The sequence below is a fragment of the Prinia subflava genome, chromosome 9, assembly GCF_021018805.1.
Source record: "Prinia subflava isolate CZ2003 ecotype Zambia chromosome 9, Cam_Psub_1.2, whole genome shotgun sequence".
NCBI classification, from domain to species: Eukaryota; Metazoa; Chordata; class Aves; order Passeriformes; family Cisticolidae; genus Prinia; species Prinia subflava.
Window position 1 is genome coordinate 32,784,230 of NC_086255.1, and position 234,434 is coordinate 33,018,663.

General features: G+C 46.8%; 6 protein-coding genes across 14 annotated transcripts; 3 read left to right on the forward strand and 3 right to left on the reverse strand.

The window, feature by feature from the left end:
• Positions 1–235: 235 nt before the first annotated feature.
• On the forward strand, positions 236–1,688 carry DDIT4 (DNA damage inducible transcript 4). The gene is made up of 2 exons (XM_063406265.1): positions 236–396; positions 614–1,688. Exons 1-2 carry the CDS (start codon positions 300–302, stop codon positions 1,087–1,089), a joined length of 573 nt encoding a protein of 190 aa, XP_063262335.1. The 5' UTR covers positions 236–299; the 3' UTR covers positions 1,090–1,688.
• Positions 1,689–4,425: 2,737 nt separating this feature from the next.
• DNAJB12 (DnaJ heat shock protein family (Hsp40) member B12) lies at positions 4,426–21,710 on the reverse strand. Of its 2 annotated transcripts, none has more exons than XM_063406274.1 (9): positions 21,539–21,710; positions 17,442–17,616; positions 16,440–16,585; positions 13,457–13,642; positions 12,023–12,102; positions 11,307–11,416; positions 8,469–8,641; positions 7,483–7,615; positions 4,426–6,378 (listed from the first exon to the last, which is right to left on the reverse strand). In XM_063406274.1, exons 1-8 carry the CDS (start codon positions 21,669–21,671, stop codon positions 7,497–7,499), a joined length of 1,122 nt encoding a protein of 373 aa, XP_063262344.1. In that variant the 5' UTR covers positions 21,672–21,710; the 3' UTR covers positions 4,426–6,378; positions 7,483–7,496. The 2 variants fall into 2 exon arrangements, with proteins under 2 accessions (XP_063262344.1, XP_063262346.1); XM_063406276.1 differs by lacking the exon at positions 21,539–21,710 and adding an exon at positions 21,171–21,192.
• Positions 21,711–22,983: 1,273 nt separating this feature from the next.
• Positions 22,984–106,629, reverse strand: MICU1 (mitochondrial calcium uptake 1). 5 transcript variants are annotated; one of them, XM_063406271.1, is made up of 15 exons: positions 106,548–106,629; positions 105,890–106,050; positions 105,260–105,338; positions 96,070–96,231; positions 87,979–88,156; positions 82,388–82,550; positions 74,114–74,157; positions 62,871–62,936; positions 61,613–61,724; positions 52,914–52,996; positions 47,903–48,100; positions 34,610–34,747; positions 30,483–30,591; positions 25,150–25,239; positions 22,984–23,752 (listed from the first exon to the last, which is right to left on the reverse strand). In XM_063406271.1, the coding sequence occupies exons 4-15, from the start codon at positions 96,228–96,230 to the stop codon at positions 23,589–23,591; spliced, it is 1,506 nt and encodes a 501-aa protein (XP_063262341.1). In that variant the 5' UTR covers position 96,231; positions 105,260–105,338; positions 105,890–106,050; positions 106,548–106,629; the 3' UTR covers positions 22,984–23,588. The 5 variants fall into 5 exon arrangements, with proteins under 5 accessions (XP_063262341.1, XP_063262338.1, XP_063262343.1 ...); XM_063406268.1 differs by having other exon boundaries at positions 61,613–61,727; XM_063406273.1 differs by lacking the exon at positions 62,871–62,936.
• A 4,743-nt stretch (positions 106,630–111,372) lies between these two features.
• Positions 111,373–190,046, forward strand: MCU (mitochondrial calcium uniporter). Its single transcript, XM_063406282.1, has 8 exons — positions 111,373–111,577; positions 177,721–177,790; positions 181,632–181,802; positions 182,295–182,399; positions 184,492–184,652; positions 185,126–185,329; positions 186,843–186,959; positions 188,091–190,046. The coding sequence occupies exons 1-8, from the start codon at positions 111,449–111,451 to the stop codon at positions 188,166–188,168; spliced, it is 1,035 nt and encodes a 344-aa protein (XP_063262352.1). The 5' UTR covers positions 111,373–111,448; the 3' UTR covers positions 188,169–190,046.
• A 76-nt stretch (positions 190,047–190,122) lies between these two features.
• Positions 190,123–215,056, forward strand: OIT3 (oncoprotein induced transcript 3). 4 transcript variants are annotated; one of them, XM_063406278.1, is made up of 9 exons: positions 190,123–190,264; positions 198,131–198,505; positions 199,605–199,715; positions 202,540–202,662; positions 204,525–204,647; positions 208,089–208,249; positions 208,740–209,155; positions 212,727–212,826; positions 214,140–215,056. In XM_063406278.1, exons 2-9 carry the CDS (start codon positions 198,262–198,264, stop codon positions 214,323–214,325), a joined length of 1,464 nt encoding a protein of 487 aa, XP_063262348.1. In that variant the 5' UTR covers positions 190,123–190,264; positions 198,131–198,261; the 3' UTR covers positions 214,326–215,056. The 4 variants fall into 4 exon arrangements, with proteins under 4 accessions (XP_063262348.1, XP_063262349.1, XP_063262347.1 ...); XM_063406279.1 differs by having other exon boundaries at positions 190,139–190,259; XM_063406277.1 differs by having other exon boundaries at positions 190,170–190,270.
• Positions 215,057–218,808: 3,752 nt separating this feature from the next.
• On the reverse strand, positions 218,809–227,822 carry PLA2G12B (phospholipase A2 group XIIB). Its single transcript, XM_063406283.1, has 4 exons — positions 227,303–227,822; positions 222,216–222,292; positions 220,898–221,063; positions 218,809–219,057 (listed from the first exon to the last, which is right to left on the reverse strand). Exons 1-4 carry the CDS (start codon positions 227,535–227,537, stop codon positions 218,939–218,941), a joined length of 597 nt encoding a protein of 198 aa, XP_063262353.1. The 5' UTR covers positions 227,538–227,822; the 3' UTR covers positions 218,809–218,938.
• Positions 227,823–234,434: the final 6,612 nt, after the last annotated feature.

Below are 234,434 nucleotides of genomic sequence, written 5' to 3' on the forward strand. Positions count from 1 at the left end.
AGCCCCGGAGCCCGGGCCGGCCCTGACGCAACCGCGGCTCCCGTTTGCAGCGCCCGGGGCCGCGCCGGCCGCCAGGGGGCGTGGCCTGAGGGCGAGGGGGCACGGCCCCGGGAGGGGGCGTGGCCTCCCCGCTGTCACCGGGCAGGAGAGACGCCGCGGACGTGCCCCGCGCTCCCATTGGCGGACGCGGGGAGGGGGCGTGGCCCGCTCTGCCGTGTCTATATAAGGGCGGGGCACGGGCGGAGCGGGCAGAGCGGCGGCGGAGCCGGGGCCGTGTTTGTTCCGCGGTATCCAGAGCCATGCCCGGGCTGTGGGAGCGGCTGGCGGGCGGCGAGCGGGGCCGCCTGGAGACCTCCGACTGCGAGTCTCTGGGCAGCGCCTCCGGCTCGGAGGGAGGTGAGTGCGGGTCCCTCAAGGGCTGGAGGGTGGATGAGGATCCCTGGACGGAGGGGGTGGCGGTGCTGCGCCAATCCCCTGTTAACACCCCCAAAACCCTGGATCGGTGTCTCCCAGAACCACCAGCACACCCCCGTTACACCCCTAAAGCCCTGGGGTCGGTGTTTCCCACACCCACGGGAGCCCCGGCGCTGAGCTGCCTCTGTCCCCTCCGCAGATGCCGAGTACGCCGAGGGGATCTCCCTGCCGGACCTGGAGCTGCTGCACGACCCCGAGGACGAGCTGCTGTGCGCCAACCTGCTGGACGTGGTGCAGGCGGCGCTGGGCCGGGCCCCGCTGGGCTCCAAGCGCTGCTCGCGGCTCCTGATGCCGGCGCAGCTGCAGGCGCAGGTGCGGGCGGAGCTGCTGCGCCTGGCGTGCAGCGAACCCTGCGGGCTGCGCGGGGCCCTCCTGGACCTGTGCGTGGAGCACGGCAAGGCGTGCCACGACGTGGGGCACTTCGCCGCCGACCCCGCCGTGGTGCCCACCTTCCAGCTCACCCTGGTGCTCCGCCTGGACTCCCGCCTCTGGCCCAAGATCCAGGGCCTCTTCGCCTCGGGGCCGGCCTTCGCGCCGCTGAAGCTGAGCACGGGCTTCAGGGTGATGAAGAAGAAGCTGTACAGCTCCGAGCAGCTGCTCATCGAGGAGTGCTGACGGGCCGGGCCGGAGGAGCCACTTCCCGAGTGCTTTGGAAGAGCCGGGCGGAGCGTGGCGGCTCCTGGCAGCCGCTGTAGTTTAGGTTAGGCTGGAGTAGGGCTGTAGGTGGAAGTAGTTCTGGCAGGCCGAGGTCCCCGTGGGGACCCGCCCGTGCCGGGACATCCCTGGTGTGGAGCAGCCGGGACGCCGGCGGAGGTCGCTTCACGCCGTCGGTGATTGCGGGATGATCTCGGCGGCCGCGCTCCCGGAGGCGGCAGCGGGGCTGCTGGAGGGGCGCTGGTCTCCTGACGGCTGATCAATCGTGGGGGGCTTCTTGTAAACCAGATTGTAATCAATGGGGTCTCAGGGGGAGGGGGTTCCGATCAAAGGCAGAGCCCAGTGCTGGCTCCCGGGGTCTGGAATTGTGTCTTTGATCACGAGAGGGGCGCGTGAGGTGCCGCGGGGCCGGAGGGCAGGACCCCCGGCCCGGACACGCTGGGGGCACTTCGTTGGTTACAGTTTACACTCATACACTTGATGTTCAAGTGCGACAATTCCTATGCAATCGTGTCGGGTGGTTTTTTTACTTTTCTAATAAAACTTGTCTTGATTGATAACCCGCCGTCTCCCTGTTGTCACCTCTGCTCGGGGTGGGGAGGGATGATGCAATTGATGGTTTGAAATTCCCTGCTGGCAGCCCTGGGAAGCCTTTCCCTGCCGGGGCAACCCCTGTGGTGGGAGCTGGATGTTTTGGGAATGAGGGGGAATCCCGCTGCGCCCGCTCCTAATGGGAGCCACGGGGCTGTGACTCAGGGGCTGAGTCAGGTCCCCGGGCCCCCAGGAGCCCCCCAACACCCAGCCAGGACCTGCTGCTCCTCCCCGGCAGCCACGGCGGGGAATTCGGGCACAAACGCAGCAGAACGGGCTCAAACTGGGAGTGAGGAGGAGGAGGAGGAGGAGGAGGGTCCCAGCTGCCAGGGAGGGGGAGCACGCCCCAGCCCAAACACACTGTGCAACAGTGAGGCCAATTACCCAAACCTGCAATTAGAGGCCTCGGGGAAGAGGCTTTCACTCAAGGATAATTAAGCTGCTTGGCAAACGAGGAGCTGGTGGAAGGTGTGGGGGGATAAAAGCAGCCTGAAAAATCATTTCCATTCACATGTGAGCTTGTTCTGGGTCAGCCTTGGGTTGTTTGACTTTTAATGTTTTTTAATACCCCTGTGGACAAACTATATCACTGGGGACAGACGAACAGTGAATTTTGGATGAGACTTTTCACCGTAAAGCCCATGCTTTTGAGACGAATGACCCATAACTGGAGTGTTGGGAGCAGAGATTGCTCACTGGTGTACACACCACCTCGGAGCAGTCAGGGCACAGCTGGAAATGCACCTTTACACACACACCTTGTGCAGAGAGGGGATTTCCCCTCAAATTTTGGGCTCTGGAGCATTTCTCACATGCTTGAGCATCCCCCCCTTCAGGGGAGGAGCATCCCCTGTGGGGTCATCCAGCACAAACCCAGCCCTGGAGACATGAGAGGGGTGGAAAGGGAACTCCAAACACCGAGTTCCTGGGCCGGGGTGGCAGCCCAGGCTGGAGGCAGCGCGCTGATCCCAAGGCGCAGCAGGAGATTTACGGCGCCGTGACGGCAGCACCGCCGGCGGCTCAGCTGCGGCCGTGCCCTCAGCCCTGCCGAGGCATCCTGAGGCTGGCAGCCGTATTTATAGCTCCAGAAATACCTGGATTTTTAAATACCCAGCTCCTAAGGGGGTGGCCCTGCTCCTGTCCTGCCAGCAGCAGCGTGACCTCTGCTCGCCCCCCACCAGCCACTCTCAGGGAAGACAAAGGGCTCCACATCCCATTTTTAAAAATTATCATGCCAAGAAAACAAACAAACAAAAAAACCCTACCAAAACTCCCAAAAGCCAATACAGAGTGATGGCACGGCCTCTGTCCTGCGGGTGCCCAGCAAAACCTTCCACGTGGGGACCACGTGCCCCTGGAACGCCCCAGCTATGAAGGTGAAACTGCTTTTATTTATAGCAAAATGGCCTTTCCATGAGAAATTTGGGGGTGTCTCAAAGCCCGTGGGGTTTGGCAGCTCCCTGGAAGGTGCAGAAGCTTCCAGCGAGGCAGGATCAAATGTCTCCCAGAGCACGGGGTTAGGCAAAGGGATATTTTGGGACTCGGGAAGAGTCAATGGGGCTATTTGTGGCACCAGGGATCCCAGGTGCCAGCAGAGGAAAGGGAGATTTTTGGGGGCATCAGCAGCAACAAAGGAAATGAGGATATAAATCTCACAATAAAGCTAAACCCTCATGTTTTTGCTACCAAAAATATCAATGAGGGGAAGAGGGGTCCCCTTAGCTCCTGACCTGCCAGAGGAGGATGTTCCTGAAGCACCTGCCTTCCTTTGATGCCTCCTTGCCTTTGACAGCCGCTCCAATTAAAAGCTTGGGCTAACGAGCTAATGGGCAGCTCAAGCCACTCACACCTTTGGTGAGTGGGCAGGGAGCAGCACACCCTGAAATTCAAGAGCGTCTCCCATTGCTCTGGGCTGGGAATGACCTGAAATGCAGCAAAACCACCCCAAAACCTGGGCTGTGGATGAGCCCTGTGCCCGCAGGACTGACTCATCCCAGAGGGGAAATGGCAGGGATGTGACCCTTGGCCTCTGAGAGGAGGGGAAAAAAGGGAAAGGGGAGAAATTCCTGCCCTTGCCCTCTGAGAGAAGGGAAAAAAAAAACGAAAAAGGGGAAATTCCCATCCAAAGCTTCCAGCACTTTGGTGCATGGGCCTGGGGAGGAAGAGGGAGGTGCCAGAGGGTCCAGCCTGCCCCAGGGAGGGGGATGTGAGGAAAAGAGACCCAGCCCAAATCCACCCCCGAGGCGCTGGTGCCAGCTGCCAGCAGGAAGGGCACCCAAGGCAGCGCCTCTGCCCTCCTGCCCACCTGGTGGGGATTGTGTCCCAAGGGCACCTTCCAGTGCCAGGATAATGCTGCCAGGCCAGTGGCACCCTAGGATGAGGATAAGGCATCCCCCAAAAGGGCTCAGCCAGAGGATGTGGGGCTAATGGGAGGGGAGGAAGGTCCTTCTGGGAACATCCCAGTGAAGGGGCCTGAAGCAGAGGTGTCCTGTTGGGTGTTCACTGCCACCTTGGCAGGACTCACAGGGGCAGCACCTCCTCTCCACGCCCTCCCTGTCCTTCCCTCTCCCACCTCAGGGCAGCCCCCACAGCGCCAGAGTTCTCAGCCATTGGGATGGCAAAGACCCCAAATTCCATCCACTGCCGAGGAACTGCAAAACCAGAGCTGGCTGGAGCAGGGATCCACAGGACACCAACCCAGCCGGAGCCTTTCACATTATAAACATTTATTTATAGATGTACAATTGTATAATTAACTCTAAATCGAGAGATACAGCCTCTGTGAGCATCCACTGGGATCGATGCCTTCTCCCTCCTTATGACCCGTGGGTATCTACCAGCAAAAATAACCTGAAGGTTTTGGCGGGCAGGCTCCGGGCAGGGAATGCCATTGGGAAACACATCCAGCTCCTTCTGTGAGCAGGATTTTGGTTTAACCCCGTCCCCATCATCCCTGTGCCTCTATCAAGCACCATTTCCAATCCTGAACTTCCACCCAATTTCTTCTGAAGGTGGAGGAACCATTAGGAAAAAAAAAAAAAGAATTAAAAAAAAAAGATTAAAATCAGGTCCAAGCCATGGTGGGTGTGGGATAACAGGGCTTGCAGCCAACGGGAGGCTGAGATTTCACAAAATAAATAAACAGCCAAGACAGAGCACATGGATTCCTAAGGACAACGGGATAAAACCACCTCTGCCAGCCCACCCGGGAGCTGCTGTGCTCCCAATTCACTCCCCTGACCATGCCAAGGGATGGTTTTCACTGGAAATGTCTTTAGAGCTGCAAAGCAGCAAAAACAAACAAAAAAAAATTAAAATCATCCAGTTTATTCCGTGGGAGGTGGCTCTGCTTTGTGCTGGCTTTGCTTCCAAGAGATGGCTCCTCACCTGGAGCTGCCTCACACCGCTCCTGCCTGTGGTGAGGGGACAAGGGGAGATCAGACACCCCCTGATCTCCCCCAGCAGCACTTCTTCCAACAGAAGCAAGGGAACCTTCTGTTCCATGGATCTGTGGTGTTTTCCAGGTGTCCAGACGGGTGTGAAGGCCAGGGCCAGGCCACACAGCCGGGTGAGGAGCGTGGGACAGGGCACAAAACCTCCCCACAAAGGGCGAGGCCCATGGAAAGCCCTCTCTGCTGCTCAGCAGGCAGAATTCCAGCAGACTCGGCAGAAAAAGGAGTTACGTGCACAAATCACCCAAAGACCGATGAGCAAAATGCAGCGGGGAATCCTTCCCGTGCCCAGGGAATCCTTCCCGTGCCCAGGGAATCCTTCCTGTGCCCAGGGAATCCTTCCCGTGCCAAGAGAATCCTTCCTGTGCCCAGGGAATCCTTCCCGTGCCAAGAGAATCCTTCCTGTGCCCAGGGAATCCTTCCCGTGCCAAGAGAATCCTTCCCGTGCCCAGGGAATCCTCCCCGTGCTCAGCCGACCCTGCAGATCCACGGCGCTGCCCCAGGAGCCCCTGCACGTTTGGGACTGGGTTTTATCAGAACCCCAAGAGCAGTGTATGGACAGCCCCGTCCTCAGAACGTCCTCCCGGGAGCAAAGCACAGCAACTGCAAAGGGATTCCCATTCTCCAGGCAGGAGAGTGCTGCAGACAGAGACACCCTGGGGGGAGGCTTCCTGCTGCCCTGCTCCCCAGAACGGGCAGAAACCAAAATAATTTAATCATCCAACACCTGCATAGTTTAAAAGTACAACATATATACAGCTATAAATTAATGCTAAATAGATTATACTTTCTTTTCTTTTTCTGTTGTGTCTTCTTTTATCAACAAATCATCCCACTTCTCTCTCCATTGGCAGCGGCGAAGGGTCTCCTTCTGCTTCGTGGCTTCTGCAGTTAGTGTGGGTTATTTTACACTCTGTGTCTGTTCCAGGGGCTGTGGGATCCCTGTGGGATCCCTGTGGGATCCTTGTGGGATCCTGGGAGCACGCCAGCGGTGTTGGAAGGGGAGGAGGAAGACGGAGGGCTGGATTTCCTGTCCCAAGCGCTGCCTGCGATCGTCGGAGAGAGGCAGAGAGAAGAAAGAGGGGCAGTTGTGCGTTGCTAATTCTCCAATTCCATTTTTAAGATAAGGTTTGATTCTTTTTAAATAGCAAAGTCTGTCACCTCGGCTCAGTGCACTTCCCCAAAAGTCTTCAGGCATTTCAACGCTCTGGGAACAAAAGCAGCAGCGATGTCAGTCTCTGGACACTCCGTGTCTCCCCCTTCCTTCCCCACCCCACAGCACAGGCAGCAGCTTTTCCTGGCTCCTTCCAGACCACGGGTGCAGGGAGGCAATTAAAGAAAAGCAGGTAATTAACACCAGAAGAGGCACAGCCATCCAAAGGAGAGCGTGCGTGGATCAAGGTAAGAATGGATCCAAAACCAGGATACACCCAAAAAAAAAGCCCAATGTGCCCCGAGGATTTGCTTTAAAGGCCAAATTTTCAGATGCTGAGGAAAACAACCCCCAAAACTGCAAATCAAGCAGCTCAATGGCCAACGTCCCCCAGGAGTCCCTGTGAGCCAGAATGGTGTCCTCACAACACCTGGTACAAGCTTGCCCAGGAGTTTGTCTACAGAAGTCCTGTACTCAGATAATTTTGGGGTAGTGGGATCTGCACATTTCACAGCCAGCCCAGCAGTACCTGGTAGGCCCAAAAATCTATGCAGAGAAAGGACTCCAAACCCTGTGGCAATTTTTTTTCCATTGTTTTGGTACAGTTCTCCCAGCACATCCAGTCTCACGTGTGTTATCCAGGCTCTCCTTAATCCAAGCTCTCCAACCCCCAAATCTTCCAGACCCTCCTGCAGCTGCTTTTACTTTGACTGCCACTTTAACCCAGTAAGTTACTTCTCCAACCTGCTGGGAACATTTGCTTTGTTCTCCTTGGATGGGAAGGCAACGGGAGGGGGGACAAGGAACATCTGCTGGGGGGGAGGGACTCCACTCCCTGTCACCGTGTTGCTTCACGTGCCAGGGATAACAGCTTTCCCAGTGAAATGGGCAACAAAAACAAGGATTCATGAAAATGTGGGGGCTGGATGCCACAGCGTCCAAGAAACTTCCAACCTCACCAAGGGGTTGGTTCCTAGAGGCCAGAGCAAGCAGGGAGCCTGCAGAGAGCCAAGGGTGCCAACATGCAAACCAGAGCCAGTGCATTCCTGATGGAGGAGGGAGCGCCCGTCACAGGGGAGGCACCCCGAGGACACTCCTGAGCTCTGTGTCTCCATCTGGGATCTCAGTGATAAAAGCACGGCAGTTCCCCGCTCCTACCTGGGCTGGCTCTATCAGTGCAGGGAGGCCTGGACATCTGAGAGTCTGCTGCAGCTGGGGGTGCCCATCTTCTGTGCCCGCTGGTACAGATCCGAGTCCCCGAAGTAGCGTGCCCGGTACAACAAGCCTTCCTCTGCAAAGGGAAAAGCCCAGCTCAGGAATGCCCTCTGGAAGAGACTGCCCCGCCAGGCCCTGCTCCCCCACCCGCTCTGCTGGCAACAGGAGGCACCTCCAGCCATCCAAGGTGAGGAGCATGCCCAAGCAAAGGATGAGGATGAGGAAATGCCCCGTGCCCTTCAGGACAGGAAGGGCGTAAGAGCTGCTGACAGTTCATCCATCCTGGGAAAAGCCAAGGGAACCCGTCTCCAGTCCCAGGAGGGGCACAGGCAGCCCACACAAAGGTTACCCCAGCAGGGCTCCGTGCTCTGGCACCGCCCAGGGATCACAGCCCCTCTGGCATTCCAGTGCTGAAATCCCACCCAGCTGCTGCTCCAAGAGCCGTGACCATGCCAGCAGCCAGGGCTGCCCCTGGACTCGCTGCCCCCAGCACCCTCTGCCACCAGGATATTTGGCTGGATCATTTGCCCGGGCAGCCCCCACAGCCCTCGGAGCAGGGCTGGGATGTGGGACGCACGACACCACGGGCAGCAGACTTCCCAACACTGTCCTTGAGCAACTGAAATGTTACACAGGGCTATCAGAGATGCCACAGGCTCTACCTTCCCCCTCCCCTGCAAATCACAGCTATCCTGCTGACATGGCAGGGCACAGCTCTTGTCCGACCAGTTCTGCAGCAGCATTAAAAAGCAAAACAAAACAAAAACCCCTCACATACCGGGCCTGTCATGAAGTCACAGGCTGAAAAAAACAAAGCCAACAACACAGGAAATGTGCTGGCACCATGCTGAACTTTAGCACAACTTTAGTCCTCAGTCCAAGACCCTTCCCAAGCCCCCGTGAAGCAGCCCTGAGCCCTGAGCACTCACTCTGCTGCTTCTCTCTCCAGCAGTTATTCCGGAGGTTGGCTATGTAGTCGTCCTCCACGCTCCGCTCAACGTTCTTCAGGTTCGTGCCCGTGTACTCCTCGGCAAAGCTCTCGGACACGTAGTAGGGGACTTTCAAGTGCTCTGTGACCCTCCTGTGTGTGTGACCCACAGACCTGGGGCAGGGACAGGAACACAACAATGTAGGACACATTTCAAGGGCACAGCAAAGCCCCCAGCTCAGGTGATGTGATTCCAAACGGCAGGAAAGATCCCTCACCCCTAACCAGGCACAGGCTTGGAGAGTTGGAAGGGAACAGCATTTCTCATGGAAATCAACCCCCAACACAGGGAGAGAGAAGCTGCCAGGCCTCCAGCAAGGTGGGCAGAGCTCTGAATACAGACATAACTCCAAGACACATTGCCCAGGGCTTAAACTCACTTAAAATAAAATGTTCTCTAGAATTTTCATTAAATTATTAAATCTACGATTTCCTCCATTTGCAAAATGGGACCCGCTCTGTGCCCTGGCCTGCATCCACCAGCACAGAAAGCACCTTCCAGAAGGAAATCTCTTCCTCCCCTGGCCCTGTGGATTTGCATTTCAGACAAAGCCCTGCTCTTGCTTCCCCTAACACCCCAGCAAACCTAGAGATCCTCCCAAGGGCATGTGTGAGCTTAACCCAGGAGCTGGGCCCAAATGCTGGATTTGCCAGGAACGGCTCCACCTGGAGACATGCCCGAGGTTCCTCGTAATAAATACCAGCTGCTGTTGCATTGAAAGCCAGCCAGATCCTTAAGGCAGGTATAAACATTAACTCATCCAGCTCATCCTTTGGTCTGTTATCAGAGTTTACAGGTGGGATCCCAAGACTCCTGCACGTTTCACAAAGCGCTGGGTAACTGAATGGACTGAACGTGAGCACAGAGCTCTGCTGGGATTTCTCAAGGCAGAGGTGCAGCCTGGAAAAAGCCAAACTCACTATTTTCCCTGTCAAGACAGAGCCCTGAGCTCTCCCAAAGTTCACATTCCTCTCCTGGATAAAGATGGACTCCAGAGCATGCTCTCACAGGAGAACTGGCAGGACTGCAGCAGCACACTGTGGTGTGAAGCACGAAAATGAGGGCACAAGAAACCTGTCACCTGCAGTCTGACATGCAATTAAGTCAGGCCAATTCCATGAGGTGTTACTGAACAGTAACAACCAGGCCCACAGCCAGGCAGCTCTTCCAGCAGGAAGAGCCTTTTTGGAAGAGATTTACAAAGGTAACAGTGGTTCCTTAGGACTCTGCCCTCCTCAGTGACAGCTTCACTATGGAGAAGTGGCATTCAAGTCTCTGCGTTCAAAGCTTCTGCTCTCCCCTGCTCGCTGGGCTCAGGCACAGCTCTCCCTTCACTCCCGCAGAGGAGCTGGCAGGGAGTGACCCAGCAGCTCCTCCTGCCGGCACAGCACCTCCTCACTCCAGCTCAAACACCCTGGCTGCTCGGGAAGGCTGCGCCACGACTGGAGGAGCTCTTCTGCCACCCTTGTCCAAATCCAGCCTTGGAAATCGGGTTGCTTGCAGCTACCTGAGCATGCAGAGACAGGGACAGCACAGGGAACAGGGAATGAGAAACATCTGGGGCTCAGCTTCCTCTGGAAGCTGGCAAGGCTGGAAGCAAATCCCTGCCCACCTTAATGCTGCCCTCCCCTCAGTGTCTTCTCACCCCACAAACTCTTCACCAGTATAAACCAAACTGGTGTATGTGTCTAATGCTTAGTTTACAATGCTAATACCATCTGTGGAAATCACAGCTCAACACCCATCACCCTCTCAGAATAACCCTTAACTGTGCCAAAACAATCCCATCTTTTGGTCCCGAGCAGCAAGGTCAGTCTTTACTCTGAATCTGAAAGCTAAGCTGGGTTTTATAGTATTTAACATCATGCCCCTCCCCTGGAATTGTTCAAGGCCAGGGTAGACAGGGCTTGGAGCACCCCAGTCTACTGGGAGGCGGCCATGGCCATGGCAAGGGGGTAGAACAAGATAATTTTAAGGTCCCTTCCAATCCAAAGCCTTCTGGGATTCTGTGATCAGTGGCAAACATTGCTACCTGTGAAAATATGCAGGAACCTCAGGCTGCAACCAGGTCTGCCCTCTCTAAATACACATAAGGAACTCACACTTAACATGTATTAAGCTTTTGCCAAGAATGATGCAAGCAGACAGAAATCAAGCCTGTTTTCCCACTCTTTGTTAGCACTGCAAAGTGACTAAGAATAAGGACACATTCCATTAGTCACCAGAGGGAGCAGATGGGGGCATTTCCACAGGCACCTAGAACAGAAGAGTTTCACTTTCACGTCCTAAATGTCTGGCCAAAGCTATTTCATGGCAAGATGAGAGTTCAGGAACAGGGGATTTCTCTCCTTATCCTCTTCCTCTACTGTATTGTACTAAGGCTTTTCATGGAGAACATGGCTTTTGTTTTTCACACTCTAACTCTACACCTCAATTTGTTCCATAGGGGATTTCAGTGCTGGGCTACAGCCTCCCTAAAGCATTTGGTCTGTCCCTTTCTGTGACAGACACAGCTTGGGTATGGAGTGCAGAAATCCCTGACAAGGAACTCTCTCCATTAGGGAAGTGAGCACCCTCCAACTTTCCCTGCATCTTGTGTCTCACACCTGTCTGAGAACCACGACGACTTCACTGGCAGCACGAGCAACGGGGCCAGGAGATAAAGCAAAAAAAACTAAAGAAAGCCAGGAAGAACAGAGGCAAGATCCCTGCTCCATCACACCCCTCCAGAGCCACCCCCTCCCCATGTGGGTAAGTTTTAGAGGAATGGGTACTGACAGCCTGTGGCTCAAACTGTAGGGTGGGCTGGAGACCATCATCTGGCTGAGAGCAGACACGATGATCAGGATGAGGATGGGCATCAGCTGGACAAACAGCCCCAGGCCACCCTGAGGGAACAGAAACACACAGTGAGTGCCACCCATACAGCTGGACAAGGATCCCATTAGACTGCTCTCCATCCCTCCCTCCCTCCCTGAGCTCCAACACAACCTCCTCCCTCCTGCTTTTCAGGGAGTAACCCAAAATTGCTGGGGGGAACCCAGCAGCCCACAGGACAGTGTGACTCCGAAGGTCCAAATCCCTTCTCTGGGCAGAGGGGACTGCTGGGGGAGCCTTCGGAGGGAATTCCAAAAGCCTCGCGCCCACAGTTTGTTTTTCTAGAGCAAACTAGTGAGCAGGACTGGTGTTATGGATGGCCTTCTCCCCTTCTCAGTGCTGGATGGATGAAGGTAATTCCCCCTCTCCCTCACCTCCTGAGCTCCCTTCAGTTCCACCTTTCAGCTTGAGGAAAAAAATATTCAGGAAGTTCCTGTTTGTTTTTCTCCAATAAAACTGGCTCTGCCCAGACAACAGTCATAACCCTGCCTCTGGCTTTCTGCTCAGGGGGGTGGCACCGAGCAGGAGTGTTTCACGAGCCAGCCACAGGAAGCAGCTCCCAGTGATGTGCTGGGAAAAGCTGCAGCCTCCCAGAGCCCAGCGTGTGCTGCACTTACGTCGCCCTGGTGCTCGCGCCTGTCCTGCCTCTGGTGGTAGGTGTACCTCATCCTGCCATTGCTGTACACGTGAACATTACCTGAGGGAAGAAGGAAACTCTTACTCCAAAGTCACAGTGTGGAGGGTGCTGCTGGCTGGCCAGGGAGGAGCCACAAATGTCACCTGTTCACAGGCTGAAACAGGAGTATTCCTAAGGTGCTTTGAGTGCAGGGTGGGCACAGACTTCCTTCTGGAAGGTTTTGCAGGATTGTGTGAAAACTCAGCTTGGAAGTGACCTCAGGAGGTTCAACCTCCTGCCCAAAGCAGGGTCAGCTACAGAGAGAGAAAACCTTGCACAGGCCTTCTCCCTTCTGATGGAATAGATTAAAACCAGATACAAACAGAAATAATTCTGCTGTTTTTCCCACCCTGCAAACAAAGCTCTTCCATGTCTTGTTTTAAATGTCAAAGCTACAGCTGCAGAGGGAGCCAGGCTGAGCGAGCAGCCCTCAATTCTCTCGGGACAGTGAGGAAAGGGAAAAAGAGACTGAGCTAAAATAGCAACATGCTGTTTTTGCAGGAGTAGCTTGGCCTCTCTGCCAGGCAGAGCATGAATGCTGCAAAAGGCTTCCAGATGCCTTTGAATCGTTGGTGTTGGGGGGCTAGTGCTTAGATTCCAGACAGGAAAGAGCGACCAGAGTGAATTTTCTTAACTGAAACCAATTTTTTTTCCCAAATTGGTCTACAGAGGTCAAAAAGCCCTGTGTCCACTTCCAGTCAGATACGACTTGAACAAATACAAAGGAGTCTTCCAAAATACCCTTCTCCTGACATGGAATCTGTGTCTTTTGAGCAAATAAAGGAACAGATTCTTTCCTGCTCTCCAAGCCATGATCCGCACTGTGGACAAACAGGACACAGATTTATTTTTCAATTCACAAGGTTTAAATTATGCTGTAGAAATATTATTTTCCTTTCTATTTATGGGACACAGAGGAGAGAAGGAAGTGGCCACTGATCTTGGAGAACCTGTTCCGGCTGCATGGCAGAGCAGAGATCAAGAACAGGGCCCAGGTGTCACCACAGTTTGCTCTGATAAGAAGATATAAATTCCAAAACCACCAGGCAGAAAAGTTTTCCTCAAAACAGGATTATTTTCACAACGACCCTTAAAACAAATCACTTTTTGTTCTCGCATTCAACTCAACCTAACAGCAGCTGATGTTGCCAGCACGCAAACAAACACCTGAGGCTGGGAAGAAGTCCAGCTCTGATGGCTGCTGAGTCCTCCAAAGATGAACAATTTAGGAAACTCGAGGCGTTTAGGCCACACGTGGAGAACTCCCCCTGCCCAAGCCCAGACACCCTTGCACAGCCCAACAAACCCCAACCACACTGTGCCAATGCCCAAAGGACGAGGGCCCACACAAGAAATGAAGGTTTCAGCTGCTTACTAGAAGGAAAGCCACCCCCAAAGAACATGTTGAAGAGGTCCTCGGGGGAGATGTCGGCCTCGAAGCCGCGGTGGAAGTCGGCGTGGCTGTGCCCGTGGCGCGCGGGGTTGAGTTTCTCGTCTCCGAACTGGTCGTACTGCTTCCTCTTCTCGGGGTTGCTCAGCACGGCGTACGCGTTCCCGATGGCTGCCACCACAAGCAGGAAGCAGTTAGCTCCTCTCTCCCTCCCACAGCCCTGCAAAGTGCCAGCATTTGCCTCTCCTGTACAAACCAAGAGCCTCGGCTACCCACGTCTTTGCAACGGGTACCTGGCACACGTCTTGGGCAGATCCAGAAAGGAGGAAACCACACTCAGTGGAAAATTCCTGAATTAATTCAAATGAAGAAGTTATGATGTGACTGATAAGGATTTGGTGTATGTCCTCAGAGAAACCCTTCAGCTGTAGGCAGCTGTGTAGCGAAATAAATTTTAGTTGATAAAATTTTATTCAAAAGTGGCATTAAGGGAATTCAATGTCAGAGCCTAAAACTAGAACTGCAAAGCATTTAAATATGGGCTAAATCCCTGAAAGAGACTTTAAAACTTTCCATAAAAGCTGCTAAGGAAACATTAGCCAGAAGTTGGGTCCATCAGCTATGAGTTTCAGTTCCAGATGCCACATGCAAAGTGCATAATTACAAGGACTGTTAACCAGTGCCCGTGAGGCTGGAACTAAACCCCTGCCAGGTCCCCAGGTCTCCAGGTCCCTCTCCTTCCAGCCTCAGGAGTTTAAGCCCTTTTCCCAGAATGTCTGCCTGCCATCCTCCTATTTCTGTACCCACCTCTCCACACATTCCCTCTGTACCAACCCACCCCTGGCCTCCCTGCGCTGCAAGGACCCCAAATGCCCACGGCAGGGGCTGCCTGGTGTGTAAAAGGCAGGGGCAGAAGGGCTGGAAAAGGGGCAAAGGGGGATAACATCCCCTTTTGGAGGAGGTCAGCTCTAAGATTCAACATTTTCCCCATGGTCAGATAAAGGCGCATGGTTTCCTCTCGGAGTGGAGATTTGGAGGGCAGAGGATGTAATGTCAATACACCCCTTCTACTTCTTGGTTATAATTACCCAGAGCAAACATTTCTAGAGCCAGGCAGGGAAGCTGGTGGACAAGGACTGAGTGTATCAACCACACAGCTGGAAAGAACAAGGGAAGCAGTGACAACGGAGCGGTTCAGGGTTTGTTCACTGTCTGATTTTGTGCTGACAAAGCCCAAGAAATGCCTCATTCCAAAGCAGGATTTTAGCTCCAAGTAGCCAGGCTCAAGGCTTTTTCCAAGAGCAGACAGGTAGTGGTGCAGATCTGCCACGAGACAGCCTGCAGCCAGCTGGAACTGTAAACTCAGACACGGGCTCAGCAGAAGACGCAGCACCTTATCAGCAGTCACTGGGAAGGCGAATGCCAAGACTTCAGCTAATACATCAACATAAGGAAAAATTAACTCATATCCTCACAGCAGGGCACGTTTCCCCCTTCACCCTGTGCAGCCAAACTGGTGGACTTCAGCTCAGCTGCGGGGCTGAAGGACAGGAAGCCATAGAGCAAGGCCTGGAGGAGATAACCCCGCAGCGGGGGATAAAGGGCACTTTGCTTAACGCTCCACTTCTGGCACGTAACTCCTGCCAAAGCCTTGGGCAAACATCATCATTCAAGATTACAGGTGAGGAAACCTGCCTTTGGCCACTGAGGGATCCAAGGATGAGCTGTGGAGCAGCAGCTCTGCAGAGGCAGAGCTGATACCTGTGTGCAATGCTCTTTCACCTTCCCCCCACACCAGCACAAGCTCTCCCAAGTAGCTGGGGGTCAGTCACTATTTGCTAACACTTACCAGGGAGGGATTTAAGTCTTAAAAGGCTTGAACAAACCTTACCTAAGACTTTTACTGATGAATTTGTGTCTGTGAGGAGCTCATCTGAATACTGTACCAGTACACTCACATCAGGCCAGCCCTGCTCCCTGCTCCAGCAAAGGTCTCCTGCATTTCACTCCCCAAATCAGGCTCCTCTGGGGTGGAAGGTGCCCTAAAGACCCGCCTGTTCCACCCCTGCCATGGGCAGGGACACCTTCCACTATCCCAGGTTGCTCCAAGCTCCATCCAACCTGGCCCAGAAAATTTCCAGGGATGGGGCAGCCACAGCTTCTCTGGGCAGCCTGTGCCAGGGCCTCAGCACTGTCTTGAGCAAAGAATTTCTTTCTAAGAAGTGGCCAGAATGAGACTATTTAAGTGGCTTCCAAACCAGTGCTGTACGACTGGCACCAAGGAGGTCTGTGTTTACCCCAATGATAATAATCAAACTTCCACAGCTTGCAGGAGAAAATGGGATTGTATGTTCCAAGCAATAGCATCTCTCTTGGAAAATTACTCTAATTTTAAGGTATCTTATTACCCATGAAACATCTCTGCTGCATTTATAGAGAGGCTCTGAGAATTGGGCTCTTTGCAGCAGAACTAGAGCTCCTTTTCTGAGTTCTGGCTGGGCTCACTTGTACAGCTGCTGCAGTTCCACCCTAGAAACTTCCACCTGGGATTTCTATCCACCAATCCCACGAACGGCCGGGTGTTTGTGGAACATTTCTCCTGAGGGGTTTGTGAACCCTGTGTCTGCCTCTGGTGCTGCACAAGCTAACTGGGTTAATCCTGACAGAATTCCCTCCTGAGCAGCGAGGCAGGAGGCTGGAGCAACACACAGGGAAGGGCTGCTGGGAGAAAGAGAAGGAAGGCTTCTCCTTGCCCAGCCAACAGAGGTGAATCCTACCCGTGCCAACCTGTGTTTATTGTTTTAAGCTCATACTTTGGTCATGACATCACCAGCTCTGAAGGGAGACAACTTCACAAAGAGCAGCTTTATTCCCCTCTGCCTGACTCGTGGGGTTGTTTTTTAAGGGTTCTCACAAGCCCAGCTCAGTGAGAGTTGGGGGAAAACCACAAATCTGGAGCTGGCTTTACCTTTGAAGGCCTCTGTGGCCCCTGGTGCGTGGTTCTTGTCTGGGTGGAACTTCAGGGCCAGTTTCCTGTAGGCCTTCTTCAGATCCTCATCGGAAGCTTCTCTGTTGACTCCCAGAATTTCATAGTAATCTTTGCACTGCTTTACCCTGCCAGGGGAGAGGGAACAAACAGGGACGCTGAGTTCCAGGAGTGGAGACCTCTTTGCCTTGAATACTTGGCAGCTCTGAGTCTTTTCAGGCTGCACAGTTTCGATGGATGTTGCTCGGGGATCTCTGGATTCCTCAGCCCTGCTCCTCAGAGGGTGACCTGGCTGTTTGCACCGACTCACTCCCGTGTGCCAGCACAGAACGAGTCGGGCCACTGGAGGGGGAAGGGCCTCTCCTCAGACCCACACAGGAATGTGATTGCCAAATAAACTTCACATTCAGCACGTTCACGTGTTGGAAGCTATTTGGGAAGGAGTACAGCGCTTGCAGGATACTGATGGGCCTTCTCCCCCCCTCACCCTCTCCTCAGCTAATTCCCAGATCTAAAACCTACATCAGCTGAATTCCAGAGAAGGAAGGGGGGAGCAGCCCAGGGTGTGCAGTCCAGCTCTTCCTGGGCACACTCAGCCCAGCCAAGGCTTCTGCTTCTCATATGATGAGACAGAATCCAGCAGGCCGGGTTTTTGGAGAAGTGGATGATGTAACAAACATTCCTGAAAGTCCACAATTCAGACCATGCCCATAACATTAAACAAAGTTTACCAAGTGACTGCACCTGTGGCTCAGTCCTTCAGCTTCCAGGATGGGCACATGGGAGAAAGGAATAAAGGGAAGCTTGAAAATGAGCAGACCCAACCCAGCTGCCTACCAGGGCTGCTGGAGCTATAAATCCTCCTGGGCATGTTCTTAACACTATTCCATACGGTTCAAAGCTGAAATCTTTAAAATAATGTGAAAAGCGGATGGGTGCTACACAATAAAGTCAAGCAAATGCCCCTGAGAGCTGTGCACAAACCTCTTCACTGCATCCAGCTGGTCCTGGGTGTAGCCCTTGGGGGCCTCCCCGCCAGCCTCTCCGTTGGCTGATGGGAATTCTCCACTCATTTTCCTGAACTGGGGCTTTGTGGACTCCCTGGACTGGGACTGGCCATTGGCAGACTGCTCATTCTTGTTGAGTGACTCAAGCAGCACTGAAAGGAGAGAAACACAAACATAGAGAACAAAGCACCGAGCTCAACCTGCCCTCCCAGCTCTCCCATGAAAAGACTTCTCTTCCTCTCTGCCACCTCCCCAAGACCCCCCCATCCTTCCCCAGGAAGACCCTCCCTCACCTTTCCTCCCATGTAATCTTTTGGCTCCTGCTGCTTCTCACTCAGGTGTGAGGGCTACTCCTGAAGATATTCTGCATCTCCCAACACACACAACCTCCATAGAAACCCCAGGACCACCCAGACAGACAGTCCAGGAGCCACAGCAGATCAGCAAAGCAGAGTATCCCTGTCCTTTTGTCTCTTCCACCTCTCCTCGACAGCAGAGCATGTCCAAATTTGTCCTCTAGCACGTTATAAAGTGTACCATTCTTCTTTATCTCCTGCCTTTGAGAGCCTGCAGTGCTGGGGAAGTGATGTGACAATGCCATGTCTTTAGAGAGCTTAGAAAATAATTCTGTGGGCTGCCAATCCCACGGGGACACTCCTCTTTTGGGGACAGAGCTGCAGCTCTGCCAGCTCTTCACACGAGTGCTTTGTTCTCCTGTCGCTACCTACGGATTGGGAGCAGCTGTGAAAACCATCTTCCCTCTCAGTTACTGATGTGAATAAATTCACCTTCCCTTTTCCTTTCCTCCTTGCAAGGCTCAGGCACTGTCTTCCATCCTCTCTAGCCAAGAGGGGACAAACACCCAGGCCTGGCCTAACTCCCCAGGTGACACAATGGAGGGAGACTCCAAGCATCTTTCCATCATGTATTTCCCTGGCAGCTGCACAGTACTGTCTTTTAAAACTGCTTTTTAAACCAAGCATCAGACTGATTTCTTCACTCCCATTAAAAAGAACAGGCACAGAAACTCAGCCAAGGATATTTACACAGGCCCCAGCATCCTGAGCTTGCAGTCCTTTATCCAGACCCTAGAACTGGGAAGGACTTTCTACCTCCTCCCATGGATTGCACACTACTGACCTTGCACTATGGGGGTATCACCTTCTTTAGGCAAGTGCAAACAACTCTTGCAGCCAAAGGGATGAGCCAAGATATCTTATCTGGCCCCAGTGCTCAGAGGGGGCAGAAAAATCCACTCAGTAATCCAAAAGTCAATACAGCATGAGGGATGAAAAGGACAGTGGGCTAAGGAGCAGTAACTCACTGGATGAGCTTTTGGGCTTCACAAATTTAAAAATAATTTATTTTAGAAAAAGAAATTCTTCCCTCCCTCATATTCCCAATGCTTCAGTGTTCACTGAATTATAGTTTTCAGTTTTGCTCCTTCCAAACCTGGAGCAATCTGCTGGGTGATTTCAAATTTCACCTCACAAGGCTGTTCTCCCACCTACTCCCCTTCCTGCTGCTTTGGGCTTAGTTCCCTACTGCTTACCAGGAGATTTTGATCCCAGAACAGTTTGGGTTGGAAGAGATCTCAAAACCCATCCAGCTTCACCCCCTGCCATGGGCAGGGACAGCTTCCACTATCCCAGGCTGCTCCAAGCTGTGCCCAGCCTGGCCTTGGGCACTGTCAGGGATCCAGGGGCAGCCACAGCTGCTCTGGGCACCCTGTGCCAGGGCTTCCCCTGCCTCCCAGGGAACAATTCCTGCCTAATATCCCATCTATCCCTGCCCTCTGGCAATGTAAAGCCATTCCCCTTGTCCTGCCACTCCAGTTCCCGATGAAGCCTCTTAAATTTTCTTGTAGCCCCTTCAGGCCCTGGAAGGAGCTGTGAGGTCTCCACACACCCTTCTCCTCTCCAGGCTGAGCAGCCCCAGCTCTCCCGGCCTGGCTCCACAGGGGAGCTGCTCCAGTCCCCTGTGGAACTCCAGGGCCTCCTCTGGCCTCTCTCCAGCAGCCCCAGGTCCCTCCTGTGCTGGCCCCAGGGAGCTCTGCAGGTGGGCTCTCACCTGAGTGGGGCAGAGGGGCAGAACCCTGCCCTCTCCTGCTGCCCAAAGTGCATTTCCCAAACCCCACCACAGAAATCTACAGCTGGCCACAGGACAGTCCCATTTTGCTCTATAGCCCCAAACCTGCTGCTTCTTGCATCCTCTGTGGAATCCCAGCACAGCACAAAATCAGGGATTACTGAAGCAGAGAGTGCAGAACTAGGCTGCAGTTTTGCCAACTCAGTTCCTCCCCAGAACGTGCCATGAAGCACTTTTCCTCCTTTATTACCCAATATCTGCCCAACTTCTGATAAATTTTCCCCAGCTCCCACTTAAATGTGACCAGTGTGTGACTGTGCCTCCACCAACGTGCTCTAACACAGGAGATTTTTGCTGCAATCCCCTTGCAAAACCCCTCCCTGATCCCAAAAAGCCCAGCCAGGGTCAGAGTTTGCAGCACTGGCTGCGCAAGGGCCACGTCGCTGAGTGTTGCCAAACCCGGGGTAACTCCTGGGGAAGAGATTTCCCAGGAGCTCCTCAGAGACTCAGCGAGCACCGTGGGATCCCTGGCAGCATTTCCCAACTCCAGACCCAGCAGGACATCGGGCAAAGGATGAGAAACTTGGCTGGGTCTGGCCACAAATTAGCATGTTGTGTTCAACATTAACCCGCCCTGCTGCCCCCAAGCCTCAGCCTTTCTCCAAACGTCACTTTTCCTACCCAGTAATTTCACCAAAGTATAAATTCCAGAGGAAAGGGAGGGGAGGGAACCACACCAGACCACAGGCACAACATGCTGTGTTTGAGGGAGTGAGAAGAGGCCTGGTGCCACCAAAGAGAGGATTACAGGAAGCCTTGGGACAAACAAGCTGCAAAGCTCAGCCAAAGAATCCAAACTCAGATGAGGTCAAAGCAAAAAAAAAAAAAAAGAAAATTAAATCTGCAGCCCTTTGCATAATATTCTGCAATGTAAGAATGTGCAGGGAAAGAACTGTGTTTGGCTGCTTTCACAAACCACTCCCCATATTAATGAGAGCTTTCAGGAAATTAGGAAAACGGAGGTAAACGTGGCAGAAAGTCTTCCAGGAGGATTATTTTGTTATGTGTGTGAGAGTGTGAGCTCAGCCACGGCCTGTCTGCAAACAGCAGGCAACGGCTGGAGGAGGAACAGGAGAGGAGGAATACGATGAAAACAGGAAGAACAGGAAGAGGAGAGGACGAGGATTGGGAGGAGGAAAGGAGGAGGAACAAGAGAAGGAAAGCAGGAAGGATGAGGAAGAGGGGATAAATCAGAGGAAGAGATGAGGAGGAATAGGAGAGGGAATAGGACTAGAGCAATAGGAGGAGAGAAGGAATATGAGGGTTAATGCAGGAACAAGGAGAGGAATAGGAGAGGGAGAGAAGTGGGAGGAGAAGAGGAACAGGAATAAGAGGAGGGGAAAAACAGGAGGAGGAAAGGGACAAACAAGAGGAAGTGAATAGGAGGAGGAGAGGAGGAATAGGAAAGGAGGGACAGGAGAGGGAAACGAGGAATATACGGAGGAGACGAACAGGAGAAGAGCAGGAATAGGAAAAGGAGTACAATAGGAAAAGGAGAAGAGGAATACGAGGAATAGTAAAGGAGGAGGAGAAGGGCTTTTCGTAGCCCTTCACTCACTCGCCTTGCCAAGCTCCTTCCCCTCCCCTCAGCGCTGCTCCACCAGTTGTTGTGCCCGCGGCAGAGGGGTCCCACAGCACCGCGGAGCCGCTCTCCTTCCCTTCGCAAGCCCCTCCCCAGTGGGAGCCCCCGCTACAGACAGCGGCCGTGGGCCGCCGGCAGCCGATCCCGGCCCATCGGTCCCCGGTCCCGGCCGGTCCCGCAGCCCGAGCAACCAGGACACCCCCGGGACGCCCGCCGAACTCGCTTTCCCGGCGTGCCCCGCGCGCACTGCGCAGGCGCGCTGAGGGTGAGAGGTCAGGCCTGGCGGCCGCCGCGCAGGCCGCGCTCCCCCGGGCCCCCCGCCGTGCCCCCGGCCCGGCGCTCACCGCGGACCCGCTGCGAGGGGTACAAGCGCTGCGCCTTCTCCAGGAAGCGACGGGCCTTGTCGGGCTGGTTGGCCTTGGCGGCGGCCAGCGCAATACCAATGCACCGCTCCGCCTCGTCCCGGTTCGACTCCATGGCGGCGGCGGCCGGGCGGGGGGGCGGAGAGGCGGGGCCGGGCGCGGGCCGATGACGTCACCGAGCCCTGCCCTCAGGCGGGCGGTGCCGGCGGAGGCGTTCGGGGAGCCGGGAGCGCGCAGGGCGGCAGCGGCGGCCGGGGGCACACGGGGAGTCCGGGGGTGCGGGATTTAGGTGGACCCAGCCGGCCCCCAACAGCAGGAGGGGACGCCAAAAGGCACCCCCAGATCCAGCTCTCGGAGGAGGTGCGGAAGGGAAGGATTAATCCCTGCAGGAGTTCTCTTAGATTGGAATCCTCCTCCTTACCGGGTTTCCTGCCTTTGAAACAGGCCCTGGCTGCAGGGACCGTGCCCAGAACGGGCTGAAGGAGACGCTAAAGAGGGAGGAGGCTGCTCGGGGCTCTTTCCCGCTGTTTCACATTCAGTCGCGCCGGGGCTGGCGCCAACAACCTTCGTTCCAAAGGAGGGAATTCAGAGCCAGGTGACATCCCTGGAGGCTGGCCATGGGGAGCAGGCAGGAGAGAGGGAAGAACAGCTGCAGGCAGAAGAGCCAAACCTGCACTCCTGCCTTGGCCTGGGGGGTGCGATGTGTGTGACAGCACAGGGACACCCCAACCACCCCAAAGGAGCAGGCTCGGGGTGGGAAATGAGAGGGGGAGGAAGGTGACTCTAGCTGGAGTGTGAGGATCCATATCCCTGTATGAACCACAGAATCCTACAATGGTTTGGGTGGGAAAGGACCTTAAAGCCCATCCAGTCCCACTCCCTGCTTCCACTATCCAAGGCTGCTCCAAGCCCTGTACAACCTGGCCTTGGACACTTCAGGGATCCAGGGGCAGCCACAGCTTCTCTGGGCTCCCTGTGTCAGGGCCTCACACCCTCACAGGGAAGGATTTCTTCCTAATATCTCATCTAACCCTCCTCTCTGACAGTGGGAAACCATTTCCCCTTGTCCTGGCACTTGAGGCCCTTGTCAATAGTCTCTCTCCATGTTTCTTGTCACCTCCTTCAGGCCACAATTAGGGCACCCTGGAGTTTCTCTCTAGGCTGAACAATCCCAATTCTCTCAGCCTCTCCTCATAGCAGAGGTGCTCCATCCCTCTGATCATCTTGGTGGCTTCCTCTGGACTCCCTCCAGCAGTTCCATGTCCTTCCTGTGCTGGGAAGGAAAGTATTCCAGGAGTGATTTATCCTCTGTGTCCATCCAGCTCTGGAAAGTCACAGGGTTTTCCCCCTTCCTGAACACCCCATCTTCGATGCCTCAGCCCCAGCCCTGGGGGAGGATGTGGAGCAGTGAAGAGACAGAGCCAGGCTGCTGTGAGCAACATCTTTACATGAGATTTTCCAGAGGACAGCACCCGGCAGACAACGCCTGTCAGCCCCTTCCCGGTGCAATTCCCCACAGAGAGGGCTCTCCATTTAGGAAATCACTCAGGGAGCTCCTGCAGCACGATGCTTGTGCAGGGCAGGAAGGGCAGGAGAGCCACCTGCTCCATTACTTTTAGCTGCCCTTCTGCAGCAGGTGCAGCACGGAGCTTTAGGCTGGCTGAAATCCCCATCTGGGATCCAGGAAATGCAGGAATTGCCTGGCTTTTCCGAGGAGCACTCTGAGAATCAAAATAGCCCCCGTGCCCTTTTTTCATAGCATTAAATAAAGGTGGTTTGGGGTCCAGCCCTCGAGCAGGGCACATCACACTGCAGAAGAGGTGGCAGTAAAAGTCCTTTCCTTATTCCTGGGGGAGAGGAATATTAAGGAGCCAGCAGCAAGCAAATGCAACAGGCTGGATTTGTAACTTGGACTGACAAACCCCTCCTGTGACAGACAGCCTGGGCTCTCCAGAGCCTGGTGCCACCCCTCAGTGCCCATGGGCTGTGTCAGGGCTGAGCCAGGGAATGGGGCTGCTCCTTGCCACCCCCTCTACTGCTGCTTGGGGGCTGTGAAGTCCCACGCTGTCTCCTGGGCACACTTCCACATGGCCCTCATGAGCCGTGTGAAGCCCATGTCCTTGGGCTTCTCCAGGCCTCGCATCAGGCGCTGCTTCATGATGGCAACAAACTCCTTGTTGCTCAGCTCCCCGTTCCCTGCAACAAGGAGGAAAAAGGATCAGAGACCCCCAAACAACTTCCTTGAATCATAACTCTAAAGGGCAGCAGCCATGAGTGTCCTTTCCTGTGCAAACTGAGACCACATTTACCTCCCACCTGCCAAAATATCCTGCTGAGTAAGGGTTTCTGAGCCACGGAGAGTAAATCCCAACCCTATGGATGCTTGCAGGAGGCAGAAAAGCAAATGCAAACCAAATGTCTGTGTCCTCCCAGGAAACACTGCCTTAAGTGACTTAGGAAATTATGGGTGCACAAATTTTTCTAATGGAGTAGAAGGGAAGATTTGTTGTTCTGATGAATGATGTTATGGAGAATGCAGCCACTAGGCAGCAAAATTCCAGCAAATTGGAAATTGGAAAAATGATCAAGGGGTGAGCAAAATTCCCTCCAGTGCTACAGATTTTTAAGGTCTGTAAACTCTGACAGAGTGAAAACAACAGAATAATAATAATAAAAAAAAGCCTGTGCCTGCTTTTCTACTTGGTTTCTTCCTTGGGGGACTCTGGCAACGAGAGTCTTTCTCCCTGAAGATTTGCTATCAAAATATTTAGGAGATTCTCCTCTGAGAGAAGGCAAACAGGGAGTATTTGGATACAGTTCAGCTCATTCTAATCTCCAGCCTGATCATCTGGCTTGAAGATTGTATCACTTCAGTGGTACTGAAGCACAGAGGAAAATAAAACAGGAGATGTGACCTTAAAAAGTGCAAAAGAGCAGGTGGGGCTGAAACCAAGAAGGACAACAAGAAATAAAATAATTAAATACATTTTTTAATCTTCATACTTATGCACCAGTGCTGCCACTCAGAGCTGCCAGATGCTGGTGACTGTGGTGGAAAAGCAGGTGCCAGTCAGGACTGATTCTGACTTGGCAGTTTTGGGCAAATGCAGAATTTTTTTCTTTCTCAGTCAGAACTGCTGTCACCTGGCAAAGACTCCAGTAACTCCTGTTAAATCAAGCTGGGAGTGCTTCACTGTGACAACAACTACCCCAGGGTGCTCGCACCCCCTGCAAAGCCACCAGCTTCCCAGCAGGGCACAGAGCTGCTATGAATTAATTAAAAATTAAGCTGACATTTGTCTAAGACTTTGGAGATGAAGCCCCAGACCAGCTCGTGTCCAACACTGGAGCACAACAGTTCATTTTGTTAAACAAACTGGAGCCCTGGGGAGGGGGAAAAAGGAGCAAAGTGTGCACACCAAACGCTCCTGTCCGTGCTCCAGGATCCCAGGGTGGGTACCACTGGATGCCCTTCACAGAAGGGCAGGGGATCACCACAGATCAGGGACAAAGAGCAAGGCAAGAAGAGCCCTTGTCCCCTGGATTTCCTGCTTGCCTCTCCCCTGCCTGGCTGGGCTCGGGTGCTCACTCACCATCGCAGTCGAAGAGCGCGAACACCACGTCGCACACGTGGTCCGAGAGCTCCACCTTGGCCACTGTCCTGGCCACTTGCTGCATGGTCACTGCAACACAGGGAGGGCACAGGGTCACACAGGGCTCAGCCACAGCAGGAGACTCCTGTTCCTCCATGGAAAACAGCCTTTGTGTCTCCAGAGAGGCCTGGAATAAGCTTGATCAACAAAGCAGCTCCCTCTGACAGCATTCCAAGGATGATACTCTCTCTATTCAAGCAACTATCCCTGCAGGCTTCAATTCCAAAATTCCAGAATTCGAAAATTCCAGAATTCCAAAAACTGCTTTTCCTCTTGCAACCCAGTAATTGCAGAATGAACCCAACCACCCTCCTGCAGGGAGCAGACCAGATTAACCTTGCAATAAAATAAAGAGTTGTAAAGAATTGTTTCCATTTTCTCCCCAGACTGGCAGCAGAGAAGCAAACAGGAGTTTTATTCCCACCTTTAGAAAAGGGCAATCCATGGAGCTATCAATCTGGCAAGGTTTGCTGCACATATGGGAAAAAAAAGCCCCCTCGCTAGGTTGCTTTGAGTGTATTTAAAGTTAAATTGCTTCCCCACAAACCTGACCCAAGGAAACGCCATCCACAGCAACTGAGATCAGTGTTTAGCTGTAGAGCAAGGGAAAAGAGGGAAGTGGTGCATCAAAAAACCATGCTGAAACCACAAACAGCCTCTGCCTTCCTCCACAGCATCCTTATGGGTTTCTGCACCCCCAGTCCTTCAGGAATTTTGGAGAGTTAAAAGTGTCAGAAAGGAAAAGATAATCATCCAATATACACTGTAACTGGATTAATTACAAACTGCATAAAATATTTCTAATAGGATTCTTTTTCATGGATGTTTACATTATTGGTACATTCCACCACGTTTCTGCTCCCCTTAGTGAAATCTGGGGTTTTCTGAGAGGAATTCACAGCCACCATCAGGTCCTTTCCCCTATAAAACCTCTCCTTCTACTAAATAATGTAGGAGAAAATTGAAATGACACATTGTATATATGTAATATATATATAATCTCAAGTAAGACCCTGCTTTTCCCATGTAATTATTCTTTTGGAGTGAAATTCCTTTTCTCCATGAGTGATGTAGCTGCAGTCAGCAGTTATTACTCTGTATTTCCTCAGACAGCAACACCAAATTTCATTTAATTTGTTGTAAATGTAAAACTTTTCTCAAGGTGCTTCACCTTGATGCCATCCTCCCCTCCTGGTGCCCTATGGCTGTAGCCTTACATGTAAAAGAAAATGTTAGAATGATTTCCTGCATCACAAAATCCCAGAATGGTTTGGGTTGGAAGGGCTCTTAGAGCTCATCCAGTGCCATGGGCAGGGACAACTTCCATGATCCCAGGCTGCTCCAAGCCCTGTCCAGCCTGGCCTTGGGCACTGCCAGGGATCCAGGGACAGCCACAGCTGCTCTGGGCACCCTGTGCCAGGGCCTCCCCACCCTCCCAGGGAAGAATTTCTACCTAACATCAAATCAAAATCTCCCCTTTCAGTTTGAAACCATTGCCCCTTGTCCTAATTCCGTTAATTATAAGTCACATTTTTCTGCTGAGATTGTACCTGCTCCTTCTGTCTCTGCAGGGAGTCTCCTGATCCTTTCCCTCCTGTTTATTTTTCATGGCCACAGTTTGCCCAGCTGCAGCTTGTACTCATGGCCACCAATTCCTGCTTCCCCTCTTATTAACCCAACTGCAAAAGTGTCAGCTTCATCAGTCCTTGCTTGATGCCAAAATGACTTCACAGGGGCTGCATGACAGTGCTGTGCTTGTTTTTAAGGAATTTTAAGGAAGAGGGGAAGCATCTCTGCTTCCCACTTCCATACACATGCTCCAAACCACAAGGCAGCTCAGGGAGGCAAATAAAATTGAAGCAAACCTGCTGGAGTAATTTCTTTACCATTTCACAGAATGAAATAGGTGCTGTCTGGGCAACATTTCTTAAAATAAAACCTGTCCATGTTTGGGGTTCTGGGACAGAAATTCTCCTGGATTTCATACCATCAAAAAAAAGAGTTCCACATTTCCATCTTGAAAAGCTTCTAAAATTTCATGCATTGGTATCTCCCACTGGTTCCTTTAATGAGCCATCTGAGTTATTTTCTGCAGGTTTAGTGTGTGACACAGTTCTCCTTTTTTCCACTCTGATTCCCAGAGCCGCACCGTGAGCGCTGCCTCACCCAGTGCCTGCAGACGGGGCTGCGCTCCAGGCCACAGCCTCGCCAGATGGCAAACTTCACTTTTTCCCTCCAACTTGAGATTAATCACACATGTGGCCAACAGAATGGACAGCTGGGCTGCTGCCTTTGTCTTCCAAATGGCACTCGGGGTGATGGGAGCAGAGCTCGCTGCCTTGGGCCATCCCAGGGTGGAAAGGCAGGACTCTGTTTTGGGCTTCCAGAAATCAGTCTCACGTTGATGCACACGTTTCATGTCAAGGCTCCAGCTGGAAATGCTGGATGCTATCACTGGCAGTATAGCTACCAAAACACATTTAACTTTTTACAAATCATTTGCATGACTACGTGCTGCAGCACCCATCCAGGAGAGAGATGGATAAGCCTTATGCAATCCTGTGTGCTGCCCTGCAGCTGAGCAGAAGCTGTTTTGACATCAAAGGGAGCAGCACAGAAAGTCACGGAGATCAGGGAGAAAAAAGCAGAGCTCTGAGACCAAAGGCAGAGCCAAGCCCCTGTTTGTGCAATGTCCACAGCCAGAATGTGGAAAGAAAGGAGATTCCTTGGAGACATCCCAAACCTGACTGCAGGTGGCCCAGGGCGAGCAGCTGCAGGGGATCCTGCTGGATGTGAGGGTCTCCAGAGACCCCTCCCAACTACCAGCACTGCCATTATTCCAGAGGAACAATCTGAACTGTGCTTCCAGGAGGGCTGCCTTCCTCCATCCATCTCCAAGGCAGAGGAGAGCAAGCAGCAATTCCAGGACTGCATTCCAGCTCACCTCTGCCTCCTTCCCAATTCCCTGTCGACTCTGCAGCCGTTCCAAGCAGCATGATTCAAATAAAATGATTTTCCATGAACCTCTCTGGGGCTGCAGCCCTGCTCCAAGCCATGGATCAGCAGCAGTCTCCCCGTGCTTTGGCCCATCCATGCCTTGCCCTAAACCCCACAGGAGTTATCCCACAGCTCTCTGCTGGCAGAAGGGAAAAGCCTGGCTGCCCACAGTGCCACAAAAAGTGCAACTCACACCCTCCTAAAAGGGGAATAAGCACCAAATTCAGTTCCTGTCCTGCTTCCAGCTGTGAGCCCAGGCTGAGGAAGTCTTCTAAGGATTGTTTGTGATTTAAGAGAATGACAGCTATTATGTTGCTGGGAAAATGAAAGATGGGCTAATGAATAATCTGGGTGTTTTCAAATGGGTCATTAAAATACAGGTTTATAATCCTTTTTAGAAGAAGAAGCGACTTTAATTCAGCACAGAAAACAGGCTGTCAAGCTGTGGCTGTTTGCTACCAGCCATTTTTTCCCCTCTGAAATTTTAAACAGACCTTCTAAAATCATAATAATGTTTGCTGCATTGTTAGCAGCAAATTATTACAAATACTAACCACTTTCTGGTCCCCATCCCAGTGTAATTTTTACATTTGTTACTTTGTAACCAGCAACCTTTACTTTGGGGGGGCACACCCCATTTATGGTTTACTTGACTTAAATCTGATCCCTGGCCAAGGAAGGTTCCCTTACCCCAGCCAAACACTCCCAGCTCAGTGGCTGCACGAGCTCATTAATGGCACATAATTAAACAGCAATCACGCTGATTTACCAACTGTACACAGATCTAAATTTTGCAAAAATGCATATTCAATGACAGGACAAATGCTAATTTCCTGTAGGCACTTAGTAAATTTGATTTGCTGGGCTATTACCTCCTCTGGGATGCTGCAGAAAGGGCTCAGAGCAGCAGCAGCACACCCAGACTTGGGATTTTACTTTTAAATGAAAAAAAGTCTTGTCAGGTTCTTTAAGTCTGAAGGCAATGATGATCTAAAACCAAAGAGCACAGATGATTTCACCCCAAAAATTTTAAGATGAGAAGGGATGCTGACACAGAAGAAGAGATGTGACACATTTGTTTCCCTCTGTAATTCCACTACCCCAAAACCTATTAATGCCTTAATATTCCCACAACAGCAGCAGTTGGAATAGTTGGCTTCCAAAATGTTTAATTTTGCAGCTGTCTAAATAAATCAGCTTTAACTTTGTAGTAGACAAGAGTTTCCACTTAGCCTAAAAATCTTTTAATGAGTTTGCCATCTTTTTTTTATTCTCAGTCTGTTTTTTTAAAAAATCCCTCTTAGAAACACCTAAAGACGAAAGCAGGCACTTGTGACAGATCCTGGCAGCAGAGTGGGACTTTGGTTTGAAATATATTTTGGGTTTTTTTTCATTACATCAGTGCATCATATCTAAGAACATACCTGAGACAGACCAGCTGAGAGAAGGAAACATGATGAGAAGGAGGAGGATATGGATTGGTCTGATCAATAAACCACATTATTAACAAGGTCCCCAGGAAACACCAGCTCTGAGGTTTATTCAGCCCACTCCTCTGGACTGTGGGTTATCTGAAATAGAGTCTCTGCACAGACTTTAATGCTCAGTCTAGCACCTCAGTGCTCCCCCTCTTTCTCTCCAGCACTCGCAGGAGCTCTGAAGGTGTTTGCCACTGCTTGGATTTCCAATCAGAAATGCAGCATCCAGCCCTTATTTCTAGGCAAAACCTATGATTTTTGAACGAAGCTGAAACAAAGCAAAGGTTGAGCAGTTCCTACCACCAGCCCCATTGTCGCTGTGTCTCTTCCACGTGGATCAGAGACCTCCACAGAAGATGACTCTGCGAGGATTTTTTAACACTCATTTTTGAAGTTCTTTGTATAAGGAAAAAAAGGTCCCTTCAGAGGATGTGGATGAAGAAGAAACACTGGTGTCCCTGGGATCTGAGGCACACTCCTTAGGTCACCTTGGCTCTGCACACAGCAGAATGGTCCTTCTGAAGGTACCACCACGAAATCACTGCTTCCTCATCCATTCAGGCTGCACGTGTCAGCCTTTTTTTTCCCCCTGTATCTAAAACCCTGGAAAAACCTGAAATCCCTCTTTATCCATGGATGTAATGAGCTAAGCACCTCATTACAGGGGGGAACTGCAATTTGGGTACATTTTTAACTTGTCAGCCTGGGCCTGTCTGACATCTTCCTAATGGCAAAGACATGGCATGAGTTGTGCTCCCTCAGGCTTCCAGCACCTGAACATCCCCCAGGCTTTAATACCTTTATCAAGAGAAGCTCCAGCCATATGGTAGAAGCTCAAAGCCGTGTCCACGTCATTTATGTTCTTCAGAAAAGTGAAGAAGTTCTCCACCTCCTCAAATGTCAGCCCCTAGGACAGAGAAAAGACACTCATGTGGCAATGGGACAAGGACACCATGGACACTGCCTGGAAATGACACAGTGACTCACTGGCCCAAAGCTGTAGCCAGAAGAGAATTCATCTGCACACTCCAAAAACTCCACCTTGGCACTTGTGAGTTGTGACCTGTACTCCTGCTCCCCTCCTGGCCCCACCAGTCCCCAACAGGAAGGGACTGAAAACCATTTCCCAGGAGAGCAGACACACCACAAGCCTGCAGCTGGGATGCAGGACACCACTGCAAACTGGTGAACTGATGGTTTTTGAAGCCTGCACACTTGCAAAGACAACATTAAACAGTCCGTGCACTGTAAGGTCTCTCCCAAGAGATTCAGGCCTCCCTGGGGGAATCCGTGTCTTACCCAGTGTGGCAGAAGGTGACACTAAAGCACAGAAGTGCCCCAGTTTGCTTTGCTGCTGGAGCCCTGTGTGCTGCACTTACCTGGGCCAGGTGAGCATGTGCTCGGTGAGAGCCGACAGCCACGCTCTGGGATAGTGATGGAAAATCATCCTGAGCTCCCCAGGAGAAGAACTGCCCATGAGCACAGCTCTGGGAACCCCACCTGGTTACACTAGCCCGGATTTTACCAGCCTGCTCAGCTCCAGCACAACCCCAGCAGTGCTGGGACAAGAGCTGGAGCCTCCAACTCCTCCAGCAGGGCCACGGCATGGAGCCAAGGGAGGAGGTGAATCATCACCACAGTAATAACCACTCAGACTCCCTCTCTGGGAGACATAAATCAGCTTGTCAAGAGGAGTTCAGGTTCAGGCTCCTCCTATTATGCCTGGCACAACAGATTGATAGAGCAAGATATTAAAAATCTAACTGCAGAACACGGCACAGCTCCATGATCTGGATGTGTTCAGCAGGTACTGTCAAATATAAATTTACACAATCTGCTGTAACTCTGCTCCAACAACTTCTAATCAGGGAAGAAGCCACCAGTCTTTAGAAAGAAAAAGAACATTTTTAAGGTCTTTCCATACAGACATTTGCAGCTTGTTCCCATCTTTGCTGTGAGTGAGTATGTGGCACTGCACTGCTGATCTACGTGTGCACTGACACATGCAACAGCAGCTTTGTCAGCCCTGGGCTCATGGATCTGGGCCAAAAAGGATGAGATGGCAAAATCGGAGAGCACATGTGGACAACAGAGCTAACTGAAGAGAGAAATCCCTGGTGACTCTGCATGGAGCTTTCCTTGAAGGTCTGCCTGCTCCTCTTCCTGAGAGGAACACTAGGATGCACAGCAGAATTAAATTAAATTAAATTCTGTCCTAGGGAAAAAAAAAATCCAATAAATCAGGTACTTCTGCAGGAAGCATTGCAAAGATCCCTCTGTTTTGTACAATGGTTGTACAAGAGAAAATATCTTTGCAATTATCACCATGCCTCCCTGCCTGGGAGCAGGGCACTGAGGTGTGGAAAGCCTGGAGGAACCACGAGGTGTGTGGCCACTTCCAGGCCAGCAGAAGACACTGCTGAGATGTGCCTGCTCTGTCTGGGACATCTGAGGTTCGGAATGTTCTAAGCAGAGAGCCATCAACCTCTCTATTCTCCTGGAATTCCCAAAGCAGCAGATGCCAAGGCCAAGCAGCATTGCTGTCTGTGTGAAATGGACCCTTGTTTGGAATCCTGGAATGGTTTGGATGGGAAGGGATCCCAAAGCCCATCTCATTCCACCCCCTGCCATGGGCAGGGACACCTTCCACCTACCTGCTCCCAGCCCCACCCAACCTGGCCTTTGTGGTCCTTTCACCAGCTGAAAAAAGAAAACCAGGGACAGACGTGTATCCTACAAATCGTGGCTTTCATGAGGACAAAACCACTGAATGGCTGTAGCAAGAATACCATCAGTATTATGAAACTTAACAGTTTTTGAGGAATCCTATAGGTGAGGCTGGCATCAGGATTAACTCTGATCCAGCTACCAAAATAAAATAAAAATCAGAGACTGGGACAGCCTCAGGCAAGTCAACAGATGAATGATCACTTCTTTCAAGGCATTTGTAGCTCCAGCTGTTGATTCATAATCAGCTGAATCCCTTCATCACCCAAGTAATGCTCACAAAACATAAGCAGGGAGACTCCAGGAGCACTTACCTGCTTATAACACAACAGCTCAAACATCTCCTGCAGAAATTAAGGCTTTTCACCTGGGAACCCAGGTTCAGCCAGGAATTCCACCTCACTGCCACCCCCTGCTATCTCCACAGAAAAATACCCCAGCCAGACCCCGAAGCACACGGAGGAGATGACATGAATCACTGGTTTCTGAAGAGACAGCTTGGTTTTCTAGCAGTTAGAGGGGCATAAATCAAATAATACCTTGCTTGTGAATATTGCTGATGACTCAGATCCTTTTTACTAGGAGAAAAGCAGCTGTGGAAGTACAACTTGGGGAGGACACTCATAAGCAATGTTAGACAAAACAGAGTGTGGCAGCTCTGCTGAATAGGCAAAGCTCACCTACACAGGGGAGGAAGGGATTGTTCCTCAAGAAAAATAAAAACAAAAAGCAGATTAGCAGTTAGTAGAAGAAAACTTATTACTCCCAAAAGCAGGAATGAAGCATAACAGCATTGGAAAACAGCTAAAGATTAGATTAAACCCAGAGTTTTGTTGTTTTGGAGGCTGCCAGGGTTGCCTTGTGCAGTCAAGACATCAGGCAAGAAAGACAAGGTTTGGCAGATTCCATAAGAAAGCTCTCTCCAAAGAAATGCATTTCCAAGGGAAAGCCTCACTGGGCGAGTTTGGGACGGTTTCTGGGCATTTCATCCTCACTAGTGTAAGGAATCATGAATTTTTCACAAATTCTGTTCCTTGCAAATATAATTTTTTTTTGTCCTATTGCCCATTTTTTCTCCTTGGAAGTCCTTGGAATAAAGGAAGATAAAGATTTGCTCTGAATCTGGGTGGCTGTAAATAGAAAGACAGTCTGGCTGATTTGGGGATGAGGAATAAGGTAAGAACAAGAAGTCCTTCCTCTGGCACAGATGTAAGGGTCTTGGCTTACACAGGAAGAAAACATCTGCTGTAGGAAACCTTCCAAAATAAATTCCTTTCCCTCTTTTCTCACACATCCAGCTACTGTTCAGTAATATCTATACATACATACATATATATGTATATAAACCCAAAAATCACAGCAAAAGAATCAACAATTTGCAAACTTCAAAGCCAGAGCTGATCTTTTCTATTAGACACACATTGCATTAAGGTATTTTTTCCTGGAGAAATCAAATGATTGCTGTCAGTGTAGGAATCCCATTAAGGAACAGAAAAAGGAGCAGACTTTAGTTAAAACTTGTGTTTTATAACACACTTGGCACCCAAACCAGTTAAGAAATAAACTCTGGTTCTGATGTCAGAAGAAAGCAGCTCTAAAACAGCCAGCCAAAGACTTTCCATCCGTTCTCACTTTGATGAATTGCTTGTTTATATCCCAGTTAATAAAAGAACATTCTGGCTTAATAAAAGAACATCCATTATAGGGGCAGATGTAAAATTCTAATGCTCAATAATTTCTCAGCCCATACTTGCCTTACCTGATAAAGCACATCTTGTGGTATGGATATCTTATTCCAAGGTCTCTCACTGAATTAATGAGTGTAGGGTCTGCAAACTTACTCTCTAAATTGTGAGTAATTTTTCCCAGAAGTTAATAACTAAATAATAAACTGCCCGGTCACAGCACCTAATGAATCCAAGGTCGAGCCAGGAACTGGGAGCACGGCTTCAGTGTTTGCTCTGGCTCCAGACCCAGGGTGCCATTCAGCAAATTGAATTTTTAAAATTACAGCATCTGTTTTCATAAGGAATAAACCTACAGCCTGCACTGGACCACTGCACTCCCAGCTCTTCCCTCTCTCCACCACGGCTTAACACGGAGCCGATGCTTTTCCAAAGATGAGGATTGCTTAACTGATTTCTCAGCCCAGCCTGGGGCTGAGATATTTTCCCAAATTTTCCATGAACGCCACTGACCTCTCCATCCTGGAAGTGCTTCTTGAGCTGTTTGAGCATGACAGTGAGCTTCTTGGACTGCACGCCGCTGTACGCCAGCAGCATGCTCCCGAACTGCCGCTCCGTGATGCGCCCCTCCACCGGCTCGTGCCGCTCGAACTGCAGGGGAGGGAAAGTGAGATGAGAACCATGAGCAGCACAGAGCTCCACGTGAGCTAGGGAGCATAAAAAAGGCACCATAAAAAATTAACCTGGCAGGAAACACTGGTGAAGGAGGAGTCCTGATGTGCTCCAGTATCTGCTTTCCTCATTGTCCCTCCACGTTCTCCCTGTGTGCAATTCCTCCCCGTCCACCCTACCTCGCCCTCCCAGTTTTATCCCACAGGACTGGGCTAATGGCTGCTCTAAACAGGGACAGTGGTTAATAAACCAAAGGGAAGTCTTGCAAAGGTCTTCTCATTTTACTCTTCCCTGCTCCAAGGCCTGTACCAGTGTCCCAGCAAGGGAAGGTTCATGGATGTCTCCAGACTTCACCTTCCCCAAGTTCTCCTCATCCTCAGACCCTTCCAGTCCCTGCAGAACCTCCAAAAAGAGAAATGTTTTCTCCACTAATCCATCTCTCCTGCAGTAGTTTGTCTCCTGGCTTCCACTGCAGGGAAGGAGGGAAGAGCCATTCCCCAGCTTGGGAAGGTGCTGGGTGGGAGCACCAGGTCTTTGCCCACTGAAGAATGGGGATTCCATCCTTTCCTTTTCCCCCACCTCTGTGAATCTACAAGCACCAACATTAGACTTCACCCAGCTTCACAGATCTTCTGGTCAGAAGATCTCACAGATCAGATCTCAGAGATGAGAAGATCTTCTCAGCACTTAGGATCCCTTATTTGAGACAGATTATACCCCTTCAAATCTACCAGGAAACACAAGACCAACACTCCAGCTGATCACAAGCCAGAAGATGACATTTAACAACAAAATTAATTTTTAAACTCATGGAGAACAACTTGGTACCAGTGATTGGCATTCTGTTGCCTGCTGAGTTGACCATCCCTACCTCAGCTGCTCTTCAGTGCTAATGAATTTTTAATTATTACCATATCAACCAGATTTTGGCTGCTTTTCGTGGTGGGAAATCAAGGGATTCCCGATAAGTGGAGCACCAAGGCTGGAGGGATTTGTATGGGTGACTCTGGCAGGAGGGAGAGAGATCCCAAATGGAGAAATTCTGCTCCTCAGCCCCCTTGTGCTTTCACCTGAGTGGCCCACACAGTTCTGGGGGGGAAATGGTCATTTTTACTGTCATTTGATACAGGCTTTGGGGATCACTCATGATGCAAAATGTGGGCCTCTCTCATTCTCTAGTGCTGGGGAAAGAAGAGGGGAAACTCATTTGTTGCAAATGTTCTTCATTAAAAAGCCAAAGTAGTAGTTTCTGTCATGCCTGAAGAATGCAAAGAAAATGCCCCTGGGACACAAAAATCTGCCGTCAGTGCTGCTTCAAAAGCAGCACTGATGCTTTCTTCTGCTGGAATATTCCTAATTTCATCCCCAGAGACACAAACCAACATTTTTCTACCAACAGCCTTAAAATACCGTGAGTTTTAGCAGAGCTTTAGGTAGCATCTTTAATTAAAGGCTAGGAAATGGGTCCAAATATCTCAGATCAACCTCCTAAGTGGTGACTACGCCTAGAAAATCTCAATTTGGTGTCTAAAAGCTCATCAGCCCCCTCTCTCCCTGCCCTGCATTAAGGATCAAGCATTGGGCAGCTCCCTGCAGATGGGGAAATAAAGAACCAGCTCCTTACAGGGTTTTTGGAACTAAACCTTCAGACTGTGGTCAGTTTTACACCAGATACAAAAAAGACCAGAAAGGAAAAATTAAAATACTTTTTATCTTCATTTTTCTACTGATACACCACACAACTATTTGCAAGAAATAAAAAAAGCCTGTAAACAATGGAATTTAGGCTGCTTGTTATTTATCTCACTTTAAAATGAACATCTCCAACGTTAAACCAGAACACTCAGATGCCCCCTGTCACATACAGTGGTGCTCATTGCAAAGGTCGGCCCAGAAAGGGGCTGGGAAGTGAGAGCTGGTCCACATCCAGTTCCCAAAATCCAATATAACCACCACTGAACTGAGAAAAAGCAACAGCATCACAGTGAGGGATGAAGAAAGTTCAAATCCTGCCTCCAAGCTACTGTCAGATGCATTTAAATTAATTACAGAAGGGATAAGCAGGGCATGTCATTTAAAGAGAAATTCTTTAATTATAAGGAGAGAATTCTGCTTTTTTTTTTTTTCCTGGTACATCAGAGATTGTGTTTATCCATAAAGAAACTGGGCTTCAAAGGATTTGTGAGTGGAAACTCATTGATTGCTGATGAAAGAAAACCCCCAGCTACTCCTGCCACCCCCTTTCCAACCCATGCCCTCTACTCTCTGGAATGTCCTCTAGCCAAACACAACTCACCACTTGGAAATGAAGGAGGGTGCAAAACCTACAGGAATTTTTCTTTCAGTACTCAATACACAGCCTCCAAACAGTGTGAAGTGTTAAAATGCTCTGGGTACTTGAAAAAAGCAGGAAAAATAGTGTCTATTCCCAGGTAGTCACAATTATTTGCCTCCACACACAGGATGACACTGTACAGGTTATTTTTCTGTTCTCTGGGGGGGGAAATAACCCCAAACACCACAAGGAGGGGATGCAGGGCATGGCACACTGGGACTTATTACAGGCAAACCAGTCCCCTGACAGCCTTTTCCCCTTTCATAGATCTTAAAAAAGGAAAAACAGGGCCAAAGCAGTCGCTCAGCCAGCATTATCCAGAGGGGATGGAGCAGCTCCTGCTCCCAGCAGGACAAAGAGAGGCCAGGGGATCCCAGCCCATCCCAAACTGCAGCCCCCAAATGGACACACGCAGCCGGCCAGCGAGTCCAACACCGCAGCAGCAGCAGCTCCCACTCGCAGCCACTTGGTGCCAGTAGTGGATTCTGCATCTGCACGAAGAGAATGGCACAGAATGCTGGCCAGGCTTCTCCCTGCAGGCCAGGACACCTGAGGTGCTGGAGAAATTAGCTTGGAATAGAAAAGGCTGTGTTTTGAAATTCATTAAAAGCCAATGTGACGTGAAAGGAAATCCAAGGTGTTGATGGAACAGTTTGGCAGGAAGCGTGGACAGGACAGGAGGGAATGACTTCAAACTAAAAGAAGGGAGGTTTAGATTGGATATTAGGAAGAAATTGTTCCCTGGGATGGTGGGGAGGGGCTGGCACAGGGTGCCCAGAGAAGCTGTGGCTGCCCCTGGATCCCTGGAAGTGTCCAAAGCCAGGCTGGATGAGATTTCCAAGGCCAGGTTGGACATTGGGGCTTGGAGCAGCCTGGGATGGTGGAAGTTGTCCCTGTCCATGGCAGGGGTGGGATGAGATGAGCTTTAAGATCCCTTTGACCCCAGGGCACTCTGGAATCCTATGGGAGGGGAAGGAGAAATGGGGTGCAGCCCTTGACTTCACCAGCTTTGCTAGCCTAGTCCCGGTTGCCAGTCCAAGTAAACAGCAGGGTACTCCCTGAGTTTTTGTTATTTAAAAGATTACCCACAACCTTAAACACATGTTAAATAGTCCCAAAATTACCCCCAAACCTGACAGGATTAGCAGATTCCCGCTTTCCTATAAGATTAAATGCTCACTTTTGTTCAAATAACCCCACTCTCCTTCCTTCTGAGAGAAAATCCTTCTCACACGAGGAGAGCAGAGGACAAACAAGCAATTTCCCCTGCTTCTACATCTCCTTAATTGCACAACTTTATGGAATGGCAATACAAGGATCCATCATAAAACAACAGACCCATAATATCTTTTCTTCCTTGCTTCACTGTTTTGTTCCTCCACTAACTCAATCTGTCTTCCCCTGCAGGAAATCAAATCCCAGGCTCTGAGGAGCATCGAGCCCAAAACAACTTAGAGACACCACCATGAGACACATTCTGGTGGAAAAAAACCAAACCAAAACAACTTGCTGGAAGTTCCTAAATGCAGACATTGGTTCCCTTTCATCTCTCCTTCTGCCAGCAAGGCTTGCTTGGGTGGGAAATGAAGCAGCTCCCTCAGAAAAAGGCCGAGTTTGGGTTCCACACACTTCTCAGGGGAAGGTTTCTCTTCCCAGCTGACTCTTCCTCCTCAATAAATTTGTCATAGTCAACAGTATGAATAGGGGAAGATTCTACTTAAAACTCCAGTGCTAAAATCCTCTCTAGCCAGAGAATAGGAGTTTAAAAAATGGCTTAAAAAGGAGGAGCAGTGTTTTGTGATTGCTGCCACCAAGAGAGCCACCCCTGCTCTGCAACTGGGGAGGGGACACCAAAGCCCTCAGAGAGGGTTCAGCATCACCAGACCACCATGAGTGCCTGTCAAAACCTCCCATGGAAAAGAGGGATAAATTATGCCTGGAAATTACACCTCTGCTTCCTAAGCTGGCGTTTTTGGGCCAGACACACACCAGCCCAAAAGTGTCTCTTGCTTTGCTGAAGAAGAAAATGGCTAAAATGACCTCCAGGCCATTGCCCCTGGCACAGACAGCATTTAGGATCCACCAAATCCCATCGTGCAGGAGAGAAACACCAGCTGTAACACGAGCCAGCACGACGAAAACACAGCTCAGACTTTTCCTAAAGCAATGCCAAAAGAATATACTTCCTGTCCTCTCCAAACACTCTTGTTAGCTAAATATCCAGCTGTATTTTAGCAGGCTCTTAAATTTCTAGGAAGGTTGCCCCTAAAAACCAATCAAACAGATGATGTATTCCCTACAGTCTCAAAGCAAGGATCTTAAATAAATAAATGTATGTGTGCCACATTCCTAATTGAGATAGCAAAGACAAATACATCTTCAAGGACTTTTGAATGGGGAGAGAAATGTTGAGGGATGGTTTTTGAGCTTCTTTCTACAGGTTAAAAAATAATCCATGGGAGAAATGCTGCTAATATTAATTTTGTCAGGTTTAGGGGTATCTGAAAAAAGTGACCAGTTCCCAGAGCTGCTCTGAGCATAATGAGGAATTAAAATGGTCTGGGAAATAATGATTTGTAGGGTGATATTCAGATTCATAATATATGACCCTTTAAAGTGACATTTGCTCAAAGCTTTATTTGACAGGCTGTAATACATTATTTATCTGCAAACTACTGCAGCACTGGCTCTGTTTACTGTTCTGGAGAAGGAGGCTGCCAGGATCTCTCATCAAGTTGCATATACAACTATGACAGGAAGAAAAAGAAAGGGGAAAACACTATCTATCTCCCTGAATCCCAGCAACCTCGTCTGTCCAAAAAAATTTAATGTATTTGTGAGTAAGCTGAAGTGTTTTGCACAGGCACCAAATTACTGCCAGAGAAAAAGAAAGACAAAAGTTTCTAAAGGCTTTTTGTTTGGGAGGATTGAAGATTTAAAATACAAATTTTTTTGGAGGAGGGGGGGGATAATTATGCTGAAAAGTTTCTTCTGCGGACTGGGTTTTGCAAGATGAAGCTCAGTCTGCTCTGGACACAGCCTACAAAGAGCCCCCGGGTGTAATTACTGCATTATTTGGTAAAACCCATCCAAAGACACAGCTCTGAAGATGTTCAGAGGTGCCAACAGCAGCAAGAATGAAAATGGGAAGGAGGAAATGCCAAACCCAGCCTGGACCACTGCTTCTCTTTACCTTGAAAAATAATAAAGGAATGAAAGAAATGGGAGCTATTTTCACTTGAGAAAAATCCAATCTCCCAAATGCTCTCTCTGTTCACACTTTCCCCCCTCTGACTAAGTGAATATGTAGCAGCCAGGTTAAAAATGTCCATCTGTCAGCAGCAGTGCAATCCCAGCAGACCTGATGCTGGAGAGAAGCTTTGGAGATTTCATTGACCTTGGCAAGCCACTGCTGCCTGCAAGGGGGGAAAATTCATTCCCATCACCAGCCACTTGTTCCGCTTTAATGAGCGATTAAAAGAAGGTTATGTAAAGATGGCTGCACCTGAACTTCAGCCCCATGAATGAAAATATCTTCCTGCAGGCTCTGAGCAGATCTGGGTTTTGAAATTCTGTGCAGTGAGGGAATGACAGGAAGGAAACCTAAAGAGAAGGAATCAGTAATGCTCAGGGAAAAGGACACGTCTGATAAATTAAAGGAATGGAGAGGGGGAAGAGTTGAGCAATCTCCTCCCATGTCTGCTCTCTAGACCTGGCTCTGTTACTGCCATCCCTGCCCTTGACAATGCTCCAGGTACCACAGAACACAGCAGTTTTTCCATCCTGCACACTCCCTGAATAAGAGGAAAGTTCAGAAGCAGAACAAACTCCCAACTCTCTTGCAGGAAAACAGAACAGCGGAGCTGCAAGTACCTGAGTGAAGCCATTACTCTGAAAAATACCAATGCCCAAGTCTCCATGGAAGTGCTGTACACAGTTTTATTGAGAAATACAGCTCCCCCACTGCCTGTTAAGAGTTCACACTGTTTTCTGCTTGACCTTGGTGCTCAATCCCCAAGAAAAATAAGTTTGCAGGAGTTTAATTCAGCCTAGCAAGGAATAGGGTCCTGCTTCCACATCCTTCTTGCATCAGCAGAAGCAAAGCCAGAGCTGAAGCACAGCAATGTGTGGAGCTGCAGAACAGCTCTGAATTCAGAGCCTGAAAGGGAAGAAAGAGCAAGAGGACTGAGGTGTTTGTTCAATCAGCAGAAGGAGGAGGCAGAAGTCAGGTACCTGCCACAAGAACACATTCACACAGACATCCCCAACCTCTTGCCCACCAACTTTTGCTGCTCCCTGGCTCTTGGCTACCTTGGTTGTGCACACATAAACAGGTGCATCTATGCTAAAGAGCTTGTATTTCCTAATTCATGGACTCTGAGACAAAGCTCCACACAATCCTTTGGCAAGGTAAGGAATCCAAACAGCACTCCTGGGATTTTATTAGCAGGGGTCTCACACAAGGCTCTGCTGCACTGCAGGAGCTCGGAGTGGATTTACACACCCTTCATAAACCAGAGGAGCCTGTTGGTACAGAGCAAAGCCTTCCACTGCTGCTAATGATGCAATAAATAGAAATTCCAATAAAATCCTCCACAGCTTCCCCTGCAGAGCCACTGCATCAACCACACTGAAGTCACCTGCTTCAAATACAAGCAAGGCAGCAGTGGGTCTTTTCTCACCAGGTGGTTGCCCCATGAAGCATCCATCCAAACAAGAGGATGCCACAGCTGCTTCTTTGTGTTCCAGCCTGTCCCAACCATGCTCACAAGCAGCTGCCCCACCATGCCAGTTTCACTGGCACACTCCTGGACCACTGGGTATTTTGGTCACCAGTGACAGGATCCAAGGGAACGACATGAAGTTGTGTCAGGAGAAGTTTAGGCTGGATATTGGGAAAAGATTATTCCTCCCAGAGGGTGGGCAGGCATTGAACAGGCTCCCAGGGAAAGGGCATGGCTCCGAGGCTGCCAGAGCTCCAGGAGTGTTTGGATAATGCTCTCAGGCACATTATGGGATTGCTGGGGAGTCCTGGGCAGGGCCAGGAGTTGGACTCCATGATCCTTGTGGATCCCTTCCAACCCAGGACATGCTGTGATTTTACAGCTGACATGCTGTTGCTTGATATGCTGTTAAAATCCTGAGGTCCCCCAAACCACTCCACAGAGTCTTCCTCTGCCTTTCAAAGTGAGGCACGAAGAGGGTTTGATTTCTCTGGTGCGAATTTCCTCACTTGGATGAGGGAGGGATCAGTTAGGAACAGCATTTATTGCATCTTCTGACTGAGGCACAAAGTCCAGCTTTCCACCCCCACCCACCAGCATTCCCCCTGTTTAATGGAAAAAGGGACTGGAATTCAACCTGCCTTGGATCTCAGCTAAACTTTCCCTGGTGCACACTTAGGCATTTCATTACCTGCTCTGCTGCTCCTGATTGATGAAAATGACTTGCCTCAGACTCCTTTATGGTGACTCCTCGTGTTTACTGAGACAGTTATATCTCCCTTCTGTCTTTCCTTTAAGCTGCACATGCCATGGCCTCATAACTTATCCCCATCCTTAGATTTCTTTTTTTCCATATCAGTGTTCCACTCTGAATTCTTCCCAAGTCTTTGGCTGACACTGGACAAGAAATGAGTGCCAGCTTTTCCCCAACCCTGAGACAGTGCAGTCAACCTGAAAGCTTCACGTGACTCCTTCCACTCACATGCCAAGACAAAAGCAGCTGCCAGCTCTGAATGCCATCAAAACCAGGATGAGCTGTCCAAATCACTTCCACTGCCTGCCTAGAAATTCCCAGATTACATTTGTGTATGCTGGATTGTGCCTCCTTAACTACAGAGCTCCCTGATGTGAAACTATTCACAGGGGTTGGATGATCCCACTTTTAACTGGATATGTCACAAAATTCTGTCACCCATCACACTTTCATGGCTATCCATCCAAGGCAGAGACATCAGTCTCACTTTTGTTCCCTGAACTCCTAACACAGGAAATGCAGAAGAGTGAAGAAGGTCTCCCAGTAACTCCCCTCTCCATGGCACTAAATCTCATCATGGCTTTGTCCATCTCTCACTTCAGTAAGTACTTCTGGAGAGGAAGAGCCTCCATATCCAGATCCTCTTTCCCTCCAGAGCTGTTTAAAGGTTATTAGTTATCAACATACCTTTTATCTAGTCAGGCTGACAACAGTGACACAGACACATCACTCATCCTCTGGGATGAACAGAGCTCTCATGGGGCACACTTTAGGCTTTCTGTATTTAGCCATCAGCCCTCACTCCTCTCCTCCCCTGCAGCCAGGTCAGGAAAGCACTAACCAAGAACAGAAACAACTTTTGTACCTGTCATTTATTGCCCTACTGAAGAGGCAATTCCACTAGTGCTGGTTTGGCTTTTCAGATGTAAGGATCTTGTGAAAGAAGAGAAAGCAAATCTGGAACTAAGGCAGGAGTTCTAGATATACAGGACATAGATACAGACCTAAATGTAGAACGGACAAAACTGTGTAAGTACACAAAATCCCTTACAGGATTGCTGAAAAACCAGAATTCATAAGGAAAAAGGGAAAACATGACATTCTCCATCATTGTTCCCACAGGGGCTGGGTCAGTGGTAAAGCTGAAATGAGAGGATCAGCAGGCAAAGGACAGCTTTGAGAGACACCACAGCTCATCATGACAGAGCCTGTCATAAAGGTGACTTAAAATAAAATAAAAATGTCTTGTGTAAGTTCAACAGCAAATTGACCTCTAAAAAGTCCAAGCTTTGGGCTCCTCCTTACAAAGCTCAGCCAATCTGACACTGTCAAACTTCATTTTTCAGGCTACTCAAAACAATTTACTTAAGTTACTCATTTCCCCCCCAAATGACTGCAGCAGAAACAAAGATCTGTGACTCATTACTGCTTTGTTGCCCATGTTAACAAATCACTGAAAACCTGTATTGCTCTGCCAGCCTATATAAAAAACAAGGCAGAATCCCAAAAAATCTTGAGTAAGATGGTAACAACAGGGCAGTTTTTAATACCTGCTACAGGATTACTTGGATACTAACTATTAAAACACTGGGACTCAGAAAGGCACTTACAGATTTAAGTTATTACCCTAAAACCCAACTGAGCAGCATCAGAAATGCCTTCTGAAACCAGAGTATTTTTTAAGACACGCCTCAGATCCCAAAGGATCTAGGACTTTCTAATGAGGTGTGTGCAGATGGAAGAGCATCCATCACCCCTTCTTCATAAGAACCAAACTAGGCAGTAACTGTATTGGCACTGGCCATGAAAACATGAATTTCCAGGATAAAGAAGTTACTCCCACATCACCTGTCACAGAACAGACACAGAAAATAAGGAATTTTCAAGATGACAGCAATGATTGTCTTGTACATTTGCCATATTCTTACAGAATCCTATTTTTCTTTGCTTGGAAGACCTTTTTCTTGGGAGGGACATTGGGGCATCCTTAATCCTTGGGTAAGAGGGAAAGTATTAAATTAGTGCTATCAGTAGGTTTTGGGCTGCCTTGCAGGAGTGACAAAGACATGGAGAACAAAGGGCTCACAAATCTCTTCTACATGCACTTCCAGAATTCTAAAAAGATTTAGTCTGGAAGAGCCCCACAGGCTGGCTGGGGCTCCTTTTGGTCCACCAAAGACACAGGAATATCTGGGATAGGCACTAACAAGCAGAAATAACATAAACCATGATGATGTCAAGCCCTATTCATCTTCCAGACTCACAGATCTTCCACTCAAAAACCAAAGAAAGAGCCCAACACCACCTCTCTACCCAAGGGACAGGTGAGAGCTGCAGAGCCTGTCCAGACAAACTTGTCACTCTTTGCCAAGGTTAGCCACAAGAAAAAAAGGATTTCTGGCTGTAGGACTTTGCCAGGAGCCCCATTTGCTGGGCTGGTTCCTGTGGCTCAGCCTTAGCTAAGCAGGACCACCCCATAATCCAAAAAACTGACCACAGCTTTCTGCAAGTAGCCAAACCCCAAAAGGTTGAAATAAGATGTTAAAAGCATCTCCTCTACCTCTGGCTGTGCTTACTTTCCTCATCCTTCCCTTCCTGCAACTGAGTTGACTGTTGAGTCTCCATAAAATGATGGAAAATACACTTGCATTTAAAAACAACAACAACAAACCACAAAAAAAGAAAAATTAAAAAAAAAAGGAAGAAGAGAAGAAGAAAACACCAGGTCATGGTTACTTAAACCTGCTGTCAGCACTTCAGCTATAAGCAATGTTGAAATGTTCAGGGCTTTGCACGAGTTAATTCCTCTGTGAGAGTTTCTGCTGAATCTTAGCAAGAAATATGCACGGATATTTTGACAAAAAAGAAGAACCAAATCAGTAAGAGGAAACAGAAAGTGGGTTCAGATGGTCAGAAACTATTGTTCCACCTCCAGTCAGCAGAAAATAGCTCAAGTGTATGAACTGCAGAAATGCCTGGATCCTGAGCTGAAGGGAAAACAGCTTTAAACAAAAGGTCTTTCTTCAAGTAGCTTTCTTCTGGAAGAGACAAAGCCAGCATCCCAGTTTGAGAACAGAGGCCCCAGGTCACTCAGGGGCTGCACCAGCCCCAGGAGATTCTTCAGACCTGCATTTCCCCAAGGACTTACCCAGAGCTCTGAACATGAACAAAAACTGAGTTTCAAATCCACATCCCAGCTTCAGACCATGCTCCAGTTTTACTGAGCCAGCAAGGGATGAGTAGATGAGGGAACAAGAGTTCAGCTGAGCACCACTTCTCACATTTTCCTGATTTACACGGGTCAGAGTAAAGCCTTCTCTTCTCAAGAGACATCTCATCTCTGAATTACAGCGCTTTTTAAGTAGCTGAGTTCATTAGGGCACTCCCTGGGAAAGGAACAGCACAAACCCACCAGACACTGGTGTGAAAAGCTCCTTAACTGTGAACAAACACATCAAATGTGAAGCAAGGAGAAAAGATGGGAGATCAAGTCAAAAGAAATAAAAGCTGAAGAGGAGAGAAGCCATGTTGCATAATGCTGAGGACAGAAATAGGCCTGATTTGCCTAAATCAATGAGACCTATAAACAGGAAAACCAGGGCTTTAGTAGCCTCAACTCAGGGAAAAGTTAAGTTTGGCAGAACAGAACCATCAATGTTTCAGTGGAAATGAGTATCAGAAATGCCAGGCACAGCCTGGTGCTGTGCTCAAGGGTGCTGGCAGGGAGTGAGTAACGACGCCTTTATGATATTCAATAACTTAGCCAGACATAAATATCTTTTATTGTCCCCAGTTATAAATAACCTGTTAGAAAAGCAACTATTAGCCAGAAAGATGCACAATTGACTGAAATCATCAAAAAAGAAACTGTCACAGTAGAAAAAGAAGAAGAAAAGTATCATGAAACTGAAAAAAGAAATCCCCACTGCTTCTTAAATGAGGGAAGTGGGGACCTGTGGAGGGAGCAAAGGGTCAGGAATACTCCAGTGCCCACCCCTGGAGTGAATATGGCAGTGGAAAAACCAGGGCATATAATCTCTGCTTCTCTTGCCTTTACAGTCAAGTTACAGCTGATGTTTCTTCACTTTAAAAAGTATTTTATTCCTTTCAAATTGCAGGGGCACTGAGGAGGTGACAAAGTTCACAAAGAACATTGTCCTCAAGCAGCCTATTCCCCCTGCAAAGGCAGGGCCACTCCACCTGCTTTAATGGCCATGAAAGGAAGGCAGTGAACGGGGCAATTGCCTTCACTTTTCTGCCTTTTTTTATTCAAAAATAAAACAATCAGTCCTTGGGTCAGTTTCTTACTTGGATTTGTAAGCTCCAAATAAGAAAGGGAATAAATTCAGTTTCAAATTGCAATGATTGACTTGATAAGAACTTAACACAATGCTGATAACACAGCCTGAGCATGTGAGCAATAATACACCAGACTGAAGTGACAGAGCTCTGAATACTGTTGTCTTAGGCTGGGGGGCATCTCCATATGCACAAATCCTGATTTCCAATGCAAATAAAAGTCTGGCTTGGCTGAGGCCAGGATGAACCTCAGAGCCTGATGCAGTGATGGGCACCATTTCCAACTGAGTCAGCTCTACCTGGGGGCTGAGACAGACCAACAAATCCCCTGTTGCTGTTCTTGTCCTGATTTTATAGAAAAGAACCAAATTTTAAATTCAGGTTATGTGACTAGGAGCAGGAGGCTGGGAGCTGCTGTTAAAAGTCAGGATAATGCAAATGAAAGAGGAGACTACATTCAGAAGAGATGGGCAACATTTCTTACGAAACGTCCAGGAATGAACAGCAGGGGTCGCATGATAGAGTGAATCCACCTACTCAGAAGGATTCAAACAAGCCTTGAACACTTTCCCAGCAGAAACCTTCAGAATAATGAAGCAAACAGAAAAGGTGGGGACAAAAGCAGAGATAAAGACTTTTGGGAATGTTATAAATCCTGGTCCTTTAGGGCCCAGCTCACTGATTAGGACTGAGACCAACCTTCCTCCACAAGTTAGCAACAGGTCACTCACAACCTCTCATTTTTCCCTTAAATCATCTCAACCAGCCAAGGCAACAGCCAGGCTTTTAGAGGGACACACACCCAGGATGTGCCAGCTGCTGCTCCAACTCCACAAGAGCAGCCACCAACAAATGCTGGAGATGTTCCCTGGGGAGTGCCACAGGCCCTGAAATTAGGAATTTAACATGTTGGATGTGCAAGTCACAGCTGTAGAAATTCCTTCTGCACCATTCCTGCTGCTCCTCCAAAAGCACAATCCGTGCTGCAGTGCCCTCCCCTGTACAAAACAACCAGCCCAGACCTCAAGCTTCAGAATATCGTGCTGCAGCTTGCGCTGGAAGTCCAGGAAGTGGGAGATGGTCAGCTTTCCCTTCAGGTCAGCCCCGAAGAAGTAGGTGGTGAGCGCGGAGTTGAAGCCGGTCTTGAGGGTGTTCCCGGTGGTGGAGCGGTCCCGGTGCCGCATGCCCATGCTGGTCTGGGAACGGATGATGCTCTGCACCTGAAAATCACAGGGAGCATGTCACAGGCAAAACCACACCAGTCAAGTGCCAGCGTGAAGTATTCCACGCTCAGCTGTGTCATCCTCCTTTCTTTTCTCCTAAAACAATTCTCAGAAGACACAGCAATTCAAAAATGTGGCTGAACTTAAGAGAATCACAGAATGATTCGGGCTGGAAGTGACCTTAAAGACCAGCTAGTTCCAAACCCTCCCATGGGCAGGGACACTTTCCACCAGACCAGGTTGCCCCAAGCCCCTTCCAGCCTGGCCTTGAACATCTCCAAGGATGAGGAGTCCACAACCTCTCTGGCCAACTTAGGCTTTGATTTTTTCAGTCCACTTTAAAGGAAGAAGAGAATCAAGTGCTTAGAATGAATTTTAGGAAACAATTTAGGAAACCATTCAGCCACTTTGCAGACAAACATTGTGGTGATCCTACCCCTGGCCAGCAGGGCAGCCTCTTCCCAGTAAAATCCCAGGAGGTGAGAAAGCTGCAGCAATTGTGGGGAAGAAAAAGCTCTTCAAATGTTTTAGAACTTCCACTCCTTGTGAGCTCACACCAACCCCAGTCAGCTCACCACACATTTCTCCCCACTCATGCACAAATCCTGGGGTTTGCAACCCAAGGGGATCCTCTCCTTGCTGCCTGTTGCTCTGTCACAGCTGAAGTTCCTCCATCCCTGAGGCTGTGCCACTTAGCACAAAAGGCTTTTCAAAAGAACTTCCCTACCCCATTAAAGATGCCAAAAGGTTGACCTTGAAGGATGTGACAGCCCCTGTGTTATTTTAAGGGCTCTGTGCAAATCCAAGTGTGTTACTTTAGGGGTTCTGTGCAAATTTAAGCGGGCAGCCAAGCCAAATGCAGCCATCTCCTCTCTCCATCCTCAGGTATCTCACTAAACTCTCCAAGTCGATCTGAGTGATTACTGCTGGGATATGAGAAGCCAGGCTTATTCTCTGTGTAGTAACTGATCTCTTCCAACAAGGCAGCAAAAGGATGGATATTAAGGACAAGAAGTTAGAAAAAGGAGGGGGAAAAAAGCCACCTGACAACCCAGGCTTCCCAAACCTCCAGAACAAACACCGCTGCTTTGCCATCAGCCTCTTCCTCCTGCTGACAAAAGTTGGAAGGGACGAAGAAAAGCAGCTGCCAAGAGCTCCAGCTGTCACAATGATGCCAGAACCTCATTATTGTGGTATTCAGTGTGTTCAACTTTTTCCTAATGAGAGAGTGAGTGCTGGAACAGCCCCAAAGGGGATGCTCTGGAGGAAAACGCCACGCTGTTGCTGCTGGGTTCACCTTGCTGGAAACCCTGCATCTCAACCAGAGGCTGCTGGCTGTTCTTCCAAGGAAAATCAAGTCGAGGAGAAAATCAAGAGGAAAAAAACACAGAAAAAAGGTTTTCAGGCTTTTTGGTCACTCTGATGTGAGGAAGGATGTGGGGTGGCCTAACTGTGGCCTTCCATTGCCTGAAGGGAGCCTGCAAGAAATATGGAAAGAGACTATTTACAAGGGTAATGGCTTTACACTGAAAGAGAGGAGATTTAGACTGTATATTAAGAGGAAATTCTTCTCTGTGTGGGTGGTGAGGCCATGGCAGAGGTTGCCCAGAGAGGCTGTGGCCACCCCATCACTGGAGATAATCAAGGCCAGGCTGGACAGAACCTGGAGCAGCCTGGGATAGTGGAAGGTGTCCCTGCCCATGGCAGGGGAGTTGGAATGAGGTGATCTTTAAGGTCCTTTCCAACTCAAACCATTCAGGAATTCTCTGATTTTTGCACTGTAAATAGCAACTCCTTAGTTTGCTTTGTGCTCCACTGTTAACTGTGAGCTCTGCACGCAGCACAGTTTGGAGACAAATATTTATAAACTGTCTGAAGCAAGGCAATTTATGGCCAGCTTGGAAAACTGCCCCTGTTTCTGTGTGAGTGTTTAGCACACTGCAGACTGCTCCACAGAGCAGCTTTTCCTGGGTGTTATTTATATGGAATCCTATGGCTCTCTTTTCCTCTCCCATCTGTAACTCGTGTCAGACAGGTTGAAAATCCACCTGTGGGCACTGGAGCCGAAATGATTTAACCAGTTCTTGTTTTGGGTAATCCTTTTAATGCCCAGAAAGGCAGGCACCACTGCAAGGAGCTGCCCTCACCCACAGCTCATCAATCGTGCGAGGACGCGGAGCTCTGAGACGTTCCATTGGTTTTTTGTTCATATTTCAACCTAAGTGTTTGTGATGTTTCATCTTTTGCACCAGATGAGAGGGAAAAAAAAATCAATTAAAATAGTTAAAGACTCAAAGAGAAATCACAAGCAACACTACCTTTGAGTTTTCTACTTTTCAGCCAGCCTTTCTTTAAAAACAGAGGAGTAAACTAACAATTTACATGCCAAAGGATGAAGAATTGAAGGCAATACTGAAGTAGGCACCACATTATTCAGGACTAAGCACTAACCACATGCCTCAACTGGATAAAAAACCTGAAATTCTGCAGCAAAGAAGAAATTCAGTATTTTTTTTACTAGGTAGTTAAAGCCGCCAACTTTGTCACATATTAGCTACACTACATTACATGAAGTAATTTTCTTTCCTGATGAGGTTTTCAAACATCAGTAAGAAGAAGACAGTTGTGCATGGGAGGAGTAGGAATTTCATTGCCACGTGCTCACAGCCAGCAGGGATGGAATGATGCTTCCCTGATGGTCCTTCCCCCTCTTTTTCCACCCATTCTCCCCAAACTGATGTTGCTCTTTTAAACTGCTGCATAATCCTCTGTGAGGGCCAGTTCCAGCTGCTCCTGCCAGGTAAGATTTATGGGATGGAGCAGCAAACCCTGCCATCCTTCATGCTCTTCCCCAGGCATTTCCATAAGGAGTGAAAAAGAGGATTTATCCTATAAATGAGTGTTTGTAACGGTATATGTTTTCATAATGAGATATACGTGCCTTCCACTGGAGCTGTGTTTGCTCTTGCAGCAAATCAGTATCTTCACAGATGTCTTCCCACTTTCCAGAACAGCTCCTTCATCCTCTGACTCTCAGGCTCTGGAGGATCAGCCTTCACCCAAATACTCTGATGCTAACCAGGAACTTTATTCCTTTCTATACAGGCAGTGACGCATGTAACCAGCTTAACAAAAACACCTTCCCCTTCTTAGGGATGTTTATGTGACTTAATGCATGTATAACTTCCCCTGGCCTACTGGAGGATTTGAAATAATTTAATTCAATTTTGTACTCTCATCTTCATAGCAATTAGGAAACATTCATCCTGTAGAAATGTTCCTTTTTCACTTTACATGGCGCTAATAAAAAAGCCAAACATGACGCCTGTGTTAGCACCCTGGCATCACTGCAATTTTAGTAGGAGGTTAATCATTCTCTGCTTTTCTTATATTCATCTATCTCCATAATTGATTTCATGCTAGAACATTACAACCACCATAAATCACTTTTTGGACTGTTCAGTATGATCACGTAACTACAGTGGAGTGCTGTCTCCATGCACTATGCAGACAGAAGGAAGAAGAGCCATTTTTACTTGGGGGAAGGAAGGAACATGAACAAACCCCCAGGTTTACATTTCAAGCTGTCAAGTGAAGTGATTTCAGACTGCAGATAAACACACTCCAGTCTCCTCATAGTCCAAAGTGTGCATTAAAACCCTGCACTTATCCAGATATACTCCATGGCTCTGAAGCAAGCTCGTGATGATGGCATCATACACACAGGTAATAATTAAGGAGGGTGACAGAAAAAGATTAGAAAGGGAGGGTAATTCAACAGCCCTCCTTTGCCACTAGTTCTTCCCATTTATAGCAAGTGCCCCAAGCACGACCTTGTAGAGACTCTTCTGCAGTTAATTACTCATTGAGCCAACTGATGAGTAAGAATCTGTCCCTGGATTCTCCAGGGCTGCTTTGTTCTTGGGCAGCACTTTGTAGATGCATTTAAATTTCCTTTTATGAGAAGCACACACAGGTGATTCAGGATGTGATTTCAGGGTATTTCTAAGTTCCCAATATCTTCAGGCAAGAAGCAGGCAAGAAAAATCACACTCTTCTGCTTGGGGAGGGCAAATCTTTTCTTCATTGACAGCTCGAGCCTTCAACCTATTCTCACTCGGACACAACCATAAATTGCAGTTTATAGGAAGAGTTCACCAGCATCAGACATGAAGGCTAAACTCATTAAAAAACCTGCAGCAAAGTCCTTGTTGATGAAGCCTTGTAAGAAGTAGAGGACTAATGAAAAGATGATCTCAATAAAACGTTTTTGGATTACACTGGAATAAATGGAGAAATTCTCCTCTGAAGTAGACTTACCTTGGCTATTCTCTGAAGACAAATTAAGGAATGCAGTAGAAGCTGTGAAGGCAGCAGGATCAAAATCCCACTTTATCAGTAGAGTGAAAAAACTTCTTTGTCTACCTTGAAGGTAAGGAAATGTTACAGAATCATAGAATGGTTTGGGTTGGGAGGGACCTTAAAGCTCATCCAGTTCCACTCCCTGCCACAGGCAGGGACACCTTCCACCAGACCAGGCTGCTCCAAGGCTCACCCAGCCTGGCTTTTAATGTTAGTGATGAAGTCACAGGAAACCTGAGTTTGTACTGCTGCTTGTCCTGGTTGAACAAAAAATTTTCTCTCGAAATATCCAGTTTAAAGAAACAAACAGCAGGCACTGAAGCAACACAGCAGAGCACAGAAGGGAAAGGTGCAAACCAGCACTAAGCCCAAATGTAAAAGGCAGTAACATCACAGAGGAATGCTGTGTTTATGACTAAGATGCCACAGCATAGATTGCTCAACTTGCCTGCTCAAACTCTTCCATGTCCACCTCGCCGTCACCGTTCAGATCAAACATCTTAAAGGCGATTTCAAAATTCCTCTGGGGAGCTAGATGAAAAACCCAACAAAACACAAAACCAGTTAACAAAGATACAAAAGCTCAGTAAAAAAGGGCACAAGTTCTGAATGACTTTATCCAAAAGCAAATTGCCTAATTCTTTCAATTTTAGTACGGAAATGTGGCTCTTGAGAACATCTCGCAATGAGCTTCATGGCACTCCTTTTACCAAAGGTTCTTGACAAGGAGTAGTGGGGAGGAGATATTTCTGGAACATTTATTCTATTTAAAGGTGGAAAAAGCTGGAAAGCAAGATGCTATCCCCATATTTCTAATGACAATTAACAGAAAATGATGCTGCAGCAAGAGCTCCAGCCTGTTCCATGCAGTCGAACACCAGTTTAGCCAGAGGATGTTCCTCAGGCACTGCACTCGCTGTGCTTCCCATGGGTGAGGAGCAGACCTGGAATCTGGCAGTTCTCAGCTCTTGTCTTGCTGTACAGATTTAAACAAATCATGATCACCCTGCCTCAGCCCAGTCATGACATTGAGATGAGGTGTGGGCTGGAGCTCATGAGCTGAGACGCTGCTGTACCTTATTTTTCATTGCATTTAGTCTGTGCTGTCACGGTTTATTTAGTCAGAACTGCAAAAGAATCATTTCCCAGCCAACCACGCTCTTTTCCCTGCATCCCACCATGGAATTTCAGTACATTTCCATTTCAGGCTCTGTAACCCATCACCGTTTGAAGCTACAACGCAGCGCCACAATTTTTTTCCAAATTAAGTTAATATATGAGGATTTATCATGCTCTGCTACTTCAAATACACACCTCCTACAGGATTTGTGGTGTTTGCTGGGATTTCTAGGGAATCCTCTAGGCTATAACTAATGCTAAGTTAAAACTCAGCTCCTTTTTTCATTTCCCACCCAAATCTAATGTAGATTACTGGTGAGTTTCATCCCTCTTTAACCTCATCTGTGCAACCAACTTTTAGTATTTCCTGTGGATGCTCAAAGAGTAATGGATTTAATGAATTCCCAGACAGTGGTGGCAGAGAGGAGACAAAGAGGAATCACTCAGACAAAGGGAAATGAACATGGAGTTAACTGAACTGGATTTTGGATGTTAGTTACAGCTCCAGTTCAAAACTTTTACACTGTGTTTTCTCCTTGCTGTAATAACAACTAGCACTTTATCAGGAAAAGATTCAGCAGACAGGTTAATGAGACCCCTTTTCCCAACACTTTGTGCCCAAAATAGCAGAATAAGGACACTGGGGCTGATGGCAAGGACAGCCTGTCACTACCTGCTTGATATACACAGCACACGCGGTGCTGCTGTTATCATCCTGCATTTCCAATTTCCCCCTGCCAATTACTCGGGCTTGGAATTCCAGACACCACGTGCAGGAGCAGGGTCTCCTGTGACCACAGCCACTGGCCAGCAGCACGTGGTGGGTCACCCCCCTTCCACAGCCCTGCTGAGGTGCCACAGATGCTCCCTCCTGCCTGCTGGGCACTTGCTGTCCCTCGTTAACTCAGTGTTAATTGACCTGGGGGCAGCCAGTCCCCAGCACCACCTTCATAACCTCTCCAATGATACACTGAATTTAAAGGATTAAGCCTCCTCTGTATACATCCAGCATCTCCAGTGATTAATTCCCCATTTTCTTGAAGAGCAACAAGCTTCCAGCTACCCCCTTAATATTTCAATGACATGAGAGATTTTATTCACTTTAATCACAAGTACTGCATGAAAGCCTGGAGGCAATTTCTTTTTATTAGCCCCAAAATCTGGCACTATGGAAATGGTGTTTCCTCTATGAGGAAGAGGAGGAACAGACAAAATTCTCATCTAGTTACAAGGTTCTAGAAAAAGAGCAATCAACACATATTTCTTACCCCATTTTCTCTACCAGAGTATAACGATGTTTATTTAAAGATGGGGAAATTTGTTAGTCCTTGTGAAAAACTGTCACAGGTTGGGGTTTTTTTCTCCCCCTTTTTAAGGAAATATGTAATATCACGTCCCATTTGTGCAGACACATGGTGAACAGAGTCAAATACTCACTTGTCCCTCACAAGGGCTACTTCTCTCCTTTTCCATCTCTAAACATACATTTCCATGAGCAGTGTATCAAAGCCCCAGAGAACAACACCTCCAAAATTTAAATGAGCAGTTCAGCATTAAAAATCCGCAGGGTCAGTATTTTCTAAAGACAGGGAAGGGCGGCTTTAAATTGGCAAATTCAATTACTTCATTTCTTCAGCTAATAAATGACATGGCTGGTTTCTTCCTTTGATCTCCAATTACCTGTAATGACACTTCAATCCAAACAATGTGACCCCGAGCCAGGGGAACCAGAGGGCACCCAAGACAATTAGCTCATCCCACTCCTGCTCAGGAAGGAATGTTCATTAGAGATGTACATCCCTGATATCCAGGGCTGGATTTATGGGGCACGGGTGAGATGATTTCTGCCTCTCCCCTTGGCTGGGATGCTTCTGACCAGGATTTATGTGGGAAGAGTTGCCCCGACAGCAGCCGATCCCACTGTGCCCGCCTTGCCCGTTCCCTCATCCTGCACAAGCTCCATTTCCCTTCCTCCTCCTGCACTTACATCCCTCAAACTAGACCATAACACGAGCAAACACCAGATTGCCCAGCTCAATGTAGCCTTTCCCCCCACTTTTATTTTGCCCCCCAATTTTACCATTCTCAACTGCAGCATCTCTGAATTTCCCCGCTGCCTCCTTAATTAAGATGCCTCCAAACAAACCCAATATTCCTCCTGCAGTGGTTTCCAAAGCCGTTTAAAGGACTGTTTGGTTTTCAGATGGCATGATGCCTGTCTTGGTAAGGGAAAACCACCTCTGGATTTTCCCCAAGTGCTCTGCTGCATTCCCAGCTCTCTCTGATTGTGTGAACTGTCTCCTCACCATCCTTTTTGACATTATTAAAAATCGAGAGTGTTTCATTGTGACTGATTTCCTTTGGTCAGTGAGACAGAATCTGGTCAGGGCAACCAACTGCAGTTTCTTTTTTAGCTTTATTTCTATCTTTAGGTGTTCAGGAGGATCTCCAAATCATTAACATGGAAGCATGGAAGGGCTTGGGTTGGAAGTGACCTTAGAAATCACCTATTTCCAATCCCTTCCATCAGCCAACATGAGTGAAAACATGGTACTGAAGCCCACATCACTATCAGTGAATTCCTAGCTTGGAGATAGATAGAAAGCTCCAGTTGAAATGATCCTTTAGATCCATAATTCCACCAGCTCTCCCCGCCAAGTTGCTTTTTCAAGGAACCCGGGATTTAGTGCAAAGGGCAATTAACATTGCTCTTGATTTATTTGTTCCAATCAAATATTTGGGGACAGAAAGAGAGCAAATAAAGCAGCAGCCAAACACAGGAATGTTAGAGAGATGAGTGTCCTCCTCCACCAAACAAATAAGCAGCAGCACTGACCACATAGCAAAACCCCACTCTGATCCATCAGGGTAAAAGCCCTGGGAATCTCTGAGGGATGAGATGGCTTGATTAGGCACCTTTAAGCCAATTATGCCATTTTAAACTATTTTCAATTATTCAATGGACCAATTTGCAGCACTCAATTGCTCTTTACTGCCTTGTACTCTCAGCAGAAGCAATGCACTCAGAAAGACATTAAAAGCTTGCTAATGAGAAAGGCCACATTTCCTTGGTTTTGTGCGCGTTTGGGAACTTCTCTTTCCCAAAACTCAATTCCACACTTGGAGACATCTCTCAGCATACTTTCCCTCTGACCTCCAGTAGAGGAATTGCATTTTAGGAAAACAAAAGTCTTAACACACTTGTGGCGAACACCCATTGCTCCCTTCTCATGGAGCTGGGAATTTCTTTGCCAAAGCAGGGTGATTTTTTGGTGATGTTACTTAGAGAAAGAAAAACTACTGGCTACTCCTTTGAAAACACTGGAATATCTCAACTTCTGGTGGCAATTTATGCACAAAGCAGCTCATGACTCCCAAGGCTTAAGAACTCCCCAAGCAACGCCAGTGTGAGAAGAAAGATCAAGAACTCATCTGGGAAAAATCAGTAATTCGGAATTAAATATCCTACGGTTGCTTCTTTTCCATTTATCCCAAAATTAAGAAAAATAGATGTGAAAAGGCCACAGTACCCTGAAAGTGAATCAAATCCCAAATTAACACAGTCCTGAAGCAGAGACAGCTATCCATAGAATACAGATGGCTGAGCCCCAGCTGCAGTAAATATAGGAAAAAAATCCATTAAACCTAATGTTGCAGCTATTTTCCTTTCAAATTAATCCACCATTTCAGAAAGCGAATCCAAATCATATCAAGTTGGGTGTTTTTTTAAATGTTAATCAACATAGAAATGTAAATAATAGGCAGCTAAAAAACTGAGCCCACAGCATATACACTGAGCCACAATATCATCAGTTCTAGAGGAAAAATGGGTTATTTCTGCTCACAAAGAAGGATCAGATTTAACTCTGAAATAATGCAAGTGCATAAACGTGGGATATCAGAGAGAAATTGCTCCCTGGGAAATTGGTTAGGCCTTGGCACAGGCTGCCCGGAGAAGCTGTGGCTGCCCCATCCCTGAACCCCTCATCCCATCAGACCACACAAATCCAAGGGATGAAGAGATGAACAGAGGAAGGCCAGGTGAAGGGTGCAGGCTGACAGAGCCTCCCATGCTCTAATTTGAGTTTTCAAATCGCTTGGGAAGGTCCCAAACTGCCAACTGTGAAAAATCATTCCCATTTCTGTCCTTCAGCATGGCACCAGTGGGATGCCCAGCCAGAGAGCTCTCCCTCTGCCAGGAAGCAGCAACCAGGCTTGTGTTTGGAAGCTGGGATAGTCCTTGGAAGATGCTGCTCAGATCCAGCTTGGAAATGCCAAACACCAGCGACTGGGCTGGCAGAAAGGTAGGAAGACATCCCTGCTCCAAATACTGAGGGTGAGATGGACCCATGGAGGGTCTTGAAAGACAGAATATAAAATTAACATGAACGGGACTACAAACAAAAATAGTCCTATAAACTCAAAGCAACCTTTTCTTGTGGAAATGAGGCCCATGGTACAGAGCACAGCAGAAGTAAACCACCACTGGTGAGGTTACAGATTTCACTCGTGGCAGGGATGGGGCTGAAGACTTTCCTGACAGGCAGGAATAATTTACTCAGAACAGTCATGGTCCAAAGGGCCCTTGGAGATCCCAGTGTGGGAGAACAAGTCCCTCCATCCCAGGGACACACACAGAGCTCAGCATCTGGCCAGAACATAATTTCCAGAGTTAGGTGGCTGCGAATTTATTCCCTACAAACAGGACAGGAAAAAAATAACAGAGGTGGATCTATCCTAAGTGACAGTCACCTGCCCTGATGGGAGAAGGAGCTGCAGGTCTGCTACGAGAGCCCTGGCAAAAGGATAATTACTGTGGCTTCAGCCAATGTTATTTAACCCTCCTGCCAGGAGAATTAAATCCAGACACAGCAACAGTCCAACTGTGGAAACAACACCAATTTATTCTTTTAATGCCCAGCTCTCTTCAGTACCTGTTAATGAAGGCAGAATTAGTGTGCCTCGACAATGGACCCATTTGCTGGGAAACTGCAGTCACCGGCAATGGAAAAGCTCTTTTTCTCCATCCTCCATCTGTTTTGCAAGTCCCAAAGCAAAAACCTCTTTGGTCAAGGAAGCCATGTCTTTGTTTTCCTACAACATTCGAAGGATCCAGGGGAAATTCCATCAGAATTTGCTCATCTTTCTACCTCTGCCTGAAAACACGAGGAGCAGCTGAAGTAACAGAAACTATGGAGTTTCCTCGAGGCCCCTCAGCTCTCATTGCCTTTAACAGAAGGCTGACTTTCTGAAGCAGCTAAAAGCTATTTTATTAGTGGTTTTAAAAATAAATTTTCACAGAAACGCAGCAGCTGACGAGAACAGACAGTGCTGGAGTGAGAAATGGCTCGTAAATAAGATATGGTGACAGACTCATTTTCTGAGCAATGAGCAAACAGCTGCCTGAGAGCAACATGAAATGAAGCCTCCAGCCCTTTCTCCTCCTCTCGCTCCCAGTTTCACAGAACTGCTGGAGACAGCTTCAGGTCAAGCTGCAAAGACAACTGAAACTAAGAGTTTGGGGAAGCACTCCCAAAGCCTGGCTGAGCACAACCACACAGAGCCCTTGGGGCCTCTTGTTTCCCAAGGCTCTCATTGATGAGTTTGGAGTCCAGTGAGCCAAACCAGACCATGATGGATCTCTCCCCATCACTCTCCCTCCCGCCTCCCACCCCCAGACCCAATCTCCCACTCCCCTTTTTGATTATCCTGCTTAGTGCTCAACATGCCACCTCCCTTTCTCAATATTTATTTGGTTTTATCTATTGGATGCTATCTACAGCTCCACCTTGTCCAGATATTTCCTTAATGTTTGGGTTATTTGAGCAACACAAGGAGAAAACCAATATTGAACTGTCACATTTAAGATTTATTTTCCTCATTCTATTTTATTCATTTCCTAGGAAAAGAAGCCAGTCAGGAACTACTGGATTCCTGCAAGGCAATGTTCACTAGGCAGAGAGTAAACCAGTGGGGTGCAACAGTGAGTTTTCTATTTAGCCACAGGGCAAGGTTTGGTTGGGAATTTATTTTACAAATGCAAATGCTTTAAAAATGAAACCCAAACTCTTCCCCTGGGGAATCACTGTTTAACAGGAGCTCCAGAGACATTCCTCCATCTTCATGAATCATTTAGCAAACTCCTCAAATGTCTAAAAGACAGACTCAAAGTCCTGGAAATTTTTTCCCCCCCTTTTTAAAAAAAGTTTCCTTTTTGAAAGCTCCTGCCATGCCCACTCTTCACATGGCTCCTCAAAGCCAGTTCTATCTCCTCATTAATCCAACTCCCCTGTAATTGTGGACACGCTCAAAAGCCCAAGAACAAGAGGAAAAAAGTCCTTTCCCTCCCTCACAGCCTCCAAAACAAGGCCGGCTGCTCCTCCAACGCAAGGTGGTCCCTTTCTTTTATTCTCACAACAAACAAGTCAAAGCAAAGCAAGAACAATTTCTCTTACTGCTGCCTGTGGAAGCACATGAAATTAATTTTGCACCCTGTGTACTCGATTAGGGGGTTGTTCACAACCAGCACAACCATAAAAACAAGGGCAAGATTGTTTTGCAAACCACACTCAGTAATGTGAGAGCAGAGGTTTGAGAGTTCATTGTCATCTGTGGAGGCTCAGATGAAAAGCCCTCATTACACAAGTGAATACTCGGGTTCATTCTGGCACAGCCCAGATGAATGTAAGAAAGGAACAGCAAAGGTTTTAAGAGCCAGTTCTGAGACTCAGTCAAATAAAAAAAAAAAAAAAAAAAGCAGATTAAAGTCATAAAACAAATTCCCTGGCTTGAACCAGTTTTATCTCTCTGTTTGTTTTCACAACATGAAGGTCACACACAAGTCTGCCCCCGCCACGTCCATCTGACAACAAACAAGACCTTGAGCATTGCTGCTTCCCAGGAATAGATCCTCAGTAAATGAAGAGTGGCCTCTCATGTCTCCTGTTACAACATGCAAGAACATGGGGGGAGAATAAAGCACCTGTTGCTGTGGCAAAACATCAGTGATTAAAGCAGCTCAGTCCCTGAACAGCACTGGGCAGGCAGCAGAGGGCTCTGCAGGTAACTGGGAAGCATCAGTGTTTTAATTCCACAAATCAGGTCAGCATGGAATAGATACTTACAAGATTAGATGGCCAAGTTTTCTCTTTTTAAATCTGAAAATAAAATGTCTCGAGTTCATTTGGACAGTGGCTTATTCCCCCTTATCCCCCTTTTTCTAATGGGGCTGTGGAGGCTCAGATAAAAAGCCCTCATTACACAAGTGAATTACACAAGAAACTGCCATCGACTTTCCTGTTTATGACACAGCACCTTCCAAGCAGTCAGAGAAGCTCTGTAAATGAGTTTTTGAGCTTGACTTCCACGTGAAGAAAGTCTAGAAATGCCATTTGACATTATCAGAGGCTTCAGTTTCACTGGTTCTTGCCAGCAAAGCAAACTTTTCAGTGCTGGCACTCAGAGTGCAGATGACTTTGCTGGAACAGATTAGCAGATCATGGAAATATCACAAATGCAAGTCAAGTGCAGCAGGGTGAAAAGACAGAAGGTATCTAATGATACTTGTTGAAATGTAAACAGCTTAACTTCTCTCCTCATTGGATTACATCACTCACAAACCCCAGCTCACCCAAGTGAAAATACAGCTGGAAAAGGGAGTTTGGAGAGGCGTGAAACCAGTGAAAAGCTGGAGATCTGCATTCATCCAAATTCAAGAATATCAAATGAACACGGCTCAAGAACACGTCTCCATTTACAGATCTGAACAGCAGGTCAAGTGACTCATTAAAAAAAACTTTGTCACATTTCAAAATGAGAAATAAATCTTCAGAAGTCATCGATCTCCTTGTCTTCCCAAAGCACTGGAAGCTCAGGCTAAACCAGATGAAGCAACAGCAATCACTCAGCTCGAGTTGCAGGCAATCAAGAAGGCCTTTTAGGGAAATGTATATCAACAAACTATTGCTTGGGAGCCCTGAAAACCTCAAAAAACAAAGGAATTGCAGGGAAAATCCCTGCTGTACTTACTGGAAAGGACCGTGGTGAGGAAGATGTAGTCAGAAAAAGAGATGAGTCCACATTCTCCGAGCGCGTAGAAAATGCTGTCCTCATCGGCAAACTTCTCCCTCTCCTGGGATAACTTCTGGTCATCCACCCGAGCCACACCCCAGAGAGAGGACACAAAGCACCAAATTAAACAGACAAATGGAAGGCTTGATTTGTATCCTTAGCACCAACAAGCCATTCCATGGACACACACACCCCTATTGTCTCCATCCATATCCAGTAGACCTTTTCCAGCCTTTGGATCTGCTCAGCAAAGTCCTGCAAAGATCGGTGCTTCCCCATCTCACATGAGGGACAAGGAATTGCACGGGATTCGTTTGCTGGTTCAGCCCAGCTGAAATACACAGAAATGAAAGTATGGCCATTTTGCTTAAAATCTTTGAGATCAGTGGTAAAAAAATCAGCCTTTAATACAGGATTCAAAGAGGAAATTGTATTTCACTGACAGCTCTTTAGTTAGATTCTGTTGTAGAAAGGAGCCGGGAAAGGACAATTTGACATGAATCTGATCAAAGTTATCCAAACCTTTGAATGAGTGTGTGTGAGCTCACAGGGAGGATTGGGCCTGAAACCAAACTCAACCTCCCTCTTGCTCCAGTTCTTTCCATTTATCAGCTCACAACATCTTACTAAGCTAAAACTCCGAGTCCCTTTGATCCACAGAGCCCCCAAAGGCTGAAAAGGATCCATAAAACTGTTAGGGAATCCACACTGGTGACCCACTTTAAGGACACAGTAGGAGGAGGCACACGCACACAGGGAGGAGAATTAAATGAATACAGAGGAGAGTAGGGGTGGGTGAGGTTATTCCATGGAAACCAGGCCATGCAAGCACACGCAGGCACGGTGAAAGCAAGGCTGGATTTAGGAATGGTTTTAGGAAAAACCACCGACAGACACCACCACACGAGGGTCCAGCTACACAACTGTCCCCCACCGTTACCTCTGTCTAGCGGAGATCCCATCATATACAAGATAAAGGAAAGAAAACTGGTTAACCAACAATAAAACAAGCAGGCAAAACATCACATCAAGTTGAACGGTTAGGCTTGCCAAGAGCAAGGAAAGTTTGGAGCAACCAGGTGGTTGCTGTGACTGGAAGCCTACGGAGATATCCCAGCAAGTGTTAGCTCATAGCTTTCCACTGTCTGCAGCTGATGTCGCTCATCCACCTCAGGTTTTTGGGGTTTTTTTTTCTGTTTTTTGAGAGAGAACTCACCATTGTATGTGATTGCAGAGTGGGGATGAGCTCAGCTAATAATTTAGATGAAAATTTAACCTGTATCTGGCTTGGAAACCACAAGAAAAGAGACAAAAATAATCATATAGATCACCAAAAAACCACAGTTTCCAGGGAAAAATAGTTCAGCTCTATTGATCACATAAAATTGTTCCCAGTAACTCTGCCTTTACCACCTGGAGAGCACCAGGAATTTAACTAGAGGTGAGTCACTACCAGCAGACAACATGCTAACAGCCTTCGTTAGATGTAAGGTAACAGCCATTTATGCTTATGGGGTACCAGGCTGAAAGACCATTTCCTCACAGAATGCTTTGGTTCCATTCCCATTGAGATGGATCCAAAGCAAAAACTACATTGATGCTGATGAGAAGAACAAACATCTGGTTTTCCTTTGAACCAGAAGCAGGATCTGGGGAGAAAGCAGCTGCCTGTGACTGCTGCTGGAGGTGTTGCCAGCAGCATCTCACCTGCTCCTGTGATTTATTGCCTCTCCCTCTGATTGCCTCTCTTGGGCAGCATTGATCATAAACTAGCTATTAGCATCTTGCTCGAAGAATCCCGTGAAAAAGTTCCAGAAGGTGCTTTATTAATTTTTATGGGCTTCTTTTCTGCACTTAAAATTCATAGCCAGCATCAAACAGCTCAAAATATTCCTCATAAGAGGAACACACATTCACAGACTAACAATAAAAAAGGTATTAAGTGAGTTGATCTCTGAAATATAAAGACATATGCGAGGGAGAAGCATTTACCCATTTGCACCTTACTTTGAGCAAACATAGTAAAAAAAAAAATAAAGTTATTTATTTATATTAAAACCAGCATCTATTTGTCACTAACCCAGGGAACACAAGCTGTAACTACAGCGCTCAGCTGCCTGTAGCTTGTAGAAAAGGGAATTTCTACCACTGATTTCACGAGAAAATAACAACTGCCCTGATCAATCAGATTTTCAGGTTCCAAGCTTTAAAAGTTTCCCAACTCTCCCATTCATCCTCCTCTGTCTCAGGGAGAAGCTGTGTTTGACTTTGCATGTGTCTGCTTTCCATGACTGTGTGGGAAACTCACCCCACTGTGGGAAAGGCTCAAAGCATCCTTCTCCCAGGAGTTGTTCCCCACCATGAAACATTATTGCAAGGAATTATATATAACCTCCAGGAGAAATAATATAAACCATATCCATCTACCTACTTCACAAAGCACAATCTGGGCTGTTGTCATCCCTCAAGGTTCAAGGTGACTGACCCAAAGTCAGTCCTCACTAACATTTCAAACCTCCTTTTCCACATCCCACCTTCCTTCCAGCACACTCCCATTCAGCCAGAAAGGGAATTCATGTTATCAGAACACCCAGGGAAAAATCCCTTTCCAAACCTCCACCTTCTTTTAGAGACAAGTCATCTCCACAAATTAATTAGCCACATCCTTTTGTATCTGAGCACAAGGTAATTCTCAAAGTGCCCAGTTAAAACAGTCGAATGTCTTCCGCATAACGTATTTTCCATGTTAAATCCACTCCCAAAACCAGAGTATTTGGTTTATTCAGCACACCCTAAAAAAACCCCATTTAAACCAGAGCATTCACGAGCAAGCCATGGGGAATACTTCAAAATATGATGTATTTTTAAATCAAGCAGCAGATACATATTTAACAAGCACAAAGACGAGCAGACATCCAAATTAACATGTAAAATAAAAAATAAATCCAAATATCTCACTGCTTTTGGCACAAGCACGACTGTGTAAGTTCAGTGAGAAGCCACCAGTCCAGTCTCAGTGGAACAAAACTTGTGACAGGTGTACAGGCAGATTCTCTTACAGACACTGACAACAGGTCAAAAAACTAACTCAAATTCAAGGTACAGAGCTTGGTTTGCCTTCCCAGCTCAGGCTCCAAGCTCGGTCAGCACCAAGATGTGCTTTAACAGACCAATGCAGTGACCAAGCTTCCCCAAACCCACGTGCTAGAGGAAAACGTTGTGTGCTGCATGCAGGCAACTCCCCAGAATTTATTTATGTACAGGCTGGCTGCAAAGCACCTAAAGACATCACAAACTTCACATATTCCACCCCAAAACTCATCTGCTGCTGGAGTCTCCCTTACGTTAAGGACATGGTACAGCTTCCAAGTAACAAAGGATTGGTGGAAAAAGCCCACAGAATCCTTACGATCCTCGCCAAATATTACCTTTATTTTGGATTTTAGAATTGTTTACCCAGGGCTGAGTGAGGAGTGTAACGTGGCAATACTGAATCATGTAAATCTGAAAAACAAAGGTCTGTTTTTGCACATGGAGGGATGGGTTCTCTGCAGGGGCAGAGATGGACACACAGTGCTGGTGCTTCCATTCCTAATGCAGGTCTGGAAAAGCCTGACCAACTAAATTCCAGCAGCTCCACTTCATCTGGCATTCCAGAAACTACATTTAATTGGGGAAGAACACTTTATTGGGAAATCGCTCAGAGCTGCCAGTTTGGGTTTCCATCTGAAGAAGGGAAGGGCATTTTGGGCATGTTTCTTCCTGTAACTTACATTTCAGTGCCACATTTGCACTTACATGAACCAAAGCTTCAGGAATTTATCAGCTCTATGTGACCACTTACACCTTCCAAAACAACAATAAAATAAATATCCATGAGAGATAATGGGTATTTCTCCAGAACCAGGAAGCAATCCTGCCAATTAGCAAGGGATTTTTAGATGAAAAATAAACCACCTTTTATTGACTAACATCATCGTTACTCCCTTTGTTCCTTTTGAACACTTTCATTTATTTATTCCATTTTATTTAAACACTTTCAGGTGACCAATATTGTGCGAGCAAATACAAACCCATGAGTGTAGAGTGAAGTCACCAGGATACAAAGCAATTCTCTTTCAGTCCCAACTGACCACCTTCAGTTATGGCAAATATTAAAATAAGACAGCTATTCATGTATTTCTTTCATGGTTAAGTGTAGGAAAAGAAGTCCTATTTGCCAGCAGGACAGGCATGGATTATTGCAGCTTTTCCCAAGCAGGGCTGTAGAAAATCTAGGAAATATATACTAAGGGACTTGGTAACAGACAGGGGAAAACTCTCAAAAAATTCCAGTGCAAACTGGCTTGCTTTTGTAATTAAAAATATGAATGCTCTCAGCTCTGCATCAAAACACGGAACTGAAAAAAGGAGGATTTAAAATTTTGCTCATTTTTAAAGATTTAGACTTTAAAGAATCTAAACTATCTAGAGATTTGAGGCACCTCACTTTAAGAAAATTGAATAAAGAAATAAAAAGGCTTTCAGGATCAGATTTAAAAATTGAGCCTTTCAGCCCAAATGTTCAAAAGTCTTCTAAGGAAAAAGAGAGAGGGGAGGTCCCTCTGCACTATGAAACACACACAAAAATTTGACTTAGGGGAAAATTGAGGGATTTAGGAATTTTTAAAGTCAGTTCCATAATGTGGATGCAAAATAAGTAATTTTAAATGCACTGCCTGGCTTTTTTATATCACTTTTTCTATATCATTAAATAAGAAAGAAGTGTTTGAGGCTGTGATGGAAACAGTACAAGGACCTTTTGAAACTCATAAACCTTTTAGCCATGGGAAAGCTTACATGATCTGCAGCCACTAGGAATGATAATTTACTATGAAGTCTGCACACCAACACAGGCAAATACAAACAGGTTCTCCATGGCAAATTGTGGTGGCTGAGTGCTGACCTAAGAAAATGCTTTAAATTTACTGTTGGCAGATAATACTGCATAATTGGCAGTAATGCTCTTCAAAACGATATTTTAATCAAGAGGCTTTAAAAACGTTTGATTTTGGGGGGTTATTTTGTAGATGTGTATCTACAGAGGGGCACAAAAACACAGAGCTGGACGTGGGTGAGGTTGTCTGCACATTCTCTCACTCTAAATTTGAGCACATCCAGAGAACAAAAACCTGGGCAGCAATTCTTACTGCAGGTAGACTTCTGTGACTGGAAAGAGCAATCTGCATTCCCTCCCTTCCAGCAAGGCTGTAAATACTCAAACCACCTTTCAAACAAAGGGCACCTGAAATGCAAGGCCAGCATTCTGTACAACCCAGAAAATCAACGACACAGACTTTCCCGAACCCTGGGCAGGCAGCGGAGCCACTCATGCAAGGGAGGAACCCCTGCAGGAAAAGCAAAGAGGAAATGCCTTGGAAAAGGGACAGTCTACACTTGTGCTCCCCTCAGCCTCTGCAGGGTAATGAAATCACAGTCTGCAGGACCACTGGGGCATTTTGCATTGAAATTTAATGGGGAGGATTGAAATTAGGGTCCTTGATGGCCCATATCAAGCTCCTAAAATGAGCTGAGTTTTGCCATCTTTGAATTTAAACGGCTGTTTAGGTCTCTGATGGAAATTGGGATGCTGCTCTCCCTCATCTCAGCCTGCATTACCAAGATGAACTCATTGTGTTGATAATGCACTGCTCCTTCTCTCAGGCAGAAATCCCAGTGTGAAAGAACACGAGGAACAAAATAATAATTCTCTATAAAAAGTGATTATTGAACATTGGCTCAGATGATGAGGTTGGGGCTGTACACTTGGTACTTACCCACCAAAATCTTGCCAATTCTCCAATTCTCTTTCCCTCTCTCAGTCCTTTTTTTTTTTCTTCACCTGGTTCTCCCATCCAGATTTTACCTCCTTTTGTAGCCAAGTGAGTTCAAGATCTCCTGACACATTCCTTGCCATTCTCTCCATCCACAGCCCTTCTCCCTACTAATGCCCTGTTACTCAAGGACAGAGCTCTGAGAGCTTTGTTTTATGGCCCTTGAGTATTAAGCATTAAGCTAAAATGAGCAAAACTATCAAAGAAATTAAAGCCAGAAATACCCCAGAATCCATTTTTTGATTAAAAGACTGCATGCACCCACTGAGGGCTAATTACTGAATTGTTTATTTTTCCCTAATTTTCCATGTGGATTTCATTAAGGTCACAAAGCTACAGGGCAAACTCAAAGTGCTTAGAGATATTTTCCTCTTTACTTACTAACATTGAATGAACTCCCCTTGGGTTTCTAGTTCTTTTTCCTACAAAACATTTTAAGAACTACAACACTAAGTATCTTCTACCTAACATATTCTTTAATACAGTTCACTCTACATAATTCTGTAACTTGAAAAATTCAAGTTTGCAAGTGTAACCTTTCCTAAACCTACACACCTTCAAAGAGATGAAAGCATTTGGCCAAGGAATCAAACTAACTTCGAAGCCTCAAGGGGAAAACACTATTTTCTGACAGAGCCAGCTCTATCACAGTCTCATCAAGCTGCAAAATAAGACAGAAGCCTCAGAGGACACTGTGAAACCAGGAGGACAGGGAGACACACATGTGAGCTTTGCTCAAAGCAGTTCCTGTTAATAGAGCCAGGTATTAATGGTTACCCTGAGGATTGTTCTCGCCACAAGCCAAACTTGGGTGTTCTGAAATAAATCCTTCAGGCTGAGGATCAAGGAGAGCACTCAGGAGTGTTCATTAGAGGAGCAGGGAGAAGAGGTGAGCGTACACTGTCCCTTTCTCATGAAAAGTGCATATTATGAGGTCTGAAGCACAAACTAATCAAAGCACATGCTGTCTGCTTTGTACCTGCCAGAAATCCTGGTGGGAGGGGAGAGGGTTAGAAAAGGGAAGAAAACGAGGGAATGCTTGGTTACACCAAAAAACCCACAAAACAGAATTAGAATCAAGACAAGTATCAGAGATATTAGCAGCTGGAAGAAACATCTGCCAGGTACCTGGAAACCAGAACAAAAGAGGACAAAGAGCAACCAGAGGATTTTAGTAGGAACCCTGCGGAAACAAGCAGCAGAATTAGGGACACAAAAAGGTAACAAGAATTAGAGCTTTGAAGCCAAAATGCACCACAAATGTTTGGTGGAGGAGGTAGGGAAGGAAGACACTTGTTCTGTACCTAAAGCAGCCCAGGTGCCCACGGGGATGTTTGTGCACTGTGTTAGAAGCAATTAAGAATTTTCTTTGATTAAATCCAGTTTTATTTAAAAACAAACCAAGAAAAGAATTTGCACAGTTCAGTGTCCACGTAGGTCCCAGCAAACAAGGAAACATCAGAACTAACTGAAACAGAGAGGAGGGTCAAGTTTGGCTGGGAGGGGAAAGTCAACAAACAAAGAAACCAACCAACGTGGACAGGGTGTCAGCAAAGAAAGCCAACAAAATAAAAACCTTCTCAGCTCAGCTTTGCTGGTTATCTGCAATAAACTGCATCTCTGCTTGCTTCCACAAAGCCACAGGCAAGGATTTTGTCTCACCACTTCCTTACAACACTTAGGGATGGCAGAGGAATGTTCATCCAGATCAGTGTAAGGTTATTATCCGTGTAAGAAGGTGCCTCCTGGCTATTATGCAAATACTACCTGTGCTGAGATCAGAGCGTGAAAGAATTTAAAAGCAGGGAATCTGAAGTTGGACAGTGACATTCCCCATGGGTTACGGACCAGAATGGTGAAACATTTCAAGGTGTCTCCAAGCAAGCCCTAACCCAGCCTCACCAGCTCCAGCTGGGGACACATTCATTTCAAACTGTCAACAACAGCTGCTGGCAAGACCTCACACAGTTGGATTTAGAAGACTCCTCACCTGTTTTCATTGCATTTAACCTAGGGAACATACCAAGTGTCTTCCAAGTGCAGCTACACTTTATGCTGCTCTTTACTGAATTGTGATACTAGCTTTTGATAAGGCAAGAGTTGCATCCTTTGCAATTAAAGTTTCAGAGGCACTTAAACCTCCAGGGAGCTTGGACCTCTGACCCAGCTTCTGACTCACAGCAGGACTTCAGGCTTGTCTCACTTGCTGCAAGTTTGGGTCTATGGCAGCTTACCACACTCTGGCGGGAGCATCATGCTCCAGGCAAAGTCCATCCACAAAGCAAAGAATCCCAGCTAATAAATCAAGGCTCCTTCCCACTTTTTCAAACCTGTGAGCAAGATCCTTCAATCCACCACATGGTCCATCTACCTCCAGTCTTCTCCTTGGGGATCCTCCCCAAGTACGTTTTTTCAAGCTCCTCTGCTCCTGAGATGCTCTTTAAATCATCTGGAAAGAAATCTGCCTCCTGAGCTCACTCCCAGCAAGTGCTCTTTAATGGACACACACCTTCAGGTCAGGGCAGCTGAAGATACTCATGGCATTGGTCCATGACACGACCCTGCATTATCCAGTGGAAGTGAATTCCAGAGATGTTCTACTAGCCCTTAGAGGCACCATTTGAAGTATTTTCCTTGTCCTTCACCTTGCTTGGCATTACTTTATGGCATCCCCAAACGTCTAGAGAAGTAAACATAAACGCTGGCAGGAAATACTTAAGTCATGAATTTAATTAGAGGGCACTGAAAGCCTCCCTAATTACTTACTGCAGGAGGGGAAGCTGTTGCTGCTAGCTCGAAGGCTCTTGCTCTTATCGAGCAGTAGCAAAGAATTCTCCCCCCAGGAAGAAAAAGAGCAAGTCAAGTGTATCCTAATTAAACTAATAAGCCATCTAGAGTGGGGCTTTTATTTCCTAAATAGACCAGAGGTCTCTTGAAAGCACTCCAGCTCACCTTCACCTTTCCACCAGGATGCCCTGCTGGGAGCTCAGCTGGGGGACACCTGGGAGCTCCCGTGCTGGCTCACCAGGGTGGTGACAAGGTGGATATGCAGCTCACAGTTCAGGGCAATAACATGAACAGCATTGTTTCTTTGAGAGGTGAAACCTGTCAATCATTAATGCATAAGCCAAAAAAATCCCATCAATAAACAGAGCACGAAAAAAGAAAAATTTCAACAAAATCTGCACGACAACTTACATAACATTAATGAAGCTTATGCCAGGTTAGACGTGCTAAGAAATCTCTACTACTTAGTGAAAGCATATTCATCACTAAAACATGAGTTATTTCTCCTACAGATGGGTTAAAAATGCATTTTAACTTTCCCATTTACATTTAACTTTCCATTAACATTTGCTTTCCCACTGCCAAATGCAAGAGGGAAGAGACAGTGGAAACACAGCAGACAGACAATCATGGTCTGGGCACCTCCACACCACAGCACCCTGAGACTGTTCTCACATCAGCCTTTTGCTCAGGCTCCATATGAAATGTCTGCAAACTGATTAATACCTTTTTCCTACTCTGAATGAATAGTAATCAATGCCTCTTTCCCCCTGCTTTGCTGAGCTTGCTTCCCTAGGGAAGCAACCACCGCTCTTAGACAAAAATGGAGCCACAGGCCTCCCTGTACACGCTCAGCCCAAAAGCATGAGCCCGTGCTGGCACACACATCTGACCAAAGGTTTGTGCTGAGTGACTGTCTCCAGGGTGTTTGGTCTTGCATGAGTGAAGAAAAAGCATTTAGGCTCAAATTACAGAAGCATTGTTGCCATTAATAAGGCAGTAACATCTCCCTCCCTGTGCAGTAACTCTATAAATTATCAGTAGGAAGAAGGAGGGGCAGGAAGAGGGGAAAAAGGTAGATATTATCTTCTCACTGTGGCATTCAGTCACTCGCACAGCAAGCTGGCTCAGAAACCCAACAAAAGCACAATACAGAGGCACATCACTCCCCAAAATCCTTTGGCAAGATCAGTCCTGATCACCCCACAATGGCCAATTAGTTGTTTTGATGGCAGTTTTGCCTAAATAAAATGGCTTCTGTGAAAGGAGCAACTCAAACATCATCTCACTAATGCTGCAGCATCTAGATCTCAAACACACGTGCTCGAAATTCACACAGATGCTACAAACACTGTCGTGGAATATGTAATTAAAATGCAACTAATTGCACAGACCTTTTATCTGAATCTCCTTCTAAGCTACTGCTTGCATGCTATCTTTACTTGAAACTAAAATCAATCCTCTTTCCCATTCTTCAGCCAGGATCTGGCCTGTGGATTGTCAGTGTTTTTGTGTAGCACAGCTTGCTTATGTCCAATTTTTCAAACTCCTTTCTCCTTAAAAGAGGAAAAGAACTTTTCCAGTGACCAGGCTATTTTTGAGTACCACAATTCCCATTACCTCTGTGTCACATCCACAAGGATGCTCAGGGGAACAGTGATGACCCTCTCACCCTTCTGCCTGAGCTCAGCAGCTCTTTCAGCACACAAAGGCAAATCCCCTCCAGGTAGAGGCTGCTTTGATAATCCAAGAGGAATGTGTGGCTGGAACCAGGCTCGGAAAAAGAGATGCAAAAGGGTTTTATCACTATGCAAGTGAAGCTCAAAATGTGCCAGGTCAGCTCTGCAGCACCTCAGTTGTGCTTGGCTGAGTAAAAACAGTGTTATTTTTTTTAACTGAAACCCAAAGCACGCAACAAAATGAGAACAAGTTGCTGTCAGATCAATCTACTGTCAGCTTCCTTCATTACCAAGGGAGAGCCAAGGCCAGCTCATTTTATCCTCTTCTCAAATTATCCTCTCACCTGGACATTACCACTGCCCTAATAGCCACAGCCAGATGTAACCAGTCCCAAGCCAATCAAACAACAACCTCTATTTCTTCATTTTCAGAGTACACTGCTTCCAGGGTGTTATTAGGCTGTGGAAAAACCAGGTCCCAGGAGAAGATAATAATAAAGCAAAGTCCATTGCAGTCCCCTAAATCTGCTGCCTCACTTTCAGGCAATCAAACAGCACGGAGACATCCAAGTGCAGCAGCAACATCTCTAAGTTATATAAAAAGCTATTTCAGTCTACTACAGGTCTGAGCCCTCGCTGTTGAGGGGCAAAGGAACAGAAAGTTGAGTTCAAAGGATTTGCCTTTGGATCTTTTATCCAGTGTGCTGGGAATTGCCTGCAGAGTGCTTGGGAACAGAGGAGCGATTAGCAAAAAATAGTGTGGGATTCAGCACTTCTTCCCTACAAACAAATCTTGTTTACGTAAAGCCTAAGGGATGAGGGTGATAGCTTGACAAGATAAAACGATGAAAGTGAGCTAATGCAAAACAGACTGTCATGAAACCAGAGGGAGAAACACTGGGTATTTTGCAAAGAATATACGTCCTTCCTTTGGTTGGGTTGGGTTTTTTTAATCACAAAAAGCAGACATCACGTTTCTGACATGGGGGAAAGAAAACAGGTGTTCACGACACGCTTTGGAGCTTTATGTATCAAAACTAACTGCCAAAATCCACCTCCCTGTTGTCTGTTTTCCAGCAAAGCCCTGCTCTGCTGCCTGGGTAACCAGCACACTGGGCCAGTGCTCATGACAGGGACCCCCAGGATTTGATCCTCCTGTTGTTACCTGTCCCTGCTAAACACAAACCAGGGAATTGCACATGTTCAGCCCACACTGTGTTTATATCAAGCTTTAAATTCCACCTTTTTCCGCAGTGTTGAGGCTTTCTGGAAATGCCTGACGATGTGTGTCAGGTGCACCCTGCAGCAAGAGGGGGTAAGATGCTGGTGTCCCTTCGAAAGCTTCGTTTTCAGATGGTGCAGGTGAAAATGCTGCTAAAAGCTGGAGGACCATTATGTGCCACTAGTGATATGATGGAAAATTAATTAACCTGCAGTTATCTGCATCAAGGAGTCCATCTGAGCTGCCAGGCCTGGGGCAGAGCTGCCTTTACCACCCCAGTGGGATTTACAGGGTGGAGAATTAGGTCTGTGATATCCATAATAACAAGTGGGATGTTACGAGGCTCCACTTTCACAGGCAGACAAAAGTAGATCAGAATTTGCTGAAGATTTTACCAGTACCTCTCATGGCAGCACAAACACCCAGAACAGTTGTGCAGTGCTGCAGGAAGAACCTGGGGCTCAAAAGGGGAACAGAGAAAGGTTGTATGATAGGGGGGAAAAAAACCACAAGAGCATCTCCTTCCTTTAGGAATTTCAAGATGAGACTGGAAGGGAAAAGTCCAGTGAGTTTCCCCTGAAATGGCTGAACTTGTGGAGCTCTCACACAGTCAGAAAGAAGCAGCAGAGAAATGTGATTACAGCCCATGATTTCCCAGCCCACCAGAACATAGAAGTGGTAATGTTTTGTCTGTAAACATTAAAATAAGGTCCCTTTATTGAAACAATCTTTCTGTCATTACAGAAAAAGCACTGCAATGCTACTGAAAAACAAAATGCTCAGAAGAGAACACTTCACACACTTCATTTAACTTACACCCTCACACAGGTAATAACTGGAGAATTCTAGGTCAAAAAAGCCATTAAATAAAATACATTTAATAGTCTAATGTGCTCACCTTCCCATCATAGCGTTTCACTATGAACTGGTCCAGGCCCAGGTCTGCAAGAGAAAAAAAATACTTACAGAAAAGAAAGTTTTTATGGCGTAAAATTAAATATTTGTGTTTTCTGTTTGAGAGGACTGGAAAGTAAAATGCACAGTCTGAGTAACGTGTAGAAAACATAAGGACAGGAGGAAAATTTTATTTGGTTTTGTACATCCTGTAGTTTGTGTTTTGAACACAAAAACCCAACAAACTCATGGAATCAGAGAAGAAAACCTCTTTCTCTAGCAGGGCCCATGAGAGCTCAGCAACCAGCACCTCTCAAGAGGCTGAAATACCCTCCCCAATGTAGATCCCTGCACTATTACCAGGCAAACACTTCACCTGTGACTCTGGGTGGTTTTAATAACACATTTTGAATGGATCACAAATGGGAAAACAAAGAATTGTTCCCATAGTTAACTGGGATATCCCCAAACAAATCCAAAGCTTGCTCGTATTTGAGTATAAATAAATAGATTTTAAAGGAGATAAATTGTAGATGCATTTGTAAGAAGTAAAGTACTCAAGCTGGATGGGAGGAAGGCAGGGAGAGGGATTGTTTATATCAATAAAGACTCTGATACCTTCACAAAATGCTTATTTGAAAAGGGGAAAAGAATATCCCAGCCTTAGCTGAGTTAAGGCACAAAGCTCCCATCTAACCCACAATGCCCAGCAGGCTGCATCTAATACTGGTGACTGCATCTATAAGCAAGATGACAAAAAAATTCAGGAAGATTAATTATCTGAGCTTTGCAATCCAAAGTCAGGAAGATGCATCCTGAGAGGAGATTAAGCAGAACTCAAGCCCAGCATTTCCAGTAAAACTCAGGAGAGCACAGGCTGATTTTTGGTGCTCTGAGAAATAAAACCTTCCAGAGAGCGACGTCCCTTGCATTTTCTGCCACTGTTTATGGTAATTAGCACATTCTCATTTCAATTTAAATTAGAAAATAAGATGGAAAAACCAAAAGAAAGCCTTCCCCATGCCTGCTGCGTCACCTGCTTTTGAAAGAAGATAATGAAACCCTTCCTTGTCTACTGGAAAGTTCCATGGTATTGTGCAGAAAATGGAATTATTCATTGCTCCAGGGTGACCCCCTTGCTCTTTGTGACCCAAAGCAGCTACAACTCCTCTGCCACTAATTTCAGAGGTCAAGGCAATTGTCGCAGGGCTTTCTACACTTGTGAAAATTCCAGCCAGAAAGCACCTTCTCAATATTTCGTGGGCCTGATAACAATGCAAATTGCACATTCATACACATTTACAGACTTTAATCTTCTGAATGTTGTCCTCCTCTAAGCTGTGGGTATAAATGCAGTAAGTATTGGTGCATTTAGAGGCAGGATTTGTCTGATAAATGTGATTACTTTACTACAGACTCTTTATGTGTCACCATCTGGATGGTAACTTAAGCTGAGCTTATGTCCATGTGTCATAATAAAGTCATTTCTCAGGAACACCTCCTTTTCCCATGCCAGGAAATGCTGCTGAAAGACAGATCCCTGACAGCCTGACATTATATGTGTACTCATGGAAAGCCAAAAAAAGGACAGGGGTTAAAAATAGCAAGTGAAAGTATGTCTTAATGGCACCCCATGCAACTGGACACTGGGAAAGCAAACAGGTTTCAATAGAGAGCCAAAATGAACGGATGATTATGTAGAGAGCAGGGAGAAAAGATGAGCTGATAATTGTCATTTTATATATATAAATACCATCTAGTTCTAAATAATTATAATAAATATTTATGTAACAAATAAATATGGAAATAATGGCTCCTGGGCTGTCCCAGCAGTAGTGTGGGCACAGGCCCAGGGCAGGGACTGTGTCCTGGGCTGGCCCTGCTGAGGGACCTCGAGGGCTGTGTCCAGTTCTGGGCCCCAGGCCAGGAAGGACTTGGAGGGGCTGGAGCGTGTCCAGGGCAGGGAAGGGAGCTGGGGAAGGGGCTGGAGCCCCAGGAGAGGCTGAGGGAGCTGGGAAAGGGCTGAGCCTGGAGAAAAGGAGACTCAGGGGGGACCTTGTGGCTCTGCACAACTCCTGACAGGAGGGGACAGCCAGGGGGGGGTCGGGCTGTGCTCCCAGGGAACAGGGACAGGACAAGGGCAAACGGCCTCAGGCTGGGCCAGGGGAGGCTTAGATTGGATATTAGGAAAAATTCCTTCACCAAAAGCGTGGTCAAGCACTGGCACAGGCTGCCCAGGGCAGTGGTGATGTCACCATCCCTGGAGGGATTTAAAAGCCATGGAGATGTGGCACCTGGGGACACAGTTTAGTCTTGGCCTTGGCAGTGCTGGGCCAATGGTTGATCTGAACATTAAAATCTTTTCTAACCCAGATGATTCCACAATTGCACTGCACACACAAGCACTGGTTTCCACCAGTGTTTCATATGGTCATCCTCCCAGCCATGCACAATGTCCCCTCTGCTCTGCTGCATTAATTAAGCTGCACACTTAAATTCCTCTGTGAGATTCCCCTCACAAAGGTCCTGAGAGAAGAAGCCAACTCAAAAGCTGAAAAGAGGCATTTATGTTCAATACATGCGCTTTTACTCTGTATGTTTTCCTTTTTCCCAGTATAGTTTTATTTTCTTTTTTAAGGACTTAGCTGCCTGTTTTTCCACAAGCCTTTAAAGCTGACAAAAGGATAACCAACAAAGAGGGTCTGTTGCCTGATGCCTGGGGTCTTTCTTTAAATTACATGAAAAACCCCGAGAAGCTTTTCCTCCAAGATGCTGCAATAGGGATTCAGCATTTGTGTAGGCTGGCGAGCCAGTGGGAACACTGCAGGGATGAGGACAAGCCCAGCTAACAAGGGAAGGGAAGAATGGCAGCTATTACACCTCTGTTTTTCAAAAGGCAGAGTGTGACGTTAAAGCCACCACAGGATTGTCTGTAAGTGCCACACTCCCAAGACAAACAGCCCCTGGCTGGGCTATTGCTAACAAGCTGCAGGAACACAGGCTAATAGGCATGTTAAACCAGGAAAAAAGAGCTTTTCCACCTTTCACTGAGGAGCAGGGACTGAAAAAGCATTCTCCCAGAAGAAAGGATTTCTTCAAGAGAGGCAGCACTGAAATCCAGGAGTCATTTCAGGAAGATCCCTGGGTGCTTCAAGCTTTCCTAGGACACACCCCATGGCTCGTCTGGATTGCAGCGATCACCCAAAGCTTCGCTCATTGTTCCTGTTGAACAAACCCAGAGTTTCCACCATGACCTGCCCCAGAATACACTTAGATTTCCCTGAGACCCTGCACAACACCTCACCTTTCCCTCCACATCCCTTTTGCTCCTGCAGCCAAGGGCTCTGCACCAGCCACTCACTGCCAGCAGCATTTCAGTGACCTGCAATGATTTCCAAATCAGCTTCCCTGGAATGTTTAACTACCACTGTTTATTACTCCTACAAATTCTGATGCCATCTATCAGGGCCCCAAACAAACAGCAGCACTGCCACAGAGCATCCAAGCACATAGCACGACCAGAAATGTTATTTCAGAGTAGGCTGACACCATTTATTAACCAATACTAGGGATATAAACTATCACTTTTATTCATGTGATGGTACTTTCACAGCACTGTAAAAATAAAAATGATTCAATATAAAGCAAAAATTACTTAACACTCATTGCCTGCCACAATGGGGAAAAGAGGGTGTTCAACTAGCAGAACTGTACTCCCTGCATTTACTTCTCTCATTTTGGGCTGGGAGGATGTTTTCATGGAGAAGGAATGAATTATGTAAAGGAAAAAACACAGAATAACTTCTTAGTCTTGTTCAGCAATAGCCAAATCTAAAATCAAATGCTTATTATATTCCTATTGATTAACAAAAACATACTTTCCATGGATTTTCTCAAAGCCAGCTAATTGCCACACTTGATAAATATGCAGACAATTACAAAGCTCTTCAAGTTATCTTGTAAAATCCACAGGCAGTAGGTTATAGACTGCAGTTCTAAAAAATGTTCAAAAAAAGAGCTTCCAGGAGAAGGACAATTATATTATGCCAAGAACACAGTTGAGATCAATTAGAAACCACCATGATTTCCTCTGGGATACCAGCAGCTTCTCACTGGTAGAAAAACCTATTCAATTCCTTCCAGTCTTTCTATCCTTGTCTGATTTTTCACTTTATTTGGGTAACATCACTCATGGTCTGCTTTTCCCCCCATTGCTTAATATATAACATGGACTCTTTTTGCCAGCAGATGAATAAAAGGGCTAATTATGAAGACTGAAGAGCCTGCTAACTGTGCTTGTGATATGCCACATTATGGCAGGAGAAAATGCTGGAGCAAGCTTTCCCCTCCAGAGCTGCAATCCAGCTACTGATTGTTGTATTCAGAGTATTTCCCCTCTGAATCTAAAATGTAATCTGTAAGCAAACAATGAGCTGCCCAAGATTTCTTAGGGGACAACAGCCTCGAGCTCAGGTTCAAGTCATGGAGTGTTTTGTTCCAGGAAGGGAGGATCAAGGGACTTGGCTCTCATCTATCTCCTCCTGCTCCAGCAGGCCAGTCAGCCTCCCTGTGAGACATGCATTCCTAACCCCCCTGGTCAGCCACACCAACCTGGCACCTGCAGGGAAGCCCTCATTTATGTCACTTCCAGCACATAAGCACACAGGTAAATGCAGCTCTCGCTCCTCCTTGGCTCTTTTCCTGGGCTCTCATGTCAGGCATGACAGGCTCAAAGATGATTCTTGCCCAGGCATTATGGATTTCCATAGAAAAAGAGCCCCACATCGTTCAGGAGACAAGAGAGTTACCTCTCACTCGCATCCTTTCTCTGAAGAGCTCTTCAGCAGACTTACTGGGCAAGAATAGAGAGTGAATTCCCAGAAGGACTGGAATCCCAGAATCTCTGGATCTCTTCTAGATCTTAAATATCCCTGCTGACCACTTTGTGTAACTTTAGGGCTCTGTACCAGCCCAGGCAGTTCTCCCCTCCTCATTACATGAGTGCTTGTCTCATTCCTGGTTGCTGGTTCTACAGAAGATAAGATCCATATTTTATAAACTTTAATCAAAATTACAAATGATCTCTCATGCATTGTACCACCCCAGAGGCCAGCCTGTGCTCAGCTTTTCATGCAGCTCAGACATGGAAAACAAACCATTTCTAACAGGAGAAGCAAGCTGCACACTCTGATGCAGCCGCCAGGAATCAGCTCTGTCCTTCACGGCTCCTCTCCTCTGTCACCATCTTGTGCACAGAGCCTGCAGGGCCACAGCTGCTGCTTCTCCCTGGGCTCCAGCAGCAGGTCTGGGGTCTCTCGCACTCAAACAAAAAAACAACCCAAGCAAAAAGCCTTCCAAGAGTTCAGATATTTGAGTTGCTGCTCATTATGTGGTGAAACTTGAATGCGTCTTTCCTATGGCAGAAGTCAGGGATAACCAGTGAGGTTAATACAGGGATGGAAAAGCAGGATTGGTTTGGGAAGAACCTGCCATCACTACAGCATGCTGGGATGAGATGTAAGAAGTATTTTTTACTTCTTTCAGTCCTTATTGCAAAGGTCATAGGTAAACTGATACTGGCTGAGCACGACAGAGCTCCTGCTTAGTCCAGGATGCTCCAAGACACTAAATTTCTTCAGGAAAACAATTAGGGCAGAATGGACCCAGGTAAACTTGGGGAAATGGAGGGAACCCTTGCACTTTTCACCAGAGACAGTATTTTCAGCTGGTTTGGGACTGGGCTTCCCAGGATCCCTTCCCATCCACCCTTGGAGCAAACTTACCTCTCAGGTACAAGAGCATGTGGGAGGAAAAAAATAATACAGGACTGCAGGGAGCAGAAATCACCACCCACGCTTCTCCTGGCACTTGAACTTTCCAGAGAGCACAGAAAGAAATTATTTTTTTAAAGCAGCTTTCAAGTTCAATGCCATTCTTTGGCCTCTTCTGACAAACCATTCCAAGCTCAGCAAGCTTGTGTCATTCTTTAAGCATAGCTTGCCTGCTTGGGAATGCTGTGGCAGGAAGTTTGACTGAACCAGAGAAAGCAATCTACAGGAGCTGAGGAATTGGCATTCATTTTCCCCAAGCTAGCAAAATGCGGGCTAGAATTAAGCTGACACTTCATTGACAATAAATCAAACCTTCCCCTACTTAATCCATAAAAACGAATCAGGCACACGATAGCTTCACAGTAGATGAGCAGTTTAAAAAAAATACAACAGGGACTCAGCTACTTCATTACTCCAGATCACTTATATTCCACAGTGTTTTCTCTCCATAAACAGCAGAGGCATTTACAAGAAGTTACTCCCTGAAATTACGAGCGGCAGCTCGAGCACACTGAGGGATTACGTCACAGAGGTTTCCCAGGAGCACACCAGGCTACACCACAGCCCCAAGGAATGCCGTGGGCTGAAGGCAGGATGCTCCAGCCCCAGTGGAGGGCACACCCAAGTCGTGACTGAGGAAGAAAGCAGCCCCAGCATTTCCCAGTTAACCTGTAACCTGAATTATCCTATGAGTCAAAAGCACCAGCAGGGTGTGAGGTACAGAACTCATCTGGCCAGCAGGTAGCACTCTTTGTTTTCAATTTCTGGTCTGAAAACCAGACCCATCTTCCTTTTACTTTTTTACTAACAGCTTTAAAAACATTTGAGAACAAGGTTATGGCTGATTTGACTTTATTGTAGCAATAAGTGTTTTACTCTTCTACTGTTCATTATGTATTAAAAAACCCCATTCACTGTGATTGTGATGATGCACAGAGCTGATATGCAACAACCACCCTAGAGCAGCTCCATCTAGAAGCAAATCCACAACAGTGAGAGTCCTGAAGACAGATTTTTCAACTCAAAAAAATCCAAGATGCCTGTCTTCCTGCTCTGCCTGCTGATGGGCAGCCAAGGCTCAGCTTCCATCTCATTCCACTTGCCAAGAGCACCCAAGACCAGTTTCTTCCCTTACAAGCTGCTGAGTGTCACTGACTGGCAGCCTTTGCAGGCACCACAGCTTTCTGGGGCCATTTCAATAGCCAGGATAACAACAGGAATACAGGGGGAAGTGAGTGGCTGAGACTGATGAATTATTATTTCCCATTAGTCACCTCTGCTTGTCTCTGAGCGAGGTGTTTGCTGAGCATTCTTCCACCTATTTGCTGTACACACCCTAAAATGCACCAAGCACGTGGAAGAAGTAAAAGAGGAATCAGATGTGTTGAAATGAAACACAGGATGTTTTTTGGTTTTTAAGCTTCCAGACGGGTGCTACTGCTTTTCCGAGTACCAGTTCGAGAAGTTTGAGATAGACAAGATGGTAACCTAGAACCATTAATTCACATGGAAACTACAGCTATTTCCAGGGCTTGGTGGAAACCTAAATATCAATTCACCTACGTGCTTTAAACACTAATGCCAGGATTATTTTTGTTTCCCTCCTGCACACACTTCATATTGTTATTTTCTAAGCACAAGGGTACACAGTATTTATTTAGCAGCTGTCATCTAAGATATCAAAACAGTTGCCCAATTTGGACATAAACTCCACACTCAAAAAGTTAACATTCAGGGGCTGAAGTTCTTCATTAGTGTCTGTAGAGACAAGGGAAGTTTTAATTTGACAAAAGCCTGTTTCATTCTCTGAGATACAATGTGGGAGACCAAGAAATACAATCTCCCACGTCTCGCCCCAAACATGAATCTCGAAAATGGAATGCAGACAAAAGCCTCCTGCCACCCCACCAACAGCAAATATTCAGGACACAGCTTTCCACACAAGAGCAAGGCATCTCTCTCCCACCTGCTGATTGCCAAACCCCCCCAGGTACCACAAGGGATGTGTTTGTCTGCAACCCACAGGGAATTTGAAGATGGCAGAGGTGAGCCCTACACACAGAGCTGCCTCAACCCCTTTAGAACCATTTAGGTTGGAAAAGAGCTCTCAGATCATCGATTCCAACCTTTATTGCTGATGTTTTCCTTGCCAAAGCAACCTCCTTTTGAAGGTTTAGGAAGTGTTTCAGTTAAAGGTAATCTTTCCCTATTAAATATAGGAGAAAGGCATCCCCTCTGCTCTTCAGGGGCTCACACCAGCCAGATCTGCTACACTGCAACAGCACTTTGGGAAACATGAAAGGGCCCAGGCTAATTTTGGGCTTGGAGCAGGAGAACTCCAGGAGATGCTTCCTAGCCCTGGCAGGCAGAGCTGTGAAGTTTAAAGAGCAGGTGGGCAGGGACTGGAGAGTGTCAGCTCCCCTGATGACCACCCACACACCACTCACTCTCTGGCTGCTTCTCGTTGGGGGTGATGGATCTCACAAAATCCTGCGGGGTCATGAAAACCTCGGACTCGCCGTGCTCGTTGATGACCTTCAGCGTGGCAAAGTATCTGAAGATTTTGTCTGGCGTGGAGTAGGCTCTGATCCTGTTCTCATATTCCATCACCTGGAAGGGAAGTTTAGCCAGCATTAGATGTGCACTGTTCCTGCCCCACACTGGCTCTTAGTCCTCAAGGAGATTTGCTACAGGACAAGTTGCGTGCAGCAACACAACTCTTGACTCTTTTGGCATTATTCCTTTCAAAAACCCTTTGAACACCCAGGAAAGTTGAACATATCAGCTACTGATGTCCCAGGATTAAGAACAAACACTAAAAATCTTTATTAGGAATGAATTTAGACTCTTCATGGTGGCAGAGGAAAACCAAATTCACAAAATTCCCTGAAGGTGCTTTATACACATGAGCATAAGAAAACGCACTGGCATCACATTTGTGAATCTAAAGCAGGCCAACATTTTAACCACAGTGCTGAAGGGTTTGATTTGTGATTAATATATAAAGGAAAAGAAAAAAAGTCTTGGAAGGCTGGGAGAAACCTTTACTTTCAATCAGAGTCCTGGAAAAAAAATCACTTGGAGTTGCAGCTGGTTGTTCAGTCACCCAAGTTCATTTTTTCCTCTTTTCTATCACTTTGGCAGAATTCCCCAGAAACTCAGTCCTCCTCACCAATCTGCTTCTTCCTAACTCTGCCAGCGTTGATTTTTTTTTTTGTACCTAGAATCAGTTTCCCCCCAAACAGCTGGAATTAATCACAGACAACAGACAGCTTTTCTAAACTAAATCCCAACACAAGGCCACAAGGGTGGAAAAAGGCCCAGACACCTACACTTCATCATGTATTAGCACAGAAAACTTTCCTCCTTACTTCAGCTTCTCATTCCTGCATTATATGCCATGTTTAACAGTCCATAATGTACTTGAAACCTGCAGCTGGCCAAGAGCCACAGGAGGAAAAAATCCCAACCCCTGATGTGCTGCAAGAGAACAGGCAAGATCAAGGGTACTGCCAAGGCAGCTGTAGATCATTCCTGGCTTTGGTCCTGCTTCAGCCTTGTCCTTAAATTCCTGAACAACTTCCTCAGCTTGATGTTTATCAGACAGAAAACACCCTCTCTAGTTTTTCTTATTTCTAGGATTAAAAAAAAAGCCAAATGTTTTGCATCCCCCAAGCCAGGCTTTGGTAAAGCAAAGCCTCTCTCCTCTTTATTTCCCCCAGCTCAGATCTCCAGCAATGCAACCACAGATGACATTACCTAGAATGAAATACTTAAAGCCTTCTCCCCACCTGTCTCTGCACCACCACAGCTTTTCCAGAATTCACATTGTCCTTGCAGCAACCACTACAGGCAGTTCCCTCCCTCCTGCAGAAGTTTTTGTCCCTAGGCCCTTTGCACTTCTAATCAACAAAACGAATCCCACTTTTATTGCTTCAGTCCACAAGGTTCTCCACAGCTAAGGGCATTGGAATGAGGACAATTGCTTTATTGCCAAGCTCCAAGTCCCAGTAAAAGATGACACCCCCTTTTCCACCTCTTTCTGGCTTTGTCTACTGCTCCCACCTGGCAGGAGGCAGCTCCTTATGCCAAAGTCATCTTTTCACTTGTGGGTGCAGGCCCATATCTCACTCCTGCCTGACCTGATCTCATGAATAACACCCCACCCAGCTTAATCAGCCAGAAACAGCTCAGTATTTTACCTTCAAGGAAGACAAACAAACCCAAGGGCAGTATGAAACCCCAGACTGGTGCCAAGAGCAGATACAGACCATGACCAGCTCCCTCCATCCATAGCAACCCTTCAACACAACCTGTTTCTAGCTATAAAAACTCATTAACCAAACTTTCCAAGCCTGTGGAAAAATTTCTTGCAAGGCACTATCAAATGCCAGCCCAGCTGGGCACAACTCAACAACCCCACGGCTGCACCAGAGACAGGAGCCCTGACATTTCTGCCACTAAAACCATGTTTCATTTTACCCCACTTGACTTCCTATCCACAATGGCTCTTCCCTCTGCATCCATTTTAGGCCCCTGCTAAGCTGCTACTGTCAGGCTTGTTGCTTTTAGGTGTTTTTCTCCTCATGTTTAGAATACTTAGAGTATTACCTCCACAGCAACAACAGCTTACTAATAACATGAACTCAAAACCACATCTCCTGTCTCAGCTTACAGCACAAAAATGCACAATGCAGACCAAAAAAGTAGAATCTAAACTGCTTTTTAGCATCTCACAGGCTGCTTTCATCACCACTGAAATCTCACTTCTTCCACAAGCTTCCCTACAAGAAGGGAGCAAATGCAGCCACGCTTCTTCCCTTTTGCCTGCAGCTGAACTCACAATTACATCATTCTTGGTGATGAGCTAATCAGCTGGCAAAAAATGACAAATGCTGCAGCCCATCCCTCTGACAGCAAGGCTGGGTGCAACACGAAGCCAGGTCAAGGAGGGAGCAGCCAAGATGCTGCAAGTGGGGAAAACCTCACTTATTCATGACTGGGTGCTGAACATGAAGTGGGTGATAGCAGCGGTGGCCTGATCCCCTGACACAAACATGGAGTTAAGGGCCATATATTTGGGTGTATTTATGAGGGGGTCTTTGCACTGCTTCAAAGGAACCTGGACTGAAAATCATGCCAGGCAAGTGTCTCCTCTCCTGACCTCTTACCTTTCCCTAACACAAACCAGTCCTTGATGCAAGGGAGACCAGTCAAAGTTCTCATCCTGTCCCCAGAAATGCAGCCTCACGTAATCAGGCACCTTCAGAAAGATATGACCCAAAGGGAAAAATCCCTTTTCTGCATTTCTTAGTAGAGCATGTACTGGAGGAGAAAGACAAGTAAGTAATCCCTGTTGCTCTACAAGAGTGAAGGTGCTGTTGAGACTGTCAATGTTTATGCTAAGCCTCAGGTTAAAAGAAAAAAAAACCTAAATCCTATGCTGACATAAAAATAAAGCTCTAAATTAACATCTCAAGGCACAGAGGGCCTCCCTAACTATGCAACAGCACACATCTTAGCAGGGTAAATTAATTAGGACTCATTTTCTTCCTGCGCTTCCTCCTGTGCCACGCACCCAAATGAAGGCTCAGCACGAGGAACATCCCAAGGCAAGATACCTGCAGGACCCAAACACTGCCAGCACATCTTGATAAGTCAGCCCTGCTGCTGCATGCAAACACTCTGAGCAAGTTAATTAACACATCAGCCCGCCCCCATGCTCTATTACAGCTCATTAGCCTTCAAACTACATTGAGGCACTCAAGTAATTTTTCCTTTTCTGCCCTTCCTATCCAGGACCCACACGGTGCACAGGGAACACGTGCTGGGAGCCATCCACACACAATCCCAACACCTGAGACTGCTTTAGGGTTCGGCTTCCTCCTCTCACTGGATCACTACTTAAAACAGCAATGTCAAACTTCATTTACTGCTTCACCACTAATCATCACCTTCATTAAACGGAACATTAGGATAACAAACAAGTGTTAAACACTTCCAATTAGGCTTAATTTTTTCGCAAGGAAAATCCCACACTATTTTCAATTAATTACGGGAAGAGCTGGGAAGGGTTTTTACCGTGGGTGGTGGTTTGTTAGAGTTTTTTTAAACACGTAGAAGAGTTAAGAATCCCCGAGGTGCCACACAATTAGGGCAGCAGCACATCCTGGGAGCAGCCCTGATTTTGAGTGGGGAGCAGGGGCACACCTTCCCCTGCCATCTGAGCTGGCCACGTTCAAACACAGCTCCCGAGGTGACTCACTGCAGCAACTGCTGCTCAAACACCGAGCAGGCACCTGGGACAATACCTGGCACATCCTGCCTTTAAAGGAGCTTTTGCAACATTGGCATTCAGGCCACACAAGGTACATTCTGTCTCAGGCTGCAGAGAAAAGGCTTGTGTTGGCACAAAGATGATGAGGGCTGTCTTAAACAGGGCTGTCCCCAAGGAAATTGCTGTTCCTGAGTTCCTGCTGTCAGAGGAAGGCACACTGGGATGAGAAGGGATCCAGACCACACACTATTCCCACCCTTTGGGCACACCTGGCTTCTGTCTTATTTGGAAATCATGGCCATATTCCTCCCTGCCTAGTTTGGGAAGGAAAGAGCTGGCCAACACATTTCTAACAACTGGAACAATAGTCCTTGCCTGTAAAAAACCTTCCTCTGACTTCCCCAGCCAGCAGCCACGTGAGAAAAAAAATCAATCTTTACACTCACTGTATTCAAAAGTAAGAGTGTGGATGGAGGTGGACTGTGGTTTGCTCTTTGCAACCTGCCTCCATCTGCTGACACTGGAAAAAACCAATAACCTGCTTTTCTTGAGTGGTACTGGCAAGAGCTGAAGTTGTCAGAGCACCTGACACCCAGCTGCCATGAAAATTAGCAGCTTCCAAGAACCCACATTCCTGGACAACTCTGAATATCCCAGCACAGGATCTTACCTTGTAGCTTCACTGAGCTGCCACCAACATGTCACTACAGGAGAGAGTCTGGAGCCCCAAATATCACGAATGCATTTGAAATCTCAAGTTGTGTAATCTTTTCTGACCAAGAACCAAAATGATTCAGCAGCTTTAAAGGAAACAGCTCTTAATTTTTCATGAGAAGCTGTTAAGCCACTATATATGACTACCCACAGTTTAACAGCTAATGAGATGCAACCTCCAGAATAAAGGCTTAAAAATAAATATCAGAAGCAAATCATAACAAAATGGGAGTAGATGCTGCTCACAATTCCTTTCTCCTCTTTGGTGCTGCAAAGATACTACATCATCCAACACAGCCTTATAAAACTGACATCCAGATGGGCTTAAAAAATAAAATACTGCTGTCTGCAAGTTGCCAGTTACAGGACTCTGTCAGATCAAATGACATATCCTCTAATAACAGTGGTTTCAGACAGTGCCAAACCAGTTGTCAGTTCTGAGGAGCCCAAAGGTCCTGCAACTGCCGAAGAGCGAAGGCAGGTCACAAGCCAGCAATAGAGTTCATTACTAGAGTCTTCTTCCTCTTGAAAATGTGTCTGAGTGAAAATGAAATAGCCAGAAGAGAGAGCCAGGACTAACCAAGAAGGGAGACTGAGGCTGTATTTCAACAAGTACGTTTGCACAGAATAATTAAATGAAGAATTAAAGTACACCTTTCCTATAACACTCCCTTCCACATTAATTCCTCTTCTTATTCCTACATACACTGTGTATATTCACAGGCAAAAGGACGGACTCAGAGACACACGTGCTGAACATCCCAGATGGTTTAAAAGCTTTGCCATCAATTCCCTGCTTTGCATGCACCATCCTAATAGCCATCAGAGGAGGAGCCTTGATTTTCTTGGACATGCAAATGGAGGTGGGAAAAGAGGTCTCCATTTCAGAGGATCAGTGTACTGTGCTTTCCAAATATGCAATTTTCAACCCACAGAAACTCATGGCAGCATGCCGACAAAGTAGGTTCCCAAAACAGTAAGGTCCCTTAGGAAGTAGAGACAGGTACAGAGTGGGTTTCTCTCTTGGCAGATGCCCAAGTTTGGTACCTTGCGGTCCCTGAACCCAGAACGTTTCTTCTTCTTCCCCTCCTGCGGCGTCTCCTCATCTCCAGAGGCCACTGTCCTCCTGCCCTCGCTGCTGCTGCTCTCCTCCTCCTCCTCGTGCTTCACCTTCTCCCTGGGCTCTGCCCTCGGGCCGTGTCTGACAGAGTCTTCTGCGTAGGCCCTGTACCAGGGAAAAGAAAACACCCGTTTAGGACGTGACTGAGGGGTGCTAAGGCTGCCACAAAATGGTCCTGTCAGGCTTCACCTGAGTGCAGCACTGGCTGCTGCAAAGCAAAAGCAGTGAGCAGTCCCCTTGGAATTCAGTGTGCCTTCCCCTGTTGTAATCAAATTTCCATCCCACACCAAAACTCAGCTAATGGTCACAGTAAGTTTTCCCAGTTCAAATCACTCCGTGAATTACGACACCTTCTCCCAAAAACTAGACATGCAACAAGCACTGGGAGAAGGGCGTATCATACCTCCTCTAGCACTAAATTCCACCTCTGCTTCCCCAAAAAGATATATTAAGTGACAGAAACGTGTTTTACCATCAGCAATGCAGGATTCAGGACGAACAACCTTTTTGTTTCAGCTCAGCTGATTTATTCTGTATCTCCAGCAGCTGACAGGCTGTTTTATCCCTTTCCTCCACCAGTGACTCTTCTAAACACCAGTGCCGCAAGATTTGTGACAACAAAACTGGAGTTGTTTGTCCTCAAGGTGGAAATAAAACTGTGGCAGAGCACAGGACCCCTTTTCCCTTGCTGTTCAAATACAAAGATCTTCAGGCAACTCTGTCCATAGACCAAGACTCAACACTTCACTCAGAGTCAGGAGCAACTCACAGAACGGCAACTGGCAATGGGATGATTAAATAAAAAGCAAGATAAATCCCTAAGCCAAACAATGCTCTGGCTTTCCCATGCTTTACATGTAAAGCAGTTTAGAATCAGACAGAGCTCAGACCACATTAACATCAGTGAAATTATAATCTCTGAGGATCCGTTAACATGTCACAAGCAACAAAGCCAACGGTTTGACAAAATTGTTTCTTTCTAAAGGATTCAAACAGCTCAGGCAAGCATCCCAGTCTGCCCATAATTTAAGCAAATCTGCCTTTACTTTGCATTCCTGGTGATTTATTTTGGACTAATCACTGGGTATGGAGCTTACACACAGGTGCTGCTACTTGGCCACTTTGGTTTTGCCTGGAACTATGAACGTGGTCATTTAGAACTGTGTGAGTTTGTTTTAAAAGGGCTGCCTTGGGAGAAAAACGAAAACAAACCAAGATTTTTGAAGTCTCCCAAGCTCTAAACAAATGGCTACACATACTTCATCCTACCAGTTTCCTGGAAAACACAGATGTGGTATGTAATGTTAACAGAAGAGAGTCTGTGTGTGTCTCCCCAGGAATCACAGAATCAGAGAATGGTTTGGGTTGGAAGGGGCCATAAAGATCCTCTCTTTCCAACCCCCTCTGCCATGGGCAGGGCACCTTCCACAGCTTGCAGCAATCTCAGCACAGCAGCTTCCAAGAAGAAGAAATGAGGGTAGGTGCTCCATCAATTAATTTAAATGCTACCATAATAGAAGACAACTCTCTCCTTATTAGCATCCAATAATTCACTGGCAGTCGTGGTACAAGACAGATGGGAATGGGCTAAAGAACTGCTAACGTCCACAGTACTGGTTGGAAGAAGTCACCTTGTTATTTCTGGAATGGTTTGGGTTGGAAGGGATCAGCTCAGATAAGGGTTCAGAGGTATCTAGTCCACAGTGGGACAGAGCACAGCTCCATTACAGGGGTCTGATGTAATAAAATACACAAGTGCTCAGTGAAGAGCAGTATTAATCCTGCCTTTTCTCGTAAAAATGGAGTTTTACACACTTCCTGTTCTGCAAAGGCCCCGAGTCTCAATTTGCCAATATATATTTGTGAGTCTTACAGCACAGCACCATCTTTATGACATCCCCTGAACCAAACTTTCAGAGACAGGAACCAAACCTGGGTCCTCCACAAGTATCTCAAGAGAGGGAAATACTTTCCCTGGAACAGTCCGGCAGCTGATCTCTCCTGGAGCATGGAGTCCATGCTGGCACCTGTCCTGAAGCCTTTCCTGAAAGTTTAATCAGCACTGGCACACCCTTCAGGAGCTGTGGGTTTGGCTGGAAAATGCCAGCTGAGGCTACACCAGCAGCACTGACATGGAAAGCCCTTGTGCAGGCAGGACACCCATTTTAAGTAGCTCTGAGGGAATCTCTTGGGAAAAGGGGCCAGAAAAGCAAAAGGAAATCAATTGCTTATCTCCACAACCAAGCTATTCCATAGGAAACATGCTGGAGAATAGCTGTATCAGGAAAGATTTGCTCCTGTAACGCTTGACTGACAGCCAGCAGAGCAGGGAAGGGATAGATGAAATTGAAAAATCAAACATTTTCAGCACATCCCACGCATTCTTTCAATCCATCAGGCTGTCAAGTCAGTTGCTCCAGCAATACAGACAGAGGCTGTGTGAATACAGTTGGCTTTTTCCTCCCTCTGGTTTATCCAGGTAATTAACTCTGCTCCACAGTCAGATCACCATCCCAGCAGCCAGGAAAATGAGCTCTGAGGAGAAAGGCAGTTTGTAAGCTACTTCTCAAGCAAGGTTTTAACAGCTATTCCTCACCTCCAGGCCCCTGGCCAAACTACTCACTGAATTAACCCAAGGAGCAGCTCTCTACATGCACCTTCTCTGTGTATTTTACCACCCTCTGCTGAAATCCTTGGCTTCCAACAACTGCAGCTTCCATCCTCAGCCCACATAAAAAGTCTTTCAGTGCAGATGTCAGAGTACAGCTAGAGAAAAAAAAAGCCCATAGCTCCAGAAATATCCACCCTGCTGGACTTCCCTCAGCAAGAGAAGACTCTCTCCTCCTGTTTGGTGAGGCTGACTTTCCAATGGAATTCCTGGTGCTGCAGCTTCTGCACAAAAGGGAAATGAAAACACAAAGCCTCCCTTCACTGTGTGCCAAGAGCAGCCACCAGCCTTTCTCCACGGAGTGTGCCTGCCATGGATCCTGAACCCTACTGCCATGCTTCAACTATTCTGATCTCTTCAGGCTTTTTTCTCTCCAGTGAACTGAATTTGAATCAAAGACTATTTCCCACCACTAAGCAATATCTCCTTTGAATCCTTGGAGAAAGCTAACAATCAAGTGTAAGATTAGATTCCTCATCCTCCCCAAAAACACTGAGCTACCAGAGGCCTGTAATGATAAATTCCCTCTTGGGGAATCATTCTTTAAGAGAGCCAAACACATGCAACCATAGGATATCCCAGGAAGGATGCTGGGACTCACATGGGGCATGGGCACAACACTCCAAGCTGCAGGTCTTCCAATGAATCACAACCCCTCACTTAAAAGTATTTTTCTTCTTTGAATGACAGAAGCAGAACAGCGTGAAAAAATCCCAAAGCTTTGTGCCAGAGATAACAGTGCTCAGTTATTCTAATCCTGAAGGCAGTAGCAAAATAGTCAGCTATCAGTTGCTGTTCAGTCTCAGAAGGAAATGTAAGAGATCTAACAACGAGTTGGGCACTCAGGAGTCAGCAAAGATGCTGCCACCACACCAGTGGCAGGAGGGAGGAATCCTGCCTGACACACGTGTTCCTCCATCGACTAAGAGTTGCCATTCTCCCTGCATGTAAACATCTGGAGTCATCCCAGGGACGTTTAAAAAGCCATTTAAGACTTCAGGGCTTTCATGCTGTAATGCAGAAGCAAGTTTGGACATGACATTCATAAAAACAGGCAATCTCCAGGGATCAGGAGAACTTTCAGAAAGGAGCTCTGTCTCATCCTCAGCTCAACCATATTCAGAAACTAAATTAGTTACCTGAAACTTTAATAACAAATTCACCAGAGAGGATGAAGAGCCACAACCCAATTTTTCAGGTGTTACCACACTCACAGGGCTCTTTACTACTTTGCTTCCCTCCTCACCTCTCACATACTGAACACTGACATAAATTGCCACAATGAATTTGTGGCAAGAACTTCACAAAGGTAGTCACCCTAATGACACATGCTGCGGTGTCCTGACATTACCCAAACATCCTTGTGAGCCATAAATCTGATATTTCTTAATCCAGGTGATGCTGCTTTCATTTCCAAACAGAGCTCACCACAGTGGGCTATAGGGGCTGTGCCCCCAGGATCTGATCCTTTCCTTCCCCAATGTCCATGGAAATAAAGCCCAACAAAACAGCATTCAGCCAAAAGCCACCAGAGAGAACACAGTGTTCTTTCAAGATGCCACTCCCCAACCAACGTGTCTTGAAGTCTTAGGAAAAAACCCTCAGCATAGCAATCCCAAGGACAGTGTCTTGTCACCTCTCACAAAGAATTAAAAAAAACATAGAATCACAAAATGGTTTGGGTTGGAAGGGACCTTAAAGATCAGCTCGTTCCATCCCCCAACATGTAAACACATGAGAGCTCTAAAAATAAACTCACATAGATTATACCTACATTTTTTCATCTTTTCACCCATACATTAGGTTAAGTTGTACCTGACACATCTATAGCTATAAAACAGGTTTCTCCCCTCTTGACTATGATTTATGTGGTTTCCTTTGTTTTACTACAAGAGAGATTTTAAAGTCTCTGTTTCAGCTGGCATAAGATATTTCCAGCAGTTCTCCCATTAAAAATGTATTCTAAGCAAATTACTCTAAAGCCCCCAGGACACCGGAGAAAAAAAAAGAATCAATGCATTCTTAAACAGAGTTATGGAATTCCAAAACAGTTTGATTTAGAAGGAACCTTAAAGCTCCTCCAGTTCCACCCCTGCCATAAGGAGGAACACCTCCCACTATCCCAGGCTGCTCCAAGCCCTGTCCAACCTGGCCTTGGGCACTCCCAAGGATCCAGGGGCAGCCACAGCTGCTCTGGGCACCCTGTGCCAAACCCTCACCATCCTCACAGAGAACAATTCCTTCCCAATATCTAAAATAATCCTGTCCTCTGGCAGTGGAAAGCCATTCCCTGTGTCTTGTCCCTCCATTCCTTTTCCCAAGTCCCTCTCCAGCTCTCCTGGACCCCCTTTAGGCACTAGAAAGAGCTCCAAACTCCCTGCCCCAATCCCTCTTTTGTGCAGGTGAGCACCCCCAGCTCTCCCAGCCTGGCTCCAGAGCAGAGGGGCTCCAGCCCTGGGAGCAGCTCCGTGGCCTCCTCTGGACTGGCTCCAACAAGGTTCATGTCTTTCTCATGTTAAGGATCCCAGAGGTGGAGGCAGCAATTTCCAGAGCAGCACAGGTATCTTGCCCTTATTCTTACCACTAATTTATTCACATAAGGGTAAGAAATGGATCATTAACTAAGTATTTTCAGTCTGTCAGGAAGAGCACTGGTAAGACTCTGCTTACAGAGGTCCCTCTGTGCCCCAAAGGTACCTTTGCTCCCTTATTTCCTCAGTGCTTGATTGATTAACAAGCTCCAGCACCAAAATGCCAATCTGAGTGCTTTCATATGCCCACACATTCAGCCAGGAAGGGTTGTGACATGCAGAAGAGATCTGCAGCCATTTCCCAACATTCCAAATGGGCATCAGGAACTAGAGAGTACAAGTTCTACACCAGGATCAGTCACAGAATATTTTTTACAAACGTTAAGCTAGCCACTAACTGTGAGGTTTAGTACTTCTCATATATTAGTGCCTCATTTAGAGTAGCCAATGACTGCGCCAAGATTAATTTCAATTAATTCAATTCATTATGCCAGTGCCCAGATACTTAATTGCTTCTCTTGCCAGCTGGAAATCCTCAGAGTTTAAGTTATTGCTGAGAAAGGGTAAACTTCATTAGTTTTCTAAGCTCAGCTATTTGCACTGCTCAAGTATTCCTCACCACAGGAAAACAGAGCAGCGTGAGCTACTCCTGCTGTATAATAATTATGGGGAGATACATTCCCCAAAAGCAGGCAGCAGGACTCCCCAGAGGGCAGGGAAGGCAACAACACCTACCTGCAACGGCCCAAACAAAGATCCCACCAACCCCCCTCCCATCTTAGGAAGACACAATTCAGTCTATCTTGCATCATACAACCATAGGGTTTTTCTATTTGTATCTTTTCATTCCTTGATTTCTTCTCTACCTTTGTGTGAGCTTCGTTGCCCAGCACTGGCTTCTGCTGCTGCTCACAGCACATCCTACAGAATACAGAAACACACTGGTTTCAAACTGCACCTGACAGTCTCCACTTGAGAATTCCTGTCTTTCTTCACACCATCATCATCTTCTATTTATCTAGCCCAAGAAACTTCCAACTGCTTCTTGATCTGGTCTGTTACCTCTTCAATGCCTTAACTAGAAATATTTACATAATTATCTCATAGAACTAATTGCTACTCCTGCACTAACTCAGGACACACCTACCTGAGTAACTGAGGATGTCATTACAAACATTCTGTACTCAACCCACTCTCACACTTAAACTCTACTGATCATCTAATTTCCATTTTCAGAAAGACAAAGGAAATTAACACTTCATCCCTTATTTCTTTAAACAAGGCTAAAACGCCCACTTGAAAGTCCATTTGAAACTTCCACAGATGTCAGTATGAAGAATTTTCTACATCAAACATATCAGTTTTGTTCCTTGTTTTATTCAGCAGCTTTATGCCAAGTAATTAAATTAATATCGTAAGCTTGGGTGCACTTTTATTATACAGTTGCTGACATTGAAGATTTATTTCATGGCTCAGATAGGAAAGGAATACTTAAAAGTCTGTACAATTCTATTTAGTGCTTTATAAATTTATAAAAGATGAAGGAGACAGAACAAGGAAAGGCAAAACAAGTAATAACAGCAAGTCAGCTTCTCCAGATTGATGAGAGCTGTGTGTCTCTGATTTCTGTCAGTGCTCTCAGCTGAGGAAGGTGCCCAAGGGCCTCCAAGGAACAGCAAAGTACTCCAGGAGCCAAAAATCCCTCCTGGAATCCATCTGTGACCCAGCACTCCACACAGCACCAGCATCTGAAAATGTAGCTGGTTTTAAAAGCAGAGGAACCTGCTGCAGAAGATGTTAACTCCCTGTCTCTGGGACAGTTTTACATAGCACACAATGTCCTGCTGCCTTTCTGATCATGTTGAGGATAAGGTTTGAAGTGGAAAAACCCCACTGGCCTCTCTGCTGGCAAAGGGGCGTTATCCTGGCCATTCCCTCGGAGGCACTGCCTGCATCAGTGCAGATCATTAGCAGAGTGCAGCACAAACGACACTGCTGGATCACAGTGTTCTTCCTCCACTCAGCAACTCCTGCTAGCAGAGCCAGGCTTGACAGCTCGAAGGAACAGCAAGAACAATTCCCATCCCCTTTCTCCCACTGCATTAAAACTAGAGCCTTCTAGCCACAGGTGAGCAAAAAGCCAGCAACAAAGCACCTGAGCATTAGAATGAAAAGAACACAGGCTTTCAGCAAGTACTTTATTTTTAGACTCTAATTGCAGTCATGTGCTTGAGTGACACTGCTGGTGCCATCCTGCTCCCACACGATGGAGGAGAAGGGAGTCCCTGTTTTAGTTCAGACATGGCACAGGCCCAGGGTTCAGTGAGAGTCACCTCAGGAGAGCCCTTACATCCCCTTTCTCTCCAGTTCCAGGAACGAGCTGTGAGCCTCAGAACCCAAGAGGTGTCCCTTAAAATCCACATAAACCCTGTGTGCTGCTACCTTCCCACCAAAAGACAGACTGTCCCCTTCTGCTCCTCTGCTGCATTTTATACATGAAGCAGCCAGCAGACCACACAAAAAACAGAGGAGCAAACCCTGCCCAAATGTGCCGTTTCAATCAGAAGCTGTGAAAACGAAGGTTTCTCTCTTCACACCACCACAAACCGCCGTGCAGGGAGGAAAGCAGGCAGGAAACCACATCAAAGAGCCCGTGTGAGACAACGCCTCAGCCCCGAGCTCTGTGGCACCCCTGAGCACTCCCAGCAGCAGAGCAGCTCCTCAGGGAACACCCACAGCCATCCCTCCATGCAGCAGGGAAACAGGAGCGCCGCAGGTACTTACCGGGGACAGGAAAGAAATGAGATTGCGTGTATTACCTCTGCCAAAGGAATCTGGCGGTCGCTGTGGCCGCAGTGGTCCCGAGGAAAGCCGCCACCACCAGCTTACGCCGGGAGCCGGGGCCCGGGGCCGTCCCGTGGTAGCGCCGCGACACCGCCGCCAGCCCCGCGGCCACGGGCAGGAACCGCAGGCGGAGCATCCTGCCGGAGAGAACGCTGCTTTAGGGAAACAAGAGAAAGTTCCCAAGTGCTGCCTGTCCTAAACCAGGGAAAGTGGCACAGAATAACTCCTGGGTGTTTATTACCTGTTCTGAGAGAGGCACATCATCTGCCTAATAAACAGATTAAATAGCTGTGAGTGTTAGCTGTTGGCACGTACCTGGCTGTCACACCCAGCTGCTTATCAGTGTTATTCCAATTCCTCAGCCTTTCCCCAAAACCCTCATCAAGAGGGAATCTCACCTTCCTACAGAGGCTGTGGACTCCACATCGCTGAAACGTTCAAGGCCAGGCTGGATAAGCCTTGGAGCCACCTGGTTTAGTGAAGGTGTCCCTGCCCTGCAGGGATGATCTTTAAGGTTCCTACCAACCCAAATTGTTCCATGATTCCATGAAATATTTACAGCCCATCTCTCGATTCCCAAGATGTGAAAGATGGCAGGTAGACCTGATAAGGCAGGTAAGAGGCATTTGGCCAGAAGCAAAGTCACAGCTGGATTTAGCTGGATTTTAAAAGGCAAATCTAGCCAAATAACAAACAAACCTATCAAACAAAACCCAACCCAGGCATTTAAATTTTCCCAAGAAAACCCTACTGTTCTTAAATCCCTTTTTTTAGCTAGCCTGGAGCAAAAACATTTATATTCAACTGTAAGTACAGGGCAAATTTCAAAGTGTCAAAACTTATAAAATACAATCCATACCCCATTACATGCACAAGGGAGCAGAGACAAATGGGAAAGCAGAGCTACAAATCTAAACATAATTACAACAGAGAAAAAGGAACCACAGAAACACCACCTCATCACACACCAGCTGCAGGAGGCAAAGCCATTTTGGTGGCTCACAGGATTCAAGGTGAAGGGTAAATGCTGCCTTTGAGAAAAAAAATTGCTGCGTGTTCTTGTGAAATAAAGGTTTTATTTCTGAGGCAAATGCAATTTTTTCAATCACAAGGTCAGCCTTACAATTGGGAACAGAATGGTAAAGGAATTCCCTAAAAAACACAGAGCAGAGGAGCAGCAGCCTAATTTTTCCTTTTATTCCCCATTCTTGCCCTTCTACTCACATATTCCCAGGCAGTGAATAACCACAGAATACAAAAATAAAGCCACACCTATAGTTTTCTATTTGCTTCTGCAACACAGGATGCCACCACACTGTTCTGCTAAACCATTAACTTGAAGAACCAAGGATCCTGGGAGCTGTGTGTGCAAACACCTCTCTCGTGTGGTGTGTGAGGCCATTCCTGCTGCAGAGAGCTGCATGTGTCAGTGCCACTTGCTGCAGGTCAGGATTCCACAAGTGATGCAGAACAGAGGAGGAGGGAGGGAAGACACATCAAATATTCAGCAGATCATTTGGAGGGTTGGAGCTCAGTATCTTTTAAGGCAAGAGGTGGTGGAGAAGCCTCTGAAGACTTCACGGCACAATCAAGTAAAGAAAAATCATTAACAAATCCCTTATCAGTGGGTTTTTTCCTATCAGATTAAGACTTTTGGCCAGTCTTGGGACAAGGGAGGTGAGATGGAGCACGAGAGATGGTGGAGGTGGCAAAGCCACAGGTCACATCCACCCCCAACTCTGGTTTATGGGCAAACACCACGAATTTCAGTGCTCACAGTGAATCCATGCAAATAGCATCCATTTGAGATTCATCTGCTATTAAAATTGGCATTATGGCTTTGTTTATTCCTTTTCAAATAAACAGGTTTAAAATTCAAGTGTTAATGGAATGCAGCCAGCTAATGGCACTGATTCTTCAGGTCTCTCCAGCTCTGAACAACGATGAGATGCTTATGAAAAACAACTCTGATTTCAAATTTAAAATTATTTCCACTCTACGCAAAGCTGATGTTCCCATTTTGCCTCCAGGGATGAATTTCTGTTCCATATGCAGAGGAAAATCTGCATGTGTTACTTTCCCCAAGAAGCTATCCTTGCCCTTTCTAGGGTTCCCCATCCTAATTACAGCTTTATATTCCTAACATGTACTGGATAAGGGCAGTATTGCCAGTATCATTTAATCAACCAAAATGAAAATTAAGCCCCACAGCGTTTACTTGAGAGCTGGAAGAGATTTCTTACAACATTTCTGATTGTTGGCTTTAGTACTGCATAAATGTTTACTCTGCCCGAGCCTCAAGAAACAGTAAATTATCTGCTTTGTCCAAGCAGTCTCCATCCTTGATTCTGCTGGGATGTTTACCCTGAGTGTTCACTTGGTAGCAGAAAGCTTCTCACAACAGCCCCCAAATAAAGAGCATTCTTTATTTCTCAGAGCAATTTCAAAAATCCCTTTGGAAGCTGAATTTTCCATCTGCAATTTCTACAATCTTTCACAATTTTCTTTTTTTAAATCAAATGTGTCATGATATTTGTATATTTTGTTTAAAACTCCAGGCACGGAAGTCAAGATCACTTGAGAAAGCAGATGCTCACTTTTAGAAAGATTAAAAATAAGCATCTTGCCCTGTGCAGCAACAAAAAGCTCAACATCACAGTTTGCAGCAGGGCAAGGAATAAAACTGAGATCAAGTATAAAACTCCCATTAACTGATGTGATTACAGCTTACAAGAAGAAACAATCCCAATTCCTGAATGATTTACTATAAAAAAAGATTATTTTTATAGGATACAACAAAGCAGCCCAGAGGGAAAAAAAAAACAACAAAACACAAACACTCAAATTTATGTTTGCTTATTTTCATTTTGGAGTTATCATGATGTTCTAGCACTACAGCTACAAGGAATCTATAGATTGTATTTATGTTTCCAAGAGATAAGCCAACCTTACCTTACATTCTTGCTCAGAACAGCTCTACAGTTACTTTCAGAGGTTGAATTAATATCCTTGAACAAATGAAATAGTTGGGGCATTTTTCCAGAACAGAATGACCCATCTACTTTTATTTATGCCACAATCCATAGATTTTTTTTTTTAAGCAGAAGAGTCAAAGGAGAGACTCAAACCCACAAGGAAAACATCACTCCCAAACCCAGGACAAAACAGGCTCCATTCAATCTCAGACCATCCAGGTCACATGAAAAGAAGAAATGCAACATTATTTCAACAGCTACATCCGTTCTGTTGATGTGGGTATTTGGTTTCCCCAAACAATGAGCCTCTGTCTGCTCATCTGTTCTCCAAGGACATGGAAACAAGCTGTCCACCTCTGCCCCTGGCTCTTTCCAAAGCCCTAGATTTTTTTCAGTGCAGATAAGAATTGGAAGATCCCAACTCTTGCATCCTTTTTCAGATACCAAAAGGAGAGAACAAAAAGACTCCTGTTTTTGCAGCCCTCTGATTAGCTCATGATTCCAAAACTGAAAGCACTGAGCAGCTCAGCCTGGGGAAAAGGGACTTCCCACACTTGGGGACCCCCCAGGACTGAACTTTCTGCAGACCTTTTGAGGATCCAGAGCAGATAAAACACTTGAAGCAGCATTTTGATGTCAAAAACGGCCTTGGCAGCACAAGCATGTGAGAGGGAGAACGGTAATTCAATAAGCCAGTGGGTGTTTAATTTTTCATCAGAGAAGGGGTCACAGGCACTTATTTGAATGATTTTACTAGGACATGGTAAGCCCATGAATTACTGCAGAATGTCAATTGCAAATTTAAATTCCTGCTGTGCAGGAAGATCTTCTGAAAAAAAACCCTGTATTTAGGAAGCACTATTTAGGCATAAAAACTGCTGCAGACACTGGCTGAGACGGAGTCACTAAGAACTCAAGAGATTTCTAGAGATGTGTGTTGATTAAAAAGCCAAGTTTGACGTTGCCAGAGCACATCAAGGCAACCTGACCAACAGATGCTGTAGGAAAATTCCTCCCCTGTTCCCATCTCAGCCCTGACTGTCAATTATCCCTCAGCCCTGCTCACTGGAGCCAGCAGCAGAAGAGGGAGGGTAACAGCTCCCAGCTCTTCTGTCTCTATCTTCTCAGGAGGATTGGGAAGAGGGGAAGGAAAAATTAAAATGGGGGGAAAAGCACAACAAATCCAATGGAAAGGAAAAGTCAATATGCAAAGGAAAGGGTGAAGCCATTAGGAGAGAAATTTTACCATTAACACCGAGATTCATAAACCGGGGGAAAGAAAACCTCATAGCTTCAACCTGCCTCCACCAAAATCAATTATGACTTCTTCCCAGAGAAGCTGTGGCTGTCCCTGGATCCCTGGCAGTGTCCAAGGCCAGGCTGGAGGGGGTTTGGAGCACCCTGGGATGGGGGAAGGTGTCCCTGCCCACGGCAGGAGGTGGCACTGGGTGGGCTTTAAGGTCCTTTCCAACACAAACATAATGTTCCATGAAATTTGTATAAGAATAACTCCAAAAAGGGTGCCAGGAGTGCATTCCAGCTAATGAAACATCTGCATCCACTCCTTCCCCCATTTCCAAGACAGACCCAACAGCTCCTATTCTTTTCCCCTCCAAATTTTCAGCTTACCAAGTGCAATTTTGAGATAAAGGATTTCACACTTTACTGAAGTTATTAGCCTACCAAGACACATAAATCAGTTTTGGGAAATTGAAATCTAGCAGCAAAAGTAATTTCTCCTCAGGTAGGAGATTGGGGCAATATTTGATCACATTAATTTTGCTGGAGAGGAACCACATTTGTTTCGGAGCACGATTCAAGCTGATGTAGAATCTCCCAAGTATCAATCAATGCAGAAACCTAAGCCATAGCCTGGCAATTTCTTTTTAACTGCAGTGAGGTTTCACCTCTTCCTAAAATCCTCAGCCATGGAAATGACCAATCCCCAACTCCAGCTTTGTAAGGACACCCAGCCATGGCTCAGCCTCCCCTCAGTGACATCAGTGTCACATCAATGACATCCCTCCCCTCATGAGCTGCTTCATTCTGCCAAATAATTGTACTGATTTTCAGGGCTAAGAGAGAAGATGATGCACTGCAAACACACAAGCTTTTGGATTGAGATTTAATAAAGCCTTTTTAGAAATTGCAACTGGATTATTTATAAGGATGTAGGACGGTAGCTGGCTGGGGCTTCTCTTGAAAGGGAGACAGGAGTGTTTACATCCTGGGGAAAGACTTTGGTGCCACTAAACTGGCAGAAGAAATTTGGCAAACTCAACAGCAACAGCAACCCCAAATTGAACCTGTGAGCTGAGCCGCCAGAGGATGTGAGAGAGGATGGATGCAGCCACCACGAAGCACAACTTGGAGACACAAACGAAAAATGAGTGTACCCAAACAGAGTAAACTGGTCCCATCTGTTGCAACAGCACTGAAAATAGCACCTCCAGCAAGGATACAACATTTCCTTGCTACTTCAGACTGTCAGACTCCAGCAATGCACTGTAGGTTTCTAAGAGGCAGCTATAAACTTCCACAGAAACAAATGCCAAATGCTGCTTTTTCCTGGTCAAAGCGTTCCCTTCCCTTCCTGCACTCAAAATGCAGCACATTACTTGAGCTTTTCTACCTAAAAAACATTTCAGTAAACCCCAGCCACGAAAAACTCCCTAGAAACACCTCCACAGATGTCAGAGGTAACTTAGAAGAGCTGTAAAAACAAAAACCAACCAAAAAGCTTCTCACCCCTTATTAAAGATAACAACCCTGCTTCACGAGTTACTTCTACCCCAATCAGCAGGGTGAAATTTTCTTTTTCCAGTTGCTGTTCTCAAATAATTAGGCTGCCTTTGCAAACCAGCCCCATGAGCAGGTGCACCAGAGCACAGGTATTTCCACACTGATTTGAAGAGCAAAGGATCATCAGAGAACTGTTGGCAGAGGGGTAGAAAACATAACACGCCTGCCTTTTCCTATAAAAAGTTACAGCCAGCAGGAATGCATCTGCTTAATGGCCTGACTCATTTAACCTGCCTTGCACAAGCTGTGTCCATAGGGTGAGATTTCCCTGAGAATTCCTAACTTTTCCACAGAGTGGAGAGACTCTCCTTGAAGCTCCAGCCAAGTCACCCGCCTGCATGTAGCTCAAAACAAACAAAAAGTATTTCAGAGTACTCAAATTTAAGAAATGTTTATGGCTCATTTGGCTCCAAGAAAATGAGTATGAACTCCTATCTGGAAGAGAGAAATTTAGAACAGAGCAAGAGCCTCTCAAGGCTGACAAGGTGACAGTTTGGCAGGTTCGAGTTATCTGCAGATACAATTCCAGCTCCAGAAGGAGACAAAGTTCTTTTGAAGGGAGACAGACAGTGGATTGTCTCAGAATTTGATATGGAGAAGTCTGAACTCCTGTGTGACAAGGACGAAAGAGATTTGTGAACCCCCTAAGAACCCGAATATCACAATGTGGTAATTTCTCCTTGGCTGAAGTTGCCTTTTTAACAGAAACATCACTTACAGCCAGTCCTCATCAAGAAAACACTTCTTCCTGGCCAAAGATTCATGCTTTGGTGGCTTTCTTTTCTATACAAAGAAATTTTAAATTAAAAACTTAATGAAACAAACAAAAAAATCACAGCACCTGTTTCCTTTACCAGAGGGAGATTGTTTGGGAAGTCAGGAGAGGAGTGCAGCATTGCTTTCCCCCAAAAAAGGAAAAGCAGGTCTGAATCACTGCAGTTGCTTTTCCAGCAACACATTGTTGGATTAGCTTGAACTTCAGGGAGGAGAAAACAACATGGATGAGCCAGGCTAGTGCCTTGTGCTTTCAGAACACAGCTTGAGGAGCTTGGTTCCAGCAGGAAAAAGCCACCTTGGCTCCATCCACGGTGGGCAGGCAGGCAGCTCACCTTAGGTACCTGTCTGTATCACAAGTGAGACTTTTGTGACAAAAATCCCACTGCTCTTGTAGCTCCCGAGGCACAAATGCCAGAGCTGCAAGCTTGCACCAAACAAATGAAAACACAAATTCAAGTGGTGGTACAGAACACAACTGGTGCATACAGACACAGGGCTGGCTGGTCTGTGTGAGCACAGCAGCTCTGTCTGCATCACAGACACGCTACAAATTGTGGGGCCACACAGATTCCCAGGGCTCATGTTTCAAGCACAGGTCAGCTGCAACCTTGCTTGTCTGAAACCATGATCTTTTTTCTTGTTGTCTACATGAGGATCACAGATTTCACTTCACAGAGCTAAAGTAAGAGAAATAACTAAGAATTTTAGCTTGAGAGACCTTGGAGACCCAGAAAAAAATCCCCAACCCAAACCTTGTGCCAGTCTTGGCACAAAATTCCCGGTTACAGCCATCAGTGCTTTGGTTCTTCCAACCTTGTCCTGCCCCACATGAAGGAGCTCTTCACATGGTGGGACTACAATTAAAAGGTGCTCTCAAGAGGGGTTAAAACCAGAATACATGGAAGCAAACCATAGCAGGTTTCTCTGGGGAAAACCAAGTCACTGTACTCACAGACAGGGCAGTAGACAAACATAACCCAGAATTTACTACCCAAGGACTTTTCAGGTAAGTCCACAGAAGCCACAGTAAAACTATTCATGATCTAACAGTCTTATTTTTCCTCTTTTAAAGTATCTTAAATCTAAACCTTAGAGGTGAGGCTGCCACAGGCTTTGGATGGTGTGTGCTTAGGGAGACAAAGTGCCTCAGGCTCTACTCACTTTCTGCTATGAGTCTGTGTATTTTTTACTGGAAGTGTCAAATGTATCACCCTAAAGATAAATATTCATCCTCAGCCTTTCAGTACTGACAAAAGAGCTGGAGAATGATTTTGGACAAGGACATAGAGCAAAAGGACAAGGGAGAATGGGTTCCCACTGCCAGAGGGCAGGGCTGGATGGGATATTGGGAAGGAATTGTTCCCTGGGAGGGTGGGCAGGCCCTGGCACAGGGTGCCCAGAGCAGCTGTGGCTGCCCCTGGATCCCTGGCAGTGCCCAAGGCCAGGTTGGACTTTGGGGCTTGGAGCAGCCTGGGACAGTGGAAGGTGTCCCTGCCATGGCAGGGGTGGCACTGGATGACTGTCAATGGCCTTTCCATGGTTCTGTGTCTAAGAGGGAACCACATCATTTGCACCACACTTTTCTTAGAACAATTCAGTTTAAAAAAAGAAAAGCAATATTCATCTCAAAGGTGTACAACACCCTAAGACCCTGGGTAACTGTTTCCTGCCAAATTATCCCAAACAACATCATCCCACCTGAAGTCACACCTATACCAAGACACTTTTTCACTGACGCCCCCTCAACGTCTCAGTAGGAAAACACAGCACCTGGAATTAATATAATTAAGGTTATTTTTACTGTTGTACCCAAGCTTCTCAGCCCCACTGCACTGAGCTGTGTTAAAATATTGGGCCCTAATATGTCAACTGGGAACTTGGGAAGAAAAAAATCAAATATTTCAATATCCCAGCTCTCTTCAGGAAGTGTTACTGCAGCAACTGGAACAGCATGAAACAACGTGGTTTTATAATAAACTTACTATGATTGCTACAGAACTTATTTTGCTCAAGAAAATAGAAATGGTTATTTTCACATTCCACATCTGAACATGCTGATGGCTCCCTCAACTATCACCTGAAAAATATAACATTTCTGAGATGCTGCTTCAAAGCCCTGCCCAGACTTCAAATGATTTGCAAGTCTTGCAGCCTGAGGACAACGGGATCATCTCTCCCCAAGCTCTGCCACGAGCTTACCCAGGAACCCAGGAGGTGCAACAGGAACCTGGTTGTATTTTTGTTGGGGTTTTATTTATACCTCCCTATATTCAAATGCATTTTTAGTGAGCACTTGAGGGTTTTTTGGTGTTGGGATTTTTTTACATTTTATGAAAGTGGCACAGCTGAAGTTGTCAGAAAGCTACAGGCAGACAAACTTCTTCCAGGGCTCGCTGTGCCCAAGCACTTGCACAAGGAAAGTCAGCACAACTTTGAACAATGCAAAAAAAGGCAACTCATTCTCCTCCAGCTTTAAGAAAAGCCCTGAGAGAATGCTCCAGGACAAGAATAATTGCACACAGGGTATATTAAGGGTAACAATCAGCCAAATGATTAGTTCAGCAATTAAAGCACCTGAGAGCAGTGAGCTGCACAGCAACACCATCCTCACCTGTAGTGTATTTGCTCCCAGTTTGCAGGTCAAAAGGTCACAGAGAACACAGGGAAGTATTTCTCAGCTGGGCTGTGTTCTAAAAACGACAAAGAAACATAATAAAGATCAAAACCTCGTGCTGCATCCAATTTCCCTCCTGGCAGTCATGCCCTGCAGTGCTCACATGTATCGACCTCAGGAAATGCATCTCAGACTGAGCCAAAAAAAGCCAGGAGGAGGAAAATAGTCAACAGCTGAATAAAGGAATTAAAGATAAGCCAGGCCTTTAAGTCAAGCCTGAGCTGGCAATGAGGATTCTAAAGGAGAAACCTCCAAAAATCCTGCCTGGCTGGACCTGCCCACCCCACTAGACCACACAAAACACAGTCAGATTTACCATCTTTCCCAAGCAGCTCATTAAACCACAGGCAAGCACCGAACACATAAATCACGTTGTGATAAACATCAGGCATTTCTGTGCTCGGAGCAGTTTATTAACTCAAATTCACTCAAATTCACCCTAAAGGTTTTCCGACACAAACTGCACATCAAACGCAGCTGGGGCCATTCAGCGGAATTACAGCTTTAAAGAACCTCTATCAAGAGAAAGTAGTTTGCCATGAGCTCTAACACACGGCGATAACTCACACAGCCCGGGCAGCGCCGCCGGCGATCCCGCAGCCAGCAAGAAAAGGAACCCAGGCCGAACTCCTCGCACGGAGTGAGAGTGCCCACAACACTCCCTGCAGGGCGCACGACAGCGGCGGGATCCCTCCTTGCGATGGAGCCCTACACCCCAGGTTTACTTCCTAGGGGTGAAGGCAGTGTTACTGCGGGACTAGGCGATGGAAAAGCCAGAAGAACATGGCATCCCCAGCCCCGTGTGTGCCGGAAAACCTGGTTTTCCCGGGCAGCGGCTCTGTCTCAGCCCTGGGGCCTGGGACACCTTAGCCCCAAGTCCCGGGACCCAGGACTCCTCCGTCCCGGGGCCTTAGAGTCCCTCATTCCCGGGGCCTGCCACTCCCCCTAGCCCCGCTTCCATTCCCGGGGCGCGGGAACCCCTCCTCAACCCGCAGGGCTCCCCTCAGACCCTGTGGCCTAAGCAGACCCCATGTTCCGGGGCCTTAAACTTCCCCCAGCGCCGTGCCTCGGGACCCCCCCACCGAGTTCTGGGTCCTGGGCTCCACTCAGCCCGGGCCTCCATCAACCCCAAAGCCCAGAACACCGCAGCCCCGGGGCCATGGACCCCCCCAGCCCTGAGCCGTCCCCTCTTCACCACCCCCGGCCCCTTCAGGACCGCTCTCACCTCAACCCCGCCGCCGCTCCCGCCGCTCCGCCCGCCGCGCGCGCGCTTCCGGGGGCGGGGCCTGCGTGTATGGGCGTGGTCTGTGTGAGCACGGGTGTGGTCTATCAGCAGTGGGCGTGGTCTATGGGGACTGGGCGTGGTCTGTCGGCAATGGGCGTGGTCTATGGGGAGTGGGCGTGGCCTCGGCGGCTGCGGAGCGCCGTGAGGGGCGCGGGGGTTGCTGCGGGTTTGAGGGGGTCCGTGCGTGTAGAGGGCTTTAGAAACCTCTTTGTGTAGGTCACGAGAGGCTTTTGTACAGCGTGGGGTGAGTGTTCCTATGGGTCCTGTGTGTAGGGGTTGAGGGGATTTGGTGTAGGGTCTGAAAGAGTGTGTGGGGCCTCGGGGGCTTACATACAACGGAAGGCTCGTAATAGGCTCCCAGGAGGCCATATATATATTTATATATATGGGTTCTGTGAGGTCTCTCTATAAGGTCTGAGGGGCCCACCTATCTATAGATAGATTGATAGATAGTCTGAAAGGTTTGTATATAGGGTCTGAGAGGCCCAGATAGAGAGACGCTTTGAAAGGCCTGTGTATAGGTTCTGAGGGGCCCATATATATATATATAAATATAAATATCTATACATATATATAGGCTCTGAGAGGTCTGTTTATAGTATCTCAGGGCCCAGATAGATAGAGCCTCTGAAAGGCCTGAAGATAGGATCTGAGGAGCCTATACACACACACACACATATATATATATAGAAAGGTCTGTATATAGAGTCTCAGGGGCCTATCTACCTATGGTGTATACATATATAATATATATAGACACACACATATATATATATATGTGTATATGTATATATATATATGTGTTCTGAAAGGCCTCTATATAGGGTCTCAGTGGCCCATTTCTATAGGTCCTGAATGGTCTGTCTAGGGTCTGAGGGGTTTATGTACAAGTCTACAAGTCCTGAAAGTCTAGTATGCACTGTACAAGGAGTGTCTCTATAGGTCCTGGATAGCAGGGCTGAAGGACTTGTCTATAGGGCCTGAAAGAGTGGTATATGGGGTCTTAGGGGCTTTTATATATCTGTATAATCATAGAAACATAGAATGTTAAGGGGTTGGAAGGGATCTTAAAGATCATCGTGTTCTGCTGTGGACAGGGACACCTTCCCCTGTCCCAGGCTGCTCCAACTTTGTCCAACCCAGCCTTGGACACTTGCAGAGATCCAGGGGCAGCTTCCAGGGCCTCCCCTCCCTCAGAGGGAGGAATTCTTCCTTCTCCTGAGTCGTAGGTAGGAGTGACAGCAGCTGCGGCCGGGCCCAGGAATGGGATGGCAGTGGGAAGGGAAAGTGAGAAAGGCACGTCTGGGTCATGTGCACCTCGGCATCTAGATCAGAGGGAGGATTCACTGCTCAGGAGGCTAATTTTAGGTATCTTAATTTTAGTTGCTTCCAGATGCCTCTTAGGCTGGCTCTCCTCAGGCTTTAACGTACCCCCCACTAAAAAACACATTTTCCAGAGGCATAAATAGACAGCCATTGCTCTTGAGGAATCCAGGAGGCTGCTGAATCCTGGCACTGCCCTGGATTTTTAGGATGAACCTTTTGACGAGGCTTAGAGGGGATCGCAGAGGCTTAGAGGGGTCTGTGTGGGGCTGAGGTCTGGCCATCTCCAGATCCCAAAAAGGGGTGGGAGAAGCAGCCAGCAAACACTGGCGTGTTTGGGTAACTCAGGTCTGAGTTGTGACGAGACAGGGATCACCATCCTGCCAAGTCCAGCAGAATTTTCTCCTCCTATCCTATTCGTCCGTGAGAAACTGGGCAGTGCTCAGCTCACAGAAGGTGGCCAACACCATTCCTTTGTTGGCAAGTAGACTCTGCCCCCAATTAAGGGCTGTGCTGTTTTATCTGCAGTAACCTGGAAGCACCAACCTTTCTTCTAAATAAAAGGAGATAAAATGCACTTGAACCTGGGATCCTCCTGAATTTCCTCATCCACCTGTGCCTGATCCACCTGCAGGATTTTCCATCAATCTCCACGTGCCCAATTCTGCTGCATCACAGCCTTGGACATGTGTAAGAGTAAAACTGGCTAATCCTAAATTTAAATAACACAGAGAAATTGATGAATCTATGGACTAAAAGATCATTTAGGGATTTTTCTTCCTAGCTAGCTTATTTAATCCAAGCACTTTGGGGCATGCGCAGGTTTTCCAAAGTGATGGCTTTGCCTATGGCTTATCACACACTCACTTTCTCTTACATCAGTGTTTTATTTACAGGAGGGAACAGTCCATACCTCTCTCGGCAAGTGTCGAGGTGGTTGATGAGGGTTTGAAGCTTAAGTTTTCCACTTCAGCCTTTCCCACTGCAATAATATTAATTGCAAACTCTGGTATGCTTTTCTCCAGCCATTTTTCTCAGGAGCAGCTTTCCAATATTCAGCCAGCTGTAATTACAGGCACCAGGAGTAAGCCTTGTTAAATACATTGTTTTATTTAGGTTTTCCAAGAGTAGAAGATGCTTCTAGCAGGAGCTATTTGACCTAAAATGACAGGGTTTCATTTTGGTGCCAATATCTTCACCCGTCTCTCTCCCTGCGCCTTGGGGAGCCGTTCCCTGCCGGCTTGTTTAATTGCCTGGGGTATTGATCTCAGGGCTCACATTTAATTCCCATTTTGTGCTTTGTAATGAGTGCCCACACACTCAGCACGAGTTTGCTAATGAATTTTTGGCCTTTCTGCTGCCCTTGGCCTTTGCTCAAAGCCCCACCACTGTCAAATATTCCCTGGAAATATGTAGACTCTGCCAAAAATTTTACTTTCAGTCATTCCCAGCTCCTCTTTAATGATAAATAAATATCTAAATACAGAATATGAATGGCTGGAGGAGTAGGGAATAGGAGAGAGTTGGGGCAGGGTGTGCTTGCCATGCCCATCCCTGTAGCAAACCCCATGAAAAGGGCAGCACAGGCTCATCCTAAACGTATCTGTGCTCACCCAGGCAAAAGAAGTGTAGGGGTGGGGAGTTCACGGTGACAAAAGGTTGCTCTGCCCCAAAGGGATCTTCCCCATCCTGGGACTTCCTTCCTCCCCCTTTCCTGCCTTTCTAATCTGTCTTTTCCAGCTCACCCAGGCTGCATTAACACAGTTTTGCCATTTTTGGGCTTTCAATCCCAGTGTGCTGGGATGCTGGGAGCTGTCCCAGGGAGAGGCTGATGTTGCAGAGGGGGAAACCCTGGCTGTGGTCCATGAGGTGACTCCTTTGCTGAGATATATGTAGGAACATCTTCCACTGAGGGCTTTGCTGCTCAAAATCCTTGCTTTGAAGTGTTTTTCCTTTTGCCATCAGTTTTCAACATGACAGGAGAGGGAAATACAACAAGCAGGGATCAAGCAAAGGCTCTGTCTGGTCTGAGCAGTGAAGCTCAGGAGCAGCTGCTGCTGCAATTTGTCTCCTTGATTTTCCAAGAAAATGCAAATAATCATTGAAATGTGAAATGTATGAAGTTGGAAAGACAGTGGGTTAATCCTTCCAGAAGGACACAGTTGAGGCTTCAACCAGGTTTTCCTAACCAGCAAAGAGAAAGAAGGGAAAGCTCTTTCCCTGCAGGAAAGAATCCAGCCAGAAATGAGGATTGAGGTGGAGGATTTCTCAGGGGCAAACTACAAAATGGCATTGCTTGGAGAAAAGCTTAGAACAACCCATCAGGACTTGTGGAAGGCAGCACTGGAGGGAGGTGGGGATGGAAAAAGGAGTGTTGTGATGGTGTGGGTGATGCTGAAGCACATCTGTGTCATCCCATGACTTGGTCGTGCTCCTCCCTGTATTTTTAGAAACACAGAGGGGTAAATAACAGGAATTACGAAAGAGCTGCTATCGGTGTTGTAACTCCCAGGCCAGAGGAAGAAGTCTTCTAAGTAATGCAGGTACATCATCTTTCAAGAGAAAGCAGAGCACAGGTTGCTTATTTAGCCCAGGTGCTGCAAGGTCTCTGCTGGCAGCTCAGCCCACCATATATATATGTGTGTATATATATTGTGTGTATATATATGTGTGTATATATATGTATTTGTATAGCCAGGTATTTTTTGATCACATCCTTTTTTTACCTTCATTGAAACTGCTGTTGGTTGGGGTGCCAGTCTGACCCAGTGCCCCAAATGCTTGTGCCACCCCTGTGCTGCATCCCCAGTATCCCTGTTGCACTCCATCTTTCTCCAGCCTCTCCGTGGTGATCTCCCTCCCCAGTGCTCCCCATCTCCCTAGTGCATCCCACCTCCCCGCACCCCTTTCCCGGTGCTCCCCATCTCCTGGCACCCCCTTCCTTAGTGCATCCCACCTCCCCGCACCCCTTTCCCGGTGCTCCCCATCTCCTGGCACCCCCTTCCTTAGTGCATCCCCAATTCCCCGCTCCCCTTTCCCGGTGCTCCCCATCTCCTGGCACCCCCTTCCTTAGTGCATCCCCAATTCCCCGCTCCCCTTTCCCAGTGCTCCCCAATTCCCAGCATCCCGCCCCTGGCTGTTCCCCCTTAGGGCTCCCCCCGCGCCCCCTCTTGCCACTCCCAGCCCCGCCCATCATCACCCCGCCCATCATTGCCACGCCCCCTCCGGTCTCCGCCTCCTCCAGACCCCGCCCCCTCCGACACTCCGCCGAGGAGTTTCCCTGCCCTCGGGCCGGCGCGCAGCCCCGCCCACCAACCAATCGCCTGTCCGGGCCGCCCACCTGCTCGGCGTCGATTGGCTGTCCTGCCCCGGGGCTGGCCGGAGGGGCGTCCCGATTGGCCAGCGGAGCCGGCTGGCCCCGCCCCGCCGCTCCCCGCGCGCCCGCCCCGCCCCGCCCGGGCGGCAGCAGCACCGCTGCCGCCGCCGCCGCCGCAGCGTGGGGCGGCTCCAGCGGCGCGATGGCGGCCACGGCGGGCAGAGCGCTGCCGCTCCTCCTCTGCGGCCGCCGCCCCGCCGCGCTCACCGCCGCCGCCGGCCGCTTCCCGGCGCTGGGCCGGCGCCGCCAGCAGCAGCAGCGACACCGGACGGTGAGTAAGGAGGCAGCCGTGTGCCCTTCAGAAGGCGGGCGCGGTGCCGGCGGGCGGCGCGGGGGCCCCGGCCCCGCGGCTGCTCCACGGCGCTTTCGTGGCGGATCCCGGCCCCTGGCTCCGCCAGCTGCGCGTTTATTCTTAGCGCCGTCACCGGGTGAAACTTGAGCGCGGCGGCGGGCGGCGGCAGCAGAGCTCTCCCGTTGGCGCTCCGGCAGCGGCTGCCCGCGGCCCGCCCCGTGCCGCCCCGGGAGCGGGCGGTGCTGCCGGCGCTGCCCGGCGTTCCGGGGCCGCGCTCCCGGGCGGGGGTCGCGGCGCGGCGGGGCGCGGCCGCCAGGTGGCGCTGGGGGCCGCCCGGAGCCGGGGGGGGGCGCGGGGGGCGCGGAGCCCCCGCCGGGAGCGGCAGCGACGGCCCCGAGCCCGAGCCGGGCGGGCAGCGCCGCGCCCCTTCCCCGGGTGGTGTTGTCCCTCCCTTCTCTTCCCGCCCCCCTCAAGGTCAGCCAAGGGAGAGGCGCTCGGGGGGCTTCCCGAGTCCCGCTCGGTGCGGCGGCTGGGAGAGGGACGGGGGCAGTGCTAGTCGGGCTCTGTTCGCTCCCTTTTCCTTGGTGGCTTTGCCAGGAAAAGAGGGGGCTGGCAGCACGCAGCTCCCTATGTGTCTCAGGGCGGAAAAAAACTGTAAAGGCGGCAGGTTGCATCTTGGAGCTCGAAAGATTTGCTAAAAATACCGGGAAGGATTTTCCCCTATTTTTTCTTTTTAAACTAAGGGAACAGTGTGTAGCCCGTTCCCTTAGTTGATCCTTAGTGTATCCTTCTGGCTTTTGCTCCAATCCGTTTTATTGCTGCCTGTAGAAGAGCTGTCGGAGGTGTGCACCTGTCGCTCCCTTGTTTTGCTCCAAACAAGTAAGCGCGGAACTCGGCGGAGCCACGCAAATTGTGCATTAATCAGGTGACGGAGCTCTGGGCTCCACGGGAGCAGCGGATACACAGCTCTGGTCCCTCGGGTGCTGTTTAAAGAGTTGTTTGCGCCTGGCGCGTTCAGGGTGCCGCTGTGTTTTGGCAGCGCGGGATGCCGGAGGTTCCGCCGGTGTCGGGTGTCTCGGTCCCGGCAGTCCCGCGTTCGCAGCGCGGTCGTTCCCACGTGTGCGCTGGGGCTTGTGCCGCCCTGTGGACTGCAGGGTTAATCCCGGCACCTGCTCCGGTGTGGAATGGCCTTTCCGGCGTCCGTAATTAATATTTGAGCTGTCTCCTTTAGTTGCGTGGCCCTGGCAAATAATTTGTATTTCTCTGAATTAAAATTGACCTTTGCGATTGGTTTAACAGAGAGACTCAGATTCGTGCTTGGTTTCACTCCTTGGACTAACAGTAGCAGTAAATGTGTGAGAAAATTATATCTATATTTAAAAAACCACATTAAAAAGCCATGTTTGCCCAGCATACTGAGTGGATGTGACTGAGGTGTGGGCATGTTAAAATCCTACTGTCAGAGGCATCTCCTTCAGGCTTTTGGGAAAGGAGGAGAATTTTGCTGGTGTCCTGGGGACTGGTGATTAGAAAGCCCTCCTGGCTTTAGCTGGGCTGTGCTGTTTGATTTTTGGCAGCCTGGTGTTGCAGTCATTAGTTTTTGGGGTTTTTCAACAGGGAGGCTGTGTGCGGTTGAATCCCTGAGAACCGAGAGATCGGGTGCCAGCAGCTCGGGATCCAGGATCCCGGCAGTTCCTTCTGGCAGCATCTGTGATGTGCCTGTTTGTCCCCTCCCAGCAGAGATGAATTATCCTTTCCCTCACACTGCACTTGAGAAACTGTGCAGACCACTGAGAGGGAGCAGAGACCAGAGAGCACCTGAATCCTGCAATAAATGATCTCTGAGGAGAAATTAAAGGAACTGGAGCTCTTCATAATAAAGAGGAAATTGAAAGGAAGTGTTGCTGCAAAGAGGAAGCAGAAAACCAGACAAATCGGTGGCAAGTGGGTGAAGTAATGGGCTCACAGTGTGAGCAGAAGGGTTTGGTTATGTGCTGGTAATCTTTAGTGACAATAAAAGCAGTGAAATGCTGAATTACTTCCTGGGAAGGTGTTCAGTCTTTGTTATCAGAGGTGGTTAGGACAGGTTAGGCTCACATCAATCAGTTATGGCTGATGAAGAATTGATCCTGCTCTCTCATGGGTCTGGGATGTACAAGCTTCCTGAGACCATTGATTATATTTGGAAAGATGTTTGAAGAGTTTGTATAATGTGGGTGTAATTAATAGAGTGATTACATCAGGTGTGTCTGTGCAGTGTTGTTTTCAGTGCTATCAATTCTACTTGGATACTTCTCAGGGTGGCTGGTTTCTTACAGAGGTGATAAATTAAAAGGGCTTTCTTTGAAACAGGGTGGAAATGCTAAATGATCTTATGGATGAGTTCTTTCAAGAGCAATATAAATAATGCTGGAAGAAACTGCACCAGTAGACCAAATTACTGTGAGAGGACAATGCTGTAAAACAACCAAAAAGCTCCTCCAGATGGGCGAAGTACAAAGGATGAAGTTTCAATAACACCAAATGGGAGAGAGGGCAAGGAGATCCCTGCATGTGAACAAATACTGGGATTATGAAGGGGTAGTTGGGAGTACATTGATGCCTGGGGACGTAGGGATGAGTGCAGCAGCTTGCTTGAACAGCTTGCTTGAGAGTTCTGAGACCTGAGGGAGCTGGGAAGGCTCAGTGGGCTCAGCATGGAGATGTTCCCACAGGAACCATCCCTCAGGGAAAACGCCACGAGGCTTTGTGTTCTAACAGGATTACAAGGAGTGAGAGGTGTGGGGAGGGGGATGCAAGAAACTCGAATGACAAGTTCCTTCACTGATCTTGGAGTAGGGGTAAGCAAGAAGAAGGAAGTTTTTTACTGATATTTGTAGATTTTCCCTCTGAGCGTGGTGGTGTGCATTTCGGGATGGCTGGGCAGGGTGAGGAGGCCTAATAATGGGGCGAGTGGGGCTTGGGCATCAATAACATTGAAGAGTGTGAATAAATGAAATTGGAGCAGAGGTATCAGAGGCTGCATCTCTCTGCAGTCTCCCTATTCAGCTACACACAGGTGAGGGTGGAGGAAGCCTTGCAGAGGAGGAGAAGGCAGAATTCCCAAACGTATTTGGAGTGGGCTGGGGGTTGTAATGTGAGGGGGAATGTGTGGGAGGCCACACATCCTGTTAGACAGACCTCTCACTCCTCTGAGGAGTGTGGAGAGAGAATTAAAGTGGGGCTATTCCTCAGCGGAAATTTCCTAATGGAACGAGGGAAGGCCTTTGCTGTCTCCTGCTTGTTCCAGGCGCTGTGGAAGTTGAGGGTCAGCTTCTCAAGGACTGGGGAGCAGTGGGGCTGGGAAGCAGGCTTGGAAAAGCTTCACAAGGAAGCGAGCTATAAATGGTTTTCAATGATGTGGAGGTAGACAAAGTACTTAAATAAAACTCTCTGCTTTTGTGTGTTGAATGGCTAATCCTCATGGCTTTCTTCCTGCAGAGATTAGAGGCTCCTGTTACTGCGTTTCCTGGTTCCTGTAGCCAGGGGTTATATTGGATTGGAATGTAGTTAGCTGCTGCAAAAATACCTATAGAAAACCAAGGGCTTGGCCGTGTGTGCCATTCCTGTGCTGGCAGTTCATGGCAAATCAGGAATATTGACTCCTAGTGCCTCCTTCTAAGCCTGAGAAGGAAAAACTGAACTCAGCTGAGTAGGTATTGGACAACCTGCAGGCTTTTCTTTGTGCTCCGGATGAGCACCAGGGTTACCTTTGCTGCTGCATGCTCCAAGCCAGGTGGGATTTTGGTGCAGGTGGCCCAGGTTTGAGGATGGAGAGTGTATCCTGCAAGGATCTTGCTCTGTGCCAAGGAGAGATGGGGTAAGCCTCAAGAGGAGGATGCAGGGGCCATCCTGCTGCAGCTGCCCTTTAATGTGTATTTAGTGGGCTTTTTCCCTGTGCAGCATTGACTTCCAGAGAAGCTGTAGCTCAGTGGTGTGGTCGTGATTTCCTGCAGGGCCACCCCAAGCCCTCGCTGTCACAAAAGTGCAGCTCATTGACCCGTTGTTGCCCAGCTCTTGAAGCAGAGTGTCTTCAAAAAGCAAGGTGAAGCTTGGCACTCCCCAGGCTCAGGCAGTGGCACTGGGTGGCTGCAGGGATGGAAGACTGTGGGGTGTGTTTTTGCTGAGGATGGAAGCTGGCAGACTTGTTTAATTAACTTACTGCTGTTTTCCTGACCTGGCATACTGCTGATTGTGATTTTTCCAAGGAATGATTGAAAAGCTGTGGTGGTTTTTTTTTTTTTTTTCTTTCATGAGCTAAAGCTTCGAAGGAGATGATCAGCAAATATATTTGGATGTATGAAGGTGGCTAAAATCAGAGAACACACTTTCAGGGCTCTCTCTCTGTGAAAGAGGAGCACAGTACAAGGACTAGATGTTGGATTGGCTTTTTTGATGATAATACTGCTTTTTACTTATTATTTAGCCCATGTGAATAATAAAGACTTTGAATCTAGGGTCTGTGATGGGAAAGGAAGTTACAGTCATGATCAAGTTGATGCTGTCACTAATATAAAAATGTCAGGGAAGTTCTTTTTCCACAAGGGGAGTGTTTCTCAGCTGTGCTCAGGAGGGGTACAGCTCTCCTGACCAGAGCCAAGTCTTGGAAAGAGAAGAAGGAAAAAAGTTGTTCTTTATCTAAAACTGTTTAAGATTTATCTTAAGGACGAAACTTTCTGTGAGGTTAGGCTCCACCCAGTCTGGAGGGTGAAACATAACTTTTATGACTTAATTTCTGATTTGTGCAATGAGTCACCAGTTTGCCATAAAATAGCATTGAGCTGACTCAAATATGCAATTTAAATTCTTCTCCTGATTGTAGAAATGGAAATGTAGAAATTGTTTTAGATTTGGGCGGGTCGGGTTTTTTTGAAAATAATTATCCATTTATTGCAGTGTCAGTTGGTGGTCAGCCACTCTCCTAAAATCTAAACTGCTGCTTTTTACTTCTATGGCATCTGGTAGGATGAGGAACTGTACTAGAAAAAATTTAAATTTGTCAAAACTAGATGAAGCTGTGTTCTCTGTGCTCACCACAGGGGCACATTTCTTATTTCTGAACTGCTCTCGGCGTGAGAGATCACCTGTGATATTGCTGGTGAGGATTTCCTCATACTTTCACTTTCCCAGTGCAAGCTACAGTAATCAGGCTTTAAGGGCTGTTTTGTCTTTGAGTATTTAATGCTGAAAATGAAACGACTTGTGCTTCTGCTATTAAAGATTCAGCAAAGGGTTTTCTCCCTGTTATTATGGTCTCAATTGGTCATCAAAATGAGATGTCATCTTAATGAAGATGAAAATATGCTGCACTTGAGTGGGATGAGGAATTAGTTTCCAGCAGGACAAGCCTGTGGGGTATGCTTTTGTCTCATGTAAAACACAGAGCATGTCCACTATCTTTTTCTGCATTCTTGGCAGCTCTTAAGGAATTAGGAAATGTAGAGCTCATTTCAGCAATTTGCTTTTGTTGGCTTCCCCAGGAGGAAAGGACTGCCATGCAATATGGAAACTCTCAATCTCTGACACTGCCTGTTAGAATAATTAAAACTCAGATATGTAACTTGTGAAGGAGCTACAAAGGAGCAACCACCATGAAAACCAGCTCTGGGTGATTGTCAGTCTTGTGCTCTGTCAGTCTTGTCTCAAACCCTTCTTTTCTTCTGCCCAAACTGGCTCCTGATGATGCTGAGCTCTTTTGGATTCACAGCTGGAACCTGTAGAAGGAGCAGCAAAAAGATGTTTGCTGGCCAGGGTGCAGGTTGTGAGATGGAATCAGAGTAGGAAGGAAATTAGTTGTGACAGATTATTGTAAGAGGAAATAGTTATTCATTCTACTTCAACCATTCTTTAAAAAGACATCCTCATAATTTAGCCTCCTCATTTTTCTTAGATGTTTGGACTTAAGTGAGAATGAGTTTTCTGCCTGGCAAAGCAACTCCAAAAATGACAATTTTAAGTACTACTCTGACAAATGAAGATATTAAGAGAAAATGAGCTGCCTAAGATAGCACAGGAGTGATGTGGGATTTTTTTTTTCAACTTGTGTGTTAAAAAGAAATATCGGGGGTCTGGATGATGGTTTTTCTATACAGATTTTACTGCATGAATACTGTTCTGTCATTGTTCATGTTTGCCTCTGAGAATAATTTGATATCCCACATCCTGCTTGTGTTTTCTGCTTCTAGACAAAACTCACACACCGTGAATTTGCAGTGCAGCAGCAACCTTTTAACAGTCATTTAAATTAATTGCAAACCTGTCCCAAACATCACAGAGATTCCTGGGAGGGGAGGGTGGGGGGAGATGGGAGAGAAGGCAGGCAGCAAAAGTTATTTTCTCCCTGAAATAACAGTGAACTGAAAAACTGCAGAGATTTCCCAGGGGGAGAAAAATGTGATTCCTTTTTTGGAATGAAAATGCCCTGATTTATCATGTGACTTGGGAAATCCTCTTGGCTTCCTGCAGAGGGGGAGAGGGTGAGTTGAAGGTTTGGTCGGGTGCTGGAGCCTGGCATGTTTGTGATGCATGAGGGCAGCACAAAGGGCTCCCGTGGGAGCCTCCTGCTTGCTACAAGGCTAGTCCTGTTATCCTGGGACTTGTTCCTTAGGCACTGACAACAGAAATTGCCTTGTCTAAATATTGAATAGATTGGATAATTGCACTCGTACAGCGCTCTGTGGTTTCTTCCGAGTTTGGGGGTGTTGTATTTAAGTGGAGAGTGGGATTCTTCCCTTGGATTTCCATGTAGGGGATTCAAGGGGTTCAGTGTCTCTGTTAAGAGAGAAGAGTTGTTTCATGAGCAGTGTATATCGCTGATTGTGAAACCAGCTCCAGATATTTCCTTCTGAATTAAGGGAATATATTAAAAATTTTCCCTTCTCAAGATGAGAAGCTCAAGATGAGCTGTCCTTGTGTGTTATGAGCTGCCTAGAAAACTTGTGAGTTTGGCTTTTGTTCAGGCTGTGGTCAGTGCCCTGCTTCATAGAGGACTGTTGTTGTTTTTGAGCCTGGAGACCGTGGTGTTGGAAGGGAGAGAAACCACTGCGAGTGCTGAGACATCCGTTCCTGCTTGCAGGGCTGGGCGATGCGAGTCTGATTGCTAAGTAACCAGAAACTGATGCTCCAAAACACAGCTTTGCTCTGAAGCCAGAAAGCCACGGATTTCTCTGACTACAAAGCTGAAGGGTGCTAAGATGAATTTTATTTGAAGGATGATTTTGTCCAAAGGCAAAGACCGTGACTCAGATTCACACGTGTTCTCATGGAAAACAAATGTCGGTTTTGAATCAGCCACTCACTTGTGTGTGTGGGAGTGACCATTTCCCTATTTCCTTTTGGCATTTAGTGCTCGAGAGAGTAATTTTAAACAAACAGTTTCACAGAGTACCTAATTATTGAGCTAGATTGAGCAGGGCAGGATATGACACCACACAGATATGGGTTTTTGAGCTGGCAAGGAAGTCAGGATTTTGAGAAGAGCATTGATACTATGCAGGCACTTGTGAAATGAATTGTTTTGTAAATGATATTTTTAACAGATGCTGGTTTTTTTTCATCTTTCCCCAAAGGTGCGTTGTTTCTGGTGACTGACCCTGCACACCATTCAGTTTTTCTCTGCACAGCTTGTGCTGAATTGTGGTTTTTTTCCATTTGCAGTCAGTGGTACACACATTGCATCCTCTGCAGGATGCCCTCCCCTCTCCCACTGCAAGCACACTGCTAACACACAGCTCCAGTTTGTGTGGAGCACACAGGGCTCTGGATCTGGGCCGGGGACTTTGCTGGAGCTGCTGCTTTCATGACCTACTTCTTCATGGAAGTAAAAAACTGCTCCTCATGGCTCAGAAGAGAGATTTGGGCTTTTTTTTTTTTTTTGAGCAATAATCAGACTCCAGTTTGATCCAGTCGTACTCTTCAAGGTTAGTCCCTGAATTATTCCAGTTACAGTGGAAACAAAGACACAGGAACACCTATGCCTAGAGCAGCGTGGCTTTTGGGATTTAAAGCAAGCACTCTGTGTTCCTGAGGAATTGTTTGTTGTTGTGCTCGGTCAGATGTAATTAATTTCTTCATTTGTCCTTTTGTAGAGGGGTAGGTGTGTAACTGACTCATCCTCAACACTGTACCTCCCGTTTTTACTCCCGTTTAGGACATTTGGCAACACTCATAAAGCTGAATCGCTATGATTAGCCTGACATTTTATATAATGGAGTGCACCAGAGAGGGCTGTTTGTTCTTGGAATTACAATGTCAAAGTAGCACAGCAGTTTTCAGGGCAGTATTTACATAATTTCTGTGTGGATTTGCACTTGGATGGAATGCACACTGACAGGAGGAGCACAGGAGCATCTCCCCGTTCCCTGTGGCCGGAGCACGGGTGTGATGGCTCTGCAAGAGCTCTGCTTGCTTCCTCCGGGAGCTGACCATGCTCCAGGCACCCTTCTGACTCAGAAACACTTCCAAGCTTACTTAGCTTCATTACAGCCTTGGGGTTGTGGAAATAAGTGGCCAAAAGCTGAGTTCCTGCCCTAGTCATGCCATCCTTCAGAGAACGTGGAGACCCCACAGGCTGGATGTCAAGTCCATGTTTTCTCAATTTCTTTGGCCAAAAAGTTAAGCCAGCCCTTTCCTCCTTTCCACTGAACACCCCCCAAAAGCCCCTCCTCTGACTCTTTTCTCTCAAGTTCTTTAATGTACTCCAGCTCTCTTACTCTGCCTCCTCCGAGCTTTTTCTAAAGAAAACTAATAGAAAAATAATAGTAAAGGTTTCAGCCTTCTATTGACATGCTTTCCATTTTTGTAATACCAACTAGCAACCCAAGAGTTGTTTTTAGGTTAGGCTAATTTATTTCTCAAGTGTATTTCCCTTTTTTGCCCTTTGTGAGCACAGGGTAATTTAAAATGTGTATTATTTTGGCCATGATTTCCCTTGGAAAAAGCATTCTCTGAAACACTTTAATACAGTTATTTAATAGCTGTAAATAACTGAGCTGCTAGAGAACAGCTTGGCTGACCACTGGCAGTAATATGCATGAAACTTATTTAATCCTAAGTGATTAAACTTGAATTTTATGGGTTGTGTTTACAGCCGCAGTTCTCCAGCTCTGATTTCATCTCTGTACTGCTTGAACCTTAATATTAATTTTCAGTCCTGGTGATCACTGACTTATGTGAGGCTTTTCCCATGGCCAAAGCTGCCTCAGTCTGGTTTCTGAAGGAATATAACAAATATAGAAATATGAAAAAATAGAAGAAAAGACTTTTTTTTGTTGCTGCTGTTCCTGTATCTTCCTCCTACTGCTCTGGTGTTTTGCTGAGTCTCTCAACTTCTGCTCTTGGCTGTTTGAGATGCATGGAAAGCTCGTACATAAACATGAGAGAAATCCATGCAGTTTCTTGGTAGAGAAATTTTGATTTATTGCATATTACCTGAGTGCAAAACCCTTACAGCTCTTGCTGTGAAAAATATCTGCCCGTTTCCTTGTAGGTCTGAAGAGCCTTCCCCAAGTTGAAAAGACATTTTAAGTATAATAACTTCCTGGTTTTGAAATCAGTTACTGAAATTCAAGTTGTGTGATATTCAAAATCAACTCGGTAACTTGCTGATCCATGTGAGTAAATCCCAGTGACTCCCTGGGAAGGTGGTGATTTCCCAAAACCAAGGGAAAGGACAGTTGCAGTCAAAAATAGTGGGGGTGGGAAGAAAGTAAATGAAAAATAGGATGCTCTTGTTGTCACCTGTTCATATTCCACTTTGCCATCTATCACTATTGTTGTAATAAGTACAGGAATTTGAAGGCACATGAAAGCACTGCAGTGACTTCTCCTGTATTCCTGATTTATATTCTGGGAATTTTGGTGCAAAGTTGCTGTCGTTGCTCATCTCTTGGTCTTTCTAACGCTGTTGCTGCAAGGTTACTTCCCCTCCTTGCTTAATAACATACCCATAATGATAAACACAGATTTTACCCTGTGCCAAGGCTTTTATCTTGCAATATAGGTTTTTTTTCCCCTCATCCTTGCTGTGAGAACAAGACTACCAAGTCATTTTGGGGATACTAATTGCACTTTTTCCACAAGAGACTGAAGGAGCACAACCTTAATAAAAAAATCTTAACTTTTAACATGTATAGTTGCTGTTTGCAGTTTTAATTGTGATGGAGCTTTTCCAGGTAGATAATCTGATAGGAGAAGAATAACCAGGCTCTGACTAGATACTTGCTTCATTTCTGCCCACAGCTCTGACCAGCCATTAATTTTCTTTCCCTCTTTGCAGTAATTAGTGTGGAGCTATGAAGCTCAGAGGTTGAACACAGTATATTAACCCTGTGTCCAGGAGAGAGGAGATTGAAATGCTGGCCTTCAGGATGGCCTCCTGTGAGAGTGCAAATCATCTGCTTTTTGTCGAGCTGGTGTTCGTAAAGTATTTCCTTTATAGAAAAGCTTTTAAGTAATATCCAGGTAGGATTTAGAATAATAAAGTTGAATAAAACGTGTGCCACTTGGCTGCTGCAGCTGCTTGTTTCTTGTTTTTTTCTTAGTAGGGCTAAGTACTAGGGGCTGGCAAGATTAATATTATGTGATGTGCTGATTTAGCACTCAAGAGCCTCCAGTGGTAAATTACTTTCTCCCTGTCCTCTCCCTTTTCTTCCATCTTGCACCAAGTTTGGTTTCTAAGGCACAAACCCAAGCAGAATATGTAGAAGTGTAAAACATCTGCTTCATCAGCACGAGCCATTAATCCCTCTCTGCACAGTTTTACATTTATACCAATGAATTTTTTGATCAATAGTTAGCAAAGAACTGTAAGAGAATGCAAGTGAAATAGCAAAAAGTAAACAACCGTGTTCTAGAGTATAGCTGGTTGAATCATCTCCTTCAGACCTTGGACTGATGATGATTTTCGGACTGAATTGTTGCTTCCACTCCTAATCCCTGCACTCCCACTGAGAGGTTTTGGGGGAACCCAAAACCTCAGTTGTTCTGGGGGCAGTTTTGACTCAAAATAGTCAAATTTTTAAAAGGCAGCTTTGAAGATAAGTGATTTCCAGACAAACATCTTCTCTTTGTTGTGCTTGTTAAGATTATCCCAGTTTAGGAAAATAATCTGGAATTACTGTCAGTGAGACAGTAATCTGGCAGAGTGCAGTTTTAAATGGATACTGCTAACAAATCCCAGGCAGTGAACTGAGCAGAGCTTCAGCATCAAAATATTTCTGGCTTTCTTGTAGTTTTCTAAATTCAGAGTTGCTTTACATTTTGCTGATTATTTCACAGTCAAGACAGTGGAAAATTACTTGTATTTTGAGTTTTGGGGCCACCATGATTTTTTTTTTTGCCCTGTCTTGGTTTCCTCAAATGTGTTTTTTGGCAAAGAGCTGCTTTGCCACGCATCTGTCACAGAACTGGAAACAGTGGACAATACACAACCTCCCCAGTTCTGCGGTTGCAGTTGTAGAGTGCTCTGATTTATATCTGTTTGCTGTTGCAAAGTTAATGTTTGGGTTGCAGTATGGCAAATACTGGTGTTTTCATGTCCCTGTGTCAGCAGAGGTGTGCAGAAGGAGCAGCTGGCTGTTCTCCAGGAGGAGTCAGCCTGGATTGGGAAGCAGGAGCTGCAGGGTGACCCCGGGGTAACTCCAAAGTTGCCACTGGCAGAGGAAGGAATTTTTGCAGTTCCTGTGTGAGCAGATGATTTGCCTTTATGAATCCTTCCTTGTCTGGCTGCAGAAGAGCTTTCCAGGGAAGGCTGAGGTGGCTGTGGGGATTCTCTCAGGTTTTTTGTGAATAAATATTTAGTTCCTGAGAATTGCTGCCCTTTGAGTGGTGATTGTGAGTCCCTTCCAAAGAAAAGGGCTGTTTGGACCTCTTGGAAGACTTTTGGCCTCTGACATTAAACTTGCTATTTGACCCCCTTTGGAAACTGTCTTTGGGACTGCAGAGGAGTTCCTGTTGCAAGTGTGAGCTGGGAAGAAGGAAGTTTAGCTGGTGAGCATCCCTGGCTCTGGGATCCTGCACACAGATGGACACTGGGCTGGTTGGGAACTGGGTATCTTAGTGCAGCTTATGTGGCTTCCTGGGGGATAAGCAGGAATGGATTGTGTTTTAGTGCCACTAAATGGGGAAAAAGATGTAATTAGTGTTACATTTATTCTGTATAGATACATAACACTTAATATACAACTGTGTTTTCAGAGCAGTTTTCCTTCAACTGATAATACCAGCCATAAAAATTCCACTTCTGCAGCACGGCCATAAAAAATAACGACCTATTTCAATGTACTATTGCATTCCTGAGCTTTGGGAAGTGTCTCTGTGGTGTCAAATCTGCACTTGGGGCTGTGCTTTGGAGCACCGGGACCGGAGCTTGATTTGTATGCGAGGGAGCGATGCCGGGGTGGTTGCAGCTACAGAAAAGGAGGCAATTTGTGTGTGCTTGAGGAAAGAGCAGGGAGCTTGAAGGGCAGAGCTGCTACTGGCTGGGGAAGCTAGCCCTCTTTTCCAGCACCTCCAAGGAGGGCAGTTTGTCTCCTCTGATATCGTGTGCCTCTCCTACCACTGCAGAATTTAGCTGGGCATTTTCTCTGTACGCTGTCTAGAAAATATTTATTTACCAAGTTTTCATGTTTTAAGGCAAAAATCCTCAAATGTTAGGAGAGAGATTAAACCAATTAACAGCTTTGCTGTCACAGAGTCCCAGAATGGTCTGGGTTGGAAGGGACCTTAAAACCCATTCCAGTCCATCCCCATGTATGGGCAGGGACAAAGTCCACTAGCCCAGGTTGCTTCCAAGCCCCATCCAACCTGGCCTTGGACACTTCCAGGGTTGGGGCAGCCCCAGCTTCTCTGAACATCCTGTGCCAGGGCCTCCCCACCTTCACAAGGAACAATTCCTTCCCAATATCCCATCTAAATCTCCCCTCTGTCAGTTTGAAGCCATTCCCCCTTGTCCTCCTACTCCATGTAGTTGTAGACAGTCACTCTCCCTCTTTTTTATAACCTCATTTTAAGGCACTGGAAGGAACTTTAGGTTTCCCTGGAGCTTCCTCTCCAGGCTGAACAGCCCCAACTCTCCCAGCCTGTATCAAGGGACTTGGTTTTAAAAAGAATTATCAAGGGGGAGTGTAATGGCCCTATTTTTGTGTCCCCTCACAGCTTTGCTCAGTGCCCAGGTCAGAACCAGCCGGGCAGTGGGTGACAGCCCCACCCTGGTGGGTTTGAGGGGCTGGAGAGGTTTGATCCTCTCCGGGGGCTGGAGAGGCTTTGTCCCCATTAGGGGAGTGAGGAGCAGCCTAATGAGGAGCAGCTGCCCTGGGCCCAGGTGAGAGCAGGGAGTGGAGTAAAAGGCTGGGAGAACATTCCCCTTTCTCCTGGTGCTGCCTCACATCTTGGTTTCCTCAGCATGGAGCATGTGGTGAGTGATCCCTCTTATTTCTGCCTGGAGGGTTCTGGGGCTCTGCTGGAATTGGCCTTCCAAGTTCCTTCATGTATTGTATTGTAATTATCTGGCGTTTCCAGTCTTCCCATCTTCCCGTGTTGGGCCAGAGCTTGGCATGTGTGTGATGAATGCTCAGCAAGTGGGGGAAGTAAACTTTTAGCAGAGAGAGAATGTACCACTGAGCACCAAGACACACCTGCGGGAGTTGAGGGTTTTGCCTTACGAGCCCTGTTTTCTTCTCCAGCCTTTCCCCACACCTCAAAGGGAATACCTAACAAAGTTGAAAGCTATGTCAGGGATGTTTTCCATGCCTCTTACCCTTGTTTGTACTTTAAAATATGTCTTAATTCAGGAGAAAAAAAATGGGAAGCTTTACAACCAGCTTGGTGTCTTGGTTATGTGTGTACTTAGATCAGAATGAGCCTTTTATATTGGTAGGGCAAGGGACAAAGAAATTTTTAAGTTTTCTTTTTTTAAATATGCAAGTGGTTGGATAAAGTAAATAAAGGTGAAGGCACTCAAATATTTGTCTGCTGCTTGGATTGTGTGTGGTAGGATGCTGGATATGGTGATAAAAAATTCCTCTTTTTTATATACAAAGTCAGTTTTATTCTTGGTTTTCAAGCTAACAAAGAGGTCGATATTAAAATTCTGCTGTCACCTTTTTAAGGAAATCCTGTGGGCAGGATTATCTGGCTTTTCCTAGAGACAGAAGTCTAAACAGTTGTCACTAGCAGATGTTTTGTGTAAGGCTTTCTTAAAAATGTTAGATTGCTTTTCTCATGACAAAAATTCAAGTTGACTGAACCTGAAGTTCTATGTATCTTTTTTTTTCCATGCCAGTCTATGTGGGGCCTTAGAGCATTTACCAGTCAAGAGTAGGGCTGCAGCAGCAGGAATATTTGTCAGCAAAAGTATGAAAATCCAGGTTCTCTATGAGCTTGTCTTACACTGAATGTTAATTTTGTATAACAAGAATTAATGGTTTTACATACAGATTTAATCACCTGAACAAGAACTGCTGAGGAGCCCTCCCTATTGTTGAAGAAATAGCAAAATTGCCTGACCATGGGACACAGCAGCTGAAGGATTTTGGTGGCAGTGTGACCATGTGAGAGTCAGGGGGAATGAAAACTCAAATTCAGACAGATGATTCAAAGTTTAAAAGGCTCTGGGATAAATCCAAGTACCAGGGGGTGGTATTGTGGTTTGAAAAGTTACCGTGGGCAGCTTCTTAGCTGAAATTATATCCAATTAAGACTTTCAGCTGGGGCTAATCAGCTTCTGATGGGCAAAAAAATGGTTAACTAATTACAGCTGACAGGTTAAAAGTGTTCAGGGCTGGGTGGTGGTGATTTGGTTGGCAGTACCTTGGTGTCTGAGGACACCTGTGTGGATTTTTCCATTGGGAACTTTTAGATCGAACAGTTAGATCATCTTGAAGGAAATTAAGATATTTTGATTTATCCTTATCATGGCTTAGTCAGTGTTCAAGCTGGAAGAAGGTCAGATTTTCAGATTTTGCAAGTTTTCCTTACGACTGTTAATCAGCACTAAAGCTGAACAGTTGTTGGGGATGACTGGTTGGTTTTTTGTTGGAGGGAGTCCTTGCAGCTTGGCAGCTTCCATTTTTTGGAGTGTAGCTGGATTCAATGCCACATCAGGCTGCCTAAGGCCTCGGAAATCTGTCTTGAAGTGCCTGAGTTCTGGGGCTGGATACTTCTAGTCCCAGGTAATTGCATTTTGAAGTTGGGCAGTGCTGTTCTTTTCACACTTTAATTAACTCCTGCCTGACTAATGAGGTTCTTCACTATTTCTCTCCCACCCCAGCCATGTTACTTGTCTTCTGTTGGCATCTTTTTGTTCCTTTCTTCCCTGTTTTATCATCCTGCTCTTCACCTTTTTGTCTACCGGCATGAAAATAAAAACCTGGAAGTCTTAGGTAGTAAAGATTTCAACTCTTGGAGATATGTTAAGAGGTGTTGAATACCATAATTGATTCAGTGTCTGTTCATAACAAGGAATTTCTGGGGCACTTTACATAACGTGTAAAAGGGAAAAAGAAAATACCTGTTCTTAAAGTTCCAATCAAAGGTGTGAACTGGGAACGTGGTCAGAGAATACCTTGAAAAATTTCTCCTAAATCCAAAAGTTTGACTACACTGGATATATCCTCCTGTTAATTGGGAAGTTTGGCTGAAAAATAATTTGGGAGAAAATAGATGGGATTTGTTCAAAAAGCAGCATTTGTTTGCATTTGTTTAAGGTTAGCAATGACTGATACATTTTTGAGTAGTAATAGAAAAGGCTGTATGAATTAATATGGTTGAGATGGGAGTTTATAGGTTTTTCATTATCTGCTGATAAGGGGAATTGTTGTGGCATTTCTGAGTGAGGTCGATATGGAGACCAGTTCATTTCATCATAGGCCTCTGTTTTTTTGCATGAGGGATTTTACAGGAAAATTCTTAAGCCTAATAATTCACATTCATCATGGAATTGTTTTTAGAGCACTGTCTTGCTGGGGAACTGGCTGGATATTTGCCCAAGTGAAAGCTTTTATTTAAAGTGTTCCTTTTGTAGGCATTTAGACAGATTCAAGGGAATTATCATCATAATTGTCCCTCTTCAGGCTGTAACAGTGTCTTAGATGGCTGTTAAGCTTCTGAATACTAAAAGGAGCTGTTGGTCAGCTCTTCTGAAGGACTGTCAACACACTGAATTTTTGTTTCAATTCAGGCAGCCCAGTAGGAGAAAGTAATTGGGAGATTTTCCTAGCTGGGAGTGTTTGCTGGGCAGAAAAACGTCTTGGGTTACAGCACCCTGGGTTTTACCGATCAAGCTACTCACCCTCCTCACGTTTCACCTGACAGATGATGACAGTCTGCAATTTTTCAATGAAAAATAATGTAATGGCAAATAAATTCAGCTCTCCTGGTTTGGGACTGGCTCCTCCTCTCCTCGCTCTGCCTTCAGCCCAGGCGCAGTTGCGTTCTCCATGATGAGACTGTTCTGCTGGAATATCTCACACGTCAGCCAGAGCCAGCTTGGCAAGATGTGCATTCTTGGGGTGGATTTGTCTTTCCTCTTTTGAAGATATTCACTTTACTGAAGGCTGAGCAGGTTGTAGTGAGGGAGTTCTTTTATAGCTGCATGGCTTCTGCTGGAGGCTATAAACAGCAAGAGCAGGAGGAGTGGTGCAGGAGGATGGATTTACATTCATGGCATTGTTGGATTAGTATTTGTTTGTCGTTTGTAGAACCTCTGAGTACTATGACAATTAATCCTACCTGTACCCTCCTGAACTCCCTTTGCTGCTGGGACATCCCTGACTTGTTTTTCCGGGGAGTGTGCTGCCGTTTTTGTTGATAGCCTGAAATTGTAGGTTGGGCCTGTATTTCTGTACCAGCTGTACGTTTTGGATAACTGGGAGTCTCTTGCTCAGTTCTGTGCCGTTGTGGCTGAGCAGAAAACCATTTGTGCACCCACTTTGGCCTGTGGAAACACACAGAAGCTTCAGCGTGACCCTCTGACCTCTGACTTCCTCCCTGACCACTTCAAGTGTTAGGAGTGGAATTCAAGAAGAAGCCTTTCAGTGGTGTGTCTCTTATGGCTTGTCTGTTCCTGTCCCAGACTGCAAAAAATACTTTCAAGCATCTGATGGACTTAATGCTTTTGCCATGTCTAAGGTGGATTTATTCCTGGGTTTGTGGGCTGCCTTGACTGAGAAGGGACTTGGCTGATATTCTGTAGCAGGTCAAGTATCTGGGGCAAGTTCTATTCACTGAAATTGTTTTGCATGATTTTTAAGAAAACAAAACAACCCACCGTGCTTTAGAGAATCATCTGTTCTCTGCCTTGCTTTTGTGGTGGGTTTTGGCAGTAGGTGGGAACATGAACATATGAGTTGGATTAAAAGAAATGTTCTCAGTACCAAGCTGCAGGTGCTGTCCTAGTGTTAAACTGGGGTTTGACATTACAGGTGCACAGTGGTTTTCTTTTTCCTTAGTCTGTTTTGGCACAAATAACACAACATTTGTGTTTTGAATGGGTTTGCATAGTTCACAAACACAAGAGGTTTTCTTTCTTTCCTGTTATCTTTCCTTGCTGAGGTGTTCCAGGCTGGAATCCCTGATGGGGTGGGATAACTGCAGATAAGGAATGTTGCCTTTTTAAGCTGTGACTCAGTTTTGCTTTATTCAGGTCAAAGTGAGCACCTTGCTCAGTTTGACAGACGTGTAGCAGGGAAAAAAAATAAACACCTCCACTAAAACCCTCAGCACAGACTGTATCAGACCTGTTCAAAATGGAAGCAAAGCTTGTGTGGTTTTTCAGGTGATAAACACAATTCACATGCTGATCTCTGGAGAGGGAAATGTTTTACCAGGAAGCACATGGAGTGGTTTCTTAGAAAGTGCAGTTAGTTCCTTTAGGCGCCCCCGAGATCATTTCTTCAAAGGCTAAACCTGGGAGAACTTTACCCATATCTTCATAAGCTGAGAATCAGTTTGGCCTTGGTGTGTGAACTGTGTTTATAACCTGAAAAACCACACAATTTTAATGTTAAATGTACACATAATCCTGGCAGCATGCTGTGGAGAACAGATTCCAAATACCTGTTATAAAGCTGATGGAACCAAGCTCATGTGCTCCATACTTTCAATGCCCCATTTGTTTGCAGGTAAACATATGGAGGAAGGTGATGGCAAATACTTGTGGTTGTGCACTTGTCAGGACTGCACCAGTCAATTATTCCTTGGGATTTTGAGTTCTGTAGATCTTTGCTGATCCTGGGAAGGATGTTTATACCTGCAAGGCATTGTCTGGTGGGTTTTTTTGTCTCTCCCCTGGAAACATGTATAAATGTAAGTGTAATAAAAAGGGATTTCTTAGTAGTTTTTAAATGAAGATCAGGGGTAGACATCTATAATACAAGTCTATATAACAGCAGTGATCTATATAATAATTAATAGCAGTATAATAATAGATATATAATAGCAGGGGGCCTCTCCTTAGGGCTACCAGCTGGGATGGGAAGGACAGGCAGGATGTGTCCGGCCTTAGCCCCCTACAGCCCTAATCTCTTGCAAATGTACCCAAATCAGAGACTTTTATCAATGTGTATAGAAATCTGTGTGTCTGTAAATAATGTGAGGATGTTCAGACTTGTGTGGGTTGGTTTGGTTTTTTTTCAGGCTGGTGTTACTTCCTGGTGCTTCCCCTTGTGTACTTCGAACAGATAGTGGGGGATAGTAGGTATTGATTATTTGAGAGAAGCTTTTTCATTGTCTTTGGTTTGTTGCTTTTGTTAGAGGTTCTCTCAATGTCTGCTAAAGCTGGAACAGAGGAGTTCCTGAAAAACAAGACAGGATCCAAACATGCTTTCCTCATGTGATGGGTGAGAGTTTTGGTGCAATTTTATTAATACATGACCATGATTTCTGCTTTTCAGTGATGCTGTTAATTTTTTTTGTCCCCTTTTATTGCCATAATCTTTGGGCTAAATTCCACTTGCAGAAATGTTCTGATTTGGGTGAGGGTCATGGCATGGGCAGGGCCATCCCTGAATTCATTGTAAAAAGCCTAATTTGGGGCCAGTGAAGTGTGTGAGGCTGGCTCTGTTCAACAAGCGTGTTGCTCATGGCTGCAAAGCCAGGTGATATTGGACATGGGGTTGTATGTGAAATATAAGTTTGGCAGCTTCAAGATTTGTCAGGATTGTTAAGTTGTGGTTGCTCCATCCCTGCAAGTGTCCAAGGCCAGGCTGGATGATGCTTGGAGCACCCTGGGGTCATGTAAGGCATCCCTGTTGGTGGCAAGGGATGGAATGAGAGGAGCTTTAAGGTCTGTTCCAACGCACACCACTCCATGATTGTATCTAGGGACTGAGCGGTATTTAGAGCTTAAAAGGCCCCCTGGAGAATCAGAGGGAACATTGCCGTGAGTGCCCTGGCTGTAGCAGAGTCTGAGCTGCTGAGCTGATGCTCCTGGGTGGGTTATTTACCTGCTTATTGCCCCCTGCACTCTTGACAACTTTGCTTTCCCAGCTCTGTCTGATTTTTATCCCCTCTTCAGAGGTCTGCAGTCTTTGGCAGTGGTCAGAGATCTGTCTGAGGGTGCTGTGCTGGCTGATAACCACTGGGAGTTACCAGGGGGTTGGACAGAGGAGCAGAGCTGTCAGGTTGATGCTTCAAGAAGCACAGGCTGTCCTGGTGGCCTGGGAGCACTGCAGGACTTGTCAGTGCTCCCCACTGCCTGCAGCCTAACTCAGGTTTAGCAGGATTTTGCAGCAGCCACAAGAGTTGTGTGGGAGAAGGGTTTTTTTTTCTTTGCAGCACCTTGGAAGTAGGAAAGCTATTTCAAACACTTTGCTTTATGTGCTTTCCTAGAAATTCATGTGGACTAAATGGTGAGGCTATGGTTGTCAGATGGAAAGTGCTTTTCTTTTGATTTTATAGCTGATCTGGGGTGGGGGGATGTGTTACTGTGCTGGGGTGATGGGAAGGCTGACTAGAGGAGGAACAGATGTGTGTGGCAATAAAGAGCTGTGCAGGGGTCACACGGAGGCATTTTACCCTCTAACGGAAACAGATGGATCCAGACTTCTGAGTAATGGAGTCGTCTCAGAGACAGCAAAGTTGTACTGACGTGCTGGTGCTGCACAGTGTCTGAACCACAGCTGCTTCCACCCCTCAGTTCTGTTCCTAGATTATTGACAGAGCTGGCTCCTGACTGTTTTTTTGCCTTTTGCTGTAGATCAGCTGCTCTCTGGGTTTCTGAGGCAGAAATTGTGGTATTTGTGTTGTCCCTGTCCAGCCTTCCTGCAGCGGCTGTAAATAAAAAGCCTGGCACATCCGAGAACATTGCGGATGCTTTCAGGATCCTGCTGAATTCACCTTGTGGGTCCCTGCTCCTTGCTCTCCTTCCTCCTCTGCTGCTCCTAGAAACCTCCTAGGCTGAGGTGATCTCCAGGTTTGGGGAAAGCAAGTGTTGGTTTTGGGCATTTTATTGAGACAGGACAAAGCTTTTTGCAGCATGGGGTTGACATGCATACAAATACTCTTCTAATAGCCAGAAAAGATGTATCAGATTTTACTACTGAGCGCTGCTGGAGCTCTCCAATTCAAATTTGGTACCCAGGCAGGGAAGTACATGCAAAACACCTATATATTATAGATAATTTTTAAATGCTTAGCATCGTTTTCACAGGAAAAAAATCCTGTGGAGAATGGATTTCCTCTGTGAATCCCTGTGGCTATAATAATGTTACTTTTGGCAAAAATGACACAATTTAATCCTGCTTAATGCATAGTCTCTGATTTAACAGGTGACAAAGGAAATGTAAATCACATTTCTCATTTCAGTGAGATGGGGTATGTCCACTGTTGACAAGTGAAATTAATTATGGCAGTCTTGCTCTGGTATTCGGTAGGGCTTCATGTACTGTTGCACAAAAATATAATGGAAATCCAGAAGTTCTCCAGACAGTTTTTTGTGAAGTAATTTTTGACCATTTAAAGAGCTTGTGTTCAGAGCCTGTCAAAACATCCACTGAACTTTCCTTTTTCCTCACTGTGCTTTACAGGAACCCTGTGCTGGCTCCTTGAGTTACACCACGTCTGGCACGGGAGCTCTGAGCCCTTAGGAACAAGGGGAGTGCTGTCCTATTTTCCCATCAGGAGGACTCTCTGGGAAGCACAAGCAGCTCTACAGGCACTTTGGGTGCTTCCCTGGTGCCTGTGCTCGTGTTTTCCAGCCAGTTTTCTTCCTAGAGGTTTGGGAAGCACAACTGCTATGCGATAAACCCACTAAATCTTCAGCTTGCGTTTTCCTCCTAAAGCTGCAGAGAAATTGAAATATTGGGGCTGCTCTGTAGGGTTTGCTGCCAGAAGTTTGTTTTCCTGAGCTCTGCGTGGTGTACGTGTGGTTCTCAGCCTTGGAAAGGCACAGGAAGCCTGCCATGGATAGGAGGCTGTAGGGAGAAGGAAGGATGAGGTGCAGACGAATGTGCTGAGTGGCTTCAGCAGATGAAGATTTCGTTGTGACGCTGTCAGGGCACTGCAGCCTGGTGAACTGATGTAACACCCTGCTCACACTAATGTCACTTCTGCAAATGACACTTCTTTACTTTGCTTCCATTATAAATACTCAGGAAATGTGTGCTGCAGTCCATTTATCTGGGGGTTGTGTCCAGCTTCTGCAGAACAGCACAAACCTCTCATCCTTGGTCACTCCTTGTGCTCTCCGGGCAGTGGGAGCGTCCCTGGCTGGAAGCTCTTTTGGCAGGGAGCTTGTTCTTGGGAAAACTGCGTGTGTCTAAATAAAAACAAAAGCTCTGCCAAGGTCCTCTGGTATTCCTGGTATGAAACTTTCAAGATAGGAACCCCAAGGCCCCCACAAATCTTTTGATTCTGGCTTCCATTCATTCAACATGTTCTTAGTGATCAGTGTTACAATCACGCTCTGTATAAAATGTTTTGTGTGGTTTGCATCCATATAAGGATCTTGCTGTCAAAACCACAGTGTCATCAAAGGCCTCTTTCTGAAGGAGAGCTTCCATATAAATGCTTTTAGGATTATGCCAGTTGCTTATTTTTGAAATATTGGCACCAGAGCTACTTGCTGTGAATTCCTCTTTCTCCTTTACAGAGAGGCCGTCACTGGTTGTGATTCTAAAAGCAAAACAAAAACAACCTCCCCCTCAAATTACTCATTAGAAGCAGCTTGGAAAAATAATGACATCTCTAAATATCTTGGACGGGAAACCTTATTTAGGTCTCCATCTTGAAAAGAAAAAATGTTTAGTCTCAGAATTTTGCTTGGAATTTGCTCTAGAAATGACAACAATATGTGGAATAATGAGACATTGCTGTCATTGGCCACATCTTGTTAATACTAATAATAATTCTTGTCAATAAATCTCTTCTAAACAGCATTTATTAACAAGTTCCTTCTTCCAGTGGAACAGTATTTTTATGACACCAGACGAGAAGGCTCAGTTGAGCCTCACTGGACAGTTAAGAACAGGGCGTTTTGGCTTTTTAACTTGCCCTGCTTTGGGGAGATAAAAGCTGTGGTCGCCATCCGTTTGTCACATCCCTGGATAAGGACAGATGTTCTTCCTTCCAGAGACTGCTAGAGATATTTTGGGCTGCTATGTTCCATGTTAAAGCTGGAATAAAAGAGGAGACAAACTTCAGGTGTCTGGAGGTCCCGTCCATCCTGGGCTGTGGTGCTTGCCTCGTCCTGTCCTTGATTCCTGGAGTTGGTGCTTTGCAAAATTATTTGCATGGAAGAGGATGTCGTGTCAGAGCGACCTCAAATCCTCCTGAGAGCTTATATTTCTCCAGGCAGTTGGTAGAATTGGAGAACCAATAGATTTGAGACAAAGAAAAAATGAACTTACCCTACCGAAAGGGGCTGTGCAGCTGCTGTCGTAGCTTCTGAGATGGAGCCAGTTGGTGCCAAATAATTACATGCTCTCAGCTGGAAATGCACTGCTGCCTCGTTCCCTCCAGCAGAATAGAAAATTAATTTCCTGTGATTGGCTGCTCAGCCCTACTTGAATATCCTGTTTGGGAGTTTTTTGAACTGTCAAAAGGGTGAAGTCAAGGCCAGTGATGAGCTGCTCTGCTTCTCAAGTGACTTGAATTGATAGATGCTAACCACATTTTTTTGTTGTTGTTGTTTTTTAACCTGTCTCCAGTGCTTGGCAAGTGTTTTGCCAAGCTCAGCCTTGCAGAAAGCACCAGCCTGGGCTGTAGGACAGAAATGTTCCTGGCTGGAGTTGTTGCTGGGGGTGCAATCTGTGCTCCAGCACACACATGACAGCTGGATTGAAGCCTTGCCTTGTTTAAAGACCATGTTTGTATTCCTGGCCAAGGCAGCCCTCCTTAAGGGGAGGAGCTGTTGCAGGAATTACTGATTGCAATGGCCCACTAGTTTTAAATCAATGTGAACCCTGCCTCCTCTAGTGAAAGATCTTGCCAACTGCAAGCCTTTAACCCAAGGGGAGGAGCCTAAAAATGAGATTGAGGGCTTGATCATTCTTGTAATCCCCCACACTTGGAGAAACACATCCCAAAACTGGAAATCTAAGCCCATTGGTGTAAACGGAGCTGCCAAAATAAGTGTACTGCAAGAACAAATCCAGAGTGACAGTAAGCACCTCTCGGGGTAATTATGCATTAGGTAATTGGGAAGTGAACTACACCTACTTGCAGGAGAGAACAAGTGCCTTCATCTGGTCTTAATTGGGTGTTTTACTTCCTCCACCCCTCTCTGGCTGTGAGATGTCTTGTCTGCTGCACCACGCTGGCTGGAAGGTACCTGAATCTCATTAGGAGCTCTGACACATCCCGCCTTCCTTGCTTTTGGAGTAATTAATTTCCCTTTCCTTTTTGGTAAGGAGACAGGCAGTGGGAGACTGATGAAATAGCAGTGTGGATGTGTGAAGTGTCGTCTTTTGAGCTTGGAGTCTCTTTCAAGTCCTTGTGTACTCTTTCTTCCCAGTGCAGCCAGAGGGCTGCAACACTGGGAAATGAATGCAGTGCCTCCCCTGTAAAGCCTTGGAAAACACTTGGATGATTAGAGAAAACAAATGTTAGGGACCCACCAAAACCCACTCTTGCTTTCCCTTGGAACAAATTCGCCTTAATAATTCACTCCAGGTAAAAGGAATTCCTTTTTCTGAGCTGATGGAAAACACAGTGACAAAGGAGCCTGTGAATTTGCAGCCTTCATTTCAGATATATATGTGTGCACACAGAGTATTTTGAACGGTAATTTAAAGTTTATATATATATATGTATCTACACACAGAGTATTCTAAATGGTAATTTGTCTGGGATTTGGGGCGGTTGTGAAACATGAATGTCTACAGAAAGAAAAAATGAGGCAAGTAAAAACCTGTTGATTAAATGGTGTATTTGGTAGAGGAAAAAACATTATTAATGGTTCAAATATATTCAAGGGGGCTTTAAAATCCTGTTTTCTCCTTTTTGCCGAGGGCAAGGCTTTTTCCTGTCTACGAACACTCTCTGTGTAGCCTGGGCTTTCCCTTTCAGCAGAGTGTGTGGAGCTGTCCCTGTGCTTTTGTAAGCATGACTAATCTTGCAACTTGAGCTTCTCCTTCCTGAAGGAAAAACCTCTTAAAGATGGGATTGAATTCAGTCCTGCAGCATCCAGCTCCTATGGCTTGTAATGAGTTTTTGATGTCTCATGGCAGCGGGTCATCTTTAATGACAAATTAATTTTGAGTGAGGAATCAGCTGTGGTGTCAGGACAGAATTTAAGCCTCTGGAATTTTCAATGATGCTAAGCCTGATGTAATTCTTCAGTTAAGGTGCTCTGAACCAAAGTGGCCCTGATTTGGCTTTGCTTTCTTGCTTCTATCCCCATGTAGAAAACGCCTGGTTAATTTCTTCCACCCCCCCCTCGACTTCCTAATCCAACTGTTAGAGCTTTTAAAAGCTGGAAAATATTTGCCATTGAGTTAAATGCTGAGTTACTCTGCAATCCTGGGTACTGGGAGCTTTTTAGAGAGACACTGCAATTGTCTTTTAGCAGCTTAATTGATAGCTGAGCTTTGAATCAAAAAGAAATCCACATGTAATTTTTCCTTTGTGTGGGGAAGCTCTTGTCAGATATTATGAACAGCCTGAAGTGACATAAGTGCTTTAGGTAGGATTCCAGACCTGCTGCTAATTAGTGAATTGTCCCTTACCAAGGAGGGAGGTGGGGAGCTAATGAGGCATTTTGATCAAGGAAGTTGAGTGTCTTGTCTTCAGTCACTTGCAGCAGGGAGCAAAGTCCAGCTGGATCCGGTGGCTTCTGACTTTTTTTTACACAATGAAGCAGCAAACTGTTCCTGGTGGATGCTGGAGGAACCACTGGGGTTGCTGCAGTCAAGGTCCCTCCAGAGCAATAAACAAATGATATTTAGCCATGACTCCACCCTGCTGCTCTCTTTCTGTTTCTTGGGTTGCAGATATGTTGATGGCGATTTCCACTTCATTTCTTTAGGAGGGAATTCTCGTGGGCAGGTGTTTAAGTCCTCTGAAGTGGTTTATTCCATGGAAATTACTGTGCAGGTTAGTGATGTGTGCCTGTGCTCAGGTAGGAGGATGGGAGCCAAAGTCAGGTTCAGCTCACAGCCAGAGTTCCTTGAAAAATCCTATAGTGATATTTGCATGGGAATACTTTGGCCAGTGGTAAACATTTGTGTTGGTAACTACACAAAGCAAAATGTACAGTTAGCTGTTCTCAATATGCACATTTCAATAACTTCCCAACCTTTTAATCTGTTTATTTCCCCAAAACAGCAGGAACAGAAACCTCCTGACTGTTTGAGCTGAGCCTAGTGGGCCTTAATTTTGATAGTTTCTCTCTAGCTGTGCCAAATTGCTGCTGCATTAGAGCAAATCTTGGTCTTGTCAGTCTCTGTGCTTCCCTCAGTGATGATTTTCCCACTCATATTTCATGACCTGTGTTCCTGTGGCCTTTGTGTTGAATGTTACAGCAGCAGTTCCGTTCTCCCCTCTCTCCTTCCATGTCATCCCAGTTGGATAGGCTGCCTTCTCATTTCTGTTGACACTGTAACCTAGTCTGCTCTTACTGAAAAATCCTCGTCTTGATACCCCTCCCTCTCCTAAATGGGATAGAAACATCCTTGCAACCTCATGACTGCCAGGTTGTTGGAGAAGAGTGCAGGGAATAATCCTTTTTTTAGACCCACACAGCTCCTGTCAGTACTGAAGAGCAGAGAAGCTTCTGGTTTCCTGCCAGTCCTGAATTGAAAGAAATGTTTCTGCTGAGGAAAAGGTTTTAAGGAGAGAAACATGGTCAATATTTCTGGTAGGACTCTGTTGTCATGAATTTCAGTATCTCGAAAGTCGGAGTTGGTCATGCAGCACCACCCTAATTTGAAGTGATGAAGGATCCTGAGTGTTGCTTGAGATGAGAGTTGGAAATTTAATGTTGTTTTGGTATCAACAGTAAGTATCTCTGACCTTTAAAGGAGGACTCAAAATTGAGACTTTGAATTGCCCCGGAATTACACCTTCCACTGGCTGCATTGCAAGCCTCTGTGTGATCACCAGGTTGGGATATTTCTGGGAACATGGAGAAATAACTCCGAGTCTATCCTTTTTTTTGTGAGTGGTGTGTTGGTTTTTTTTTTTGTTTGGTTGGGTTTTTTTGTTTCTGTTTTTGTTTTTTTTTTTGCTTGGCAGCTCTGAACTTTGAAGGGCCTTGTGAAGGCTGTGGCAAAGCAGTTTGAGCTGAGGATCATGGCACGAGTGTGGCTTTGGGTCATCAGTGAAGAAGAAACCTGGGTGATTTGGGAGCAGCCCTCACCCTCTGCCCCTTTTCCCAGATGGAGTTCTATAATCTCTTCAGTCTTTTTATTTGTGTGGCTGCTTGGCAAATGCCTTAATCCAGAGATCCTTTCACTTAACCTTTGGGTATTGTACCTGTCGTGCCTGACTGGAACTCCCTGTTTAGGCTGTAACCACTCCTTGCATCCTTGTGTTTCCCTGTGCCATGACTGCCCTGATTACATTTTGGGGAGAGTGTTTATCTTTGCCACAGAGAACACTTCTGTTTCCTTCCCCTCCGTGTAAGTGTTGCGTGTTCCGGAGGGTTGGCAGCTTTTTCAAGCACTACTCTCTGCTGCTTTTGTTGCTCCTTCCTCCCCCCCATATGGTTGTGTTCCCAGTTCAGGCTTAAATAGTAAGTTGGAAAAAGCTTGGGTTGTTGAGGGAGGTGATGAGGGCTTGGACAGGCTTTCCCAAAAAGCGGGGAACATTTATTCCTGATGTGTGACCAAGGTGAGTAACTTTATTCTCCTCTCCTAGAGAGAGAGAAAGGAATTTTGTTCACCTCATACCTTTTTCCTATTGAGTGTGCATAAGAAGTTTCTCCAAATATGGCTTAGTTTTTAACTTTGTGACCTAACAGCATGCTGAAATCACTTGGGCCTTCCATGCATGGATGAAAAGGGTGGGAAAGGTTTTTGCATTCCTTGAGCTTTGCCCAGTGCACCTGCTATGAATTTTTTTTTGCTCAGATGATTATGATGACCTGGTTATAGTTATGATTACATTTTAGAGGTGATAACTGGTGTTTCAGTCTCTACACTTGGCTTCTGACTGACATGGGAGACCTGCTATCTTTTGTAGGCTTGTCTTCTTCCTGCAGGGAAAGGGTGGGGATGAGATGAGAGGCAATATTAACATTGTTTAGGTCATGTTTATTACTGGGTGGAATCAGTGGAAAGTTCGAGGCTTTGCAGAGGAATTGTGCCAGGGAGCCTCTACCGCTTTAAATGTATGCAGAATGTTCTAGAAGAGTGTTGGGGAACTGATTCCTCACCTGTGTGTGCTTTGGTGCATGTCTGGAGAATGCTTTCCCATCTCTTAAACTGCTTTCTTGGTGCTTTTACTGATTTTGTGTGATTTTACTGCACTTTCTTGTGGCTGTTGCATTCTTACACAGGGCTGCACATAATAGCCAAGCTTCCTAATTTTGTAGAAGTTGGCTTGAAATCATTCAGCAAAAGATCCAGGGAGAAGTGTCGTGAGCAAGAGATTTGGGTTGTTGGGTGGGCTTACCTATAAAAAGATCTGATGAATAATGCACTGTGCTGGCAGGAATGGTGGAGGTTTGTCGTGGTTCTGGGAGTGCCACGAGCTGTGCAAGTTGTAGTAGATACTATTGCCTGGGCACTCCTCTGTGCCTGTATCAGCAGTTGTGGACAAAAAATTAAAATACTGTTGAGTTGCTGAATGCACAGTAGAGAATTTAGTGCAATGCGTTCTAAAATAAAGCATTTAATGTCCTACCTCTATGAAAAAAATGTTTGCAGCTGTTTGAAACAAAAATATTGTTACAAGATTCTGTAGGAACCAAAATGTTTTTATAGGGTCACTGAGGCTGGAAAAGTCCTGCAGTATCGTGAAGCCCAAGCTGTGCTCAACACCCGCCTTGTCCCCAGCCCAGGGCACTCAGTGCCACCTTCAGCCCTTCCTTGGACACCTCCAGCCATGGGCACTCCAACCCTCCCTGGGCAGCCCCTGCCAAGGCCTGAGCTCCCTTTCCATGCACAAATTCCTGCTGCTGCCCAAGCTGAGCCTCCCCTGGCCCAGCCTGAGGCCGTTTGCCCTTGTCCTGTCCCTGTTCCCTGGGAGCACAGCCCGACCCCCCCTGGCTGTCCCCTCCTGTCAGGAGCTGTGCAGAGCCACAAGGTCCCCCCTGAGCCTCCTTTTCTCCAGGCTCAGCCCTTTCCCAGCTCCCTCAGCCTCTCCTGGGGCTCCAGCCCCTTCCCCAGCTCCCTTCCCTGCCCTGGACACGCTCCAGCCCCTCCAAGTCCTTCCTGGCCTGGGGGCCAGAACTGGACACAGCCCTCGAGGTCCCTCAGCAGGGCCAGCCCAGGGCCAGCACTGCCCTGTGCCCACACCCCTGCTGATGTAGATGTATCAGAATAGGTATTTGCAAAGAAGTATTTTGTAGCAAACATATTGTCTGCAAACTTACTTTCTGTTTGAATAATTTAAAAAAAATCAGTGGGACAGATTTGCAAGGACTACATGGAGTAAGTGTAATAGTAAATGGCACTCTGAAAGCCCTGAGTTGTGGTGCAGGATGCTGAGGAACAAGTAAACCGCGTGCTGGGAGCTAATACTCTGTTAAAGGTGTGTTGTGACACTTAATTGTGTAACAAATGGAGACTTTAATGTATTTAGTTCCTCTGCAGGGTTTTGCAAATCATCAATTGCTTCATCTCCTCATTGCAGAGTTGTAGGTAAGAAACCTCTTGACAACCTGCAGTGAAAAAGGTATAAAAACTTTTCCAGCTGTGTCCAAGGCTTCCCATCCACACCAGCAGCTGCTTGCATCACCTCCAGGCTGTGGGTTTGGTTGCTTTTGGCTCCTGATGTGCTGTGTGAGGAGCACAGGAGAATGTAATAGGTGGTGTAATGCCCAGTTGGGATCTCAGTTGGGTTTTCTGTGCTGTGTTTTGCTATTTCATCTCTGCTGCTTTGAAATGTGAGTTCACTGGAAGAATCCTCCTGGGGACAAATCTAGTTGTGATCTGGTACTCCTGAGAGCCAAGAAGAAAGTCTCTTTCTCTCTTTATGTGTGTGGGGGAAGTGTAATTAGCAGGATCTTGGGTACCTGAATTGTTTTGGAATAAATTTGTTGCGCTGGAAAATGCAGATCAGTTGAGGTACCAAACCTGCCTGAAATGGAGATCTAAAACTGCTGGAGTTTGAGAAGAAAAAGGGAGTTGGCTTGTTTTTCATGGTGTTGCCCTAGAAATCGTGGGGTTTAGCAAATTTTATTCTTGATCATGTATTGTTTTTCTTTAATGTTTTCCATTATATGCTGCCAGCAAGAACAGCTGAGGCTCAAAAGAGCTGTTTAAAAGAAAAAGTGGGGATTTGGGGATTCTACCATGAAATTAGGAAGAAATGAGCATTACTTCTGAAAAAGCTTGAGTCGTGTTAAAAAGGCATCACTGAATTATTGAACTGGTGAACCCAACAGCAAACTGTCTTCTGGCCACAGCCTTCCTGTGGTGTCAGTAACCTGACAAAATCCCTGCGGTCCTGTTTGTGTCTCCTCAAACCATTTCACACAGTGCTCTGGGGGGAGTGCTGGAGCTCTGTGCCATAAACTGGGCTTTGTGTGTTACCTTCTTGGCTCTGTGTGGCTTGAGGAAACCTCTCAAGGAGTCTGTGTTCACTGAAGCCGTGCTGCTGGAACTCTGCCTGCTCTGCTTTGGCTGTTTTCTTCTGGATGCTGGCGCAGGAAATACTTGGTGTTCAATCTGTAGTTAATAAAGAGGAGGTGGTCAGTGAAAAGCAGATGCCTCAGTGGACTGCTCCAGCAGTTTTATCATCTTTTGTTTCTCTTAAATAGCCTTTCCAGCTCCTTTAGCAGGGATGTGGTGCCCCTTCCGTGCTCCTTGCATGAAGGGAAGTGATGCCAATGCCACTGCGCTCGCCCTTCAGGGTGTGAGGTGAGGTGAGGGAGCAGAGGTCAAGCTATTTATTTCATGTGTTAGAGCTGTGAAATGCTGGTGCTGACTAATATCCAGCTCATGAAAACATCCTGCAGTAATCCCGTCTCCCCTGAGGACGTGGAGCAGCAAGTGTGAAACAGGAGCTGCAGCTCTGTGTGTCACTGCCTCAGGAGCCCTTCAGAGGTGTCTTGTCCCCCTGCCCCTGGAAAAAAATCATCTGCCTCCTCTTCCTCCAGCCAGGATTTATCATTCCCTGGTGGATTTAGTAGTGGGTAAGGCACCAGTATGCAAAACTGGATGTAGTAAAGCCCAAGCTGCAATCAGTCCTGTTAACAGCAGGATTGATGAGCTCTGCTTTCCAGGACTTGGGCTCCTCAGTAATGACTTGCATTGTGAGTTCTTTGTGCATGTCGTTAATTATAAATGCTGATAGTAATGATGCTAAGGTAAAATGAGGATTAGCTGGGACTCTGATGTGCAAAGCAGGTGTGGCTGACCTGGGAGAGCTGTTTCTGTAGTGGGTCTGTGGCAGGTGGGGTATTTTCTGAACTGACCTGGGTTTGAATCTCCCTTCACAGGAGTGCGTAGGCTTTTTGCATTATTTATTGAAGAAAATGCGTAATCAGCCCTATTTTTCTATTTGTGTCTTAAAGCAACAAGACCCCATGGCAAAGGTAATCTTCCAGAGCTCCAAGTGCAAAAGGCAATGCTAAGGCTGTTTCCAAATCTGCTTTTCCTGTTTTGTTGCAGTTTATTTCTCCAAACAAATCAGAGGCAGAAATATTTCTCTCACTTAAAACATGAGCTTCCTACTTCAGTGGCTGCAGGGGAAGTAGTTAAAGCATGGCACAACTCTCCTTAAAGACCTGTCCAGTGAGGGTGGCACTAATGCTGCCTGGGAATGCGGTGGATCTCACAATCCATGCTGGTTATGGTGAGAGGAGATGGAAGAGCTTGCTTCTTTGTAAGCTGCTTAGATCAGAGACAAAGCTGATGGGCTAAGTGCCACCTTTATGTTTTGCCATATGTTGCTACTCCTCAGTGTTATTTGCTACTGGTGCTTATTGTATAGAATAAAAAAAAAATCTCTATAAAAGGCAGGCTCTGGAGAAATATCTCCTGACTCAGAAGGAGGGGATACAAACAGCTCCATGTGAACCCTTGCACTGGAAATAGGTGACTGTATTAGGAGATAAACTTAAGTATGTTAAAAGAAAAATCGCTATCAGGCTGGGCAGGCAGCTGCCCAGCATCAAAATTTGGCTTGTGATATCTTTGACCTTATAGGAGCGTGTCTTGGAGCGTGGCTGCGTTTCCGTGCTAGCAGTGAGCTTGAGGAGGATGGGTGAGTCACTCTGGAAACTGGGAATGCCCTCTGATGGGATCCTTCTCAGCAGCCCTAGATAGTTTCCATCTCGGCTTTGTGTGTTCAGCTGAACCCCAGGGAGCCAAGGAATATCACATGGAAAGGACTTGGATGGCTTTCTGAGCTCTAAGGAAAAGAAAACTAAAAGTGCAGGTTTGCTGACACTGCCTCAACACGAGGCCATTACAGGGACTGGGGAAAGAGCTTTTGCTCACACAGCAGTGGATCAGGAGCAGACTGCAGGATCCAGGGTGTTTTCCAGTCCCCTGGCTGTAATGTAGGCACACTCTGTGTGTGTGAAGGTGTGGATCCTCATATTCCATGGCTGATGGGAAGAAGGAGAGAGTACAGCACAAGGGAATAACCTTTGTGCTTCCCGCTGCTCTTTCCTGTCCCAAGCATGAGAGATTGTGTATCTGCTGGGTGTCACAGGTATTATTGAATCAGGCAAACAAGCTCACCAGAGATTATTGTTAACCTGTTCTTGCCATCTTGGGCTAAGCCTGAAGGCAGGGAGTGCCTGGAGCTGTTGAAAAGGCAGTCAGGCGCTCTTCAAATTCATCAGCAAGTTTGTCATAACCTAGTGCCACAAACTAATTCCCAGTGTCCTTTCAGAGACCTTTTATACATAACTGGTGGAAATATAATAGCAGCCAGAGCCTTGCTGGCAGGTTTAGCTGCATGATTAGACACTAGCTCCCCCCAAAATAATATTCAAATAAGCTGAGCAATATAAAACCCTTTGGCTTCAGGGCACAGTCATGTGATGTGTGGGTGTTCTTGTTTTCTTTGTGTTTTAATAAGAAAATTATTGAGAAGGTGTTGAAGGGCATCTCCACCAAAGTCAGGACCATGGCCTCGGGGTTTCCAGAGGTCACCTAACACTGAAAAGCTTTCCCCTTGGTCAGGTAGCCTCATTAAAAGCCTTACAAAGGAGGAAAGAAATGGGGTGCTGGGAGTGCACTGGGCTGCTGCTGCCTCAGGTATAACAGCCCAATCTGTGGGAATTGGGGTAATGAGGATCTAGTAAATGACACAAGAATCCCTTTTATGCTGTCTCTGCTAAATATTTCCTTTGTGCTAATAGAAGAAGTGAAAAGTGTTGCTTTACCTTTCCTGCTGCAAGTTATTCCTGTACCAGCTGGAAAACAATGCTTTAAAATCAGGATCTTTGTAGGAGAACTGGAGATTTTGGCTGCGTTGTAGCCAGCGTAATGATGTGATAGCATATGTTGTGAAGCTGCCCTACATAAATGTATGAGAGAACTTCATTTTCTGAAAGTCATCCCTTGAGATATGTGAATGCACAGTGTTAGTTAAAATGCTGCTAAAATAGTCTACAAACCCACACCAGCATAATTCAATGTGTGCTCCTGTGTTTCCCTTTCTACATAATGTGGTTTATAAATATCTGAAACCCCACTGCTTGGGCACTGCTGTGTGTTGTGTGCCTGTCTCAGGGTACATGGGCTTGATCCCAGGAGTAACAGGTCCTGGGAACAGCTCCAAGAGGATGCCAGTGCAGCAGTGGGAAGGATAAAGGTGATGTGGGTGGACAAGAGCAAATCGTAAAGCTCAGCTCGTTCCAGCCTGGCCTTGGACGCTTCCAGGGATCCAGGCCTGTGCCAAACCTCACCACCCTCACAATGTAGAATTTTTTCCCAGTATTCCATCTATCCCTGCCCACTGGCAGTGGAAGCCATTCCCTGTGTCCTGTCCCTCCATCCCTTGTCCCCAGTCCCTCTGCAGTTCTCCTGGAGCCCCTTTAGGCTGGGGCAGGGGCTCTGAGCTCTCCCTGTTCTCTCCATGTTAAATCACCTCTGCTCTCTGCTCAGGTTGAGATCTTTTAGCTGCTGACAGCTGCTGGCATTACTTTGTGTGAAGTGCTTCTGGATTGACTTGCACACGTGCTGGGAAGTGACACTGTAGAGCTTCCTGCAGAAGACACTTGGATATAGATAGGCTCCCTAATGGTGGAGATAAAAAAATGTCCAATCAAGCTTTATAGTGATGTTCTCTGAGTTTACTGAGCTTCATTACCAAGGATGTCTCATGGCCTGCAATGCTCTGCCATGTGCAGATTTCCAGATTTGGAAATAGAAATCTCCTGTAATTATTTCCAAAGAAATCCACGATTTTATTCTTCCCCTGTAGCCGTGTTGCAGAATGTCGTGTTCTTCTTCACAGCTATTGATTGAAATATTTTGGTTTCTTTGCTACTCCATTTAAAACCATAGTAAAAAGATGCTGGAAAGAACTCTCAAAAAAAGCAGCTTGTTCCTATATATATATATATATATATATATATATATATATGTATAATTTTTTTTATGCACTGCCTACCCAAGAAAATTTTACATCAGAGCTGTAGCAGGGTTTGGATTTGATTGAAAGAATAGTTGCAGCTCTAGGCAGGAGAGGAGTTAGTCACTGTCTGAGGAGATGTGAAAAGGTCTGTAATCCTCAGAGATGTGCTGTGGTCATCTTGTTCCAGCTGCCCTGCTTACTCGACCTTTGACCAAATACCTCTCTGGGAATTATTTTAAAGACAGGAAAAAATCTGGGCTTGTTTTTTGGACTAGACTTTTGAATTTTGTTGGTGTTAAAAAAAACCAACTTGTGGCTGAAAAAGCTGCACTTGCACAGGAAGATGATGTAACTGCTCCTGCTCTTCACTGCTCAGAACAAGCAGGTGGCACTTAAAATACATTCAGGTGAATTAAGGTGTCTCTGAGTATAATGCAAATAAATACCTGCATTCCCTTTGCCCCTTCCCATGAAAGTGTTTCTATTACATTTTTGATGCTTTTCTGGAGAAGGTAAAATGACTTCTGATTTGTGAAATGACTCAGGAAACTTTAATTACTTTAATACCTGAAGCCTCAGCTGGTTTTGCTGGAGATGAGCCCAGTAGGACTGTCCCTATTTAGGGATGTCCAGAATCTCAAACACTATGGAAAGGCACTGGTGAAACTCCTTGGGACTTTCTCATCACAGCCTTCATTGTCAGGTTGCTGTGGAAAAGATGTCTACCTCCACATTTTTAATAGAAAAAAAAAAAAAAAAAGCTGTACTATTAGAAGTGCTGCTTTCATGCACCTTTAAGGAACTGAGGTTAATTCAGGGAGTGAGATAAATTCTGAGGCTGCTCCTTGGCTGAAATACAGGTGCCTTGATGGAATAATAAAGAACTTTCAGTTTCTGGACAGCAAACAGGGAAGCTGTGTCGTGTAAATACAGCCATAAGAGATGGGAACAAAGAGGAGATGTCTCAAAGCTTGGAGCTGAGCAGAAACATGCAAGATCTCTAATACATAGGTTGGTTGGAGTGCTTTTTTAGCTCTGTTGTGGCTGAAATCTTTCCCTGGCGGCTTTATCAGTTCAGCTGTGCTCTGCAAAGGAAAGTGCTTCTTTCCCACTGCTGCTGGACAGCACTGATCTCATCCCCTGGGATGAAAAGGAGCAGCACAGCTCTTTTTGACACGTTACCTACTGCATGAGGGCTCCTGCTCAGGTAGGGAAGGTGTCCTGGGACCTCTTCTTCTCCATCCCACCTGCATGTCCTTCCTGAAAATCTGTAAATTGAGGCTAAAACCAAGTTCCAAACTGTGGTGTGTGTAATGGTTAACAGAGCCAATTACAGCGGGAGTGGTGTGGAGTGCAAAAAATGAATGTGGGTTTTTTTCCTCTCAGACCAGATAGGAAATCCAGTGTTTTGTGCCAGGCAGACAGCTGGAAACATCTCTGGGGGTGCAGAGTGAACTCTGTGAGGTTAATAAACAGGGTGGTGCTGCAGGGGCTGTGCCTGTGTGTTTGCTAAGCTGGTGGGGCTCAGGTTGTTCAGTACCGACACAGATTTTCGAAATGAGTATCAGAATTAGAAGCTGAAAAATCAGGTGATTCTCTAAATGAATTTCTGCCTCAGAGGCAGTCCTGTAAAAAGATGAGGAAGACAGTATTTTCTTTACAAGAGGCTGTAGCTTGCATTTCCCTTTTTCACGCAACTGAAAACTGAAACGTTGTGTCCTGAGGCTTGGGAATCTCCTGCTCCCCCCTACACCATTTTTTACCACGCAAGAGGTGGGCTGTGTTTTCATTTGTAGGCAGCCAGGTAGGACTGAATTGAGAGCTTCAATAAAACCTTTTGATTGCTGGTTGCTCTGAGCTTGCAAATCAGTTTATTTCTGGCTGCTCGTCACCTCTGTAAACTGAAAGCACAGCTCACTTGCTGTCCAAGTGTGAGTGGAACCGTGAGCACACAGCAGGCAGTGGGCTCTCTCCGTGCTCTTTATGTGCTCTAAAGCTTGGTGCTGAACGTGCCAGAGCACTGAGAACAGCTTGTAATCAAAGCTGAGGGGATTCCCATGTGTGTATCTGGTGTTGCTCAGGGAGATTTTGGATATGTAGTGTCACTCGGGGAGGTTTGCTGCCGGTCACAACCTTTGGAGTCAAATCCGTGCTCTTTCTCCTTTCATGCTGTTGATACCCCTCTGGCACAGATGAACATTTTGAACACAGTGAACACAAGGCACTGTTGGAAATGTGCTCCCCCAGCCTGGGCGCTGAGGTCTTTAGGGAAATCTTATAGCAAAGTCTTGGAGAAAAGCAAGGGTGGGAGTGTATTTACTTTTCCTCTGGTTTAAAGACAGAAATGATCTCATCGTGGAGCATATGAATTTTTCTTACTTATTGGTACTGTGAACATGAATTTTTCACTGAAGGGACACGTTATTTCTTGGGAAGAATGATTAGAAATCTTCTTTGCTGCCTCCCAAGCAATTCTTTGTGCATGTGGTATCCAAAATGTGGCTGACGTTTACCCATTTATCAGTTTTACTCATTTATCAGTGTCCTACCGTTCTCCCTGGGCGTTCATAAAATGAAGCATTTAACAGGACATTGGATAAATACACTGAGCAGAATATGCCTGTGTCTAATGAACAACCAAGTTTAAATGGGAAAGTATACGTTTGTGTTTTGGCTGCAGCTGAAGGCTGATTTTCCAGATGAGTTTGTTGAAATAACTCCCAGTCCAAACGTTGACCTTCTTTTAAACATGATTTTACCCCTCCCCTTCCTGTAGCAGTGGGCTGTGGCTGCAGCAGGGCTGAGAAAGTTGCACTCTCATTTTCCTTCCCTTTAACCACTCGAGAGGTGCAGAGCTCTGTGGTTTGAGTGTGAACACTCAAATGTGTGCAATAAAAGCTTTAGTCCTAAAAATTCAGCGTGTAATTTAGGTCCCAGGTGTGGTGGAGCTGCCAGCTTGGGCAGGATGGCAAATTCCTCTGAGCTTCAGAAACTGAGCCAAATCCTGATGGGAAGAATATTCATGTGCTTCAAAAAATTTACAGAAAGGAGTGCAGGGGTGGGAAACCTCAACTTCCCAGTTTTGTGCTTGTGAAAATGTTGTTCTGTAGACATAAACTCTTACCCCTGTGCAGGTCTAAGTGCTTAGTTGAAACAGGTAGCTAGCTCAATCAAATACACAGTATTAATAGAGAATGAATGACTTGCAGGGTAGAGTCTGTTGCTCCACAGGAAGGCAGCAGATGATGCAGTCCATGCAGTGGTGTTGCACGGCTCTTCCCTGCTCACGGAATTCAGTGTGGGTCTCGTGTGGCCAGTGGAAAAATAGTGTTTGTTTAAACTCCTGTTGGAAAAATGGGCTTCTGAGGGAGAATTATGTCCTAAAGAGAGAAAATTCTCCAAGAGCTTTCTGTTTACTATAAAGATTGTGGTGTCTACATTTTATTTTTCTGGTTAAAGTCCCTGTTTGTGTTCCAGAACTAAGCGCTTTGCCCACCCATCTCATTTTCTGAATGCAGTTAAAAACACTCTTATTTCTCTTGAAGCTTGACTATTTCAGTTTTTTCAAGGAACAGGGGAGAAACATCCCTGCGTCGGGTCTTTAATGTTTAATTAGTTCCAGTATTTAGCCACTACACGTGGATTGATGATGTTCCATTGACAGGTACTCCAGACTAAAAAGAATGAATTCTTAGAACATCACAATGATTCCATTCTGCAGCAATAGCTACAGCAGAAGCATTTGGTCGCAGCAGAAGGAGCAGGATATTGTCTGCAGGAATAATTCAGTGTTAATGCGACTCTGTGTCACGCACTTAAGGAAATACATCTCCTTCACAGGGAAGAATTATCTGTTTAGCAAGATGAGTGAGTGCAGGGGATCTTGAAGGTTTAATAATTCATACTAATTTTTCAAAGTCCACCTATGCCATATAAAGATGGAAACTGCTTCTGCGTGAAGAATTTCTGCATCTTTTTGGGTGGGTGAGTTGTTGCAGTCCCGAAACGCCCGACTGCTTTGTCAACACTCTCTTCTATTTGCTCATTTCCTGCTGTTCTCTGGATTTCCTTGCTTTTGCTCTTAGAGCAATGAAATTTTTTCTGGGAGCGAATCTCCAAACGGCAAATTTGATGAGTTAGGAGCGTGAAGCGCTATTAATCCATCTGCTGGTGCGGCATGCCGAGGACTGGGGGGTTGATGACAGAAACACAGGGGGTTTTTGTGCTCCGGCGGTGCTCCCTGCACCGCGGCCGCCGGTGCAGCGCAGCCCGAGGCTCTGCTCTCGGTGCGGCGGGGGAAGCCCGGCCCGCGGGCGGGGCAGGCAGTGCGGAGCCGCCGTGGGAGTTCCCTGCAGAGCGGCGGAGATTCCCGGCGCTGGGAGAGCCCGGCCGGCCGTGGAGATGCGCTTTCGCTTCATGTCAGAGCCGCCTTTCGGTGGAGATGTGCGCAGCCGAGGCGTCTCGGAGCTGGGATTCCTTGTGCCCCGCTCTCGGCGCTCAGCGGAAGGGAGAGCCGGCCGAGCGGCGGGGGCATCTCCGCTGCCCGGCTCCGCATCCCGCTGCTGCTGCTGCTGCTCCGCTTGGAACCTTCGGGCTCCTGCGGTAAGGTTGCCGCTGTGCCAGCGCAAAGCCGGCACTTCATTCCCCGTGTCGGGTTCTGGGGGATGCCCTGGGTCTCTGAAGAAACCCGCTTTTAAAATAGTGCCAAAAGAGAGGATGGCATTTTCCGAGCACGCCGGCGGAGCAGAATTCGTAGTAGAGAACCTGCTGCTAGCGAGGAGCTTTCCCTTCTTAAAAGAGCGATTTGCGTGTGGGATGAGGAGGCTGGAGCGGATGGTGTCGGCGTGTTTGGTTTGATCAGCGAGCTCAGAAACAATTCCATTGGAGCTCTTGTCCCGGAGCGTTCATTGTCTTGGGGCTGTGGAGCAGGGAGAGAGAAGGGAGATATGTTCAGTGAGGATTTGCTCCCTGTGCCCTGCGTGTTAACTGGAAATCCCTTCGTTTGTATTCATAGCAGCCACCGAGCGTTCTTCAGTTTGAGTCAGAACGGCTGAGCTGCTTAAAGCCATTATTAGGTGTAGGGATTTCCCCAAACAGCTATTTTTGACATTATCTCCCCTTTCAAAGCGACTCAAACGTTTTGACCTGTAGGCAGTGCAAGAGAAAAAAAAGGTCACTGTTAATTAGATTATTGCCCATCTGTATGTTAACATGGCTTTCTCTGCTGGCTGTGCATTATTGATGTATAGCAGAGATTAAATTATTTTTCTATAACTCTCTGCTGAGCTGGACTTCAGCCCTGTTCCCTGCAGTTGAAATATCATTATATGTGATTTAAGACTGTCTGAAACACAAATCTGAGTGTCAAAGAGGTTACAGGAATGAACCAGTATCACCTGCAGCAAATTACAGCATCTGCACTGGGCAATTACTTGTCAGAATTAGTGTGAGACTGTTTTCAAACCAACTTGTACAGAATATACAGAGATTTCAGTTCAATTTCTCTCTGTGTTTCTCAATTTCTGGGTGTTTTGAATACCAGCCCAGGTCTCGGTGGCTCTGCCAAGCCCAGCTGTGTTCACACTCAGCCCTGGAGTGTTCCCACCATCAATATCTGTGTGGTTTTCCACTGGCTCTGGTACTGGAGTTGTAGGGAAAAGCTGCTGGCCAGAGTTTTGTATTTATTTGCAGCGGTGTTTCCAGGTTGAAGTTTATCAAAATTTCTTGCCTTGTTTGGCTTTAGTGGTGTTTCTCAGCATGTGACCTGAGAGAGGAAATGAGGCAGAAGAAACACGTCCTTGACTCGTCTTGCAAGCCCTGTGGAGGCACCCTGAGATGTTCTTCATTTATTTTGAGCTCAGTGTGAATTTGAGACCTTTAAACACCATTCCTCCAGAAATCTGAAAGCAGCTGGGGGCACCTGTCATGTTCTGTTTCCCCAAGTAAAGTCCCCTGTGGAAATAGAACAGCACTGAAGGGTTCATTGGGTGACACTTGGGGGGGAATGGGGTGCAGCAGTGCCTGTGCAGGCTGGTGCTGCTTTGTTGTGTGGTGGTGCTGGTTACAAATGGTTTCAGCTCTGGTGGCTCACTCAGCACTGGATTTCGAAGGATGCCACTCACTGCAGTTATTTTGAGCTGTGCATCAATTTGAGGTGTGTTCCCTACTGGCAAAGTGTGGTCTTGCAGCTGACCTGAAAAGCAGAGAAGTTCCTTGGCCTGCCTGTGAAACACGGGTGCTTTGCATTTCCTGCCCATTGAACAGCACGGAGTTGGACTGGAGGAGGAGGAAATGGTGTGGCCTTAATTCTGGGTGCTTTTAAACATAAACTTGGAAGGCAAAGCAAGCTCAAGGTGCTGCTTCTCTGCTGCTGTGGTGCCTAGGAGGGATTTAATTTTGATTTTGCACATTGCGGTGTTGAGAAGCCTTCTCCTGCCTAAGGGAGGGCTTAAATTAGACATTCACAGAAAATGTGGGCAAGTTTCTGAGGAAAGATGAGTTTGGCTGACAACTTGGTTTTATTACAAAGTGATGTTGGGGTTCATGAGAAAAAACTAAGCTTTTGTGTGTGTGTCTTATGTGCTGATGTATTGCCTGATCTCTAGGTTGAGTTTAACCCCTCCCACCCCCCTGAATTAACAGTGGAGCTTTTACTGAATTGAATGTTTATGGTTTATTGGTCTTCTCTAAGCAATGAGAAAACAAAGGTCTGACCCAGCCTTGTGGTAACTTCCACCTGGAACTTAAAAGTTGCTACTCTTCTGTGGAAGTAAAGGTGGCAGATTCATGTGAGGAGAGATGATTGATGGAGGAGAGACTACTCCCAAACCCTAAATGCAGTATTTGAAGGTTTGATTTTTCTTAAAAGAAAAAAAAAAGTATTAAATGATAGCTTAAAGGCTTCAACCACCAGTTTTGGTGGTGCTTACATGGCTCTCACAGGGGAGCAAGGATAGATGCAAATAAAAATCTGCCAGCAAGTGGTATGGGGCTCAATTAGGGTAAGTTCCACCAGTGCTAGCTGTAATTTCTGTTTAGAAAGAAGTTGTCAACCCCAGATGTGAGCAGGGATGATGGGGTATTTCTTGTCTTTCAGCTGCAAGAAGGAAAATCAGCAGCTATGTGGCAGCACATTGTATTGATTCCCTTATCTAGCTGATAACAGCCTGCAGAAAAAAAAAATTGAATGAGCTTGAGTAAACCAGGGGCCATGGCAGGAGTTGGGAGGCAGGCCCTGTCACTGGCAACTTGGTCTAGGGTCTCCTTAATTAAGATAGTAAATTAAGGGACATTTTTATAGCAACATCACCTTGTGGTTTATCTAATCTGCTTTTGTTAGCATCCTCTGCTCCAGGGAAGCTTCCTCCCTAAAGCTTCCTTGGAGGGAGAGTGCTGTGCAAACACTTGAGACCAGTGTGAGATGGATGGTGCGTGCTGGCAGCCCCTGCGGAATATGCTGGCAGCAGAGGCTCAGGGATACAGCAGTGCCAAAGCTCAGTCCTGTTCAAAATGCACTCCCAAGAGGGGAGATGAGGTGTGGATTCCTTGGATTTCCTATTGGTTGCAGTGTTGGGTGACATTCTATGTCAAAGTCGCTTTTAAGAGCTCCAAGATGCCTTAGAAATTAGTGTGAAGGACTGTGGGTGGTGTGAGACTTGAGCGAGTAAAGATCAAAATGATGCTGACATACCTGGTGTGGTAAGAAAGGTGCCAAAGGAGGAGCAGTTCCCAAAGGCAGAGTTTGGTGGGGTTGCAGAGTCTGAGGTTTTAGACTGTGACATTTGGCAAGTGCACAAAACATTGCCACAGCAGGCCAGTGCTGCCCACAGCAGCGTTAGCAAAGCATTGTGGTTTCACCAAGTGATGCAGGAGTTGCTGGTTTCTTAACCTGGCAGCAGTGTGGGCTAAAAGCAGGGCTTGGGATGGAGGCAGCTTCAGGTGGAAGTCTAGTTCTGATCCTGATGTGCCTTGCTATTCCCTGTGGCACGCAGTGCTCCTGTAAAATAAACTGGAATCAGCCTGGGTTAGGAAATGCTTCCCTGCAGCAGTTCATGTGCAGTGCTCTGAGCCTTTGGGAGGAGAGACCAAGCCAGTCTTGTCCTCCTCATTGTCCTGCAGTGTGGCAGCTGGATTAATTTTCCACAATGCAAGACTCCTCTGCTTTAAAAAAGGAAAAACAAAACCCCAAGGAATTTCAGCTTGTTCATAGATAGGGTCTGAAACAAATGTGCCTTCAGATGGAATTGAAGAATTTCTGTATCTCTGAGGCTGTTTTGTGCTGACACGAAAAGAACATGAGGTTCAATTTCTAGAATTGCTATTAAATAACTAATTTTTACAAAAGAAAGCCTAAAACCTTGCTTGTTAAAAACATGAGGTTCAGTTTCTAGAATTGCTGTGAAATAACTAATTTGTACAAAAGAAAGCCCCAAATCTTGCATGTTCCTCTCCGCTCACTGATGTTCAGACCCACTGACCACTCCAACTATAGAGAGGCTTTTCAAGTGGCATCTCTTGACAGGATCCAGAACTCTCCTAAGGGATTTGGCATTTCAGTGCCAAGTTGGGAAGAATTTGGGTTATTTGAGTGGCCTTAGCCATGGGTGAGCACGGGCTGGGTGAGCAGGGCTGCTGAGCTGGCACAGGCTCCTTGTGCTTCCCCGGAGCCGACAGCGCTGGCGGAAATTCCCCTGAGCATTTTGGATGAGATCTCCCCAGGGCCTGGCTGTGTCCATGCCCAGAAATAAAACCAGGGATGGGCATTCATCTTAAGTTTTTTTTATCACAAGGCAGGTAAAGCGAAATGGAAAACATGGACTGACAAAATCGGGAGTCAGGCTTTGAATATTTTGTGATAAGGATGCCTAAAGACCTCTTTGTTTTGTGCATGTTATCTTTGTCAGACCTTTTTCTTGATGGAAAATAAACATAAATTGTTTTTGCTTCTTTTTCACTTCCATAGAAGTCAGATATCAGCTCTCCAGTATTTCACAGAATGTTCTGATTTGGAAGGCACTCAAAGATCATAATTCCAGATTTCTTCTGGAAGCTTCAAAAGTACCTGGTTGTGGGGTTTTTTGCCCACATTTACTGAATTTTTATGTCTATTTATTATTAAATAGCTGGCTAGCAGCAGTATTTCTTAACCTAAATGCTATGAATAATATGTTTAGAGTATTGATCTGTCAAGTACCCTTAAGGTAACTACATTTGACTTGGAGATTTATATTTCAACTTCAATTAGAATAAGTCATAAGTCAATTCTTTACAATTCTCTTTGGTTTAAATAAATCAGAAAGTATATGAAATACATAGCAATTGACATGCTGTGTGTTTTCTGAGATAAACTGGGAGTTGGGATTATGGGAGCTGGATGGATGTACCTAAGTGCAGGGAAACCCTGTTGCTGGATATGAATGACATTTCAGGAAAGTAAAGTGGAAATGGTGAAGGTATTTAAAGCTGACTGTTCTTAGTGAATTTTCCTGCCTGGTGGCTTGACTTGTTGAAGCTCAATATTCTTGAAATGGCCTGGATTTGAAGTTCTCCAAACTGATTTTTGTTTTGCTGTTGCTAAACCCAGCAAGAAAGAATAGGGAAGGAGATTTTGCCAGGCTTGATTAAATTCAGTAACATTTATTTTTTCCGTAGTTAAAAGTGGATAGAACTTGCCTTTCTGCTTTTGAGTGTTTAATCTCAGAATCTCCCTTCACCCAGGCATCAATTGCTATTCCTGAACTCCTACACTGAAGCTTTGTCCCTGCTTGTCCCGGCTTTTCACACTGAAACATGTTTTCCTTCTTATCATGGTCATTCTTGCCTTTGAAGGTACCTGAATTCCTGTGGGTTGGAGTTTTTCCTTCTTCCAAGTATGTCCCAAGTATTCGAGCTGGGGGGAAAAGATGGGATGAAGAAATAATAATAATGTGAAAGTTACTTTTTGTCAGAGCCAGGATTAGCTTTAGTGACCAAATTCCTCTCCCCCTCCCAAATGCAGGCTGAAGGTTGCTGTGACATCCCTCAGGGTACAGGGCTTTCAGGGAAAATCCCCAAAGCCTTGGTAATGCCATGATCACATCTGGACAGGGCTCACCTGCTGATCCCCACACCAGATTCTGCCTTTCTTTGCACAAAATTTGCTCTTTTCCCCTCTGGATGCTGAGAAATTCCCCCTTAGAGTTCAAATGGCAATTCAGAGTATTTTTTCCCCAGAATTTCAAGGTGCTTAGAGAACCCTGTGCCCAATCACTGTGTGAAACAAATTGCATGGAAATAACACAGATCATAACTGATTTAAGTGATTTACCTTGGCATTATCAGGTGGCAGTTCTGTTGTGGTGTCTCTTGTGCTCCCTGGAACGGCTGGATAGCTCAGAGATGAGGTGAAGTGAGTGGGCAAATGCAGGTTAAATGGTCTGTGATATCTGTTTCCTAAGCTCTGGTTTTACTCAACAGCTAAAGCAGAGCAAGGGTGGAGGAGGAGGAGGATGCTTTCCTAAAGCAGCACCTAAAATCCTTTTTCTACAAGTAGAATTATTGATGTTTTTCTCAACAAATTTCTGAAGCTACACCTGAAGCAATTAGCTTGCAATGTGATTTGAGCTGGGTTTCTGTGAGCCTGGATGTTCATCCCTCACCCTCCGAGACTTTTGCCTCGGAAATGTCACTTGTTCTTGTAGAAACCCTCTCCTCGTGGCCTTGGGTGGAGTGCAGACTGGCAGGGGGATTCCAAATGTTTAACAGAAAAATTGCTCTGAAATATTTATCCAGTAATTGCTCTAAACAGCTTTTGCTCTCCAATTTAATCAAGTATTTTATCACCGCTGCAGGTAATAGACCGAACGGAATATTTTGGATCTTACCCCTCTTGAATTATTCATGGTCTGTTGTCTCTGTTCCTAGCTTGCCAGATGAATTACGTGTGTTTCCAATAGTTAGGCTTGATTTATTCTTTTTTTTTTCAGCCCATATAATGCTTAAACAATCCCCAGGCAGATTTGGAAAATAACTTCTTGAAGACTAAAAGTTTAGGATTGCATTGATCTCGCATGCACTGATGCATCAATCTGACACCATCCATTTGAGGGCAGAGCTCACCAAGGGAGACTCATATTTGAAGGCTGTAAGTTGTCTCTCCTACAAACCAATTTTTTTCTTTACTGGCAATATTAAAAAAAACAGTTCCTTTCAGTCTTGCCCTGGTGACTCATCTACACTTTGATACTGCGAGGTTATTGAATACCAGAAGTTACAGGCTCTGTTTTTTGGCAGTAGAACTGAAATATTGGAGGCTTTGACTGAAGTGACAGTGTCCTGGCAGTGTATTCTTGCACAGTGGAGAGTAGGGTGGCCAAGGGGGATATGAGGAGTTTGGGGGAATAAAGCAAGAGCTGGTACCACTGGGAATTCACCCTTAGTGTAAAAGGTAAGTTTATTTTGCAGGGGTCACAACAGAAATAAAAATGGTGATTTGTAGAGTGTGTTTTGACCTTTGTGCTTCCCACTTTAAGCAGGTAAATCTGTTTGTGCTTTTGATGTCTGTGTCAAATCCTTCCCAAGGAGAAATAAAATTTATTGACTGGAGGAAGGATGCTGCCTATGTGGAGGTACATGGATAAATCACTCGCTGTGTACCTGAATTACCTCTTTTGGTTCTTTCCTACATGAAATCTTTCATTTGGAAGAACTGAGTGAGTACTTTGAGTGCTGTGCAAACACAGGGCTGTAGTGAGTAAAGCAGCAACCACTTGAGAAAGGACAAAGCCAGTTTGCAGTTAGTTGCTTTAAATAGAAAAAAAAATAGTTTTCAATTCAGAGTTCAGTCTGGAGCAGCTCCTCATGCAGAAGGATGAAGAGTGTGTGTGTGTTGCCTGTGCTGGGGAGCTGTTCTGCAGGGTCTGTTCTGTTACTCCTCTCTTTTTGGCATGTCCTTGCAAATAGTTTTGTGATTAATTGAGCTGCTGCTGTACACTACAGAGCAGTGATCTCATGGATAAACTTGCTTAGAAAGCCCTTTCTCAACTATTGTAGCAAATTTAGCCAGGCATTTGAAGCACTTCATTTTTTTATTGTTTCTCTGCCAGAAATATTTTAACTGCATTAGAGATCTTTGTATGAGCCAGTGATAACTTTTCTTACAACTGTGAGCCAAGAAGCCGCTGAAGGTTGCACAGTTCAGTGAAATGTTTTTCCTGGCCTCGCTGCAGTAAGGAAATGGCTGTGGAAGTTTCCCTAGATTGTGGTAAAAGAGCAAGGAGTGATTAAATGGCAGGGAGCAAGGATACCTGGAGAGGGTGGATGTTAGGGAAGCCTGTCAGGAGCAGCACACAGTGCTCAGTACTGGGGTTAGGCAAGCCCCTGGGACATACACTGGGCTGGTAACAACGCAGTCCAGTCCAGGTGCCTGCACACTTGGCACAGTGGAAGTGGGCATCGCTTTCCTTCCCCTGGTAAATTTGACTTGCAGTTGTAAAATGTTAAAATACTGTTGGTACGTGGGAAGAGGGAAAACATAACATGAATAAAATAACTGGGAAAGGGAGGTTTTCCCTTGCTGAGCAATGTGCAAATGTGCCAGTGGAAGAGGAATGCTGAAGTGGCTTCCTTGTGGCCTGTTGCCTGTTCCCAAAAGGATGGGTGCTGGGTTCATTGCTGCACACTCACACACGTGTGCTCTGGCTTAGGGGATGGGGCTGACACCTCCATGTCTTTTTGTGAGCCGTTAAAAAATCCTGAAACATGATGTAAGGGCCAAGGGAATATCTTCAGGGCCATACAGAAACAGAGTTCAAGTCTGTACCTGGCCTTTAGTAACTGAAAATTCCATTTGGCATTTGGTTTTGATCCTCGTCTCTTGTATTCACTTTCTACTACCAAATCTGGTGGTGTGAATCTGCTGCTGAATTTTCTGAGAACCTGTGAGTTTGCTCCTGAGAGCTGCAGCTGAGCCATTTCTTCTTTCTCTCCCAGGAATGCAGTTTGTTTCCCCTATGCAGCTCTTAAGTGTGTTAGGCTTTAAGCTGGTGACTAGCAGAGTCATGCTTCACTCAGATTTCAAATGACAAAACTTTTCACTTTAACTCCGTAACTCTTTCCCAGTCCTACAGTTACAAGGAGCAGGATTTAGCTTCTTGATTTTTCTCTGGAAAGATGATGATGGAGGAGTATAGAGGAGTGCCTGATGTGCTTCTGTTAGTGGGGGTGTGCTGGATGTGGTGCCATGAACTGTGTTTTAAAGATGCAGGAATACATCTGGAGATTTTAGAGATGAGGAATGTGGTGGGGGGACCTGGCCAGCAGGGCAAGGGCAGCCTCTGCTATCTGTGAGAAATTCCCAGATGGCTGCTGGCAGCTGAGGAAACAGCTGCAAATGGAACATAAGAGGTTGTCTGACCTGTGGCATAGCACAACCATGCATCCATTGTATTTTAGGATTGCTCTGAAGAAATATTCTTAATAAATCCAGATGACTGTGCTCTATTAGTTCAAGACATGCTTGCTCGCTACACTTTGAAGGTGATTCTCTTGCTTTAGAGCCTACTGGGAGCTGACCCTCTTCCTGTGTGCTGCCTGTGCCCAGCAGACACACGTGGGTGCTTTGACACTGTTGTGCTTGTCATTGTTTTATTTGGGGCAAAGATGTGTTGCTGATCTGAAAGTTTAGTTACCCACACTTCATGTGGATCACTGGAGTGCCTGTGGCCCCTGTTGGCAGTATGGCTCCAGCCTGTGTGTCAGGTGTGCCACATGCATTTATAAAAGTTGGTTTAATTCCTACTGGAGCCTTTGTTGGTTGTTTCCTAGCTGGGTTAAAAAAAGAGGAAAAAAAAAAAAAAAGGAGAAAAAGAAAGTTTTGGAAAACTGCAGTCTGAAATGTGTGTAAGCTGTTTGAATAAAATCTGCCTTGTGCTGGTGTGTGTGTGACTTCTACCAATTGCTTCACATACAGTGAACTGGATGGTGGTCTCCTTAAGGGGGGGAAAATAGGAAGTACAAATGCACTGGTCCAATAAAATGGAGTAAAACAGTCCTCTTGGTCATCTTTGGGTTTGTTGTTTTGGTATATTAACATTTATAAAACTTTGGGGTTACTTGAAGCCACTAGTTTTTCTTTCATAGTAAAAAAAAAATAGTTAAAAGTTCTTTCGTGTTTTAGTGGCATGAACATCCATGGACTTTCCCAGCAGTGCCATTGGTAGCTTAGGAATTTCCCCTCCATCTTGCTCCTGTTGATAGCCATTAAGCTGCTACCAGCTGATGGCTGCAGAAATGTTGTTGGAACTACACAAATCATAGGAGCTGTCAGCAGCAGCTCTGAAATCAGCCAGCTGACTCTGTGTGCCCTCTCCTGTTGGTAGAGCTTGTCCCTTGGCTGTGGTGATCCCTTCTAGGATAGCCCTGGTGACTTCATGGAGATGATCTCCCTCTGTGCCCCCTGTGAGGCACTGGTGACTTTTCTTGGCACTTTAAGGCAGAAGAGCTGCTGCAATGAGCAGCAAAGCACTGACAGTCCATGCTGTAGTTTAACATCAAGTCAGTAAAGGAGACCTTTAAGAGCCTATCTGGAATTCTGTTCTGTTCTCCAGCTGTGCCAGGTTGGCTGCTTCTCCATGGCCCAGCGCTGTAAACTCAGTTACTACGGCAAAAAGCAGGAAAAATGGATTCCCAGGATTGACTCGCAAGAGACCTTAGAGGGTTTTTTCCCCTTGCAATGTGGTAAAATGGTATAAGAAGCATTCATTGTGTTAGTACGTGAGCCATTTCTGTCATGTGAGATCCCTTTTAAGGAATCTGGAACATCTTTGCTTGGTCTCAGACTCCTGTTGTTCCCAGGTGCTGTAGCACATGGAGAGGAGACCCAAAGGTGCCAGTCACCCAGATGAATTGTGAAACGTACTTTCTGTGAAGAGCAAACACTGACAACCAGTTTAAAGCCTCCACTATGATCTCAACCTTTTCCTGCTGTTCCAAGGACCAGACAAAGGCAGCTCATCGTTTGTCTCCTTGAGTGACCTGGTGTTTCCAGCTCTTGACACAGTCCACTGTTAACAAGAAACTTCAGAAGAAGCACTGTTTTCAGGTGTGCTTCAGTCATGGGCTGGACTGCAGAAAGCCTGTGTAAAAGCCTGGCTGTAAATCCACTGCTGTGTAATCTGGACTGTGTAACTGCCTTTTATCCTCACGCCAGCACAGCACAAGAGCTTGGTGCTTCAGAGATGGGCTGTGGAGGGAATGTGTTGCTGAAGCAGCTGCTGGGCAGAGGTAGCTGGCAAAGCCAGCAGCTGTGGCTGCTGCTGCAGGAGGCTTTGGTGTCACAGGCTTGCAAAGTGGTTCCTCCATTCGTGTGTGTTGGACAGAAGGCTTTCCTAGAAGGAGAAAGCAGCTGCTTGAACTTGGCAGTTAATGACTCACTGATGCCCTAATAATCAATTTAGGCACGCTGAGTTGTTAAATGATGTCTTACTGTTTGCTTAAGTACTTCATTTGGGATCCTTGAAGGAATCACAAGGTGAAATAGGTGGGAAAACATTCCCTTCCTAGAATTTAGCCAGCTGTCTTGTGGTTTTTGAAAAGCTCCTTCTTGTGTCTAACTTAGTGATCCTTTGAGGTAGTCTGCTCTAAATGGACGTGAGTGAGGCACAGGAGCCTCTTTCAGGCAGCAGCAAATGCCTGAACCTGCTGTGTTTTCTGCTGGAACAGTAAACACATAAAGCAGCATTTCCAAGCTGGAGCTGATGGGCTCCAGTGCCCTTTGCCAGAATGTGCCACAGGCAGTCTCACAGCCCAGGGCTGTGAAGATGGGGCAGAGGAAGGGTCTTGCAGGGTTGATGTTCAAGTACAGAAAATTGGTTGTCTTGGTTGCAGCAGCTCCTGTGCTGCTCAGGTTCCTTGGTGGTGGTTGCAGGATGGAGCTGTCCCATTGTCCTTCACAGGTGACCTTGGATGTGGGATGCTGGGCAGGTTGGACTGCAGGTACAGCTGCTGCTCTCACCCCTGTTGTTCAGGATTAAGTGGATATGGTGGCCCAAGCAGGGCTATAACAGCTGTAGCCCCTTAGATCTAAGGACTGGCAGTGGTTGTTTCTCTGGAGCCTCCCCCCATCCTCCCCACTGAGCGTGTCTCTGTCAGATGGAAAAGGTACCACATGTCAGCTAACAATTTGCTTAATAGTGTGGTTAAGCACAGTGCAATCAAACCAGCGACAGAGTTAAAATTATCTCCTAATTAGACTGAGAATCAAAGAAATCCAGGCTTATGGGAAGAGGAGGGGGAAGCAGGGAAAGAGTGTGCATTTAAATGCAATTCTAGGAAGGTTTGGGGCACCAAAAGAAGTTGTGTCACCCTGTTAAGGTGAGCCTGACACTTGTGTGAGCTACCTCTAGCCAGATCAGAATGAAAGTTTTTAAGCCTCTTGCTGGGCTGTAAATAGTGTGGGGAAAAGCTTATTGAAATCTGTTTGAGGCTGTGCAGGCTTTATTTCTTCTTATCTTTGTAAATTCCACTTATACAAGGTCCACAAGTCCTGATTTTTCTTAGCCAGCCACCACCTACACCCGAGATGTGTCAGAGGTGTCGGTGGTTCTGTGCAGGGCTGTTAAAGGTGAGTAGGGGACAATTTTACAGCCTCTTTCTGTGATCTCCTGGTACACCCAGGAGGGGACAGGGTGTTTGTGGCTTGGTAGCCTTGAGGTGGCTGCAAAGGAAATGTCTCCAGGGGCTCCTGCAGCCAGTGCCAGCTCCCTGAAAAGAGCTGCTGTGATCCAGTGACACCCTTAATGTAGACAGCAAGGGAGCAGCACCACAGCATGAGATGGAGTTGGCTTTGCATACTCATGGCATTCAGCCAGCAGGGACAAGAGCATTCGTATTTCCTGCTGGGGTTTCTGCAGGGTGCTGGGGGTTTTAAACGTCAGAGGAGCTGCCTCTGTCCAGAGAAATTACAGACCCAGCACTTGCGTAAGAGGAGTGACTTTTACAAGATGCTTTGCTAGAACTTACTTTTTTTTTGGAGAAACCAGGTATTTAATCTTCCTTAGGTAGGACTTTCTGTCTGCAAGATGCAGAATTCCAGAAAAGAAGTTTGATATTAATTAATAATAAATGTGCATGAGAATGTTCCCTCTGCCAGACATCATCCCCTGAACTGCCACACGCTCTCCTACAAACCTGCCAACGCATTTCTCACCAGCCTGCAAAACCGAAGGAATGCTGGTTGCTCGGTGGTCTGAGAGATGATGCTTCTCAATTTTTCAGCGTTCTGGAAGGTGGAGGTTTTGGTAATCCAGAGAGTCATGGTGTCAAATTCATGACACTTAATGTTTTGCTTGATTTAAATCCATCTTCCCTATCTACAAAAGGTGAGAAGGACAGCAGTTATTGCTGATCAGACTTACGAGGTCTGTTAGTCTGTCAGACTGGCTCTGTTGTTACACATACTGTATATATTAATAACAAATAATATCTGAGAAATAGAACAGGTCTCACGAATGTTTCCAAGCCAAGGACCACAAAGACTGTGTTCTAGGCTGTAAAACTGTTAATATCTCTCTTTGTTATTGTTAAAAAGTCGAAGTACTGTGTTTTTTGAAGTATTTGGTGGCCCAGCCCCTTGCTGCAAGTAGGGGCTTGTGACAACTTGGTGATGACTTTGCTCAGAAAGGCTGGAATAGGCCAAAGCTTCCCCCTGCCCCTCTTTCCAAATACAGCATAACTTCAGAAATATCTTGTTAGCATTTGCCTGCTGAGAACCTCTCAATGCCAGAAAAAGCTCAGATGAACTTAAATTAATTCTGTTCCTCTTGCCTGCAGGCATATTGGGATGAATCTTTCTGGGTTCCTAATGTGGAAAAGAAATTTATCCCCAGAGGAGAAGGGTGTGCTGGCCACCCACCATTCAAGCGTGATTCCCAGGCTGTATTCAAACTCTTGCAGTTGTAACTTTGCCTGAATTTTCTTCCCAAGTTTATAGTGATACTCTTGAATTACAGGAACACAGTTGTAGAGATGAGACTTTTGGCTTTTTAAACTGCCTTCAAAACACTCAAGTACCCTGTGCCTTGCGAAAAGGGCAAGATCAAATTTGAGGGGGGGTTGTTTGCTCTACAGCCTCCTCACTGGTGATGGCACAAGGTCATTGTGAATGTCACTGCAGAAGTGGTGCCTGTCTGTAGACAATCCATGTGGGATGTGCTCTGGCTGAGTGGATTTGCTGGGTTCTTGCATTCCTGAGCAAATATGATTGCAGCTGGTGCAGTGTCCTGCAGCACTGTAGCAAGGCTGTGACCTGTGTTCCTCCCGTTTCCCTGCTCTGTGCTCATCTGGCTACTGCTTTCCCAGCTGTGCTTTGTGCATGTTTTTAGTTTCCATCGTGACTGTTTCCCCTCAGAAATGAGTGATCTTTGATATTTAGTCTGAACTTGATGTAAGTGTTCCTGGTTTGCGTGTCTGCTGCAGTGGTCTGCTTTCCCACTGAGGATTTTTTTTGCCTCCAGAGCTCTTTATGGATTCTCTTAGTATTTGTCTGGACAGCCACTTACACTGCTCCCAGCCAGCTATTTTAGTGCTTCTCTTAATGCTTTCTCAAGGGCTAATGTGTTTTCAGTGCTGTGCTGGGAAAGCACGCAAGGTTTCAGCTCTACGAGGTGGTTCCAGAGTGCCATCAGGCCTCCTGCTCCCCAAAAGGATAAGCTCTTTGCTTGGAAATGCCTGGGCCTCATCCCTAAACTCATCACCTTGCTGCTTTCTGTCTGATTTTAGCAATAAGCTTTGTGTATACTAAAAGAAAAACCCATCAAACAACAAAACAAACCCTGTGAGAGGAAGGATCTGCTTTCCATGTCTGATGTGAGTGTTTGTGGATGTGCAAGCTTTTAGCAGAGTGTGTTGGAAAGAATTGTGACTAGCAGCCGTGGCAGCTGGTTGTGGTTCACTTACAAGTTGTTTGGATCCAGTTCAGCCATCAGGAAGGGATGAAAGAAATGGATTGCAATGGAGGCCCAGCCCTGAATCACTCTTCTTTTACGTCTGGACCTTCTGAGTTGTCGGTGTGTGTTTTGGGGGTGATTGCAAGCTGCGTGTATCAGACTGCAGAGTTGTGAACCCAGCCGGTTTCTCAGGCTTAGAAAACCAGGCAGAGTCCTAGCAGCATGTCAGCTGGGGAATCTTGCTCTCTCCACTGTTTGTTCACCCTACACAGCCAAAATAATTTTAAAAACAAAGGGGAGAAGGGGAGTTTTGTATGGGCAAATAGTGACGACACAAGAGAGAATGGGTTCAAACTGCCAGAAGGCAGGATTAGATGGGATATTGGGAAGAAATTCTTCCCTGTGAGAGTGGGGAGGCCCTGGCACAAATTGCTCAGAGAAGTTGTGGTTGTCCCATCCCTAGAAGTGTCCAAGGCCAGTCTGGGTGGAGATTGGAGCAGCCTGGTCTATGGAAAGTGTCCCTGCCCATGGCTGGGAGTTGGAATGAGATGGGCTTTAAAATTCCTTCCAACCCAAGCTAGTCTGGGATTCTGTGGTTCTCCCTGGCCTCTTAAGGCCACCTCCAGAGAAGCAGATATCTGGGATTCCCAGCTGAAAGAGCTTTGAGTGATAATTAGCATTGGATCAAAGGAAAAGTCCTGCTTCCCAGGGCTATTTAGTGCAGTGAGAAAGCATTAAAAAGGTTCTTGGAAAGAAAGTATGGAGAGTATCGGAGTCTGTGTGAGCCCAGCCAGCCTCCTCACTTGGATTGAAAGCATATGTTTTGAAATATGTTTTGAAGCCCTTACCTTGATGCCTGTCACTTTGTGGCTTCTCCACAGAGGCTTTTGTTTTGCTCTGTTTTGTGCGTATATTTAATTTTCCAGAGAAGAATGGTTCAATTTTCATTAACTAACTGAGACTGTCAATGAAAATACACACTGTAAAGGTGTCTCTGACAGCTTGTATAACTGGGAGCCAAATTGTAAATTGCCTTCTTCTAGACCACTGAACACCTATCACAGTATATTAAACCCAGTTTAATTGATTTGGAAAAGCTTTAAGGAAGTGATCAAGCCAGAGATCTCCTGTTACTTTCCATTCCAAATCCCTCTCTCCCAGGATAATCTCTTTTCCCAGGATTGTTCGTTCTTAAATGGCCTTAATAACTAGAAAAATGGTAATTTTCCTAGTAATTTTTTCTAGTGGTTCATTTCCAAGGCTTCTCAATCTCTCTTAATATTTGAGTTAAGCCTCAGCCTTCATATAGGAAAAAAGTGTGACCTGCAAACCCTTTGCAACATGTGTATCTCTCTGATGTGTGGTTTGCAGTTTATAATTGGGCAAGTAGTTCAAATCAGCTTTTTGTGACTGGTTGTTGAAGATGGATTTGTTTTGTGCTGGATCTTCCTTGTATCTTACTCTTTGGATGAAGCTGCAAGAGTTTCTGTGGGGAAAAAACTGTAGGCAGAGGTGTAAACACAATATATTATATGTTCTGTGCTTTTAAAACAAAGTAAAAATCCTTGAGCTGAAACAATTTGAAAAATTTCAGTTAAAATCCTACTGAAACAAGCCTTGTGGTCTGGGGGATAGAAATGTTATAGGAAACAGTATTTTTAAACAAAGAATGTTTGGGTAATCCTGTTTATTACACGTCCTGGCAGTGGTTAACTTGGTAAGTTAGGGGAAGTCTTAGGTCTGTTTTTCTTTAAGATTCTTTAGTGACTTTAACTTGGATGCCTGGACTTAATCATTATATAAACTGAGGGTGGGTTTGTGCACAGTGCATGTCCATAAACCCTGTTTTGGCTGGTTTTGCCAAGACAGAGGAGGGAGGTTTGGGAGGGGTCAAGAGTGGCTTGGTGCTGAAGGTGGCCTGGCCATGGGCACTGTGGTGGCACCTGAAGGGAGCAGCAGCCCTTCCTGAGGGCATCCAGCCTGTCATCCCCACAGGCTGAGCCTGAAGGGGAGGGATGGATGTGACTGAGCTTTGAGGGTGGCACTGGCTGTTAGATGAAGTGATAGACTTCAGTTTATAGCTTTCCCAAAACTTTATCTGTTCGTGCCTTCATTGTGCTTTCATGCATTTGAGCATAATTACATTCAGTTTTGTAGCACAGTAATGCCATGGAGGAGATGCTTAAATGAATAGCTCTGAGCTATTAGGAGATGCTGTTGCAGTCATTCCCTTTATCAATGGTCAATTAAATAAAAACCTTTGGATCTCTGAGCCTCCCCCTAATCTTGCCAGAGACAACTGATGATGAAGCAGTGAGTGTTCCAGTCAGCCCCACCTGCTGCCAAGGCTGGGGTTTGGGGAGCAGTCCCACAGGTGATAAAAGCTTTTCTTCCTCCAGAGGAGCCAGGAGCAGGTCTGTGTTTCTGAAATCATGCACAGAATGCTGCAGGATACCCTATGGGTGCTGCTTGTGCTGCACAAAGGGTCAACCCCACTTTCCTGTGGTTAGGGAGATGGAGCACCACCTCTGCTGTGAGAATTGGGGGTGTTCAACCTGGGGAAGAGAAACTTTGGGGTAACCTAATTGTGGCTTTCCAGTACGTGAAGGGAACCTACGAAATGAGAGACTATTTACAAGGGGGAACGACTTTAAACTGCCAGAGGGCAGAGTTAGATGGGATATTGGGAAGAAATTCATCCCTGTGAGGGTGGGCAGGCCCTGGCACAGGGTGCCCAGAGCAGCTGTGGCTGCCCCTGGATCCCTGGAAGTGTCCAAGGCCAGGCTGAGCAGGGCTTGGAGCAATCTGGTCTACTGGAAGGGGTCTCTGCCCATGGGAAGAGGGGGTGGAAGAAGATGATCTAAAGACCCTGTCAAGCCCAAGCCATTCCAGGATTCTATGATTCTGTGACCTCCTCCTCTCCCAAACTGACCAGGTGAGGTGAGCAGGGAAAAGCTGAACTAGGAAACCTTCAGAACTGAATTTACCACACTAGTTAAGTGTCAGGTTCCTGATTGAGGTGTTTGTGTTCTTCCTGCTTGTTGTTAGTGTGTCAACAAAGATCTGCCTCTGCAGAGCACTGCCTTTCACTCATGCTTTAACTTGTGCCAAGTTGCCTCTCCAGACACGTACCTATGGCACACAGGAGGTGAGCATTGCACCATCTCCTCTCTCGGGGCACAGAGGGAGGCCATCCTGCAAAATAAGTAAAAGTACATCATTAACCAAAGGACATTAAACATTAACATATAGGGATAGTAAGTTTGCATGTAAGTATTCTTGATCTGTGGTCTGGTAGCACAATGAAATGGTGTTCTTTAATGGCTTTAAAACATTCATATATTTTTATTGGATTTTTTTTTTCATTTCCTTCTCTAGCTCTAGTCTTGACAGGGAACATAAGGGATTTAGAAGCCAGAATTGCACAGTAACAATCCTTATAGTGGGCAGCATATTCAGGGGGAGAATGTCAGGCATCCACCCTTAATCAGCTGGAGGATTCTTCCAGGGCTTCATGAGATGTGTGTGGGACTAGCAAAAGGATTGATTTTTACTGTAGTAATCACACCTGGCAGTAAACTGCTGCAAACTGATTGTAGAAAGCAGGGAAGAATGCCAAGTTAAACGTCTTACACTTTGGTATTTCTTCCAGAAAAAACCTGGCCAGTGTTAATTGGCTGCGGGTATTTGTAGCCACATTTAGTTTTTTGCTTAGGATCCGAACTTATGAGAATTGGAGTATCTATAAAGCTTGTCTGGCACTTCTGGGCAACACTCCTAAACTTCCCTGCTAAGTGCCTCATAAAGCATTCAATCCTAAAGTGAGTTTGGCCTCTAGGTTCACCCTGTAAGTCTCATAATCCAAGAGAAGGATTTGCTTTTTGTGGACTGACTGGATGTGACTTGGTGGACACAGCCTCTTGGTGTCTGAGAGTGCTTGCCTTTTTGGTCCACCACTTGTTGGACCAAACCCAGGTGTAAGATTAGCCAGAGAGATGAGGTTCTTTTGTGTTGTGCTTTCCTGCAGGGAGCTGATGGTATAGGACTCCCCCAGCAGTGAGGTATGTGCTGGGCTGCTGTGGCTTGCAGGATGTTGCACCTCTCAATATTTCAGAGCATGCAGATCCTCCCAAGCTGTGCATGTGCTGGCGCCAAAGTCTGCAAGAGCCTGCTGTGTCCTCTCAAGAGCTGAAAGCGAGGTTCCCTCATTCCTGAGTTTATTTCCCTGGAAAACCAGTGCGAGTTGGCTGCTCCCCAGCACGCACCGAGGCAGAAGGAATTTCCTTGCACTTGTGGGAATCTCTCTCTGTAACTCTGCTTATTGCTTCATTCTTGATGCTGGAAGTGCAGGGATGTCAGCGAGGTGCTGTTTCCTCACCAGGAAGCTGTTTTTGCAGTGGGAGAAGAGGGGCAAGAGCTCTCGTTTTAAACTGGCTCTGAGACTAAAGAAGTGGCCTTGATGGGGTTGGTAAGTGGTAGAGGAAGAAAATCAAACAAGAAACCGAACAACAAAACAACAGCTAAGCTGCCCTGGGGAAATTGCTGAGGGGAATCCATCTGATGCCTTCTCTCTTAGTTATGCAGTTTTCAGCGGTGAGTGGCTGAGAGAGACAAAAATCCCTGAAGTTAGTGAGCTCAGAACTCAATGAATTCTTCAAACTTTTTTTTTAAACAGTGGTTGAGAGCCCCCTTAATTTTGAGAAGAGAGTTACAAACCTTTTCAGTAGGATTCATGTGATGAATCTGGAAATTAGAGAAGGGAATATAGTTCTCAGGTTTCAAAGCTGACACAGGTTTAAATACATCCTAGTGTTTTGTTTGGGTTTTGTGTTTCAAGCCTTCAGGATTCAAAGGAATTAAAATTCTCAGCTTTTTTTCCCCAGTAACCGTGAGGATTGTGTTCAAGAAGTGGAATCCAAACCATCCTGCTCTAGTAAAGCAAAAATATTTTCATGGTGAAACTGCGATCTGGCACCACAAACTGTCAGGGAGAAGTTCCAGCCCTGTTTTGTGTTGTCTGCCAGAGGTAGGAAGGACTGTGTGAAGGTTGGATGAAAGAGGGAATGTGAGGGTCTGGTGTACCCTGCCTATCTTCGGTCCTAAATTAGGATTAGGGTAATTCTCTGTAAGTTGTTGGTACTTGCAGTAAAAGAATATAGACTGAGGTGGTTTTGGTTTGTTTTTCAGTTGGGGGAAGTGTGATGTGGATGGTGGCAAGGGAAGCACCTGTTAAGAGCAATAGATTGTGCCTGACTGATGTGCTGAACATGTCAGCTCAATTTTTTTCCCCTTTTATTTCTTCTTCTTCCTTCTCTTGAAGGCCCAGAGCCCAGAGGCTCAATCAAAGCCATCAAATGCAGTGATGTTCCTGCTGAACAACAGTTCCTGCTGCAGCTCCTCATTTCAGTATCTCCAGAGCAGCAGTAATGCCTGGGAGAAAGGCACATTGAGGGATGAGGAACAGTTACTTCATCCCTGCTTTTTCCCTTTTCTACAGAGAATTCATCTCCTTCCTCCTACCCCCTTCTCTTCCTGGACACTGTGGATTACCTGCTTCATTTTAGGCAGATGGACAAAGGAAGCAGGATGAGAAGGGAGTATTTATAGCTCACCTCCTGTTTACATTCCCTTCCTAGCAGATGTGATAGAGCTTTGTACTAATGCTGGAAGAAGAGAAAATTCAGGCAGGAATGAGAACTGAGGCAAATGAAGACCATTTGCTAACGCGTGGGTCATACCAAGTGCATCCAAATGCAAAGAATAACACTTCCCACATCTTGCTGGCACTGCCTTTTTTTTGTGTCCATCTACAGCCTGATTTTAAAATACAGAAGAAAAAAATCCATGAAGGAATAACATTGCAGTTCAGACGGGTTCTCATTTGCTTGACCTTCATCTGCATGAAACGCTGCCCTGTGGAGGCAGTGGGTGCAAAATGTTCTTTTTGGTGCAAAATCTGACCTCTTGAGTGGGATGGAGTAAGGGCATGCTGTCAAAGAGAGAGAGGAATTAGTTCAAGCCAGTGGGATTGAATCAGACAAGTGTTTGGGTCCTGGGGGATGAGCTGTATGGCTGAAAAAGGCAGCAGTTTGGACTTAGAGCAAATTGTGCTCAGAAGTATTATGGCTTGTTGCTGTCGCTGTGAGGGCACAGCTCTTGGGTACAGGGGCTTTCCCCACTGTGTTCCCTCTCCAGCCACATCCCTGAGGGTCTGCATGGATGCAGTGGGAGCTAGGGGTGTTTTATCTCATCCCAGCCTCCCGAGCAGAAGCCCAGTGTGTGCCTGGGGGAAATACAGCTGTACTGGCTATGTGAATGTATCCTGAGACCATCACAAGAACCTGGAGAAGGTCTTCCGTACAAGGTTGCAAATCCCTGGGAAAGTTTGGCTCAATTTTAAAGGAAGATTGAGATATTTTTTAAATGTTAATAATTTTTTCCCCTCAAAGACAGATCCTGAAAACGAGCAGTGGTGTCCTGGCACCTCAGAAAGAAAAGAAGGGGGTGAGAGATGCAGACAGACATCTCCAATGGCAGATAGGCCTGTTTTGATCCCTTGGGAGGTGTGTGAGGAAGGCAGGGAGGATGCTGAGGAGGAATTAGCAGGAATGAGCTGAAGTTGGCAGGGCAGTCCTGGGTGCCAGCAGCAGGCAGGGCCCTCATAATGCGCCGCCATCTTCTCCTGGTCAACCAGCCGCCCTCAGTGAGGGGCTGGGAAGTGCTGTGAGCGCTCAGAGCCCTGCACTGGCTCCTTTGTGAAGGATTTTTTACTGATTGCATCAGTATCTTATTTATTAAGCAAATTACTCTAGAGGTGAACAGCAACCCTCTTTATTTTGATAGACTCAAAAATGAGAGGTATGAAAAAATGTTCATTTTATTTGAGGTTTTTTGACCCATCATTTTGAGTTATTAAATGAGGAATGGGACTCAGGTTCTAAAGGCAAGCACCTAGAACCATTTTAGATACTGCAGGATCCATCAGAAAAGCTTCTTGGACACCCCAGGTCTCCCGCAGACTTCAGCCACATATGCCAGGGCTGGATGTGGGGATGCTTCAAAAGGCCAAAAGTGTGTAAAATTTGGTTTAATACTCACAGGATGGGTTGCCTGGGACTGGGAAAGGTCTCTGTGATGGTTGTGTGGGGTGTCACAGGGCTGAGGGGTCTCTGTGATGGTTGTGTGGGGTGTCACAGGGCTGAGGGGTCTCTGTGATGGTTGTGTGGGGTGTCACAGGGCTGAGGGGTCTCTGAAGGCTGTGTGGGGTGTCACAGAGCTGAGGGGTCTCTGAAGGCTGTGTGGGGTGTCACAGGGCTGAGGGGTCTCTGAGGGCTGTGTGGGGTGTCACAGGGCTGAGGGGTCTCTGTGATGGTTGTGTGGGGTGTCACGGGGCTGAGGGGTCTCTGTGATGGTTGTGTGGGGTGTCACGGGGCTGAGGGGTCTCTGTGATGGTTGTGTGGGGTGTCACAGAGCTGAGGGGTCTCTGTGATGGTTGTGTGGGGTGTCACAGAGCTGAGGGGTCTCTGTGATGGTTGTGTGGGGTGTCACAGGGCTGCGGGGTCTCTGTGATGGTTGTGTGGGGTGCCTGGGGCTGAGGGGTCTCTGAAGGCTGTGTGGGGTGTCAGAGGGCTGAGGGGTCTCTGTGATGGTTGTGTGGGGTGTCACAGAGCTGAGGGGTCTCTGTGATGGTTGTGTGGGGTGTCAGAGGGCTGAGGGGTCTCTGTGATGGTTGTGTGGGGTGTCACAGGGCTGAGGGGTCTCTGTGATGGTTGTGTGGGGTGTCACAGGGCTGAGGGGTCTCTGTGATGGTTGTGTGGGGTGTCACAGGGCTGAGGGGTCTCTGTGATGGTTGTGTGGGGTGTCACAGGGCTGAGGGGTCTCTGAAGGCTGTGTGGGGTGTCAGAGGGCTGAGGGGTCTCTGTGATGGTTGTGTGGGGTGTCACAGGGCTGAGGGGTCTCTGTGATGGTTGTGTGGGGTGTCACGGGGCTGGGGGGTCTCTGTGATGGTTGTGTGGGGTGTCACAGGGCTGAGGGGTCTCTGTGATGGTTGTGTGGGGTGTCACAGGGCTGAGGGGGTCTCTCCTACCTGTGGGGTGTCTCAGGAGGCAGAGAGGTGGCTGGGGTTGAAGAGTCTCTGGTCTCTGTGGAGTGTTTGGGGTCTCTCTGTGGGGTACCCAGAGGATGGGGGATCTCAGTGTGCAGTGTCTAAGGGGTTTCTGGGCAGAAGTGGACCCTGGATAAATGGTTGGCTTAGGGGGAAAGTGTTAATTTCAGCCTGTTTCTTGATATTATCTACTTTAATTGGCAGTAGATCAACTTTCCCTTAGTCTAGTCTGTTAAGCCGGTGAGGAGTAGTGACTGATCTCTCTGCCTTTATCCTTTTATCCTGCGTCCTCCTGTGCTGTTCCCAAGGAGTGAGGGAGCAGCTGGCTGGGCATCTGGCCCCAGTCAATCCCTCACAGCTAAATGTACTTAAATCCAGTCAGAGCTTATGTGCGGGTGCAAAAACACTGGCTGTGTTGGGAAGTCACACATCACAGCCCTGGGACAGCAGGTTTCTGGTCAGGGCATGGTTTTGCCCTGAGTGTTCTTTACTTTGCAAACAGCTGGCATGAAGGGGAAGGAAAAGGGGAGGACAGAAGGGGGCTTTGATAATTTAGGATGGAAGTACTGTTTAAGAGACACCAAAATCTAACAGATTGAGTACAGGAGCAGAAATGAGGTGAAGATGGATAAATGGAGCCCTTCAGCATGTTTGAGGTGGGTGGCTTGGGTTGCTGTGGCTGCCTGGGGAAGCTCGCAGCAATTTTCATCACTGAGATTCCTGGAGCCTGGAGGTTTTAGGATAACCACTTTTAGAGCCAGGAAAGGCACTTAGTGTTTCATGCATCAAAAGTCGGGCTAGAGAGGAAAATAGCTGTTTCTTGCTGGAAAAGGTGAGCTGATTTGTGTTAGACTTAAGGCAGCCTCCTCTATCAAGGAGTCCCCTTGTAATTTGTAAAAGAGATGTTGCCAGAAGCACTTGCAATGCGCTCTAAAATGCTCTGCTTGTAGTAAAGCATTATGCAGAGAATGCTCTGTTTTTCACAAAAGCTCTGCAGTTCTTGCTGCACTGGTACTCCAGGTACCAGTGAGTTAGCAGCATGTTTTACTTGCGTTCTAGAGAAAGATGTTCACCGGTTTTGGTGCTTGGATGTTGTTTCTTTTTCCTGGCCAATCGCTTTTCTGATGTTAATTAGAGTTTGGAGACTCAATCTCCTAAAGTTGTTAGCATGCTATCATTTAGAATTACATATCTGGAGAACAGGAGCTGCTCCCTGTTTTTCCATCAGAGAGCACTCACTGGTAGCTAAAAAGCTGATTTTTTTCCAGCAAGGCTTTGATTAACTTTGTCACCCAGGTAGTATTGAGAAAGCTACATTAGGACCTATAGAGATGGTGTTATTTTTACCTTTGGATTGTCTAATACAGACCTGGACAAGGCTGGAGGAAGCATTAGTTTTAGGTAGAGGACTGGGACTTCTTTCCTCTTGCTCCTTTAATCATTTTGGGAGCACAGCTGCTGCATAACCTTGAGCCTCTTAACATGCATCTTACTGCAGATAAGGCAAGAAATGAAGGATCTATGGATGTGGAATGTGAATTCCTGCGTGTTGTTCTTGTGAGACCCAGAAAGTTATCCTAGTGCTTAAAGCTTCTCATTTCAGCAGTCTGGCTTTGGTGCTTTTCACACTCCCAAATATTGCTTATTTTGAGAGAGGTGAACAAGTCTGTCTCGACTGAAATTTGGGTGCAATTATTTCACACTTGGTTGCTGAAGGGGAAGTGAGCTGTTGGCTGTTTGCCTGAGGGCTTGATCTGGAGTTCCTCTCTCTGCCCTGCACTGCTCCCATCCCCAGCTTCATCCTTCTGACACCTTTCTGTATGAAGCTGTTGAACTGCAGACATCCGATAATGGCTTCAAACGTTTCTCTCCCTCTCAGCTTTAAAACAACAGTCTCCCTTCAGGAATAAAAATGATGGATGACTCCTTATGCTCTTGCTAACCCTGGATGACATATCATGGCATCTTGGTCTCTGCTCAGTTTTGAGTTCATTTGTTCCTTTTTTCCCCTTCCTACCCAGTAGAGACTGGTCTTGTTGATAAGGAGCTGCACCAGCAGCACGGTTCAGAGCTGCAGGAGTGACAGATATGAGTGTTTTAACAACATCTCTCCTGTAAAATGTACTGGCAGCACCCTGCTGGGGAGGGCAGTGTTAAGGAAACAGAGGGGTTCAGTCCGTACTGGGATGCAAGAATTGTGCAAAGGGTTAAGTCAGGGGACATCTCAGCTTTTTGATGAGTCACCTAACATGCCCTGGTTTTTTCAACCTGATTTGCCTTTTCCCTGTTTTGTTTTATGAGGGCAGGAGGCTTCTGGAGTGAGCTTGTATCTGTCAGATACTCATAGCCTTAAGGGTAAAGTCTTTGCATGTGCTACCTGATAATATCTTCCAGCTACATGGTTACTTTGCAGTGAGATAATTCTGGGGGTTTAGAGGGGTTTAGGATGTTCTGAGAATTGCGGTTTCGGGCTGCTGTTCATATCTGGTGGAAAGGCAGAGTCCTGCTGTGCAGTGTTTGAAAAATGGATGAATTATGTGGTGTAGAGGGGGAGAGTGAAGCAGTAAAAACCTCCCATCAGTGCTAGCTGTGCTGTGGGATCAGGTAAAATAGGTCTATAAACAGTCTTTGGGCTAGTGCTTTTTGATTGAGGAGGGTTTGTGTCTCACTGAGTGAATTCTGCCCACTTGTTTTTGTATCTGATACTATTTTTAGAAGGATTGAAATTCCCCTCCTTAGGTACAAATTGATTCTGAAAATTGATTTGCATGTGATACCGCATCTGATCCTTGAAGCTTCTGAGTTTGTTAATAATACAGTAGTAATGCCAAAACAGCAGAGATGGATTTGTACAGTATGTGGGGCTCTGGCTGTGTGTTTCTCAGATAGTTTTGAGTCTAAAACCTGGGGTTTTTTTGAGTGGGAGGGCTGGTCCTGGTTGGTCAACAGTAGCACGTGGTGTCAGAGAGTCAAGAAGACTTGCTTATTTCACTCGCAAAAAGGCAAATTTGCCCTTTGATTCCCAACACACAGATTTTTTTTACATTACTTGCTGAAATATTCAACTACCCATATGAGTTACAGCTGTTTGATGCCCACTTCTTTTCCTATGTCTGATTTGACCCTGGGAAACTGAAAATGCAGTTGAGAGGAGGCAAATTGAAAATGACTGATTTTTTTCATTGTCAAAACTGATAGAAATGAAGTATAAATACGGCACATATCACAGTGAATTTCTAGAGCTGTCAATGCAGTGACCATCAGGGCCACAGGTCCTGCTTTCAATAAAGATTAGTAGAAAATATCCTTGGTTTGGGTATTAGGCTTCAGAGAACAAGGGAAGTAGCAATTAAAGCCATTTAAAGTAGATTATCAAAGGCAACCTCATGAAACACAGAGATCTGGAGAATTTGGCAGAGAAATAATCAGCAACCTGGGTTTTGTTTGCAAGCTTCATTAGAAATTTACTTAAACAAGTCCTCCCTTGTAAGATACCTTTATAAAAATGTAGGTTTGGCAGCTGTGTTTTAGCAATCAGGAAAGAAAAAGTATCCCATTCCATAGGAATGTCCAAATTGGACAACAGCTGCTGAAAAATCTGAGGCTAGCCACTGAAACATAAACCACCAGAGACAGGTGAGAGCTGGTGTGTTATGCCTTACTCTGGGTTGCTGGGCTGTTTTGTGTGCCAGAGTTGTAATTTTGGTGTTGGGGAAGGATTAGTATATAACCAGTGTAATATAATCTAGCAGATAGACTTTAAATCAGCCTGGGTATAGATTTTCATGGGCAAATGAATCTCTTGCTAAGTTTGCAGAACACACAAACCCATTCATGTGCTTTCTTCCTGTTGGGCTGTTGTTGTTTTTTATTTTTATAGCTCAGTATTACAATTATTGCTTTTTATGTTGGAACAGTTTGTTCTTCTATGCACAGGCATGTTTACTACCTCGTGTCTCAGAGTTTGGCTTCCCTCAGTAAGGACACAGAAAAAGTAATGTTGGCATGGAAAACAACCAAAGAGAATGAACCTGTTAATCCACAACTCTGTAAACATCCCTCCTGGTTGTACAAAAAACTTACTGTTTTTAACCTTTAAAGCCTTGTGCTTTGATATGATTTCTACTCTGTGTCTGTGTAGTAAGGTAAATGGATTTCTTAAAACTGATTGACTGTGTGGCTTTAAAAATACTTGTCACATCAAGGAAAACCAACCCCAGCTGTTCTGTTAGAGACTCAGCTGGGTGCGAGGGGGGTGAGGTGTGTGGAGGTGAGCTTGGCTGCGGGGGAAGCCGTGAGGTGTGAGGGGTGAGGTGTGTGGAGGTGAGCCTGGCTGCGGGGGAAGCCGTGAGGTGTGAGGGGTGAGGTGTGTGGAGGTGAGCCTGGCTGCGGGGGGAAGCCGTGAGAGGTGAGGTGTGCGGAGGTGAGCCTGGCTGCGGGGGAAGTCCTGCGGGGTGAGGTGTGCGGAGGTGAACCTGGCTGCGGGGGAAGCCGTGAGGGGTGAGGTGTGTGGAGGTGAGCCTGGCTGCGGGGGAACCCTGCGGGGTGAGGGGTGAGGTGTGCGGAGGTGAGCCTGGCTGCGGGGTGAGGGGTGAGGTGTGCGGAGGTGAGCCTGGCTGCGGGGTGAAGCCCTGCGGGGTGAGGGGTGTGGAGGTGAGCCTGGCTGCGGGGGAACCCTGCGGGGTGAGGGGTGAGGTGTGTGGAGGTGAGCCTGGCTGCGGGGGAAGCCCTGCGGGGTGACAGATGGCAGGGACGAGGCTGTTCCTGCCGGGGCTCCGGGGCTGTGGCCGGCCCTGCGGCGGGCGGGAGGAAGGGAAGTGCCTGGCGCGGGCACTGGGGAAGGGGGCACGGGAGGTGGCGCTGGGCCAGCTCCTGCCAGACTGACCATTTGTCCTTTTTGCTGTGCCTGCGTTTTCCAGGTGCATCAGCGGCTGTCTCCTTGGCAGAGCGTGAGAGTGGTGTATTGCAGTACCGTAGTGCCCTCTGATGGTGAGTACACTCGTGCACCGGCTCCTGCCTCACTGGGGCTTGCCTAACTCGCGTCTCATTCCCTGCCCCCTTTCCTGGTTGAGGCTTTTTTGGCCGGGCACCAATCCAGTCTGGAGCTAAGGAAGTGACAGAGAGAGCAATGTCAAGAAGAATTAAGGTAGCAGGCAACTTTTCTCTGAACTGTCCTTACTAAACTGGACGGGCTTTATAAAGAAAGATGGAATTGCGTGCAGCTGTCCAAGTCTTTTTGCCAGACTTCTTTCTGATGTAGCTGCGAGGTCTGTGTGATCCCTGCTCTTCAGGGTGCTGTCCTTCCTGGAGGGAGGTGCTGCAGGCTGGAGCCAGGCTCTAGTCAGTGGTGTCAACCACTAGCACATGAGGCAAAGGGCAGAAACTGATGCACAGGAAATTCTGCCTGAGCACGAGGAAGAGCTTTTCCTGTGCTCTGGTGCAGATAGCCCAGAGAGGCTGTGGAATCTCCCTCACTGAGGATACTCCAGAACCATCTGGACACAGTCCTGTGCCATGTGCTCTGGGATGTCCCTGCTTGAGCAGGGAGGTGGCACCAGAAGACCCACTGTGGTCCCTTCTGCCTGACCCTGCCTGTCCCCTTAAGTCCATTTATGTAACAAAAGTGCAGTTTGTATCAGCTATGTGCCAAAATGGTCAAAAGCATCATTTGCTGCAGTGAATAAGTTGTGAAGCCAAGGCAGTGTCATTCCTTTATTTAAATTCTGGGACAGCTCAAACATGAGACTTTTTTGATAAGGTTGTCAGAGCATAAAGCAAAAGGATGCACTGGTGGAACTCAAACATCTCAGTGTGCCACAATGCCGAGGGGAAAGGAGCAGCTTTCAGCTCACTGCCTGCTTAACATCTGCATGCTGTGCACAGGGAGTGGAGCACTTGTGCTGACAGACGTGAGATGGAGTGGATCCTCTCCTTGTTAAGGCTTGTTAATAAGGTCTGAAAGCTAATAAATGAAGGGTTCCTGCTTCCCCTGCCAAGATAACAAGCGTGCAAAGAGAACATGACTGACTGCTCTGCAGAGCTTACATGAAAACTTTGGGGCTTAAACAGGTACAAGTGTAGAGGATGTGTAAGGTTGAGAAGATGTCTGCCTGTGCCTGATTAGATTTTACCTCTCCTCACGTTGTGCTTGAATAATTCTCTCATTAATTCTTCCTATAACTTTGCCTTTAACAGTAGCTGAAGTTCAACACTGACTTCTTTGGCCCCACATTTTTCTTTTACTGTATGTTGTTTTGACCTCATTTTTTTCTCAAGTTAACTTTAGGTGAAAATGGAAATCTTAAAAAAATCCCAAAACTTGTGACCTGTTGCTGCTGCACATAGGGTTGAGTCAGAACACTGTGGTGCTTGGATGGAACTAGTACCTCAAAGCAACCCCACCCTTAACATAACATGTAAAGCTTTTCAAATCCTCCATGGTCTCATTTAGGACCACTCCTGGCCAGGCTGTAGGTGACTAAATACAAGTGAAGCACACTTGTATAAAATTAATTTCTTTTATTTGTCTCATGCATTTAAATCCTGGCTTAAAATTTAACTGGGGGAAGATTAGCTGAAACTTTAGCTCTGTAATTAGTGAGGTGCCAAATGCTTTGTCCACTTAGTAACTTGTGAAGTAGATGCAGAGAGAAGAGTGAGGCAGCCATATCACAGGGGCTTGTTAGTAACTCTTACTGGAGCTGCCTGCTGCTGACTGTTAGGTTTGTGTTATTGTCCTTCAGATTTTCTTCTTTTCTTTGCCTCTTTCCTCTTCAATGGAGTAAAAATCTGGCCAGCATTACTTGTGTGAGACGTGATGAGAGGGTCAACCTGGACTTCTGGACTTTCCCCACCAGTGAATTAAGCTAGGAAATCACTTTGACAAGGTTTTTGCAAGGAAAACACAAAGCAGCTGTATTTACACACTTACTGTCTTTTGAAGGGAAATGATTTGGTCTTTAATACTTGACCTAAGCTGGAAATCCTAGTGAAAGTCTTTGTGCTCCTAATGCTGGTGACTCCTAAAATGCAGCAGGGCTGTTCCTGGTAGGCACTTCCTCCAGAGCTGGCAGTCCTGAAGCTCTGGTTGTGGTGTGGTACCAGTGGGGGTACGTGGAAAAAGTGTCAATGCAAATGCTGTTCTGTCTTCTGCTCTGCAGAAAACTGCCTCACTGCCTGTGTGGTCCAGGTAGTGTTTTAAATGCAAAGAAAACCTGATTGCTGGTGTCATAACAGCTGCTGCTGAGGAGCTCGCAGTTCTGTCTGACAGTCCAAATAAATTAGCACTATGCTTTATTCCTTTCCAGTATATATCTGATTGTTGTCTCTGAGTTCTATGCTTCAAAACCCTAAAGTTACTAAAATCCTGTCAGATGTCTGAGTCTTGAGAATAGGCATTGAAAGGTTTTCAGATACTGGGGCCTCTTAGGATGCTTTAGTTGTTTTAGGTGTCCATACTTGGTTGCTTCCATCTAGTCTTTTAAGGACTTGAAGGCAGCAATCCCTTGCAAGAGAGAAAAAGCTTTTTTATGCTTGATTCATTTCATGAAGGTATGTGATAGTTAAGAATGAGAAGAGAATTCTTTTCTGGCTTTGTGAAAGTGCACTTGGTAAATCTTTTCTCAGTATCCACAATCCCTCAATTTTGAAAAGGTGTGTTGTCCCAGGGTGTGTCCTTATAGTTCCTTTTGCTAGTTAAAATAACATTATTTGTCTTTATTTCTGCTTCTGTTGACTTTTTGACTGGCTAGTTTTGACGTTAGCTGCTTAAAATGACTTAGCGTGTCAATCCATGAGTTCAGTGAGTTGAAGGAGACAGGAGTTGACCAAAGCTACAACAGGTTGGGATACTGAGGCAGATGAATTGTGGGCGGGTGTGACTGCACCATCCTTGAGACACAGCAAATGCTCTGAGCAATAAAAAACCCTGTTTGTTTTTACATAAGAAAGATACCTCTGAAAGCAAATCATTTTGAGGTGTGCTGTTATATCTTAGCAACTACCTCACTTGAGGATGGTTATGGCTGCGATTCAGTAAAGGGCTTAGGGAATATGAACTTTTAACTTCTCTTTTCTATGTATGAATCTCACGAAGCACTGGTTGTAGCAGTAAAATAATAACCAGCTTATAGCTCATACAGGTCACTACCATGGATTTTAGTATTACAGAAATCCTCAAGAATGCTCTCAGAAAAGCTTCTGGCAGCACCAAAGAAATTGAAAATCTTGTTTTATCTACACCTAAGTAGTAGTGCCTGTCTGGAGAAGTACAAAGCATATTGATCCCATGAATTTTAGATGAAATGACCTTGAAGCCTAAACTCGGAGTGCTGCTCTCCTACAACCTCATGCTCCTGATTGCTTTCTTACATGTCTTGCCTCAGGACAAAGAGGAGGAAACCAGAACTAAACAAGAATAAAAACATTTGAAGTGGGTCCTTCCTTGATGTTTCCTAATAGACACAATCTGCCTTTGTCCCTTGAGCTCTAAATCCTGATATAAACAGCAGTGTTTTGTCTTCCTTAGTCCAAAATGCATTTATTCTCAAAACCTAACCAAAACATACTGTGCGGCCATGTTATGGCTTTTAGATATCATGTTGCCTTTAGAACAGAGGTGACAGTGTTGAGAGTAACTTTGACAAAGTACAGAAAATTACTGCCAAGTTACTGGAGTGAGAATCTCGGCTGTACCTCCATTTTACTTTGGTCACATCTCTTGAGAAAACCAAAAGTTTAGCCTGTCAGATTATAATCAAGTTTTCCTCTTTCTCCAAGCAGAGATCTGTTCCCTTTTAACGACCAGTTTGTGTTTTTGCTGTCTCTGTAGAAGTGACGGTGGTTTACCAAAACGGGTTGCCTGTGATTTCTGTGAGTCTTCCGTCGCGGCGCGAGCGCTGCCAGTTCACCCTGAAACCCATCTCAGACTCTGTCGGGGTGTTCTTGCAACAGCTGCGAGCAGAGGACAGAGGAATTGATCGGGTTGCAATCTACTCAGCAGGTACTCTTGTTTGCAAACTATTTGATTGACTTGCTTGCCAGCTGTTTGCATCCGGCCTTTTGCTTTTGAAGTAGAAGTTTGCTGTGGTGTGAGTTCTTCGACCTTCCTGAAAGAGCAGAAGGTAGAAATGCCATTCCTAGAGTAAGAATATCGTGTAGTCAGGGCTGCCAAGGAAATCAGTCCTAATGGAGATGTTTTTCTGGTGAGTTCCCTGTTATTTAGTAAGAAAGATGCAAGCTCTGGAACCTACTTGGAGGTTTAAATCGTTTTATAAGGAATTGGGTGTGGAAGGTGGTACACAGTAAACAGTATCCTTCTTTAGCAGTGAAAACTCAGTCCTGTTTCACCTTTGCTTGTCCTGGCAAAAAGTATCATCCTTTAGAAAGAATAGAAACCAAACAGCTGGATTTGGGATGGTGTTACAACTTAGCCACAGCATGTTTAAGTCCTTTGTTCCTCCTGCTTAATGCATCATTTGTGCTTTCCTTACAGATGGCACACGTGTGGCCTCCTCCACAGGCATAGACCTGCTTCTGCTGGATGACTTTAAACTGATCATTAACGATGTCTCATACCATGTCAGACCACCAAAGAGAGGTAAAGCAGCCTGGGAGTACATCTCAGTATTCAGTTCCCTGCTTCATTGCAACATGCTTATTAACATCTTCAGGAGCATGAAGCCTTGTTTCTAAAGGGAAGCCCTGTGGTTTCTAATTCTGCCCTTGGAGCCCAATTTAGAGATATCCAAGTAATCAGAATAATCACTAATGAAAAGCAGATATTTCATTCTGTTCAAAGCTGGTGCCCCCAGCCCCCAAGAGGAATAAGCAAAGAGAGAGAATTCATTTTAATTTCTAAGTTTTTCAAAATTTTTTTTAATTACTGAAAAGTAATTTAATTTAACTCATTCTGAAGGAACATGATACAAGATGGGAATTAGATTGGAACTTAGATTGTCTGGTTTGGAAGAATAAATTGTTGTTTCCCCTAACAGCTAGCATTGTTTCCATTTAAGTGTGATACTTTGAATATTGCAGATTAACCTCAAAATCTTGTTAGCTACCAAACAGTGAAATAAAGGAGACCGTGCCCTTAGCAGGTTGTGTTATGAAGAATTCAGTAGGAAGGGAAAACAACCTATTTTGAGTCAATAAGAAAATCCATTTCAATAATATTCTTTGGACCTGTGTGATTTTCAGGATGTGAAAACCTGCAAGAAGCTTTTGAGACACTTCAGCATTACTGGGGGAGGCAGGAACTCAGTGTATTTATCTGCCCTCTTTCTTCTGGGCAGCTTCATAGCCTTCATAAAACCAGGCTCTTGCATGCCTGTAGTTACCTCTGAGGATTTAAACAGAAGGGACAGCTTGGGAAATGCCGTTGTGTTTGGCACTTGGCTCACAGATGTGGGGGATTTTATTGTTCTGTTATTGTGGAATTGAGTGCAGTACTGGGTGAGATGGTCTTTCTCCCCTAAATGTGGGGTAGACTGACCTCTACTAGAGATGGTTTTTTTCCCATCTCATTGAAAGCACCTTAGCAGAAAGCTCTCCACTAAGATTGAATATCTAAACCACTGGGTATCACACACACAAAGAAGTTACTCTGCTCTGTCACCCACTGTGTGCTGATAGGTGAGCTCTGGGATCACCAAGGTTACAGGAAATTGTCTCCTAGGATGCACTTGCCAAGGAGATTTCTATAGTTTGTGCTGAAATGAATGTGCCCGCAGATAGGCACTGAGGTAGTTCTGAGATAGTAACCTTACAGCTACTGCTTTTGGATTTTTACAGGATCACCTTGTGTATTTGAAAATGGAAATGCCAGAATACTGTAGTTTTAAATAAGTACTTCTTGATGGTCACCTCAGTAAGAACACATGGATTTTTCTTCATAGGAGAACAGGAGTCCTTTTACTAGAATGAAATTATTTGCTTTGTGTGTCTTGGCACAGGCAACTGAGTCACTTTTTTCTCTTGAGCTACTGGTGTTGCAACATAAGCTGTCCATAGCTTTCTGAGATGGTAAAATCATATTTGGTAACTTTAGGTACAAATATAAGTCACAACTCCTTTATGAACTGGTATCCTCTAGGAATCCTTTTTGAGTTGGAATGCAAGGATAAAGGTGTTTTTGAGTTGTGGTCCTGTTCTTGTTGCTAGATGCCATGAAGAAGAACTTCACTCTCTTGCAGGCAGCACAGCAAGGGCTGTTAACCACAGAGCATTGGGAAATAATTCTTGGCACTGGCACTCAAAATGCTGCTGCTGAGGCTGTTGTGGGGTCCCTAACCCACAATGTTCAGTTGCCATCACCAGTAACTCTGGTTGCTGGTGGTCTGTAGTGTGAATTCTGCCTGTGTCTTGACAGCTGATGTGATGGATCATGGCTAGTTTAGTTCATTTGCCTTGAATATAAATATGAATCAGAAGCAGCTGTTGACATCTGTCCAGCTCCATAGGACAGCTCTCTTTTCCTTGTTCTTATCAAATTTTAGGAATATCCAGTATTAAAGCCTGGTTTTCCTTGCAGGGAATCACGTTGTCTTAGAGTGCTGGAGCTCTTCCAGGGACTTGTTTGCTGCAAAGATAGTTTTGTTCATTTCTGGTGCAGACTGACAGCGATTCCCAAGGGCACATGAGAAGCCCTGGGGGCACAGGTGTATAAAGCAGCCTCTGTTTTTCCCTAGAGCTCTTAAGCCATGAAAATGCCACGACGCTGAATGATGTGAAGACGTTGGTTCAGCAGTTGTACACAGCCTTGAGCATCGAGGAGCACCAGCTGAACAAGGAGAAGGAGCTGATAGGGAGACTAGAGCAATTGAAGGAGCAACTAGCACCTCTAGAAAAAGTAAGGAGTTTCTTAGTGTATTCACCTTCCAAATACAGCCTGAATGTATTTCCAGGTTTTGATTGGGTCCCTGGCATGCTTCAAATAGTTTTAAGATCACTGAACCAAGTGTTTACCAAACCATGTCTGCTTCTGGTTTCTGTGGAAATACTTTGTTTCCTTGCTTTAAGTAGTTGGAAATGAGCTTGTTAATAAAGACTGGAGTTAATGCAACAGAAAGGCTCTGAACATAAAGAAAGAAAGACTTTCCTGAGGCATTCAGAGCACGCTCAAAGTAAATATAGGTGACAGCAAGGTAGTGATGGAAAAGAAGTTTAGGTTTGTTTGTATAAGCATCATGTGTAATCAAATCATGTTTCAAACCACTTAACGTTACTATTAATATAAGGGACTATTTTTACATTATTATCTCTTAACAACATTACCATAATTACTTCTGAGACTGCAAGAGGTGTGTTTCTGCCTTTTTGCAGGTAAGGATGGAGCTCAGCAGGAAAGCCGAGAAGAGGACAACCCTGGTGTTGTGGGGAGGCCTGGCCTACATGGCCACTCAGTTTGGGATTCTGGCCCGCCTCACCTGGTGGGAATATTCTTGGGACATTATGGAACCAGTCACCTACTTCATCACCTATGGTAGTGCCATGGCAATGTATGCTTATTTCGTAATGACCCGCCAGGTAGGACTTGTTGTGCTGGTATTGACACTTCAGTAGAAGACTTTCTCTGGGCTCTGTGCCCTAGAAAAATAACAAAAATGTGCCTGGTAGAAGCTTCTTTGCCCCTTCCTTATCCTGTTGGAACCCAGATGCCGCTTGTTTAATTGTGCTGGCCAGGGAGGTGATGTGTGTGGGATGTTCTCATGGTGTTCCTGGCTGGTTGTAGTACCAGAAATGCTTTTCTGTATTTGGTGACTGACTGCTGTAGCCAAACAGATTCATCTGCTGCCAGATATGGTCACTACAGACAGGTAGGGCTGCATGAGGTACCTTCTGAGCTTCAAGGAAGGAAGCCCACCCCTCTCACGTGCCACACTGGCCTTTTTAAAGAGCCCAAGGGTCAGGCATCTTGTTGGAAATGCCTTTCACCGATCTAGATTCCCATCCAGATGAAGAATCCGTCTCTGGATCCTTGTAATTGTGACAAATTCTGTGTGGATTTTCTAGTGCATGGTTTGTCTCATCAGTTTCTGATCCTGCCTAAATAATGAGGAAGAGAGGGCTCAAAGTGTCTGTACTGTCACAAGGCCATCAGAACAGATGCTGCAGGTGTTCAAGTGTGGTGTCCCAAGGGTCTGTCAGCTGCATCATCTCAGGGACAGTATAGCTTTTCTCCCTCCTTTTTTCCCCACAAACTTGTCAGTACAAAATGTTAGTTCTCGTTGTCTCTACATGCAAGGATTCACACCCTGGGGACGAGAGGAAGGTGATAGTAACTCACTGCTGGAGTGTAACAAAAGAGTAGAGAAGCAAATGTCTGACTGCTGGCTCTGGCTGGGATGGAGTTAATGTTCTTCAGAGCAGCTGGTATGGTGCAGTGTTTGGCATTTGTGACCAAGACAGCCTTGCTAACACAGCAGTGCTTTTGCTGTTGCTGAGCAGTGCTGGTACAGCATCAAGGCCGCCTCTGGTTTTTGTTCTTCCCTGGTGTGCCCCCTCCCAACCCCCAGGCTTTCCATCCCTGGGAATAGGCTAGGGTGGGTGAGGTGTTGTGAGGGAACACATCTGACAGAGCTGCTGACCAAACTGATCCTCCATACCACATAATGTCACATGTTGTAATAAATTAGGAGGGAGTTTCTCCAGAGCAGCTGTTGCTCAGAGTCTGGCTGAGCATTGGTCTGCTGACAGGAGGTGGTGAGTGATTGCTTTAGCATCACTCTTATGTAATTGTGAGGTTTTTTCGTCAGTTATTAGACTGCCTTTAACTTTACAGTTCATTTTTTCTTGGTGTTTTTCCTATCTTTGGATTCTCTTCTCTCTCCCATTCAGCAGTGCAGCAGTGAGTGACTGGGTGGGGGTTTAGCTGCTGGCAGGGGTCACCCACCAGTGTGTGAGCTTGGACCAGGCTTGGGCCTTTTGTCAGAAGCTGGCTATTCTCCTACACACATCTGAGACATACTGTGCTATGGCATCCTGTGCTGCCTCCCTGCTGCAGCCTTATTCCTATTTTCTCTCCTTCTTTTCTCTTTAGGAATATGTTTACCCAGATGCCAGAGACAGACAGTACTTACTATTTTTCCATAAAGGAGCCAAAAAGACACGATTTGATCTAGAGAAATACAATCAACTCAAGGATGCAATTGCTCAGGTAACAAGAACTTTTCCAGAAACAAGATAAAGAAATTACTGCTTGCTAGCTCTTCATTACTATTAATAGACACACCTCAAGCAAGAATGAATGTATTTTAAGTTTTCAGCCCATTTTCTTGTCACAGCCCCACTGCAATCACTGAATTGGCTTTGATATTCCCAGGAATAGAGCTGCTGGAAGCGTAAATCAAATATGAAACCCCTATCAATCTTAAAGGGCCTTTCAGAAAATGCTGGCAAATCTTGAGTTGCTTCAGACTCTTTATGCCTCAGAGGAGCCTAATTCAAGATTTCTTTTCTTCTCAGCTCCTACACACCAGATGGATTTAGTGAGGGATGGAGACTTGCATCCATTCAGTTCACATCTTCCTGACACAGCACTTCAGTGCAGTCCTGGAAATAATGTTCAGAACATGTAGCTGTATTGTTAACATCAGTGGGGGCAGGTTTTTCACACTCTGGAGACAGACACTCTTGACAGATTATCCACTTTGTGGGATCTGTTCAGCGAAGGACTCGGATAGAGATGTTTCCTTGTGTTTATCAGAGCCTTATTGCAGAAGGATGGTGTGAGCAGAAAAAGCAGAGTTACCGTGCTATTTTTCACTGGTCTCTATCATTTTATCACTTTATTCCCATTTCTCTGGGAATGACACAGTGTAAGATATCCAGGGCAAGATGAGTTCTACCCCTGCCTTGGAGAACAAATTACATAAGGAAGGACCCACACGTCTTTCTGGGGTTTCTTATGCCATGTTGAATACAGATGCCATTGGCTGGCCATGTTTTGGAGCTATTTCTTCTAGAATCAGCCATCCCTAATAATCTGGTTGGGATGTTGGGTTGTTGTTGGCTTTTTTAAAAAAATATTCCAGTGAGTTTACGGGGATCCAATTCTTCCCCACCCTATTCCTTTAAGTGGCTGTGTGCAGACAAGTTCAGAGAAATACAGCTGAGAATGGTTTTCCGAAATATGGGCCTGCAACTTGGTTTCACTCTTTGGACAATTTCCTGCTGGATAGGGGAAATCCAAGGAAATGTGGGAAAGCTTTTCTTTCTCTAAAGGGAAATGGTATTGGGGGAAGTTGTTTCGGGAGCTTGTGCTTTATAATGTGTCTTTTACTTTTAGGCAGAATTGGATCTTAAGAGACTTCGAGACCCACTGCAAGTTCATCTGCCCATCCAGCAAATTTCTGAAAAGGACTGATCAGCAAAGAAGCTCTGAACCCCGGCAAAAAACCTGTTCATAGCTCTTGCCTTTTTTAATTAAAGCATTGCAGGTGGAAGCTGGGACGTGGTGTGGGGGGTGGAGGGTTTTTACCTTTAATCGAGACAAAGGACTGTAAAAGGGGAAAATCTCTTAAATCTGAAGATGGGACATTGTGGAATGTTAGTTCTGAAAAGGGCTTGGCCAATAGTCACATTTTTAAAACTGTCAGAGCGGTGATTGTGTACAAATACAGGATTGGGGGGTTCCTGAAAAGAATGTAATGCTGGGGTGTAGGGGTGTCTTCTTCCAGCTTTGCAGGGTCTGCCTCTTGATAAGACACCAGCAGCCTGCTTAGCTTTTTAAATTTTCCTTTACCTGATTCTAGTCTCTCTTTCTCTCTTGAAAAAAAACAAAAGGAGAAAAAAAAATGAACAAAGAATCCAAGCCACCTGGAGCTCTGGCTGGTGATCAGAACTTGCACTCCACCGCCATTAACACGCACACTTCTGGTCAGACCTGGTCTCTTTTATAAAGTTACTACAAGACTGCTTTCTACTGGAAAACCGTGAGCTTCCCCTTCCCAGCCCACCCCCTGTGCTCCACTGACTTCCTCCTTTGCTTATTTGTAGCACAGATTGGTTGTAGCCAAGTGAGAGAAGGAATGAGTTTTCTTCTGGACATTTGATAATCGCTATTTTGGATTATTCACTAATAACTCTATAAACTTTGCGTCCCAGTGCCCTTGAGCTGCTCCTAGAAATCCATGGCAGCATTGCATGAGCGGTTTTTTATATTCAGTCTTAAGGGAGGGAGGTTCCCCTCTTCCTACCCCAAATCTGAGAGCCTCCTGGACTATGAAATTATGAAGGCTTAAAGGATTACAAAACTGTTGCCAGAATCATGACTCCTGCTTTGAAATGAACAGTTTGGGGACACGGAATAATGAAACTTGATACTTGACTGCTTGTGTGATGGGATAGAAGGTTTCACATATCGTCAAAGCATTTCCCTTGCCCAGAGGCGTTTTGAGAGCCTGGGGACCTTACCGTGCAAGACACAGAACTGCTTTGGTTCTGTGGCACTTTCCCCTGATGTAGTAGCTTTAAGTGAACTTTGTGTCCACAGGTCAGAATTCCTTAGGAGTGGCTAATGACATCTCTTGTTCTTAGCTAAAAAGAAATAAAGGAAGGAAGGTCAACCCATTGCCCTCTCTCTTAGCTAAGGCTGGCTGCTTTTTAAGCAGATAAAACATCTCTTCACTCAAAGCAGGTCAGTCTGGTTTAGCACCCTGCTGATAAATGCTGTGGAGACAGGATGAAGGTGGGAGAAAGACACTAAGCTTTATATACAGAAAGGCTGGCTGCTTCTTTTTGATGTTCACTACTACTCCTCACTGTGTCATGGAAAGAGGCTTCTGGGTTTTTTGGAGAACCATGTTTTAAAAATATAGGAAAGAAAATAATTCAGTATTAACTAGATGCCAGGTGCCTTGCAGATGTGGAAACACAGCTGGGATTGCTGCCTCTTCTCACTCAGTGGCATGTTGGACCGAATGGGTGCATGTTTCTAGTTTTGTTTTTTTTTTCTTCCCTTCCCCTTTTCCTCTGTCTTTCCACTTAATTACATTGTGTGATTATTTTTTATCTGTTTTATCCTGTTTGTGTGATGAGTTTTCAAAGGAAAAAAGTGAACACAATCCTGTAGCTGAATCCTTGGTGTGTGTTTGGGATGAGGGAGGGAGCATGGAGAAAAGTCCTTCTTAAAAAAAAAGAGAAAAAAAAAACCTGAACATGTGTAAAATCCTGTATCATTTATGAAATATGTATAAAAGAGCAATGTACTTCTGGAACAATAAATAATTATTCAATTTTTGAATCAGTGCTCTTGGATAATGTTATTTTCCCCAGCTGAGAATATTCCCTGTGTGGCAGCTCTCTCCTGAGTTTCCTCCCTTTCTTTTTGTTTAGGTTGTCTTCTTGACTGACCTTTCCTCACCGAGGCTGTGGTGGTGCAGGCAGTAGCTTTCCTGAAGAAGCCTGGATGGAGATCTGGCTGCCTAACACAGGGATCTCGGGAGCAGTTGAGGTGGTGAGGTAGAGGTAGAGATACTTGGTCTAGCAAAGATCTTCCTTTGTTTGGCCAGCATAGTAACAGGATGAGAATCTATACAGGCAGGTAATGCCCAGCAACCAAGAAGAGGTACCTGTGGTGTCCATGTGTTTCTGTATTGCATTCAAGTGCTGTTTTGGAGACAATCTGGAGTGTTAGGCTTCAGTTCTTTTCTTTCTGGGCCCTTGAATGGTTTGATTTGTCATGGTGACATGATTTGTTTGTTACCTTTGGGGATCAGCAGAGTGTGCTTTATCCTAGCTTTATGGGTTATTAGGATGAGATGTTTGGTGCAGGTTTCCACTGTGCCCGTGGACTGCTTAGAAAATTACCATCCATGATTAGCTGGTTTTTGAAAAAGCCCCCTCTTGTGTTTTCCAAAGCTGGAGGGGAGGGGCTGGAGGCTGTTTGTTGTCACCTACCTTTAATCACTGCTGACAGGCCTCCTTCCTCCAACAGCCCTTAATCTGCTGCTGTCCCCAGGTGAGCTGCTGCCACCCTCAGGTAAATTGTTTGGCTCAGTTGCGTAAGAATTTGTCCATTTTGTCACCCAGGAGAGCAGGAGACTTGGTGACATCTTAGCACCACCCTCTGTGTTTTGAAAGCAAGAAGATGTTGTTACAAAACTGTTCCTGCACATGCTTTAGTGTTGTTCTGGAGACGGTGTGGGTAACAAAAGTGCCTGCAGTTGTGCCCTGAAATCCACAAGCCTCCCACTCCAGTCTCAGTGCCTTGGAATGCTAACACTGAAGGGAAGGGCAGGGTTTGTTTGCTCTCCTGATCCACCCCGTTGTATCTCAGCATCAACACACTCTCTTGCAGCAGCTCTTTCCCCTTTGGGAGCCAGGCAGATGACAGGGTCCTGTCCCCCTGGCAGCACTTGCAGAGCAGGCAGTGCTGCCTGAATTTTAATGTTCCACTGCATTCCTCAGCCCCGCTGAGGGAGAAGCAGCAGGGTGCATTGCAGTGCTCGGGTGCTGCTTTTCCTAGCAATTTTGTCATTCTTTTGATTAACCTCTTCTGTAGGGAGCTTTCAAATAAATGTATGATCAGTTCAAAGTTTCTTGGAGAACTGCAAGAAGTTCCCTTTGCCATACCCATGAGGCCTTACCTTGCAGGCCCTCCAGGGAAGGTGTTCATGGCCTCTCTTTCCTGAAGTGCAAAGAAGAAACCCTTTTTCTTTCCCCCTGTAACCCTTCCTGCCTGGCAGACAGCAATGATGATCACCTTGCTTCAAGTTCTTATGCTTCCATATTGGCTTTAAGAGGGTTTGCATGATGCTCTGAAGCTGCTGTTGGCTGTCAGACCATGGCACTGAGCCAGCCATGTGAAGTTGCCCTGTCTTTGAGCCAGTGGATCAATTTCTTTGATATCCCCTGGGGTTTTCTTATGTGTGTGGAATTATAAAAGCAAGCTTCTTTCCTCTGTGCCCCACTGTATAGCTTCATTTTCACAGAGGAAGGAGATTTGTATACCTTAAGTATTCTTCTGCCTATGCCAAGAGATGCTAATTTTTCCTTTTAAAAACCCATCAGGCTTATTTTCTTTACTGACATTAAAGGGGTGGAAAGTAAAATCCAGTAATGAAAATTAGACTTGCAGTGTACCTAAGCCCTGAAGCAGGGGAGAAGTTGCTCTTAGGCTGTGCTGCTGTGGCTCTGAGAGCTCTCAAAAGATGAGTCCTCCTTCTCTTTCTGCCCCTGACTAGTTTTGCCCAACTAGTTGTTGGTGTGCTGTCTATGCCCTAATTGCTCCATCTGAAAATGGAAAATATGCTGGGTTTGTAGGACCTGTGGAAAAACACTCTCAAAACACCAAGTTCTGCATCACAGTTCTCCACTAAGGGAAAGGAAACAACTGCTACTCTTAACCAGGAGTGCTGTACTTGCCTGATTTTAATGGGTTCTCGATGTTGCACTTGTGTTGAATTTGCCCATACTTGACTAAGTTTGTGCTCCCTCCCTGATCTCCACAGCCTCTCCCGCTGGCTCTGAGTCCTGGAACAAGTTGTTTACAGCAGCAAGGCCTATCTCAAAGTCCTTGACTTCAGTGCAATCCATCTCAGCTGCACGTCAGGGCTTATTGTGAGTGTGCATCCTCCAATCAATCCCAGACAAGAGAGCCTGTCCTGTGTGCCAGGTCCTCCTCCCTCTCTGCAGCAGGAAGTGCTGATTAGCTCTTCCTCCTGCTCCTTCTAGGCAGGTTACAGGTTCCTGCACCCAGAGCTGTGCTTCACACATCTTCCAGTGTGTCCTGAGAGGTGGCTCTGACAAAGCCAAGATCACCTCAGCAAATGCCAAAGCATTTCTATTCATGGGTCCAATACAGCTGTATGAGGCTTTCCAGCCCAGCCAATGCTTTGAAGAATTTGAGTTCCTTGTGTGAGGATGGTAAAACCCTGCAGAGATCACTGGGAGGGACAAGAAGGGTGATTGCCACCTGCAAAATGAGCATTTTTCTGGTGTTAAGAACAGATATGCACAGGCTTTGTAGCAGGTTTAGAAAATCCCTGCCCTCTATTTTAGTTTTGCCTTCCTTCTTCACATCTTTTAAACAGTACTGGTGACTTCTTTTAAGAGATTCTAACTTAAGCCTGATTCTTTTGGGGGTGTTGGGTGCATGAGTCTTTGGGGTGCAGATGTGGAGGTCAGGAACAATGTATTTGCTGGAGAGTGCAGGTCCTGCAGAATGCCCTACTGGAATTGTGTCTCTCCCAGAGCATCTCCTTGCAGGGAGGATTTTTGTTTGGGTTTTTTCCCTCCATTTATCCTCTCAGGACTGTTATAGCTCCCTGAGGCATAGATTGTTTGTGGGGGAATTGGAGGTATGAATATCACCCAAATTAACTTTCAAAGAGAAGGTGCTGATAGAGTTGCCTCTGGTACTTCTTTCCAGAAATGTTAAGAGGTAGCAGACTGTTTTCTCCAGCTTGAGACCACTTCCTTCAACTAGATGTTATGGTGATTTAGGATAGTGTCATTTCTGGGAATGCTGGGGCATCTCCTGCTTTAATCAGTTTTTGAGACCTTGATAGGGCATGTGCGTGACGCCTTGGAGGCTCCAATTTGCAATGCTGCAGTTCATTTCTCTGTGTTAATTGTCAGCTGTCAGTCACTGACATGTACCTGTCAAAACCTTGTTATAACAGGCTTGTGTAGCAGCTACAAAACAAAAGCAGCTGGTGAAGAGATGGTTCAGAGAGCTGTACACACCTGTGACACAAACAGAGCATTCCATTCAGGCTTGTCAGTTTTATTTACCTGGCACCATAAGTATGAACCAGCCTCTCAATGAAAGTGGCAAAATAGAAATTCCGGTGGCTGGCTGTATTATTGTCTGTTCAATTGTAGTTTCTCTTCTGGGAATTCACATAATCACCTCTTGAGGGTTATCTGCCCTGATAGCTTTGTGTAGTGAATCTGTTCTCCTTTCCTGTTGTTGGGAAAACCTTTCTGGTACGCACAGCTGTCAGCACAATAGAGCCACAAGAATTTATATTTTTTTTTCCTTATGGGAGCAATAACAGTAATTATTTATTTGGAGTTTTCTTTGTTATTCCTTAGAGTCATTCACTACTGAAAAAAAGACTCCTGTGCTGGGGTGGAGTAGAGCAGCAAATTTCACTTCAGTCCCAGGGGCACACCCTGACAGAGAGAGGCCATTGAGAATTTTCTGTAATGTACAGTCCCTGCAAGACAGACAAGCACCCAACTCCCTGTCTTGTGCAAATTCAACACGTAAATAATGGAGCCACTTTTTCTCTGCTGGGATCTGAAGCTTGGTGTCATTTCTTAGGCCAGCCTGCTACAGAAATGCAGGGTGCCAAGGGAACAGGGAAATGCCCACACTTGCTTGATTGTGATTACTGTAGGCTCAGCTGCACTCATTGCTGATGGAGAGCTCTTGGGGTGAGAGGGAAGGACCCTTTCTGGGTTTGCTGTAGTAAAGGACACATTTCAGTGTGCTGCATCCAGAGCTTGTGGCTGTCACCTGCGACTCAGCCTAGTTTGGTTTGAACTAGTCAGGAGAGGTTCTCAGTTACTCGGTTTTGCACCAAAATTAATTCCCTAACGGTGGGATTGGTTTGTTTTTTCGAGACAAGAGATTGTAAGAGTACTGCAGAAAGGTGTCTTTACTTGCCTCGTTTGATCATCTCACTGCAGTGGTCAGGTTGTGTGACCAGGAGTGGCAAGGGCCTTCTGTGTAGCCTAGGAACAGCTCATTTCCCTGTGAGATACCGGTCTTTCAGTTTGAATGATGTTCCCATTGTAGCTGTGCTCCAAGCATTCCTCTGCAATCTGTGCTTGGAAGATCAGTGCTGCTCCTTTGGCCACTATTTCCTGCAGTTAAGGCTCCTTAGCTGGTATTTTGTGCCTGGAGGGAGCCATGGAGTATGACTTGTGGAAGGAGTAGAGATAACAAGCACCCATCTGTTCTTCTTTTCCATCCCTTCGGGATGTCCGGGTGTCCCTGGTTAGAATTCTTCTCTGGATAAGATAGTGGAGGTGTCACTGCGGGGCAGTCAGGGCAGAAAACAATAGCAGGCCAAGTCCAAAAAACAAGATTGATCAGTAAGTACATCCCTGCTGTCAGTAAGGGGTAGAGCTGCTCTGGGGAGGTCAAGGCTGGAGCTGTAGCCCACGTCCCTTCCTCATAAACTTCCAGGAGAGCAATCACACTTGCTCTTGTGGAAGCCTGGAGTCAGAAGCTCCACTGAGAGGAAGGCTGCAAGAGCCACAACCTGTACAAGGACTTTCAAGCCTCTGTCCCTTGAGTGGTGGCTCTTCCTTGGCTCAGTGGGATGTTCCAGTACTTGTTTTTCTGTATCTACTTTGTCGTTCAGCTCCAGCCAGTGTCTTCGATGGGTGAGTAAAGAGGCATTGCCTTAGTTTTGTTCGCCATCTCTTAAGGTTCACGGTGAGCCCTGGTATTCTTAGGTGAAAGACCAGCAGGTGGTAGAAATATCCATTTTCTTTGAAGGTGATGTGAAATTCCTTCCAGTTGGAAAGATCCTTCTGTTACAGAGTGTGAAGTCTCCCATACTGGGAGAGTCTCTATTGCCGAGGCACTGTGGGATTTTCCTCTCCCTTTGAAGGACAGACTCTATGAGTAGACATTATGCTACCTTTTCACCTGCTTCCTTGACAAATCTGAATTGAATTTAGTGCCATCATGCAGTGCTGCTCCCTTTATTGCATTAGTTGTGCTGGAGCAGAGACCTCCAGTTCCACAGTGCACCCAGGATTAATCTCTGCAGGACAGGGCACTCACCAGTGCTCGCTGGAGCCTGATTTGTCACCAGGTGTATCTGCTACCATGTCAGCCAGAGAACTAATGACAGCATGAGGCTTACAAATGGAAAAGCTTTGCTTCCTAGCGAATGCTTGTCAGCCTCAATTGCTCAGGCCACGCAATAAGCATTGAGGAGGAAAAGAACTGAGCCAAGAAAAATGAAAAACAGTGAGCTGGTGTCAGTTATGCATCTCATGGAAACCCCCAAGCTTCTGGTTTGGGGAGAAGAGGTGAGAGGCTGATCAGTCGCTTCTCTATTTTTGTGGAATGTTTTTCTTAAAAACTCAATTTAATTAATTAAAATGAAAAAACTCTGCTGCCAAGGACTGCTTGGTGTCTGCAGGGAGGCTGGTGTGGGGCAGCACTGGCAATCCAAAGGTGGCTGTGAGGATCTGCAGTGTTCCAAAGAGCACTGCCTGTTTTTTTGCTTCCCCCTCACTCCTGCCAGAAGCTCTCAGGGGAATGAAAAATGTGAAGGAATGCTACCTCAATTCCCCTGATGTGCTTTCTTCCAGCTCCCTCTGAGCTGCTGCATGTTCATCTCACTGTCTTTAAATTATCTCCTGGATGTTTAGGAGACAATGTAATCTCCCTAGATGAGCGTTCCCAGAGTCTGTCTACAAGGGATATTTCATAATTACATGAAAGCTAATGAGAGTGTTGGTATTTTTAGTGCTGCCCAGCTGGGAAGCTGACAGGCATTCCCGCTTCACCTCATTTGGCTTTTAACAACACGAAAACCTTTTCATCTTAGTCAGTGACTCACCCTAAGGCCACACCGAATTCTCTTGAGGAAACCAAGGGAATTATGCTGAGGAAAGCCCGGAGGAAGCTCTGTTCAGGACTATCTTCTCCTCCTGGGAGAAGCCAAACCAGCTTTTGGAGAATGGGATTCACGGCATTGCTGCTGTCTGTGGGTAAGGGCAGGCAAGCAGAGGCAGGTGAAAAGGAGAGCTCATGAGGGAATGCCTGGTAAATCCCATCAGAGATTCCCTGCTGCATTCCCCTCTCTGCTGCTCAGAAGAACGAGGCTGGTTGTGGTGGCAGTGAATCAGCTCCTCTGCATATCTTTGAGTTGTGGCACCAGATCCATGCTCCCTGTGCCACCTCTGCAGCACTCCTGGCTCTGGAAGCTGCTCCTGCCTTTTATGCTGGATTTGAGACCAAACAAAATGTGTCTGTGGCTGAGGAAGGCATGAGAGATGTTACATTTGTGAAATATTTCTATGAGGTAGCGCGTCTGTGGGACAGATATTTACAGAGGACACAGCTAAATCAGAGTGACTTGAAGTCTATTGTCTGAAGCACTTGTAGCTCCCACTTTAAAGTAAGTGAAACAAATCAGAATAGTGAACCCCAGATCATTTGTGTTTCTAATAGAAAGAGCATAGTATTCCTCCCTGACCCAAACTCCACCACACTGTTGTGAAAACAAAACAGCACAGCTTTAGAACTTCAAAAGAAGTGTGCTGTGGAAAGTTGAAGCTGTTCCAATCCAAGATGCATTTTTTCAGAGTCATTGGTTTTATTAGCCTAATTTCAGGAAATGGTAATCAATTTTTCTTATTCAGGGCAGTATTAGCATTCCTTTTGCTTAATAGGGAATTGCTTGTCATGGATAAGTTGTGCTTAATCAGGTGTTAAATGTAAAGGCGAAATGGAACCTCTGGACTTTCAGTGAGGAAGCTGCCAAATGAGGGTTAATTAGGAGGAGACTGAAAATTTAATGAACACTTAAATTCTTCATTTATGTTCTCCCTCTGGTACTCTCATATTTTAATTATTTGCAGAAGGTTCAGAAAGGCTCTGAAAAGGGTCACACTCCTTGAGCACTGCATGAACAGACATGCACTTGCCAGGAAGTCCATGTGTCTGTGTCCTGCCCCCACAAACACTCACTTCACTCACAAACAGCTGATCTCCTGTGCAGGTCAGGAGGGCTTGTGGGCCTGCAAGGAACCCAGCTGTGTAAAGGGTTTACCTCCCCAGAAGGTCCCAATTCATGCCTTTATGCCCTCTAGATTTTAAGATAATGAATAAAAAGGTTTGGCAGCTCAGATGTGAGGGCTGACACTGGCTGTGGATGGGTTTTAAAAGAGGCTGCATAACCTGTTGGAGATACAGTCCTTTGTTCTAAGGCAGCTGGGAGAGTTACCAGTGACTCCAGGAGGGGTTTGCAGGTGCTCAGTTAGTACTTGACCAAAGGATCGTTGTCCTAGGCTAGATCCCAGGGTGTATTTCCTACAGCAAAATCATTGCTTGGACCTCAGATTTGCTTATATCTTGTTTTTTCCCCCCTTTCTGCTAAACAGCAAGTCAGGCTGTTGCAGTTGTAAGAGCTCTGTTAATTTACTTGTTCCTCCAAGACCTTTAAGATGAGCTGTCAGAATTTTCCACAAGGCAATGAGTTTGCTGGTATCACCTTTTCTCCCCAGGGATCTCCGTCTGTCACAACAGTTCTGTTAAGTCAGGGACGGAGGGGAAAAAAAACCTGTTTTGTAATTATCTGTCAACAACTTGGCTTGCTATCTACCAGCCGCTCTCTCTGTGTGTCCCAGCCCTGGACCCCTGCTCCGCCTACATCAGCCTGAACGAGCCCTGGAGGAACACGGAGCACCGCATCAACGGCTCGCACGGGCAGCCCACGTGCGACAGCGGCATCGACGGCGAGTGGTACCGCTTCACGGGCATGGCGGGCGACGCCATGCCCACCTTCTGCATCCCCGAGAACCACTGCGGCACGCACGCGCCCATCTGGATGAACGGCAGCCACCCGCGCCCCGCCGACGGCGTCGTGCGGCGCCAGGCCTGCGCCAGCTTCAGCGGCAACTGCTGCCTCTGGAACGCCACCATCGAGGTCAAGGCGTGCCCGGGAGGGTACTACGTGTACCACCTCAGCAAGCCCAGCGTGTGCTTCCACGCCTACTGCGGCCGTGAGTCACCGCTCTGAGACCCTCCCCTGTGCTGGGACCCCCCTGCGGGCTGGGAATGTCAGGCTAGCTGTGCTGGCAGGCACTGACCCCCAGACGAGCACTGCCTCTGACCTGAGGCTGTGGAACAAAACTGAGTGATAGCACTGGGGCTGTGGATGTGTAATTAGAATAGTACTGTGTCATCTCACACGGTGCAAAGCTTGGGATTTAAGATTTGAGTATATAGGAATATATATGGGGCAAGATGGAGGTTTTAGGGCATATGCTAAGTTCTTCTTTCAACTTCTTCTCCATCGGTTTGGGTAACTGGGTGAAAAAATCCACACTGGGGTTGTGGATGTGTAGTTTGAATAGAAGTGTGTGATCTCACAGGGTGAAAAACTTGAGATTTCAGATTTTAGTATATAGTAATATATATAAGGCAAAATGGAGGTTTTAGGGTGTGGACTAAGTTCTTCTTTCACCTTCCTCTTCATAGGTTTGGGCGATGTCTTGTAATTGGGTGAAAAAGTCCACACGGGGGTTGTGGATGTGTGGTTAGAATAGTATTGTGTGATCTCACAGGGTGAAAAACTTGGGATTTAAGGTTTTAGTATGTAGTAATACATATAAGGCAAAATGGAGGTTTCAGGGCGTAGAGCAAGTTCTTGTTTCACCTTCTCCATGGGTTTGGATGATGTCTTGTAATTGGGTGAAAAAGTCTGCACTGGGGTTATGGATTAATCTGAGATCCAACAGAAGAAAAGAAGATAAAACCCCCACACCCGTGGTCCCTGGGTGGCTGCCTGGCTCCTGGCTTCTCCAGGATCAGCACAGCAGTTTCACCCGCTTTGTTCCACTAGCGGGATTTTTCCACAGCTGACCTGGCCTCAGTGATTTAATGTTCCCTGTGGTTTGTCTTGGCACGCTACCAAAGTCAAAATTTGCATCTCTGACTCGCAGTAATTAAGCTTGATTGTTTCTCTTCGGCTTCAGCAGGTCAGCTTTCCCAGCATGGGCCAGGTCTGTAACTGAGGGGATGCACACAGGGTGGGACAAATCCTGTACTTTTCTTGCATGCTCAGTGCTTTGTGCTGACGTTGTTCTTGTCGTGCCCTAGATTTTTATGACATCTGTGATGTGGTGGATTGCCAGGACTCCTGCCTGGACACCGGTGACTGCACGTGTTCCCCGGGTACAACACTAGGACCTGATGGCCAGACATGCCTTGGTAAGGGTGGAAATCAGCTGTGCCAGTTACTGATGCTTTTCTTCCCTTTGTTTCATTGCTCACATCTCAATCCTTTGCCTTACAAAGCACTATAAAAATGGCATATCCTGACAGGAATTTTCCCCTTTGCTGCCTAGAACCAGGACTATGATTTTGTAAATGGTTCCAAGGTATGATATCCCATTACTGCATCCCTCCTGGTGCCCCTGGAGTTCCATGTTTGTGAGGCTGGCTTTGCTTTCTGCGTGGTTCAGGTGCTGAAGGCAGTAGCAGAGTCTCTTTGCAAGATCATGGTGCAGGATGGTGTGATATCACCGAGGTACTCTGGAAGTGCTGTGCAGTCTGGCATTAGAGATTTCCTCTCACACGCTCTGCTGAATATCTTTCCTCCAAAACCAGTTTTGCTGGCTGCTGTAGGGCTGCACACAAGACTCCACCATACTTCCTGCCCTTTTGGGACATTGTCCAGGGCCTGGGGCTTTGAGGCTTACAAAGAACAGTGAGTCCCACCACAGGTGCAGTGATTTTACATGGCATGACAAGGGGGTATTCAGGGAGCTGACACTTGGTGGCAGAGACCAACATGGCCAGGGGGGAGGTGAGAGCAGAGTGGAGAATGGGGGCTTTGGAGATTTGTGGGGGAATCCCCATGAAGCTCTGAGGAGAGAGTGGCGGTGGTTGTGTGTGTGGTGCTGGGGGAGAGCACCTGCACTGAGAGGTGAGGAAAATGAGGACAGGACAGGACAAATCCAGGGGCTGGGAAAGGGTGGCTGTTGGGGAGCTGCAGAGCCACACCAATGGATAGGTTGAGGTAAGGGAGTGGAGGGAGGAAGGGGTGTTTGGGGGAGGAGGAATCTCATCTGTCACTTGATTGGTGGTGAAGCTGAAAGCAGAGTTGGTGTGTGGCTGTTCCATAGGGGCTACACCTGACAAAGCAGGCATGGGTGGTTTCCTTCTTCACACACCTGGTGTCTGTGAGCACCAGGGCAGGGCCCACAGTCATTCCAGTGTGTGGCAGGAGCAGCATGGTCCTGCTGCAGGAGTTACACTTGGCTCACAGTGATTCTGGGGGAAGGCTTTTGCTTAAGCAGCTCTACTTGTCTGCAGCCAAGTGGCTGACTGAGCTCTCTCAGATAATTAAAAGCATTTATTGGCTGCTTCTGTGCAAGCCTTCCAGTCACAGAAGTGCCCTTGACAAGCACTAGCACTCAGTGAATGCCTGGCAGGCTCAGAGGACAGGATTTCCTGCAGCAGGGAGGCACACAGGAATCCTGAGCCTGTCTGTCTGTGCTGCAGCTGCTTTCATCCCCCCACGAGCAGGATTTCTGCACTGCTGCTTCTCCTCGAGATTCCCAGATGGCACAGCACCTCAGCTGGAATGATCACACTGGTTCACCTGCCTGCAGCCTCTCTTGTGTGGCTCTGTGATCTTTTTAATAACTTTCTGTTGTGCTGAGTAATTGTGCAATCACATCTCTGAGAGCAACTGTGCCCTCCTTATGGAGAAACCAAATAAATCCCAGTTTGTCTTTCCTAAACAGAGAATGTGCTTCCTTTCCCAGCTGCCCCGAAGAGGGAGGCTGAAGGTGTTGCAGTAATGCAGCAGAGAAGCTGTGGCTGCCCAGTCCCTGAAACTGTCCAAGGCCAGGTTGGATGGGGCTGGAAGCAACCTGGGATAGTGGCAGGGGATGGAACAAGATAAGCTTTAAGATCCCTTCCAACCCAGACCATTCTGTGAATGCTGAGCAGCTCTTGCACCTCCCTGTGCTTCTCCTCAGGATATTAGCTGCTTTGAATCTCAGAGCAGAACGGCTGATCCTGAGTTACATTTTTATTTGGGGGTTAAATGAGGTCTTCCTGTCACGCATCCACCAGTCGGTGCATTGCCTTTGCCTTCCTCAATGCCTGGATCTGTGTTGTACTAAGCTGTGGTTAAAATCAGCTCAGCACTGTCCCAATGCACTCTCAAGACAACCAGCCTGTGTCCCAGAAGTGCTGCTTGTCACCCGTGGGGAAGAGCAGAGATCTGTGTGTGCTGTAGAACTTGGAAGGACCAGCCAGGGGAATTTCTGGGCCCAGCCCTTGACCAAGGCAATCTCTAGGCCCTTCTAACAACATCTCCATGCCAGTAGCCCTTTCCCTCTTCACCTGCTGTTTTTAAGCAGCTTCAGTTTTATTTTTAGAAGGGAAAGCGTGGAGCCTGTCACATGTGTGAAAAGCAGTGTCTGTGTGAGTCTCCTGGACATGCTTCCTGCCTCCCAAAGCAAGGTACTGGCCAAGTCTGGCTAAAAATACTCAACTCACCTTGCTTGGGGAAGGAGACACCACCACCAGCTGCCAGCTGTGGGTATTGTGCATGTGTGGGACCACAGGCACCTGAGAGAGCTCATCTCTGACCTCTCTGTTAAAATGGTACTTTTCTTTTTTCTTGGTTTTAAGCTTCTGACACCTAATAAATGCCAGCTTCTAAGCTGTTTTGATGAAACTCCATGTGAACTTTGATTGATAACTTCAGCATCCTGGCCTGCCTAAGAGAAATCATTCATTTTGTGGCTCAGCAAGAGCAATGTCTGTCCCTTCCTCTATGTTTGCTTTTTCCACACAGAGATTAAATCAGGTGGAGGAATTAGAATCTCAGAGAACAAAGTACCTTTCCAAAAAAGAAAAAAAGAAGGGTGGACAGAAGACAGACACAGAGCAACTTTAGCCTTTAAAAACGAGTTAGGAGGAGTTTTCAGAGTTTTACCAAGAGATTCAAAAGCTATGTCAGTGTTACTATTTTAAGTGGGATTATTGATTTCATCCCAGAGCTTGTTTTTTTCAGATGAAAACGAGTGTGAGCAGAACAATGGAGGCTGCAGCGAGTTCTGTGTTAACCTGAAGAATTCCTTCCGCTGTGAGTGCGGCGTCGGGCGCACGCTGGGAAGCGATGGGAAAACCTGTGAAGGTGAGGCATCAGCTACCACAGGCTGCTGGAAGCTCTATAAATCATTCCCTTGCAGCACTGGCACTCTCTTGGCTCTGTGCACCCAGGATTAAATGTCACTGATATCACCTCTGTGCTTGCCAGAGAGGTTGATACTAAAATATCTTTCTAAGCAAGCTGAGAGAAATCTCCTTGTTGTTCTCCCTGCCTTGTCCATTTCTGTTAGGACTTGCTTGTGTTTATCTCTGTGGGGGAAAGGCAGCAGTGGATCTGAAGATTGGTTGTTCAGGCAGAACTTGTTGACAGAGTTGTTGGGATTCGGTCTGGAGATTTGTGTGGTAGAGTTTTATGGGGGCAGATTTAGCAGCACTGGCTTTTGGCAGCTCACATTAGGTGTGGGGTAATGTCCTGACATTAGACTAAAGCATGAGGCTCACTTTAGCCTCCCAGGATAGGGATTGAGGAGAGGGGTGCCAATCTGGGGACAGAAGTTAAATTTGGGATTAGGGCGGTGTTTTGCTCTCTGGTGTCTGTGGCTCTGCTGCTCCGTGCAGCTGCCTCAGTTCCTTCACAGTGGTGGCACAGCCAGGCTGAAAACCCTTGATAAATTTAGACTGGTGGCTTAAAGACCAAACTGTGGGCCTGATGTGTTGTCACCAACAATGTACAAACATCCCTGAGCAGAAATAAGGAAACCCAGCAAAAATTGATGTGTGCCTGATGTTTTCTGTGGTGAGCTGTGGAAAAGCACTGTGTTCCCTCACAGCAAAGCTGCTGTGTGGTGTTCACAGATGCTGTGGGGCCTCAGAGAAGAAAAACAACTACAGATGTGCCTCACTTCTCAGCTACCCAAAAGCGCTAAATCTGCTCTCTGAGCTCTGCTGGTACATCGCTCATCCAGGCAGTGACACTTCCCTGGGAAGTGCTGCTGTGCAGAGTGCTCCTTAAGTACTTGTCAACTTGTGTGGGGACAAAAATGGTCTGTGGGCTTTGTCCCTGCCACATCCAGCTCTGAGCTGCTGGGGCATCACATAAATGAGCTGTGCAATTTTTTATTCCCGAGTGCTGCACTCTTCTGACAGGGCTGGAATAGTCTGTTTGGAAACTCGTTTGTTTCTGCCATTCCCCTCGTTGGCTTTTAGGGCCTTTGATATATCATTTAATTTCCCTTCTGTAAGAAGGATGGCGCCTTTCATGAGTTTAACACTGCTGCTGGGGATTTTTACAATCTTGTTAGTGAGTTTTATTTCTGAAGATGTGCCCTCAGCTTTGTGAGCCGGTAGAGAATGGGATGTGAGGTGTGAGCCACCTCAGAGCTTGTCGCTAAAAAGAGCAAATGCAAGAGATTTAGCTTGATTACGTGAGCTGGTGAGGCTGAATAGGGTTTAAAGTGTCTCAAAATTTACATTATGATGCTTTTATCCATAGCTTTGACTCATATGGGGTGTTCAGGCTGTTATTTTCCACGCATTGTATAGGATTGAGTGTGGCATTTCCATTCTTTTCTTTACATTTCAGTGAAAAACCACACAGTGATTTCTGATGGCAGGCTCAGGAAGAAATATTTTATATTTATGATTTGCTTATCTTATGTTCTGTTATTTTACTGAGAACAGTAGTATTCATCTAGCATATTCATCCCAAAGAGTTAAAAAAATCAAGCAGTTAAAGTTATTTGAAAGAAAAGAGTCATTATGATTTTAACTGTACACATTATGATTTTTCATTCATACACATGAGTTAAAGTGTACAATTAAAAAAGGGGTCTCCACCTCATTTTCTGGGAAACAAACTGTTGCCTCAGAGCTGCATTGCTCAGGCTGTTGGTTGGTCAGGGGTCTGCTGAGGCCTGCAGGAAGCACTGATTTTCCTTTCTTTCCCAGAAATTGAAGGCTGTCACAATAACAACGGAGGCTGCAGCCATACCTGCATTGAAGTGGAAGACACCTACCAGTGTGAATGTCCCAGGGGACTTGTTCTGTCAGAAGACAACCACACTTGCCAAGGTAGGTCAGCAAAATCTCCCTGCAGCCTCTGTCCCCCGAGGGAATGTCTGAAGGAACTTTTCTTCTTGTTTTTTGCTCTCTTCTCTTGGTCTGTCCTTTCCAGCTGGGTTAATGGAGCTTTGTTACTGATGGCAGACCATCCAAAAGTGAGAGCCTGAAGATGCTGCTCTTCTATCCAGGCAGGAGAGCAGCCCCAGGGCCCAGCTTGAGTTGATTGTAGGGCAGTGTTCCCCTACAATTAATACTGCTTAACATCTCCCACTATACTGCTCTGTGCACACCTCTGACAAATGAATGCTGCTGGAACTGACATCCTCCATGCTTCAAACTTCAAAATCTCACCTAAAGAGGTCCAATCCAAGAACGGGGTTGAAGAGAGAGGCATCTTTTTTTCCAAGTATGCCAATTCCAGTAGGCATTCCTTTGCATAGACGCAGGGCACTAGCTTTGGTATTAGGTGCTCCTGCTGCCCCTTGGAAAAGAGCCAGGGTTAGCATCTAAAAATTGACTCTTGCTTGTGCTGTGTAGAGGCCAAGGCAGCGTTATCCTTGGAGAACCTTCTCTCTGAACTTTCCGCAGGGAGTCCTTCATGCTGAGTCACTTGTGCCTATGGCATGCACATGGAATAAACAAGCTCCCTGTTGTTAGCAAAGATTTCTTTTGCAAATACATCTGGGCTACCAGCAGCCTGGTGTTGCCTGGTGTGCTCAGAGAACCTCCTGCAGTCTGATGTGTATGAGGATAGTATGCCTCAGAGAGGGAGTTGGAATGGTTCTACTAGATGGAATTTCTGCTTTTTTTAAAGCCTTTTAGAAATGCAGGGCTCCCAAGGGTGAGCATTGCCCACTTGGGATCCAGCAGAGGTGGGGGTTTCCAAGAGCTGTGATCACTCACTGATTGAAGGTCTGGTTGATGGATACAGGCCAGAACAGAGTGATGTTTTTCAATCCTGGGCCCCTGTGGCAACCCCAGCAGGGTTGGAAGTTCTGGACTTCCCAGCCAGGGTTTCTGCTGCTTGTGAGGCTGCTAATGAGAGCAGCAGCACTGCTGGGAGCCAGGCTGGGGCTCAGGATAAAGCATCTCATAAAGTGAAATTGCCTGTTCTTTTGCATTCATGAATTTATGTCCCCATGCTGTGGCCTGCAGTTCTGAGCAGATATGGAACTGTACCACACAATTTTTTATGACACCTAATCAGGTTTATATTGGTTCAATTAACAGCGCAGGGCAGGCACAGTAGCCTGAAGCAATTGGATCTGCAGCCTCTCTACCCTCCTCTGCACTGTCTCCGTGTTCAGAACAAACATTAATAATCTTCCACAGAAATCAGTCTACAAGCTGCAATTTTCCCATAAAGATACCAGCCAGCAAAATACTTGGAATTTTGCAGCCCATCCTAGAATTTTGCAGCCCATCCTAGCACTCCACCTCTTCCTGAAGAGTAGGGGTGAAATGCTCTTCTCCCGCTGTCCCCTGCCTGACCTTTTGTGCAGGTAAGCAGGGTTTATGTTTGTAGCACCAGGGAGCCTGTTCTGCCGAGCAGTCTGTGCAGGAGGATAACCTCTGCTCCACACAGCAGCACTTTGAAAGGCCAAGGAAGAGGCTGGAATGTGGTGCCAGTAATAATGGCAGACAGAGAAATGAGCATTGGACTCACCCCCAAATCTTCCTCCCAGGGTCAGGTGCTCAGAGGCATTGGTGCAAAACAGAGTTTAAAGTGGAAATGAGGAGGCTTTCCCAGTTCTCACAGTTCTGACAAGTATGAGGGTGAAGAACTCAAATGTTTGACTGGCACACACTGGGTGTTTTCCCAAATAGCTATGAGCTGGCTTGAGTCAAGTGTTTTCCTTCAGTGGTTTCTGTGTCCAAGTGATGGAAGGCACACAGCTCCTGCAGCTCCGGAGCACAGGGAAAATGGGCTGCTTTCTTCCTCCCACTTTGTACCAGTCAAAGACATGTAGAAACAGAGAGATCCTGAACCAAATCAGTCCTGAACTTCAGAGAATTGCAGTTGGGATCCAAATCTCTTGCCCAGAATGTCACCTTTATAAAAGCAGTACATTTTCTTATTTATCAAGGAGCACTAGAACAGCGAGTCTTTAAATCCAGATGGAGCCAATCAGTTCTCCAAAGGAAGTTCCTCTCTGTCTGCATTATGCTGTGTTCTCCAAGTCCCTTTGTCTGCTCCTGAGCTGTGCAGTTATTCCCACTTGCCTTCTGCTGCCAGTGGAGGGAAGGTTAAGGTAATTTTTAGTTCTTTAAGCTTCTGTTCTAACTCAGCAGTGTCATTATGGGAACATATGGCTTTGGGCACTCTGTTTTAGCATATCACTTTGAAATTATCAACTTTTAAGCAAAAATCCTCCCTGAAGGTTCTCAGAGGCTGTTGCAAATACCTGAGCTGGGACAGGGAAATTTTTAAAGGGGGGCGTGAAATGCCTGTTTTTGCAGTGTGCCTTATATCAAATATCCAGAATCCTAAACTATATAATTAATGATTGAAATTAAGGGAAGGCAAGTCGTAGGAATGTTGAGGACTGGGACTGCAATTAATTTTGGCTAAAATCTCAGGAAACGAGCACATTTGTGAAAACTTTTTTTTGTGGAATTTTAAAATATAATAAATGTAAATCCTGCAAAAGGGGTGTTTTTCTGGTTGAAAGCAGAATATATGCCACCAGTATGTTTGTCCTGTCTCTAACTGAATTGAATAATCCCAAGGAATATATATACAGCATCTACTTTTTAACTGAAGATTATTCTCTCGTCCTTCCTTTTTATTATGTCCAAGCTCTGTTTTCTCCTGCTTCTTATGTAATGAAATTTTAATTTAAAAAAATTCACACGGAGGCCTATATTAAAATTTAAAGGTTAGAAGGAAGTGGAATGAGTAAGCTAATTGGGTTTGTTTGTCATAGCTGGGTTTATTGCTTACAAAAATATTATGGCATTTTGAGGTGCTTCTATTTTAGCTCAGTATCTGTACAGAATTACTCTGCCTTGTTTCAGCGTGTTCTGGGTTTGATGTAAAATCTGATTAAAGGTCTTAAAAAATGGCTTTGCCTGGGGTGTTGTGAATTTGATACCCATATCTAGCAAAGATTCTTCCCAGGACATCGCAGTGCAAGAGATATCAACCAAATCTGTGCTGAGCATTAAGGGAAGCTGGAAAGCACAGCTAAGTTTCTGCTGCAAGTGCAGTGGTTGTCTTCATTGTTTTCTGAGGCATTGCTATGGCTGGAGAATTTGGGGCAGTGGCAGCTCTGGTTTGTGTAGGTGGGGGAATGCAAGATGGGTAGTTAGGTTACTGTGGCAGGATCATCATCATAAATGCTGTCTATGATTCCCCTTTTTTTCTCCCAATTTTAACTGGTATAGCCCTTCCCCAGCTCACTGGTAAGGTTGTAGTGCAAACTGTAATTCTGGGGGCTTCTCTTGCAGTTCCAGTGCTGTGCAAGTCCAGCTCCATCGAGGTGAGCATCCCAAAGGACCTGGTTGGAGGCCTGGACCTTTCCCTCATCAACACTTCGTGCAAAGGCGTGTCCAATGGCACTCATGTCAACATCCATTTCTCCCTGAAGTCCTGCGGTACTGTTGTAGATGTACGTATACCTATTGTCTCTGATTTGGGGATTTGGCTGTGGCTTACTTGGGGAATAAAGCTGATTTAGCTGTACCCTTGGAGCTGTTTCCTGTGTTGCCATGCAGCTGCCCTCAGAGCAGACCTGGGCTGGCATTCCAAAGTCAGAGAGCTCCTTCCAACCCCCTCCAGCAGCGTGTGTCTGGCAGCGTGGGTGCTGCTTGCTGATCACAAGGGTAGAAGGTACAAGTGCCCTCACTCTTCATTCTCCTGCTGAGACAGGTTCTGGTCTCCTAATATGTTTTGAAGGTTAAACTGGCAACTGGTCAGGACCCAGAGGAGTAGCAGAGGTGTGGTGCATTGCAGCTGGCAGCAGACCTTAGTTGGTTGGTGAGGATGAGCAGCATCATTCTGGTGGTGGGGTGTAAATTCACGAGCTGAGCCTACAGTGGCTGCTCTGAGTGTCAGCCCAGAGAGGTGCTTCTCAATGACGTCCCCTTTCTTTGCTGCAGGTAATAAATGATAAAATCATTGCCACCAACCTGGTGACTGGCTTGCCCAAGCAGACCCCGGGCAGCAACGGGGACATCATTGTCCGCACCAGCAAGCTGCTGATCCCGGTGACCTGCGAGTTCCCGCGCCGCTACACCATCTCCGAGGGCTACGTGCCCAACCTCAAGAACTCTCCCTTGGAAATCATGAGCCGCAGCCAGGGCATCTTCCCCTTCACTCTGGAGATCTTCAAGGACAAAGACTTTGACGAGCCCTACAGGGGTGCTCTTCCCACCCTCAAGCTTCGGGACTCCCTGTACTTTGGGATTGAGCCCTTGGTGCACGTCAGTGGACTGGAGACGCTGGTGGAGAGCTGCTTTGCCACTCCCACCTCAAAAATTGATGAGATCCTGAAGTACTACCTGATTCAAGATGGGTGAGTTCACTGTTTAATGGGAATTGGCAGTGGGGTGAGCTGTGTGTGTGATGCAGGAAACACTGCCCCTTCTCCAAAGCAGCCTGTCTGCTGTGCTCGTAGCAATCACCAGCAGCCAAGCTGAAACCACCTGTCCCATCAGAAGTAACGGGGAGAAGCAGTGGGAGGCAGTGAAAGAGGTTCCTCCCAGTGCAGCCTTCACAGGATGCATTTCCCCGTCACTAGCCTTGTGGATAATTGAGTTGGCTCCTGTAGAAAAGATTCTCTTTGCTGATATCCTCTCTCTGCCAGCCACAGAGTGCCAAGCCAATGTGCAGAACCCCCATGGCCGTGTGCCGCTGCCAGGCAGCTGCCACAGCAACTGGAGCAAGTTTCCTAATTTCCTCATAATGGCCTTATGGCAGCACCAGCCAGGAGAGCCCATTGCCAGTCCTGGTAGGAGCTGCAGGAGAGTCCCTTGGTTTGCTCCCCCTGATGCCTGTCAGTGCAATAAACTTAGGGTCTCTCAGTTTGGCTGCAATTTTTTGAGGTGTTTGTGGTTAGTGATCATTCCAGGATATTCTAAAAATAGTTTTGTGCAGATCTGTGGGTTCACTGTTGAGGTTTTTGCATCAGAGGTTTGGGGAGCCTTGCTGTGGGCTCAGCTGTGGCTCCTGAGATGATTCCTCTTTTCTGACACTTCTTTGGGTGCTGAAATGACTGTGCCATGCTACAGCATTGCTGTGGAGTCTTTGCATCCAGCTGCTGAACCAGACAGCTCTGAAGAAATGTCATGGTTGTGAGGCAGTCTGCTGTCCTCTAGGGAGGAAAATCCAGCCAAGGGAATATCTAAGACATACCCAAGAGTTGTAGCCTGATAGTCAAGGGACTGTGCTTGTGTAAATCCTGTGTGCTACCTGCCAGACCATTTAATGATGACAACAATCATGTCCTCAGCTGCCAGACAAATCATCCACTGTTTGAGCTGCTAATGACAAGTCCTGTGTGGCTGTCTTGTGGCAAAACGGTCCTGTACTGTAAAGTACCCAAAAATACTGTTTTCAGTTCCTGCTGACAGAGCATTAGCCTGCTCTCCCTCCATCCTAGGCTGCAGTCCTTCTGTGCCCAACATTTCTGGGCTTTATGAGCAGATCTGTAATGGAAAAATTGATTTCATCAACTCCCTGGCTTGGCTGTTCCCATGGACCCTTCACAGAGTCAAGGCCCCAAACATTCACTCATTTCTCCCCATGAGAGAAAATGATGGGATTCAAACCAGCAGCCAAAACTTGAAGCTCAGGATAGAGAAGGGAGAAGGCAGGAAATGTCATCTCTTGAATTAACCCCAGCACTGGTTGGAGGATTTATGGCACCAGCAGTCCCTTGGTACCTGCAGAGGGCATTAAAACTTCACTGAAGGGAGAAGTGCTCCACTCTGCAGCCATCACTGCAGGCCCCAGTGTCCCCAGTGATTCAAAATTAAATTAGCTGAATGCACTGCTAAGTTCTCCCTGCTCCAAACCCTTCTGTAATAACTCAGTTTCCCTCTAGAAATCCAGCCCCAAAAGCCCATGGCAATAAAGATGGGATTTTTGTATCAGTTTATGTAGGATCAGACCTGCAAGAGTTAACTGCATATTCCAAAGGGAAACACTGTTTAAATTGGAGGGGTTTTACCTTGAGGTATGGAACAATTCCCTCTACTGCTCTCTTCTCTTTTAATTCCCTGCCTTGTGAAAACAAAATGAAACAAAGGCATTGACCGATGGCACAGCTGATAAACGTTGAAGCTCTCTGGGGCATCTGCAGCAAGGTCATGTCACTGGTGAGGTCAGGAGCTGTGATTCAGCAGAGCACAAGGTGGTTAAGGTAGTTCCACTGCAAAGCTCATCTTGCTGTGCCTCAGGCTGCCCCATTTGTTAGGCTGAGGTGGATATTTCGTTGTGCAAGCTTTCCTTTTAACCTTGCAACCCCAAGTAAGAGGGTCAGAGCACAGCTCCCACGGCACTGCCCCTCTGCTCCTCAAACCTAAGCACATTATGCACAGGGATAGGGGGATTTTCCCCATATCCTGCTCCTCAAACCTAAGCACATTATGCACAGGGATAGGGGGATTTTCCCCATATCCTGGCCAGGCTCACCCCTTTTCCTTCCATACATGTCTCTTCTCACCTCTCCAAAGTGGGCAGTAGGGTCTCTGGGGTTTCCTAGGAGAGTGGGATATGGTCTGGCCCCACAAATGCAGAATGCACAAATTGCTTTTGTGGCTCATGAGGTTTCTGAGCTGGTTTTGTGTCTCTGATTGCTTTATGGTGTTCTTCCACTTTTCTCTCTCTAGCCCCAAACTAGTAGGTTTTCTTCCATCAGTGTGGAGAACCTTTGGACAATCTGGGATTTAGGGGTCAGTTTGAGCCAGTGTCCAATAATCATCACAGTTTATACACTGAAAATGAGAACATGCCTGTCAGAATGTGGCCCTAGAGCTTGGCCACTCACCTATGAGAAGTCTTTAGCTGCCATTCCTTATGATCAGATGCCTTGTTTAAAAAGGAATTTTACCAATGTAGAGATTCCTAAATGTTCCAGTGAAGGCAGAACTGCTCTTTTACAACTGAACGTGTCAAACATCAGCATTGCTGACAATTCCATGCACATTTCTTCTGTAAAGATGGGAGCTGAACCTTGCTGCAAGAGCAAGACTTTGAGCCACACCAGTACCTCTTGTCTCTTCCACCACTGCTTTATTGTTGTTTTTTTTATTTTTCAAAGTCCACATTTTTGGAATTAACTTGCTAGAAAGGAAAGCTGCATTGCAATGCAATTTCAAATCAGCATCAGGGCCTCTCAAGATGCCCAAGGCTTTGTAATAATCAGCAGTAATTGTTGAGCCACCATAACTTTTTGTCTGTCAAACTCTAAGCAGGCTGTAATAGTTTATAAATGCACTGCACCTGGAATGTAACTTTTTATAGAAGCAGCTTATTTTCTTTCAGTTCTGTGACCTCTCATACAATCATGCATTACTAGTGATGAAAAAACTGAAATTATAAATTTTTGGTGTAGTGAATTTGACCTGTTTAACCAAATCCAGCAGGAAGAAAAATGTAAATGATATAAAGGAAAGCAAATCTGTATTTTTGTTGTTTTCATCATCTGTCATATTTTAGTAACGTGGGTGCAGGCTGCTTCATTTAAAGCATAATTTATGTGCATATCTAGGTGTATGCAGTAAGTGCATAGCACATTCTGTAGTGTGTAACTGCAGGCTGCTGCACAGGAAGGTGAAGTGAGGACAGAGTTGCCTGCAGCTCGCTGGCACTCCCTCTCTGGGGGGACTGGGCCACGTCCTGCCAGCCCTGTGCTGTGCTGAGCTGTTCCTTGTCTGCAGATGCCATTAGCAGTGCTGCTGTTTTTCCCCATCATTCCCGACTTTTCTCCTGTGGCCAAAGAGGAAGCAGCAGGGATGGTAGTTGAGCCTGAGAGAACCAATCCCTCCTTTTCTTTCTCTGGTTAAGCAGGCTGGAATGTCTTTTCTCTTTCTTTTTCCATTTCTGGGAAACCCATTAAAGCCTTATCCCTCTGCTCTCCTCAGCTGCGTTTCTGATGATTCCGTGAAGCAGTACACGTCAAAGGACCATCTTGCCAAGCATTTCCAGGTTCCTGTGTTCAAGTTTGTGGGCAAAAACAACAGGGTAAGCTCAAAACTCAGCTCTCATAGATTTCATAAGCTCTGATACGACTGAGGAGCCTCAGCACCAAGTTGGAAAAGGGTATGGAATGGCTGGTCCAAGGCTGCTGTGCCTGTTCCAGCAGTTGCACCTTACAGGAGTCTGAGACAGGTACTTCAGGAGAGATTGATAAAAAAACCTAAAACTAAAATATGAAGGACAGTTTTGGAACATCAGTGCCACAGCAGGCTAAAATGGTTGTTGCTTCCAGGGTGATCTTTGTTTGCTGGGTGAGAGAAGTGTTCTCAGTCAACAGGCACATTTCACAGTGCCCTGTCTTTAAAACAACACAGTTTTTAGTTCAGGATCTTTTAAACCTTGTGTCTTCTCTAGCTCTTGTGAGTACAGATACCAGGACTCCAGACAGAAGGCTACCATACAGCTTAATTCAATGTGAAATCAGGCTGTCTCTGGGATAGAAGCTCTGTAGTGGGAGGACAGTGGAAGGATAATGCCATTTTCCTAATGCAAATAGCTTTCCTTTCTGTGTTGGAGGAAATTGGATCTTCCAGTCATTGCTATGCTCAGCCAACACTGCCTGCTCCAAAAGGTATAAAGCTGCTCCAGCTACTGGAGAGCCCCAGTAGGGTTAAAACAGATGAGATCAAAAATTCAGAAGTTTTCCTTGGCATTCTGATTACCCCTGCTGCCTCTAACCTGCATCCTCCCATCCTGCACAATGGATTCTGCTTCAAACCTCTCCAGGTCTTTGTGAATGCTGCTTGCAGGGATCTTGCTTGCTCTCCTTGTCATTTACAGGGCAGGGAGCAGCAGTCCTGTCCCTGCCTTTACTGTGCAAGGAGAAAAGGCAGCTATCCTTGCTCTTTGCATTGTCCCTCTTCCCTCAACTTAGCCTCTCATCACCCTGCATTTCAGTCCTTTTTCCCCTCGGTTTCCTGGCTTTGTTTTCCCAGCTCACTTGAAATTCTCCTGCACGTCTCCATCAATCCTTGCGAGGCTTCACACATCCTTGACGTGCAGCTCCTACCAGTCCGTGCCAGCTCTGCCAAGCTGATTCCTGCCACTTCCCTCTCTTCATCTGGAGGATCAGTTCCTATTCCCTGTCTCCCCACTCTTGGCTCTGGGGTCTCAGCCAGGCTCCCTAGAGAGGACTCACAAGGAGACGGACGGAGCAGCCGTTCTGGCTGTGGATGGCAGTGTTGGACACAGCTGTGCCATGGGAATGCCGTGGTGCTGGCACAGAGCCGTGGCTCTGGCAGCAGTGCCAGTGGCCCCCAGAGCTGTGTAGTGACTGTGCTGCTGTGTCCCCACTGCAGGAGGTGTTCCTGCACTGCCGCATCCTCGTGTGCGGGGCGCTGGACGAGACCTCGCGCTGCGCCCAGGGCTGCCGGAGACGCGTGCGCAGGGCGGCCCAGCCGCGGCAGGAGGAGCAGCAGGAGGAATCTCACGTGGCAAACCACGTCCTGACAGGAGGCCCCATCAGAATCGACTTTGATGACTGACACCCACCCTCTGGAACAGCATCCCTTATCACTGCCGCCTGTTGTGGTTGTTTGAGAAACGAGAGGTATTTGTTAAAGCTCCACTTAAACCTCAGGACTCATCTCCTTAACTCTGTGGTGATTATTTGTGCAGTATTTTGGGCCCTTGGAGTGTGACCCGGACTTCAGAACAGTTTGGCTTTATCTGCATTTCTCCCCAACACCCCCTTAGCTGAAGGGACCCTGTTTCTTTGCAGGCCGGAAGTGTTACCCAACTTTGCCTTTCCCCACATCCACCTACAGGCCCCAGGACTGTTTGTCCTTGATTAAACAAATGTTATCCAAGCCCTTCTTGCATCAGACAGTACAAATAGTATCATAGCTGAGTGTGTTTGCTGTGCAGCTCTGGGAGTGATGCTGAAGCTTTTGGGTGACTGTTAATAAAAACATGAATAAAATAGGTCTCATCATGTGTAAGTTCCTTGGAGCAATACAGTTGTCATTACAGGCAGCTAAAGCTCAGATCTATCACAGGTGCATTTAAATGTGATTTTAAATAGCAAAAGGTATTTAATGAGATTTGATTTTTTTACTGGCTTTTGATAATTGCATGAAGTTTAATAGTGTTTCCTCCTGTATTTAGTGTATCATTATTCTTCTTCCTCTTCTCCCACCTCCAAAAGTGCCTTTCCTAAGTGCTATAGCACCTTGATTGTAAGAGAAACCCCATTAAACATCTATAAACACCCCCATCCCATGTGTGCTGCTGCCAAGTGTTTGTTTGGAAGCTGTGATGCATTGCCCTGGTTAGAGAGGCCGTGATTCCGGCAAAGGATTAGAGGGATGCATGTTAATTATTTATAGCAGTCACTGGTTTTGTGGGAAGTTCTCAGGACAGGGCTGTCCCCAGTGAGCCTGGTGACAGGAGACACGGCAGCGTTGTCTGAGTGGCCATGGCAGGGGACGCAATTACTGGTGATGGTGGTGGCATCGTGGTTGTCAGGAGTCTTTTTGGGCTGTCAAGCTCCTTCCAAAGCAAAAATAATGGATGTGATCAGCTCAGGCTCCTCTGGGCTTCACCAAGCTGTGTGGTAAAGGATTAGGGATGTGGGGTGGAAGGGAGGAAGCACAGCCAGCAGTGAAGAACAAGATAGGACAGGCAGGGCTGGAGGACGAGGGGAGGGATCCGTCCCCACTGGTGGCAGTGGCACTGCAGCGCCTTCCCAAGGTTTTCTACAAGAAGCTTCTCAGTGTGCAGCTCTGTCCTGCGTGGTTGGAGGTCTGCTGGAAGCCCCCCAGCCTTCATCACCCGTGTTCTGCTTTGCTTGGAGCAGCCAAATTGCTGCAAAAGTCAAAATTTGCTGCTGCTTTCAAATGGAAGGAGAATCCATTTGAAGGGACCATTTAGAAGGAAGTCACAAATCACCTCAAACATTTTAGCCTATTTCATAGATTTATTTGCTCTGGCAAGTGAGATTCCAGTGAGGAATGAACATTTCATGGCTGAGAGCTTAATAATTTTTCTAAATAGGTTCATGGCTGCTTTTCCAATCTTGGAAATACGTGTGTGTTTTAGAGTAAACAAAAATATTTCTATGCTGGTAAGTAGGTAGAAATGGAAAGACGCTTTTCATGTGTTGTCTAACCATATGTGAAAGAAAAAAAAAGGAAAAAGGCTTCTCCTAGGATTGCTGTTCTGCTGATTCACATCTGCATTAGGACCACAGGGGCAGTTCTCCACTGTCACTTCTTTGTTCAGGCAGCCTCTGCTAAATATATTTGTTTTGATAAAACAAGAGCTGGGAAATGAAATTAATTATCTGGTGCCTTCTGGTGAATCAACTGCTCTTGTTTGTTCATATGGAAGGGATGTGGGGGAGTGATGGAGGGAGAAGTTCCTTTCCTGGCTTATTCAGTTATTATGCACATTATTTGGTTCTTCTGACAAATTCATGTGAAGCAGCTGAAAACAATCCTGCTGATGCACCAAGTCAAGACGAAGCCACAGGATGAACAAAGTGGTGTCTTTGTGTCCAGAGCAGGGTGGAATTGAAGATGACCCAAGGTTTGTGCAGCAACCTGGAAGATCCTGTGATCATCTGCTTCCATGGCTGTACATCACTGGATGGCAGGAGTGGCACGGAGGGGAAGCAGTTCTTACTTTGGTTGCAGTTTTACTGGAGTTCATGCACTGGTTTGCTCCTACACAGGATTATCTGGTGCTTTGCCAGAGTCACCACCACTTGAAGGTGCAAATATTTCTTTGTAGAGCTGCTGCTGTGATTTTCAGATTACCTCAGTGAAAAATGAACTTATTCAGTAGCTGGCCTGCTTGCAGCAGTCTCTAGGGTTTTGGGATGAATGGTGGTCTGAAAGCAGAGAGAAATGATGATTTATGTTAGTGACATCTCCAGCGCAGCAGGGTCTGGGTGCAGAGATTTTGTTCAGAACTTTGATTTCTCCAGTATGTGTCATCTCTGGCCAGCAGTTGCTTGGCTTTAATCTGATGTCACTTGAACTGTAAAATAAATTAAGATATTTGCCATCCAGTTGGCTATTGAATATAGATGATACAGCTGTTTTAATTTCTTTTTTGTCATTTAATCGTAAGAGTGTATTCACATTTAAACTGGCCACAGGCACTGTTTCACCAACCAAATACAAAGTTTGGGAAGTGTCTGAAATGAGGAATGTTTCCTTCCCATCCCTAGCCAAAAGTATGTGTTTCATAGCTGGATAATCAAGGTTGTCTGTCCAGCCTCATGCTCAGAAGAGCGGTGAACCTTGGCAAAGCAGAATTCCCTCTCCAGTGGCATTAGCCCAGCTAGGAAAAGCTGTCATTACATCTGATCAGTGTTGATGTCCTCTGTGATGGAAAACATCCCAGTACACCCCACGCAGTCACTTCCATTTTCCTGGTTTGGATAGCAGCAGTGTCTTGTTGTTCCAGCCCACTTGGGGCCAGCTGAACGTCTCATTGTCTCACTGTAAGGCAAAGATGACTGGCAGGAACAGGAATACAGGGCTTAAATAATTTATAGCTCCGTGCATACATTTTAAATCCATTTAAACTGGAAGAAAAGCAACCAAGACAGACTCTTTCCACTCTTGTTAAATCACCCTTTTGCAGCCTTAACTTCTCTGTGGCAGATGGAAGAACATAACCATAAATATGTTTGCAGGAGCCGCTGAAATATTTACGTGGCACAGCACGCGCACACCCAGTAGCAACTTCCTTCCAACAAGAAACCCAGCTGATGGCTGTCTGCCAATGTTCTTTGGAGGCAAAATGCCATGCACCACTTTAAATTCTGGTTTTGCATGCAACAAAAGGTCCCCATAACAGACGGGAGTATTAACCACATTTTAGAAGGAATGGTGTCTGAGGCTGCTGATAGCAGTCCCACAGAGGAAGCACGTGAGTCCTGTCACCTGACAGATGAGCCTCCAGAATTTGAAAGATCTCATCCAAGGTCACTCTGAGCCTCCTTTTTCCCTCATGCAAGAGATGGAGCTGGATACCCCGCCATTTTGTGTGAAAAGGGATCCTAAGGGCAAAGCTTTGTTGAGTGCCATAGGACAAGAGTAATTAGATGTGGATGACACTGGCAAAGAAAAGTGGCTTCCTCTCCCGAGACTGTGGGGGAGAGGGCAGTGATTTTACATCTGACACATGGTGGGCTTTGGTCCTGAATATCAATTGTGTACCACAAACAGCTCAAGCCCTTCTCCTTAACTCATGCCTAAGAAATCTCCAGGTATCTTAGATTAGTTTAAGATCCACCAAGTATTTAAATATGCAGGGTTGTCAGGGTGTGTAATGACGGGATGGAAAGTGTCAAGGATGGGTGTGAGCAATGTACTGAAAGCAAATAACCCCTCTTCAGTCTGTCACCAGTGGTGCAAAAATATAAATAGCATATCCATGGACTGGGAATTTCACAGGGCTTGCAGAAACCTCATGCCTTGCACTGCAAATTAGACAGTTACAGGCAGGGGGGAGGTGACGGTGTGTATTTAAGGTAAGTCCCGTGTTTATAAGCAGCACTGGATCCTGCTTGCCTCTCCTGCTCGGTGCGTGGAGAGAACTGGCACAGGCTCCTGCCGGCTGGAGGACTTGGAGAGGGGCACGGGGGCTGTTGAGCTGCATCTGTGGCAGGCAGCAGGCACGGCTGCCCCCTGTTCATGGGCTGGCTGCTCTGCCCAGAGGCTGTGGTGCCTTGGCCCGAGGGCTGACAGGAGTCACTGTGCTGGACAGGGGTGCCGGCAGCGGCTCACAGACATCGGGCTGCTCCTGCTCCCAGTCCATGCCGCTGCAGCTGCCAGTCCATGCTGCTGCAGTTCCCAGTCCATGCCACTGCAGCTCCCAGTCCATCCTGCTGCAGTTCCCAGTCCATCCCACTGCAGCTCCCAGTCCATGCCGCTGCAGCTCCCAGTCCATGCCGCTGCAGCTCCCAGTCCATCATGCCGCTGCAGCTCCCAGTCCATGCCGCTGCAGCTCCCAGTCCATGCTGCTGCTGCTCACAGCTCATCCGGCAGCAGCTCCCAGTCCATCCCGCTGCTGCAGCTCCCAGTCCATCCTGCTGCAGCTCCCAGTCCATGCCGCAGCAGCTCCCAGTCCATGCTGCTGCTGCTCACAGCTCGTCCCGCTCCTCCTCGCTGCAAATGCAGGCGCTCCTCTGGCTGTTCATGAAGGGCCGGCAGCCCAGGGTCCAGACGGCGTTGAACACCGTGTCTGCCATGGATTCACAGGCTGTGGAGAAGGACAGGATGGGCAGGTAAGGACAGGCAATCTGGAGTGCTCCAGCCCTGCACTGAGCTCCATGGGATTTGCAATTGGAAGCGTGTGCTGTCATCTTTTCTCTCTGAGAGCTGCATTTTTATAAATCCTGAGGTTCCCTCCTCTTTTCTTCCCGGGTGGCACTAATTTCTCTCCCCACTAAACGCCTCTTTTCTTTCCTCTTTCAGGCCTTACTGGTTGATGGATCATCTGGGGCTCTGCAAACAGCACTGTTTACCAAACAGATTTCCCAGGAGGCCTCCACATTACTCCTTCTCCTCTCAGTTTTGCCTATAGCCACTATTAACCAACCTTTCTGGGCTTTTTTGGGAGTTACGATGCCAGCATGAAAAATCCTACAGCAGTTGGAGCAGCTGACTGCCTGACTACTAGCCCCTCCTCACCCCAAAAATAACCCTGAAAGTGCTTGTCAGTAACTAAATAAGTTAATATTAGGTCTTTAGGGTTTATTTACTGGCACTAACACTGATTGCTGTATGCATAATGAAGTTGGGAAAGCCTTGCCTTTGGGACTGTTTTCTCCTATCTCAGCCTCTCCAGACACCTCAGAGCTCCCGTTCCCTTAGGAGGCTGCTCAGTTAGCAGGCACTGGAGAGGCTGTGGTGAGTCAGTGGGAAAACCAAGGCTTTGGATGCCAGATAACCACTGGGATGTCTGTGGGGGAGGGCTGTGACAGGATCTGTAGAGGCCGAGGTGAGGGGAGGCTGGCTCAGAGGTTCATTGGTTCATCCTCCTACAGCAGCCAGGACAGAGATGCTGGAGGAATCAAGCCTGGCAGAGGTGGCTTGGCTCAGCCCAGGAGCATGGGCTCTGCTCTGCCTTAACTCCCTAGGATCTAGGTTTGCTTTGCTGCTGCAAGCAGAGAGCAAGAAGGAATCATATGAAAAAGTGGCAGGGGAAAATCTGAAGAGATAGGAAGAGGTTGGCTGCATGAGGACCTCTTGATAAGGGTGACCACAAAAGACTGGCTGTGCTCAACGTACAGCACTTATGTCTCAGTCCACATCTTTGATTTCTCTTGCTGGCCTGGGCAAGCAAGATAACTCTTTCCATGCATTTATCTGTGACTAGGTAGAAAGCTGTCTGCTCTAGTGCTGGTGCAGACTTCCCCTGTGTCCTAATCAGGCTGTACCTTTGGAAAACAAATGCTTATTTAAGGATACCTTAGAGGAGGGTGTCAGCAGAGGTTACCAAAAAAGCTGTTCTCAGACTTGCAGGCTGAGGCTTTTTAAATTAGGTAAAACCAGGGTGGCACTTCAGCTGCTGGCACATCACTCGAGCTTTGTTAGCACTTCTGAGCCATCCAGAGCTGTCTGCAGTGGCTCAGCCACCACCCAGCCTGGCATGTCCCTGGTGCCATCATCATCTCTTGTCTGTGACCAGAGCCCTGAGAGCCCTGTCCTTGGCTCTCTCAGTTTTGCTGGCCCCTGGCCACGGACAGCTTTCAGTGTGTGCCTCACTGGCCCTGGAAGGCTTTCTGGTAGTCTGTGAAGGTGTTTGAGCTGCCTGGCAGTGCATCCAAGTTTTGAAGGAATTGCTTCCAAGGTTGTTTGTGGGTTTTTTCCCACACTGTAATGTTTTCTAAATGCAAATAACGGTAGGTCTCCAGCCTAGGGACAGAAGTGTGTGGCGGAGGGGGCAGATCTGTGTGTTCTCACCCACCTGTGACAAGTGCAGGACAGAGATGCTGCTCCCTACTGCAGAGTTCTGCTTCTTTTTGGCAAGGGAGGGGCTCCCTGCCCACAGCCTCCCCTCGGTGCCTCCCTGCACAGGCAGTGAGGTGGGAGCCTACCTTGCACCTTGGAAACGAAGCCCAGGCTGCGCTTGAGGTCGGAGCAGATGGAGTGGAGGCACCAGCGGAACTTGGCGTCGCAGCGGTATTTGTTGGCCCCACAGGTGTCATAACAAATGTCCAGCTGGTTACAGCACTTGGTCATGGCTGGGATGCCCAAGTCCAGCTGGGGAAAGAGAGAAGAGGTGTCCCTTGGCTGCGTGCTGGCCTCAGGCTCACACAGCTGTAGCGTGTGAGGGGCTGCAGAGCCCAGCTGGCCCCTTTTTCTGGAAGCTGTTCCTGATGGCCAGGGCAGCAGGAGGGAATGTGTGCTGCTCCCTCACCATCTAAAGGAGGGAGCAGCACAGTGGGTGAGAGGTGCAGCGCAGGCTACATCACATTCTCTTCTCATCTCTGTGTCCCAGGGAATTAATGTCTGGTAGAGAGGGGGGAAACAGCCCCTCCATGACCATTTTCTAGTTTTCATTTGTCAGACTTTGTCAGAGAGCTCTATGTCCTTGCCAGCAGTGGCAAAGGCCCCTTTTCTATTTCCTCTTCTTCCCACAACCTGACAAGGTCCTGCTTTTTGGCCTAATAAATATGCCATAAGTATTTTTAATGCCTTATTTCTTTGAGATGCACTTGAGGCAAAGGACAATCACAGCGTGGTCAGGGGCCTTCTGCTCTCTGTAAGCTTAGCTTATAACCCTGGGGGTGATGGGGCAGAAGACCTGTCTCCTGGAGAGACTGGACTTGTTAGCTTGTTATAAATTATTCCTCTTTTCCCCCTTCCTCATGTAAAATTTAGGAGATGAATTGTTCCTTCATTGCACTCATGATTGCCTGGGCGCAGAGGAGGCACCACAGAAATGCCCACAAGGTTTGCAGTGAAATGGAGTTTCAGGAATTAAACCTAACATGAAAAATGGGCTGCAAAGAGAGGGGTTGTCAGAGCAGGAATCTGCATAATTGCTGCAGACTCCATGGGCAGCAATAATGTATGAGCTAAATAGGAATCCCTGCTCTGAGAGCCTCCTGGGAAAGCTTTTCCTGGTGATTCCAATATGATTTCATTAATTGCCTTTAAGATAATGAGTGGGTGCAGTATTAAAGCCTGTGGATTCCATTCAGTGCTTGGTAGAGGGAAAAAGTGTGGGAAGAGGTGAAGGGGCTGGTGTGGAGGATGCACTCGGGTGTTGCTGTGTGCACACAGGTTATTGTCACCAAGCTGCCCAGCTTAGCTCTGCCTTCTCCTTGCCCAGAAGGATGAGCTGGTGATGTGCTGAGAGCTGCACCCTTTGGGAGTGGTGGCTGGGACAGTACATACACTTTCAGGTACCTTGAGCCCCAGGAAATGGGAGCCACAGCCGTTGGGTTCTTGGGGTTTGTAGTGAGGCCGTGGCATGGGAGCCTTCCCTGGGAAAGAAAAGACAGGACAAATGTTAGGAAAGCTGATTTTCCTGAGACTAGGTCCAAAAAGCAAAGAGTGACAGGCAGCTCCCCTTTGGTCTGCATCCCCAAGCACTGCTAGCTTAGCAAGGGGCTTTCTTTCCATCCTCAGTTCATTTCTGGGCTGTTGGTGTGCTGTGGATCTCCCCCAAACTGTGCCAGACCTTGCATGCCTGATCTTGCTCTGAGCAGATCTTCTTGGTGCATTTTCTGCCCATGGTGATGCACTGCCACGTTTTGCAAATCATTTCTATTCCTTTAATCTCTGCACCTTCGTCAGTCTGCTTCTTAATATGCATAAAGGAAGCAAGAACTCACTCTGTGAATAATTATTTAGCCAACGTAGAAAGAGTCCAGCTAGCAGCCAGTTCTAGCAGCATTTTAATCTGATTTTTAATCTTGATTTTTGTAGGGTCAGCCTGTTCAGTGCCCGACCACCTTCTAGGGGAAGAACCTTTTCCTGATATCCAACCTAACCTGCCCTCACACAGCTCCAGCCATTCTCTGGGTCCTGTCCCTGCTCTGGGAAAACATAAACTGTGTGAATACTCCAACTAAAACACATGTGAGCTGAGCCTTGTGATCCATCACATCAAGGGTTAAGTTTCTGTTTCCCTGAGCACGGCTAGAGAATTTATATAGACATAAAATGGATCTAATTCAGCCCTTCAGGGCAGGGCAGGGTTCTTTTAAATTCCATTTCCACTTCTTGTCAGCACCAGGAATTATTTAAGACGCTTTCCCCAGTTTTCTGTTGAGGTACCTAAAATGCCAGTGGTTAATTCAACCATAAATCTGCCGTGCCCTTGGGAAGGCCTTACAGCCAAAAGCCTCAGAGAGACTTACGTAGCAACACCTCTCAATTAAACTTTGCCAGAGCTGTTTTGCTTAAATAACAGATTTCCTACAAATAAGTAACAAACTGAAATCCTGGCCAGCTGTGAGATGCCAACAGGCAATTTTCCCTTTCTGAAAGAGCCTTGTTGGCTTTTTGGAAGAGAGTGGGAACTGAGACTCAGAATTCAAATATTCCTGAACTGATACACGAGGCAGAGGAAAATTCAAAATCCACTGTGGGTTTTGCAGGATGGAGTCAAATTTGAGTGACTTGCTTGTAATATTGAGTGTAAATTTTGTTCTTGCGGCAAACTGACATTTAATGGGGTAAGATGACAAGTCTGAGTAGGAGTGAGACTTTGTGGGGATGTGGGGATCATAGAATCACAGAATGGCTTGGGTTGGACTGGACCTTTAGCATCATCCAGTTATCCAGTTCTACCTCCATTATTCAGGTCCCAGCCAAAGATAGCTGTGCTTCCAGATCTTCAATTAAGCCAAAGTCAAAGCTATTATAATGTTTTAGAAAGCTGATCTGAGGAAAAAAAGTCCTCACATAAGGATTGTGCTGATCCACAAAACATCAAACTGCCTTCAGGATAAGCTCTTGTAGGAAACCTGTCCCCTCCCCTCTGCAAAACAGAGCTTTAAAACTTGTAAAGTGCCCCTTTGTACTCTTTCTCAGCTGCGTCAAGTCCAAGACACCACAATTAACCTCTCTCCCACATCTTGTTTTCTAGTTAACAGGAAGACAAAAGCAAAGCAGGAATATCAGGCGTTCCTGCCTCTCTACCAGCATCAACCCCGTGCTCCTGTTATCATTTATTGCTTGCCCATCCTTACAGGCAAGAAGATAGATTTCAGGCCACTGCCTCGTTGGCACAGCCCTAGAGCTGAGGGTGAGTTTCCCTGATGTATTTTATACCCCCAGGCTGCTGTAGCTGCTCCAGCAGGCTGGAAGGCAGCCAGTTGGCTGGAGCAGCTGCTGGCGACGCAGGAGGTCTCAGGCATGGCACTGCTGGGACACTGACAGGGGACACGAGTTTATTTTTGGGTGAATGGATGGTCTCAGGGCTCCTTGCAGTTTTGGGTGGTCCATTGTTGTTTGTGTGCCCCAGGCAGGCAGGCTTTGAGCAGAGGTGCCTGCACATCCCCAGCCTTGTGTGCCCTATTGCAGAGCTTGCCTTTGAAGGCTCTTTTCCCACAGCCTGGAGGTGCCCCCTCATCTTTGAGCTTTTCAGGACCAAATGCTGAGCAAAGCAGTGAAGTCTTGCCTAGCCAGGAGGAAGCTGCAAGGGCTTCACTCCCAGCTCAGGCTGTTTGTTTCTCCTGAGATGCCCAGTGGGACTTTGTAAGCAGGAGGATGTTTGCCAGTAAATGCTAGTGTAACCCTAACGTCCTGATTTAAGGGAGTAATCCATCAAGTTGGTTGTTTTCAGACTTCAGTGGCTGCTGAAAAATCAGGAGAGTCTTAGAGCAGCTGGAACAGCCAAGTGCCATGTGCTCAGCTGAAGATGGATGTGGCAATCACAGGTGAGTCCTGACCTTTACCTTGGCAAAATAAGCTATTATTGGTATCCCTTGGTTGAAATGAAAGTGGAAGGAATAATTTTTCCTTCATGCCTGGGAAAAAAAAGCAATCAGACCCTGATTCGGCACAAAGGTGGTTTGTGTTCATCCTTCTGAGCAAGGACTGGATCTCACTGCTTTGGGACCATCCCAGCATCCTCTCCACGTGCAGATGCAATGTCTGTGCCAGAGATTAGCAAGGACAAATGGCCCTGCAGGGGTCCAGCAAGACCCTTGGACCCCTGTGGGCAGCATTTCAGGAGTTCCCTCCTTCAGGCAGGATTAATGAGCTGTTCAGCAGAGGATGAGAGCTGGGCTAACGATGTGCTTCTTCTCCTTTCTAGGTAAAACACTGTTCCAGTGAGATGCAGGGTTCTCCTGGGGTGTGAGCAGGGATTTGTGCTGCTCTCTGGAGATGTCACAAGGACAGGCAAGGAGAGCCTCTGTTGTGTCCAAAAGCAGTAACTCCTGCACGATTTGGTGAGTCCTGAGGCTCCCTGAAACCAGCTCTGAATATCAGCATTACCTCAGGCACACTGCAGTCCCAGCCACGCTTTTCCCACTGCCAGGGGCTTCAGTCTCTGCATTTAGGAGGACAAGTCCCTTTCTGCTCTGAATTTGGAGCACAGTGCGGGCCTTTAGGAGGTTGTCACACACATGGCCTGGGGCTGCCACACCGTGAGCGTGGGCCAGGCTGCCTGATGGGCTCCTCCTGTGCTGGGGTGGTGCTGTGGGGTCTGGGGGTCACCTTCTCCAGGCTCTGGGGACACACATGGCCACAGAGAGGCCTGAGGGACCCCCAGGCTGAGGGAGCAGGGTCCCTGTGGGGCTGTGGTGATGGGCTGAGGTGCCTGCCTCCCTCCAGCCCATGGGGCTGAGGTTCCTGGCTGGCTGCTCCCTGTTTGTTCTCAGTGTGGGGCCTGGGGAGCAGAGCTGGCAGGAGAGGGAGGACACATACATTCACATTAGACGGATATCAGGAAGAGGTTTTTCACCCAGAGGGTGGTTGAGCACTGGGAGCACTTCCAGGCTCATCAGAGAAGTGGTTCCATGGCTAGCAGAGCTCCAGGAGTGTTTGGACAACATTTTCAGGCACAGGGTGTGGGGCCAGGAGTTGGACTCAATGATCCTGATGGCTCCCTTCCAACTCACCCTGTTCTATGATTGTGTGGCATTATTTATGAAACAAAATGAAAAACTCAGCACCTTTCAGAGTGATTTTAACCTCCTTCTGGCCCCTCTGGCCCTGGCAGGGAGCTGAGGTCCCAGCCCTGCAGATCTCTGTCCCAGTGCCCTGGCTGCTGGCCTGGGAAGAGCAGGAGGTCCATGGGATCCATACAGACTGGGACAGAGCCAGTGGGGTCTCCCCAAAGCCTCGAGTCTGTCTATGAAAAGCAATGCTTTGGGGAGGAGAGGGGTTGAAACCCCTCTGTGCTCACAAGCGTCTTTCCCAGGTGGTCTCTAGGGGTGTGGGGTGAAGCTGTGGGGACAGGGGCTGGCAGGCTGATGGATGGGCAGCCTGAGCTGACAGGACAGGATGTTGCTGTGGGACAGTTGTAGGAGGCTGAGGAGAGGATACAGCATGGGGGTAAACTGCTGGCTGGCTCCTAAGCAGGTTGTTTCCACAGGTCCCCAGTGCTGCCTGTGCCCCTGTCACCCCAGCCACCTGCAGCTCTGTGCACCCCGTCCCCTGCCCTCCCTTCATCCTGCCCCCAGGACAACCCAAACTGTTCCTCCTTGGTGAATCATCCGAAGTCCAGAGCAGGCAGGAGCACGGAAGGTTCCTCCCGGTGAGGTGTGGTTATCTGTTCCTCCCCGTTATCTGTGCTCCTGCAGCCCGCGGCATTGGCCAGCTCAGCTGCTGGATAAGGGCACTCCGAAGGTTGCTGAGATTAGGGCTGGCTCAGCCTCCCCTCCCTGTCCTCTCCCAGGCTCTGGGCAGCTGGACAGCCCAGGCAGCTGTGTGCTCTGCCAGGGAAGCTGCCTCCTGTCCTCTGTCCCCGTCACACAGCGATGTTGGATCTAATACCCAATAACGGGATGGGGCCACTGAGAGGCGTTCCACAAGGTTTTTAAATAAAGACGTTATCAGTCTCAGTGAAGGTAGAGACACAAAAGATGGTAAAACTCACGCCGTAACAGAAGCCAAAGTTCTTTGTTACAAGGTCTTTAAAAAGTTTTTTAGCCAGTAGGCTAATGCTAAAAGCTTACAGGCACCTACTTAAGCCAATCAATAAACACTATAATGAGCACCTTAGAGCACACAATAATTGCTTATTTATATTTTTTGCAGCTCAGAAACTTTCTGTGCTGCAAATATTTCAAGGCCTAAATTGAAACTCTGTTTCAAACCTCGATCTATGTAAACTTACTGCAAGGCTGTGAAAATCCTCTGCTTTTTCAGTTCCCACAGTCCTTGAACCAGGCTGTTCTTGGGGGAGGGGGAAGGTGGGGCTCAGTGTCCCTGTGCTGGCAGAGAAGTTGTGACTCTGCCGAGCACAGCCAGGGAAGGAGAGGGAAAGAGGGGAAAGGGCGGGGAGAGAGGAGCCAGCAGCGGTGAGGTTCTCTTACCATATCGACATCGGTACTGACAGACTCCGTTTTTTCCCCCGAGCAGTTCCAAGAAGGAGTCGAAGTAGCTGTTCACCGCTTCAAAGCCATCGCGGATGGTGTCGATGCCCCAGTCGGAATAGGATGCCTGTGCCTGGGGGTGCCGGTGGCCGCTGCTGTCGGGCGCTTCCTCCTGCTCGCAGCGGCCCAGGGGCAGGGCCAGGCACAGCAGCGCTGCCCGCAGCAGCAGCCGCATGCTGCAGCCGCGGTGCCCCGGCAGGAGCGGCGGGCAGGGGCTGCCGTGCGCGGGGACGGCGGCACCGCTCTGCCTGGACTTTAAACCTGCCCGGGAGCCCGCGGCAGGTCACCGCAGCCGCGGGGCAAAGTGCAGCGCCGACATACGGAGCGAGTTCAGCTCCCAGGGCTGGGGGTTTGCACAATCCCGCCGGGACAGCTCAGTCCCCGAGGCACCGGGGCTGCGGCTCCCCAGGAGGGACCTCTCCCCCCAGGGCCGCCTCACTCCCACCCCAACCTGCTGGCAGATGAAAGGTATCTCTCTGTCCGAAATTCCTGCTGCTCAGGCAGGCTGAGGAGTGCCCCTTGCCTTTTCCCTAGGCCTCCTGGGCACAGGGAGGGGTGGCATGAGCCCTTCAGCCTGTCTAGCTGCTGGTTCTATCACTCCTGGCAAATCCCGTGGGCCCACGGAGCCTCGGAGGGGTCGGTGCAGCAGCTTGGAGTAGTTTGGGGTTACACACACTGCGTTCAGGGGAATTCCTTGGCATCACCTCCAGTCCCAGGGTCAGTGTGGTGGGTGAGGACTCGCCTCTGATGTGTACTGAGGGCTGATGTTGGTACAGCTCCTTCGTAATGGAAATCAAACGTAGCACAGGTGACCCAGGAGGAAAGGTCTGCACTGAAACCTGAGCCAGGGAATGGTGGTGGGGCAGCTGCAGGTCCTGGCTCTGGAGTGGGACAGGCCTGCCAGGACCCAGGGGCCTGCTCAGCTGGTGGAGGGTTCAAAGTTGCTCATTAAAAAGAAAGCAACCAAATTAACACAAACAGCAAAACACAAAGCAAACCGCTCACAAAGAATAGAGAAGGGAACTGGTGTGGGAAGATTCTGGCTGCTCCTAGAAAGCTTTTGAGATGTGTCCCAGCACAGCACTGCCTCTCAGGAAGAGCTGGGCTGCAGGCATTTCAAATCTGTGCCAAACACTAGTGCAAATATTGACATTTTATTGTTTTGCAGGAGAGTCAGCCCTGCTGGGTTGCTGCTTCTGAAGGGCCAGAGCTCCATGGCACTGCCTGTGTCTGTGCACATGGCCCTGGGCGATGAGCTCCAGACAAGGCAGGAGAAGGAACCACAAGTCCTGGTTTCTTAGATGGGTAAGTCAGAGAAGTGGGTTGGGAGCAAACAAGCTGGTCAGTCCCTCTCCTGTGAAATGGTGTGGAGCAGCTGCTGCCTGCTTGTTCCATCTGTTCTGAGGCACATGGCTGCCAGGGCTGAGTTATGGGTGAGGGGACATTTAGGAGTGCAGGAGGTCCCAGGGAAACATCAAACCAGCTTTGCCTTTGGGGAGATAAATCCAGATGCAGAGAACCCTGGGAAAGCGAGGTTGGCAGCTTGGGAATCAGCAAATCCCTGCCTCGAGTAAGCCTTTTGTGACATCTGTGTCACCCCTGGCACACGGCAGAGGGAGTGCTGGGGAAGTGAGGACCTGCAGAAGCACCGGAGAGCTGCTGCTCAGAACATGCTGGGGACTGCTCTGTCAGTCGTGGGTGGAAATGGTCCCTGGGATTTGCTGTCAGGGAGCTCCAGTGCAAGGCAAGCTGGATTTAGGAGTCCCCTGCTGTGTCTTGCAGTGAGTGGAGCCTTTGGTGTCTCTGCTGGTTCAATCCCTGCCCTGAGTGACACTCCAGTTTGCAGTCCCACTGCTCCCAGCCTTGGCAACAGCCTGGCAGGAATTAATGTAAAAAAGAGCAAACCAGCTATTCGGGAATAGCTTGGAAATGTGTAAGAGCCTCTGGGTGTCTGTGCATGGTGTCATTTCTTTTATGCAGAGCCTTTTAGGGTTGTTCTGGAGGCAATTCCAGAATGCAGCTTTCTTTGTCATCTCTTGGTCCCTGGTCACTGATCCATGTGCTGCTGAAGGCAAAGAGAGAGGGGAAAATGCTGGCAGGGCTGCAGAGGAGGCAAACCACAGGGAATGTGGCATGAGCAGGACACGCAGCCTGGAGCGGGCGGCTCTGGAGCCCAGGCTGTTTGCAAAATCAATTGGAATTAGAAAAGCCAGGCAGGGCAGGGAGGGAGCAGCTGGCAGAGAGCAGAGCCTGGGTAAAAAGCAGTCAGAAACTTTCCTCTTAGTTTGTCACTGGTCCCGAAGCAAAGGCTTGTGAATAAAAAGCAGTTTTACTGCTTTTCCAAAACGTGGCAGCCCCTTTGCCCTGCCCCCGGGATGAGCCACTCTCCTTCCTTCCTTCTGCTTCCTTCCTTCCCTCCCCAAGCCAGTCTCTTGAGAGCTTTTCAGTCCAGCTGCAAATAGCTTGGTTGCACCCAGACTTCAAGATCTGAAGACCAGGAAAAATGTAGGATTGGGTAAAAGTAACCTCCAGATTTCCCTCGGGGAGTGGCTCAGCAGCTGCAGCAGAGCAACTTCCCGACTGTGGATGTGCACAGCGGGACCCTGCAGGTTCTCTGGCCTCACTTTGACCCACTGCAGTTATAAAACCCTCTGCCCTGGGCCAGCTTTTCTCTCTCTGAAGATTGAAGGGGTGCAGATGGCTTTTTGCCGCGGTGGTGAACTTTGACAACTGCTTTCTGAACCTGGTGCTGACCTCGGGATAGGCAGCTCCTGACTGCGTGCATTCATTCCTGCCTCCGTAATGCTTAAATATAGAGCAGCCCCGGGCCGTGGTGAGTCACACATTCCCAGGGACAGTCAGGCTGCTGGCAGCGTTCCTGCGTGAGGAGGGAGAGGTGACTACACCCGTGCTGTCCCGTCCTGTCCTGCCCTGCCACCAGGCGCCCGCGCTCCCGTGTCCCCCCGGCTGTGGGAATGAGCCCCATCCCGGGCGGAGCTGGAAAAGCCTCCTGGCCCTGCTCAGGAGCCGCGGCAGCCGCAGCTCTGTGCCCTGCTCCTGCCGAGCGCTCCGCGCTGGGGCTGTGCAGGATCCTGCCCGTGCGCTCTGCTGGGGAGGGCGCGGGGCTGGCACCGAGCTCCTTTCCCATGGGCTCTGCTGGCTCGGGGGGTCGCTGCTCGCTGTTCCCAGGGGGAAGAGGCAGCCTCGGTTCGTGGGTGATCCTGGCTGCCCCTCCCCCTGGTGCGGGGGAGGCGCATGAGTCACTGGTGATGGAAGAACTGGGGGTCGATGGTGAAATCCCGAGGCCCTCCGAGCCGGGTCAGAGTCCGGCAGCCGGGGGAGGGTGGGTGGGGGTGCTTAAAGACCCCTCCCTAATGGGGGCCGAGCTCCAGGCTCTCTGGGAGTCCCTGTGCAGCCTCCCCAGCTGTAGGAGAGGGTTCTGCCCCTGTGCTCAGGTGAGACCCCACCTGCAGAGCTGCCCCAGCCCTGGGGCCATCACAGGAGAGTCCTGGAGCTGCTGCAGAGAGGCCAGGGGAGGCACTAGGATGAGCAGAGGGATGGAGCAGCTCTGCTGGGAGACCTGGGATTGTTGAGCCTAGAAAAGAAAACTGCAGAGACCTCAGAGCCCTTCCAGTGCCTAAAGGGGCTCCAGGAGAGCTGGAGAGGGACTTGGGACAAGGGGTGGAGTGACAGAACAAGAGAGAAGGGCATCAAACTGGCAGAGGGCAGAGATGGATGGGATATTGGGAAGAAACTCGGTGTTTCACAACAGTGAGAGTGTGAGGCCCTGGCACAGGTTGCCCAGAGGAGCTGTGGCTGCTCCTGGATCCTTGGAAGTGTCCAAGGCCAGGTTGGACAAGGCCTGGGATAGTGGAAGGTATCCCTACCCATGGCAGGGGGTGGAACTAGGTGAATCTTAAGTACCTTCCACCCCAAACCATTCTGGGATTCTATGATCCTGTCAGACCCTTTCCTTTCTCTTCATCTTATCCTGTCCTGGGACGTTCACAGGCCTTTTTCCCTGTCTCTGACCTTCCCCTGCCTCTTCAGCTGCAGCTGCTGTGGTCCTTGCCCTTGCTGGGTTCCTCCTGTGGTGGTGATCCCCATGCAAGTGCAGCTGTGCCAGAAGAGCCCCAGGGACCCAGGCAGGATGGTGGGAAGTCACTGGTTGGGGTGGGACAGGGCTGATCCAGAGCCCTTCCCTTCCTCCAAGGCTGTCTTGGCAGGGGCAGGGCAGCAGCTCAGCAGTTCAGGGTGGCTGGGATGGAACCCCATCCATCCCCTTTCTAAAATAACAGTGCTGGTGCACTTTGGGCTTCTTTCCTGTGCCTCAGCTGCCACGTGTGTGACCACATCAGCTGTGCTGGGGGCAGTTCCCTACCTGCAAGCCCAGTGCTCCATCACCAGCAAATGGCTCCCTTGCATAGGAAAAAGCATCAGGGCCTCTCAGCAGCCCCTGCTGTGCTTTTTGCAGGTTCCTGATGACAGGAATTAAGCACAGGCTCTGCTGCTCTGCAGGGTGAAGCCCAGCAATGTGTGGTGTACAAACCCCAGAGGTTTTGGTCATGGAAGAGGCCAACCTGACCTCCCCACATGTGAGTTTATTGTGGTGTTGGAGTCTCTGGTGCTTTCTTCCCCTCCCTAGAGCCATTCCAGGGTAAGTGGTTGTTTGACCCTCTGGCTTCACAAAACAGATTTGTCAGCCCTGGAAAAGGGTCCCTCAGCAGCTGACCCTGCTTTCAGCCCAGCACCACCTGCCCTCCCCTCCTGCAGTCCTTTAGTGCTGTGTGTTCCCAGTGGAGACACCACGTTTAGTGCTGAACAGGAATTTGGGGTAGGAGCAGCTCCTGCACCAGTGAGATGGTGAAGGGAAAACAGGAGCTTGGTTTCCACAAATGGTGATAAAACTCTGTGTGATCAGATTATAGCAGCCACATACAAGGAGAGTTGGATGTGGAGGATTTCTCACTGCTAATGGCAGTGGCTTTTATTTTAAGCCTGTTCACTTTTTTTTTTTTTTTTTTTTACATTAAAAATTTTATTACAAAAAAAAGGTAACAGTAAGGCAGTTTCTCAGTTGTCAGTCACTGTGAGCCCAGACAGTTTTCAATCATGTTTAATACAAAACTAGATTCACACAGGAGCCACGCTGGGGATCCAAAAGCCCTCTGAGAAATGATGGGATAAGGCAGAAGCAGCAGCACCAGTGTAATCCCTTACACAGTCAGTGTTGGATGCATGGACACCACTGCAGTGGAGGGAGAGGAAATAGGGATTGTCTGCAGTTTAAAAATCTAAGCCAACCCTGTTGTCATAATCTGAAACATTCCTGCTGTGCTTCAGCAGACTCAGACATAATTTTGAGGGTTTTTTTTCTTTTATCCAAGTAAAATTCTCTGCTGTCAAAAGTGGAAAATTCTTTCCTGAAGAATTATCTGTGAGGGGTTCACTGCTTTTTACAAAGTCGGGCACCAGGACATTTGTACTCCCCAAGCAATGCCTGAGACTGATGCTGTTTAACACTGGAAGTACTCACTGGAATTGAGGTGAGGGAATGAACTGCTGAGCAAAATTCCCCAACTCTGGCTTTTCTTCATGCTTTGGTGATTGTTGACCAGAGATGGGACAGTAAGAGCAAAACGCAAGCATTTTCCACATGTGTTGCTGATGGCAATAAAGGGATTTTGTTTTGTGATCCTTTACTAGGTAGAATTGGCTTCCCTACAAGCATTTATGGATGCCCCAAAGGCAGGATTCCCAACACCACACTGTTCATTGTACACCCTTTTACTTGCAGGGCCATGGTGAGAGGTACCTGCAGCCATGGTTACCTTTTTGGAGCTTAACAAATTAGGAGATGGGGAAAAGAAAAGAGAGAACCATGGATAGGAAAAGGGATGGATGAAAAAGTGAGAAAACTCAGGTAGGCACAAATCTTATGGGGTTTTGAGTTGGGTTTTTTTTAATTATTACAATTTAGAGCTCAAAGATCAGCCCTGCTAACACAGTTGTGGGGTGAATTTATTTAGATCAGCTCCTGCTCTTGGTAAAGGAGCAGTACAGATGTGAGGTGGGACTGTGCAGACTTTGTGTTCTCAGCTATGGATGGACCTTGTTTTCCAGCTGCCAAAAGCCAGGTGAAATTCAAGAAGGGGCTAAGGAGGGGCAGTTCTGTGGGTCCCACTGCTACCAGGCTCAGTAGAAATTTAACCATTATTTTCCAGCAAAGACCTTTTAAAGTGTCTTCTGGAAGTATGCAGTTCCTCCAACTATAGTACCTTAAACTGCATTCCCAGTAATCCAGAGGTATTTCTAGCATATTTAACAATACATTTTGTACATTTTGGCTCAATTGTCAAGATTTTATTGAGGCAGAAAATCCAATTAACCAAAATTGGAATTTTTCCCTTGGTGAAGACTTCAGGCTTGACCCCTAAATCAGTAAAATCATCATCATCCAGAAAATTGAACTGTTTAGGTGGAGGCAGGTGCAGCTTCCTTTGATTTTTGTCCTCATGCTAGTGAGATATTTGGACATTTTGCTAAAAATCCTGCTGTGGAAGCAAAAGGGTTCAGGAAAGTGAGGCTGCATCTAAAAAAGGTTCAGGACTATAAATAGGCTGAGAATTTCTCCTGAAACCTTGAGAGCTGGGAAGAGGATGAGGGTGGGGAGCAGTCTGTGAGGACTCTGTGTTACTTCAGCACCTGAAGTCTCAGAACCAATTTGAAATTCCAGTGTCCTAAGGCACAACAATTTTGATTAATGAAGATGGGAACATCCCCGTCCCCGCTGCCCGAGGAGCAGAGAGAAGAGCTGCCTGCCAGGACAGAACAAAAGCAGCATTTGTTCCTGTGGACAAACATTGCAGAAGAGGAGGGAAGAAGGGCTGTGGGTGTTCCCAGGCTGCTCTGACACTGTGGAAGCATCCTGACTCTGCCTGTGGAACTGCTGGCTCGTGTGGTCAAGAGTAAGAGCCAAGTTCTCCACACTGCCTCAGAAGGAAGACAAATTTAAAAAGTGGGGCTTTTGTGGAAGTGGAAAACCACGCTCAAACATGCTAATAACCTGTTT

Bases quoted from the DNA above. Each gene is read 5' to 3' on its own strand.
- MICU1 (XM_063406268.1), bottom strand. From the start codon at position 96,230: ATGCTCCGCCTGCGGTTCCTGCCCGTGGCCGCGGGGCTGGCGGCGGTG. The intron at 88,157-96,069 runs GTAATACACGCA...TCCCTGGTACAG, and splicing joins GCCAGATTCCTTTGGCAGAG to GGCCTACGCAGAAGACTCTG. The intron at 74,158-82,387 runs GTGAGTGGTGTG...TTTCTCTTGCAG, and splicing joins CAACGAGAAGCAGCCAGAGA to ACCTGGGCCTGGACCAGTTC.
- MCU (XM_063406282.1), top strand. From the start codon at position 111,449: ATGGCGGCCACGGCGGGCAGAGCGCTGCCGCTCCTCCTCTGCGGCCGC. The intron at 177,791-181,631 runs GTGAGTACACTC...CTGTCTCTGTAG, and splicing joins TACCGTAGTGCCCTCTGATG to AAGTGACGGTGGTTTACCAA. The intron at 185,330-186,842 runs GTAGGACTTGTT...TTTTCTCTTTAG, and splicing joins ATTTCGTAATGACCCGCCAG to GAATATGTTTACCCAGATGC.
- OIT3 (XM_063406281.1), top strand. From the start codon at position 195,082: ATGTTCCAGTACTTGTTTTTCTGTATCTACTTTGTCGTTCAGCTCCAG. The intron at 204,648-208,088 runs GTAGGTCAGCAA...CTTCTCTTGCAG, and splicing joins AGACAACCACACTTGCCAAG to TTCCAGTGCTGTGCAAGTCC. The intron at 208,250-208,739 runs GTACGTATACCT...TCTTTGCTGCAG, and splicing joins CCTGCGGTACTGTTGTAGAT to GTAATAAATGATAAAATCAT.
- DNAJB12 (XM_063406274.1), bottom strand. From the start codon at position 21,671: ATGGAGTCGAACCGGGACGAGGCGGAGCGGTGCATTGGTATTGCGCTG. The intron at 12,103-13,456 runs GTAAGCAGCTGA...TTCTTCCCTCAG, and splicing joins TGGGGGTGGCTTTCCTTCTA to GTAATGTTCACGTGTACAGC. The intron at 8,642-11,306 runs GTCAGTACCCAT...TCCCTGCCCCAG, and splicing joins TACAGTTTGAGCCACAGGCT to GTCTGTGGGTCACACACACA.
- PLA2G12B (XM_063406283.1), bottom strand. From the start codon at position 227,537: ATGCGGCTGCTGCTGCGGGCAGCGCTGCTGTGCCTGGCCCTGCCCCTG. The intron at 222,293-227,302 runs GTAAGAGAACCT...TTTCTTTCCCAG, and splicing joins TCAGTACCGATGTCGATATG to GGAAGGCTCCCATGCCACGG. The intron at 221,064-222,215 runs GTACCTGAAAGT...CTCTTTCCCCAG, and splicing joins CCCATTTCCTGGGGCTCAAG to CTGGACTTGGGCATCCCAGC.
- DDIT4 (XM_063406265.1), top strand. From the start codon at position 300: ATGCCCGGGCTGTGGGAGCGGCTGGCGGGCGGCGAGCGGGGCCGCCTG. The intron at 397-613 runs GTGAGTGCGGGT...TCCCCTCCGCAG, and splicing joins CGCCTCCGGCTCGGAGGGAG to ATGCCGAGTACGCCGAGGGG.